Here is a 288,358-nt window from a genome sequence, read left to right on the forward strand (position 1 = left end):
TTAAATTCACTTAAAAGTAAACAATTTGGGATGCCCGACAGAAACAAAAATATACAGTGTAATCAAGTTCTACCAGAAAGTTAATGATAGTTTTCTGCGACAGATGCAGCCTCCCCAGAGAGAATTCATTAACACCAAAAAGCAATTATCTGGGATCGGAGAAAAAACACATTGCTAATGTGATTTTCAAATATGTCCAAGGTATTTATGTCTGCCTTGTGAATTATTGTAGTGTTTGAGTCAATAAAAGAGATACATCACCACACTCTGTAATGTCTCCACAGATAAGTGTCACCAACCTGACGTCTCTTGCTCATTAAGATGTAAAAAGCTTTTCAGAGCTCGGAAATGTCTTTCCATGTGCATAAGTGCAAGCATAAACTGCTTATAAATTGAACATTAAATGTGAGAAAACTGAATTGCAATTCACATGAATGCACTGATGCAGACTTGAGTCAAATACATAAGATGCTTTATTGCCATTGCATGTTAAATACAATGACATTTAGTTTGGCAGCAATCTACTCTACTTAGCAGCATGTATAAATATATAAAAAAGGAAATATAAAAATATAATTAGTCCCAATGTACATACATACACTTGCAAGCATCTGTATTTAATCAAAAAACCTTTGATATTCTTACTCTAGGGTGACATTAACTACAAACGCCTAGTAGCACATGTTATTTTAGAGACTTTGATGGTCTGCTACTTTTTCCTGTCATAAATTATTTTTTATAACTCCAATGAGTTCAGATGAATGCATCGATAATTAACGCCTCGGTAAGATACCTTCATGCTCAATGAAACTCTAAATAACGCTCAGCTGTTTAACACCAACACTCTTGCCAGTTTTCTTTTTTAAATTATTCTTTTAATGGACTCGTCAGAAGTTCACAACAAAGGTTAATGTTACTGCTGAGAACACCAGCAAGCAGAGTCATAGCCAAGGGTAGTTTACAGTATTTTACAGTATTTCTTCCAACAGCATGTTCTACCTGACAGTGTGTAGGATTTAAAGCATCGTGGTTAATGATGCAAATAAATGAAATAGCAAAAACTAAATAATTTATTTCTTTTAGATCATTGACTTTTGGTGTCCGGCCAAAGTTTTCCTGGGGTGGTGACCTACAATTCAAGACCTCAGTACTTGGCTTTGGCACTGTCTGCAAGGAAGAAATAATTCCAGATATCAATTCATTCATATTCATACAGATCCCAACCTTTAGTTGTAAATGGTTTTAAAACTCATGCAGACATCTACACTGATCCATCCCTATAAAATACCAGACTTCACCTCCACCTTCTATATTATCATACAATATCTTAATAATGTGTCATTACTTACAAAATACATTATAATGACATTGTGACAGTATCAGGAGTAAGTTTCTGGACATGACGTCTAAAGAGCATGACCTGATGACCTCTATTGACGTAAAGATTTGTGGAGAAACCCTTATGTATGATTAAATACATCCACATGACTACACTCTTAGAAATAAAGGTGGTAACTAGAACCACATATTGTTCTTAAGCTCATTCCCACAGGAGAACCCTTTCGGTTCTTGGTAGAACATTTTATAAATGTTTCACCTGGAACAATTTTAGAGGGATCTACCAAGAACAATCTGTGAAAGGTTCAATATATTTGAGCTGTTAACAAAACCAGCGGAGCACCACAGATGTAGACAGTTGATTTGTGAGTCTGAAGAGCATTTGGTGCAATGTAAGTGACAAGTCAATTTCAATTAAAAGTTTCTGATGAGGAAATTAATAAAAGTAGAAGAGAAGATATAACTGCTGATATATACATACAGAGTCATTTCAGTTCCTCAGTTTGGAAAAAGGGCATTATGTGTGTGTGTGTGTGTGTGTGTGTGTGTGTGTGTGTGTGTGTGTGTGTGTGTGTGTGTGTGTGTGTGTGCATGCGTGTGCGTGTGTGTGTTTCCTGACGAGACTAAAAGATTAATTTCATCAAAAAAATCATCTCTTGAATAGATTATTGGTCCATTGCAGGCTCAGTGAAGGCTATGCATGAACTTGAGAACTGGCATCAAACACTGAATGAGGGTGAGAGGTTCACAGCTTCATGTGTAACTGGCAGTGACCCAATGTCAATATCTATGACAGTCGTTATCACACATCAGATGTGCCAAAAATGGCAGGATTCAATGTGCAATCCTGATACGGAAACTCTTACAGTGCTTTGCAAAAATATACACCCCATTTGGCGTTTTCAACTGGTAGCGCTCCACCTCCCGCACTAGTATCTGGTGGGGCTTACCTCTACACACAGTCTTGGCTCTGGAACCGTACTCCTGGATAGGGGTTGGACTCTATTCTTCTCCGGAGTTGCCCAAGGTGTGAGGCGTCGGGCAGGTGTGGGGATACTCACAAGCCCCCGGCTGAGTGCCGCTACGTTGGAGTTCACCCCAGTGAATGAGAGGGTCGCCTCCCTACGCCTTCGAGTTATGGGGGGGAAAACTCTGACTGTTGTTTGTGCCTATGCCCCAAACCGCAGTTCGGAGTATTCGGCCTTCTTGGAGACCCTGAATGGAGCCCTGCAGGGGGCTCCAGTAGGGGACTCCGTAGTCTTGCTTGGAGACTTTAACACGCACGTGGGAAACGATGGAGACACCTGGAGAGGCGTGATTGGGAGGAACGGCCTCCCTGATCTAAACCCGAACGATCGTTTGTTGTTGGACTTCTGTGCTAGTCATGGAATGGCCATAAACAAACACCATGTTCAAACATAAGGATGCTCATAAGTGTACGTGGTACCAGAGCACCCTAGGCCAAAGGTCAATGATCGATTTTGTGATCGTATCATCTGATCTGAGGCCGCATGTTTTGGACACTCGGGTGAAGAGAGGGGCGGAGCTGTCAACTGATCACCATCTGGTGATGAGTTGGATCAAGTGGTGGGGGAAGACTCTGGACAGACCTGGTAAGCCCAAACGGGTAGTGCGGGTGTACTGGGAACGTCTGGAGGAAGACCCTGTCCGGGAGATCATCAACTCACACCTCCGGCGGAGCTTTTCAGACATCCCTATGGAGGTTGGGGGCATTGAACCTGAGTGGGCGATGTTCAAAACCTCTATTGCTGAAGCTGCGGTGATGAGCTATGGTCTCAAGGTCTTAGGTGCCTCAAGGGGCGGTAACCCTCAAACACCGTGGTGGACCCCTGCTGACTTCGACTGAGAAGGTTATCGTGGCGGTGGAAGGAGCACTTTGAGGAACTCCTGAATCCGACTAACACACCCTCTATGGTAGAGGCAGAGCTGGAAGCTGATGGGGGACCATCGTCAATTTCCCTGTTGGAAGTCACTGAGGTAGTCAAACAACGCCACAGTGGCAAAGCCGCAGGGGTTGATGAGATCCGTCCAGAAATGCTGAAGGCTTTGGGTGTTGAGGGGCTGTCTTGGTTGACACACCTCGTCAACATTGCGTGGAAGTCTGGGACAGTGCCTAGGGGGTGGCAGACCGGGGTGGTGGTTCCCCTATTCAAAAAGGGGGACCAGAGAGTGTGTGCCAACTACAGGGGTATCACACTTCTCAGCCTCCCCGGTAAAGTCTACTCCAAGGTGCTGGAAAGGAGGGTTCGGCCGATAGTCGAACATCTGATTGAAGAGGAACAATGCGGATTCTGTCCTGGTCGGGGAACAACGGACCAACTCTTCACTCTCGCAAGGATCCTGGAGGGGGCCTGGGAGTTCGCCCTCTACATGTGTTTTGTGGATCTCGAGAAGGCGTATGACCGGGTCCCCCGGGTGATACTGTGGGAGGTGCTGCGGGAGTATGGGGTGAGGGGGTCACTTCTGAGGGCCATCCAATCCCTGTACGCCCAAAGCGAGAGTTGTGTCCGGTTACTAGGCAGTAAGTCGGACTCGTTCCCAGTGAATGTTGGCCTCCGCCAGGGCTGCGCTTTATCACCAATCCTGTTTGTAATTTTCATGGACAGGATATCGAGGCGTAGTCGTGAAGGAGAGGGGTTGCAGTTCGGTGGCCTGAGGATCTCATCGCTGCTCTTTGCAGATGATGTGGTCCTGATGGCGTCATCGGTCTGTGACCTTCAACAGTCACTGGATCGGTTCGCAGCCGAGTGTTAAGCGGTTGGGATGAGGATCAGCACCTCAAAATCTGAGGCCATGGCTCTCAGCAGGAAACCGGTGGATTGCCTATTGTGAAGGAGTTCAAGTACCTCGGGGTCTTGTTTGTGAGTGAGGACACGATGGAGCGAGAAATTGACCGGAGAATCGGAGCAGCGGGGGCGATATTACATTCGCTTTACCGCACTGTTGTGACGAAAAGAGAGCTGAGCCAGAAGGCAAAGCTCTCGATCTTCCGGGCGATCTTCGTTCCTACCCTCACCTATGGTCATGAAGGCTGGGTCATGACCGAAAGAACGAGATCACAGGTACAAGCGGCCAAAATGGGATTATATCTCCTCACTGGCCTGGGAACGCCTCGGGATCCCCCAGTTGGAGCTGGCGGATGTGACCTGGAGAAGGGAAGTTTGGGGTTCCTTACTGGAGCTGCTGCCCCCGCGACCCGACTCCGGATAAGCGGTAGACAATGGATGGATGGATGGATTTGGCATTTTTCCAAAATAAAATTATTACAACCTTGAATTAAAATAGGAAGAAGGCAAAGGGGGGGGGGGGATACATAAGTGGATACATAAGACTCTGTATTACAGTGATTCTCAAAGTGGGGTCTGTGGCACTTTGCCAGAAGGTCCATGAAAAGTTTTCAGATTCAAATTATCATGATATGAAATCTCTCTTTTTAAATGTTTTTTACAAAAGGCTTCATAGTTCAACAAATTATATTTTAATTTTAATATTTTAAAACCTAAAATAGTTCATATATTACATTCTAATCTAACAAATTGTATATTATATTATTTAAAATAATCAGAATCTGTGTTTTATTTAGCCTATGTAAAAACTAAGAGCGAAACACTTACTCTTGATATATGTGTGTGTGTGTGTGTGTGTGTGTGTGTGTGTGTGTGTGTGTGTGTGTGTGTGTGTGTGTGTGTGTGTGTGTGTGTGTACTAGCTGTTTTATAGATTTACTGTGTTGAGATGGCTACAAATATTTAAAAAACATGTCTAATATTTAACAGATTTCTCTTGTATTGTTTTTTTCACATAACTATGGAAGTGTAAGAAATGTCTAATTATTTCAAAGGACATACATGAAGGTGTTGCAGGAATATTCTCTATCTTGTAAGGGGTCCATGGCTGAAAAAAAAATAGAAAGTAGTTTTGCATTCTGTGATATAAAATAAGTAATTATTTTTCCCATTCAATTCACAATCTTTAATGTGCACAACATGTGACACATGAGACACACTGGGCACTATGACCCAGCAGATACTCTTTATAGAGAGAGAGAGAGAGAGAGAGAGAGAGAGAGAGAGAGAGAGAGAGAGAGAGAGAGAGAGAGAGAGAGAGAGAGAGAAACAAGGATGTGATCAGTGGTGCTTGTTTGATGTCAGAGTCTGTATAAAACTGAGACTTAGGGTAGTCTCACCACTCAACCACAGGGGGCCTGAGGAATCACAGCTCTGAAGAACTTCTGCCCTACATGCGGATTATTTGTGACATCTTCCCAGAAGTTGGGACATCAGGACGCACTGCTCATCATTTGCATTTACACTCAAACCTTTTCTGTCTTATATGTTGTGTACAACAGTTGAGGAGTTTTCTTTTATGGCTACAAAACGGAAAAGTTTGAATAGCGCTAGAATGGATATTTGCTTCCACAATTTGGCACCTGCACATTAAAACCTGATGTAACAGAAGACAATGAGGAAGAAAGGAATCCATTTTCAAGTTTCAGACTGATTATGCCATTTATCTGACCGGATGGCACGGATAAGGCGACGTCCATCAAGAGAAAGGGCACCTTAAAAGTCAAACATCTAATAAAATAAAATATGAGAAAAAGTGTTTAAAAGTTATGGAGCCGGTGAACACCACAAACGACAGTTTTATTACAGATTCATCCACTGTGGATGTCAGCGCAGAGAGTCTCGCCTATCAGATCAGCCTGGCGGTGATTCTCTCCGTTTTCACACTCGCCACCACTTTATCCAACGCGTTCGTCATCGCAACAATCTCTCAGTCGAAGAAATTGCAAACTCCTGCGAACTTTTTGATCGCCTCTCTGGCCATCACTGACCTGCTGGTGTCAATTCTGGTGATGCCCATCTGCGTCCTGTACACGGTCATCCACACCTGGACGCTGGGGCAAATCGTGTGCGACATCTGGCTCTCCTCGGACATAACGTGTTGCACGGCATCTATCCTCCACCTGTGCGTAATCGCTTTGGATAGATACTGGGCCATCACGGACGCAGTGGAGTACTCCAAAAAGCGCACTCCGGGGCGCGCGGCCGGGATGGTGGCCACAGCCTGGGTCATCGCCATCTCCATCTCCCTGCCACCTCTCTTCTGGAGGCAGGTAAAGGCGGAGGAGCTGACCAGCTGCAGCGTCAACACGGATCATATTTTCTACACCATCTACTCCACCTTTGGGGCTTTCTACATCCCCACCTTGCTGCTTATTGTTCTATACGGACGGATATACGTCGAGGCCCGAAAACGGATCCTGAAGCAGTCCCCCAAGAAGGTGGGGAAGAGACTCACATCGGCGCACCTGGTCACCAACTCCCCTGGATCCGTTGCGTCCCTGCAGGGCGGGAGACACGACACCCAGTCCAGCGACACCGGGTCTTCAACAAGCGAGAACCAGGTGAAAGTTACTGTGTCGGACGCGCTTTTGGAGAAAAAGCGTATTTCAGCAGCCAGAGAGAGAAAAGCGACAAAGACTTTGGGGATAATCCTCGGCGCTTATATCGTTTGCTGGCTGCCGTTTTTCATTTACACATTGGTGGTGGCCACTTGTGAGACATGTTTTAACCCCGAGTTATTTGACTTTTTCACCTGGTTGGGATATCTGAACTCCCTCATCAACCCGATCATATACACAATGTCCAATGAGGACTTCAAGAAAGCTTTCCATAAACTTGTGCGCTTCAGATGCTTCAGGTCGTGAACGAATGTTCCTTCAGTCTCCAATAAGATTTATTTATGCATTTATTTTTGGATATGAAGTTCTAAAAATATATGAGATTAAATAACAATAAGAATGTCATGAACAATATAGTTTCTGGGACGTGTAGACACTATAAGATGCGCATGCAAAAGATAAAAAAAACAGTATGGAGATTTAAAATGCCAAAATGTTTTAAAATTTTTAATGGACAAATGAAGAAAACGTGGAGTACACTTGTTCCATATAATTCCAATGGATGCAAAGCTCAATCCCAAGCAATGCGAATTATTTAAAAAGCTTGTTTTAATAATAATTATAGAAAACAAGATATCATTTTCGATTGACGTTGTTGGAGAAACCCAACTTTACGCACCTCACAAAATCACCTAAACATGTCATATAAGCTCCTATTGATGATAACATGTGCTATGTTGTAGGATAAAACAGTAATGGGTTGTTAGTATTCTGTATTCCTGTTCGGAGTATTACAGTAAAGCAATGCACAGTGTGTTTTCCCATGCGACGACTGACCCATTAATGCGATGGAGCAGCAGAGATCATAACACCTGACCTGATAAGTAAATTAAAAAAAATAGAAAAGGCAGCCAGGATCCTTTTTGCATTCTGTGTACAAATATGGTAGTTTTACTTTTAAAACTACATCGACAATATTCTGAGGAGTCATATATATTTGTATTATGGTCATGGACTGCTTGCTGCTACCCTGTGGTTGTCTTTTGTTTTTTTTAGAAAGGCACACTGATGCAGTTGAAATGAAAGGATACAAGATTATTATCAGTGTCAAACAAAGAAACTGTAGCTACTATTTACACAGCAGAGCAGAAAGCTGATCAGTTTAATTTTGCTGATCAAACACCACCTTGTTTTACTGTGTGTGGGTCTGTTGCCACATTACATCTGTATCTACAGTATGCTGTGTTCATGTGTGAAAAGGTTTGCCATCTCATGGTTATAGAGAGTGATTTAAATTTGTAGAGCGTGGCCTGCGGAGCTATAAAAATAATACTGAGGATTTGTCAGCATTATGTGAAATAAAGGTATGTATCAGAGAGGATGTGCAATAAAGGCTTTAAAGTATTTGTTTGGCACAATTGTTCTACGAGTGGGAGTTTCAATGCAGTTTAAATCAAGACTTAGCATTAAAATCATTAATTTTATTATTGTTGGCATGTTGAAAGCAGCACAGATATTCAGACAGACACCTTGTCGCTTTGTTGTTTGTGTTACCTTGAAATTAAATGAGAGGTTAGAGTCATGGCCCCAGAGTGTCACGATGATTTCAAAATGACAACACACATGCAAACACACTTGCGCTTTACATATATTAATTTTCATATGGCTCGTCATGCATCACAAATGAGTGCATTCAAAGCATTTCCTGGATTTTCTGCCGCAGTTAACAGTGAAATACTGACAAAAGTGCATCTCATGAAATGTTATATACATAAACAAAGAAACGTCTGTCGGACAATGAGCAATAGAAAATGTGTGAGGTTCAAATTCCTTGAAGATCCTCCATGTATATAAATATAGAAACAAGAGCTCCTAGAACATAATTATACAGTTTATGTTTGATTGTCAGCCCAATCTGATGTTTTGTATTGAAAAGTATTTGTAAAGACTCTTTAGAAACAAATTCTTTCCTGACTCACACCACATAATAATAAGAAAAAGCAAACAATCAACAGGGCCTCAGAACAACACTTGCACATGATTTGTACAGCTGTGGTTGACCTTCATTATAAGAAGTATTTTTTTTCTGTTTGAATAAGGTGGATAGTATTGTTCATATCCATCCCAGGTGCAGGATAAAAAAAAACAGCAAACAAAGACAAAGGAGAAGTTGTCTTCACACTGACATTTTCAAGCTCCCAAATGTTTGATGCAATGTTTTGACATACAAAGTCTTTGTCAGGCAAACTTCCATTGTTGCAAAACATAATGTACTTTTGATTATTTTAACATGAAAAATGGGGACAATGTAGAGATTATACACGAGAAGCCACAATTCAGTTTGTGATCTCCATCGTACACATTTTAGTCTTTTTTAAAAACGATATGTTAACACATCACTTTACTTATGGGTGTATGGGAGTTATTGTAGTTGACAAATACACTAATAAACACTTTTATCTGCTTACAACTACATTATAGTTTGTTATAAAGCATTGATTAAAAGTTTATATTCTGCTTATAAATGCTAAATCATTTTGTTTTATCACATCCTGTCTGGCCTGCAGTCTTTTATTTAGGACATTAAATGCTACATCTGTAAATAGTTTTGGGTTAGTGGGTGTTGTCTTGTCTTGTCTCGTGTGATGTCTTCATTGTAAGTGGAGCTGTCTGTGTGTTTTTTGTTCACATGGATGTTTGCCTGACAGACCTTGTAGGTCACTAAATGAGTACTCCATTGATTGCACTCCTGTCATATTGTCGGTTTCACATTGGACAGTTAAAAATAAAAGGATCAAAATTGCATTCTTCTTCCTTGTCAAACCTGGTGCCTACATTACCTACAATGCAATTCGACGGCAGACAGTTTGTTTTCGAGATTCACATGTGTTATGTTATTAGCGGCTAATAGTAGCTTTGAGCCGCTAGCTTTAAGCGGAGATGAGAAGCGAGCTACAGACATCTTGTAAGCTCCCTTCTTTCTAACCTGTCTTACACCACACAACCACATTTGTTTAATTTTAAACTTCAAGTCTTCAGACACAACCGATGCTGCCTCAAGTGACATCACTAAAGGCAATTCATCAGATTCCATGCAGCTCCCGTTGGAGCCACAAAAGGCTTTTTTACACATACACAGTAGAACTCCCCAAGACCTGTAAACACACTTTGGTGGAGATTTTCTTTAAAATGTTGGCTGCTTGAATATTACACATACAGAATAGCAAAGGCGCTCTTACTGTAGATGTCACCTTCTGAATGCATGCAGAGATTAATGCAGAGTACATCCATTATGGACCACATAAATCTTTCATGCTGAGAGCTTGTTGATGTTTAACAAACAGCGTCTCTGATTTTGTGTATCCAGTATTGCATGGCTCATGTAGGTAGATCCTTCTGTTGACACGGGATGATTGCATTGTGCAAGCAAATACATTAATTATACAATCACTTTTTTTTTTCCATCTGCTGAATGTGCTGCATTGCTGGTTTGCCACAGGTCTGCTGTGGAGTGAAGGACGTTGCTGACATAACAGCTAGTGAGGCTGAACACATGGATAATGAACCTATAAAATATTCTTTAGCTGAATATAGTTTTGGTTAACAGCTTTATTGTTTCATCCTTTCTGGTGCAAGAAGGTTCGCAGCATTCATCACCTGAAAAATGGAGGTACAAGGGCCTGTCGATAAATTACCTCACAGAGGTGATAATAATTGACCTTTTTGAAAGGAGGAAAAGCGAGTCAGCAAGTCGTCTGTTTGGAGATTGAGAGTGAATAACAGTTAGTTATCCGTTTTCAGCCATCCTCATTCTGACACCAATAGTAACCATTGTGTAAGAATCCTGATGCAATAAGATGTGGCATTTATCAGTTACATCTACCCTTAAAGTGTGTTGGTATGAAAACATAAGCCAGTGTGGTTTACTTGTAAAAATGTACATTTTGGACGATATGTGTCTTTTTCAAATGTTAGCCACTGAATTACAGCTACAGTCTCAGGAAAAGCCCTTTATGGTCAAACTCATTCACTTGCATGCTAGGCATGTTAATTGCAAAGGGGTTACAGCCTATATATATTACCTATGTGGTAATTCATCACATAAAAACAATTGTAATCAATATCTATTGGCAGAACCTTAAATCTATGTTCTAGTTCATCAATAGCTGGTTATAACAGGATAACATGGAGCTAAAATGTGGACAGTGGAGTCAAATGTGGAGCAATTTGCTGGCTTATGTATGCCCACAAACACTAAACACACCTCAGCTCATGTGTGGATGAGGGTTTTACTCAAGTGCACACTATATGTTGTATAGTGTTAATGTGAATGTGTGCACATCACAGCCTTCAGTCATGCGTGTTGTCTTCCCGTGCTTCACAGCAGATCTATTGCAACAAAGTGGGTTAGTTTTCAAGGCTCACAGCACTTTGCATTAGCTTCTCCTCCGACTCACCTATATATCTAATAATATGAAATCAACTCTGAATCAAAATAATGGTATTCCCCTGCAGACCAAAATACAACACACGCTAGATTTGTCTGCCTTTAGCTAGAAAACAATGTAGTTAAAATAATATCACAATAATGGTGATCAGATTGACTGGCTGTGTTTATACCTGTGGGACCGTCACTAGTGGAGCTGAATCTATCACACTTACAATCCAATCTGGCCTAACAACCAAATTAGGCAGTTATATATGTGGTGTGGTCGAGGAGGTGTGCGTGAGGTTTCAGTTGCTATATGATCCACCGCCCACACTACATGTGCATCACTGTTAATGAGCCCTCAGTGAATTACCAGTGAGAGAAAGACTGGTGTCCTCTGCTTACCTCCATATGGGTCATGTTAAAGCCCTTACAATTCAGATGACCTTCTTGTGTTTAATCATGAATCCACCCAGAAAATTGTATCACTTGGATTTGTGAACCTTCATTAAAACCGATCTAGTTTCTTACAGTATTTCTAAAAAAAGCTGACATTTTCGAAATACAATGTTTTTACCTTGCAAAAATATATTGTGTTTTAATTGTAAGCATGCACTATCATATATTCATATACATTTTTTTGAAGGAGACATGTAGTTTCAAACATACTATAGACTATAACTTCCAAAATACACACACGTATCTTTGTTACTCCCAAGATTACATCAAAATGTTTGCATTATTGAAGGCTTTCAACGATCGTATTTAAAGGAACAGTTTGACATTTTGGGAAATATGCATTTTCAGAGCGTTAGACGAGATAACACTCTCATATCAGCCGGAGCTGAAGGCATTATAGTTAAGAGAGCGAACAAACGTATTTCACAAAATGTCAAACTATTCTTTTGCAGTCACACACATGTACACAGCACAGCACACACAATAACATGTAGACTCTGCATTTAACTCATCCTCGTATTAGAAGCAGTGGGCAACCTTTGTATCAACGCCCGGGGAGCCGTGTCGGAGTCCGGTGCACATCGGCAGTGCCCAGGAGTTGAACTGGTTCCTCTCAAAGTACCAGTCCACACTCCATACTTGGTCCGTACGAGGACTTGAATCGACGACCCTCTGGTTTCCAAGCCATGTTCCTGCGGAGTCCCTTAGTACAAAAGTAGTATCATCAACATAAACTTAAAGTACCAAAACTAAAAGTATTCAAGAAAGCATCTGCACATCTTTACTGAGCTCAAGTTGCTACATTAAACACATGTCCTGCCACTACTTGTGCGTTCCATTGCTTAGACTTTAAGGTACTCAAAGTTAAAACTAAAAGTAAGAGGGCAAACTAAACTGTTGTCTAATAAGGGGCTGGTGAGAGTCGGTTGTCTTGTTCTTGGCTGACATCTGTGCTGAACTTGAGATGCTCCTGCTCAGAGGTCAAGCACACCAAACTTGATTCAGTTCTCGTTAAAAGGCAGAATGCAGAGATCTCTGCTACAACAGAGAAGATGGCATTTTAGCACAAAAGGTCATTTTATTTCTCTGTTTATTTCACTTTCTCCAGCGCTGTGTCTCGAATATGATTTGCATCTGGTGATACTTTACTTTGCTATGAAAGGAGTTTTCTAAGTGATCATTGTGCATACAGTCACGCATAAGTTATTTTTTTGTGTCATAACTATTTGTCTGCACCAATGGTCCGTTTTGTCAGAAGTACAATTCCTGCAACATTAAAGCAACATACTAATGAATAAAAACATCACGCATAGATGGATTCTGTTTCATGAAGAGCCTTGAAGAATATAAATGAGGGTTTTCCCTCACCTCGGGGATAATTTACATATTGTCTATTAACCTTTTGGTATTAAGCATGAGAGGGTGCATTGAGATGGAAACACTACTTGCATGTTTGTAATTTCCCATTTTCATAAGCAATAACAACATAAAATGTCACTGATGCTATTAGCATGAAATTTGCCTGACACAACCTAATTCAGCCTTTTCTCCTCGTCTACAAACCCCCAAGCCTCCTGTCACTCTAATAAACAACTTTCTCCTCACATACCCCCTCCCACTCGACCTCGCTTGAAAACAAGCTTCCTGGTCATGTCACCCAGTTTAACACAGGTGTGCTGCTTTAGTTCAGGATCAAGAGTCATTTACTTTGAATATGTTAATGTTAACCTTAAACTTTCACCAACAAACTTTTAGTTTCTTATCAGCTTTCCTAATAGGACAGGATGGGACAGAGAGGTCTTCTGCTCCAAAGAAACACAATTCGACATTTAGTTTTCTCCTCAGTACAAGAAGAAGTTGAGAAATGTGAACACAATTTTCAAAACAACGCTACAAGGTGACCTTTGCCAAGCATATCTTCCTCTACAGGAAAATCCAATTCTCCACCAGCTCAGGCAGAAATCAACTATACTGCCCTACAAAGCTAAATCGCAGCAACACATTTAATTATTAAAAAGACCAGAATCTGACTGGTTGACATTTATTTTGCAGTAGAAACCTTTTTTCATGCCATGGAAATGTATGAATTCAAAGAAAACATCATGTTAAATGTGCAGATGCAACAAAACGCAGCTAAAACAATAACTAATCACAGCTTAAGCCTACAGAGCCACATCTAGTTAAAGCTATAGACAGCCACTAGCATTGACTAAAACTGAATACTCACCTTTTCCCTTAAACTGGTTCCTAAAATTGAAATATATAATCTTTGGTGAACAGACATCTTGGTATTTTAGTTTTATATTCAACATAAACAAGGCAGCAGATGAATTCAATCACAGAGAAGAAGAATCCAAACTAGTTCTGCTGAACATCCTATCTTAGACTGCCATCTCAGCAATTCAACATTTGGTGTTAAGCTACTTTCAAATATATTTAAGTATAAAAAACTTCAACTTCAGCTTTCCTGCAGGTAATGTTCTCTGCTTTTGTCGGGAAGAAATAGTCCAATATATTTTAGAGTAATCCAGAAACTGTACCTCTAACCAATTGCTCTAAAATAATGGATGTAATGAAAAAGTTTCCACTTCCAGTAATAACTATAGTCATTGAAATAAATTGCTTGGTGGCAAACTTTTTATTTTGAAAGAGATCCATTAATAATTGTGACTAGTCAAATGCAGAAAATGCGACCCGACCCCGGATAAGCGGTAGACGATGGATGGATGGATAGAAATGCAGAATATACAACATTTGATGGCAGCTGATGAAGTTCATGCATTTGATTCCCTTTTTTAAGTCGACAATTGTAGGCTACAAATATGAACGTCTATATACGTCTCTGTCGTGGACAAAAGAACGATGACATTACTGGAGGTGCAGCTGTAATAGGAAGTTGTAAAACTGTTGTAAGACACTTTTCTGAATGAGTAGTCCATTTTTCTCGGCCTGAATCTGCAGCTATGTCATAAAACTGAATAGACTCTTGGGAAATCATTAAATGAAGCATGAATTATATCTGTCAGTGTGACATCATATGGAAAATAATGCTTCCATTGAGGCAAATGCAGCTGCATGGGCTCACAGGCCCATTAAATCTGCAGTTGGAACTGTGGTGACTGTGACTGAACCAGAGACCCAACAACATCACTACGCACCCAAGCAACCACTACCTCCAAGTTGTCTTCATTATCAGAGAATAAAACAAAGATGTCAGTGTCTTTGGAGTGTGAGCATAACATCAGTCTGGTTTATTTAACATCTGTTTGCAGCTGAATATCCAGGTCAACAACCTCATGGTACCGCACGTTCATCTCTACCAGATGCCACACCATCTTAAATTGTGTGTCTCATCCTCGTGTGTGGTGAAGTGCAGGTCACCACATATTAGAATGAGATGAACTCACCTGGCAGAGAAAACTCATTTTAGCCTAATTTACCTGCAGAGGTGGTGTCCTGGAGGGTCGGAGGTGTTCCCAGCTGCACTGCAATCATAACTGGGCAATCTGGCGCTCCTCCATAACACATTTTCTGTCTGGTAAATAGATAATCAATTCGTCATTACTAAAGAAGGAAGGACGAACATGTTGGCTTATAAGAAATGACCTAAAATGGAGTAGAAGCAAGCAGCAATCTCTGGGGTCTGAAAAGTGAAGCCAATGTGTAAGTGCATTAAACCGGCATTCTGTCTAATGGCCAGTATCTATACAATCTGATACAAATGGCCTATCAGATTGTATAGAAGTCTATGCAAAAATGATCGTACTTCTCACATGATTTATTACCTCAGTTAAAATTTTCCTTAGGATTTTATGTTTTATGGTCTTCTTCCATCTTTAAACTACCCAAGTTCTCCTACCCTACACCGCTTCTCCGCTCCCTTCACTGGCTACCAGTGGTGGCTCGAATCTGCTTCAAGACTCTGGTGCTGGTCTACCGTGCTGTGAATGGATCAGCCACTTCCTTACATCCAGGCCATGGTCAAACCATACACACCAGCTCGCTCACTTCGCTTTGCATCGGCCAATCGGCTTGCTACTCCCTCACTGAGAGTGTGACCCTGATACCCCTCAAATAAAACCTGCCTGTTTGCTATCCTGGCTCCAAAATGGTGGAACGAGCTCCCCATTGATGTCATGATGTCAGGTCAGCAGACAGTCTTCACACCTTCTGTCACAGACTGAAAACTCATCTGTTTCAAATGCACCTCGGCCAACAAAATAACAAATCTTCTTTTTTCTGTATGTACCACTAAATTGGTTGGCTTATTTAAAGCTATTGTTCTGCACTTAAAGGATTGCACATATTTGAAACAAATGTACTTTTACGATTCTTATTGTTCGGAGTTGTTTCCTCATGATTGTTTGCACTTATTGTAAGTCGCTTTGGACAAAAGCGTCAGCTAAATGAAATGTAATGTAATATAGCATGATGTTCATTTAGTAAATTATGGTCCCATTTAGAGTAAAATAGACAATAAAGCAGCGTATGCTTTAGGGCGTGGCTACCTTGTGATTGACAACTGTTGTCCGGTTTGGATGTTGTCTGTGTTTAAAACTTTAAAACTCTAGTTCATGAAAGTTAATTGTAGCTCACCTAAAAATGTCTTTTTCAGCATTCGGTTGTACTTCCACCCTTTCTGTGTCACCTCTGGTTCCAAAAAAACAAGATTGGTGACGGCAAAAAAGGCTACGTCCACGTCTTTAGTCTATGAGAAGAAGTCAAAGCAGTGCTGCATGTAACAGTTTAAGGTTGACTTTTTCTGTGACGCCTGATTGAACGGTTCTGGTAATTATCCAAACCTCATGACCGCCAGATCAGGGTTGTTAGATTGATCGACGAGTAAACCCGATAGCTTTGACTTAAAAAATGCACATTATCAAGATCAAAAGGTCAACTTAGTCCAAAGCTAAATTAAAATAAATTCTCTTTTTATAACAGAGCTCGAGGCTCGCTCGAGGCTCTCTGTGGATAATCAGTATATTTCAATGTGGTTTAAATATTCAGTGACAGGTTACGACGTAGGCCGCCCTTAATTTTGTATTCTGACAAGAACGTGTGTTTTCTAACTCATCTAAAAATGACCATAAATCAGGATTAGCCTACCACGTCGGTCACTTCACCATTCAGAATATAAATGCAGTGAGAAAGCTGAGCATCTTCAGACAAAGCGAGAGCTCTCTACTCTCAGTAAAGCCAAGCTGACATGATTGAAAATGTCTGATCCACTTAATCTCAAGTAAACACACAAACAAGAGAGCAGATAACCTTCATGACATTCTTAGATCTGGTATATGCTTCTACTTTGACTGGTGTAAAAATATGAGGGCATCACATCAGTAAAGAAACACAGCAACACTATGGTAACACATGTGTCGGCTTAAGGCTGATGTCGTTTTTGAAAGGTTTACATTCGGCAGTGGATTTAGTCATGGTTTCCGTGCTGCCGTGCAAACAGGTGTAACAATTGACCTGACCTCCTTCTCTGCTTCTCACCCTCTTAGTTCCTCTGCTATGCGGTGATGTTTCTCTAGGTTCATCCCACTATTGACCCTTCTTCTCCTCCTTCCATGTTTGCCTCTCACTCTGCCTCCCCTCCATCATGCCATACTCTTTTCCTCCTCAGCCTCCCTCCCCCCCTCTCCTCTAACACTGTCTCTCCTGCTGCTTTACTCCATTCCTACCAGTTAAAAAAAAAAAAAGACCTGCCCACGGGGAACATGATATACAGGCTCCATTTCACTGGATACCAGGAGTCTCGGTTCCATCTTCCTTCTGCCAGCATGGGAACGCAGCCTTTCAACTCTTCTTTGGCTCGGACAGCTGGAGGAAACCCTCCAGGGCATCGCCATCTCTCCATCTTTTGCAGAACAAATATGGGAGCAATTAATCTTCAGTCTTCTACCTGTCAACTATTGAGAGCTTTCCTCACAAGACCATTTTTAAACCCTGATTGCCTGTGACGTCTTTAATAGGTCATTTAAAACTGCCTCAATCTTAGTAATCACTATGTATGATATGCAGACATCTCTACAGGAGAGAGGCCCCCCAGTGTATTTTAAAAACTGCAGGTATCTTTCAATATTTAATCTAATCAGTGATTGATATTCTTTACATTGAAGTATCCCCTTATATGATTTGTCGTTGTGCATCATTAAAAAATAAGCACTTTGGAGGTTTACAGTCTGATCCAGTGTGCCTCTTGATAAAGGTTTGATGTGATTTCAAGGCCTATAAGTGAGTTTAGGCTCAACCTTTTGCATGTTATGTAAGATGCACATGGATACATTTGGATAAAATTAGTGTGTTTACCGAGACAAATCCAAACTGACTTGGCATTTGGCCAAGCTGATAAGATTAAGTATTTAGTTAACTGTTTACCCTGTTTTCCCCTCGTCCTCCCTGTATTGGGACAGAAGACAATCTTCTCCAGATTTTGTTTATTGTTCATTAGTTTATATTCACTGTCTTGCAGATCTCTCTGTGGACAACTACAACATCTGAATAACTGATATTGATATTTATTGTAACCTGCCAAGTGAATGTTAATTGCACGCTATTCCTATAAAACTGCCTTACTGTGATTTGTCTTCTGCTATGAATCAGGGGCTTTAAAGGTGCAATGTGTAATTCCAAGCCACCTGCTCCAAAGAAATAGGGGGCGGCAGTATTTAACCTCTTCACTGGGTCCATACAATCTAAATTCATCAATCAAAACCATCAGTTATTAAAAAGATAAAAACAAGTATAGTATGTCATCCTGTTTATATTTTAGAATGAATGAATGAATGCAGTGCCAAAGTAATTGCAAATGTAACAAAGGTCCACGTCTGGAATGATGGAGACATTGCAATAATGCCTCTTAGACCAATAGTCCTATTAAATGCTGTTATACTCCTGCGTAAATATATGTGTGAAACTGTGAATAAAATGTGGAAAACAAGTGATAGTGAGAAAGTGTTGTGAATGGCAGGACCCTCGTATTTGTCACAGTGAAGTTGTTAGCTCTCCACAGGACAGAATATATTGAGTTCATTATTACCACTGAGACTACCAGCATGAAGAGTCATTTTCTGCTACTTTCCATTTGAAGTCTGAGCACCTAGAGGACATTTTATGAGGGAATTGATTATTTAAAGTGTTTACGGCAGATTAAATACTCTTGTAAGCGTTGATCATTTTCCAAATCAAAGCATGACGTTTCTTCCAGAGAACATTTGGTTTACATTCATTTATGTATCGTAGTAAAATCACGTTCATCGTTGCTCGCTTGGTAATCCATCAACACACACCATCATGTTTTTCTTAGTTGTACTATTATTATGTTTTATGGCATCTGTAAGTGTAGATGGACTCGTTCACTCTGCTTTGCTTTACAATAATAATGTAACGCTGATAAAACATTAACTTGCACCTTTAGCATGTTTTGAACTGTTGGTTTTTAACACCTCAGTGAAATAGGGGGTGTAATTTAGAATCTTTAATGCTACGGCGTGCCTTGCAAAAAATGGTGGTCCTTTGTATTTTAATCAGACTGAATCATCAAACATCCTCAAATTAATTTGATCAACACCTGTGAACATCATCAGGCCAGGCATGGGTGTATTTTTGGACATCCAGTGGCCAAGGGGTTTAAGACGCTGCACATGTAACATCCTCAATTTTACCTTTTGATGCATGCAATTCCCCCACTCTCTCTTCCTTCATTTTCTTTCAACACTCTATTACCAACTCTCTAAGAAAGGCAAAAAATACAGAAAGAGAGTACTGGTGCATTTCATATTGCACACCCACTTATATGTGCATCATTTACCATATTTCCATAAGCAATCTACTGTATAATGAGAAGGAAATACTGAAATGCATTCATCCTTTCAGCCCTTTCAGACTTTCACTTCACCTAATCCATCCACTGAACTTAATTTATTCAACAGAAATGATTGATTTCCACATTTCCCTAAAGTATGCCCTTTGTCGGGTGTTTAGGAAAGAGAGTGGGTCAGGAGTTTTAGTCAAAAGTAGCTTGGGAAATAAGAGGTTTATTTCTGAATGAGTTATTTGTGTATCTGCAGAGCCTGAACATACTTTTTCCTCTTCACTGAAACTGAGTTATGGTTTTGCCTCCTGCTGGAAAAGTTCAACATGCTGCCCTCTGTTGGTGTGCACGGGTAGCAATTAAACCCTCTGCGATACACTTTAACACTGGATATCTGTAGAGTCCTACTTACTGACTTGGCACGCATCACAGTATGAGTAGGGCTGTAAGCAGGATTTTACAAACACTGAGGTCATTAATCCTAGTCATCCCAATTCATCCTCATCCCCTTAGTTATGTTGATGTTTCATATAACATTCATTCTCTTAATTAATCGCTAATTATATTTATTCCCTGTAAATATGAAGGTTCAAATGCTATTTTAAACCATACTCTGAACAGCCAAAAATAAAATTCTGGTATAGAAATTGAACCTTGATATTTTACTGGCAAAAATGCAATGAAAAAGTGTCAAGTATCACAGGTGGGTGCCAAATGCTAAGCTTCTTGTTTCCTGATTAAACCCGGAAACATAATGTTAGACTGTAATTTATTCAGTAAAGCTTTTTATTTAACACTAATGCATTGAGGCATTTTTTATTTTATTGTCAAAACATGTATCTATTCCCCAAAGTATCTTATAGGCACTAATATTAATGGTTCTTTATTTATTTATTTTGTTGGAGAAACAGTTGTCAAATGTATTTATTTTTGTATAATGAGTCTGAACATGTTGCACATGTGTAAGTCCCAACAGGTCAATAAACCTAGAAGAAGAAGAAACCCAGAGGACATGACCTCAGTGTCCTTAATGGTAGCTACAGCCATGAACATGAGGATTTAAATACTAGACTGATGTGTCAACAAACACCTCACCTGCCCTTGTGAAGTTTAGCACGGCATTAAATCCCTGCATGCCCGTGACCTTGATGGAGGTCAGGCCAGGATAGCGGACATTTTTGCTACCAGCCTTCAAACACAGCATTTTAATTTCCAGTATCTCAACCTCCACATTTCAGATATGTTACTGCCACTGCAAATACTACAGCAGCCACACAGCAATCAGTATATGTCTACATGAGTGTTAACAGGTTCAAAGGCATCACACGTTTAGGGGCATTAATCTCAAGGCTACTACACTTATGAACGGATTTTCATCACAGATTATGGACGACTAAGAACATCCTCACGTATGAACTCGAGTAACAGGTCACAGAGTTGATGTTGGCACCTAGACTTCACACTGGCAATGGCACGTTCACTGCTGCAGGTCTAGTAGAGTGGATCACACCGATAATCAGCCCAGAGTGGATTTTCCCAAAGAGGAGTGCTACGACAAACATGACTCTAATATTAGCCGGTAGCCCTGCGGCACTCATCTTTCTCAGCTCTCCAACGGAAATAATAAATTGGGACCAATTTTATATATTAAATTGCCAAGTTAATTGCCAAGTTACAGAAGCAATACAATTGAGAAAAAAGTGTTAAATGTTTCCAGGCTGGCCAGATGAACAGATAATGCTGTCATTTTAGACTGATTAAAAACCTAACCTACAGAAGACCTGCAGATACTGCTTTGCTTTCAAACAATACTTATGCGAAACACACTAGCCTATAAACAAAATGTATTATTTCACTTTATTTAGGTATTAACAGTCCATAGTTAAATCGATTAAATTAGCTCTGTATTGTCTATATTTCTGTCTGTCTATTCAAATTTACAGTATATGGAATTAATAATAAATAAATATGTGGCACCACATCAAATTGCATCACATTTACATGCACAAAGGCGAAGAGAGAGCCCCACCTGCTAGCAGCAGAAAACAAGTGTGATTTTAGTGGTAGCCTACTGAGTAGCCTTTAGAAATTAATATATTTCTAGATTAATTCACAAAATAAAACATCCTGGGTTGCTGCTGTTAATGATCATGATTATATAATTCAGTCAGTGGTTAGATATAATAGGTGAAATTAATTAATGAAACAATTTCATGTTTTTTTGGAATCGCTTAGCTCGAGAGAAATGAAAACAGCAACGCGCATGCCCGAAGTTTAGTCGATGAAAGCGAATGGCACAAATTTGATGGCAGGTGCGGCCACATTAGCTGTTGCCTAGCTACATTTTGATTGGCTATTTGCAAAGACCTGTAATCATTTGCTCATAGCTGTCAGAAGTTAGTATTCATTTTGTTGAAGCTAGTAATTGAATGGACCATTTGGATTATCTTCTACAACACACATATGAAAGTCTTCCTTTTAAAGTAAAACTTGAGATTTAACGAAACACCTCGGTGCCCAACAGCCGCAGGATTACAAGCCGCTGGTAAACAAGGGTTCTCCAGGAAAAAATGGCTGACTGCTAATTAAGCTGCTAGCTTAACTGCTAGCTTGTCAGACAAGACATTTGCTTCCTGTGTGTGCTATTATTTGGAGGCGATGGTACCTGGTCAAGAACAGGCTTTGAGGATCCCAAGCATCTTTCTGAGAGGATTACCAAACATGAAAGCAGCTGTGCAACGTGCTAAAATTCAGCTTGTTGCAAAGCTAACACCACGTCAACGTTGACCAAACTGACAGCGCATACAAACAGGAATTGAACAGTTACGTTATAACAGCACGTCGAGGAGAACAGGTATGCACCCAGTGGGATTATAACCTGTGTTAAACTGTGAGAGGAAATATCGCAATATATAAAATAGTTAAATATTGTAATTTTCTGGTTTTACATATTTCCAAAGTAGTATGTTAATTGAGTTGTCCCTCCTAAAAACGCCACTGCACACATGCTGTAGCCTCTACAGATCATGGATGTAACAGCAGAGGTGTTTCAGACTCTGCCAGCCAGAGACTCTTAGGCTCTGTCCCTAATGAAATAACCCCTTCTGACAGATGGCAAGTACCACTTTCCCTCTGTTGCATAATTTAAACTGACCTCCCTAATTGGACGATGATTCAAGTCATCAGCCAGGGGAGAAGGTCAAGCTTGTCTGAGCAAAATCCTGGTTAAAACTGACAAGGATTTGTTTATCTTGGGAAAAATATCAAAGTAACTCATGAATATACAGTGAATCTAAGAATACATTATTAATCTACAAGACCCAGCTACAAGATAAGACTGTTTTTATGCATAAATGAAGCTAAAATTCAACAATGATGTTACATTAGTGTCATCTTATTTAAACTTGATAATAATGCTTGGGGCTGAATGTCACATTTATTCTTAATCCTCACCCTGAATCTAAAATCTTTGACTTAATCTTAAACTAGACCGGATCTGTGACCCTGACCCTAATCCTGAAGGATTTGGGTCATGGTCATTGGGACAGGTTTGAATATACAACATATGCAAAGTTTGTAACGGAGCGCTCACCATTTTAAACTTTGTTGATGCATGTATAGTTTAATGTAAAATCTCAGTTTAAGTGACGTGTGGAGCTGAAGTCTGGAAAGACCTATGTAAAGAAAAAGCAGAAATCCTCACAAATGTCAGTGTGGGTGTACTGCGGCCTCTTTCAGAATAGACATATACAGTATATGAAGATAGTTTGGTTTGATAATCTTCTCAACCCCACTGTTAAAGTGTTAAAGTCCATGCTAGTGGAGATGAACAAAGTCTAAATATTTTATTGTGATTATCCCGTTTAATTGAAATTGAAATTAATGTCCACATTAAATGTTTTCTCTTTTTTTTTTTTGCTGACAGCCATTTTGCTTCATGAATGCGCGGTTAGAGGTACCATGCAGAGCTTTTGACCACGAGCGGTATGTAGAGCATTGATGTCATATATTGTATCAACATTACCCTGATCTTTGACCAAACATTGGAGAGAAGTAAGATAAATGTGTCCCTCAGTAATCAACATAGTAACACATATACATATTGAATATGACTGTGAAATATAACTATCTCATTTTGAATTCACTGCATGTGTTGGCTGTCTTATTTTAAAGCTAAATTGCAGGAAATTAAATGTAACAATAAAACAAGTTGCTAAAACAGGTCCGCAGTAGGTTTGCCTAGGTGTTACCTAGTTGGTGTTACACTCGGGCATACACTGATTGCATTACTTGCTCACCACCACCGACATCGTTTTGTTTTAAAAAATATATTAAAAAAACTCATGAAGTTAAGTTTTGCGTATCAGCCCCCACACTCATCATATAAAAACTTGTTATTAATACTTAGTAGGACCACGGACGCACCAATTATAAACTGGAAGTGTCTGCTCCGTGCAGCAGCAGAGTGGCAGATCTATAATTTTACGTGACAAGAGTAAAGAGAGATGACTGACAAGATGATGGCGGAGGATTTCGGGGTCAAAGCAAAAGTGGCTATTAGGCATTATTTTGGATTTAAACCCAATGCTAACAGGGAACCTGCTGATGAAGAAGGTGACAGCATCTGGAGGCAACACCCATTACACACAAGAGTAATGGGCTCCGCAGTGAAAGATCAACTGGAGAGGACAGACACAGTCATCCAACGTTAAAGATCAGAGTAAATGCTCTACAGATATTAAGCATAATCGACAAATATCTTTTTTTAAATAATAAGTCGTTTTTTTTAACATAATCGGTAGCACCGTTGTGGTCACAAGTTTATTAACCGGTGGGAAAAACATCCCCACCGTGGCACGCCTTTGTCAGCAGGAACATGTAGTTAGTAACTGACATGTTAGCCACGACAACTGCCTCCAAGTGGCCAAACAACTGAATGATACTGCTTTAAAATGTGTCACTCTTAATGGAGCTACAATCATTAGTTAAGATTACTGTGTCAGAAAACAGCCTGAATGGATTATGTTGCTCTTGAAGAGGCTTATTTACTGCAGCAAATTGTTAACGACCAACAAGGGCGGCTAATCCTCTTCACAGGAAGAGGCTAGGGTGGAGACTAACAACATGGAGCCTTCCCCCCCTGATACACCATAACAGGAGAGGCCACACATGCTTACACTATGTCTACTCACTTCTTTCAACACAGCCATCACCTGCAGCATCCAAACCTGCAGAGAGAATAGAGGAAGAGAATCCTTGGCGGAGAGACTATCATATTCCTGCTTCTTTTTTTCTTCTGTGAAGTGACGTCAAAATATATTTGGATCGGACAAATATGGAATAAGTGAGCATCAAAAAGATACGTCAGGAAGTGGACTTGGGTTCATTGGTTCCTCTCCTTCACAGGTGGAGGAGGAGGATCAAACAGGTGCGTCTCCCACATTCAACACACAACACAAGGAAGGGGCCAGGGTAAAATGTAGACTCTGCTCTTTACAGTCAGAAGAGAGGCCTGAATGTTGCTGTGCAGCTAGATTAGGAATGAGGCCCATTATTAAAATGTTAGCTGGTTGAACAGTACAAAACAAAAACTGCAATCCTGACCTCACTTGGCACCCTAAATTGTTGGCACAAGAGGCAGGACAAATAGCAGGATTTGCTTGTGGGCACCCATGAAGGATAAATCTAAACTGAGAGAGAAAAGAGGAAGAGTTTAGCAGTTGGACAGTGACATGTAGGTGGATAAAAACAGAGGCTGGGTGTCAGTGATCTACTCGGGGCGACTCTGGCGAGTAGTTATCTGGTCTAGGCTTGTTGGCAGATCCCCAAGTTTGTTCAGCTGACAGATGAGGGTCCAGAAGGTGGCTAACAGGATGAGGCCAGGCGGCCACGTGGCCCCGCAGGGATTACAATCAGCAAGAAGAAGGTAAAGAGATTAGACTCAAAACTGAGCCTTCTTTTTTAACCTCGTCACTGTTGTCACACTGACAGCGTAGAAGGAAACTCCTGAGACAAAAATTCCATCTGTAAACCGTCTCTCCTTCCCGTTACCTCTCCTCCCTCCCCGGCTCTCTCTGCTCATCCACCCATGCAGCCGCCTCGGTTGTCTAGGATCTAACTGCTGCTGAAGAACTGATCTGGAGCACAGACAGGAGTGGACTGGACACCCTCCTTTTGGTACGTGCTAACAAGCTGAAGACCTTGTCGGCACAGATGAGGAGACTGTTGAACGTTCTGCTAATGGACTCAAGATAAAGAGTTTCTGGATTTTGTTGTTATTTGCAACAATTCTCTTTACAAATGACAACTTCGGGCTTGAAAACCACATAAATTAGCGCATCATGCTTTTGAAGTCAGGACTATTCTTCACTTTGTGTCTGTTTACCCTCCAAGCAAGTCGGATCAAAGGTAAGAATCCTATAGGGAGGCAGGTATTCCTGTTAACTTAGTTGAGAAATGCTGTTTATTTCCACAAAGTTTCAGTAGTTGCATGATCATTCTGTCAATAACCTAATAAGCCATTAATATATTTTAAAAGCCTCTTTTACACACCTGACCCAAGGAGGATCACATTTTAGAAAAGGTTTACTTTGTTTAATGATCCACTTCAAGGGCAACAGGGTTTCCCAGTTATATTTGGGTGTGATTCTGCTATTTTCAGATCTCTCTCTCTACAAACTATAAAATGCTAACTCATCCTCAAACAGATCTTTGATGTTTTTTAGAAAATGTCAAGCAGCTAGGGTGCCACTTTTAGGGTCATGAATATTCACCATTAATTAAATGGGCAGATACATATAATAGATGTTAACTGAGAAAGATAGCATCATTTCACCAGCGATGACATTTGCGTCCGCACTGGTTGGCTTGTTCAGTGTGATGTGCCCGGGTGAGCTCATTATCCTGAAGGAAACAAAAGCCATTCTGTTCCCAGTGTCGCAGGACGCTAATCTTTTCTGGCTTGTAATTCTGCTGTGAGGTCTTTTTGCGGCTGCACTGGGCATTATGGACCACTCAAACACTCCCTCCTCTCGCTCAGGCCCTCGTGTGTCTGCATGTGCAAGTCAGGCTTCAAGCTTACCGGTTTCCAAAAATGTAAATGTTTTGCTGGCTTGACTATTAATGAAAGCACACATGATTTGGCTGAATTTCAGGCCAGCTTCTGACCCGCTGAAATGTTTGGAAGTGGAAGATTTGTTTGCGTGAATGGGTCTGCCTGACACTGAACTGGGGGATATCTGCCCACAAAGCTACAGGCTGCATTGTCAATGACCACACATTCTGTACATGTTCTTGGTATCGGGCCAAATTTGGATTTGAGGAAAACAATATTGTTCATTGTAGAGGTAATTATTTGCATGTATTACAGTGATTAACACACATTTTTATTTTCTTGCTCTATCATTTATGTTATGCAAAAATCAAAAATCAAAAATTCATAATGGGAACATGCAGGTTATTTGTAATCACTATGATCTGTAATTATCACAATTATACAGTTTTACAATGACTTACCTATACTTCTATATGATCAAACAAAAGAAAACCAAATAAAATGTAGTTTGAGCGAATCAGCATGCACTCAAAGATTCTAACTTTAAAAGACATTAAAATAGGAATTTGTCATTTATCTTTAAGAGATATTAGTAAGGTTTCATTTTCACAACAGGCTCATCAGTTAAAAGTGTCTTGCTCGTCCATGGGGAGAACCTCACACATCTTGCACCAACATCATTAACAGTGATGAATGTGTGGAACCAGGGGAAACACTGTGTAGCACAACATGGAACAAAATGACACCACATACACAGGATCAGCACTCGGCTTATCATATGAAAGCTGCTCACTGTTTCAATTCACCTCTAATGTTGCCTTTCTTTCAAAATAAGAGCACACTGTTACCCAAGATAACTTCATCCAGAGTTTACAAATCAATCCTCAAACTCCTTTTTTTAAAGGACCAGTTAGCTGGATGTAAATAAACAGGATCAGTTAAGTCTGATATCTGCTTGTTAGCCTGAAGTAGTTAAGCTACATTTGAAGAACAGGGCACAGGCATGCACATTAGTATGCTTTGACAACATACAGGAGGTGCATAGGAGGAACCACACAAACCTATATAATGCAATGCAACATCCACCACAAACTATGACCTAGAATGCTGCAAGGTTAACGTCTCTGTCAGTCTCAGCAGAACACAACATTTTAAGGTAGTTTTTGTGTGTTTGATAGCATCTCCAGCTAATCCATCGTAACACATATTCAAGTCACAGAGACATGACAAGACAATTTGTGAGAGGTACAACGATGTTTCCATGTTTCAGCGGAGTTGGTTCATTATATAATATAGTACAATGACATGTCACATTCCATGTTTAACAAAACAAATATGGCGACACAAAAAAAAAAAAAAATGACATAATGAGCCCATCACAGTTCAGGTAGCCCAAGGGGATCTGTTGCTATGTTATACAGTTAGAAATGCAAAGAAACAACAGTTTATACAATATTTATACACAACAAAGAAAAGCAAGACATCCTCTCCCATATCCAGCATGTTTGTCATTTTTGCAATTGTTTTGACTATCAACAAATTGATTAATTAATTAATCATCAATGTAATCAGAATGATCCGAATAACAATTCAATACAACTGTTTCATTAATGTTTTACATCCAGACACACCGTTAATGTCTCATGCTATATATCTTCATTAATGTTGAAGGGCTCATGTGTTGCATTGCATCAGCTTATACACGTGTTAGTGATATTGTGTCCCACTCGTGGATAATGCAAATACACAGACTTGGCGCTTGCAGAATGCTCTGGACTCTTTCTGTATTGTTGTTGTTCTGCTTGTGGTCCAGTGTTCACCATTCTAGACGATACTAAGTTTAGATCGCTTGACTGCATGGCTGTTGTGAAAATGTGGTATTAATGTATGAATATGTACCTCTTATCTTGTTTATCTTTGCTAAAATGCTGCATCTCCAGCTAAAAGCTCTGTGTCTGATCAGTGATTATATAATTAACACTCCCTGCTCATTTTATTTTCATTCTGTCTCCTGTTCCAGAGGGGGCACAGTCTATCATTTGGGTCCAATGACCTCGGGTCTGTGTGGCTCATAAATCCTGGCTTATTGTCTTAGAAAGTCGTCTGAGGTCTGCCACCTGGCATCACAATGAGTCTCTTTCTTCTAAAATAGCATTATTCAATGGGGTGACTGGGCCAGAGAAGGTTGACGGGCACACTGGCTTCCTGTAATGCCTGAACAGTGTGGCTGAGCTCGTTCTCTTTACTAAGGTGATCAGAAAACGAGGGCAGTTCTCCTCATAATGTGTGCAGCTTCTCACTGAAATAGCCCTGTCTCTGTGTGTTATTGCTTGAGTGTTTTCGTGGAGCGTGATTTTTTTTGTTAACTACTAAAATCAGATGGTTATATCCACCTGTGCCTCGTTTTAATCTCTTTGAGGTTTGCTGTGCACGCACACCCTTGTGTTAGCTGTAATCCTTATGCGTGCATTTCTGCACATTCACGCCTGGACACTGCCCAGCACAACCTCTTCCTCTACACTGTTGGCCACTGACCAGCTTCAGTGATGCAACGTGGGCCAAGTTGCCCAAGGGCATCTCAGAAAGCGCTCCTCGAGGGAGAAGACAGTGTTACTCATCCGCTTCCTCTACACATTTGTGCACTTTCCTAGTATTCTAACACAAACCAGCCCTTATAGGCTTCAGTCCCCAGACATCTTTACACTACAGTGAATTCAAAAGCTCAAGTAACTCATTGCACCTTTTTAATTGGTATAAAGTCACACGTACAGAGGATTTGTTTCTGTTATATTGTCCCAAAATAAACTCTCAGGGGCCCTCAAGTGTATAATATACTTTTCACTGCAAAAGCAGATGATGCTCTGTACAGGCAGCGGCAGAGCAAGCAGCAATACATTTACAGTAAGACGGCTGTGATGTAATACTCCTCAGTGGTCGTTAGTGCTACATATATGACATCACTGTGAAACCATTGGGGTTGTTGAACATTGTGTGTGAACTAAATGTCAGCTACCTATGTGCTTACATGTTTTATGTTTCCTCAAGCTTCATGTGCTGAATACTGTGAAAATGATTATATTTCTAAACTTACATCTTCACTGACGGCTCTTGCAGACATACATGACCACGGTTTTTCCGGACTCAGGGATGTGAAGTACCGACACTTTCTAGAAGCCTCCCGACCGATTAGACACACCACAAATGTCAGAGCAGCGCACGATGGGAGTCGGACGAAGAGGTCGGCGCTCCTGACCACGGGGGTCAAAGTGTGTCCCCAGGAGACGATGAAAGCAGTCATCGGCAGCCATCGGGCCTATTACAAGCTCAGAGGTAAACTGTTATGTGAGCTTATACTGGAAATGAAGTTACAGTTTAACTTATTGCATGATTATGAAATGAATAAGCCTTTTCTAAAACTCAGTGATTCAGTGTCAAATGAGAATAATGCACCTAATCAAACAAACAGCTGTCTGCTTTGATGTTTGGTGCAGTTGGAACCTTTTTGAAAAGATGATAAAGATTTTCTAATCCCCTCAAATATGTATTATTCTCTAAATCTGATCAATTGATGTACATGCACATTCTGTTTATTGTTTGTCTTAATTGCTTAGAGCATGTTAACATTCACATGACGCCATGAAAATGTTTCAGGGATACAAATACTGAGGCACTTGATATAATTAAGTTATTATTGGACAAATATTCTTTGTCCAAGAGGGACAACTTGTGGAAGAGTTAAGAGGCAACGATTGCCACATTTGCTGTTACAATGGAACAAGTGATACAAAGTGTTCCACAACAGCTGCTGTGGCGTATGATTTTAAAACGAGACAGATTCATTTGGCGTATTGGATGTAATCTCTTCGCTCCAGAAATGAGTTTGTCAGAGAATACTTTTCCCACAGGCATTACGATATCTGTCATTGTGGAGCTTGTTTCCCGCACAGAGGCAGATAAAACACACTTTAGCTTCAGGGGGTCTCTGTGCTCATGATTTTAATATTAACAAAAATGTCATGGACATACCAACACTCAAATAAACATTTACTGAAGCAGGCAATCTTACCTTTTTGTTCTGTCCCAATTATATCGTGTTAAATATATTCTGTGATTTATCAAAGCATCGTGACATCGCAGACTGTTATGTGATGTGCGTTCAAATGTTATGCTGCACTGAAATGTTTCTCTGAGGCGAACCATAATCTTATAGAAAAATCGCTAAAGCAAACATGCAGAGATGCCAAGATCAATACCAACAATCTTCTTTATCCTCAATCATTTGATTTCTCCACGCTGTAATTTCAACACTGTCTTCCCTTGTTACAATCATCATGCCACGTCTAGTCATCCTTTTATGCCTTTTTGTTTAACATAATATTAGACGGTGTCTCATATTCATACTTATTTGTGAGTTTGTCGTATTTTTCTTCTAATGTTTTGTGAGAAAAGTCACTTGAACTTTTACAAAAAATGACGACATCTCTTCAGTTTGTCAGGAAGCGATTTGGGAAGCGTTTCGGATCTTCTTGGACAGAGTCCCAAACTCAGAGGAGTACAGAGCCTGGCTTTACACATGCCAGCATGAAAACCTCTGCATGGACGACCTGGCCCAGAACTTCAGCAGCTCTCAGGAGCATCTCGACCTCGTGGCCAGTGTGAGTCCAGCAGCCGAATATCTTCAATATTTCATACCGCGGGGCTCTTCAGTCTCAGTGTAAATCTGTGATCGTGAATAACTTGTTTCTTATTTCCAGAGAATATCTGAGCAAGTGGAAATTGAAGGGTAGGTGCAAATGTCCTTCTTAAATGTTGTGTTTAATGTGAGTTACCTGTTTTAGAATATACTTTTAAAGCAAAATATGTTCACATTTTGTGTCTGTTTTAAATGATTGGTTAATAATGATCAGTGTTTTCATGTCTGGAGAGGCAATGAAAGCATCAGAGGATTCATTCGCACCTCAAAATGTTCAAAACCAACTTTTTTGTTTATTTACTTTTATACTACTAAGCGTTTGCTACCTTAGCTAGAAGAAGTAAGATTGGGGATTTTATGCATGATTAAATATTGGTTTTATGCGTAAGGACTAACCAAAATATATATCTTTTTTCAGAGTTTTTGCTGGAACCACGGAGTCGGGAAGGGATTGTGAGTTGAACACTAACGCACCAATGTGTAATGAAAGCAATTCAATTTCTTTATGAACTTAGCAGCTATTAAAACATTTTCATAATATCATAAATTAACTAGCGAGTTGCTGTTTTGTCTCAGGCACCTGGACACCCCCACTGATTCTGTTTCCAACTGAGGACAACTTGGTAAGTTAACCCGCAGAGTTTCATAATCAAATTTCACCGCTTTAAATATTGAACAATCTAAGCATGCAACAAATCCGTTGGCACTCGTCTAACAACAATGTCATTTGGCTTTTCTTTGCCAGATCCAAGAAGACCCCAACATGATCAAAGAGAACTATGAGGAGTACATTATCGAGTTCAGTGTCACCATCGTGGACCCGGCATTCAGCCGGCTGGTCAGTAACCCACAGGCAGTGGAGTACAATGACATCAGACAAGAGCTGACAGACAAGGTGAGAGCCGAGTGTGAGTCTACAGACCCACAGTAAATGTTAGCTGTCTGCTTCTTTACCTTTCTGCAAACACAGGAAGCCCTGGAAGAGCTGTGTTTTTAAATAGGTTTTTAAGATCTTTCTGAGGGGGATGAAACCCTGAAATTCTACCGGATAAGAAGCAAGTGAGATCTTCTGTGGTTGAACTGTATTATTAAACTATTTCACGCTTGGCTTTTTCGGTCACCTGTAACCTCTTCGCAGACAAAAAAAAAGCCCCTTTCGTCTCGGCCTTTATTACTCTCCCATTATTCTTCAGTTCTTTCAAAGCAACACAAGATTTCTTACAATGGGATCAATGTGTTTGCCAGCTTCTATTCCCTTGTATTGTTAAGTGTAAAACTCACCGTGATTGATTTAACAGCTTTAAGGTCGCAAACCAGAGGACTTTAGGTAAGACTTCTAAATGACCACAAGCCTGAAATAGTAAGATCTAATCATATAGATAATCTCTGACTAAGAAGGCATCGACTGAGGCTTCAAACACCGCTCTTAGAATATCTTCTACTGCTGTAAAATGAACTGAACGTTGACTGTAAGAAGTAAACCACAGTGCAACCACTACAGAAAGGCAAAATATGCTTTGATGCGTTTTTTTCAATATGGTCAGAAATGCGAACAGTGTGCTTTAATACTAATTAGGTTCATTCTTAAAACTTTAATGTAAAGCCTGCAAACATATTGGAATTGATTGCCCTATTTAACAACTGTTGTTGATCATCTGCTGGATTAAGAAACAATAACTGCATCTGGATGTAGTTGTCCCCCCCACTCCTTAGTGTCCTCAGTGTTTCCACCTTTAGCTATCACCTGACCTCCACACCCAAATGCACACCTGTTCCCAATCCCCCTAATCAGATCCCGAACACATTAACAAGCAACTTCACTTTCTGCTTGGAAGGACCTTTTGCATTTGTGCTTGCCCGCCTGTTTGTCCCTCTTTTCTTTAGTGTCCCTGTATGAAAAATAACCACCTATTGAAAAATATTGGTATTTATTTCTGGCACAGTCAATCTTTTTAATATAACTTTACAGTGGCACGCGTGTCATGTTTAGTTTTTTCACACTCTCTTGTTTTTCTTTCCTTTTTTAGATGAAACGTGTATTTGAAAAAGTCCCAGGATTCAAAGAGATTCGTGTGCTGGGTTTTCGGTGGGTTTAGTTTTCTCAAAGGTTTTAAGAGTTTGGCACTTTACCACTTGTAATGTGTACAGCACCTTGTAATAATGATGAAATAACACAGTAAGTAAGATAAGAGACTCAAAACATACATTTCTTATGCTTTTCCCCTGACGTGACTTTTATTGAAACATTTTATTGCTCAAGTCTCAAGAGAAACTATAACATCCCCAAAAATAACCTCTCTTGGGATATAACTTGGTAAAGCAGACATAGCAGAGAGGTAAGTCTGTGATGAGAGTTTCTTACGTGATTTGTTGTGTTGGCCAGCTCCGAGGATGTTTCTGTGCGTTACGCCGTGGTCTTTAACGGAGAGACGGAGCTCAACGATGAGCCTGATGGTCTTGAGGAGCCTCAGACGGACGAGGATGTGAATGCTCCTAAACTGAAGCACATCATCGTAAATGCCTTGAGACGGGAGCCGTCACTACCGGTGGACATAAAGACACTCAGCTTTGAGACTGGTAAGCACAATATCACATTTAACTGAATGAAATAATAGCTTAGCGCTCAGAAAAGGATTTTCAATCTGTATAAATGTTTTAACTCTTCCTTTTCAGTAACTACAGTTTATCCCGTTGCGGAGCTCGGCATGAACCCTGTTAAGGGCGTTATGTCTGCGGACGAAACCACACAGGCGTCTACAGAAGACAAATCTCCCCCCCAAAACTTCTTTCCCACTGTGGCAGTGATAGAAAACTCTTTGGAAGCTTCTACAACCAAACCAGAAACACACACCTTTGTGCCTTTCATCCCAAACATCCTCCCAGAAAGCTCTTCTGCCGTCACTGATGAGACTCCTTTAATGTCAGCAGTCGAGGAGGAATCCACAGAAGAATCTGCGGAGGAGATGCCACCAACTGAGCGTGTCAACAGCGGTGAGGCTGAACCTGAAGAACAGGTGACGGACGGTAAGGCTTGTTCGTTAAAACATATTGGTTTTTTTTCTAAAGCAGGATGTTTAGGTTCAATCAGGAGTGACTCGTTTAAGTATTCAAAGCTTTTTGAGAAGCCGAACATTCAATTTGAGGTTTGGACTCCTTTTAGAGCTATTGACAGACAACAGGAAGAACCTCAGGATCGAACCACACTTTGCTATCATGATCTGGTTTCTAAGTCTCGATTTTGCTAATGGTGGGAAAGCGGTGGGGAGGATGCTGTAATATGTCTAGAGACACAAGATGCATGAACAGCTGATGGAGGTAAATAAAAAGAGCACATCCCCAGGCTTGAAAAGTAAGAAGGAGAAGTACATGTTAATCTTATTTGAGTGGATGAGAAATGTCTAAAAGTAATTGGATAAAAGAAGAAAATGGAGCCGGGAAGTAACTTCTTGGTAATGGAAAATGAAAGAGTGGATGAAGAATAATGAAATGAATCTTACTGAGTGAACTTGAACTGTGCTTAATTTTATTCCATTATTCTTAACAGTTTATTGGATTATTCTAGAATTGATCCACACTTACTGAAGTATCTTTTCCCTTTTTTGTGTATGTCCTCACATTATGTAACACTAGCTCCCTTTCTAATTATTAGCCCAAACCCTAAGTAACTTTAACTGGGTAATAAATGTTCAACTTAATTTAACACCATTTTGAGTGTCACATGAAACTCCAGACTTTCTAGTGACGCATTAATGTCCCTTCATTGTGAATTTCAGCACTGGACTGTCCAAATAAAGAGTGACCTATTTTTTCTTCTTTTTCTTACATATCTGCACAGAACACTCGCCTCTCATGGGAAATGGAAATGGCAGTACAATTAGACTTGATGCTTTGCTTTTGCACATGGAGATGCTCCCTGCTGAGGCAATGCATCATATTAAAACCCATTAACAAGCAGCAGCAGCCTGCTGGTGGTCAAGTCATTACAAACTCGTGCTGTGCAGCCACATTTTGTTCAAACCGGCAGAACTGCATTTTAAACCCTAGTGGAGTTTCCAAAGATATCGAAAATATCAGGCCTGTCAAGCTGAGTCTGGGGTACAAGAGTGTAAAATGATGCACAAGACATCTACTGTATTTAAATTTGATGGATCGGTGCAGCCATAAAGAAAAGTCTTGGGTTTATAGTATACTGTCACACAGTTTCAGCTTCGGTTTTTGTTTACGATAATGACCCTGCAGGCTATCCTCTGCTTCCAGTCTTAATGCTACGCTAGGCTAATCACCCCCTAGCTCTTGATTTACCTCACAAGTATCAAACACCTTATTTGACTTTTAGAAAAATGTCCCAACTCCTAATCTTGCTGTCAAATTATCAATGCAATGAGATATAAGATGAAAACAGCGTAACATGATGTGTCTATTAGTTTACCTGTATACTTCTTTCATACTTAAAATAACTCCTTCTGGTCATACAACTTATTTTCTGTTATGTCTTATTTTACAAGAACCTGAACCAGTTGATGGGGTTCCTGAGGAACATCCAGAGCAGCATGAGGACCTTCCATTAGCAACTCCAGACTCTCAACCAGAAGAAGTAATTGCTGATCCACCTGTTGAGCTAGAGTGTACAGATATCACAGTTACTGAGATATCTGTCATAGAAGCAGCAGTCCCAGTCTCTACGCCATCATCTCATGAGGATGTTGTCCACGGCATTGAACCAGAAACGGATGTGGAGTATTCGCCGCCTCATGTAGAGAGCGGTGAAGCCCCAGAGGACAGAGTTGAGTCTGGTGGAGGGCAAAGTGTGTCGACAGACATGTCTCCTGAGAACTCAAACATTCAAGACGATGTAGAGTCAAGTCAGAACAGGACGGAGGCGAATATGACCGACTCTGTGGAAGAAGAGAGCGGTAGTGGATTCCCCTCAGAGTCTGACGAACGCCCGCACGAATCCACAGCTGCACCGGCCATGAGACAAGCCAACACCCCTCTGATGACCGCGGTGGATAAGGGCAAAGAGTTAGTTGTTTTCTTTAGCTTGAGGGTCACTAACATGATGTTTTCTGACGACCTGTTCAACAAGAGCTCTCCAGAGTATAAATCACTGGAGAATACCTTTCTTGAGCTGGTAGGTACACAAGCTTTTGTGCTGGATATCATGATTTTGCATGTTTCATTCTCATATTTGCTTTCGTAGCCCGAGCTGAAACGTGTGATAAAAGTACATTTGTGTAAAACTTGGTTTTAAATTATATTTTAGTAAGAGTAAAACTATTTAACTGTAGCCCCAAGTTGGTGCTTAATCTAAATCGTGTTGTCCTGCGTAAGTGAGGATGCACTTTGCAGCGAGCCTTATCCTAAACTTAAAAAGAACAGTAAATTATAATTTTATATTTTTCAACAAATTTTGTTTTTATATAAAAGTGTTATAAGGCTTTAATTTCAGACGAGCCCTTGTGTCAACAGTATAAAGAAATAATTCTGTTTCAATTAGACACAGCACTCTGGGTCCAGAAACTCGCCAAACCCTGGAGCTTCCAGTAAATCTGGGCCTGGGAGACAGAAGATTTTAGCCTCCATACCGGTATTTTTTTTTTCCATATTGGAACTACATCTCCAATGCCTCAAAGAGAGCATGACCTTTCTATTTCTTAACTAACCTTTTTGAAATGCAGTATCTAACAATCTGAAAGCACCTAACATTTCTGAAGTACTCAGCTTTAGTTTTCAGCTTTGCTTTTGCCCTTACATTAGACATTAGACCTTCCTGCTGCAGCTAATCATGTCTATTGTTTGTTTTTATTATCTGTAAGTTTGGTTCTAATGTTGGTGAGTTTGCTTTTGTGTGTTTTGCCTTAATTTTTTTTGAATTGTGCTAAACTTTTGGCTTTTTCAGGGACTGTTTCGATTCTGTTTGATATATTTCAGCATGTCATTTTGTACAATTTGTGTCTGCAAGGAATTTGTCAAAGTTTCTGGGCTATAAACTCAAAAGAGGCTTCTGAAAAAATAAATAAATTTAAAGAGGTAAACATGCAAAATGGTCTAAATTACCAGTACAAAAGAATATTGATACCAGTGTCATATCTTTTGATTCAATATATAGCTGGAGCCAGCAGCCAGTTAGCTTAGCATAAAGACAAACAAGAGGAAATGGCTAGCATGGCTTTGTCCAAAAATCTCCCCTAACAGTTCTTCTAAAGCTCTTTGTGGTTTCTGATCATGTCGACCTAACGGTGACAACAAAACCTCTGGAAGTGCCCCGCCAAGAAATAGTCCGGCAACGTGACAACCTGTAAAATCACAAATCGTCATTTCTACACTTCAACTTTTGTGGTGGATTTTGTTGCCTCTGCACAAAGCCAGGCTAGCTGTTTGCAGTGTTTATGCTAAGCTAAGCTAACTGGCTGCTGGCTGGAGCTTCATACTAAGTGGGCACAGATAGTGAGAGTGGTGTCAATCTTCTCATCTAACTCTTGGCAAGAAAGCAAACCAGCATGTTTCCCAAAATGTTAAATTATTAATTTATGGAACGGCATTGTAAGCAACACATCTGTCATTCCTTTGTAGAGACCAGCTCTCTGATGTGATATACTACAGAGATGCTGCTCGTGGAAGTTGCTTTGTATCATCGTGAAGCACGCACTCGTCATTATCTTTCAGTTGTGGAGCTATACGTTTGTGTTCATGTGCACAGTGTAAGTCTAGTTAAGCTAGATAGTTTCTTACCAACAAAATCCAAATTATAATTTTTTTGTACATGTGTTGCTGATATGTGTGTTTATGACATTGACCAGTGTGTTTTTGTGCATGTTTCGAAGCCTTAAAGATAGATTTGCAGAGTGAATGAATGAAATTAATGTGGAGCTGAATAACGTGATAATAGTAAAACTAAAAGGAAAGTGAAGCAGCGTCGTGCACTTTGTGTTGGTAAAACTGTATTGCTTTGTACATGGTAGAGAGCAACCTAGCCATGGGTAGTCTGAATCATGAGACCGGGGTCTGCCTTAGTCATTGTAGGACTGTAGGAGGTTTGTGACTTGTGGTAAGAAGCTTTAAGTAATTCTGCTCAGTTCCAGCACCACACACATTGTGCTATAAGTGGTTCCAATCGGCTTAGTGCGACATCAGTCAGGTTACATCTGTATGCATGTTGGTGTTCTGGACATACTATTTGTATGTACTACTGTAGGCAACAAGGCAATGAAATAAAATAGATCACAGATTGGTCGAGGTAATTTTGTCTCGGAGCATTTGTGTGTAAATGCACATATTTTTATCCACTGCGGGAATGTTCCCTTTTGTTCCATTTGTTATGGCAAATAGGCTACATTGCTGTTTTCTTTTCTTTTAAATAAGAGTTTTAAAATGTGCATTAGCTGCTGGCGAGTAGGTTGAGGAACCGGTGCCTTATTAGTGTGCATCAGAGCAAGAAGCATCACTTGACATCCTTATTTAGTTTCATGGCTTCCCCCGAGGACATATTTTTAGGCGCGTGTCCGGCAATCTGTGTTATGTAAAGGCCTCGGCCTCAAACCGAGGAGGTGCCTCGATACAAATTGGATTGTGTGTTTGCTGCAATGCCAAGGGGCAGAGGGAATGTGTGCTACTACAGGTGGGCTTATATTTATGATTCACTCTGGGTTTTTCTTTTTATGATATTCTCAGTTCAGATAAACACTTCATAAAGTGTTTTTTTTTTTTTTTTTAATTTTTCAAGGATTTTTGCTTATTTGTTATAGTTAAGTACAAGACTGTGAAAAGTTGAGGTTTTGATGATTCATGTTATGAATTGGATCTGTTTTTTTGTATTCTGACACAGAATGCATCATTTTCTCAATTTAAGTTTTAGGTTTCCAATTAGTTTTCATGGCATATACATAGAAATAAACAATGTCTGCACTGGACCAGAGGATACAATATGTAGTAGGGATACATAGACACACATTACACACACGGATGCATATTACAGGTGCAAAATCCAAATCAATAATAAAAATAACACTCCATCTCCAATCTTTAATGGTTGCCCAAACCGTGGTTACTTCAGCTTTCCTCATTAATGGACGTATTTAGCTTCCTGGCAAAAAACTAATGTGGTCAGACGTTTGAGCTGGTAAGTATTTGCCGTATGTCTATTCTTACTATCCTATTAGGAATAGTCAGTATAACTTCCTTTTAAATGGGCTATTTAGGCAAAGAAGTAACACATCTTTTGAACTGGCCTGGGCTGGTTTATAAAACACTGAAAAGCAGAAACAATACTGAATAAATAATATATATTCTGCAGCCCATTTAAATGGACATAATGTTTTGCTGGATATTGGACCCCACTGTACATTCACTTTCTCTCATATATATGTATACATATATATGAACTATTAGCCTACAGTGGCTTGCAATTCCTAATGTTTGCCTCTATTACTCCTGTACCTACTGGTTTGTGAAGCAACCAATAAAATTGGACATGGAGATTGGAATGACTTTATTTTCCACGGTAACCCATTTTCATGGCAGCATAATATTCTTTGTGACTTGTATAAAAATGTTCTCGACTTGAGAGAAGGGACGTATCGTCAGGTTTTCTCAAACAAGAACCAGTAGATACAAGTGTAACCTCAGAGAAGCATTTGTGCCCATTTCAGAGACTGAAATTATGGTTGCGTTTGTGTCACGCTGTCTGCAGTATTGTTCCTTAGTTCACAATACAGACTGCACTGAGGTTTGTTTTTGTGAAAGGACTCTGCTTTGACCTTGTGCGGAGGGCAACAGAGCTACAGATTGGTATCTAATCTGCAGTGTATGTGTCAGCGCTTGACATTTTGCATTGACACAAATGGATGACCAAACAGCAAACTCTGTGTCCATTTGTACTGCCGGCTGTTACCTATTTGTTTGGGATGCTGGATCCTCGTGTGCTTTCTCAGAGACTATTAGCTATAGGGAACTAGCTCCCGGTATACTGTCTGCCAGTGATAAGTGAAGTAACCCGATCAGAGCAGAGCTCCTGGAGGCCTCTTATCTCCTGCTTGACAGCCAGGCCAGCTAAAGCATCGTAATCTCTCCCTCTCACACTGCAGCTGTTTGATGTTTGCCTCAGCTGTAGTGAACGTTAAGTGGCTGGAAGGAGAGCGGTTCAGATCGATGAACATTGATGTGGGTCCATTACTTGGCCTGGTTGACTTCCTCCCCGTCTAAATCAGTGTGAGTCCATAGTCTTGAAAGATTGGCTGAGCTACAAGTCTGGACAATGTGGAAAGTTGTAAGATCTGAGTTGTAATGGGGATGCACAGATGTTTTCTGTGTGTTGTACGTTGTAATGCCTTAATTCTATGCCTTTTTTACATTTGAATATGTGATTTTAAGATAGTGTTTGCGTAACCATATCAAATCATGTTAACTATATTGAAGTCAGAGGCTGCAGACATGGAAGTTATTGCTACTCTGCTAAGCTAGGCTAACTCACTTTTAGCGAGACTAGTTCATCTGCTACTTTTATGGTAAAACGAATGCAAATGACTCAAATGTTGGTCCAATTAGAGGAAACATGCAGCAGAAAGTGTTTTTAAATTGGCTTCAGCTCAGTAGTTGCTGGAGTGTCACTGCAGTTGATTTTTTACCATATTTCAATCCCTCCAAACTTGCACATTTGTGTGGCCCAATAATTGATATATGATAAAACAGATGTCATAAAGTCAAAGATTCTCAATGTTAGCTATTTAGGTACTGCGTTTTGGCTTTGTAGAGCAGTGTAGGTGGGATAATGCAGAGATACTTAACCCGACAATATAGCATGCACATGTTACTGTGAGGCACTTAAAATAAAAGCCTTTTCTAAACGTCATATATTATAGATTTATTTTTGAAATTGTGATAGCTTTGATATCATGCAAGTCTTTTTAAGTGTCTCATCTACCATGTTTTCTCATGCTTTTCCTCGACTAGAAATAGCACGTTCTGTGTTCTTATATTAATGCTTAATGCCAAACCCTAATTATGTTCTCGATCTAATTACACAGTCAGCGCAGTAATGGCAGGATTTCATGCTTACATCAAAATTTAATTATGAACTATTCATAGCATTCTCACTGTAAAATGTGACCTGAATAATTCAAAATCAGCTACGACAACCTCAGTCCTGTCGTTGTGGAAGTAAAACCACAGGTAAATGTGGTCTCTGCCGCCCTGGTCTTCTTCTCCAGAGGATGCAGATCTTTACTGACGCTTGACACTGACATGAGTCTGACATAATTTCATTAACCTAGATATCTACGTTAGAATCTTTGTCCTAGGATTGAGATTGATTCCCTTTTTACCCTGTTAGATGAAATCTTGCTTGAGTGTTGCTTTCCAGGAATATTCCCTCACTGATCACTAACTGCACAGAAGATTAATCTTTTTCAAATAAAGACTAGTAACGGATGAAATAAAATGTTAATAATCTGCTTTCCTCTTGCTTCCTCACAGCTTCTACCATATCTGCAATCCAATTTGACTGGATTCAAGCAGCTGGAAGTTCTAAACTTCAGGAACGGCAGCGTTGTGGTGAACAGCAAGATGAAACTGGACAAACCATTACCTTATAATGTCACCGAAGCGGTTCACTGTGTGCTCGAAGACTTCTGCAACGCGGCATCTAAACGGCTCGACATCGAGATCGACAGTCGCTCCTTGGAAGTAGAACCAGGTGAAATGTCTTTGCTCTATTCAGTAGGATCTCTGTTGCATCCTATGTGATTACAGGATGTAGACATCTCATGCAGGGAAAAATGCACAAAATCTGTTCGTGCATTTAAATGCTCCTTCATGCCAAAAGGTCAGAGTACGTGTCCACAACACGCATCCTGTCTTTTACAGTCTGAAGGCGACGCGCAGTAGTAAAAATGTGATGGAAGAGTTCATGACTTCAGTGACCTTATTAAACGCACCGTATTGAAAGCAGACACAATCATTCACTTCAATCAAATCGGGTGGACACAGCGTTTAACATTAATGAGCCACCCTCTCTCTCTCTCTCTCTGGTCTCTACTTCTTCTACTCCTTCTTCCTCTCCTCTCTCCTATGTTGGTTTTCAGCTGACCAAGCAGACCCCTGTAAGTTCCTGGCCTGCAACGAGTTTTCACACTGCGGGGTAAACCATTGGAGCGGAGAGGCAGAGTGCATGTGCGATCCGGGCTACATCAGCGTAGACAGCCTGCCGTGTCAGAGCACCTGCGCTCTGCAGCTGGACTACTGCCTGAATGAAGGCCTGTGTGAAATAATCCCAGGGCACGGAGCCACCTGCAGGTACACGAAAGCTGACGAATGAAAGAAAAAGACAAATGGCGTGACCTCGGCTTGTTTAAAGGTTTTGCATTGTTAACTAGAGAATGTACTATATTACTGCTAACTTAAGTCTGAACAAATTCCTTTCTGTTTGGCAGCCATTACTTGACATTTGTTTCACCACTGTAACTTGCAACTATCTTTATGCAAGACATTTGAAGCACAGGCATGGACTGTATTGGAAACTCTTTCCTGATGGTGTATTCAAGGACGTTCAAGATTTGACTGCTGAAAATTGCATCCCCCACACTTCACATTCTCACAGTGTTAACTAACCATTGATGCTGTGCAGAGGATCCTGTGTATGTATTGGTTTTTCGCACTTATTATTTCTGTTTAGCAGTCATTAATCTTGGACGTCTGACATTTCTTAAATACACCAATAAAAACTGTGAGAACAACATTCATTTTGAAGAATGAAAAAGCATGTAGAGATCATCTTGCTTCCCTAGTTTGATATTGAAACATGGAATTATGAAGAAAGCATCTGTGATTTACTCGGTGTATGTATATTTATGACTACATCATTAGGTGTTTATTAAAGTTGCACTATTTTCCAGGAGGTAGAAGTCATATTATGTTCACTTTGTTGTGTAGTGCTCACAGGCTGCTTCTCTCTAATCTATATACGTCTCTCATCTCTTTCAGATGCCCTGTAGGTAAATACTGGCACTACCACGGAGAGCGCTGCGACGAGCTGGTGTCGATGCCGCTCGACCCTCCCCTGATTATAACATGCCTCGTGGGAAGCCTCTGCTTTGTTTGTGCCGTCATTGGCATTTTGTTATTTATTAACAAGAAATGTATAAAGTCCATAAAGGCTGTAACTTTGGTGTAAGTACAAGCCTCTTTTCTCTTCATATTTTCAACCGTTTCTTGTGTCAAGGTGTTACTTGATATTTATTCACCCCCCCTGTTTACATTGTAGGCACAGCCTTGCTCCCTATGCCTTTGAGAATACTTTGAGGGTGAACCCCGTATTTGAGAATGATGATGGTGTCTTAACTCAAGTGTCCACATTGCCATACCCTCCGAGCTCTGCTTCTTCCCAATCCCAAGAGTCTGAACGAGAATACTTTGCCTCAATTGAAAACATACATCTGAGTATTGAGGTACACGGTGCTTTATGTGCACTAAATGACTAAACTACTTATCTCAACTCCAGTAATATGAACTAATACGCTCTAACAAACTCTCAGCAAATAATTGGCTTGTTTTCCTTCCTCTCATCCTCCGTTTGTCAACTTTTATGTTGAATTCAAAGTTCTAGATACAAACCGTCTGATCTTTTAGTGGCATTAATGGGAAATGTAGATCAAGGACTTTCACTAGTTGCTTAAAGGCCTTGATCCACATCAGAAAAACATTTTTTAGAACCTTTTTAAGGTTAACACTATCCACAACTTTGGAGATTTGAATCCAACAACGGTGTATAGTTTCAACTCTGAACTCTGCAGTAGAGGCTGTCGTTATAACCTCCTGCGGTAGATCTTTCTTTCTGGCCGATCCTTAAATCGGAGATGCTTTTTGTTCACGTTGCCTCTGGGTTCTATGATATATTAATGTTAACACTGTCTACTCACTGTCTCCACAGATCCCCAGACAACTCTACACAACAAGATCAGAAAAGTTAGTCTCAGAAATGGTGGACTTCCATCACTGTATACCACACAATGAGGTGAGGATGACGAGCAACAACCTGGTTATTGATTTTGTAGATTTAAAGATACAAAGTTAAACCAGAAAAGTTAAAGGGAGAAATCGTGGGGACCTTCAGAGACCCCGTGCTTTAGACATAAATATGTGTAGTTTTGCGGATATTTAATAACAATAACCTTTTTATATCAAATATTTTACAGCACTGTGATGCGTACGAAGGTAAAACACCTGTGACTGATGCCGCATTTGCTTGTTGTTCACTTACAAACCTAATCAATTTAGACTTTCTGAGCAATAGCTTTAACATGATCTAAAAATAATTGAAAGGAAAATGATCAAATATTAATCTTAAAATGATTTCCATGTAGTAAAGTCTCAGTGCTTCTGCAATGAAAAAAGTCCCTTTCTTGTGTTTAAGTAAATATTTGATTGACTCAAATACAAATATCTTGTAGATAAAGTTACGAGGTTATTCTCTAATTTATTGCATAATTCCACTGGAATAAGACATTGTTCATCCTCCCTCTTGTCTCTCGTAGACGTGGCGACCACCAAATGAATCCAGAACATGCTGTCTTTTAAGGGCATCAGAAAACGAATGTTTTGAAGAAATGGTTTGAAGGCACCTTGTCGGTCTGAGGAGCCGCCGACACAGCGAGACACACACGAGCTAGCAAAGACTGAAGTTGCTGTTTAACTGTATATGGGATGCTATGGTACATGTGCGGGTACGGTAGACCAGTAAAGTATTGAAATTAATTGTTCATAGTGATCAAAGTGTCTTGTTGGACAGAGAGCTATGGATATCAAGGTGAAAGCGACTTAGGTTGTCTTAAAGTGGAACCTCATATTTATTCTATATATTGAATGGTAGGAACATTTCCTGTATATCCTTTGCAAAGGTTGTTCTTTCCTCACAATGAGGTATTTATTATCTACAAACCGATACACATGGTGGTATCTTCAGTTTAGACTGTTAAATGTTGTTTATTTTAATGCTGTACTTTACCATTGTCGTGTCCCAAAAAGAGAATGAATGTATAAGCTGTTGACTTGGGTCATGACTTATTGTTTATAGAAGTATTGGCTGCTAAACTGTATTTATCAGTCTGTCCTATTCAAAACAACTCTTCCAACTAATCATTTGTGTTTTGAGATCTGGATTTTTTACACATTTTGCATTGAAAAGCAAAGAATAAAATGTTTTTTGCATTAAAAAATGTGATGTTTTTTGACTCGAACATGTCTAAGCCACTTAACGTAAGAATGTTGAGAATATTTAGAGTGAAAGGCCAAGACGATAAACGGCAAAGACGTTTTACAGCCTGTTTTGCTCATTTTTACTAAAGGGGTGGCAATAATTCTGGAGGGCACTGTACTTATGGTTCATCAGTGTTTTTATAATCATCTATTGCTGTATGTTAATTCACCAAAGGCAGCAACACTTTAAATATAAAGAGAACCTTAAGTCTGTTTTAATCCACTTGACCTCAGCTCAGTGACGACACCAGCTGCACGTTAGCATTTGTTGTTTAATTTTTCTACACGCTAATCTTGTTCGCTTCTGGATGTCCGATCCATTTCCAGAGCACTGACCGCAGATTTAACTCGTTATCACTTATCACTTATCTATAGCAGCTTAGCAAGAAAAAGCAACCAAGAACATGGGGGCAAACATTTATTTTCTAGAGTAATCCAGTGCAAAGGCCAACTCACAACCAGATCTAATTTTGAGAGTTAATCATTAGTTACAGTCGGCTACTGAATCTTTCAGTAATTAAGTCTGAGCCTAAATAAAGGTATCGCATGGTTGTCCAATGAGATGTCTTAAATGTTCCTGATCAAACCAACACAGGACAGGACTCAAGTAATGATTTGAATTAAGTATTACATGAATAAACACGCATAACCCACACACACACACACACACACACACACAAAACACATTGTCTGCAAAACAACCCCAAACCCACAAAACTGCAAACATGAATCTAACTTCTACGTTTCCCTCTTGCGTAACAAATGAACAATACAAAATAAAAGATTCCCTTTTTCCAGGATTTTAACAGTTAGAGTTGAATACGCAGCAGGAAAATAAAAAGGTGGATCAAAAGATGACATTTCTATGATGCTTATAAACCCAACACTTCTTCAAATGATTTAAACTTTAAATAGTAAATTCTATGGAATTTGTTATCACATGATTGTCCTATTTTTTAGTTTTGTGTCAAACTTGTAGTAGATAGAAATAAAATATCTATTATGAAACACAGTATAACATAATTATAGAAATATATATATATATACTGTATGTGTATATAATATAAATATAGACCATAAAGTATGACTTGAAAGACGAGATTGTTCCACACTATTAAATCTACATATGCTTTTTTGTCTCCTCATAATGTATTGTCCCTATTGCAGACCATTGAGGTTTTTAGGTTAACAGCTAGACGAGCTACGCACCAGTTAAGACTTCCTGGGTGTAATGCAGTGATTTTAAGGCCTCACAGTGGGAGATTCCATTCAAGCATAGATGGAGAAAAAGACTGAAATGCTAACGCTACACCAATAAGCTGCTGCACTGCAAAATATAGATATAAAAAGTGAAAATAAAGAACATAGCGGTATTTAAAAAAAGGAGATGAGTGCCTACAGTGAGATTGAATAGGGAGCATCTTTCTCTGTGGTTACTTCTTTTCATCCCACAAACCGCAGGTACGCCGCGCTGCCCCAGAATGTGCATGTTTGTGAGTCTGTGTATCAGGGTCATGTTTCAGGACGCTTATCTCGCTGCTGTGGCTCACTTGAGGAGACTCTGAAGCATGGCGGTGGCGTACGTGGGGCGGGCCTGCTTGTTCTCGATGGCTTTCTTGAGGTACTGAATTCCATCGCAGCGTTCCCAGATTTCTTCAAACTGCCTGGGCAGGACCTCGGCCCCCCTCTTCCTGGTCAGACCCGTCTCCTCCAGACTCAGCTCACACATCTCCATGTCGTCTTTCCCTGAGCGGTGGACGAATGAGGACAGGTTTACTGATGTGTAGTGTACAAGTATCGTCATCCATTTAATCACCAAATACCTGTATATGAAGCGTATCAAGTAGTGTTGAACAATTATTTTATTGATGTAATCTCACATTTTTGGTTTTAAGGAATTGTAATTTTAATGGCGTTTCAAGCGAAAAAGGTCAAGAACCTTTGACTAAATGATTAACTGAATAATCGGGTGGATATTCTGATCAACAATAAAAGGTGAATTTCAGACTGAATACAAAGCAATGCATAACCAGGATGTTCCAGAGATGCTCTTTCTGTTATAATATCACAAAAAGCTGCCGACTCACCTGCGACCAACACAATTGGTTGTTTGTCTGGGTGAAGCTCCATCTGTCTGGCTATCCAGGGCCCATCGAAGTGGGCGTACCACCAGCCCTTCTTTTTATTCTGCGGGTCTTTGTACTGGTCTGCGGGCCGGATGAAAGGAATGCGGAAATATCGCTGCTGGCGGTTCATGGCCACTTCCTGATGCTGCGCCGTCATAGGAGGAGCTGGGTTTTGTTCAGCTGCGATGGGAGTGAGATTGTTAAAAGATGAATTTTATATTTAAAGTGAAGATTGTTGTCCGGAGTAGCATTCACAACGAAGCATCTGTCATTTGGTCTTCAATAACTTTATAGTGCTAGTGAGTGGGGCAGAAAACAAAGTATAAAGCTTTCAAAACGATCACAAATGGGCGAGTAAATATCACATGGAGAAGCCAGGTAAAGCATCTTTTAGCTCTGTTATGAAACAGCCTTGATAATAAGACAGCATCCAAGTATAAGGCAAACAAAGCACAGCCAGTAAGGCTTTCATGAGCTATCGTCTCAAAATAGAAAGGCGAGTAAATATAGTGAAAGTAGAAGCAACAGTGAATCTAAAGTTCCCATCCCCCACATCAAACTTAACATTTGCTTTAAAGATGAAAAAAAAGAAATGCAATGCCGAGCGCCAGTGAGCTTTAAATGAGCTAAATAACGTGTGTGTGTTTGTGGCACAGACCATGCTCGGTTGAGTTGAGGCTGAAATGAGCAAAGCGAGCTGTCACACCAGCAGCTATTGAGCCTGTCGAGGCATGGCTGGCAGTTTCTTGCTAATTAGAACAAATATTTCTGACGGAGCCGGACAGACAGCAGCTGCATTTCCGGGCCTTGGCGTCTCGTCGGCTAATTGAATGTTAGAAAACACGGGCAGGTTATTTGTGTGCAGGTCATTATTTCCTGCCAGTGACGCAAACATGGTGAAACTAAACACTTGTCACCTGTGACTTCATGAGGCAAGGTGTGCATGTGTGAAAGGTAGGGTATGTTTATGTGCCCGTGTTTGTGAATATACACCTTTGTGTTCCTACCCACAGGTGATGCATTCAATGAAAGTACTTTAGCGCAAGAGGATGATACGGAGAACAATGGCTCTACTAACCGTAGTCGGTGACAGATTTAGGAGCCCTCTGATCGCTTCCGTCATCAGTACGTTTCTTGTTCTTGGACTTCCATGCGTGATAGACCTTCAGACGGCGGTGGAACTCCTCTCTGCAGGCCGCCAGCAGCTCAATGTCTGTACACACAACATGACAACAGTGAGCGCTCAGACGAATGCAACAAGGTCAGATTTACGGAATACAAGTATGACTATCATCCTAAGTATTTACTTCCATGCCACAGCATGTTGACTGGTCTCTGCCCCTTGTTTTTCAAGTAAAATATAATATTAATGTCTTGAAATGAACAATTCCACATGCTTTAAAAAGAAATCCATATATCTCTTCTTCCATGAACTTTACAGATGAACAAAAGGTCAAAATTGAAGCAAAAAAAAAAAAGGTAATGCTTCAAAAACCCTGGATTCTATATTTTGCATAATGCGAAAGGATTGCATCTTTAATTTTAACCTTCCAGTCTTTAACTACCAATTTATTTAAAAACCCCACACTTCAAGTTTATGACGCAGGTTTTAGAAAGCTGGTTTTAATGTTGTACATCTTTTAATTTACTTATACTTTTCTTGTCAATATTTGATCTATTAGAAGGACATATTGTACTCTTTAAACTATTTTAAAAGGATGCTTGTAATATAGTTTATATCATTTGATGTTGTAGTGATTTTAAAGCCACATAACTCGGCTAATTGATGGATCGTGTATATACAGAAACTGGAAAATAACTCTAATACTAGTGGGAAACATTTAGGGAATAAAGCATAATGTATTGGAGATGAGTCGTGCAACATTTTAAGTTACAATATAACGTAGTATAATGAAGAGTTTCGGGGCTCACGCTGTATTTTTCCCAACACTCAGTGCTTTTGGTGAACGTAAGTCTATAATCAGTTCGATTTTGAAAACCACCAAAGCAAATGAGTTCCACAAATTAAGCAGATGTCCTTGGAATCCCACAGGGGGATATCAGAGTCCCTCACACTTATCAGAGTACTGTATACAGTGGCATTCATAAAGGCAATGACAAGTATGAAAGCAGAAAGGCATCTGCTTCTCATGCTGATTTAGGAGAGGGTTGGCGGGGAATGACTAGGAAGGGCGGTGATGCTGATAATTTCCTCTCTCCAATAAAACGCATGCTGATGAGTCGTAGCAGCTGTGGGACCATCCTCAGATCGCTCTGTTCATGTTTCAGGCTTGTGTCCACACTCTGTACAGCTGCAGCCTCAGCTTTTTTACACTCACTCTGGCTATTCAAAAAATGTAGGTGGCAAAAGTGCCAAAACATGAGCTGCTGCTGAACTATTTATTGTAGGTACTGAAAACTGTAAATACTTTTGGTTTGAAGGAGGGAAAACAGTTGTATCGTACATTTTACTGAGAGCTCTACCGCCTTGATCTGTTCGGGATTTCTCACCACAGGAAGTGTTGATGACATCTCGCAGCTCAGCATACTTCCACTTGCTGAGGTCATACTTTTTCACACCGGCAGCAGCTTTGGTTGCCTGCACTTGAGGACCCCTGTAGCCAGGAACAAATAAGAGTGAAAGTGAAAGAGAGAGAGAGAGAGAGAGAGGGTGGGAGTAACAGATCTTTATTTTTCAGCGCTGAATATAATTTAGTTTCACAATCAGGGAGGTGTCAATTTCTGAAAGAACAGCAGCAACAGCTCCTCAGAAACGCAGTGAGCAACATTGGATGCGTAATCATCCTGGATGTAATCATTTTCAAGCGTAGAGCGATGTTGAATTTCAATGGCAGACAAAATACATGAATATTAAAAGGAAAGGCCCTTAGTGAGAAATGAAAACCGATGCCCAACTTCTTTCATGCCCCCCCCCCATTGTCTCAGCCGATTAAATTCACATTAGAGGCCGGTCAGCAGGGGAGCTGAAGAGCAGAATTTGTCCATATCATCGCAGCCTACTGTTTCAACTCCAATTAAAACGATGGAAAGCTCTTCTAATGTTACTTGCCAGATGCCGGTTTACATCCTCTGGCATTTTGAGTGTTTTCTTCCAGGCTTATTTGAACAGGAATGAGACATTTTACTGAAGAATAAAAGGTGAAATGATGCGTGAATCAAACTAGTGCTGCAGAGTTTCAACTACTTATGTTACTGCTGCAGCAAGTCTAAGCTCATGTCAGCCGTGTCCAGCTTCCCCGCTGAGTTGAGGCTGCTAATTCAATAATGCGAAGGATTTACCTCCTCTATTTACAGTCGGCATAGCTGCTAATATCTCAGAGAAGAGGATTACTGATCAACGAATCATCAGCCAGATTACCATTACTATTTATAATTCATACTGACTGGAAGCATGATTCAGGATCATCGTCAGTCTGCCTGAGACGTGCCAGAGTGTGATTGTGATTGAACGGCTGGAGTTTTTACTTTTCGCTGCAGCCAAAGAAAGAAGATGTGGAAATGAAGCGATGCCCAGGGCTTTGCTTTTGGCAGCGGGTGAACAGTAAATGGATGATTGTAGAGGAAGGGAGGTGGTCCTCTAGCTACTACGCCAACAATGCCAGCCAATATGTACCACTGCACGCAGGCTTTAATGCGGTTAAAGCTCAGTGGTGTGCACATGTGACACACGTGACCTTTGGAGCTTCTTTCTTGCAACACATCTCCTTTTGGTTTCCAGGGGTCAGCTGACTCACAGTAGGAGACTTGCACCATTGCACCTTGATGCCCGAGCCAACACTGATAAGATTACAGGCTTTTGGATCAAATGTAATTTTGTGCTCACCGGGTCTGCAGATCAGACCCATGCAGGCCTTGAGAGAACTTCTCCTGGCTTTAAACACAGAGTGGGGTTAAGGGAATTCACTCCCACTTACACAGTGTGAAGAGGGTTTATAAACTGTGTTTGGATGAGAATCAATGGCTGCGTTTAAAATCACTCTTTAATCAGTACATTGTGCACTTTGTGTGCTCCCTGTATAGGGAATGGTGGATGAACATAGGAGTGATTTTCCAACACAGCTAGTGTGCAAGGTACATTTGTTCCCATGGTAGGTAACTATGGGAACCATTTGAGTCAAGCAGTTCTCAATCACTGTTCCTATTTATACCTACGATAAAGCAATGCACTATAATTCGTGTAATAACCCACGCAATCGAGTAACTCACGTAATTGTGAGCCGGGATGTGCAGGTTTTCCTCTAAAGAAGTCATGTGACATAGTATATATTTTAAGAGCAACAAAGTCCAAGGAACACTTTCACCCAGGACACCGTTGTTTGTGTCCCGTGTGAGACCAAAAGTCAGCGTTGACTTATTGGAACATACTTTTGTTACGCAGCTAACATGCTTAACTAGCGGCAGGGTTAGGGTTAGGGTTAGGGTTAGGGTTAGGGTTAGGGTTAGGACAAGACGTCATACAAGGCGTTGTATGAGGATACGTTCGGCAGGTGAGATATTTACTAAAAGCAATCTTCACTAGTAGCTAAGACAAAGACAAGTAACACCTGGCAATTAAAAGCTGATATAGTTAATAAGATTTAAGCTAGGAGGTGAGCGAGTTAAGACCTACATTAAAACTGCTTACGTAATTATCAGACAGATATAAAGCAAGTTATAAAACATGTATCCAGAGGACATAAACACCTAACTAATGACTAACAACTCAATGTATGAGTCAGCGGAAGCACATAAACAGTCAAGCTCACAAGCTTGTTCTGTGCACCAGCACTGCAGAGGACGCATGCAAGCGTTGTCCACTGCAGACTCATGCACAGCCAATTAATATCAGAGAAACAAAAAGATCATATAAGGCACATTCTAATCCACCTTTGATTTATGATTTGGAGTGCCATCTTCATTTTTGAGAAAGCAATTATCTCACATAATCATCCTCTAAATGGCATATCTCATGATTCATGTCACATACAAATAACACATACAAGACATCTAAATTTGACAGGTGATTTGTTCATATCAAAGGATTTCTTTTCATTGGCTTTGCATTGCTGGTATAATCCTTCATCTATTTCAGGCATCTGAGACATGTATGACTGCGACGGAGGTAAGACAGACAGCGAGGGAGTGATTATTGTTGGTGTTAGGTACACTTGGGCAGTTTAGGAACCTGTGCCGATATCTTACATGGCTCTGGCTGAGAATGAAGAGATAGGAAGGTCTGAAAGAGAATCGTCACTGGGAGAAAACACAGCAACAGGAAAAATGCAGTTACACACGCATGCTGAGGTGAAAATTACATTTTGTTAAAGGTTATTGTTCATGTATCAAAAGGTGTGCATTGTGTTCCCATGTACAATACCTGCGTAGACTAGCATCCATCTGCCCCTCCTCGGTGATGAGCTCTGCCTCACTCTGAGCGATTCTCATGGCTAACTCTCTGTCTCTTCTCTCCTGCTCCACTATGGTGGTGCGCTGGACCTGCTCCTCACGCTCCAGAGCCAGCTCAATCTCCACCTCGGCCTGTAAACACACAATAGATTTGAATGGCTCCTTATAAAATCAACATTAACCTAGATCCTGTCTAAATACGGATGCTGGCTAGTGTGCAAGACCCTTCATAACAACTAGAGCTCTGCTGTGTGCCCAATCCTGATTAGACATATTTATCCAGGTTGTAGAGCTGCTAATGAAGCTTTAGTGGACATTGGTCTAGACTGGGAAAACAACAGACAAACAATCAGTAGGAACATTTTGTATAAGTTTGACCCAGATTCAAATCCCATGTCTTTTTAAATGTTCTCTTTTATAGAACATAAATATCTCTAAATAGAACAAATGTATAGCCAATAGGCTCTGAGATTACACACACACACACACACACACACACACACACACACACACACACACACACACACACACAGTGCCTTTCTTTAAAGGAGGTAGGAGAGTAATGTATTTTTTGTACACGTGTGTGTGTGTGTGTGTGTGTGTGTGTGTGTGTGTGTGTGTGTGTGTGTGTGTGTGTGTGTATCTAAAATACATTAATCTCCTACCTCCTTTAAAGAAAGGCACTAATGAAGTCCACAATGGATACTTTTTCTCCGAGGAGCTTAAATATGAATGCCTCTCCAGTTTATAATATATTATTCATACATGGCCCAATCAGCAGCTGGGCTATATGACCAGGGTGAAGCAAGAGAACCAATACTTAACATTGTGATAGCCTCAGTATGAAAGTTGAGCTGCTTAATAGCTAGTGAAGCAGATTTTATAGACACCCTTGCATTCTGCTCAAAATGGCTCTGACTATATTACACAAAGTTTATGCAAAACCCCCAAATCACCACCATCTCTCCCAGTGAATTTGACCATCTTTTCCAAAAAATGTAAACAATATAAGGTGCATTGACAAGAGGATCCTGGGAAAAAAAACACATTGAAACAGATCTAAAAGTTGCAAAAGTTGTTCATGTTCAGAAATATTTGTTACAGTTATTTGATTTTAGGGATAAGAGGCTACATTGGAAGTCTTCAATTGAGTGAGCTTCCCTTTAAGAAAAAGAATACCGCAGAGTTGAAGACTGGATGGATAAATAAGGTTAGGTTGATACAACATTTAAAGGGAGCACGACAGTGCCGGACTAACCTTGGACACAGCAGAAAATAGCAAAGAACACAGAGTAAAAAGTCATTAGAGTCACAGCAGTCACCCTTAGAAAGTTTACTGCTGCAGCTTTGAGCCTTGGAGCAGTGGATAAACACACTTTTCAGACAGTTTCCTGAGACATATGGTTTATGACAGCCAGGTGTCAACTGTCTAACTACTAGAAAGGGGGGGAAAGATGACTGCATGCAAATGTCCAACTGGCCTTGTGTGAATAACGACGGCGTTAGATGTACAGAAGGTGTGTAGCAGATGGATGAATGGATGGTTGGGAAAGGTGACACATAATGGCAAAATTTAAGAGAAACAGGTGTGTGTGCGTGTGTGTGTGTGTGTGTGTGGTGTGTGTGTGTGTGTGTGTGTGTGTGTGTGTGTGTGTGTGTGTGTGTGTGTGTGTGTGTGTGTGTGTGTGTGATAAGACCAGGAAAGAAAGGAAAGAAATTGATGGCAATTACACAAAAAAGTGACAAATGAAATGTGAGTGAGTACAGAGATAGATAAAGGTGACAAAGTGTAGATGAGAGTAAGAGGCATGAGATAATAAAACACAGGAATAGCAGAACCGTAGCTTAGTTAGGAGAAACTCAGCAGGAAGTGAAATCATCAATCAAGAGCCTGCAAGCGAGCCACTGGGAATTCGACCAATGTCACGACCCAGCTGTTGCTGTGGGAGACCAAATGAGTGTTTCACTCAGAGCAGGCAGAGTCTGCCACTGAGGGGAAACACACCAACCTGCTTCCTCCTGCCTATTAACTACAACACGCACATACTTTATACTACAGTCTTAGCAGCCATGGGTCATTTGTGAGGTTAGTATGAAATGTGCTTTAAGGTTAAGTTAATGGTATGCTGTCACAGGAAGGGACTGTTTTGAACACTGTTTGTGTTTTCAAAATTATTATGGAAAATCGCAGACCATGTTTGACTTCCGAGATTGACTTTCCTATAACATAGCTTAAAATATTCAGAGGTGACGAATCTTTCCCTTAAGTAAAAGCCCTGCATTCAAAACGTTACTTGAGTAAATGTATACAAGTATTAGCATAACATTAAAGTCCAAAGGGGAAAAGTACTCGTTCTGCATATTAGGCCCATTTCAGAATATCCATCCATCCATCCATACATCCATCCATCCATCCATCCATCGTCTACCGCTTATCCGGGATTGGGTCGCGGGGGCAGCAGCTCCAGTAAGGAACCCCAATCTTCCCTTCTCCGGGCCACATCCTCCAGCTCCGACTGGGGGATCCTGAGGCATTCCCAGGCCAGTGAGGAGATATAATCTCTCCACCGAGTCCTGGGTCTTCCTCGGGGTCTCCTCCCAGCTGGACGTGCCTGGAACACCCCCTCTAGGGAGGCGCCCAGGTGGCATCCTTACTAGATGCCCGAACCACCTCAACTGGCTCCTTTCAACGTAAAGGAGCAGCGGCTCTACTCCGAGTCTTTCACGGATGGCTGAGCTTCTCACCCTATCTCTAAGGGAGACGCCAGCCACCCGTCTGAGAAAACCCATTTCGGCCGTTTGTACCCGTGATCTCGTTCTTTCGGTCATGACCCAGCCTTCATGACCATAGGTGAGGGTAGGAACGAAGATCGACCGGTATATTGAGAGCTTTGCCTTCTGGCTCAGCTCTCTTTTCGTCACAACGGTGCGGTAAAGTGACTGTAATACCGCCCTCGCTGCTCCGATTCTCCGGCCAATCTCTCGCTCCATCATCCCCTCACTCGCGAACAAGACCCCGTGGTACTTGAACTCCTTCACTTGGGGTAATGGCTCATTCCCTACCCGGAGTAGGCAATCCACCGGTTTCCTGCTGAGAGCCATGGCCTCAGATTTAGAGGTGCTGATCCTCATCCCAACCGCTGCACACTTGGCTGCGAACCGATCCAGTGACTGCTGAAGGTCACAGACCGATGACGCCATCAGGACCACATCATCTGCAAAGAGCAGCGATGAGATCCTCAGGTCACCAAACTGCAACCCCTCTCCTCCACGACTACGCCTCGATATCCTATCCATGAAAATCCCGAACAGGATTGGTGATAAAGCGCAGCCCTGGCGGAGGCCAACATTCACTGGAAACGAGTCCGACTTACTGCCGAGTATCCGGACACAACTCTCACTTTGGGCGTACAGGGATTGGATGGCCCTCAAAAGGGACCCCCTCACCCCATACTCCCGCAGCACCTCCCACAGTATCAACCGAGGGAGTCATACGCCTTCTCCAGATCCACAAAACACATGTAGACCGGATGGGCGTACTCCCAGGCCCCCTCCAGGATCCTTGCAAGAGTAAAGAGTTGGTCTGTTGTTCCACGACCAGGACGGAATCCTCATTGTTCCTCTTGAATCAGAGGTTCGACTACAGGCCGAACCCTCCTTTCCAGTACCTTGGAGTAGACTTTACCAGGGAGGCTGAGAAGTGTGATACCCCTGTAGTTGGCACACACTCTCTGGTCCCCCTTTTTAAATAGGGGAACCACCACCCCGGTCTGTCAACCCCTAGGCACTGTCCCAGACTTCCACGCAATGTTGACGAGGCATGTCAACCAAGACAGCCCCTCAACACCCAAAGCCTTCAGCATTTCTGGACGGATCTCATCAACCCCTGCGGCTTTGCCACTGTGGAGTTGTTTGACTACCTCAGTGACTTCCATCAGGGAAATTGACGATGATCCCCCATCAGCTTCCAGCTCTGCCTCTACCATAGAGGGCATGTTAGTCGGATTCAGGAGTTCCTCAAAGTGCTCCTTCCACCTGGCCAATAACCTTCTCAGTTGAAGTCAGCAGGGTCCCACCCTTGCTGTACACAGTTTGGATGGTTCCTCGCTTCCTCCCTCCTGAGGTGCCGGATGGTTTTCCAGAAGCACCTTGGTGCCGACCGAAAGTCTTCTCCATAGCTTCTCCGAACTTCTCCCACACCCGCTGCTTTACCTCTGACACGGCAGAAGCTGCCGCCCTTCTAGTCCTTCGATACCCTGCAACTGTTTCCGGAGTCCTCCCGGATAACATAACCCGGAAGGACTCCTTCTTCAGTCGGACGGCTTCCCTGACCACCGGGGTCCACCACGGTGTTCGAGGGTTACCGCCCCTTGAGGCACCTAAGACCTTGAGACCACAGCTCATCACCGCAGCTTCAGCAATAGAGGTTTTGAACATCGCCCACTCAGGTTCAATGCCCCCAAACTCCACAGGGATGGCTGAAAAGCTCCGCCGGAGGTGTGAGTTAAAGATCCCCAGGACAAGGGCTTCCTCCAGACATTCCCAGTTCACCCGCGCTCAGATGATACGATTACAAAATCGATCATTGACCTTTGGCCTAGGGTGCTCTGGTACCACGTGCACTTATGAGCATCCTTATGTTCGAACATGGTGTTTGTTATGGCCATTCCATGACTAGCACAGAAGTCCAACAACAAACGACCGTTCGGGTTTAGATCAGGGAGGCCCTTCCTCCCAATCACGCCTCTCCAGGTGTCTCCATCGTTTCCCACATGTGCGTTGAAGTCTCCCAGCAAGACTACGGAGTCCCCTACTGGAGCCCCCTGCAGGGCTCCATTCAGGGTCTCCAAGAAGGCCGAATACTCAGAACTGCGGTTTGGGGCATAGGCACAAACAACAGTCAGAGTTTTCCCCCCCATAACCCGAAGGCGTAGGGGGGCGACCCTCTCGTCCACCGGGGTAAACTCCAACATAGCGGCGCTCAGCCGGGGGCTAGTGAGTATCCCCACCCCGGCCCGACGCCTCACACCTTGGGCAACTCGGAGAAGAATAGAGTCCAACCCCCATCCAGGAGTACGGTTCCAGAGCCAAGACTGTGCGTGGAGGTAAGCCCCACCAGATCCAACTGGTAGCGATCCACCTCCCGCACTAGTTCCGGCTCCTTCCCCCACAGAGAGGTGATGTTCCACGTCGCCAGAGCCAGCCTCTGCTGCCCGGGTCTGGTCCGTCGAGGTCCCTGACCATCACTGCCACCCGTGTGACAGCGCACCCGACCCCAGCGGTTTTTCCCATGAGTGGTGGGCCCACAGGATGGATGGATGGGAGGCACCACATAGCTTCTTCGGGCTGTGCCCGACTGGGCTCCGTGGCAAACCCGGCCACCAGGCGCTCGCTGTCGGGCCCTCCCTCTGGGCCTGGCTCCAGACGGGGGCCTCGGGCTTCCTCCGGGCAGGGTCTCTCCTTTCCTTTCCCCATCTTTCTTTCTTTCCATTTCATAATAATATGTGTTATATTATTGGATTATAATTATTGATGCATTAATGTGTTCATCACTGTAATGTTTCAGCTTGAGTTATTTTAATAAAAAATAAATAGGTTGAACTGAAATGATTTTCAAACCCAATCTGTAGTTTCTGTGGGGAACCCACTTTATATCCATCGGTTCATTTTTAGTTTTTAACCTGAGAATATGAGGAGAAACCGTAATAATTCAGTGACAGGGTTCATTTGAACACAAACAATACTGCACATTATACTGTAGAGACGGACTCGATGGAGGTATACGTAGCTCAGTCTTGGATTAGGATTAAGTCTAGGAGGCCATCTTAAATGTGATTATAATGGCAGGGTATGAGCATTCAGTCGCTGCAGGGGTGTAAGAGTTACTTCATTTGGAGTAAACATAAAGCTTAGAAGAGAGACTGCAGGGAGCCATGAGTTCATAAACATGTGCACCAAAAAATAAATTATATCTACCCGCAGTAGAGCGTTTTAAAAGACGTGTCTTTATTTTCATGTCGTCGTCTTTCAATTTTTTTTTAGCAGAAGTGCAACAGTAGAAAACAATATAAAAATATAACATTTTAGTCTGGTCCAAACCTGTATTACTTTCTCTTCCTCGTCTCTCTTTTTTCTATCCTCCTCCTCCTTCTTCCTCTTCAGCTCCATCTCCGATTTGCTAAAATGTTTAGAGAGAAGAAATCTTTGCTAAGACTGACAGACAACTTACAGTTTCAAACTTTTACAATTGCATTTATTCAAATCTCTACTGATACTCCTCCTCCCCCTCCGCCATCACTTACAGTCTTCTGTCGTCTTCCTCCTGTTTGCGTCGTTGCTCTTCTTTCTCCCTGCTCTTCTTGTCTTTGTCCATCTCCTCCTCGATGTGTTTCAGCCTGTCGCTCTCTTCCTCCTCCTGCTTCTTCTTTTGCATTGAGGAGAGCAGCTGCTCTGAGCGTTTCACCAGCCCCTGGTACTCTGTGTCAATCTCTTTCCAGTTCATCACTGTGGCCTGTGGGTCAAGAAGAAGATCACAATGGCAGGTCATGGCCACAAAATGAATAACATACCCTTTTTTCATTTAACCTATCAATTCTGAGCCATACGCCTCAGTGGAGTTCAACGCCATGGGTTGCCTTAAACATCATTATTAATATTAAGTAGGTGCTTAAATGTTGCTTACTTTCAATCAGGTAAGGGAAAATCTTTCGAGAAGTGACACTTATAGCCTGACTCTGCTCACACTCCACCGTTACCATCTCACCGTGTGGCATCAAAGGAAAACACCGACTGACACTGTGCCTGTCATTTGCACACTGCAGCCACAATGTTCAATTCCCCACTATACTTGTCAGACAATCAGCGGTGGCAGAAGAGGTCACCTCATTGTGAAGATTCATTAGAGTGAGTCTCTAACAGTGACACAGGGAGGGAAGCTGACAAGGTCTTGTCCCCGACGTATAGAGGTCTGAATGACGGCTATTGGCCTCTCATGCATTATTCATTCAGAGACGCCATGCCAGGAGCAATTTCTAAGCACTCAGAACACCATGAGTGTCGACTATGCGGATTCCAATATGCTAACAGAGGAAGATAGGGGAGGGGGAGAGGCTGAATAAACCTGAGGAACCTATGAGCGCTATAATCGTATCTGTTGAAAGCATTCAGGTAACTACATTGTACAAAATTTCAAGAAAAACAACATTACTGGGAAGTCAGTGCCCAGATAGCGTGATGCGTTTGTGATGATTTGCCGTACCTACAGGGTCCAATAAGACGGGCGCTTATTGCGCAGGGAGAGCTGGGATTTCACTAACCAAGTTAGATAATGTAGCAAAACAGTCTCTCTAAATTATATTCTTAGAGAGGAGCAGATTTCTTCTTCACCTAGCTCTTCTTTTTATCCTGAGGGGATTGAAAATATCGATTCCTGAGAGAAAGCATGAGAAAAGGGCACAGCACACTTAGGAAAGGGCATAATGTAGAACAGGAGAAGACTGGTTGAGCTGGGCAGCGACAGCTGTGAATGTAGAGAACTCATGCTCAAAGCAAAGCCTGAAAAGTCTTCTCCGAATAAACACATAAAGAAGAACAGCAAAATGTTTCATTGCTCACACTGTATCATGCTCAAAGCACCTGGAAGAACTGTTAACACGAGCAGCTCCAAAATCACCAGAGCAATGATCCTTGGGTTATATGACGGACATGAACACAGACTCACCTTTATCTTTGCTAACAGAGTGTCTATGGAGGCAGCCAGCTCCTGAACCTGTTTGGCCATCTCCTGCTTGCCCTCCTTCAACCCATTCACCACCTTGTTGAACCGCTCTATGTGTTTCTTCAGGTTTCGAACCTTCACCATACCATCGATGCTATGACAGTGAAAAATGCAAACTTAAACAACATGTCATAAACAAATTTGACCATATGGAGTTTTCTATTCAAACTGCTTAAAAGAGGTGACAACAGGGATCAAATTATGGGGGGGATTAACCCCTTACAACAGTGTTGTAAAAACAACAGGTTGTATATACTTCTTACCTGTAATCGTATTTAAATATTGCAACATGCCCGGAAGAATCTTGTAATATGATTTCAGACGCCCCTAAAGTGGACCTTACCCTTTATATTGAACCCTTTTTGAGGACTTTATTTTTAACATAAAGTATTCCAATCAAATGTGATTTGGGACGACAAGCTAACCTGAACTATCAAACACACAGTATAAAATCACACTTGACTGTTAGTGTGTTTTGAAACAAGTTGGCAAAAACTTGTTCTAATTTACCTATTCCCCCCCATCCTGCGTTTCTTGACTATAATGCAAATGAGGGAGGTGTGTGTGTGTGGAGGCTAGCAGTCCTTTATAGCTCTTTACATTACATTACAGTTCAGTTCATCTTTCCACTCCGTGTTCGCCCATGCATGTCCACTATAGAGCGTTTTTTAAATTCCCCTCGCAGCTGCATCCTGACCACATATTCTGCTTTACTCTGAAATACATGGCAGCTTTAGGCCTTTAACACCTTTTAGTTATTTCTTTTTTTTTCATGTATGCTGGTATAAAACTAGGGATGTCCCCACACGATCTCAAAGTTCGGTATTGGGCCGATCGAGGCATTTCTTACCTCATCGTATCGATATTGATCCCGATCCGATCCTTTGTTTTTTACGTAATCTGTCTCACACATGATTTACGCCAAAGCTTAGATTTCAATAACTTCAATGTACTTGAGGTGTGAACTTTGCAGCTGTATTATCAAGGAAACTAGAAGTAGAGTATTGGGACTCCGTATCGGAAACTACTCGATATCAAATGACTTGATCGGGACATTCCTGTACAAAACATTTCCTCATGCATCCGTACACGTACTGCCAATCACAATGAAGATCTGATTCATCAAAAAATATATATCTGAAAACCCATCATCTGCATGGCTGCTTCCACAAGGGCCCCTTTTTCCAAATACCACCCAATACAGCAAGACATGCGGTATTTCCCAAAGCGGTGCAGTGAGACATCATTTCTCCACAGATGACTTTCGAGATTGATTTGAACTCCAAAATGCACAATATGGGAAAGCCATCAAAAGCCACCAAGCGTGAATCAGTATAAATAAAAAGCACAAGAGAGTACAGACTGAAAGAAAAAAAGAAGAGAGCAAAGGGCACAGACAAACGGTAAAATGCATTAATGTGTGTGTGTGTGTGTGTGTGTGTGTGTGTGTGTGTGTGTGTGTGTGTGTGTGTGTGAGCGTGTGTGTGTGTGTGTGTGCACAAGAACCAGGAGGACACTCACCGTGGCTTATGCTTTCTCTTACACAGCCACATGCGGACTGTCTTCTGAATCTTAACGCAGGCCAGAGCTCTGTACCTCATCTTGTTCCGAACTGTTGGAAGGTGGCGAGAACAATCATATTTTTTAAGATAAATATCAGAAAGGCATGAGAAAAACGTACCTGAAAAGTTAAGGCTCAAATGATACTACAGCTATTGTAACAGCTATGTATACACTGCTATAATGGGTCATATTGATTAGGCACAAAAACAAGTCGTGCAGAATATTGCATGTAAATGCTCTCACACACGCACGCATAAACAAAACTGTGATAATAAGCTGAGGTGTTGGAGGAAATAAATTACCTGGACCAGGGACATTCATTTCCTCAGGTCATTTATGCAGGGAATGTGTGGTCAGCGTTCTGCTATAACTCTAATGCAATTTCATTTGATGCTTTTACACAAATAAGAAAAACCCAGCCGGCACCTTGTTAAATGGTGGAAATCAATAACATGGCAAAGTGTAATGGTTCAAGTAACTGCTATTGGAGTTCTATTCCATTCCACTGTATTGCTGGAGGCTGCTGCTTTCAATATTCAGGAAGGAATGGAAAAGCATAAAGTATGATTTAATATAGCTATCTGAGCAATACAATAAACTATAAGGAAATGATAAAATACACATCATATACATCATCCACTGGAAAGTGAAATAGCTTAACTAACAAAAATAACTTGTGCCACTGGCCTTTATTCAATTATTGTTTTTTTTACTTGTTTACAGTTTTTTCCTGGAGACTAATATGATTGTTATTACTAGTGTCCCCTCTCTATGATGGCAGACACACAAATAGTGCATCACATTGTATAGTGCAAAACCCAGATGAAGACAATGTTAAATATGATTACATATTTTCTTCAATGTCCACCACAAGGTGTGGAAAATGGTCCAAAACGAACTAAGACACACGAAAGTTTGACCGTTAGAGAAATGATAAAACACAAGGAAAATCTAAATCATTCCTAAACTAAACTGTGGATAGTGCTGCTTGAGTTGCACATCACAAGTTCTGTTCGGAAGATTTAACCCACGTTTGATGACAGACAGGCTGCACCACTGGACCTTCTTCCAGAGGCTGCACAGCAACCACTGGTTGACTTTCTTCAGTAGCTCTGCGAGGTGGTCTGGATCAGACTTCATGATCTGGTCAAACTCCGCAAACTGATGCACGCACACAAGACACAAATACAGAAATACAAATTCAGCACATTTGGCATACATATTTATAGTGTAGCAGGTCTGCAGAATGACCTGATACATTAATGCATCATCAATTCTGTCGACTTCTCTGTACCTTTCCGGGGCGGAAGAACACTCTGGTCAATCCAAACTTGAAGTCATTGTCATTTAGTCCAAGAGCTTTGAACAAAGCCTACAGAAACACACATCCACATTAAGTCACACTGAGATATTTTAAATGTGGAAAGAATGTAGGGCGCTAAGCTGTTTATGTTAGGAAATCATTTCCCAAAAGGGTCATTTAGGCTTTTTTTGTCGCACCACTAATTATGCTTTATTTGAAACAGATTATAACAATAATTATCTAAAACCAACAGTTAATTTTGTGAAAACTATTCAATGTGTGCAATCCCACCTTGCAGAAGAGTCGTGGATTCAGGCGTGTGAGTTTTTCAGGCATATACTGTTTGTACATGTTGTAGAGCTCATGGAAGGGGGCTCTGGAGGGGAAACCCCCCTGCATGAGGTCCAACACCGACACCATTCCTAATCAAGAAAAACACACAAAAACAGGATTGTGCACTACTGACAGTATCAAAGGAACATTATGACCTTGAATGCAAGCAAATGGAAATCTGTTAGATACAGAACCCACTATTCTGTTTCATCCCTGAAAAGTACCTCATCAATGTCTAATGTGCGTGTGTTTTGTGTTCGTGCAAGTGAAAATAGTTCCATATCTACATGAGATGGGAAGAATGTTTATATTTTGGGCTTTTCATGCCTTTATGATAGTGAAGTGCAGATTGTGAAAGGGGAGAGAGAGAGAAGGGGAACGACATACAGCAAATTGCCAGAGGTCAGACTCGAACCAGTGGCCGCTGTGGCAAGGACTCAGCCTGTGCTACCGGTTGAGCTACCGTGACGCCCTGAAGAATGTTACTTTAATGTAATCGCAAAGGCTGTTGCAGGATTTATTTGAACTTCAGTTACAGTAGCAGTATGCATTGGAGTCAAAATACATCATTTAGCACTGTTTTACAATTTTCATTTAAAGCAACAGGAAGCAAATACTATACTTCCACTTCCATCCTGGTCCATGCCCCAAGTGAAGGTGTAACATTTAGAAAAACATCCAAATGATCTAATGTGATAATGAAACACTGTATGGTGCAAAATGACAAAATGCACTGAAATATAGTGTAACTGCAGTTTTTGGGAAATGTAAATGTACAAATCCTGCATTCCTTAAAGACCTGAGTCTTTCCTTTCTGAAGAAAAATCCAATATTTAGTTCAAACTCTGAAGTTCTTGGGTATGTCTTATCCATATATATGTCATAAGATGTTTCAGTACTGTTGTCCATCTCCTCTCTTCAATGAATACACAGTAGATATATATTAGTATACTAGTATATAGTATACTATATACTAGTATACTATAGTATACTCATCCTTAAAATGATAAATTATAAAGTATAATCTTTTTTATATTCTACAGTACATGTTGTTCATATTGTTGTTGGTCCTACCTGAGCACTGCAGCTGTGAGAGAATCAGAGCTCCTTCAAACTTATGGCTGACCATCTTCAGGTTGGGTTTTACGCAGCGGATGAAACTTGAGCCCTAAGTACACAAAGATTCATAAGTGCTTATCAATTCTGAGCAGGGAAGCAAAGAAAAAACGTTTTCCAGAAACTGTCATGTCCTGACATAATACTCACAGTACTGCGAAGCTTCTCCAGCAGCAGGTTCAGCTGGGTCTTTTGGTGCAAGTGGACGAAAGAGAATATTTATTGATTATCTTTTAATGTTTGTGATGAAGGTAGTATTTACTCGTCAGAGGTAAGGGGGAGGGCGGTACCAGAGTTAACAGTCATGCAAGGACAAAGGCAAGGCACATTTATTAGGACCTTTCAACAACAAGGCTTTGCATAAGACGTAAAAGGCATTAAGACCAGATATAAAAGAAACACAAGGCAGTCTAAAAGATAATATAAAGAGACAGATGCAAAGGATTTAAGGGGGATTGAAACAAAGTAAAATTGAAGATTGAAGATAGAATAAAATGGAGATTAAACGATAGAATTACAGTGGAGCTGAATGAATGGTTGACAAAATCCATCCATCCACCCATCGTCTACCGCTTATCTGGGGTCGGGTCGCGGGGGCAGCAGCTCCAGTAAGGAACCCCAAACTTCCCTTCTCCCAGGCCAGTGAGGAGATATAATCTCTCCACCGAGTCCTGGGTCTTCCCCGGGGTCTACTCCCAGCTGGACGTGCCTGGAACACCTCCCTAGGGAGGCGCCCAGGTGGCTCCTTACTAGATGCCCGAACCACCTCAACTGGCTCCTTTCAACGTAAGGAGCAGCGGCTCTACTCCGAGTCTCTCACGGATGGCTGAGCTTCTCACCCTATCTCTAAGGGAGACGCCCATCTGAGAAAACCCATTTCGGCCACTTGTACCCGTGATCTCGTTCTTTCGGTCATGACCCTTCATGACCATAGGTGAGGGTAGGAACGAAGATCGCCCGGAAGATCGATTCCTGGGAGTTTGTTCCATATATGTGGAGCATAAAAACTGAATGCTGCTTCTCCGTTTTCAGTTGTGACTCTGGAGACAGTAAACAGACCTGTCCCGGACGATCTGAGACGTCTTGACGGTTCATAATGCAGCAGCAGATAAGAAATGTATTTTGGCCGTAAACCATTCAGTGCTTTAATGAAGAAACCAACAGCAGAATTTTAAAATTAGATCTTTGACACACAAGAAACCAATGTAAAGATCTGACAACCGGAGTGATGTGATCCACTTTTCTGGTCTTAGTCAAGACTCTAGCAGTCTTCGATTTTTTAGACATAATAGACGAGCCTCCTGAAGATAAACACGTGGACACGTGTTTCTAAATCCTGCTGAGACGTAATTTCTTTAATTCTTGATTTGCTCTTCAGGCAATCTTGTAATTGTCTTGCCATATAATTACAGGTCGACACAAAGTAGTCCCTGCCCATCAAATAGGATTTAAACTGGTGCCAACTGTGGATATGTGGATGTCATTCAAGACACAATTCTTATACTTTACATTGTATTTTACAGACTGCTCATTTTGACAAATTATATTTATCTTATCATGTTTTCAACTGTAGAAAATTAAGACAACTAGTCCCACATTTGCTCTCCGTAGAACACATTCTAGCTATTGAAGCCTTTTTTGAAACTCACACATCATCTTTGTGCTTTAGTCCCTCTCTGGTGCATTAGTGATGAAGGCAAAGATGATACATTAGTGATAAAGAAAAAAACCTCAAGTCTGTGGCTGGAGTTGGATTTTTTGGTTGCTGCTGAGAGTTGCGTACTTCTGGGCTGCTCGCTCAACACACTTCTGTGAGAAAGCCTGTGTGTTTCATTCTTTCGTTCTCTTATTTTTTTCACTCCCACTGTTTTTCTAACTCCTCTCTAATATACCTCAAGCTGACTTTATCCAGCTTTATCCACCAAGGAAGGTTTTCTCAGAGGAAAGAGATGGGAGACTGGAGGAAATCTAAAAGGAAACCCTGATAGGGAGGAGAAAGAGGGGATGGGAAGAAGAGTGGAAAGGTAAAAAGTAACAGAACAAGTCTAGAGATTAGAGTTAGAAAAGTCTGAAAAAAAGAGAAAGGAGTATCGTGATTCTACAAAAATGTCACACTTTTAAATACATGAACAGTACCAGTAAGCAGCCAATTAGTGCATTTCAAATAGTTCTTCTACAAATGACAAATTGAAATTGTTTCATCTTGCGTTTCATCTTTCATTTGGACTACATATTATACAGTTGGGCCAAACCTAGTTTTGTGTGTGTATAACAAGTGTACAAAACTAAATAAAGCTGTCTTTGACTATAACACTAAATATTGTAGCATCTAAAGCCCTATTTGACTAGTATTACCTGGGAACATGTAGTAAATTGTAATAATTGCAGAGGTCGTCTGTGATCTTAATCCCGTGCTTGTTCGTAATTTGTAAAGATTCCACTGTAAACTACCATATTTCACCATATGATACCACACAACTCTAACCCCGTGCAAATAGGTCTTAAGTGTTTAAATTCAGTTTTGCTTGTTATTATTTGTGATAGTGAAAATGAAAAGTATTATGTGTGTTTTATTCAATTGTATCTAAGTTCAGGGACTTTATCTAACAACAATCGAAAATGACAAACTTTGACAATAACTCCCGACCTTGAATTTGTTCCCGACGCTGATGAAGCCGAGTTTGCCCGCCTTCTGTTTGGAATCCCTGTTGGTGTTTGAGTTCTCAAACAGCTCTCGAACAAATCTGTCTTTCGATTCAGACACCAAACACTCCAGGGACATGTGAAGGGCATCATTATTCTTCTCTACAAACCGAGTCTGTGGAAACACAATGCATACCTTTCTGTAGTGGCAGACTTTTACGCAGATGTACAAAATGTGAAAACCTTTTAAGAACTTTATTTATTCTAGGAGACATTGATTATTTATGATTACCTTATTTAAGATTAGTTTGTTTGTCACTAAAAAAAAGATGTGTCCTTTGTGTGATTCAATAAAAATATTTCTGTCTTAACAAATTGTAAGAAAGTGATTCCTGTATGATTTAGTGCCATTTTAAGAGTTTTAAGCGTATTTTGATGAATATCAGGAAAATATCGTGAAGCGCAATGATTTTGGCTAGCATACTCGTGACATGACATTTTCATATCTTCCCATGCCTGTATGTAGGAAAACATTCAATTACTGGGTTCTGTGAATACCACCCAGCCACAAAATCCCCATATAATAATAATAATAATATAATAATTACCGTTTCATAGCAGACAGCTCCAGCAAAGTGCCTGACGATAAAACCTTCGTCATCACGGAGATTCCTGTGAATGGTCAACTTCGACTTCCTGGGAACCTAAGTGGGAAAGGAAGAAAGCAAATCGTATTTAATGACAGAGCTAAAGTACATATAAATTGATTTCACTCTCATCTTATCCATCACCATCTCTGCGGCAGAGTTGTTTTTGTGTTGGGAGAATGAAACATTCGGATTCATGAAGAGCAGTGAAATCCAACAAAAAAGCCAAACATGATGTAATAAATATTCTCACAAACCCTTTGCAGGGAATTTTTTTAATTAACATGTTTACTTTCAAGGAAATAAGCACTCCACAAAATCGAGCTCCATTTTTAAAATGCCGCATTCATGTTATCTGGCTCAAGTATTATAAAATGACCCCACAAATCCATTACCAAAAACCCTTCAGGATAAAAAAAAAAAAAATGTAGCACCAACACTTTTTAAGCTCTATTAGCTTCATTAGTGAGAGGAACCATAATAAATTATCCTATAAGTGTGAAAACTGTTTAGCAGAAATGTAAGCTCACAGCATATTTAAGCACTTTCAATTAGGATCAATGTCTGACACCCTATTAAATGTATAGAAAAGTCTTTGTTTGAGTGATAACTCTCCCTGCAGTAGAATCGTGGCTGCAGCCAGCCAACTCTAATCTTAAACTTGAATTAGTGTCAAGGCTACATTTCTAAAAGGATTTCATGCTTAGATACAGAGATACAGGCAGAGTGACAAACAATAGCGACAATGACCGAGACAGAGGGAGGGATAGGGACCGTGCGTCATTCAGAAACACTGCTGTTACATACAGGCAGAGTAAAGATGATCACAATGGCAAAACCAATGTGTCGTCACAAAAGAACTCGGTGCACAAAGGAAATATTGAAGAGAAGAAAGCTAGAACAGAAGCAGAGAGAGAGAATAAGAAACATAGAGAAAGATGAGAGAGGGAGGGAGAGCTCTGACCGTCAGTCTGAAGTGGTCTTTATGTTTGTTGTGAACAGCCAGTGCAAAGTGTTGGTCGCTGGCCTGAGGGAGACGGTTCTCCTCGTCCAAAATGTCCAGGATTCCCACCAGCTTAGCTTCCACGAGGTCTGGAAAAAACAATGTGTATCAGTAACATTATTAGGATTGAATGTTTACGTCCAGCTGTACAATAAACAGGGAAGCACCAGTATGAGAATTATTATCTTAAGATACAAAATATTAATTGACAAAACCTGGCAACCTTTGCAAGCATCAAATGTTTAAATGGACGACAAATGGTATTTAGAAAGGAGGTAAGGTGGGAACCACAGCGGCCACACGTTATAAAAACACTAAACATTCAGTTTACGAATATGTTTCTGAATGTGAATATTCGAGGCACAAAAACACGTTCATCATGATGCTCATTTAGCCACATATCTGAATTATTCATGCAGCATGCTGTTTGGAATATAATCTGATAGCCAAGGACCTCAGAAAAGAATTTGCATGAACAAGCACCTGTGCATAAATCCTGAAGATTGATGAGTGAATTAATGGCCAACCCAAGCGGTCATTTGCAAGTCATAAATGTTATTCACGGCTGTCAGTTAACCTCGCACCTGAATAATCACAGCCTTTGAAATACAAATAAAACCGCTTCACATTGATACACTAACTACTTCGTCCCATTAATTTAGGGATTCACTCGAGGACAGACACAACAACCAAAAAAAGTGTGTGGGGGGGGAGGGGGGGGGGGGGTTATTTCGCCGGCTTACACAAAAGAGGCCATAAAATCCACAAATACTCATTACGCTTGCTCCCTTCAGACACATGGATAAACCATCTCTTTGGATAATGAGAAGGCTGTATTTCCGCTGCTCCGACGTGTAGCTCAGAGCACAAGGAATGGCCAAAAATGAATGCCATGTGGGTGAGCTGATGTTGCATTCGAAGCAACCTCAGTGCACTTGCGGTGTGTGGGCTAAACAGACATTTTGTGTTTTGCAGCACAAGCCCTCAAAGGCCACACTTTATCTTAATGATGTCGCTGAGTGTCACTCAATGGGTCTCTTTTCACTTCACCCAAGGTACAGATACGCGTGTGTGTGTATATCCATACACATACGCATCCAAACCAGCTCAAGTCAAGTCAAACATCATATTATCAGTGCTGGATTGTGTTTTTTTACTTTTATTTTGTAGTGATCAATGCAGACATATATTTTTTTATTTTCAACAGTGACAATTTTCAGGTAGAAAGTCAACTTTGAGACACAGAGAAGCTGTGAAAAGGGAAGTAGACATAGAACTTACCTATGCAGTCCTGGTTGTCAACATAATGCACCTCATTCACTCCCAGACCTTCCCTTTGATACAGCTCTTGCTCCTGCACAGACAAGGCCAAACGTAAGAACAATCTCAATTAAAAACACACTCTGGAAATGTCCTGATCTCAAACGAGTTGACATTTTTCCGTGTGGCTTCAGAACATCGTCCACCTAAAAAAAAACATCAAACTGACAACACACAATTGAGATAATGAGAGACGGGCTTAAATCAGAAATGTGGCGCATTAATTGGAGACCTTGGAAGAGAATAACGTTAAGAGATCACAGGAGAGAAACACGCCTCATCATGTCCCCCGAGAAATTAGCATTCTAATGAGAGGGCGCAGGAGAGACGGAGGGAGAATACTAGTGAGAAAATAGAGACGAGAGAGACAGAAGCTTAGTGTGCCAACCGCTTCCTCGTGGCTGGTGAACGAGTCAGTCAGTTTGGCTTGTGAGTGACATGACATGGCAGGTTTCCCAGGATAAAGAAGTAAACCACACCAAATCACCTAAATCCACACGCTGCTCACTTACCTCTTTAAGAATACGCTCATTGAAGAACTGCTGCAGTTTCTCGTTGCAGTAATTGATACAGAACTGCTCAAAGCTGTTGTGTTCAAAATACTCTGAGAGAAGAGCGGAGAAAAAAAAGAAGAAGCTGAAAAATCATATATTTCAATTAATTTTCCAAAATGAACATATTTTGCAAAGCATGTGTTAGTTAAGCAGTCGGGGGAAATTAATTCTCAAGCAATAGCCCTGGTAATGAAGTGTGTGTGTGTGTGTGTGTATGCATTAGGGTGCTTGTATTAAGAAACACGCTGCACAGACAAGAGTCTCTTTAGTAGACTGAATCCCAGTCAATCTGGGAAGTTCACTTATGTTGTGCTAAATCTATACATTGTATTAAGTTTAATAAAAAAACTTCCTCTTTTCATTGTGCAATAACGCCATTCTATTACCAAACCCAGCGATGTCCAACACCCCGATGAAGTTGGAGGAAGTCTCGAAGGGGAAACACTCGTTTACTCGTTTGACCACATGATCGAAGAGGCGGCTGTACACGGCCTTGGCCAGGGCATCGCGGGCATTGTTTGCTTGTTCAACCCTTAGAGGCACTCTGGAGGGACACACAAAGTGGGGCAGTGAGAGACAGTCTGAAACTGGGACATGCTCATATCTTTTTAAACCTCCCTCTTTTATTTTTTACCCTAATAAACCCAATTTTCATGCAGCAGCAAAAAGTTTAGCTGTGTTGATGTGACACTTTTTTTGCCGCATAGTTCCCCTTTTGATCTCTCTAGTCAAGACAGGCGATCATTTTCAAATGAGGGTGTCTGAGCCAAAGATGAGGTATTAAAACTCAAATATGAACCTTGAACTCTACTAGGCTCTCTAATGACGCTTCGTCGCCATTTATTCTTAAATTATTTAGAGGGGTTGACTGTATGGACAGAGTGCAGTTCCACAGCGATCCAGAGTTCAACTCACCCGTCCCAGGGGGAAGAAAGTGAATTTAAAATGATCTATGATGGATTGTTACCCACTTTTTCTTTTGATATTTAATCCGACCAGTCCTCTGAAAAGATCTGAAAAAAACCTCATCCATTACAAAAAAGCATAGTGCATCTCTGCAAAGGCTAAGATATTCTTTCTATCTATCTATCTATCATCATCTAGCTATCTATCTATCTCTCTCTCTCTCTCTCTCTCTCTCTCCCGCGCGCTCTCTCGCTCTCTATCTCTCCTCTCTCTCTGGGAGGCGAGAGAGATCGAAGAGCCTCTCTCTCTCCTACTCTCTCTCTCGAATCTTCTATCTATATATTCTAGATATCCTCTCTCTCTCCTCCGTAGACCTACCTACCGCCTCTCTAGCTATCTCTGCTCTCTCTCTATCTCTACCTCTATCTATCTCTCTATCTCTCTCTCTATCTCTCTCTCTCTCTCTCTCTACCTACTACCTACCTACCTACCTACCTACCTCTATCTATCTATCTATCTACTATCTCTCTATCTATCTCTCTATCTATCTCTCTCTATCTATCTATCTATCCTATCCTATCCTACTCTACTATCTATCTATCTATCTATCTATCTATCTATCTATCTATCTAGTTTGAGACTCAGTTATCCCTGAAACCACCACATGCACCACCTCCCTCTGTAACACTCAACCCCCCTGGGGGTTCGGGTGAATCTGTCTGGGGCTTAATGACAAAGCCAGGCCCCCCTTCGCCCCACCTGCTCCCCAGGCCACACCAGGCCTTTACTGTACTGCAGCCATGCTTGCCCGCCTCCTCAGATACAGGCTGCATTATTTATGTGGAGAAAACACTTCCAGGCCAGACCCGCATCTGCCCCTCCTGAAATATTAATCTATCAAACATGGCCCCCATCACTCAAACACCACATCATCACCAAAGTGCACACAGGAGCAGTGCCAATAATATTGCAACACATTCTATTCTTAACCCTGCAAGAAATCCCCACACAGTCATGCAGAAGTACAGTTTACAGAAGATATCCCAAGAATCCCTCTACATGTGGGTGCTTGTTTTCTACTGGAGTTTGCTGTGAGTGATTTACATAGAGACACAGAGCGATTGCCTGTAAGGAACAATAAGACCTATCATAGACTCTTTATAATAAGATAAAAACGCCTTATTTATGCTCATTATCGTGCACAATAAAGATCACCTTAAGACTTTGATAGTACCAATAAGAAAAGCAACAACTGACTCATGTCAATTACTGGTGGTTAATTTCAGTCTATGATCATTAGCTGTTTTCTATCATGTGTTCACTGCTTTCACACAGAGTTCAGTTGTCTTTAACTATGACAGTAACTTCTGACGGAACTAAAAAACAAAAGAAGCTGCCAAGTCACACATCTTTGAGGAGTGCCGCCGCCGCCGTTCTTACTTGATAACTGTTCCTTTGGCGCCCCCTGCTGTAGTGAGCATGACCCTGGTTGTGAGGCTGATGCGCAGATCACCCTGGTCCAGACCCAGCAGATCAGCGCAGTACTCCAGAGTCTGGCCGGACTGATTCTTCAGTACACAACCACCTGAAACACACAGTAAGATGTGAAAGATCTTTCTCTTTGCATCAGCCATACTTTCTCAATTCCCCCACAATGGGGACACAGCTACAAAAAGATTATTGTTGCCAACCAAAAATAAGCATTATTTGAGTCTTTGTTTAAACGCTGTGGTGTGTGCCGTTGGTTAAATGCTTGCATACCTGTCCCTATTTTAATAAACATAAAAAAAAAAATGGTGGTGATATCCAAGGACAGCAGATCTATTCTTCATAATTTTATACTGATCTAATATCTGTAACACACATATGTGGACTTATATTTGCTCATGTTGATACAAACTTGTCAAATGGGCTTTTTTAATGGGCCGCATATTCGTTTCATAAAAGATTTACAATTAATGCTTTAACCGCTGTTGCCATGGCCTTCTTTAGGGAAAAATCCCCGGGCATAGAGGAAGTGTTTTTTTTTCTTATTTCTAGTATCAGAAAAACTGGAGAAATAGCTGTGTCTAAAAAAATATGAGCATCTGTCTGACCTGAGGAACTCCCTGTTTCTTCAAAGTCAATGTTGCCCAGATGGAGAACGCCAGCAACCACCCTGAACAGGTCCAGCTTCTCAGTGTCGTCCAGCCCGATCTTCTTCATCGCCCCACACATCCTGTTGAAGTCGCCCTGGTCGTCAAGAAGAGGGTCCTTCAGAGCGCCCACCTTTATATGCTACAACACACACGAGTGAGTCAGAAAAGGTAGATGAGAAGAGAAACAGACACTGTTTGAGAATTCAATTCAAATCGTGATTCACTCAAACGAGATGCAATTATTGAATATATTTTAGAAATGTAATAAATTGTCAACACGTATTGAGTAAATCTGATTTTAAATTGAATTGGAGTGGACCCAAAAGCCTTAACCATAAAAGCCACATGTTCAATGTAGACTTTGCACTTGAAATATTTGACATTAATGTGTTGAAAGAGCCTCCACCAGCAGCACACAGCAAGCACTATGAACTACAGCTGCTCTGATACAGTAGCTTTGTCTCCAAATGTCTTGAAAAGTACTGCATGTACACAATTAAAGAAAAGAGCCAATGTAAAAATCTAGCAATACCACAGAAATGGAGAAAGCACAGAAACAGGCGTGCAGCGTGAACATGTCATGGAAACAGATCACTTCAAGATTCATAAGGAATGAAGATCGTATATTATTCATAGAGTGACAATTAACAAGGGCTGCACAAAGATTGCTGAATGTATACTGCAGTATATACTGGAAGATAAGCCACAGTTCATTATTGTGTTGAGGGCAACAAAGTGCTATAATTGTAAATTGTTTAAGGTTTATTTGTGTTGACTATTTAATAAAAACAATATTTAACAATCTGTGAATTAATAAGGAACGTCTACAATAATTGTGCAGCCCTGTATTGTATACAAAAGCTAGGTAAGCAAAAAAAGCTCATTTGCATTGTATGTTTAGTTTAATACAATACAATGTGTTTTTTTTACCATCCAGCCCCAACTCCCACACAAACGTGGAAAGACACACGCAGGAGGAGGAAGCATGCACCCTCATTTCCTGTTTGCACTTCAAACAGCAGCATGTAAATCCTGAGAGTCTCAGTGTTTACTTTAGCAAAACACAGGATAAAGAGCAGGGAGCACAAAGCCCTGATAAGAAAAGAAACATCACCTTATTATCCTATATAACGCAGAAACGTGGAAGGACAGAGAGAGATGTACAATGGCTTGATTAGCGACATATTAATAACACAAAGTGTGCTTACAACCACACGGCTTACAGTGCTTCAATCATTAAGTTATTGTTATATCTCGTAAACACATAGTACGCATGTTAAATAAAGACCCTTTCACATTTAATACATCATTGAAATCTCTAATAGAAGATCTTTATTCAATTGAAATCCTAGTCTAAAATAATGTATCTAACAAAAAAGGGTAAATGGAACATGATCATTTGCACATATTACATGTTGTTTTAAAATGTTAAAACATAGAGCTGCCTCTATCTATGCCTCTAAAATTATATCAGTATGTTTACAATATTTCAGTGCACAAGTGAGAGTGGATACCATATATATATATAAAAAATTAAAACAAAGAATCGAGGTTATGATCAGCTTCTAAGGTAAAAATAAAAGAGTTTAGTACTAAGCTAAGTAAACCCATGAGTGTATCCATTATTAGAGGACTGAAAGCACTTGTAGATATTATTATTATTATTATTATTATTCTATCTTGGAAAACAAGAAGTGAAATAAACATGTATAATTAGTCCCTGAGAGAGCAACATGTCACACTTATTCCTCTAATTGTTTTATGATATTAATTACACATCTCCTGCTGTCTTTGCAGACACTGGTTCTTTTTCATGCCATACATAATTCATCAAACACACAGACCTGAACTCATTTCTTGGCATGAAATATTCTTATTGACCAGTTCCTGCATATCATTTCACATTTGCAGCTGATTTCCTTGAATATGTGTCTGGGATATGCTTTTAGTCAGTGCTTACTCATCGATATTGTAAAAAAAAAAGAATAATGTACATCTATCTACAGGATTGATTGCACAGGAAAGAATCAAAAAGTGTTGCGTTACAATACGTTATTTTCCTTTTGCTCGTTGATATACAGTCGGCAAATGCAACACAAGTGTCCGGGATAATCACGCATTGGGTTAGAGGGATTGAGCACGAACAGGAGCTGACATTACCTCAGGACTCTTGCGGTTCTGCATGATTTGTTTATCAGAGTCCTTGCTGGCAAAGTACCTGGTGCATCCTCGGTTCAGGTACTGCAACGGAGACAAATCAGCTTGAAAACATTCAAACATAATCAGCATTTTGATCAATTAAATTCAGACGCCGTATAAATGCATTTTACTCGCGGCTGCAAACCCACTGGGGATATTTGTATAGATTTTCCCCATGTGAAAGATTGACTTTGTTGTCGTCTGATATTGCTCCACAGATGACTAGTAGTGAATCGCGTGAAGTAATTGCCTCTGTTGATGTGGGTGTCACCTCAGGGAGCTGGTAAAATGGCACTATGATAAACATCTAGAGGAACAGCTTGAGCTGCTTGATGTTCTGAAAAGCGCTGTTTTGTCGAGCAAGTAGAAGGAAATAAACACCTTTATGCTCTCTGACTTTGCCCCTGCTGAGTTGATAATTGCATTCAAGAGGGAAAGAATTCAATTGGGAAATTTGTCACTGAGGCGAGTTTGATTTCACTTGTTTCTCTTGACTAAAAATGAGCTTCTGTGACATCTAGTGGTCTTTCTTAGAACTGCCAATGTGTACTCCAAAATACTAAAAAAAGTTCATTTAATTACATAAAAAAAACGATTTCCGTCTCTTTGAAAACAAATCTCCTCCGTTTCATTTCACTTTGGATGACATAAGTATAATTTGTGTTCTGTCTAAAACCCACTGACCCTGAAGCTGTCCGGAGAGTCCAGGTGCAATTTCTTCTTTATGTCCTCGGATGCCCCGGCACACAGCCTGTAGAAGATGTGGTAGTTCCTCTCGTCGTTACTTTGCATGCAAATCCTTGATTTCTCTAGCAGGTAATGGGAGACAAATCCACCCACAACTGCATTCTGGGAACACAAGAGAAGAATCAGGTCTTAAGATCAGATGTGTCATGGTCCACACAGCAAGATCAGCCGAACCTAGAACTGTGATAATCTATTACCTTCTCATTGAAGTGGATTTCCACAAACTTCCCAAAGCGACTGCTGTTATTATTACGGACTGTCTTTGCATTTCCAAAGGCCTCAAGAAGGGGATTTGCTGAGAATTGAAATGGGACAAACAGAATCAGGATCAGTAAAGTATATAAGTATATATAGTATAGGTAGAATAGAATATCTTTATTGCCATTATATCCGTTTAAAATGACATTTCGCAGGCTAGTACACATAATAAATAGAAGAAAACAGTAAATAAGTTGTAAAAAAAAACCAGCAATAGCAGCCAAGAGAATACAAAAATAGAAGGCACTATTTAAATTAAAATGTACAAATTTACAGGTGAGTTATAAAATTATAAAATAAAAAGGGTACGAGTAATTGATAGATTTTGGTTTGTTATTGAATTACCTTCGACAATTCTCTCGTCAATATCTTGACCACTGCCATATGTTGTGGTGAGATACCTGCAGGATGGGGATGAAATTAAGATAATAACCTGTTTAAAATACAAAAAGACACTTACAACACATTAAAACCCACAGTTTACAAAGTTTAAAGATTACTAAAGCTTTGCAAAGCAGCTAGTGTTTGATGCTGTGTTGCCACCTCCACTGTTCATTCATTATTGTGCGAGATATTTGCAAGGTATAAGCAGTAACTCTCACTGTGGTGCAGTCAAGGCTACATTGGTGAAACATCTTCTCTTTGAAAAGAGAGGGGACATTTGGATTTGCAACACCACTTGATAAACAATCAGAAGAGAGAGGAACACATGTGAGTGTGAAGATGAAGATGAAGATGGGACGCTGGATGATTCACGTAGGGCTCATACCTGAGAACAAACTTGGTGTTTTCAGTCTTTCCAGCACCAGATTCACCAGAAACTATGATGGACTGGCTCATCTTGAGAACCTTCATGTCCCGGTAGGCTTTGTCGGCTAAAACAAACAAAAACAAAGAAATGATTTGGAACGCCGGGTACTAAAATAACATATAATGTAAAGACACGAAGCCTGTTTATGAAGTACCGCTACAGTATCACATCAGTTTCAAAAGTAATATCCCTTTAGCTTGTAGTTATATATGTTACCCCGTTACTTAAAGGGACAGTTCACCCCAAAATGAAAAGAAAATCATATTTTACCTCTTACCTGTAGCGCTATTTATCAATCAATCTAGTTTTGGTGTGAGTTGCCAAGTGTTGGTGATATCGGCCGAAGAGGCGTCTGCCTTCTCTCGAAAACAATGGAACTAGATTCTGCTTGAGGTGCTCAAAGCACCAACAATGGTTTATTTAAAAGCCTCTCTACAAACTACTGCTCAAAACAAGGTCTGTGGATTTTCTTGACTAAGCGGGTCAGGATTTCTTGAACGAGACATTGCTGTTGACTTTTTAAATGTATTCTCTTTCGCGCTTTGAGCAACACAATCCGACTGACATCTAGTTTCATTATTTTCCAGAGAAGGCAGACATCTCTCACTGGGCAACCCATACCGAAACAATCTAGATGGATAAAAGAAAAAAGGACTAGGGGTAAGAGAAAAACATGTGTTTTTGATTTTGGGCTGAACTGTCCCTTTAACATTGATGAGAAAGTGTGAGCTCTCACCTATAGCATAGACGTGAGGTGGCAGAGTTCCCAGTGACTTCCCCTGGTATGACTTGATGGCGTCAGGGCCATAAAGTTTAGGGATGTCATAGTAAGGATTCACAGCTATCAAGATATTGGCCACATAAGTCTGTAAGAGATATACGTGTACGATGAGAGCAGCTGCATTTAGAGAAAGTTAATGAATAGCAAAAAATACATATTAATTATTGATTAATGAGAGACAACAGAGGCGAAAACCAGCCCGGTGAAGGCTGCTGAGAGACGCACCTTAACTTGTTTCCCTGTCCTGCGTTTCCCATCTACCAGCTGTCCCTCATTTCCTAAGTGAGTGACTGGGATCAGGATTGGGTTTGCCAGTCTGACTTTGTGACCCTTCTCTAGCTTCCCTTCCCTCTTTACCACCTGGTACTTTCCCCTCAGGGAGACAAGGATAGAGATCCTGTCTCCTGCTGTGCTCCAACCTGTTACTGTATCTCCTCATGATGCAACTGGATAGTTGAAGTCATTGCAGGAGCACATATATAAAGTATTTACACCTGTGCTAACGCAGACTAGTATAGAAGAAGAAAACATACATAGATGTGGTCTTTATTGTACCGCACTCTGACGTTGTTGAGAAGGGTGGCTTCATTCAAGTACATAAGGGTACCTGGAAACAGAGGACAAAAACAAACAAGATAAATAAAATGAATTCCGTATTAAATAGATCTTGTTAAGAAAAACATGAGTGTGAATAACAGACAACTGTGTGTTGACTCACAGTTGTCTTCTACATGTTTGTTGACATCATCCTCTGCTGGGAAGACTTGGCTCATCTGAGCAAGAAAGGTCTGCAACACAAACAGTGTTCATCATTTTAACATTCACATGATGTCACTTCCAGGATAGATAGTCTCTATTTATCCCTGCCAACTTTTTATACAAGATTATTCATTGTTCTTTGACGAGCTTATGACACAAAACAACTGTTTATTAGCATCCAAAACAGGGGGAGACATATTTGGCAAGATAAAAAAAAGCCAAGCAAGAATGCATAAACATGAATCATTCATCACGGTTAAAGATCACAGTAATGATGTTCGGTGTGACATGTTCCCAGGCTGAATTAGTTACTGATAATCTTACTGTATTGTTTAAGAGTCTGAGTTAATGGAAATAAACTCAATGGAACAAGCCGGCTGTGAGAGAAACAAGGGGGAGACATGGCAGGATAATGAATAATTTGGTGGGAGAGCAACCAGAGCTGAACACCTGAGTGAGTAAGTGAGTGTATGTGGTGTGTGTGTGTGTGTGTGTGTGTGTGTGTGTGTGTGTGTGTGTGTGTGTTGCTCTGTGCGGTCAGTTTATTTTTAAAAACAACCAAACTCCACCCTCAATTTAAACAAGTCCCAGGGAATAAACTGATAGTGAGCATATAACAAGGTAATTGGACTAAGTTGTTAGTCCAGACCGTATATATCACTAATAAACACTCTTTTGCTCCGTTTACATGTTTATTACACTCCCCTATATCAATACTACTGCTAGTGTGAGTGTGCCTCAGTCTGTGCTGTGATGCATGCTTTATTTCCGCAAACAGGCTGTAGGCATAAACAGAATCTGCTTTGTGTGCATGCTACAGTACCTTGGCTCCATCTGGACATGCCCATCCAAAACAATAACCATGCGAGAAATGTGTAACCAATAAAATTGACAAAGAAGAAGAGGCAGCCAGGCTGAGGCTTGTGTACTGAGCCGAGGCACTAATGAGCAACGCTGCAGTAAAAAAAAAAAACACTCAATGGGCCTTTTATTCCATCACTGAATGGGACAGAGTTTATGCCTCGCAATAAACTGATCGTGATCATTCAAAGTTCACATCAATTCCAAATGAGATTTACTTTGAACTCATTCACATTTTCAGTGTAGTAAAACGTTGAATATTTGAAACATTATGCAGTTATCTGTCAGTTGGGTGAGATGATTGCTGATTTGATTCAGCAAGTCTCTTGTAACTGGTGATATCTTAAGATTCAATTGAAGTACAGCATACATTTTTAAAAACTTCAAAATAATTCTCAAAAAAGGTGCTTTGCAAGGATACTTTAACACGGGTAGACATTGTTGCATTGTTACTCTTAATGTTGATAATGATTGCAGTCCACGTAGCTGTGCCAGTCCAAGGGCCCTGGTATAGTGCATGCTGGCTCACTGACATACTTTAACAAGCCAAAATGTCTGCGGTAAGAAAGGTCTATACATTAGCTGTAGTGGACACACTCCAAACAGAACAAATGCAGAGGCAACTGCTCGAGTCCATGTCTGTTGTAAACATCAGAGGCCTGTTTGCTGGGGACACGTGACGGCTCAGGTGTAACAGGTGGCCTTTACCTCCTAATGAGCAGCTCTCCCTCTAGGCAACACTATCAGCGCACCTGCTGCCGCTCTCTTTATTTATTCATGCCTCTGTACGTGTGGTCTCTCGTGTTTCTCACATATTACACATTGTTGTGCTAACGCCTTTCTACCTAAAATCGCACTTTGAACAGACCGCGACAAAATGACATAAAAAAGGTTTTGGCATTGTAATTCTCCATGAAAGTCTTGTGCATGAGCTTATGAATGCGTGTATTTGTGTACGTTGGCGGCACCCTCCTGGGATTAAGGCAAACAACACCCAATTTATGTGAACCACTCAACGAACTCAATTTTTTTTAACTGAGCCACATGAAAGGAAAACAAGCGTCGGCCCCTCACACATTTTCCCAGCTGGCGTTAACTTTGCCTGTAAATGGAAAGCCGGGATGTGTGCTTGTGCCTGTGTGTTTGTGTGTGATGACCCACCTTGCCCCTCTGGTTCAGCGGTTCTATGGTGAGCGTGTCGGCTCCTATGTCAACGATCATCCCCAGCTGGAACCCGTCGGCGGGGTGGGGCGCCCACACTGGCTTCCCATCCTCCATGGTTTACCTTCAGTCCAGCACAACCGCACAACTGGGAGAGGGGGAGAGACGGAAAGGGGAAGAGAGGCCACATGAATTGTGCATCTTAAAATAGATATGCAAAGTACAGTACACAGTTTTGCATTTTTACGGTCGTACTTCAAACAAACCGGCTTTGTTTGCTTCCGAGCTGCTCCCCAAGGCTTGTGTAGCTACACAATATGGATTTCTACTTTCCTTCACAGCTGACAAACAAAAGATGATGTCAGCACTGCTAATTTAATAATTGAGAAAACATTAATCCCATGTGGGGGGTAATTTAGCACTAGGGGTGGCGGAAAAAATCGATACAGCATAGCTTAATATTACAAATACAAATGAAACTTTGCGGTAACAATTGCATTTCATTACATTAAACGGTGCTGGTATTTGTTGGTGAGGTCATGGTTAAAATCAGCGAGATTGGCAGGAAGTTAGTGGAAACAAAGATGTCAGAATCAAACTGCTTAATTTGCAGTTGAAAAATGGTAATACATTGCAATAAATGTCGCAATACTCAGCATATTGCAAACATTTTTAGAATAATAACTATAAAAATTATAAGAAGAAGATAATAACATATTGTGGGGCCTCTTGTGGTACCCATCCCTATTGAGCACCAAATAGACTCTTAACTACAACAAGAGTAAGTAATGATAATCCTAATTAAACACAATAATATTTAGTCTGTAAACATTAACTTGACATGGAGACTAACATCAAAGTAATTATGATTTAAATAACCTTAAGTGAAATATCACAAAAGCTTTGCTTTGTCATTTGCATGACATGATTGGGACCTGACCCACTGCTGCTGTCTGCTTCGCTTTCCATTAACCTGTTATTCCTCCTCCACCACTGATCTTGTAAGAGAGGATTTTCTACTGAGACAAGTGACCTGAGATAAACTGCCCACTAAAACAATCCGGTTTGGATCATCTGGCGTCTCTCAGTGTATGTTTGCAATGTGCGGAGTATAAACTAAAGCAGGTAATCCTGAGAATATGCTACTTAAACTATGGCATTTGATTTTGTATAGTATTTTCTGCATACTGACTATACAGCAGCTGTATCCCAATTATACAGGGATTGAGGTCACATGTCAGAGAAGGTTGTTGCTGGAAAGTGCTGATGCAACTAACAGGCACTCAAAGTTCAACAGGTACATCAACTCAGCATAATGGTGGTTCCAACCAAGGGAGAGGCTGGATACGGTAACCTGCAGTGACCATCTCCATGGCTTTTCTGTCTCTCTTTTCGACCTAGATGAGGCTGGACCACAAAGAACTTGCATTATTTAGCATTTTCTGTGAGTTCATATTTCTGATAGTGTTGGTGGCATTACTTCTACAGCTCAGCGGACAAGAGACTGAAAGACATTTTGAATCTTCTTTGCAAGATTAGTTATTAACCATTTATTTCTTGCTGAACAAAATACAAATCCTTTTTATGCCAGTGCTTATCTATAATAGGGTCATAACCGTCAGAATTTTACTGCTTCATTATCAAGCACAGTCTCGTCGGGTCAATACACCTACATCTGTTTTTTTCTAAATATGCTACACTAGCTTCCAGTCACATGCTCAATTTGAGGACTTTGTAACACAAGGCTACAATTAAAATAGAGATACAAGCGTACCTGTGTACCTTTGTTAATGCAAAAATAACCAAATATAAAAAGGTATTAAATATTTAACAGCTTATTTATGTAAGTATATGTATATAAGTAATAAATGCATGAAAACCTGGTTTGCATCTAAAGTAAATCATCCTTAATAGAGCAAAGCAGGGCTGAATGTGATCACTGCTACCACTAAAAGTGAATGCAAGACACATGGCATGCTGTTATCTAAAGGAGTTATCATTTGGCCCATGTATAAATATAGAAATAATACGTTTACAATAGATGTCTTTGTCACAGGTGGGCCAACAGCTGAGTAAGAAGATTATTTCATAATTAAAAATGACTCACCGTTAAAGCCAAAACTAAAACTAAACATGTATAAATGCAATATCTTTAAGCCACAATAGCAACATTTTATTTAGTAAGATACTAGAAGCTTCTTGAACCTTAATTGTAGAAAGCAGAGCCAACACATTGTCTTCACACTGACAGGATGCAAGCTACAGTCACTTAACACACACACATCTGATTCTAAAACATTAACTAGAGGTGGCTGCAACATGTGCAAAGTTGTGTGTACACTATTTGGATGCCATAAACTAAGTGTGTGCAGTGGTGATCATTTGATTATCAAACCACTAACGCACATTCAAACATAAGCAGGAGTTAAAAACAAAATGCAGCAGAAGGAGGGAGGATAAAGATTACTTTCTCAGTCTGTTATCTTCAACCTTCGAGTGTGAGATCAAGGCCACGGGGAATATTCAAAAGCGTCTTTGTTAGAAGACTGACGAACACAAAGCTTTTCCCCAGTTCTCTAATTCAGTCCAATGACAGTATGTCCACACAGGAAATACGCTCAGTTCCAAACTACATGACCACCAAACGCATAAATGACTACACACATCTTGCTATGATTGAAATATATTCCATATGCTGTACAATGAAGACACAATTATTGCTTACAATATTTGTCACACACCAACAGCAGTCGACCAGTTCCGTACACAACACAACTGTCGTCGTAATACACAGCACTGCTCAATGTACAAAGGGCTCTGCGATTATCTTGCTACTTTCAAAGCAAACCTTCAAACAATCTGGTCTATCACTTAGGGAAATAGCCTTCAGCCTAAATGTTTACATCACTGACTCCTCTCAACAAAACAGTCTTCATGAGTAACTTTGACTCTGCAGCCTTAAATCCTCTTAGCATTTGACCCTAATCCAGACTGCTGAGGTGAGACGCTTCTAGTGAGATCTAAGCCTAACAAACAAAAGTCTGTGATCAGTTGCGAGACAATACAAATCAGAAGGGTGTTGCATGTCCCAGGAAACACGGAGACTCAAGCAGTACCGGGAGAAGGACACATACATGTACACACAAATGAATGAGAAAAAGCAGGACACACAAAAACGCCTCTTGTTTCCTGCCTCTTGTTTCCTGTTCTCTACCAGGCAAAAGGGATGTGGAAAATGCATTGAAAATCGACCACAGGCCAACAGGATGAAGAGAGATGTACAGACAGCTCACACTTTCAAAGGTGTATCTTAAAAGAAATGTGGACAAGATTGATTTTGGATTCAAGAGGAGTTTAAATTGGCTGAGGGGTGGCAACATGTCAGAAATTGTAGAATTAAGCACACAGAGGAGATTAGATAATCAACCTTATATAAATTGATTTAAACATCTTGTGTAGTCCTACAAGAAAATAACGGTAGCATACTGAATCCCTTATAAATAAACCATTATAGCTCCTACTGTAGGAATGTGTGGGCAAACTAACACTAAGCTGCAAGAAATGTTAATAGTTCAACAATAGGTAGTTAACATAAGCAGGAGACTACAGAAACTGTATCCACCACTTCAACCACGTACATGCCAAGATTATACAAACAGAGAGTGTCTGACACTGGCTATGCGCAACAACAACACAAAGTTAACACTTACGTTCAGGGGGGTCTTTTTTTACGATCGGGCGAGAGGAATTAGTTTAAAGTCCCTCATACGGATGTGTGGTTGTAGCAGCAGTCCAGCTCTCTCTGTCTTTCCTCCCGGGACAGGACAGGGCGGACGGAGCTGTGGGCTGTCTGGGTGAGCTCGGGTGAGCGCGGGTGACGTCACCCAGACTGTGCACCGGTGAAGGTGCGTTGAAGTGCTGCTCGTAAGATCCCGTGTCAGGTAGTTTTGACTGGATATGTTTAGTCATACAGCAGCACTGAACCCTGAACTGAACACTGATAGAAGGCTAACTTGGCCATTTTATCATTTAATATCACCAATATATTTCCAAAATGTGCCCCCCCTTAGACAAAAAAACAGTGGTATAACATTTTAAAACAATATGCACGTGGCTTTGTTTTAACATCCAATTGTTTTAATCTTGTGAATTAGGGTAAATAAAACATCAAACATATTAACAACATCTCCGGTTTGCAAGGACTCATATAGGCCTAATATACATTTGTTTTCATTATGTCAATGTGAGGAATATTTAAATTTTTACTAAGACTCATTGTCATAGCATGATCATAGGATTAATCATAAAACTTGAGTTATATAATGAAATGAGAACACACTCTATTCACTGGCTGCAATGAAAAGACAGCAAATGTTGTCTTGAGAGTCATGAATATTTGAGAGGCAGGTAATCTAAAACTTTTGGGGGGATTTTTGAAGGAGACATCCAATCCACCATTGAAAGCCACCACTGGGTTTGTAAATCTAATTAGGATACCTGATACTCCCGCTTTGGACCATATCTAATTACTGACACTAGATGACAGCATGTCAACATTAACTTGACGTTTATTTGATCGCAAGTTAAAAGTTCAATTTAGTATTTGCATGCCATACTAAATAATGCAGGACAAAGAAAAGCACCACTTGAACATATCAAATTGTAACATATTTTATATTGTAACGCTACATTACATCCTCCAAACAAAAACTATTGTACAATTATGACTTTATTTGTTCATTCTTTTTCACTAAGTTCAAGATTAATAAAAGTAGAAAAATATTGGGAGTTAAAATGAGAAATGTTATTTTTTTAGTCAATGGAGTTCTGACTGCAAAAAAGGTGAATAATTGTACATTTAAGATTCAAGCCAGTTGAGGTCCTCTACTGTGCTTGCATGGAGAATGACTCCCTCAGGTGGCCACAAAGGGGACAAGCAGATCTATATCTGAAGCCAAATCAAACCAATTAACTTGCTTTAAATCCAGAGGCAGAGAAGAGAGGGGATGCACTGGAGAGTTGTTGTTGTCGTCTCAAGGAACCAGCGCACTCTGAGGGAACAGTATCGTATTCATGTAAAATCCCAAACTTAACTTGGTTTGACTTTTGGACACAGAATTACTCAAAACTTGCAATCAAGCCTTATAAATAATGAACATGATGGATTTAACTCCTGTGGCATATTATAGAAAAAAACGTTTTTGTTGATGTGTAACTCAAAATAAATTACACGACATGTCAGACATTGCAGGAACTTTACAAAATAAGCTTTTTCTAAATATGTGATAGAGTTTGAAGTTGAGGGAGTGCATTTAATCGGGCCCCTCCACTGTCAATCATTCAGCTACTTTCCCAGCCAATTATCTGTGAGGCCACAGCTGCTTTGGACTTTATCTGTGAACTGTTTACAAATGTCCTATCACACACATTCTGCGGTGCCTGTGGAGGAACATGAAATGTTTCTGTAAGACCACCAGTGTTCAAAGCTCCTGCAAGTCTTTGCAAGCTGGCTATACTTCTCCACTTCTGTCTGGAAACACCTCTGCAGGTAGGCCGTCCAGATTTTGAAATGCAGGGCTATTGTTGAACCCATAATAATTGTTTTTTTTTTCGCAGGGGTTATATTTATTTCTGATATAGGCAAGTTTTTGACAAAAAAGCTGAATATATCTTTGGTTTAGGCAATTGTGATTTTCGATGTTGCTTCCATATATAGATATTTTTTATAGACCATTAATTCAAGATATATCTGGATTAGTTTAAAACAATTATTTGCGTGTTTATGGCTTCAAATGTGTTTTTTCGGGAGGGTTTTTGCGATTAGCAAGTATTTCGTCAATATAAAGGAATCAAGCTTTTTTTTTTTTTTTTTATACATTTGTGATTAATCAGAATTATTCAAATTGGATGTTCTCTTATCGCAGTCTCTCAGGAATTAAGTAGCCTGCAAACTGGATATAATGGATAATGACTTTATGGTGATATATTATTAAATTAACATTTCTGCTTTACTGCTGAAACTAACTTTTTACTTCTAATTCCACTGTTTCAGTTCTGAAATACAGTATTGTTTAGAACATATCTACAGTCACTTATTAGCTATTTTGTGAAATGATGTCTCTTCTTAATCCCTCTTGTTTCTCCAGTATAGCCCACCAACCAGTCCATGTAAAGGATGATAGGAGAAAAGCTGTTGTTGCCCATGATACTGATGTCTGTGCTGAGTTTACTGACACTACAGACATCGTATGGACAGCAGTTGGCAGAGGAGTCCTGCACTTTTCAGATCCTTGTCCCTGGACTCAAAGGCATGCCGTTCTACATACTTCCCTACACACACCATGCATAAAAAAATTTAAAATCTGCCTTCATATTTTCTTCTTCTTCTTCTTCTTCTTCTTCTTATTATTATTCTTCTTATTATTATTATTATTATTATTATTATTATTATTATTATTATTATTATTATTATTTCTTCTTCTCCAAAAGGAGAACCAGGAGAGAAAGGACAAAAAGGAGCACCGGGGAGACCGGGAAGACTTGGTCCATCTGGAGGGATTGGTATATTGTTTCTTCTCAATGCCGGGGAAAACGTTAACCATGCACCCAAACTTACGCAGCTCCTCGTTTATTTTTAACACTGACGCTAAGCTGAAACAAAAAAAAAGAACTGGGGTAAAGATCACATTGCTTGGGCGGATAATGTGCTGTTACATCACTACCAGGCCATCCAGAGATGGCCAAGTGTTTACATTTGGGTGATAGGTTGGAGGAGAAGTGATTTGCTGTGGACAAGTGTTTACTGAAGACCTTAATGAGGAGTGGAGGGTGCTCAACTACTTTAGAGATTACACAGACTCAGTGTTTTAATTAATGTACAGAATATGCAGAATTTCAGTTATTATTTTTATTCACATTTATAGTCTTTTAAGGTGAAGAAATTGGAGACGTATGGCTTTTTAAATAGATTGCATAGTAACTAAATATTCCTGTCATACTCACACTTTTCAGGTCAAATTGGGCTTAAAGGTCAGAAAGGCATAATGGGACATTATGGAAAAGTGGGCCCGAGTGGAATGAAAGGTAATGAGAAAATGCAGAAATGTACTTCTCATTTAATTGTTTAGGATTGAATTAAGTTTTTGTGAATAATTTCATTTCATATCTCAGGGGTAAAGGGAGACATGGGGGATCCAGGTCCAACGGGCCCTAATGGAGATCCAGGTGAGATATTATACCGTGTTATTCAGTTTGCAAAACCGATTATTGCTGGATTAAACAGACACATTTGGTGAAATTTGAGAAATAATTAAGACTACCGTGCAGTAATCCCCCACATTTTTGCCTTATCAGGTGTTCCATGTGAGTGCACACCAATGAGAAAGATGATTGGAGAAATGGACATTCTTGTGGCACAGCTCTCCTCTGAACTGAAATTCATTAAAAATGGTATGATCTTAGCATTCTTCTTCTTCTTCTTCTTCTTCTTCTTCTTCTTCTTCTTCTTCTTCTTCTTCTTCTTCTTCAAAAAAAAAAAAAAAAGCACTTATAAAACACAGTTCTTGGATCCATGCTATTGCTTCACTTAGAACTGAAAATGCTGGGCATGTCTATGTGAAATGTATAGAAATACAAGTGCTCATTTTTCAGCACTGCCCTCCCCTGCAGCTGTTGCCGGCATAAAAGAGACAGACAGTAAGGTCTATCTGTTGGTGAAGGAGGAGAAGCGCTACTCCGACGCTGAGGTCTACTGTCAGACAAGGGGAGGGCACCTGGCTATGCCCAAGGATGAGGGAGCCAACACGGCTATCGCAGAGTACATAACAGAAGCCGGCCTCACCAGAGTCTACATCGGCATTAATGACCTGCATCGTGAGGGTGTCTTCACCTACGTGGATCTCTCTGCCATGACTACGTTCAGCAAATGGAGAAAGGGAGAGCCCAACAACGCTTACGATGATGAGGACTGTGCTGAGATGGTGGCCTCTGGGGAGTGGACTGATGTGGCGTGCCTCCCTACCATGTTTTTCGTTTGTGAATTTGACAAGGACAGTCTCTGAGTTCAGTTGACGTTAAAGAGACCACTATAAATGGAACAAAAGTTAAGTAGAAAAGTGTAAATAGAAAGACAAGTTGACATCCAAGTTGTGCAAACTAGTATATTTTCTGCTTTTCCTTATAAGCCTGTAAGCTATTTATTTTCTTAACTCACAAAACATCCAGAGTTTTTGTTTCTCTGTGAGAATTTTTCTTATTCTAAGTACACTCTCAATCTCATACTCTGTGATTCATTAGTGTTTCTAACAGCATGCCAGGCAATGTGTTGAGTTTTTATGTTATGCAAACTATCTACCGAGCAATATTTGCAACAGGGCCATCAACAAACAAGACAAATAAGCAAATGTAGAAGGCTGCAGTGTGCATGAAATATGAAATTAAAGAAAGATTTTCAAGTGGCGTGTTTTTAATCATAACAATTGAATACAATATGCCTCCTATATTCATATTCATATCATAAGTTATGTGGCCGTTGTTGGGAAATAAATATCCACTGATAATTTTAAAAAAGGAAGAGCGTGTCTGTGCATTATTTTCTGCCCCTGAGCTGATTACATTTATCTAGTGAGGCAGCTGAAACACATCCAGCATCCATGAGACAGCCTCCACCCAGTGGATGAAAAATTGTACTGCATTGTGACAATTTTTTCACTCTGAGATGTAAAGTTAGTCAAATTATTATTATAAAACGATGGCTCAGTTCTATTCAAGTGTCCCAGTAAGACACGCCAGTGTGCCAGTGAGCGAGTATACACAATAACAGGACCTGAAAACAGAAGCAAAAAATTCAGCCATCGTTAATTTTAATAAATTTACACATGTGCTTTTCCTACACTAAAATATATTTTGTAAAAACAGGTTTTTTTTCCTGTTTAAAAGATGTATAAACATACTGTATCTTTCTTACGCTAAAAATGAACTTGTATGTTATTTGTTATGGCAAATTTATTTGGATTATTTGTTGGAGATCTTTCTATATTAATATTTCTTTGGGAAGAATTTTGAAATCTATTTTAAGCAATAAATTAAATATGAGGATGTGGACTAAACAGACGATACTGAGTTTAATTAACACTGACAGTTTGGCAGTGACATGTATATTATTTAAAAATAATGTATTCTGTAAACACAAGAGTTTAAAATAATAATTAATTAACTACACTTGGTAACAATATGACAGCACAGTGTTTGCTGAATGAGAAAACACTGTGTGATTAATAGAAGTTGTCTTACAGCCCTTGCTGCTATTGTTTTTTTAGGATGGGCATCCCAGCTGAGATGATATCCTATTGAGTCTCTCTAAGAAGAGGAATTTGAATATGCATAATATAGTTCTCTTAATAAAGCACAGCACCAAGTCCCTCAAGAAATGCATGATTAATGCTGAGATGAATTACGCATTTAATTGACCAGGAGTTGTCTGGCATAAACCAATTAGGTGCCATTGTTGGTGCAATCTCTGGTTACCTTTGTGGTAAACAATTTGGACAGCTCTGTCTAACAGTGGACAGGCGGATAATCTGTGGTGAAAAAATGGCCTGCAAATGGGAGATATGGCTACAGTGCATGAAAATGAGAATAAACACACCCTGCATCTGGTGTTATATCCACTATTATAGCCACCATGGAAATATATTTTCATACTATAGTAGTGAGGTGTTAGCTTGTGCGTGTAACACATGGATTACATTTAAATTGAACTTGTTTTCCAGTTAACAGAATCAAGTAAACAATTGGAAAGGCAAACAAGTGAAGCAACAGTAGTGCTGTCAACAAGTCACCTTTTAGTTTTTGGTAAATGCGTAAAGAAAAAAGAGGTAAAGGGGGGGAAAGTTATGCAAACTGAATAAGCGTTGTCGGTCCATGTTGGTGTGCATCAATGGCTCTTGTCAATATCCCCGACCACATATAGGTGGACAGCCTCCTGAACATATACAGTACAAAGTAGCTTGGAGACAAATTAAACAAATGGTGACGTTTAAAATCCAATAAGATAAAAAAAAAGGAGTTGTGGGTGTAAACATGAGCCAATATTGGATTCCAACTGGAGGTCCCTCACTGTGTTTAAATGTAAGATGTAGTAGGGCAGTAGTTTGCTTAATATGTTTATAATATATGGTATTAGGCGTGTTGCTGCACATTTGCACTGTGTTGTACGTCCCCAAATGGTCAAAATAATCTAATTTATATAATTATTTTAAACACAACAGAGCTGAAGTAGATGTGATCCGAATGAGAAATAACAGATACATTTCCCCCTGCTGGTTGCCTTGGAAACACTTGAGTTTTGGAATCAAACACGTTAGCTTCACACTGAAGGAGAAACTAGGCGGTGGATTGGTTTCTTGATGCTACACCTCTCAAGTGGAAGAATTGGTTTCCATATCAGATGCTATCTCCAGTTACGTCTCAGGAGGCTCAACACGCCTGCCAGTGACACATGTACTTTTGTCACCAAGCGGCATTATTGTTGGTTTGTTTAAACTGCCTCTGTTAGCAAACTAACGTGAAGCATGCCGGACACAGCGTTGAGAGGTGACCCGCCGCCGACCAAAACTGTAATTGTCTACAAGAACGGAGACGCTTTCTTTCCCGGAAGAAAAATAGTTGTGAACCCGCGACATTTGTCAACCTTTGACAATTTTTTGACCTCCTTGACCAGAGGGGTCGAGGCTCCTCACGCCGTGAGGAAGCTGTACACTCCCAGAGAGGGCCACAGAGTTCAGCATTTGGACGACTTGAAGCATGGGAGTGTGTATGTTGCAGCTGGAAATGAGCAGTTCAAAAAGCTGGAGTAGGTACCATGCTGAAAAGTGTGTGTGTGTGTGAGTGTGTGTGTGAGTGTGTGGTGGGGGGGTTAGCCTATAGCAGGGAGGTTACTGTAACCGAGGACCGTTTCCATCCGGGGCCCGAAGAGGGGGAATTATTTTATGGCAGTAAGCTAGCGACTGTAACGTTTCCGTAATGATTTCTTCTTTTGTTGGGGGAGCGTTTTACTGTTAACAGCACTTAAAACATTTCTCCATTTTTCAATAGCCTACACACGCATATATTTCTTCAGTGAAGTCTAAACTCGGGTTTGCAGTCTACTGTTGCGGTTTAATGTGCTGGTATTCTTATAGTCTTGTTAGCATGTTTGTTGTTGGTACTTTTTAATTTAACCTTCAGCTGTAAACCCAGTATTTTATATTAATTAGTATTATCAGGTCTAGAGAGGTCTTCCAGCTATCTTTATAGACCATCTAGCTGTGTAGGTGTCACATGTAGCACCTGAAGCCTGGGTTTGAGTAATTAACATGATATTTTAATGCCCTCCAGCTATTGTGAGATAACAACCAAGAAACCACAGAGTAAGAAAAAAGAACAGGTAAGACACACTTTGAGTGTTTGATCAGCTGTACTGAAACTTACTAAGTCCAGCCTTTATTTCAGGTGCTATATTATGTGTATACCATGATAAGGAGCTTTCTTTAGTGGGAGGTTGCTGAAGCATAAACACAGGCATCTAAAAGTGGTCTGAATGGCAATAATTGGAACCAAACCGTGATCATAAGCACAAAAGTCATGTTATCACACATAATGTTAGAGTTTGAGTCAGACACATAAAAATGCCTATTCCTTATTCACCACTGGGCCATTTTCTGACCGCTAGTTTTTAAATGTTCAGATCCGACCTGTTGTTCACAGCAGATTGGTGGTTTCTGCACGCTGGAAGAGAACTACAGATGAGTCTTGCACAATAAAGTGAGTATTGATTTTAAGCCAGATGGATACGAAGTCAACCAAAAAAGGAGATTGTCCTTTGCTGTGTCATGTAGTATGTAGAGAATGTCTGTTAAATAAATAATAATAATAATAATAATAATAAATGTTGTTTTTTTTTCCCAGTTTCCTTTTTTTTTTAGCAATCAAATGGTTATTTCTTTATGTCTTTGTGTTTTTGTTGTGTTTCATAGTGTATTTACCAACGGAGAGGTCTTGGTTGGTCCAGCTCGAATACGGATCCCAAAGTATACTCTTAGAAGCTGGGAAAATGTTTTAGCCATGGTGACAGAGAAAGTGCGTCTTCGCACTGGTGCTGTGTACAGGTGATGTCCATCAATTATATTATGAACCCGTATAGTTTTAAATGAGCCATTTGCCAGTGAGGGCAAGCAAATGTACAACCTGTATTTCTTTCTGTTTTTCAGAAAATAGGATCCAACTCTAAAGAATACATGTTTTTTGTATTTTTGGTTTGATTCTCTGTAGACTATCAGCTGCTCAAAAATAGATTGGGTAAATATGATAAGTGGAGGCTTTCCAGTTAGTTTAAATGCAGCAACATTTAGCTGAGTGGAAGGATTTTTCTAATTAATTAGTGATTAGGACCATGTCTGGTTGTGATGTGCTCTCAGGAGTTAATCCAAAACTGCTTGTTAAGATTTTTAATAATATGCTAATATTACGTTTAACCACTCAAACAATGTTTGAGGCATCTGAGTCTCATTTAATACCCAAAACACTTGATATTTATAGGAATAGTTGAATTCTTTATTTGAGTTCTCAGGCTTTGCACATTAGATGGACGTCCTGTCTGCGGTCCCACTGAACTGGAGAACAACCAGTACTATGTCGCAGTTGGTACAGAGAAGTTTAAAGCTGTCCCATATGGTCACTGTGACCGTTTCAGGGATTTAATAAGGGAAAACAACGTGACCGAAGGGTATGACACCTAAGATCTTTGTTACATGAAATTATTTTTATCTACATAGTTTAAAAAAAACATGCAAACCATATTTTGAAAAAATAAGTGTTTTAATTTTGGTATCCCTTTTTTCTCTCTTAGCCAAGACACCCTGCCTGCTATTAGAAAGACAGGACTTCCAAAGCGTGTGGTGAGTACTATTGCGTCAGAGTTGGATGCAGTTTGCCATCTGGTTGAGCACTTTCTCCCGACATGCTCAATTGTATTGCTGTAACACCTTTTAGTAGTATCACAGTTGAAAAGCGTATCTTTGCACACACAGCATTTCAATTAACATTTCCCATGTGCAGAGACTTGTTGTGGGGGTGCAATTCGTTATGAAACAGCGCTATCATCAATCACTGTCTGCGGGAGGCATTGAGTTACCTTTGCTTTTCACTTTGATGGGTAATCCCCACAGAGAAAGGCTGGCCCACTTGATCAAGTGCAGTGAGCCTCATAGACAGATCATATGCACCAGGGGGACTTCACTGACTGAAAAAAATAAAAATAAAAATCTCTTATTCAAACCAGAACCGGGACAATTTGTATTGTGATTAAGTAGACAGTGAAGTGCTTTGAATCCATATGAGGATTGCGCTGCTGTGGGCCCGAGATGAACACCAAATCACAGGGTAAAGATGAGAACATGCCCACTCAGCAAGTTGAGGTGGAGATGGGGGGGGGGCTGTGGAGGGGGGCCTGTGAGAGATGTGTCTGACATCTGATTTTTCTAACCATGAAATATGACAATGCTGTGGCAGATGCCAATTTTTTTACAGATGGAGAAAAATGTCCTGTGCCTTGTCTCTAGCTGTATCTGCGGTAGACTACCTTTTTATATTCAGAGATACGGTGGATATCAGTAAACTGTTAGAATATGTTAAGAAAATATTTAAAATCTACCACTCTGTTATGAAACTTTGCTTAACTGAGGTTCAGTCTTTAGGAACATTTCAATCAACACGGTTAAGACTATAGCCTTTGCTATTTCCCACAGCGCCATGAGGTGGAGACAGAGACAGAGCTATGACTGTTTTGCATTCACCAGCTCGTTGTAGTATTAAGTATTCAATGGACATGAAGCTGCCGCATTTTACTCCCTTTGCCTCCATGTCTGAACTCATGAATTTATAAACATGATTTGACCAGTTTAAGAAGGACCCTTTTAAAAGGGGAAATATACATGTGACAAAAATTGCCTGCTCTGTCTTGATCTGTCAGCTGTTTATCTTACTGATTACACATACATTTATAGGGTCATGTCTGTCATTAATTTCAGTTTGACCTCACAAAACAACAGCAGTCTGGTTGGAAATGCCTGTAAAAAGATCCTTTTAAACATGCACACTGAAGCTGTGTAAAATATAACCTTGTTTTTGCAACCTCGCCGTACGGGAACGGTGTCTGTCCTGTCTGCACCGGCGGCGGAGCGTTTCTGCGCCGCTGAATGGGACATCTGGTCTGGAGCAACCACTGAAGTCTAAACTGACTGCTCTGCACAGTGTATTGTTGAAACTCTCCAGCACACCATGTTCCCATCGGGAGCAAGCATATATGCTGAGTTAGGTGTTCACAGACATGATGAGGTAGAAACTTTTGAGGTAGACGTCGCATAAAGAGAAGATTAATAGGGGGGGGGAGAGGAATGCAATGAAAAAAAAAGAGAATAATGATGTGCATCAAAGCAAAGTATTTTCATATTATAGTGATAATAATGAGCAGTGCAGTTGTGCTTCACATGTACTTCACACGGAGTGTCCTGTGAAAATGGCCAAGAAAGGCTGACTAAACCTTTTAATAGCTGCACTGCCTGACATCAGCGATGACTTGCTGCTGCTGCTCTCCATTTCTCCGCTGTTTCTGGATGATGTCATTGGTGAGTGGAAGTAGCAATGCCCCGTGGAAAAACTATACCCTCTCACTGCTGCCAGCATGTCTGCTCACTGAGGAGTGGCTCCTACTGATACCACAGCCAGTTTGGCTGGAGGCTGGTCGGTCCAATTGGTTGGGACCCCCGTTTTCCCCTGGCTATCATATCACAGCGTCCTCTTGTTGACTCCTGTCTCTGCCACTTGAGAGGGCTACAGATTATTTGCCGCTCGGTCCCCCTGAGTCCCCTTCACACTAACTTTAGCACTCTCTTCCTCTCTCTTGGTCTCTCTCTCTGGGGCCTCCTGATACACACAGTTGTCTGCTCCCACAGGACACAGTGCTGTAGATATGTAATGCAGAACGAGAGGCGAGATGACCTCAGCTTTTCCACTGCTGGGTTTCCAGTTGCGCTGCTACTTGTACTGTACTCTGCTGGCTCTGCGGCGGCCCTCGTCCTCTGCTTTCCCCTCCCCGAGCGTGACAGTCTTGATTTAACTTTGTTGATTTAAATAAGATCTATTTACATCTCAGCACCAGGCTGTAAACATGGAAAACAAGCTGTTACATTTTTGATTGCCCAGATGTATTTTGATTTTGAACTTTATGGCGAAGTTGTTCCACATCACTCACAGACGAATCGAGGTTGTGAAACTGAATTAAAAGCTTACAACTGCAACAGTGCCACTGCTCGTCTGTCTTTGATATCTTGTGGTTATGTGGACACTGCAGCGGAGTGTGAACTCTGTTTCAACTCTCTTTCACTGAACGTACCAGGCAAACTTCACTCTGCTTTTGTTGTTTTATTTCTCTCCCTCGGCCCACCAACGGCTGTTGAAATTCAAAAGAATATCAACAGACTTTGCCTCCACATTAAAGAAAGCAAACAAGTGAAGAAACAACACTGCTATTCCCCAGGGGCCATGTTAGTGAGCTTACAAACACCATTGCCAGAAGTGTATTCTGGTGGAAGCCTGAGATCACTACAATATCCCCCGAGCCAGCCCAGGGATCCAGCCAGGTAGCTGCAGTAAAGAGCACTGTAGCTGAAAAGAAACATTAAGTCTGCTCTATCCCGCTCTGTGTCTGTGTCTCTGTAAGGGAGACATACCTCACCTTGCTACCTACAGAGGGGATGAGGAGCCTGTGAGGAGAAAATTGCCTTTTGTGGAAGCATTAATTCAGATGTGTACCCTGCTGTCTGAACCTCTCTCTCTCTCTCTCTCTCTCTCTCTGCTCTCTCTCTCTCTCTCTCTCTCTCTCTCTCTCTCTCTCTCTCTCTCTCTCTCTCTCTCTCTCTCTCTCTCTCTCTCTCTCTCTCCTCTCTCTCTCTCTCTCTCTCTCTCTCTCTCTCTCTCTCTCTCTCTCTCTCTCTCTCTCTCTTCCACTCCTCCACTCTACCACCATGCAACTAAGTCCCAAGCCTATTTTTTTTTTGTCCCTCCCCTCTCTATCAATAACCTTCTGCTGTCTATTGCTGAAGAATAAGTTATTCCCTACGACTCCCTCCCTTTCCCTTTAAGCTTGTTTGGATTTTCATTGTTTGATCTGGCTTGATAAATAAGACAAATGCAGTTAGAAATTCATGGCTGCCCCATTTCATCAATAAATGATTAGTTTGCCACGCTCCCTAGTGATTGATAGGTTGTGCACGGGATGTATTGGAACCAGATGAATTCAATACAGTAGGAGTCACGGGGGAGCCACAAAGCATATCAGCTCATGAAAAATTGAGGTCAATGGAAAATGTAAAAAAGAGAGGAGAGAGGAGAAGCAAGTTTTGCCCCGATGCGTTTTGTCGCTTTTTTTTTTTTTCTTCTTCCTCTTTACAAAACAACAGCAAAAAGTCGATGATGAATCACAGAGAAATGTGAGGAAATATGCCTTAATCTGTGCCCCTGTTTCCTTTCTCTTTTGTCTCTTCATGTAGTTTGCTCACACAGGCTTTAGAGAGGACCTTGAGCACACAGCCAGGGGCCAGATGAAGAAACAAGCCAAACCAGAGAGATCCAAACAACGGAGGCAGGTGTCCAGAAACCCAGTTCTCTTCTCAACAGGAGGTACGCAGAGCTATAGAAATACCCCCCCCCCCCCCGCTCCCCCTTATAGTGTTTTTTTCCCTGCAGAACTTCTTTTCTCACAAAGATGATATGAAGAATCCTGTTGGCTTTTAAATGCATATGTACAGTATATACGGTATGTGTGTGAGGCATGTGCACCGTTAGCTGTTCTTCTGTGTGTGCACGTGATGAGTTTAGGAAACATAGATACAAACTAACATTTGGCAAGTGAAGGAGCTTTCTTCAGTTCTTTTTAACCTGTTCTTTTAAGTCCAAACAGAACCCAGCTCCCTGCTCTTTGAAAGAAACACCAGTCTTTTCTGTGAATATTAAACAGTACAAGACTTCAAACACCATCAAGAGGGTTTAAATCATAGATGAATTCAATCAGGCCATTTTGTTGAATATGTATCCAGAAAGCCTTGTTAACTATGTGGGGGGAAAACAAAATGCTCTAATTTTCTCCTGATGTGGAGATCAGAATGCTAATAAGTTATTCATCACAAATACCGCCGACGAAAGATCGTAAAAGTGACAAAATACTCCTTTTTAGAATGATGGGTTTAAAGATTATAGCGGTTGCGCTGTTTGAAAATAATTCTGCGTTTATCATTAAGACACAGTAATTGTGTGTTTGCGCTCCAATTTAATCAGTTGTTGTTGTTGTTTGATTTACCATCTGTGCACAGTTATACAGTGACTCAATGGGAAAGACTCCTTTACTGTATCACATATAACATGGCATTATATGGTAGCATAGGTGGGCTAATTGTCACAATCTCTGGTTGTTTAAGATTACATTTTCTCCCGTTGTCCTCATGATGCTGCTGCTGTTTGTAGCGAGGCCACAGTGCAGTTCCCTGGCCACATTTGAACACTCGATCTTCCCTATAGGAACTGTTTCCTCCCACAAAACACATTACTAAAGGCCCAATAGTTAAAAGATTTATTTCACAAGCCTAATCTAGAACAGGATCAGAGCTTCGGGCAGCAGATTTCTTCCTAACTGGAGTGAGTTCAGAAAGAGATCGAAAAGTGATTCCACTTTCACTTCCAACTGCTTGAAAAACATAATTAAGTCTACATATGTTGCAGCTGTATAATTGCATCTTTGAGCTATTAACCACATGCATTTTTCTATACTCTTTCTTATCACTGATTAATCTACCATGCTTTGTTATTTATTATTTAGATTAAATTACTTAAGGCTATTGGAAGTATATTCTAGCTCAATAGTGTGTTTAATTATTCACATTCCACCCCCTGTCCGGCAGCCGCAGACAAAAAAGGAGTTTGTTTACAAGGAAAAACAGTGTGACATTGCCATATGAGCTATTCCCCACATGCATCAAGAGCAACCTGTCACTGTCAGGAACTAACCCCGGACTGAAAGTTCACGCTGGATGGCCATATTTGTGGCAGGGCAGCTGTGGCCCTTTCGTCTATGGGACCACTCTAAATAAATAAATGGCTCGACAGCAACATTGATCTCTTGTGAAGTTGAACAGGAGAGGCAAAGGGAGAGGGCAGTGAGGGATGGAGGGGTATAGAGAGGGAGAGAATGAGTGTGCAGAAGAATGAGACGGTGACTGCCAGCCGATGAGGTAATTGTGATTAATCCCTTTTCTTAGAGGGCAGCGTGTTCAATGCACAAAACAAAAGAAGTGAGATGGCAGGAGCAGCGGAGGTGCAGGAAGAGCGGCAGTTAAAGGTGGACCTGCCTATTGATCAGGTAAAGCACAGCCCCGTACAGCACTGCAACCTGATGAGGTCTTTAGCATACAATCTTTGAACAGCTTGGTGCTATTTATCTGACAGGAAATAAGAATTGATTCCAGTGTAAAAATACTATTATCAACATCACCATAAATAAACTTTGGCCACCTATTGCTACTAATTGTACACATATTTTAGAGCTTGTTGTCAGTGAAGACAAACAGAAGTATTAAAAGTCAATCATCACAACAAGCTCAGTCGGGATGGATGCACACGTGTCTGCTGCTAAAGCATCCTCTCCCTATTTTCCTCCTTTTACCTTTCTGTGTGTTTTTGTTCGCTTCGAAAATAATTGAGAATATTCTTCTAGTGCAGCATAACATCCTGTTGTGCTCAGAATAAGACTCACGGATGCTCAGTAGAACAAGCTGCACAAATATATAAATATTTAGCCAAATCAATACAGCAGCACAGCACAGTACAGTGTGAGCCAAGGGGGATCTTGTTTTCTCCCGCCCTGCAGGTTGAGGCCAAGACAGTTGACGAGGAGTACAAAGATGGAAGTTGTTCTGCGAGTCCCTGCAAGGCCTCCCTCCATGATTCAGACAGCTTGTGTCTGCCGAGGTCTCCGTCTGCAGCTTCCAGGAAGAATGTAAGTACCCTTATTATGAGTTTCATGTAGTTACTATTTCACGCTTAGTTCATCTTTACTTTATTGTTATGTCCCAATTTTTTCATTTGCTTTTGGATTAGGTCGCATAAAAACGGTCTAACCAGCAATTACAGTGATCACCATTTCCATAATTGCAAGAGCTTCACATAGACCTGCTTCCAGCAACTATACTTTTGTCTAATTTGTGTTTGTGTGTAACCTGTCTCCATGGTTCTCCCTGTGTAGCGCGTTTACCAGCGCAGACCTTCGAGGCAAGGAGTCACCGGCACAGTGTGCAGTGCTGCTAGTGGAGACACGGGATTAAAGACACCTGAGGTACAACTTCATGTAGCATTGTAGAGTTTATAGAGCTTAGCTGTAGCCACAGATACTCTATGTATCACAGCATCAGGCTTAGAAAAATACATACAAGTGTGCATTTGTGATTAGAGCGGAGCCCCGGTAACAGTATGCGGTCGTTTTTGATGTCTGCCCTCCACTCTGGTGATTGTGTACATTCCCAGTGATGAAGTAGGGCTGAGCTGTGTATACAGATGTTTTTGCATGGATCTGTGGTTCCTAGAAATTACACTCATTTAAATACACTTATTTTTGCTCTAATAATCCTCGAGGGACAGCAATATGAAGCAGTGTAACGGTGATGAATGCACACAATAGTTGGGTGATATTACTATTCCAAGCAATTACATTCGGCTTTGAAATGAGAAGATATTGAGTCTTATTTAAGCAATCAATAACCTTGAACTATTTTTGTTTTAATGAAAACTATAATATCAAGCAGTGGCAATTACACCATAGGGGAATGTTTTGGTGTGGTGATGGTTTTGCTGCCGTATGCACTTTTGCAATAAAGATATTCTTATCGGGTTAATTATTGACTTCTGGGGGCCAGTTATGACCCCAGCTAAAGACCTCATCAATAGCTTAATTCATTACTTATCACTTACAGTCGTACAGAAATGTTGCTGATTCAGATTGGCTATGGATCGCGAGGAAAGACCATTAGATAATGAAAAATAATAATAATAATAATCCGTGGTACAGACTCAGCTACTTTTTGCAATAATCTTCTCGCTAAGCAGAGTTTTGAGTTGTCAGGTAATGAAGAGTGACATAAGGAGAAGGTAGGATTTGTCTCTCCAGGTGAAAACCTTCTGCCAGAACACATATGAAGCAGCTGAATCCAATTTACACTAGAATTGATCAAATTGTATCAAGTTTAAAGGTCATTTAACCCTAAACTGTGGAGAGTTACACTACACATCATAAAGGCCTCTTTGTTTGTTTTTTATCAGACCATTATCAACTTTGCGCCGTATATTCATAAAAGCTGCCAACAGACCAGAAACAATGATGCCGCAGGTGAGACGTACCAAACTTAAAGTCTACCCACCATTGATGCATACTCCTATTTTCCCTTTGAGGCCAAACAGACTGTCGCCGTCTCGTCGTCGGCAACCTCATCATTTAGAGGGCTGTGAATAATAATGAGGGATAACTGCACTGCTATGACTCATACTTTGAGCTGAGTTCGGACAGATTTCCTCCCACTCCGGCGCTCATGTGCTCACGAAATGCACCGCGTACTATATGTGCATGTATATAGCAGATATTGATGACCAAATTCAATTACATGATTACATTTTCAGCCCAAGCTTTAAATGATTTATCGCATTGAATTTAAATAGTGAATACATTTACAGACAGTACACCGGTGAGGCAGTTGTGTGTTGCGTGTGCTATTGACCTGTGTGGTCCAGGCCAAATAAAGAATAACGAGATTCAGCATCTCTGCCAAGTGGAGATGTCCGCTGGGAGTGAAGGCGGGCTATCTCAGTGGAAGAGAGCGAAGGATGGCGGGCTGGAGCCTGGTGCACATTTATCAAAGCTTTTCTTATAATCACTTGACTGACTTTTGTTGGGCTTTCTGAAGGTTGGGTTTTCCTTTAGAGTGCACTCTGTTAAGGAGTTGATTGATTTCATGAGGGGGGGGGGGGGGGGGACTCTGTCTATGTTGTAGATGTCATACACGTTGAGGAAATGTGGACAAGGGTAGGTTTGTACTCACTGGTGCGGTATTGTGTTTACAACTATCATTTGTTTTGATTTAACACTATCGGCTGATTTATCAACCAGTGAGCTAAGCATTTTTTCATAATTAATATTGTTAGAAATGCCAATATGACGAGGGATGTTTGATCAATTGTCTTCCTCTTCTTAAGAATTTTGTGATAAAGAATCGGATCATTATTGAGCGCTGCATTGATCCATTCCTTTCCTTTTCCAATGCAAGTCCATTTCATTTGTCTTTCAGCTGTTTTCCCGTGCTCCTATTCCCCGAAGCTTAGGTTAGCCATTTCAAAGGCCTTATTCTCCCTATGCAAGGTCAACTATAATCAACTCTAGACAATGTCACCGTCTTGTATTTCCAGAGAGCCAGGCAGAGGAAGACGACTCCTCTGGGCTTTTAAGGACCTACTGCATTATACCATTCAATTACTGTTCATTAGACAGTGTACAGCCATTAATCAGACGGAGATGTTCTGCTAGTCCTCAGCGGGGGGACAATGAACTGGGGAAATTTATTCTGGTTTCCTGTCTGGGCCACTGTTTAGTGGTAAAGAGAGAGATGACACTTTGGAATGCGTTGAAGCTTTCAGCACAGAGCACATCCTAAACTGAGCTGCTACTCCACTTTCTGTATCGGTTTTCAAGAGAAGTTCTCTGCTCCGTGCAGCCTTGTCTTTGAATTTTTAAGAAACATAGGCTTTGTCAGAGATTTACTGCATATGCGGGAGAGTATTACGAATCTGATATATCACTAAAAGGGGAGAAAGCTGACAGATTTACCGATTAGAGCTGCATATGCATTGAATATGACTAGATGATGATATGAGAAACTGATTTATGTTTTCCAGGAGGCTAGAAAGAGGGAGGTGTGTTCCAGGCTCGGCAGAATACGGTCACGGGTGTCCCGCTTTTTCAAGGGTAGGTTCATCAAAGCATAAAGCCTGGTAGTAGCTCACTGGCAGCAGCGGCGGCGCCCGCGTTCCCCTCCGAAGCACCTAATGCACCCATAAAGAGACCACTAATACACTCTGCATTACCAGTTCCTCCCTCACATTGCATGTCACCGGATCCACAACCACCTCTCAACATCTGGGAGAGCTTTACGCCATTCTTTATGGAGACCATCTGGTTGAGTGGGTTTCGTGCCTCCCCAATCTCAGATGACTTATTCTAGTATTAAAGGCACCTGCACATCAAGGTGTGCCACGCTGAGAGCCTGGGATTATTCACTACTCTTTATATTTCCCGTGTCGTTTGTAATTTGGAACCACTCAGACAGAATGAGAGGTATATGTACCTTGTTACTATGAAAATCCATTTTATTTAGAATTGCATGGTCTGACTTTTATTTGATTGATCTAGAGAAGAACACATTTGACAAAAACACAAAATAAGTGCTATACACATTTGATTATGGGGAAGAAAAAAAAAAAGATAACATAGTTTTAAAACACAAACCAAAGCAATGATGTGAACTTGACGTTCTCCTTTGTTGGGGGGAATATGCCTTTCAGCTGGTTCAGGCAATTTCATTGTAATTGCTGACAAAACATAGGCTTTGGCACTGAGGCATCCTCAATTGTTCCTTGGGAAAATTCCAAAGGTGGCTAAATGGAACGAGATGTGAATCCCCGCACGTGGTTATCACCGTCTGCCCTTCAATCGGAGGTTCGCCCTGTCAGTGTGACACCGGGAGAATTGCTGCATCCTGCGCTAACAGCAGGCTTCCTGCTTTACTCACGTGTCATCCATGCTATCATAAAAGTACACAAATACATGTACAGGCCCATGTGGAGAGTTAGCTAACAGTCGGCACTTCACAGCATGTGTTTTTTTTCCTCGTACACGTGTGCATGGTTGTTACGTTCGTACATGTATTCTCTTTCAATTATCCTCATATTGATAGCACTAGAGGTTGAGATGCGGCCTCGTACAATCTAGCACTGGCTGTGATTTCCCTGCAGAATATCAATGGACACTGCAGAGGGCACTTGAAATAAATCACAGCATATTATTGCTCGCACACTCCAGACCGACATACTCGTTTTCTCCTGTCCCTATTGCATTATATTGTTGTTGCAGTTTATGAATGGTTCTGCATCATTCATGCCTCACGTTCCCTAACCGTCACCGTGGATCTGCAGATGACACAGATGCAAAGCTTAACAGGAGACTCGGAGCTGGAGTGGAGGGAAGTGTGATGTGAAAGGAAATGCGAGCGATCTCTAACAAAATCAAACCTGCCCCGACACCTGCTTTGCATCAAAATGTCAATATCTGGGCCAGTTTTTATCCTTGAAAGGAATGTGTCAGCTGAGTAAAAATAGGAGGCCTTTTTCTAAACGCAAATCTACCATCAAAGTGCCTCCACTGCCTCCTTCATATACTTTAACAGGGCTAATTCCATCTCCACTTCCATGTATGAAAAGCGAGAGATACTACTGGGTTCAGTTTGGGTGGAGATTCTCCTTCAAAAGTTACCGGCACCATGTACAATGGCCTTGTAATTTACGAGAACTGTTAGGGCCTCTGACAGAAGTTGTAAAGCATCGTGACTGATTGGGTAGATATGAGATGTGTGCAGTCATGGCATATTGTCGCCTATACGTGCGCAAGACATGCAGGGAGTTGCATGGCTTGCTCTGTCACAGATAAATTACTCCACACAGTCAAATTAAGTTGTTGTAAATCACCTTGCGGACCCGAGACTAGTCCTGAGTGACGACCTTTACGCCTATTTGACTTTAAGTCTTATTTATGTTAATCACATCTGTATTATACTGACAGTTAAATTGTGTCATATCCTAAAAGGTCATTGTTTTGCAGTGCACTTTTTTGACAGGGACAGAAAAACACACTGGTTTTGTTTGGTGTAAGAAGTCTAGGAAAGGATGGTTTGACTCGTGAATGTTTACGCATATACACATTTCTTTCTTTTTCTTTTGTCTTTTTGTTGCAGGAAAAATGAAACATTAACATTCATTGCTTTGATCTGCATGACATTCGTTCAAAAGGTATGTACTATACAACACATATAATTCGTTAACTTGCAATCTCAAATAGCTCAAACACAATGCAGAGTGCCGTAGCTCTCCATATAGATGAAGCACAGAAGGGTTTAATCAACCATGTGTGGGGATACAGCATGTTCCATGTTATTACTACAAGTTGTGAGCATTACAGATGCTCGGTGTGGATATTAAGTTCTGATGAAACCCCTCCACAAAGAAGCCTCATGATCTGTACGACACTAAAGCACTCGCGTGTTCTATGGATGTTAGTCCACTAAAATACATGTTATGATAGAGAATACATATTTATCCTCTGCTTCATTCACTCATCCTTGTCGAGCAAATGGTATCCTTGGGGACGGCTCCGCTGAGGGAGAATGAGCCTTTGTTAACTACAGTAAAGTTGAGAGAAAATGCATGCTTTTATTCTCATTCATCATATACATGTCATGAAAGGCCTTCAAAAGATGGCAGCTCCCAACAGCCATATGTATCTTTCTTTTTTAAAAGTACATATTACATGGTGAAAAATAATAAGTTCCAAAGGACCCTGTGTTGAAAATCATTGTGATGTGAGAAAGGCGTCCACGTGTGATCTCCGCTGCACTCGGCACGACAGGCTCTGTGAAGTGCGCCACTGCCCAGTTACACATTAGCTTTGATTGCCAGTTTGTCCTGTGCGTAGCGTGTAGCTTTGAACTGCGTCTCGAGATGAAAGCCAACCTTGCCCACAGTGTGTCCACTGTAGACCGCTGCTGTTGCTTATTTGCTTCAGGCAACATCAAGGGCTTTGGGACTATTTCATTTTCCTATAGTTCTTCACCATGCTAGGATGAGCATTATGTATAATTTATCATACAATACATCCCGAGACGGCAGCCCGTCTCGACTTCATTTGAATTTAATGCCTCTTCTTTCTTCTTTCGTTGAGTGTGGTCAATGTATGACACCATTAAGGTATGTCTTTGTCGTGTCCAGCAGATAAACTTTGATATTAGTGGTGCCCATGGTGAGAGCATTACCACTCAGTGCTTATCTCTCTCTCTCTCTCTCTCTCTCTCTCTCTCTCTCTCTCTCTCTCTCTCTCTCTCTCTCTCTCTCTCTCTCTCTCTCTCTCTCTCTCTCTCTCTCTCTCTCTCTCTCTCTCTCTCTCTCTCTCTCTCTCTCTCTCCTTCTCTCTCTCTCCTTCCTCTACGGCCACAGACTACAGTGTCAGACTGATAAGGACCAGACGTCCTCGTTCTCTTCTGTCTCCAGAAGGCAGCTGCTCATGTATAAGATGAAACAGTGTTATAAACCAAATAAAAATGTCTTGCCTCTTGACAGCCCCACCGTGAATGTATGGCCTCTTATTTCAGTGAATATATTGCATAATTATGTATGGTTATGAATATTACATGGAGCCTCACACTGAGTGCATGGTAAGATGCCTAATTGCGGAGTTTAATAATTAAGAAGCAAAGGTCCTGAGCGGGTTTTGTGAGAAGCACTTTTGATAAATTATTTTTTGCAGTTTTCTGATGAATTATTTTGGGGTCTTGTGTCTAATCAGCAGGCATAGTGAACGGCGTAACTGCTCTTGAGAGAGACTTATCTTCCCATGGAGAGGAATTACTATGCTGATTAAATCCACTGAAATCAACTAATAACTTAATGATATTGGAGTGGATCAAAAGAATGAATCATCGCCTCTCATAGCGATGGCTACGACGAACACAAGGGTACAGTGAGGGGTGGAATGAGGGCCGTTGCCGTTGACCTCGGGGCACAGATTTAATATTTCTGTGTAACACGAGGGAGAGAGTGTGTGTGTGTGTGTGTGATGGTATGTAGTCCTATTGAGCACAATGCAGTCATGCTTTACTTTATACTTCATATGAAGTGCTTCAAGGAAGAAAAAAAAGTCCAGACAAGAAATAATAAACTAGATCTCCCTCAATTACTGCCAAAGCCACTCGACTACAGCACTATTGCTACTGCCGCTTCTTCCTCTCCAGCGTGTACCATAACTGAGTCGCCCACACAGAAATATTGCTCCCTAGTAGTTATGTATTCAGTTCTAGTGCACTTAGCATACAGAAAAGTTTAAAGCTTGACCTCGGTTTTGTGTCGAAATAAATTTGAAAATGAATAAAACAGGCCTGTCTGCATGTTACTTCAACTATAGAACATGATGTATTCTTCCATAAAAGCTAATGGCTGTAATGCAGAAAATAAGAATCATTGACCCACTTGAAAGCGGTTCTTTGTCACGCTGTGACAGTGCGGAAGTTAGTTCACCACAACCATAGGATCAAACGCAGGGTAAAAGCTGCGTTCCCTCCTACAAAATGCATGTTGGTCTAGCACTTATGAAATGTAGTCGAGCTGCTTTTCGCAAGACCAGCACAAATATGTGAATAATTGATTGATATTGATGCGAGGATCACCTTGGTGTATCCAGTAGTTGTTTGGTTTTGAAGTCTCCTGTGGAGGGCAGGAGCCTGGCCATCTGTCAACAACACGTCAGGCGTCTCACACGGCGGGCACTCTGACCGGCTCAAACGCTTCAGTAAGCAGCCCGACAATTGTTCTCAATGTGACGTCAACTCAGCCATTCTGCTCCGAGAGGAGGCTTGAAGCTAAAGTGTTTTAGGTGTGTTTGAGTTCGGGGGAAATAATGGACTCATACGGTCCTAATTCTGTTGTCTTGCGGTGATATGATTGCACTGATTATAAATGAGGGATTGGAGTGTGCAGTGCACTTTATATGACTCAATATATAGTCAATGCATAGTATATACGCTATATGCTTTTTAACCTTTATCCAGGTAAATTTACCACACAGACAATAGTCAATATAGTCGATTTGTAGGTGCAATCAAAAACAAATCAAGAAAATAATAATATAATAATATATATATATATATATATAGAAATTTGCATTTTTATATATTTATTTATTTTGTTTGAAGTTCATTATCTACATGAAAAAAGCTTGAGCTCAAACTTGACCTTTGACCCTTATTCGTAAGTTAAAGATGCAAAGAAATAGGGGCACAGTATTTCACCATACATACAATCTAAATTCATCAATCATCAAAACAACTAGAGTATAAACCTGTTTATATTTGAATTGTAGTAATTTGTCATAGTCATTGTATTGTAATGTTTAGCGTATTATAGTGTGTTCTTTATATTGTGTATTGTATACTGTGTATGTGTTACTCCTGTGTCAGTCAGTTCATTCCACCAGACTGCTGAAACTCTGAGAGTCGGTCTTAATATCACTGCTATCTTATAATCTTCACGTGGGGCTTAGACATGTGTGTTCACTGTGGCACTGGGGGTGTACGGTCCGTGTAACGTTACGTTTTGATAGTTTGTATGTTGGCTTAGGTCCGTGGCGGCAGAGACGAGCGAACGTATCCGGCTGATGGAACGCTGGGTCTGACATGTGTAACGGCAGCAACAGAAAGTTTGAAGATCCGGCAGAGACTCTGCTGAATCAGTTTTTAAGCTAACAGAGGATCTGTCCGTCTCCCGTCTCTCTCGCACACTCTGCTCCCGGCGCAGCAGCCTCATGGCAGCGGTGCGGACGAGGCGATGCTGCGAGTCCTTTTCTTGTTTCTGCCACTTTGGATTTAATGAAAACAAACTATCAAAACATTCAGGGATCATGGATGTAATGTTGACGAGCCCTGAGTCTGCCCGAGTCAGGCAGCTGTACTTCTTCTCCCTCTGGTCTGAGGGCAGACTGGAGCTGCACTGACTCACTGTTCATCCTGGACATTACGGGCCGGAACTGTCAGTTAGATGCTTTATTTCAGTAGATATACACATAGACGTCTTTAACTTAACGTCAACACTGTTACCTCTTTACATTCTGTTGATAATATTAGTTATCTAAATTAAAATTCTGGCATATTTTACACATTGAACCTTTAAGGTACTCTTCCTCTGCGTTGTCTGCAAAATAATATGGGGTCATGCCGAGACAAAAGACATTAATGATTACAGGAATCAATACACTGTTTGATATTAATTATTTTTAATGAAACTTTAATTAATGTTATTTTATTTTGTATGATTTATAAACATCGTGAGCTGCTTTTGCCAGCTGGATGTTTGTTTGTCCTGGTTGCTTTGAACTCGGTTCTGATTGCATATGGGAGCAGTTTTCTAGTACTGTCTCTTAGCTTACGTTACATTTGCTTGCGCTAGCTATTCATTTCTGCTATAATCTGCTAATCTATTTTCAGCATTCTCTTACCCGTTTCTGGATATTATCCTTTTAAATCCCTTTTCAGCAACATCGTCCCTCAGGAGTGGGTCTTTTTTCATAAATGTCCAGACTAGAACAACAACATGTTCGCTCTTTATACAGTCTGCATTAATGTATGACGTTTGTCTGTGGAATGCTTTAGTGTGTGACATAGAATACAGAAGCAAATAATTTAAGCACGGGGAAACAGTAACCTCATGCGTGGGTAAACAAAGCATTCTAGGCTCCACTAAAGCCAGAGGACCTTAAGTGAAGTTTGTAGACACATTGCAACACGGGACACACGGGATATGTGTCCACATGATAGAGCAGGTTGTTATTGTGGTAAAAAAAAAGTCAGAAAGTCTTTCTATGACCAAACTGAAGTTAAGGTCGTTTGCCTTTTGTTGGGCTATTGGACAGCTTTTGTTCAGTTGATTTGAGGTTTCAGGTTCGGTGCTTATTATGGAGCTTTTATGGGGCACTCTCAGTCACAGCCTGAATAGGACAAAAGTGCCTGTGAACTTTTGTATGTTGTGTAAGTGAAAGGAAAATTGTCGAAGGTCATTTTATATAGCGGTCTCCACATGTATCGAGCCTCCTCGCAGGCAAGATGGACAGGTGGTGTTACAAAAAGACCTTTCTGCCACTGACATCATCCAGAGCCACCAGGAGGCCACTTTTCTCTCTCTCTCTCTCTCTCTCTCTCTCTCTCTCTCTCTCTCTCTCTCTCTCTCTCTCTCTCTCTCTCTCTCTCTCTCTCTCTCTCTCTCTCTCTCTCTCTCTCTCTCTCTCTCACACTCTCACACTCTGTTCCAGCCTGGTAGCTGCCCACCGCCTGAAGCTAATGGCTGGAAGCACAGCTAAAAGCTCTCAGTGTGATAAGGTAATGTGGAGTCAGAGAGAGAGAGAGAGTGTGGGGTGGGGGCAAGAGTGCTGTATCAGTGAGACCATATATACTGATTATACAGTGATGAGGAAATGGTCTAAAAATAAAAACAAATGGAGAATGCTACATGATATCACTGCACCCAGATTGCTGACGGCAGTGTTTGCAGTCAGATCCAGATGGTTATGAACAGGGATGAACGGCGGGAGCAGAGACTTATTGCTGTCCTCTAAAACTGACCTTCCTAATGTCGTGCTTGGGAAAAAAAACAAAAGAGAGTAGCAATCTGTTTTTGCAAATACATAATGAAGTATGAACAAAAGTGTGCATGTTAAATTGAAAAAAACGATCTAAGCTTTAAAGGTAAATTTGACTTAGTTGACTTGTTAGCTATTATGTCGCAATGTCCACTTTTGAACGCCTGATAATGATCACAGTATCATGAGAGAGAAATTCATAGCGTGCTTATGTCATTTGTTCAGCGTTCACTGTCTGCAGATGGTGCCACCGGTCTAGATTACTGTTAAACCATCCGCTCCCTTCTGTCTACTCTCACCTTGTCTTCACTCATTTGCTCATCTGCAGCTCGTGTCCACCTAACACACACGCGTACTCATTTGTTTATTTTTCAGTTTCTTCCCTACTGCTTCCTTTCCTTTCCCCCTCTTACTTCCTCTCTTTCTCTCTCCACCCCCTCGTTTTCCTTTATCTGTTCCCAGACTGGCTTGTCCTTAGTAAGATGGATGTGCGCATTCCCAGGGCAGATGGCCCTGTTGTTACTCTGTGTACCCGGCTCACACTTTAACACTCGGCCTGCTTGTCTGGCCTGACGGGCCATTGCCTGGGGAAAGGAATCTACTTCTACACTGTGCAGCAAACATGTGTGTTGCGCAGCTAACCGCATGGGTGCTCGCACCTTTTTTGTAGAAGAGTAGACTCAGGCAGACTGTGTGCCAAAATACACAGATGGGTTCTTTCTTTAAGGATCACACATTTTGTTGTAGAAACGATTCAATATACATACATTAATTTACATAGTCAGTCATTTATTTTGTTGACATTTACATGTGTATACATTGTGATATTTATTTTATTTCAGAAGCTTTCAGAAGCTTTTTAAAATGTAATTCTTGCTAGAAAAGAAGATTTTCAGCCCATGCAACTCTATATTCATGTCCATATCAAGTTAAGGTTCTAGATTTTCTCACACAAATTAATTATATCAAACCAACAAGGTTCGACTAATTTCAAAGATTCCTCCAATTGTGGGCAAGAAATGTGACATTTCTTTAAAGTAATCCATTCAGGGCCATCCTCATAAACTCCTAAAGTCAGGAAATACAAAATGAGAAGGCCATACTTAACAGGTATATTAAGTATATGTACTATATATATACATTAAGTATATATATTTATGTGTGTATATATATATGTATGTATGTATCCAGTATACATGTGTGTGTATATATATATGTATGCATGTATACATGTATGTATGTTTATATATATATGTATGTATATACAGTATGTATATGTCTTTATATATGTATGTATATATATGTATGTTTATATATATATATATATATATATATCTGACATATATATATGTAATATATATACATATATGTATGTACTTTTATAACAGCTATTATATAATATATAATATAAACATATATACTGTATATGCCTTTTTCTGCTTACCCTGAGTTGGGCCCTCATGCTGGCTTCTTTGAACAGATTAACTGCATGAAACTTTCTGTTTAATAATACTTCCATACTGCATGCCTTTTTCAATTACAGTAAAGCATTGTGATTGTTTTTTAACAAAGACCTGTGTTTTTGCATACATGTTCTGCATGTGTTCAACCTCCTACCAAATAACTACCTTTGATTGGGCACCGTTTTGCATGACGGCAACCTGTGCCTTTTTGATGGATTCGTTCCATTTCATTGCCATGATAAACTTTTATAACAGCTATCATTTACTGGCAGCATGCACGGACCTCTTTAGGAGATCTGTGCTTGATTTCTACACAGTGATATAAGGATGATAAATCACTGGGTGCACATAAATTATATCAGTGAAATCACATGCGGAATAGGCCTTTTGTGTGGACATATGTAAATCCAGCCAGCGATGTTCGGCTATGCGAAATTGCAGTCTTTATCTACCCTCTAACCATACAATTTCTTTCATTTCAATCTCAGCACGCAATTGGAATATTGTCCCTTAGCTGCTCCTATCATATGTAATGAATGTGCTGCCCCAAAGGTGAAAGCCATAATTGATTAAAAACCATAATGTTTTTCCACGCCTCAGTGTAGTCAGTGATAAGGATATCTGTGATGTGCGAGTAGGTGTCCTCAATGTGTGTTTGTGTGTGCATCTGTACGTCTGTGTGGACATGACGGGACATCAAAGTCGTGTGCTCTGTGGCTCTGTTTCATCCTGGCTAATGAAGACGCTGTGAGTGTGCTTCTGGGTCACAGTGGGAACATTCACAGCGAGGTCACTTCAAAGGCGGGATAATGACGGATTAAGTCTAAATCATGGCAGCGCTTTAGTCGCTGTCTCACATCTAGCTTGTCGCTTTGCATTTTATTAACAAATCATCGCAATATGATCTGGTAAAAATGTGCCTACGTTAATTTCCCTTGTCCATCTTACTCTGGGCAAATCCTCTACATCCAGATTAGTGGATCGTGGTGGGCAGAGTTGTGGGCCTTTTTATAAACCCTTGATGGCTATGAAATATTCTTTCATTAGTGTCCATATATCTCCCCATGTATTCATGTTTTAATGCACTGCCCTCTCTGCAGTTCCTTATTGCTTTGTGTTGCGTCCATGACAGTGATACAGCTTTTCATTTATGGTAGCCCTACAGCTCGCAAGCAAGATATTCTATCCTTGGCTAGTTCTGTTCTGCATTTAAAATGAACCTACACACCCACAGGCTCTCAGTCAATGAACAGGTAAAGCAGACATTTCTGTATCATAAAGCAAGGAGTCATAATGCTCCAACCCTTCGAACTGCACGTGAAGTAGAAATGCTTTAGAAGGGAGCAACACTCCAAGATTCTAGAGCTCTGAGCACTCTTATATGTAAGAGGATGGCACATGAATATACTGTTTCACTACCATTCATCTTGTTCAGTGCATAACCCTCACGATCTTTCACCTCGAGCCTGCTGTGCTTGTGAAGTTACAGGTATGTAGGAAGCACTCAGGGATGTCTAATTGCGGCTGAAGTGATTTATCCTCCCGTAGACCCTCAAAGAGCTCTTGAACGCTCAGATACTCTCGTCAACAACACTTCCTAGCAGTTATAATCAAGAGAACCGACCGCAGGCTCGCACACCAAAATGCTTGTTTGTGATGAGAGGTGCAATGTCAGGAGATATTTGATAAACTTCAGCAGGAGTTCAGGTGAAATAGGCCTGGTGTTTAAAGGGGCAATCCTAAAAATATCAGACTTGTTTGATTTGGCAAACACCCTACACAGTATCTACTGATAGTAACAGCAAAACAAACTAATGACGTTTTAACGGTCAAATGGACACGTTTTAAAATTTCAACATCAAGGAAAAGTATGTTAAAGTTATTTTTTCTCTATGAAACTTCTTCTGTTTGGCTTATTTACTGTACTAAATATGTGATATGAAAATGGTATCAACATATAACACCCACGGTCTTAGAGCCTGAGGAATGTTTAGAGCCTGAGTAAAGGGTGGGTGGGAGCCCGTCGATAGGCTTAGAGGCTGACAGGATGTTTAGAGTCTGAGGAATGTTTAGAGTCTGAGGGAAGGCTTAGACTCTGACAGAAATGTGTGCCGGAGCCTGGTGAAAGGGGAGTTCTAGCTTGTGAAAGGACAGATATCCTCCAGACTTGAGTATAAGTCAATGAGTACTTGACGGGCTACACACAGCGCTCTAGCAGAGTTCTCTTACTAGCGATCCAACCGTGTGTGCTTCACAAATGATATACCTTGTTAAGTCATTGTCTTTTGTTTTGAGACAAATACGAGATGGAAGATGAGAAACAACCACGTTTCATTATCCATGAGCGTCCTCAGTGGTACTCAGAACCCTGTGATCTCACTCCAGAGGGCTTCTCCTGTCAGACAACCAAAGGACTGCTTAAGAATGTGGCTCCATGATAGAAGAGCAGTCCGCTTCGGTCCAGGACCCTTCTGTCAAGTCGTGGAAGCCTGACAACATGTTCAAGTTGATCATGGACAATATCCTCAAGCGTGAGATAGCTCAGAAGCCTTCACGCGAGCTAGTCTTAGCGCTGATGGACTTGATGGACTTGGTGGACATTCAAGGCGGAAACAATTTTATATACATCCACAACAGCGTAGATTGGGCTGGAGTCAAACACTTGCTGCCACAGAGTGTAACTTCACCGCATTCTACATACCTGATAAAGAGTTCCGCAAAAATAACAATAGGGTGATCACACAGTATTCCTCAGAGGAGAACCTCTGGTACAGAGACAAGAGTAGGTCCATGATCAGAACCTACACCGTTTCGATATCCTATGGTGATAGGATCTCGTATTTTATTCAAGAGGTGCTTGTGGTTCCGGGTCTTGAGAGCCTGCAGGGTCTGCGAGAAGTCACCGGTGACATGTTTGAGTTTTGTGACCTGGCGATAGAGATGCCCATACATGCTCAAGCTCTCACTCCCTCCTTCCAGCAGATCCACCCCGCCAATGTGTTGCATAGGAACCACGTGTGGCAAGGTTTTGAGAAAGAGCGGGGTTGAGTACCAACACTGTTTTACTCGAGATGAAATTGAACCCGATCTTCAAGCTTCACCAGCCTCAACAATCAAGGACTCCTTGTATACTTTAGGCGAAGGGGTAAGCGTACCAACTTGCACCCTGTTGTCACCCTGAGAGAGCTCCTGTTGTCAGGCAAGCTGTACGTATCAACCACCTACAGGTTCCTAAGGTGCGTGGAGCACTGTTCCATCAAGGGTAACGGTGAGCTGAGTTCTTGGCAGGAGATTGTACACAAACTGTCAGCTAGAGAAGATTTCATGGTAGTTCCTGAGATCCAGCAGGTCATACTTTGGAGGCATTCATCAAGCGGGTGTATCAGGGTCACTGGACCATTTTTCTACCCAAGCCTCTGATGGTGGAGGTGGTGGAGCTGGGCATTAGACTGATGGGGAAAAAAGATCCCCAGGGCCTTCGCAGTATACAAGCTGCTCCACTGCCAAATCGAGAATGTGCATAAATACCTGACGTGGTGGGTGGAATGCGATGCCGACCGAGAGCTCCACAACAAGGTTAAGCGCTATCACATCGACTTGGTGAAGGAGCAGATCAAATCAAATCAAATTTATTTGTATAGCCCAATATCACAAATTATACATTTGTCTCAGTGTGCTTTACAGACTGTACAGGTTACAACATCCTCTGTCCTTAGACCCTCGCATCGCACAAGGAAAAACTTCCTAAAAGAAACCCCAAAATTAAAGGGGAAAAAATGGAAGAAACCTCAGGGAGAGCAACTGAGGAGGGATCCCTCTCCCAGGACGGACAGACGTGCAATAGATGTCGTGTGTACAGGATAAACAACATAGTACAAATACAACATTTGACAGAAATTATGTTGTGTTGGAAAAAAAAAAAAGAAATAGAAAGTTTGGATGAATCCAGGAAAATGTCAATAAGGCTTCCCGGTGTCCAGCAGGACCAGGTCAGCAGGCGCTGTCACGATTCATGATCCTGACGTAAACTTTATCAGTGGCAACCTGCCACATGAGAGACAGACACTCCGGGGATGATACCCCGGATGGTGAGTTAGTAACATACATTTACATAAATGCATACAGATAGAGAGGGAGAAGAAGAGAGGGAGAAGAAGAGAGCAGGGAGGTGTCCCCCGGCAGTCTAAGCCTATAGCAGCATAACTAGGGGCTGATCCAGGGCAAACCTGAGCCAGCCCTAACTATAAGCTTTATCAAAAAGGAAAGTCTTTAGCCTACTCTTAAATGTGGAGAGTGTGTCTGCCTCCCGAACACAAACTGGAAGCTGGTTCCACTGGAACCAGCTGTTACAGATGATGAAGGACTGGATCGAATTGGAGAATGTTTCCACTAATTAGGGGTGTGGAAAGTTCCATCTTAGCGTGGGCGAAGTTGTTCAACAGAAAGTCCCAGACCTTAGCGAACGTCATCAAAGCCTCCACAATGTGGAACCAACTGAATTCTCACGTCAAAGTACCTAAGCTAAACAAGACCGCCCTTAGGCTAATGGGCAAGGCTAAGATACTCATGTACAAACGTAGACTGTGTTGCATTAGGTTGAAGAAGGATATGAAGACCAGGGTGTGTAGTGACAACGCAGTCCAGAGTTCACTGGACTGCGACATGGGAGAGGAGGAGGACAACTGTCAGTCTAAAAGTCCAGTGAGGGAGAAAGAGTGTTGCCTGCGCAAGCTGCAGGCCTAGGATGTTGATGATGATGATGATGATAAGAACTTGACTCCCGCTACTCTATTCTCATACCCGAAATCACCCCGGATTCTACTTCAAGAGTTGTTGAGCGAGCGCTGGTTGTCCAAGCAGCTCAAGCTTTCAGACGAGGCTCAGAAATGTGATAAAAAAAGACGTCTACCCTGACAAAGGGCTAGATCGGGGTTCCTACAAGACCAAGACATCTTCACTGTCTGCCATGTCTAACCCGAAGAGTAAGAGCGTTGTAGCGAGGATGAAATTAACTGGGTGGACAAGGAGGCCGAGGAAGCTGAATACGGAGAGGAAGATGAATATGAAGCGTGGAGGAAGAGGGAGGAAATCTGATGGACGAGGACTGGGGAGAGAGCAATGGCGAGTACTGTTTCGAAGATGGGTTTTTGGTATGGGACAGCGAAGAGGAAGAGGACAACAAGGACAATGATTGGGATGGTGAAGCTGAACATGAGGAGGTTGTACGTACAAAGACCTCCAAGGACATTATGAAACCCGAAGCGATCAAGAAACGTGTTAAGCGCATTCTCTCTGATTCTATCTCCGAACACGAGCCTGTCCCCTCCACCAGTCCCATGGCATGTAAGGTTAAAGCTCAGAAAGATGAAGGGGTTGTTAAATCCGAGACTGAAGACGAGCTTATCAATATACCTACAAAGGCGCTAAACGCATACCCCGCGAGGATGGATATCGACCTGGCAAGAAGTCTACTAAGGACAAGAAGGTGAAAAGTAGCAAAGTGGTGTATTCTGTCCAACAGTCTGACAGAGAAGAGCATGCGGACGAGAAAGGTTCTGCTTCCGCTAAAAAGAAACGAGTGGACAGGGAGAAGAGTAGAGAGAATTAGAGTGATCATTCTCCCGAGAGCAAGCTTGATAGAGTCGCGAGTACAAGCGAGAGAAAACCCGTCGCCTCCAAGAAGGACTTGGAAGGATAAAAAAGAAGCATCACAGTGTCCAGGACACACACAGACACACACCGACACAGACACAGACACAGACACAGACACATACACACTGTAATGGAATTTTTTTTATCTTGTCTTATACTGTCTTATTCTTCATATCCTCATATAAGATTTGTCCTACTTACAGCTGATTGAGATCATGTCACCTTGACACCTTGACAATCTTGTATATCTTGTATCAGCTAGATGTGCGTAGTTGCACAGCCGTCTGTAAACATAGCCACCCACTTGGTGACTATATAGTCTAATTGTATTCTCTGTTCTTTGAACTTCATTGTAGACTGTTTAAACGTCACAATAGACCGCTTGACACTCTGTTTTGTTGTTCCATCCCTGCAGCAATAAAGAGCTCATTAATTTAACCAAGTGTATTTCAGTATAATAGATACTCTTCTCACCACCCTTTAGTTTAGTTTGTATCGGCGGAATTCCACGACAACACACAGACTGACACAGACTGACACTGACACATACACACACTGACACACAGACTGACACAGACGGACACAGACACTGACACACACTGACACACACTGACACACACAGACACTGACACACACAGACACTGACACACACTGACACAGACACACTGACACAGACTGACACTGACACACACTGACACTGACACACACTGACACAGACACACACTGACACAGACTGACATAGACACTGACACACACTGACACATACACACACTGACACGGACACAGACTGACACAGACACTGACACACACTGATACAGACACAGACTGACACAGACACACACTGACAGACACACAGTGACACAGACACACACTGACACAGACATACAATGACACAGACACTGACACACACTGACACAGACATACACTGAAACAGACACTAACACACACTGACAAACACATTGCATTTCCTGTGAGTGCTTCATAATAAAAGTCAACTCGTGTTTTGGCAGTTTGAGGCTTTTAATTTGAAGCTGCATTATAAGGAAATGTTTGGTTAGAATTAGCAATAACTTAATACTGTATTTTTCCTCAGAATGTCACCAAAGACACCAATTGTATAATTAATTTAATGTTAAACTCTCAAAAACCTTTGCTCAATCTGATTCAGTATCGGAATTACATTTTGGGTCAAATTATGCTAAATCCTGATACAGAAGTATGTAACCAAGTAATGCCCACTTCAAACTAGTTAGAAGCCCCCCCAACAAAAAACACAAATGAAGAATTATTTTGTGTTTTTTGTAGAACCCCATGACTCATATTAAGACGCTGATTGAGTAAATAGGTTTTCATTGACTTTAAAGGGGAACACCACCTTTTAATAAAGAATTCCAATATATTATTTCCATGGCCTAGGGAGGTTCAATCAATATGTGTGAACATGAGCTACTCTCTCTCAAAAGCCAGAAACCAGAGAAGTAAGTCTCAAACGTGTGATGTCATCAGGCACAAAGTCTGGAGCTGTTCCCTCGACAATAGATGGGAGACGAATGTTTATTTTCTTTTTTATACCCAGACAAGCTTTATTCTATTGAAGTGTTGTGAAACAGAAAATATACCCACATATACATACACATTCCCCTGCGTGCTCGTTGTCTATGGAGCATTTCCAGACTTTATACTATACAAATTTGAGTTTTTGAACTCTATTTTTTGGATTTGGGAGAAAGTTGTAATATTTTTGGAATGTCTTACACCATAGGAATAACATCTATGTACGAAAGTACACAATAATAGTAATATGAATATAAATATTAACACAACATTAGGATTAATTAACAATAATTAATAGCCATTAATTACTTTATACTCCAATTCTATGTTTTATATATTTGAAAACTGAATAGCTTTGCGTTGTGGACTATTGGGCAGACACAATAATTAGAAGACATCACCATGGGAAATTGCAGTGGGCATTTTTTACTATATTCTGCCTTTTCTCTATAATAACGTATGCTCAATTACTTACAAAAATAATCTACACGATAATGGATAATGAAAATAATCATAAATCGCAGTCCTAATCCTGGCTACCCTGAATGTTAATGTACACATTCCTGCTAAATTAATCCACCCAATACAGACACATAATCCAGTATACTGTACATATACATTAATAAGATACACTGTATAAGTGTTGAAGTGAATACTTAGTAGAGGATTATCAGAGCTAAAACTGGGTTGTCCAGCCAGTGTCCAGAGAGGAAATCAGCAGGGCCTCGTTTGTCGGAGCCTCTGTGGCAGCTCCCATTTCACCTGAGTTCTCCCGTGTTTAATTGGCCTCATTATGTGATTAACTTAGCAAATTTACCCCTTACCCTCAAGGCACAGCTTTGAACACTGGCAGACCACAAACCCTTCCAAAGTCACTCCATCACTGAAACCGCAATGTCAGCGTTTAGACTGGCCATCGCATTCCACTGGGAAGTTTCATTTTCCTGCAGAGATGCCTGTTTGCCTATATTAACCTCCGCACCTTTGACTCAACACACCGCTTCTAAAGGCAGTAATTCATTCTAGGATGATTAGCAATATATCATTGTTTCCTTAGAAATGCTCAGTATGCATATTATGTTGCTTATCACACTTTATATGCTTAGCATGTTTTCTGCAAGCTCTGTAAATTGTTGTATTATGCATGGCCTGTGTTGATGTTTGCATTCAGACCTTCGCCCCGCGCTTTCAAAAAGTGAGAGGTTTTATATATGAAACATAAATCTATTTTATTTCAGGGTATAAAAAGTGCATGTTGTAATGCAGCAGTCTGTTCATTTGAATTAGATGTAGCCTTTGCCTCTCAAATTAAGCACAACCATGGAGTGAGTGGAAAGAAACAGTAGATTGTCCAATCCAACACACACAATCTAATATTTTGAAAGCTTCAGTTGTTTGTTTGTGGGTTCATAGATATTGGTTTCATTTTGTTGATGTCCTTGGAGACTAGTATGGAAAATGAAAGGAAGATGAAAAACAAAGTCCATGATGTTAATCTATTCTGTCATCACTGAAATCTCACAGGTCCTCTGTGGGCTCCCTGACACTCGGATGAAATGGCCAGTAAAGTGCCAATTTTACCACACCACTTGTTATTTGTCAGCAAAGTCATAGGTTTGCTTCCTTGTTTAATAACCAGTGGAGGAGAAGGTGATGAAGGGGGGGGGGGGGGGAGGGGGTGCTTGTGTCCGTGTGCTGGGGTAGAGGAAGAGAGGAGAGGCAGCAGGGTAGAGGAGAAGTTTACAAATGGGATCCATCATTTTTCATGCACAGGGGTGACATCCCTCCGTCAGCCAATTTCGCTCCGATAGCCCGGTCCCTTGGTTCATTGATATCTGCATTAGGGACCTTTGTTAAAGGTCTCATCTAAATGCATTGAAAAACGCCTTGCTCCCTTCTGTGTACCTCCTTCCTTTAAAACTGTGTGCGTGCATGCGTGTTGCTTGTGCAAAGATTTGCAGACTTGGCTTTGTCTACATTAAGGTTAGTCTTTGTGGCAAAGCAATGTGGTGTCACTGAACCTGAGAAGGGAGAAAAAAAGAAAAGCCAGTAAGAAAACACCGACAACAAAGCCACGACAAAAGCTAGCAGCTCAATGTGCTATGAGTGTTTTCCTCACTCTGTTGTCACTGAGCAAGTCTGAAATGTAATGGATTTAATAAATCCATCCAAATTAACAGCAAAGAATGGAACACGACCTATGAACTTGTTTCAAGAATAGGCCAGAAGGCATTGTGAAGGAGCTTGTTTCAAATTGATATAAATATGGCGGTGCCTTCCGTATGAAGTTGGTTGGAGTAGACCCATTAACCAAAACACTTCACAGGCACTTCGTTTTATTCCACTAAAAACACCACACTTCATGTGCCGCACTTGTACAGTCCTGCAGGCTCAAACGAACCTGACTGTACATCCCTTGCTACTATTAAGAAGATTTAATTTGCTATTCCTGTCCATCTATTTTACAGAGCCATAGTGTGATACAGCAGAGGTGCTGAGGGGCTAATGTGGCTGTCAATGCACCATCCCCTCAGCTACAATCTCATGACTTCATTTCCACACAGATCCGAGTACCCTTGAGCTTCGAGAGGTCTCATTCACATACTTGAATCAAAATTGCCCCCAAACTCTCTTGTCCAGTAATTTCACAACACTTTGGTTATGAGCAATGTTGCACTTTGAATTTTAGCAGGTGCGCCTTCATTTTGGTTCGTGAACTTTCAAGTAAAAAAAAAGCGAGCGAAACACTCGGCTAATCTAGTATTTCATTAATATATGTAATTTAAATGTATGTCTAGAATTTCATTTGCAGCGTTTAGGTAGTCAGGCTATATCTCCTGGCACTCTCATAAGATATATTAAGAATAGTAATTAATAAACTTGATAATCTGAAATTGACTAATAATTTGGTGCTTGAGGACATCCCTGCAGTGTGGTCCCATAGGTAACCTATTAAAAGTCCTTCTGACTATAATCTATAGTTGTGCAGTTGTGCTATATGATTCAGCCATGTTGCCCTTGCAACAATATGGAAATCCACTTTCAAATGACTTTGGAATTAATAATTTACGTTAAAGTTATAGACCTTGTGGTACATCACAATGACGTGAAAGGTAGTGTGTCCCAGAATGTTTACAAAGACAATTGCACTGGGAGCATCTGTCACTGCCTGTCACTAGTTTGAAGAGAAAATGTGAGTGTTTGACACACGCTATTATTGTTGTCGTCCCATTTTCAGATACGGTCCAGGAGAGGACAGATCCATGTCAGTGCTCTTTAGTCAGAAATGTTAGTTTTATTAATTGAAGTGTGATTAACAGCAGGCCTTGACCCTCACTTCCTGTCAATCAAAGGGAGCGGTGCCCGTTCTTAATGCTCGTGGTGATGCGCTCTCTTTTAAATCAACTTAACGCCGTCGTACTCTATTATCATGCGAGACTGAAATGTCAGCGGCAACTCAAACAGGCCCAGCCAAACCTCCCCAACATAGTGAGATTGGATGTGATATCAGTGCAAGGGTCACTGACAAAAGAAATTGGGTTTTATGCAGAGCGTGCCTCGATACACAACATTCTCAAACCAAAGGTAAAAGCAAAGCCCTTACCCGCTATTTTCGACCCATCATTATTCCTCATAAATCCCAAACTAGCCAAGACCAGTGCCTTTGACAGCATGACTGATGAGTTTGCCGTTGTGAATGTCAAGAGAAATGGTCTCCTGCACCTTATCTTCCCCTATTTCTCATTGTGAGTGAGACTTGGGGTTTTTATGGAGAAAAGCCACGGCCGTTGTGATGTGCATTACCCGGTGATAATGAAGGGCACGCCGCTGTACTGTCAGCCTCTACAGACAGACAGGCAGAGGAAGCAGGCAGGCAGGGACCTGCTGGCTGCTGAGAGACGTTATCCATTCATGCGTTTATGTGCCCTTATGTCTTTATCTGGAGACCAGGATAAATGAGCATATTTATTTATTTACACTATGTCAGCGCAGTGATTGCCTTATCTACTGCTGCCTTCATTCATAGAGGGAAATGTCAAGAGGTAATCAAGTCAAATGTGCCTTTTGTCAACGCTATTCATGGTTCTCAAATTGTATATTGAAAATATTTGGGTGATGGGTCTGTAAAATGCTCCCTTTGGACATATTTGATTTCACTGGAGATGTTTCCATACTGTTTGATTATTCATATGATCCACCTTTAAACCACATATAGCTCCATACAGTAATGGAAAAAAAAATAGAACCCATACATACTTAATGTTTGGCTTTTCACTCTGAAAGTGTTACTGCTCATTGAACAATTACGGTTTGTTTGAGTGCGTTTGAAATTTAACCAAACCTCACTCAAGTCAAGTATAGACTTTTTTATTTTCTCCCAACACTGCTTATGTTTTTGAAAAAGAAAAGAACAAGGTCTTGATTTGATGAGCCTGCTTTCTAGACCCAGAAGGGAGTCGCACATCCCACTGAGGCTAACACTAAGGGGCTTTTAGTGATCCTGCCTGTGACTTGGCATGCACACCTGCCAGTACAGACGCAGGATAATGAGCTCGGACTCAAGTCTGAACAGTGACTGCAAGGCAGGAAGCTGCATATTTATGATGGCTTTAAGAAGCATTTATTGCCTAGTTTCCATCAGAACATTGTCTGCAGAGACCTGACAGCTTTCCTTAGAGATTAGTCTCAGATACCCCCTGTTAGGTGGCAGTCTGGCCAAATCTCTCCCTGCTCGCCTGCTCTTTCCCTCTTTCTCTATTTTTCATTCCCCCCTATCTTCATCTATTTTTTTCATCTTCTAACTCCTTTCCCCATATTCACCCATTTCCCCCCACTCTTTCATTCCATTTCTCTACCTCTTTCTCACAGCCATCCCTCAGAAGTTTTCCACACTTTGTGTCACTACATGTCCTCTGGTTACACTGATACAAATCAGGGTTAAAACATTTGTTTACTGTGAGGACGGGAGAGCGCGGGCGCGAGAGAGAGAGAGAAACAGCGCTGTGCTAAATGTCAAGGATGATGAGGTGGGTCAGGCTGGCAGTGCTGTTGCGATTACGGCTTGTCTTCGCACGGCATCATCACAAACCCTGACAACTGCGCATCGACTGCACAATTTATGCTCGGGAGGGCTAAATCTTGCAGTTCCGCTGTTTCACCAAGAAATTAAATTCACATGTTATCTTTGAGAACATCCTTCCTCTTTTCACTTCAATAACAGTGTCAGGAGTGAAGGAATGTGTGGTGTCAAACTGTGCTGCTAAAACCAAAGAATAATGGATGCTGGCATAAGGAATCATTTCTGTCTTTCTGGGTGAAAGCCACATCCACGAAAGCACATACAGTACATGTGCTTGCTGTCTATATCTGCTTCCTTCAATAGTTAACCAGATACATAGGTACTTAAAAGAAAAGTTTGCTATCATTTCTTAATGACCTCTGACCGCAGAAAACTAAGCAGGTTGTCGACTATTTGGCGCACGAGATGACAAGCTCGAATGTGCTCACGCCTACACTCCACGCCTGTATGTTTGCTGAGCGCTTTGTGTATGAGCTATATGATTCTTTCATGAGCTGTGTGGTGGCTGGCCTTTCATAGGCGTGCTCTCATTGAGCACTTAATCAATACATGTCATCTTGAACTCATCCTCTAAAGTATGCCCCTGTTCTTTGTCTGGCCTGTAATCCATTTCCATACAGCTATTTGAATTTGTATTACACAGTAAGAGGACCTTCTTTATCAAAAGACTTAACAGATTGTTTAAGGGCCCTCAGTACGTATTTTCATAAGCACAAGACCTGGTGTATAAAAATCTATACAAGGGCCTGAGGACCCTGGGCACTGTGGCAAGCAGGGTAAGCCAGCAACGTGTGGAGAATCTTTGATTTGAAGGAAGGCAATTTCAGTGTCTTGGTTTTTCTGATTGTTTTGTTAAAGCTGGTTTTATTGCTGTTGCTCAGCTCTTCTGTCTGTCTATTTGCTTTGGGTTTAAGGAGTCACCAAAGGTAATTTATAGTGTTTCCCCCCCAAGGAGAGTATTTGATAAGGCACTTCTGAAGCTGCCAGGCTACAGGCTCGAGGAAAAAGGGGGGGAAAAGCTTTAGATTCCGCATGAGCACGGTTTCTAAATCACGGGCCGCTTCTTGTGATTGTACTTTTGTGAGTCTATCTGTAGTGAAGACTGATAGTACTCTGGGCGCAAACGCGAGAGCGATTGTAGTTTGTGAGTTTATCTGAAGTAAACATTGATAGTATTGGAAGACATTATGCATTTAAGTGTTTTTTTTCCTCTCCTTTACTCAACTTCTATGTTGCAGTCCTGCAGCTCAGCCTTTTGAGAAAGAAATGTGCAGTGATCCGTGCTCTTAACACAGTTAAGAAAATAGTTTTTCGAAAATTGGACCTTGAAGAATTCAGAGTGGGTGAGTAATTGGAGGTCAATAGAAAGCAATGCTCCGCGACAGAGCTGAACCCGCAGAGAGAGCGCGAGCGAGGTAGCGAGACAGGGAGCGAGAGAGAGAGAAAGAGAGAGAGAGAGAGAGAGAGGAGCCAGCAGAGTGTCAATCAGTCTGCGTTTTGCCCGCATTGCCCCTTAATTTAATCACTGTTTAATTACTGCTGTCCCTTGAGGGGCGCTCTGTTAGGTTCAGTTACAGAGCTTTTTCCCCTTCCTCTGCCTCCGTCTCTGGGTGCGTATTTAGCCCTTGGACACTCTTTCTAAAGCAGGCCGCTCTCTCAGAAGCCTCAGCAGTATTTCAACCTTACCTCGGGGCCCCTAGCACAAATCTGCTGATGATAATGTCAAGGGCAAGCACATATGCATATGTGTGATGACTGCCTGCAGGAGGAGAGACACCACAAACACACAACTTTATGCAGCAGAGCAAGGGCAGGATAAGCTGGGAACGTCTTGAAGACCCACCCCCACCCCCACCTCCCGCAGCCCACCCCTCCAGGACAGCCCCATCCCCCTGTAAGTCTCAGCACACAGGGTTGGATGTAATGTGAAATCTAAGAGCAACCCATCATTTAAAAATCACTGCTGCAAGGGCTGGTCAGGTTTACATAAATGCTCCCTGGCACTGTATACTGTTTGCTTCCATATCTATGGCGAAGCACAGTGCACATGTTGTGGTTTCTCTGGATTACCAGCAGCCCTCCACCACAGATCCTACACAGGGGCCGCGTCGGGGGAATAACTCACATTTAGCTCTTAAGCTACAGCAATCAATATAAATTTAGCATGGTAATGATCAGGTGCATGGGGTGTACGTCTCCTGTGCCCCTCTCTCTCTCTCTCTCTCTCTCTCTCTCTCTCTCTCTCTCTCTCTCTCTTTCTCTTCCTGGTCCATGCCACGGCGCTGCAGTTCCCAGAGGCCTCTGGGTAACACAGCTAAGGCTCCGTGCTGCACGTCAAGCCTCAGCTGAGGATTACAGCGGGGAAACAAACAAACAAGGCTGTCTCAGAGTCTTAGCGACAGGCACAGGCAATAGCCGGCGCTAGAAATGAAGCCACTTATGGCACACACTTATGCACACACACACACACACACACACGCACACACACACACACACACACACACACACACACACACACACACACACACACACACACCTCAACAGCCCTCAACCCTCCACAGTTCCCTTTCCTGGAGCAGCAGAGGTATTTTAGACTCTGTTAAGGATATAATGGGACAAATAGAGATGGTGTGATGAGGGGGGGGTGTGTGTGTGTGTGTGTGTGTGTGTGTGTGTGTGTGTTACTGACTGATAGATGAGACGCTGTCTATCAGGAGAGTGTCCGAGATGATGACTATCGCCGGGGGAGGAGAGTTGAGACAGTTGTTGCTCCTTGGTATTCAGATTGGAGTGTTGACAGGTTTATTATTGAAGTTTGTTTTTTCCCCATTCTTACTATCACCGGATGGGTGGTGTCAGGGTGTGATCGTCACTGTCTGCTTCTGTAGTTTCCTTCTTGACAGACAACAAATGTACTGTTTCTACACTCGCTGCTCTCTTGTCACTCTGGCAGACGTCTCATGACATCAGGACAGCAATAGTTTAGATTAATTAAACGGCATAACACTTAATGCTTTACAGTGTTTTTTTATACTCAAACTTGTAAAAATGTTTACACCTTGAGATGCAGTGTAAGTGCCAAAAGCAAATCCAAATTGGCTTTAGGATTGTGCCAAATGTAATCCTTCTAAAACGGCTTCCTGGCCTCGTTTATGTCAAACGGGATGCCCAGCCAAAGTATCAAGGCTGGTAATGCAATTGACGACCTGCTGCCTCTGACATTAATAAAGATGGAACATGTACAGGAAATTAAACCCTCACTTTCCTATTGTAATGAGATCGTATCCATCATGATACTGTTTACCTCACAATCAGATAAAATGATCAAATTGAAGCCCAATCAGGGCCTCACGCGATGCCATCGATGTAACCTGCTGGCATTACTCTTCTAAATGGATGGAAAAGTGAATGGGATTTAAATAAAGACTCTATATGTTAATGGGTAGGGTTTTAGCTCCGCTGGTGATCCACTTTCTACAGAGATGGGGGGGAGAAGTGCTGGGGTGGGGGAGGAGGCGGGGGGGAAGCATGTAGCCGGCACTAAAGATGAATGTCAGTAGTTGTTGTGTTGTACACATTTTGTAATCTCCTTTTTCTTGCTTTAAAAAATGCAAGAAGGAGGAAAGTGAACATGTTGACCTCAGTAAGTGTCTCAGGCGTCTCTGTGTCCTGGTTGGCCACAAGAGGGAAGTAGCTAGCTACAGAGACAGAACACAGGCCACAGGTTCATAATCGCACTGGAGAGATGTGAGATATATTAACTAAAAGGTATTATCATCTGCTTCACTTTTACACATATTTTTTTTTCTTCCATTACATGAGTCTATGATCTTTGATACAAAAGAGGGGAAAGTACTATAGGCAAGGAGATGAGGCAATGCAGAATTTAATGGTGTTGGCTTTTATACGTAATAAGGGGGCACTGATCAAAGGTTCACAATACTCAAAAGCAGCTAGGTTGCACTCAGGAGGGGGACCAAGTGCCCTCCAGCCAGGCTGAGCAAATTGCCAGATCAGCTAATCAGAATTCAACTGGAAGATGTAAGTTAGTGGAAACTAATTGAAGACAGATTTAAGGAGCATCCATCTGGATATGGAAACCCTCTCCTGCTCTCCTTAGTAATTTCTGGTGAATATTAATAATGTTTTTTGTATAATAGTGTATGTGTGGAGCGGGAGGTGGGGGGGAGGGTCCTCCAAATGAAGCAACTAAAAAGCATGAAACGTGCATGGTGAAATTACTCAGAGTGTATCTCAAGCAGACTATCCACTATTTACTTGCCCTCTTCGCTTCTCTTGGGCAGCGGGGAGGGCGATGGTGGAGGAGCTACGCACTTATGAAAAACAGCACATGTGGGATGTTATCAGCACCTGCTCAACATGGGTATATGAGCCAATTAAACGCGTATGGGTTTATGTTGTCCTCCCCTACATGATTAGAATCAGAATCTCCGGCTGTGTGGCCTTTCTTGACCTGACTCACGTGAAGATTGAATATTCCCTTGAAAAAGGTTCAGTTAATGAAGAGTATTGAGCCACAGCCGGATCAAGAAGTAGGCCAGGATGGATGCAACCGCAGATTAATGAAGTCGCAGAGATAAGAGCGTACCGAATTTGCATAAGACACTCAATAAGAATTAATAGCATTATGTATGTAATATAGGCAATGCTTGCAGAATAAATGGAGGTCTTAATTGTGGTCTCCACAGTTTACAGTGAGATGCACTACTGCAACCAGTGGTGGAAGAAGTAATCAGATACTTAAATAAAAGTAGAAATACCATCATTTAGAAATTAAAAGTAAAAGTCCTGAAATCCAAATGTAAAAAAAAAAAAAAGTAAAAGTACCTCAATGTGGAGCCAATATTAGATACTTTGTTTACTACTTGGTATAAAACTGAATCTGAATTTAAAAGTAACTAATATGTGTCAAATACATGTAGTGGAGTAAAAAGTACAATATAGCATAAAATGGAAATACTCATGTAAAGTGCAAGTATGACACAATTGTATTTAAGTACAGTACTTGAGTAAATGTACTCCATATATATATATATATATATATATATACTCCACCACAGACTGCAACTCTCTATTGTAACAGTATGCACTAAATGAGCACAAACTACCTTGAACACTTTTTGTTTTAACCTGGTTGATAGTTGTCCCAGAGACATCTTTATCTTCATGGTCCGCACCCCGTGGGGGTTTAGTTTCCAGAGTGATTTAAATGAAATCCTTGAAACTTGATTGGATTGTGAAAAAGAAGCGAGCTGTGGAGCGATATGGCGCTGCAGGGCTGTTCACCTCCTCCCACACCTCCCTCACCTGTGTTGTTAGATCAGGTGGAGCAGGATAAGGGTTAAATGAATAAATAAGACCACGACCACATTCTTTGGAAATGTAAACAACATTTAATGATATCGATCTGCTCAACTACAAACGAGCTGCTCAAGATGAATCATCAAATCTCTCAAAAAAGAAAAAGGATTTAGCATGTCAAAAGAGATGAATAAATAATGGTACACAGGAACGTACAGGATTAGAACTTGTGAAATGTATTTTTCAGTTCACTGTGTCTGGAGCATTCATGCTGTTTAGGCCGCAAAGCTGTTTTTCTTCAGTCGTCACGTGATCCATGTGTTCAGTTTCCATGGATTCAATTCTGTGACCCGACGACATCATCTTTTTCCTCGTGCTTTACAGTGGAGCCAGATCTCACAGTGAGAACACCGGGCCAAAGAATATCATCAATATGGCATTCGCAACTGCTGTTATTTCCCCCAGGACATGGAATCACACATTTGTAACAATCCTCCGGGGAGATATTTAGACAGTATACCGATCCAAACTGCTGGTATTCAAACCTCGCTGTCACACCGCTGCCTTTAACAGACTTTAAAAAGGGAAATAGGTCAATAGATGTATAGACACAATGTGACATTTTATGTGGTTGTTGTTTTTTAGCACAAAAAAACGTGTAAAAATAATCGCAAGAATAATAAAACGTAGATAGAATAAAATGATGTGTATGTCCAAGACCTTGGGGTCATCAGAAAGGTCAGAAGTCCCTTTTCCCCCCCCTGTTTTTTTGAGAGATGCGTTCGTTTTTTTCACTATTCCACAGATCTTCTGTACCTGAAAGAAAACTGACAGAGTAATTTACTCGTGAGGTATTTAGAGAAAATGACAAATCCTAAAAAGCTGTCATCATCGTGGTGATTCCATTTAGTGTATGATTACTGTCCCAGATGTCAGTGATGATGGAGGCAACGAGGAGGAGTGTTATATTAGTCCCCAACGCCTGACAACCATAATACCTTTTCAATTTTACAACCCAACTTTCTCTTACTCCACAAGGAGACATTTTCACTACGCTGCTTTGATATGCCTCGCTGCTTAGTAGCTGTTGCAAGGAAAAAAAAACCCAAAAACAATCTCCCATCGCACCCGACAGGTGTCTGATTTCTATTCCCACGGCAATAGCACACCACAGCTAGATGCAGATTGCCTGTGGAGTTCACCGTTTGTGCAAAAATAATAGTGTATCTGGAAATACTGGCCCAGGGAACGTTTACAGGGCTTCAGATGAGATATGTGTTTGAGAAGAAATGATACAACAGTGAAGGAGTGATTGCCGTAATGATAGATCCCTAACCAGACATTTTTCATAAATGGAAGCTTGGGTTTGGGCCTGGAAAGAATCAAGAATGGGTATGTCAAAGCGTGAGACAATTTAGAGAAAGATGTTTTTGTACTAAATTGCTGCATCATGGAAGCTCTGGATGCTTTAAGGTAATAGAGTTCACGTCCAATCCGTGAAAGTTTGAAACGACTCTTGTTGACAGACTTGAAGAAGTTTGAGCAAGTTTTTCATCTGGCTTGTCTGAAATGGTGTTTTTTTTTTTTTGATTGATGGGTTTACATTTGACATAATGCACCACTGAAGCGTGAACAAATGGAATACTTTCTACATATATTTAACACTTGGGGTATATCAAGGCTCTCTCTCAATGCCATTTTCTTCTGGTATGCAAAATGGAAGGTCTAACCTGAGGGTATGACAATATGATTAGAATGGGAAGTCATTCCCCCTCCATCCTCACGGCCACTGTGATAAAAAAAATATAAGAAAGTGATTAGGGAGGTAGAAAAAGCTTTGGTTCATTTATATTTTATACCATTTGAAAAAGTAATCTGACCTATAGACGCTCCGACTCATACTGGATATGGAAGTAAGGAAGCAGACATCTGTATAGGACTGCTTAATTTCAATGGAATTACTGCATTATTTACATCATTAAAAACCAAGTATAACCCATATTCAGGGGACAAATGCAAGGTTGGAGATGAAAATAAGATGACAGCATGGGGGCACTTTGCAAAGAGATATCTTAAATCAGCCTGATCAGTCGAGCATAATGTGATGGTTATTACATTCAGGCTGTATATATGGACATCTGTCAGGGAATATGGCATGCTGTTAGTGTGAGATCACATCACATATAGCTTGAGAGTGTGACATCGGGGAGACACTGGTTGATCTACATACATTATTAGTGTTGAGATGTGTCACTTTCAATTTTCTCCGCATTGCCCTTGCGGTTAATAATTAGATGTTTTGCAAACACTGTTTTTTCCAATCAATTATGAGAGAGTCAGTATCCTCGCCCAACAACTCTGGTGTCATGAAAGATTCAGCAATTGGATTTTTTGGCCACTTTGGGCGCAGCAGAAACAAGCTGTTCACACTTACACTGACATACTATCACATTTATTTCTCTGTTTTGGGTCCCCACCACCACCTGAGGGGAAACAATTCTCACTAAGTTAACCAGCTAGTCGCTAGCGTTTGTCTGTCTTCCATTTGTTTGCTGGGTATGTTGTCCACTTTGATGTTTTGCTGCGACGATGAGAGCCGTGAGAATGAACCAAAACAGTAAAGTTGTGCGCTGAAAGATGCTTATACGCTCCGCAGAGCTGAAAGAAACTGCAGAGTCTGAAAACAATTCTCCGTGGGTTTGTCACTATAAGCGACTCCTTTCACACATGTCATGTGATCCATTGCTACTGTCATATTCAAATATTGATTATAGCTGCTTTAATGCATTTATCCTCACTCACATTCCTATTGTTATACCTCAACATACATATATGTATTTGTTTTGCAAATGCGTTAGTTGTCACTGCAAACCAATTTAGCTGTAACACGCAGTATGGGGCTGTTTTTTTTTTAATGCAGCCTGCTATTACAGTGTTAACTATTCAGTTTTAGCGTTGCCACCCCCATACACATTCTGCTCTGCATCACCAAACCAAGGTGAAGCAGGATACTGACACGCATTAACTTTGACCCTGCCCAAACATTTACATACACAAAACACAAACCACGTCTGTTGATGCCCCCATAAACATGACACATATGTGATGTGCCTGTCACACACAGGCCATGTCACTGTGACCGTGTGACATTGTGACAGAGCTCTTATGCTTATCTGCTTATTTTGTGTTCATGTGTGAGGTGGGAGCATGGGTGTGTGTGTGTGTGTGTGTGGTGGGGGGTGGGTAGTTGCATTTTCGGGTTTTTGATGAGTGTGATCGCGTGGGCGCATTTGTGCTGCCTCACTTTGACAGCGCTGGTCCGGCTTCATCCCGCAGGTCAGCTGGGGTTTAATTGTCAACCTTAAATATTCATGGGCACATTGAGTAGATAAATGAAGGTATAAGCACACTGTAACATTTTCAATAGGTCAGGTGTCACTGACTTTACCGGATACAATTTACTGTACGATCCGACATTCGCTGCAATGCCAATTAATATGTTAAGAGCATGAAAAGAAACCCTAATGGCATTTTCCATTTATGCATTATGAAGTAACCCACAATGAGATGGATACCGTTAAGACTAAAGGTGCACAGCAATAAAAAGGAGTGCTTTATGAGGGTGTTTTATATAGGTATGAATCTATATAATTCTAACATAGAGTTAAACCTTTGATTCTTTCAGTCATTACTTTTTACCTGAGCATGTGTCCCTCTTGATAACCCGAGCACAGTGGTCAAATTATTTTACAGTTTATCATCGTACTCTTGGACAAAAGGGATCAAAGCATCTCTACTCGGGCTCACCAGGAGCCAGTTCGCTGCAGCTCTATGTAAGTTCAAACTTAGCCTTAACTTAGCCCCTAATCACTGAATTAAAACCAGTTGCACACAAACAAAGTCTCACACAGATATTAGTTCCTACTTATTATTTACACCCAGCAACTGCCAAGTTTAACCGTGTTGTAGCTAACTTGGAAAACGTTACCTTATAATAATAATAATATTCCCACCGTTTAGACTGAAGAGTGGCGTGTTATATAGAATATGGTCAACATATTGGACACTTGATCAAACTGCTATTTAATAATGACATAAACAAATTAAAAAACTTTATGCTATTGACGACTTGGTTAGGTTATCATAATCAGATATTTCCTACTCGTTCTAAACTGCATGAATGCAACAAATAATTCTTAAACATGCAAAATTCTCATTGCATGTATACATGAATACAACAAAGTCTATATTTACAAACAATAAGTTTTTGGCAGTTATGTTACTGCTTGTGATTCTACAGTAACTTTCTTTTGTACGTAGTTGATTGCTTCTGATTGGACGGCACAACAAATGTTTCCTTTCATCATCATCATCAGGTCATTACAAGCCAACACATTTCTCTAAGTTTTAATGGTGCAAGTAAATCACTAACCACCAGCAACATATATAAAACAATAATATAACGTAAGATAATGTAAACATGTGAATGATAAATGTAATCCTTCTGTTCTGTCTTTTAAAAGTGGTACAATATTTTTTGCCGCATATTGTTTTCTGTCAGTCTTTCCCGTTATTAGATTTTTACACATGACCAAGATAGAGTCGGTACCTTAGCAACACAATCAAAGCCAACTTACCCTAACTCGGGCCCCCAGCTGTCCCCCTCTTGCCAAGGTTAGCGTCCCCTCATCCTCTGTGCTTCCATCCTTCTCCTTAATGGCTTATCTGACGATAATTAACCCTGAATCCTACAGAGACAGGCCGGTGAGAGATTGATGGCCCAGTCGGCCGGCTACACCTGTTCTGCCACAAGGCTCACAGTTACCAAACCATGGCCAAATATGACTGCCCTGGAGCCATGCGTGTTGATGTCAAAGACACACACAGGTCCTCCCCAGCGGCCTGGGTGTTCTGTATAGAGCAACATTGTGACCACAACCTCTGATTACACTCATTATTCCACTCAAGGCTGGCTGCACTAAGGGGCCGTCCTGCGGTCCCTTTTGTCCCAATTATCTACATTGTTCCTTAAAATGTCAATTTATCCGCAGCTACACATACAGATGCGCTGACTTACGACAAAAAAAGAATAATTCATCAGGCCAGTATTTTCGGCAGTTAATCCATTTAGGGAAAGAAACAAGTGCACATTTGGGAATTTGGCAGCACATGAGGACTGTATCATTTGCAGTTGAAGTTAAATAGTGGGGACACTTGTTTAATTTGAACAGTTGTTGCTGTTTTACAGACACCACCATACCCCACACCCTCATTATTTATTGAGTTCATATGAACATTCGTTTGCTCTTTTGCCATCTTGCCTTTAAACATGCATGTGAAACCACAGCTCAGAGAAATATCCCAACACATGTAGCACACTTGATTTTGTCGTCAGTGTTTATCAAACAGTTTTTTCCCTGCTGTGGTAGATTACGGCTCTGAAAGCAGATTATCATGCCAATGCCGATTGGCATTTCCAGGCATCACACATGCTTATTATTGCCATGAACAGATGTTAATTATTTTTTCTCTCCTTCACTTTACTTGAGATGTTCCTCACTCCCTTAGGTGGAGGTCTTCTCAGCATGGTGGGGTGAAGCATGGGCCTCTGTCATATTTGCTGCAGAGGGGCTTTCGGGAGTGGGGGGAATAATCCAATGCAGAAAAGTGTTTAATTTTTCATAAACAGAGGAACCACCAAATGCACACAACTAACAATGTACCCCAAAGCAGATGTAGAGCCTTTTTAATTTATGGAGAACTGAGCGAAATGGGCAGATGGAGCAAGAGGAGGTGGAGGCATGCTGTGGGACTCCACTTTTCTCTTTTCTCACCTCACAAACAAGAGAAGCCTGTGAGCGTGTGCCACAACACACACAAACGCACTCCCACACACCGCTCAAAGACACGAGCACATGCACAAACACAGACATGTACCACCCCCACCATTTACATGCACACTTCCCACCGCCTCCATCACATCCACCACACACAGAACACACAGACACACACACTTATCTCCCTCCTTTTTTTTAACACAATCCCACCCTCCCCTGTAACCCACAATAAAACACACTTGGATACATCCCCCTCCCCCTCACACACACACACACACACACACACACACACACACACACACACACACACACACACACACACACACTCATATACAACCAAAATGATCCCATCACCATCAGCCCCTCACAGACGCACACAATCAAATCCTCAGGGTTCGACTGGACCCGATTGAGAAGACTCAGTAATGAACTGCCTCATGCGCTCCACGGAGTCTGCAGGAAGTAGACAGGCTTCATTCTGGCGGGCCATATGTAGCTATGAATATGCATGGGAATCTGTCATACAGGCAACAAGCACTACATATATATGATGCCAAAGGTCACCAGTGTGAGGAGTGAAATTAGCTCTCTATTGGGCATTTGGAGACATGTAAGACTGCGGATGGAAGCCGTGGGCGGACTGTGAATCATGCTAATGTGTGAATGTAGTCCTTGGCTCACTTTTAGAGGACAACATTGATTGAGAAGTTAAGTTTGGCCGCTTAGTATTATCTGTTTTTATTAGAGGTAGAGGGAAAATGTTGAAGTCAATTCGGTGCATGTTGCAAATACACCAAGGCGGCACGAGAGAAATGGTGGTCCGCAATTATTTCGTCTTCCTGGCACGATTGTTGGTGCAGCCTTATTTGCATTTTTAAAAGCCAATGTGGTGCCGAGTGTAGAATATTTATGTTGGATTTAAATAGGAGGTTGAACTGGACAAGTATCTATTCTATGAACACCACAAATGCAAACTTTTTGTACTTTTAGGGTAAACAACACCAGAATTCCCAAGTTCACAGGTAGATCTGTAATGGCCACCGTCTGTTTGAATGGAACATGTTATCGAGTCCTCTTAGTACAGCCTGCGGTAGCCTGCCAAGATGTAACATTTGAGAGAACCTTATCAGAAATATGTTGTGTTCATATAAAAATAATAAAACTGGTCCGATAATAATCGTAAATAATAATAATAAGAAGCTTTATTTGTATAGCACCTTTCATACAAGAATTGCAGCCCAAAGTGCTTCACAGCAAAAACATAAAACTTAGTACAAAATTATACAGAGCATTTACAGTACAGTAATCACAATGTTGATGTAAATGTCAAATAGCATTAAAAATAGTATTAAATAGCAGAATAAAAATAGTAAATAGCATTAAAAATAGCATTAAAATAGTATTAAATAGCATAATAAAAATAGTATTAAATAGCATAATAAAAATAGTATTAAATAGCAGAATAAAAATAGTAAATAGCATTAAAATAGTATTAAATAGCAGAATAAAAGTAGTATTAAATAGCAGAATAAAAATAGTATTAAATAGTAAATAGCATTAAAAAATAGCATTAAAATAGTATTAAATAGTAAATAGCATTAAAAATAGCATTAAAATAGTATTAAATAGCAGAATAAAAGTAGTAAAAGTGGAAAAGGCTAATCGTAAAGAGATAAAATAGCAGCTTTAATAAAAGCATTTAAATGAGATTTAAAGTGGCATAAAGTAGCAGCATTAAAGATTGTATAAAATATCACCATTAAAAGGCTAAAGTAAAGAGATATGCTTTTAGCTTACTTTTGAAAATATTGAGAGCTTGCCTCCCTAATGTCTGCAGGTATTCAAGTGTTCAGACTCAAAAATCCAGTTTTGGTCGGGCTCCACTGTCTCCTTCATAATTACGTTCCCATACAACTGAACTGCATTCCCAATAACGTTTTCAGGGAAAGTATTTTCTTTAGCGTTGCAAATTTAAACACGTGGTTAGCATTATAAACTAAAACAAAACAAAAGTACTTGCTTGTGTTTAGTAAAATACCTTGGTTTAGCTTAAAATAAGTACCTTTGTTACGATATTGAAATTACAGATATGTCCAAAACAAACGTAATCCGTGACAAAAAAAAAGGTTTCCTTGCATGGGAACGTACTTTAGATTAAATAGGAGACCAGGCTGCCACTGTGAAGTCATGTGATGCTTTAGGAAAAGGATGATTGAAGGTACATGGTCGCTGATCTCACTCAAGTCAACATAATTGATAAATATAAAACTGCAAAAGCTTTTTCTTTTCAAACAAATGTGCACAGAGTACAATATCTCCACTGTATCGACATGATGCCAGTCATACTGAAGGAGCCCGAACTTTTTTGCTTTATCTCAGCATCTTTTTTCGTTTCCTATTATTGCCATTTGATTGAACAACTTCCCTCGCAGGCTCTGCTTCTTGACATTGTTTTGTTAGAGTGAGATTTGGCCCCTATCGTAGATGTGTTTCATCTGTCCCAACTGACTTGTCGCTACATTTCTGAACCCAAATTCTTCTAGTAAAAAAAGGAAGAAAAAAAGATGTTTTTTTGTCATGCTGCAGTTCCAACATGCACAACTATCTCCAGCTTGTTAACTATTTATTTGAGGTGACATTAGAACAGCATTGTGCTTCACCGAAACACATGTGTCCCCAGGCGTGGCCCAGACGGCCTCACTGTCCCGCAGTCTTTCTGCTGTAAATTCCCCACTTAAAATTTCATGATCTCCGCTCTGCAGGATACCACTTCCATCATGAAAGAGTTCTCAAACCTAATAACCGTTACTACTCTGGCGGAGCCATCAAAAACCTATTTGTTTCAACAAAAGCCCTCTCCCCCATGCAATGCTGCTGGGTAATAATGCCAGATAGGTTTTAAGGGCAATGAATTGTGGAATTACCATTTTCTCCTCTCTCTGTCTCTGTCTCTCTTTCCTTCCTTCCTTCCTTCCTCTCTCTCTGTCTCTGTCTCTCTCTGTCTCTCTCTCTCTCTCTCTCTCTCTCTCTCTCTCTCTCTCTCTCTCTCTCTCTCTCTCTCTCTCTCTCTTGAGATCATTATATTAAACACTTAATTATTCATTGGTAATGCCTGTCATGGTGAAATATTGTCCTCTGCCAATCTGAATGCATCATACTGCCTAGGCCTGCCTCTCTTCTCGAGGTTAATGGCACAGCCCTCACTTGCATTAGCTTGGCTAAATGCAGTGCACCTCATAAGTCAAAGTTCCCTAAGTGAGTGGAGAAATCATCACCTCGAGCGCTCTCTTTTTCTTTCTCCTTCAGCACGTGGGTCAGTGAGATCATCCTCACACAGGAACTAGCTCTAAACACACACACACACACACACACACACACACACACACACACACACACACACACACACACACACACACACACGTGTCCACATTGGATCTTTATTGTTTTATCTGAAGGATGGTTTGGGCTTGACAGAGCGGTTGAAGCCGAATGGGGCTTGCCATCAGGGCTGTTAAAGGTGAGGGGTGAATGGATCACTATTCATGCAGTGCACTCATGGACTGAGCATCCATAGAGGGCCCCTATAGGGTACAGAGTATGATGACTAAATGATGAGACTGACATTAGTCATTCCATACCACATGTTCAATTTGGACGGACATAAACAGTATTAAACAGATTACAGGAGATAGTGGTGACAAGATCTCTCAGGTCTGATGCGAAGATGCACAGCGTCCTCTCCGTGTTAATACACTCTGGCATGCAATATTTCTTCGGCAAATATGCAGTGCTAACAAAAATGATAGTTTTGCGCACTTAAGCAAATTGCATGTCGATTACATCTTCCTGATATTGCCAAAATGAAATTTATGTTATCATCGGTTAACAGGGTATTACACGTTATAAGAAATTCTTCTGGGATAAAAAAAAAAAAAAAAAAAAAACGCAAACATTTAGTTGTGTGCCAATAACAGGAAATGCTGACATATGGGTAAACATTGCACCAGCATTGCATCTTTTCTCTGTGGCAAATAAAATGAATACCAAAAACAATTAATTTTATTTGAAGGGAGGTCAATCTGTTTTAACCTCCGCTGAATGAAGTGGCAGAGAAAAGGGGCAAAAGGATGCCGGAGATTAATACCTTGTCTTGAAAGCCAATATGGATCATTATTTTACAGCCTGCTATTACCTGGTTAAACATGTATGACTTTATGTCAGCACATTATTAAAGGTGCCAGCGAAAAGCTTCTTGATGCTTACCTCACCACTGGGCCATCCAAGGAAAGATCACAATTAGAAAAAAAAAGAAAAGTTATTGCAATAGCTTGCAGTCTTTCTCAGCGTTGTTCCGTCTCGAAGGGCCGTAATGAATCCAACGTGCTTACATTTATGATTGGATCTGCAGACAACATATACATTACCTGTGCATTGTTCATTTCCAAGTATCATTTAACACCTTTGCAGTCATATTATCTACTGATCTTTCCCGGGAAAAGAAACAACAACAACAAAAACATTTGACATTTCAAATGGGACTGGACAAAATCAATTCCATTCATTCAGTGGAGCAACTCAGTGTTCTGCTTTTACTTTCATACTTTGGATGCTCATTAAAAAACGGAGAGGAGAGAGAAAGTGTCAAGGGGCCAACAAAAACACCATAGCTGCTTCCTTTAAATCATTTGTTTGTTATTAGTTAATGACTCCTGAAGTCCAACAGCGCATTTGGATGATGAAATTTCTGACCTTCACTTCACAGTTGACTCTCTTCACTGTAGAGCTCATTAGTGAAGCATCTAATCTCATTAGACGATGCTAGGGTAAGGTGGCACCGCGACAAAGTAAGCAGCCTCTCTCTCCCTCTGCCTCTCTCTCTCTCTCTCGCTCTCTCTCTCTCTCTCCCTCTCTTTGGTTTGGACCAGGAGCAGAAACAGGTGTGGGAGCGGGCGTGCGAGTCTGGGACAGGCGGAGTCCTCGCTAACCCTTCTCCTCTAATTGCTGTGGATGCCGGTATGCTCTCGCTCTCCGCTGCCTTTCATAACAGTTGGTGTTTGGCAAGAGGCTTTTATGTGTGTTTTAGCTGATGCTTTGCTACTTACCGTGTCTCCGTCGAAGGAATACTTTTGCATCCTCGGGTTGAAATGAAGCGTGCGCGTCCCTCGCGGACGTCGACGCCAACTGCTCCAAGACGCTCGACAGTAACAAAGCCACTTTGGAAACTTCCAGCAACAATCTGATGTTGATTTAGTATCTTTCTATAACTATTTACAAGAAACTTCTTCACATAGAGAAAGAAACGGAGGCACTGCAGCACAGCTGTGTGGATTAAACAATGTTTGAGCTCCTTAGGCCTTACGCGTATAGAGCTAGTTATTTCCATGTTGACAACAAAGATAATACATTTTTTGCTCGCTGTAACCTGTTAGTCTTGCAGTTATAACATGTTAGGATGCATGTCTGTAATCATTCATATCATTTCCTGTTACATTATACTTTGTTGTGGGGAGTCTAATCTCAGCTTTTCTGATGCACCTCATTGATGTTTTTCCCGCTCAACACTTATACCTCAGCTCCACTTTAGGATTTACTCCTTTGTCTGCACGTTTTCTCTGCGAGGGCTCATACTTCAGATTACGTGGAGCCGTATTTATTGTCGCAGCTTATTTAAATAATCACCGGCATGTCAGCGCACATTATGGCCCTCTGTCAAGGTAATAACACATTGTCATTGCTGTTGGGAAGCAAATATTAAACCATAGATCAACGTTTAACAATGCATAATGGACCGGATCTGCATGTTTCCAGTTCCATTTCAGTTGGCCTTCGGCTAAATTAGAATAATTTAATGCTCCAAATAATATGAAAAAAAAGCCGTTGTTATTATTGCTTTTCTTTTTTTGATAAATAGTTAAGGGAATCAGTGTTACATGTATTATGGAATATGAGGTTGTTTGCATGTGACAGCTGTTTGACTGTGATGTTAGTGAGCCTGTGCATTTGGAGAAACAGCAGAGTGACAAAAAGCACATATATAAACTATATATGAATCATTCTCTTTGATTTATATATGCCACGAAGAGTGCTGCATATTTAAAATGAAATAATACTGTGTTAGAGGTTTACTGTTTCTACTATGGAGACCATAGGGTTGTGTTTTTTAATGGCATTTTCTGGGCTTCCTGGAAAATGCTGCACCGAATTCCCAGCATCCTAAATGTTACTATTCTATAACACTTGTACACATACAGTATGAAACATTTAAATGTGTAATTCTTTTAGCTGCTAAATATTGGACTATGTTTACCAGCTAGTAACTTTGTGTGTCTGCTGTTTGGTGCTGAGCAGGTAGTGTACAGTAGCTGCCCGCTGCTTCACAGTACAACGCTGAGAGCGGTTAGAGTGAACCGAAACAATGAGCTGAAACTTATTGAAGCTGCAGGGGAACTGCAGAGTTGGTTCATGCAAACTGCTTTCAAATGTGAACCATTGCTAATGTACAATATAGTTCATTTAAGTTAGCCTTGGAGAAAGCAACACATTCTTTTTTTCTTCGTTAATTAATTTTAAATGTTCATCACCTCACATCGTGTATATGCACTTTGACTGTAATCTCACATCAGTTGGACCAAAGTTACTCACTAACATCTTAGTCAGTCAGGTGCATTTACACACACACACACACACACACACACACGCACACGCACACGCACACGCACACACACACTTCCTTACCAGTGATTCTGCTCAAGGTTCAATGAATCATCAGTTGGAAAATCTCCTCGGCTGATCCTGAGTCAATGTGTGTTGGGTGCCAGGCCTGCAGCGTTTGCCCCGGGGATTCCTTCTTGGATCAGCTGTTGCTAGCTGAGGCAGCGGCTAACAGAGCCCTGGGGAGCTCCAGGTGGGTCTGATTAGCTCTCCACGGAAGAGAAGGGTCAAGGGAAGGCGGCTCGGGTTACCCTCTCAGAGATGGAAAGGGAGAGAGAAAAGGGGAAGGAAAAGAGAGGAAAGCAGTGTGTGGCGGAAAGGCAAATGAGTGGTTGCGGGGCTGTGAGTGGGGAATTAGACACATGTCGGTACGAGGTCTCAATTTTCCTGCAATCAGCACGACACCTGGCCTCGTCTTAATTGGTCAGGATACCTCACCTAATCCATCGCCTGTCCTCCTCAGTGTCTGGAGCCCTCTAAGCTCCATTCGGCACTGAGGCGAATGGACAAAAGCCGGGGATGAAAAAGGGGCCTCTCTTTGAGACCTAATCCAATTAGATAACTGTTGGAAAACCGTGAGTAGAGTTTCACGTCCTTTAAAAGTAGACACGAACCCTGGCAACCTCTGTGACCTCGGAGAATGCCATCTTGTTAAGAGTCGCAGCGGGGACCCATATCCTCCTCTCTTGATCTCTCTGACCAGAGGGTGTGTGTTTTGTGTGTGTGTGTGTGTGTGTGTTTGAGAAAGAGATAGAGAGAGAGCGAGAGAGAGAGACATAAATGGTCTTGACTCGTATAGCAGCTAGTTTACATCTCATCCAAGTTTAAAATAAATGAGTATCTGAAGGGGCTCTCCTGATAGTTGTATAACGGCGCTTCTGTTTGTTTTTAGTTTAAACTTAATTAACTCTTTAATACTCTTATGTAAACACAAGCAAACAAAAATAAAACAAAACAACATTAGAGCCACTCTAGCATATAAAAGTACAGAAACTGCACTACAGGGACCTATCTGATTTATTCATATTTACAGAATCATGATTGCCTCAGGCGATATCTTTGCCAGTAAATATGAATGAATGAATATGTATCGCTGCTTTTTGAGATATGCTATGACTTACACATTTCCTGCAAAAAAAACCAAACCGTTTCAGGCACTGCTTTAAAAAGCCGGCGTTTTCCATTTTTGAAACACATCTAAGTATCGTAAACTTGTGATGTGCCCTGCCAAATTGGCGAATCCTCGGAGACTGCCCCTAATGTTTGCTAAAGGGGGGCACAGGCTGGCCCTCATAATACCCCATAATGTCGCTGCATTGTGATCAAACAATGAAATTTAATCAGTGGCCTCCAGTCTACTTCCCATAAAAATGTGTTCTGTAATATAAAGTTCATTTCTATGAATATTAAAGCAGCATATCATCTGTTTAATATTTCATTTGATCTCCACCTTTAATAATGCAAAATCAGGAATAGAACATTCGCCCCTTTTTCCTATAGATGATGACTTTGTCCACCACTATTGTATATATCACATATTACATTACCAGCTGTGGTAACTTTAATGTAGGTGCAGTTAAAAATGGATATTACGCCACAGCTTAGGGCTGTCATTGAAATATAGTGACTCAGAATGATGAAGTTTTTTAAGTAAATGTCTAAAATGAAGCATTGCTTGACACCTGCTCACTTTGAATGAGCGGAGGTGCTGGAGACAGGAAGAGGAAGTCAGGCAGCAGATTCTTTGCCGATAGTAAAACTGGAAGACATAAAAATACTAAAATAAATGCTGCACAGCTTTGGATGCTTATCTAGTATAATTGTGTGACATTATAAGGATGCAAATGAAGTGTGTAGACATGGCAACCCTGTTGGAAACAGCCTTGAGGCTGTCTCCCCTTTGTTTCCTTCCCCTCTCAGCCATGTTCTAATTGTATTATCCCGTCATTTTAGTTATTCGCTTCTCTCTCGTTTTCTGTCTCCCTCATTCTGAATGTCTTTGTATAGCACAATCATCAAGGTGATAATTGCATTGCCAGTCCCCAGTAAGAGACATTCTTAATTATTTCAGCATTAGGCGGTAGTTATACAGGCAATTAATGCTTGACTTCACAATTATATACTTTGTTTGATTGCCTTTTATCAGCAGGATACAATGGGCTTATTTGGAGCTGACAAGAGGAGCACCACAGTTTTATACAAAAGATAAGTGATGTGACATTCCCTGTATGGCTTCCATTCACATGCAAACATCGCATGTTGCGTTGAAGTGCTTTTAATCTCACAAACACCCCACGCAGGAAAACAGTTGCACGGGAAATGTGTGGACGCCGAATGAGCTGTCAAGCCATGAAAAGCAGTTTGGGTCAATCTGTACTTTTGATGCCTTCTCTGCCAGTCCCGCTTGAATTTGGTCTAGTTTGTTGACGCCTTCTTTTGGAACAGGTTTTTCTCCCTCATATGGATCGCTCACGTGCCACGCTTTTTATGTGCAGAGGAGTTGTTTGAACCTCATGTGCTTTATTGTTAGCCCACTTGGTCTCTCCGTATCACTTCTCGAGTATCTGCAGTCTTAGTAACAGTAACACACTTGAAATATGTTGCTAATAAGTGACATTATTTTTTATATGCTGCTTTATAATTCAATTCAGGCCTAATTACACCGTGTTATACACCTGGCACTAGCCCTCACTACCACATTCCTGTCTTTAAAGTCTTGGCCCGGGCATCAAAGCCGCCTGGTTTTGATGATATTTTGGCACTGCTCAGTGTTGGCTGCAACTTAAATGGGGTTTGAGTGTTGCACGTAAAAAAAAAAAAAAGAAAGGCCGCTGCTCTTCATCAGGATATTATAAGTACTTTTCAATGTCAAAACTTATAGGAAACATTCTAACATATTAAAGGAAACTGCAAAACAGAAAAGGTCCACAGAGTCTCATATACAGAGTATTATCATCAATTCCTCCACCCTCAGCTATTCTACTGCATCACTATCATAGACACACAGTGTGTACCAGACTAGATTTAACACACATCCTTTAACAGAGCAGTCCACTAAGTGTCTTTGGACAGAACCTCAACAGAAACCAACATCATTCACAAGCTGAGCTGGGTTCAGATATCGCTAGTGAGAGCCAGCAGATGATCATTAAACACTTGTCATGGCACCTGATGGCATGTGCAGAGCTTTGCACACAAGTAAAGGGTGGAACACAGTATTATAATCAAAGTGAATCCAGTACACACTGTTTACAGCTGTGCATTTGTATTGTTTGCTAACTTGACAATTCATGGCTTATTCTGTTCTTAATCATCGTCTGTGCATGCCGAGCCGGGATACTATTTGGCGTGTAATATTGATCCATGGAACAGCGGCAGCATGAACTACTCTGGCTAGCATAATGACTAAGAAAGATTTTTTTTTTAAAGCTGCATTTAGTCATTTCTGACCACTAGATCACTAGGTAGCGAAACCCCTGAAACAAACTCTCGATGTAACATCGACTCATCAAGTTGTTATGGCTCCATATTGATCCGCTGGAATAAAGGCTGGAGCAGCACTGCTGATGCAACATGAGCGCATATCCAAGACACAGAGAGCAACATGAGCATGGGAGAAGCATTGTTATCCTCCTAACTATTTAGTTCTTATGGTCCAGTGACTCCTGAGAGGAAAGATCTGCATCTATAGTATATATATATATATATATATATATATATATATATATATTGTCATGTGCTCTATAATAACACCTCTGTTATTAGTCATTTAACACAATTAATATGCAACCCATACTTTATATATAAAAACAATCCATTGATAACTAAGATTAGCTTCCTGCCGTGTTTGAGAAGTTCTGTTTTGAAGCCGAAGTGGAGAAAATGGATCTGCTCCAAACATTTCAGATGTAATTATGAAGGAGAGCAAAGTGTTTACTGATCTGCAAAAAACATGACATTCTGAGCGCATGAATACTTGACATTTTATTACAAATGCAGTACTGTTTATGCAACTGCTTCTCATCCCAGGTAAGGGGGAAAACACTATAGTTTAAACTTTTGATTTTTTTTTTATCAATTGACGGTTTTCATAACACCTGGTTTTAGGAGATACTGCAGTCCCCTCAGCACCCCTACTTCAAACATCCATGCTATGCCTATAATAATAAATATATATTATACCATATTCCTTTATAAAGCTAAATCTTTTTTTTTTATACTGCATTTCCATAATGCTCCACACACACACACACACACACACACACACACACACACACACACACACACACACACTCCCGACACAGAATTTGAATTGAAGTCTCAAACAACACTGGACTTCCTTGATATTTATATATTCATGCTACAATTGTGTGGCCGATGAGTTATACAGCCAGGTGACAGTATGTGAAGGTTCGCTGACCAAATGTCACAGGGTACCAGATGTATGGGTTAAGGTTAGCATTGTTGTGCCTCGGCAGAGGTAAAACATTATTCTCATTATACACTGAGGATGGACGAACTGAGAACTTGAACCTGGAGCAGATGGAGGAGGGCTTTCGAATAGCTTCAGACAGGCTAAGAGAAACAACAAACTGATGGTTGTAACTCGCATGCAAATGGAAGAACGTTAGGCAAGCTAGCGGTGTGTGTGTGTATGTGTGCACTACAGGTTGTGCGACACCTCATGTTGCTCTCCTTTTTGCTCCGATGTATGTGTGTGGCTGCAGCCGCTGTGCAGTCTTCTGTTTATGTCCTTGTTGCCTAATAGGTTAATTGATACACCCACCGCGGTGTCGGATGTTTTTATTTATTGTAATTATTGTGGTTTTATTTATACTGGGGTGCACAGTTGTGAAATCAGCTGTATGCGCAGGCTGCAAAGGGTTTGCCTATAGAAAAGGATCTTGGTTTGGACATAAGGCCTCTGTTTGGAGTCTTAATGTTTTTAAGTATATACATTACTTTTACTTGTTCACCTGAGTAACATATTCTACTCGTTCCATCCCTGGTTAAATGTCAGCTAGCTTTGTGAAAGCAATAATCTTAGCTCATGATACCTGCTCCAGGTCAGACTTTATTACAGGAAGAATAATAACGGCAACTTTAGAATATGAGTTAGAATATGAATAACTCTCTACTTGACGTAAATTGTAAGGTTACAGTTAGTTAGTGCAGTGTAGATGAAATAATTGCAGAGTTCTTCCTCAACTCAGCCAGTAAATCTTGTTCCTTTTATATATCACTTAAAGAAACACATGCACAAAGATGACATCATTGCTTTGTGGCTTTCTCACAGTCAGACACTCTCACCCGCTGCAACTTTTCCTTTTTTGTTTGCTGAGCCTTCAATCCTATTAGTAATAATGAGAAATGTTATTACTATTCACACAGTCTGGACTGCAGGGGCACTTGAAAGAGGGCAGCTTGAGCTACAATAGCCTTTATTATCTGCACCTCCCTGCCTGACATCTAGCCGTACACAAACCCCACACACACACTGGCATCCACCCACACACACGCCGCTGCAACAAACACATGCACAGCAGTCATTGCCCATGCAGCAGGACATACATCAAGACCACCGTGTGGACATCAAAGATCAAATTACACCTCCCAGTATGAGACACATTGATAACCCTGATGTCAGTAGGAATCCAATCAAAATCTAAATTGTGCCCCACTAAAACGGGCCCCCTTGATTAGTTCTCCAATAAAATCCATTTCCTGCCCTCGTGCCTATTTTAGGCAGTTTATTTCCCCTGTGGTATCAAGCAATAGGCCCTGCCCAGGACTCCTATCTCAGATGGCCTGGTGTGATGTGTGTCTGTCTGGAGTGCTTCACAGGAGCTTGATGCTTCTGTCCGCCCCCCGACCATTCCCAATGATTATACAGGCCTACTGTTGGCTTTTCCAATATTCACCGCTGGCTCAACCTTTTGTGTCCACCCTGGGCAGAACTAAATGGGCAGTGCTTTCAGAAAAGTGTGCCACTTTTTTTGTACCCCTTCTCTTTTTTTTATTATCTCCCAGTCCTGAATTGTAGATATCTTGCAGAGAGGCAGAGAGAAATGGCACAAATATCCATCTTGTCTCTCTAACACAGGAATGGTGCCATGATTCATTCACCTAGAAAAATAAAAGCCTTATCTCCGGATAAGTTTAAAAAAAAGTGAACGGAAGTTATGTCTGGATCTGTATTACTGCTATTACATGCTGCAAGTTTTATGTAAATTCAACTGTAGCACTTCAAGTAATATTTCTCTTTTGGTGCACTTTCATATTTACAACATTTACCTCCTTGTTATTCCTCTGGTGCCTACATTATGCGTTCCCTAGAGTGTGTGTTTGCCATTGATGCTTCTCTTTATTCCTGACTCTATCAATTGCTGTTGAGCACAAATCATGTGTTGAAAATGACCCCAGAGTGCAGGTTTGAAGCTTCATTAACCTTCTTTCTCTAAAAGTACAAAAGGAGACTTTTGGATTGCTTGAATAGAAATAACTGATTGCTGGTTGCAGTGACATGCAGTGTTAATGGTTGACTGTAGTATATGGTAGTTATAGTGCAGCATGGAATATACAGTATACTGATACTGTAAGTTCTCAGCACTAACACAGTACCATAGTTTCTCTTTGTTTGTTTGATGAGTGTCCCGCGGTCACTACTACTGCTGCTGCTGCTGCTGCTGCTGCTACTGCTGCTGCTGCTGCTGCTGCTGCTGCTGCTGCTACTGCTGCTGCTGCTGCTGCTGCTGCTGCTGCTGCTGCTGCTGCTGCTGCTGCTGCTGCTGCTGCTGCTGCTACTACTGTGAACACGTCTGTGGCTCTAGAGGAGAGATTTCTAAAGCCTTAAAAAAATCTGTTCAGCTTAAATTTGAGACTTAACATATTAAACAAAAAGGATGCATTAGAAACTGGAGGAGTGGAGTTTGAAAAAAGAGGACAGGCTAATAACATCATTAAGTCGCATTATGGAAATGAAAAGTTCCAGTGTTTTTGGAGCTTGACCGATACTACAGACTAGAAGTCAGGATATCAAGGCCTTTGCTGCTTTAATTCTGACCGCTCTTTTTTTAAACCCTCTCTTCTTCCCCTACTAAACTTTGAAATGCGTACCATTTAGCAATGTCCCTGATTATGGCCTAGGACCGTTGTTACATGCCGTACCCCCTTCTCTCTCCCCATCCCCTTTTCCTGTTTAAAAAATCCCCCGAAAAAAAAATCTGAATCCTAATGTTTTGTTTAAAGTCCTGGAAACCCCGTGCCCTTTATAATAGCTCCAAAAACATAATTAACGTCAGAGTTTAATCACTTTGCTGACTTTTCCTAATTTTATGACAATTGCTTATAAACATGATTTTGAACTCACGTCATGTTTTAAAAGCCCGCCACAGAAATGACACATTCATTCTGTTTGAAAGTCTTAAGGGTTCACAGATGTAGAACATGCTGTTAAATATGCTTTCATATGATCCATATCTGTGATTGTTGGACTTTTTAATGTAGCTCTAGTTAAGATTGAGCACAAAGAAACGTCCCTATGAAGGATAACATACAATACATTTCTTTGTCCATTAATCTTTTTTTGATGAATAAAAAAAAATGCTTTTCGAAACCAATACAATACATACAAAATGTGTTTATGCATAGGCCTTATTGAAACACAGGCTACACAAATTAAATATATATATCTCAATCTGTGAAACCACAAACAATGAGGAAGTAAATATAAAAAGTATGTGACAACTTGACATGTTGACACGTGGACGTAATTGTGTGTCACGCATATAAAGTTTACTAAAATGGAAATGGACCATCCAGGGATGTTTTACAGCAGAATTACCTAATTTACTGTATTGACATTATTGACCCCTTCACAGGCTTGGAGAAGGGATTCTGTTGACCTCAGTCAGTAAACACATTGGAGGAGATCAATACGACAAAGTCAGAGTTCACTCGGCTCAACCGACCAGGTTGATTGCAGAATGAACTCCATTAAAAGTTTCCAAGGCCCAAAAGTCAAACATCATTTGGCTCAGACGTCACAAAGCGTCTGCAGGAAAACCAAAAGACACGCTGGTGGTAATGGAGTTTCTTTTTTGGGGGCTTTAATTGCAGGTGCAGCCGTGCCAATAACTCAAGAGTTCTACACAGGGATACTTTGTGAAAGGGGGCAACTGTGTCTGAGATTCAAGTCAAAGGACTTAACTTCACTAAGCCCTGTCCAAACCACAGATTTCTGACCCGGTGACATCTGCGTCACCCTCGACAGCTGTCCTCTCAGGTCTGCTCCGAGCCAGTCAGCTCTCCGCAACTCAGTGTTTTACTTGTCATAGCCGTCGCACTCACAGAGAAGTTTTTTGGTGACACCTTTATGTGAGGACACCTGCCATAGTCATTACTCTAATTGTCCGTTTTGTCTCGTAAATGAAGGGCGTACAGAATGAAATTAGGCACTCGAGTTGCCACCACAGTGTTGATTCGATTCAGTAGTCAGACTTGGGAGGTCTACAGTAATTGCATTCACAAATTGAGCCCCCCCCCCCTCACACCTTGCAATCGCTTCCTGATGAAGGCAGCATTTCTGGAGCTATTCCCCCTCTGCTGCCACTCTGTGTATTCTTCCCCTTTTTCCTCAGCAGCCACAGCTCCACACACTCCTCATCAGTCACCTCACCCACTTCCTCCCCTTCTCCGTGACTCCTCCGTCATCCCTTCATCCCTTCATCCCTCCGTCTGCAGCCAAGACTCACTTTCCCCCCGTTTACGAAGATAAAGCCATAATGGCTCTCTTTGTGCTACTGACGGCCACTCAGCCGTGGCAGCCCCAGTCAACAGATAAATATTTATTTTCTCCATTTTCCTTTATCGCAAACTAGCTTTAATTAGCACAAGTTACAGTCATTTAATGAATTTCTTCTGCGACCTTTGCTCCGCTCGCCTGCTTTCAGGGATTTGAGCAATTTAACTTTTTGTGAAAGGTTAACTTTTGTGTGTGTGTGTGTGTGTGTGTGTGTGTGTGTGTGTGTGTGTGTGTGTGTGTGTGTGTGTGTGTGTGTGTGGTGGGGTGGGGTGTGAGCTGGTGGGATTCGGGATTGGGGGTGTGACATGTTTTGTTTGCTGACTGATAAATGGATGTATAATTCAAGTAGATGAAGGTTTGGGGCTGAGGTTTGGATTTGAAGAGGCAAGGAGTGCATTGAACCCCCCCCCCCCCGCACACGCTACCTCCAAGCTGTCCAAAGCTGTGACATGTGGGCCGACACTGTCCCTCTCTTAGTTTCCCTCCCTCTGTCTCCCCCCCCTTTTCCTCCCCCTCTTTCGGTAGATAGATTTTTATTCCTTGACACCTCAGTGTAGATAGACCATTGGGCTCCTGCCTGCTGGGGCAGCTGGCTAGAGGTTGGAAAGGGATGAAGGATAAGTAGATTCAATCGGGCGTTGCAAATCAACTTTTCCACCAGCATCCTGGGAAGACCTGATAATACGGGTTTCTAATATCTGACCTGTCTGGCAGAAAGAGAGAGAATGAGAGGAAGGGGAAAGAGGGGGAGGGAAAAGGAGGAGAGAGAGAGAGAGAGAGAGAGAGAGAGAGAGAAAAGGAAAGCAATGAACACATTGATTTGATGCGGCTAATAGTTCTGCGGTTGATAAGCACACTGGCGCCAGTCACAAAAATGAAAGACTCGCAACAGAGTGAAATAAATTGGGTCTAGCTTTTTTGTCTCACTCCCGTCAGAGTTTGGACGTGTATCAGAGGGCTTTGGCAGACAGGGCATCAGCAAGGTTTCCTGTTTGTGTCTCTCCACCTGTCAGCCTTCATTCACTCCCCAATCTGAATACTGTTATCATTGCTGTTTCAAAAACTCAAACACATTCAGGGCTGCTTATGCGATTCAAACTCAGATCTGTGTAGAAGGGAAACAAGACAGTGGGACCACAGTGGTTTGAAACATGCAGTATGAGATGCTGTTGTAATATGGCAACACGTGAGGGACACTCCTATACGTTTAATTCACACGCATTGTCACATTTTACATTCCTGATTTTTACGCACAATACGACAATTGTACGGGCTCACGCTTGAACACGGGTCAGTAAGATACAGAGCTTGTGATATGATGTTAAAATATAAGTTCAAAGGTCGTATATATAAATACCAGCAATGGGGAATTACAAAACATGTCAATGTCAACATTTTACTCACCGTTATTTTAGCGTATAGATTTGCCATGTTCCAAAAACATTATATTATGTTTACAGCTGACAAGTTGTAACCAAACAGACCCGCTCCTTTTCGAGGTGTTTGTGTAAAAAATCATTTCGGTCGAGGCAGACCGGGCAGAGCCTGCTGCGTCTGTCCAGCCTGCGCTTGGTGTGACAGTGCAGACTCTGTCACTCTGACCTTTTCTGATGCTACCAGGTACGACGGAACCAATACCTGCGCTAACGAGACAGTGACGTCGCTTGACAGCCGGGGGTGGCACGCAATTATTCTACCGAAGAAAACGGCTTGTGTGTGTGTGTGTGTGTGTGTGTGTGTGCAGGTGAGGTGTGGGTATGTGTGCGTTTGTGAAGCCAGGGAACAAGACTCGAGTGCATGCTTGTGTCACCATCTCCTGCAGGTCCCCGTGTAGTCGACGAAGCTGCGATGTCCCTATTAATGATTGATGTGTCCAAATCTCTGTAGAACTGCCCTGTCAGGTCCCAACACAGGTGAGTTTCTTCAACATGAACTCAGTCACCTGGAATGCCTTGTGTTCGGGCAGGGGTTCTGATCTCAGAATAGCCTGGCCATGTCTGCTCCCCGGGATCGCCTGATGTGACCCATTTATTGACTTGGTTGTCAGCTGTGCTGTTTGAAGTCAGGGTTCTGGCCATAAGCAATTTACTTTTTTTTTTCCTTTCTCCACTCTGTTGAAAAAGCCCCAACCTTGAGGAGAGTGATATGTGGGCTCGCTGTATCCACGTCGATGCTCAGATTTAGTGGGATTGGAATGGGAGGGATTGGTTATAGCATGATGTCACAGTATCACTATATACACACCAATACAAGTCATCAGAATTCATGTTTTTTTTTTTTTTTGTGCTTTGCTTGACATCAGCCATTAATATATATTTTTTTCTCTGAGGATTATCTCATAAATAGATGATTAGATTCATCTTCATCTGATTAACAACAGTTAATTAGCCAGATAAGCTACTCATCTGCGGCGCTGGTGTTGTTCTTCTGGAACATTTCAGATGAGGTGACTTTGAAGATCGTGTCAGTAAATCAATTAAGTCCTCAGTCAATAAATTAAACTGGCAGAAGATAATAAGAGGTACTGTATATATACAGTAGTGGCTCCAACTACTCTTGAATTTGACTTTGACAAATTGATTGAATGATTAAATCCATTCCTTTTTAACAGATGACAGTATACAAGGCTGTAATGTTTAGTTGTATTGTTTGTTTCTAAGGTGATTCTCAATCAATACATTCAAGGTTATTAACAGCAGCAATGGAACATTTGCGGTATTTACAACACTCATGCTGTAAATAAGTAGAAGTGACTTTGTCCAAAAATAAAGTGAAATATTTTTGTACTTTTGATAAGAATACAAAAGAAGAAAACAGATTATTTCCACAAATCCCTATAAGGAGTAGATGCTCGTATGACAAATTCAAAACACAGATACATTTGACTCAAGCTGTCTGTTGCACTTTCTCATCTGTCAGGTCATTGCTCCATCAAATTCCACACCGACTACAAGTTGCACATAGTTATTACATCAAAGCAAGTGCATAGAGTATTACAATAATCCAAGAAAGGGGGAGGCGGGTATCAAACATGGAGGAAACTGCAACAGGGAAGTGGGGTCAGGACCTTGCGCTGCTGCCTGGATAATAAAAAAAAGGATTTGTGCTCAGAACAAAGGAGGAGAGGTGGAGGACTTGGAATGCAACAACGTCTGAACATCATCCAGCAGTCAGCCTGAGATGACTAAAATACAATATGTGACAATCAGAGCTTGACATTAACTTTTTTTGCTCACCAGCCACCGTGGCTAGTGGTTTTCCACACTTTTTAGCCACTCTGCAGAACATGATTTTCTCGACCTTTTCTGACAGACTTTTCTTTGTCTCCTCTCACTTTTCGGTTTCATCCTCAGGTTTTTCTCTTGTGTGTCGTCTGCTCTCCGGCTTTTGTTACACTCGCCGCCACATGCGGCCTATTCTTCTCCACAGGTGCTTCTTGTTCAGTTTATGGCTCACTGGCAATAAGCCTAACACAAACAGTGTGCGCAGGGAGTGCTCATGGGAGTTGTAGGATCGTCATTTCAGATGCCTTTTTTTAGAAGACAATATGTATCAATATATTTATATATAATTCACCCGCCAAAGTGGCTAGTAAGGTTGACGGTTACACGCCACTGCCGAATGTCAAGTCATGGTGACATTAAAGGATTTTAAGGAGACAACAGACTTAAATTATTTACTTTTGATACTACATCTGGCGGCTCAAGCATGGTCGCTATCCATCACCGCCTGCAAAGCATTGGAAACAATTTTTTATCAGTTTAGAAGGAATTAAAATCAAATGAAAAATGATCTATTCACTAAAGCCTGTCTCATATACTTTGATCTGTGTCTCTTTGTGAATTAAGGATAACAATTTTGCTTAACATCAAGCACTTCAATCAGATAGTTAGACACTCTTTGGTGGGAATATGCGCCAGCTTCCAAGGGCATAAATCAAAGGAATAAGAAGGAGTTGCTATTCCTTTGTTGCAAAGGCCACTTGGCTCAGATACATCAGTGGCTGAGCTTACTGCAATGCCTTGGAGGACTCAGTGCTCGGCGTTGTTATTGATCTGTCTGTGTAAAGTTTCTGCAGAGTGATTCCGTGTATAAAGCAGCAATGCATTTTTAAAGGCATTCTGGAGTCCAGACTGGACACGTAACATTTATCTATACCCTAAACCCTAATTATAGCGATTCCACACTTGACAAATTGTCGTTTTCTGAGCTCACCTAGCTTAGTGGTGTACTCAGATGTCCACTTCTTGATGCTCTTAATTTGTAGTCATGTGTTTGTGATTGATGGAAATTTCAGCCTGTGCAATGGGAAAGTGTTACAGGACTGATGGGAAGCAGAGGTCACTCTGTGAATTGTTATTTCAAATATGGCACGCCATGCTCTTAACGTTCCTCTCCCTCCTCTCTCTATAAGTGCAGTATATTCTTAACAGTGATCCATTGTGGTGCCTATGACAAGAAAATAATGTATTTCTACCAGAGTCTATCAGAGAAATGACTTTGGAGGGAGAGGGAAGAGGAGCTAGATCAATATGTTTCAGGCAGCTGTGAGTGTTTTTGAAACTGAATTTCCACCTTCCTTTTGAGTTGTTTTGACCTTGATCTTCTAGAAGATATGTCTCTGCTGCTCCCCAGCTTTCACCACTCCGTGATTATCCTGTACACCATGAAAGATAACCTGCGCGGTGAGCTCCACTTTTCCCGGCCCCCCCTCGCAGTAGCCCTCGCCATTATCTTGCCAATCCGAAAACAGAACAAAAGATGTCACAGCGCGGCCATTGCACACCTTCATCCTGTGTGCACCCCTCATTATTATTATTCCCTCGCTGTCTAACTGTTCTCTGTTATAATTGAATTTGAATGAAGAAAAGGCAAAGGAGAATGTTCTTTTTGTGCTGCGTTAACACGCTGTCATTAAAAGTGCCGGTTGTTTTTAATGGACCAGGTCTTAAACTATCAAGACTGTAGAGAACCGGGGAGGTGGAAAATAGCAACGACAACAAGAGAGAGATTAGTACATTGGATTATAATTAGCTTACTGCAAATTGCTCAGGTTCTGTGGCACTTAATAGCTTGTGGGGATCTTCAAATCTTCCTGTTTGTGCACTGCTTAGGGCTCCATATGAGCATTTTCTATTTTCAGTCTAGTTTACGATGACACGCAGGGCCACTACTCGGACCAAAGGAAATGGGCATGGATGCATGATGGGATTCCTGCCAAAATAAACATCCAGCGTTGTCCCCCCAGATGATTGCTCAAAGAAAGGTGCTCGTTGAGGCGTCAGCAGACAGAAACACATGTTGTGACAGCTCACATGGAGCGATTCAATGCATGCAAAAATCAAATGATATGCCACAGCCAGGGAGCCCTCCCAATGAAAACAAAATCAGGGCATTAGCATGTTTCAGCTGTGCCTCAATCAAGGTTGTCTGTGGTCTCTGGTTTTCATGTCCCTCAGTGGGATTGGAGACAGGCAGAGCAAAAAAAGCAACATCCGTGTTGATATTAAAATGTTTTTTCTCTCCCCGTGCTACACGCTCCTTTTTCAACATGTCTGGTTAGCCAAGCAAAAGGAAACGCACATCTACAGTTCCTCATGCTCATGCTGTGCCAAGATATAGAAAAGAGCATTAGTCTGACACGGACTTTGATCGATGCATGTCTAACTATTGGCCTCAAGGTTGATGGACATTTGGAATTTAGAAGGTACATTTAGCTTTTCATGTTCAAATCTGAACAACCAAGATGTAACATGAAATAAAAATGTGCAGTCATGATGCAATAGGTTAAATTAAATATTATTATTTTTAAGACACCTGGAAAATAGGTTCCTACACGGCAAATGTTGAATTTTCTCTTTTGTATGGACAAATGTAGGAACAAATTGGGCAAGTTACACAAGTAATTTTAACAGTATAAGCTCTGTGTAGTGATGGCAGATGGAACCAGAAATGCATTACATTTTCATTATGACCAGAGCAATGCGGCACATAGTAAGGTGCACTCTTGTTGCACCCCATTTATTCTGAATGAAGAGGTGGCTGCTGCAGTTCAATGACCTCTTATCTGATGGTGTGCCGCTGTCACTGAAGCCATCAGAGTGAAAGGATTAAGCCTGGCTTATATCGATATAAATCCTGAATGGAGCTAAACACGCACACATACACACACATACACATACGCACATATGCAATATAGCATGTCCTTCTGAAAAACATTAGAAAGGCATATTAGGTCAGAGCTTCTGGGTAGGAAGATATGTTTTCATCTTGCAAGCAGATGAGGAAAAAAGGAAAGTCAATAGAATTCTCCCAACTAGAAATTAAACAAATCAGCCTCGGCCGCCGGTCCATCCCTGGATGTCAATAGTACAATGACATCATATTAAATGTACACCACAGAGCATTTACATCATGCGTTGGGAAAGAATTGAGCCGGCGCCTGCTTTGCCGCTTTGATGGAGAGGTTACACGACTGCTAGTATGCATTGATCACTATTTGCAAAAAGATGCAAATAACTATTATCCTACTAAGTGTTGACACACAAGTGCATTCACATCCTGTACAGTAGATCCCCTGTGTATCAATGTGTATATGTTGCCATGTTTGGCTTCTATCAGCTTTCCTGTAGAATACTTGACCTAATTGTCCCTTCTCTTTGCTTTATTTACAGTAAACATGAACATGTGCTGACAACACACTGCAATTTCCTTATAGCGGGCTTCCTATGAACCTTGTGGGGATTTGTTGCAGCAATCAAGACTTGGTCCATCTGACAATTAGATCTGATGACCTTCAGACTGCGTGCTTCTCAAGCACAATGTAGCCCACATGCATCACTCCAGCAAACATATCAAACATTCATGTGCCCCGAAATCCTGAAATCCTTTGAAAGCGGTTACTCAAATGATGATGCTAGGTATTTTATTATTCAGTTCTGCTTTAATGTTTCAACATTGTCACCCCGTGTGCCCGATAACACAAACAGTGTAATGATTAGAACCACGGGGCTGTAATGCCATCTGAAGTAACAGGGGCGCTTTCTTGTTGATCTCTTCTGTTTCAGCATGCGTGGTCATAGTTGCGTGAAGACCTGCCTTTGAACCTACCTGCTTTAATGTTCACTAATGCAGAATTTCATCAGATAGGACCAAATTACTTCTCTAACATGCATAATGTATTGTTATGTCTTTACACATCTAGCTCAAGATCAAGAGAAATGTACTTGTGTAAAAGAAAAAGGGTCAGCCCTTCCTGCTGATTTCCCACTGACTGTAACTTATTGTGTTCCCATCCGTAAGGAGGTGATATTTGTGACAGTAAAGTGATTTAAGGACTTAAATTGTCGTGGGTAATCATGCGGTATTTTTAAATGTACGGTAACTTCTTCCAGCTACTGTGTGTCGCTGTTGCGCTCTATTGTGATTTGCATACATAACCACTGCGCTCCAGCACTGCAACTATAAGTGAACAGACTTCCAAGGCTTGGAGTTGTCATCCAGAATAACACAATATTATAGATGTGGTTTAAGGCATTCCAGATTGTATTTAATCAGGTAATACTGTTGGCCTTCAAGCATACGATCACAGGTTGGAAAATTAAACAAATAGTGTTATAAAAAGTCAATTAAAGCATATACTTTGTGCACAGTGACCTAGAACACAAATTAATGTTTAGGTGCTTAAATTGAAACCTAAGGCTAAATTAATTCAACCCACCTTTTTCTTTTTTTTTCTTCTTTTTAATGGTTGAAAATATTGAACACTTTCTTCTCTCTTAAACACAGACTGCTTCGCTCTGGGCTGTACGAGGTACCATGTTTGTTCTCACCGATGAGTCACAGAAAAAGGAAGGTCGTTTTTCATAAGCAGTAGTAGATGTGAGGAAGCCAGAAGTCCACCTGTATGTCTCCGCTTGATCTGCTTCCGATATGAAATATCCTATCATATCATATAAATCTTATGATAAGGAATTGCAGGGGGGGTGGGGGGGGCTGCTTACATAATGCACCTCATCACTCTAGCACTCGGACACTTTGATGTTTCTACACTTTAATCTTAAATGTAGTTTCCAAAGCCCCTTTTACGCAGGTATTCCACAATACTGCCGTAAAAACAGATCCTCCAATATGCTGACTTTGCTTCTTTTTTTTTTTTTTACACCAAACCAATCAAGGGTGGCAGGAAGCTTCCCCAGTGTGTGATTTTTAGATAGCATGCTGGCATTACGGGAGCAAAAGAGGCGTAACGTGTAACATGTCGATTCGGCTCTGTGACCACCTCCGCTGCCGGCTTAGTGGCGGTTCAACAATGCCCCCGCATTTCGTCTCCGTACCTTTTATACAGAACAGCGACTTCTATGCTTGTTTTTATGGCTTTGCTTTAATTGCCTGTTTTTTTTTTTTTTTTTTTAGGAATTGCACTGTGGCCCCCGGGGGCATTATATTTCGTTGTGCATAACCTGCTAGGAGAGGACTGACATTAAACTTAAACTTGAAAAAGTTAAACCTCACTTCTTTGTCTTTTGCTTAGCTGTTAAGTCTGTTATATTATTTCAAGCTGACAACAGGAGTTGGTTCCACTTGGTTTTTAATATGCTGCTGCAAAGTTTGTAATTTCCATTTTCATAATACTGCTGTGGATCATGTTTCCTGTAGATTAAGAGTAAAGTTGTGCTCCTCAAATCAGCTTGCCAGTTAAACATTCCCCATTTAAATAATACCAATCTCAAAGAGAGACATATTGACTAAGACAGAACCTTATGGTGTCATAACTAATAACTCAGTGTCTTGATTTACCATCCATAATTCACTCCAGCAAGGCACTTACTGTCTTGGAATAAATTTAGAATATTTAAGCAAACAGATATATGCCTTGTGGCAGTTAAATAAGTAATACATCTCCCTCCCAAGTGTTCTCAATTCCGAAAAAGAGTGCAATCCGGTATACAAGTTTGATGCACCGCTAACCAGAATGAGTGTTTTATTTCTCATGCTTTTGCCATCCATTAGCTGTGTTTTTGAACCAGGTTGACACACTTTGAAATACAGTTATTCAAAATGTTGCGAGTCAAATTGAACACTCATTTGCCATGCTGAGATACGGTACGCAATGATGCATATGGATACAGCACATCATTGCCTTTCTGCGTTTCTCTCTGTGGAGTAAGTTCATGGTTAGATGGAGGAAGTATGCATTTGTGACAACTACTTGGAAAAGCATATGACAGCATCTTGCAAGTCTGAAAAGCCTTACTGAATATAGTGCTTTTTTTATTTCTGAGAATGCAATTTAGGAGTCGGTTATATCTACTGAAATTGTAGCCATTTCTCCACCATTGTGTTCCTTTCTCTTTCCCGTTGACTTTTGCATAATCGTCCATAATATTAAGCAGCGATGCTATAGATATGACTCCACAACATGTTCCATTCAACAGATCTCCTGCCTGAATAGCGCTTAAGGCATGGGGCTGAGTGTGTGGGTGGGTGGCTTGGGCTTCCACCTCCTCCAAGCTCTTAAGTCACACTCCTGCTCCGACCCATGAGCTACTCACTGAGCTAGCTCCTGCCTCGCTTTTTTTAAATGCTAATGACGAGCAGTGCTGAAAGCCCCAAATTGGGCCATGCAATTCAGCCTGTGGTGTTTGGTGAGGCCCTTCTCATGTTGTAGACCGTGGTCTTTTCCCCTGCTCCCCCCCCCACCCCCCACCCCATCCTGGTCTTTTGTGTGCTGCGGTAATAGGCACAGATGTTCCTCTTGCCTCACACAGGGCCACTTTCCCCTAATCGCCACCTTGTATGCGGACGGCTTTCACCTGCCCCAGAAGCTCTCCCCTTTTTCTCTCTCTCTCTCTCTCTCTCCAATTCTCTTCCTCTCAACCCACCCTTTTCTCGAACCTCTTTCTGTTTTTTGTTCTTACCCTCACTCCCCGGACCACAGTAACAAGGTCTTCCCCGGTGCACCCCCCCCCCCCCCTCCAAATTTCCGACGTTACTTCTCAGGCGCCTGATTGTTAAAACATTGAATTGTGAAACGAGAGAAAGGGGATAGATGGACGGTTTAAAAAGAAGCAGGGTATATTTTTTGTGTGATTTGGGAATGGGTTAAAATAGGAGATGGGCGAGTCTCTCCTCACTCCAGCTGGAGAGAATTTGGAACATAATACCCTTGTAGCAGCTGAGCCAAACCTCAATGCTGATGGTGCATTTAGGCTGCCTCCCTCTATTGGGCTATTGGATTGAGGTGCAAGGGGGGGGGGGGGGGGAGGCGGTTGTAGCCAGGCTTAAAAATTGGACCGAAGTGCAGTTTACTTCATGGCCCCCGTGGTGTAGTGCGATTCACCGGCCTGCTTTCAAGTGAGTGTGGAAATGTGTCAAAATTTGATCTCTGTAGGGATCTCAAAAAAAATAAATCATATTCCTCCTACTGATGTTTTTCCAGCAAAAATAAATTATTATAATAATAATAATAATAATATAAGTATCCTAATCACTTTGAAATGGGACCATGGCAGGTGCCAGTGAAGTGTAAAGGCACATGTGCCATTAGTTATGTGGGAATTTACAGTAGAGAAAAAAAACACCTTTTGTGGTAACATTTAATAAAAACGTCAGAAGATCGTATTACATCACATTTTCTTCTCACTTTTCATGGTTCTTATTCTTACTCTTTGTGACAACCATAGAGGCCTCACAAACATTAAAGTTCCACTTTTCAAAATGGGTGGGCTTATTTTCACAGCTTAATATATTTCAGTATGTGCGCTATATTAAAAACCAGTTGTTCCCCTCAGCCTTCAGAAAGATGCCCAGTTTGGTAGATGATGGGAGCATTAATGCATAGATAAAGAAGAGCTGCAGTTGAGCAGCCAAGGATTGAATCAATGGATTCTCTTTGGTGGCTCAGTACAGTGAGTAGTGGCTTCATGCTGTATTGCTGTTAGGGGAGTGAAGCTTCTAAGAAACGCTAGTCGGAGGCCAAATAATTGATCATTACTGTGCATAGCACTATAGCAGCGGCAAGAGATTTTAAAATCAATGTAGTTTTTCTGTCTTCCAACATATATTCATTTAATGCAATATTCAGCACGTGTCAAGTTGAGGAAGTGATGATTGCTTAGAGAGGAGAGTGAGAGTCTTATTTTTGTTGTTGTGATGTTGCGCGCGGAGCATCAGACACTTTTGTGATGTATCTTGACAGTTTTATGGTTCAGCAGAGACCTCTTTATTGCATGTCTACGCTGAGTGCATCATACAGTAATCATAACTTAACCACGACCTTGCCCTAGCTTGGGTGGGAAAAAGGAGGCTGCAGCATTGCTTGTGATGCAACACAAGAGGAGATAAGAACTCATAGAGGTCAATTCTCACACAGAGCCACACAGCCTCTTTGTTTGGGGGGGGGACAGAAACGCAAACATGACATTTAATTTGCTCAATTTCATCTGAGCACTGAGATCAGTGTTTGTCATCAAACGCATTTTAACCACGTTGCCCTGTTTAACCCAACATCATTGCACTCCCACCTTAAAGGCATCTAAAAAATATATATATGAATCACTGAAGTTGATGCACTTACTGTATTCAGTAGCTCCCCCACACACACACAAACACACACACACACACACACACACACACACACACACACACACACACACACACACACACACACACACACACACTATGCCCAGCACATTCAGTGCAGTGTGATTATTCAGCCCTTCGTCAGCTGTTTGATTGCCTCTCTCAAAGGGCAAAGCCCTGCAGTAGCTTGCATGCAGGATAATTAGTGTTGTGATTGTGCTCAATATCCACGGGTGCCTGTCTGCAAGAACCCATAGGCCACTTTGGTCAGTTTGACTTGATGCACACCAAAGGAACTTGCACTCACTGAGCCAATCAAGCGAATTATTGCAGGTAACAAGGGTTTTGATGATATATTTATGCAGCATATGTATGACAAGACTGCTGATTCTGTTACAGCAACAACAGCCGCACCTTCCATCTGCTGAATAGTCTGATTCATATTCTGCGGAGGCCTGGAACTTTCCGAGGTTGTAATACAAAACGTTGTCATTTGATCACTTTTCACGTGTTCAGTTAATTAGATTTACCTCTCAGTGTTTGAGTTTAATTGCGGCTCATTATTTTTGGATTGAATTTCATAAACTGGATTGTTGATGCAATTTGTAAGCTTTTCAGCCTCTTGTGTGCATCCCAGCAAAGACGTGTGTCAATATTTGCTCCTTTTCTCCTTCAGACGTACTGTTCTACGGCGATAGAGTTTTACTGGAGATGAAATCATTTCAGTGATATTTTAAAGCACATCGTATTCAATACAAGTATATGATCAATATTCACAGCATTTCAAGATGTCTTAAACAGAAAAGGAGGAGAACATGACACTGGATCAATGATCTAAAGCTTATTACAATATGTAAACTTTATGAAGTTTATATGTTCTCTAAAAATGAAGGGAAAACAGTGTGTTGTGTGCACTTTGCTTCAGAGGGACATATTTGCATTGCGTGATTAGGTGATCGACATATTTCTCTGACATCCTTGTGTCAGACAGCACATTTGCAAAGTCTTTGCAGGCCGTAATGAATATTGAGTGTTCTATCTCTTTTGCCTTCCAATTAATGAATAGATGTTGGTAATTATTTGACCAATGCCTCTCTCTCATGACATGTCCCATATCCATCACTAAGTTAAAAATAAATTAAAATCAATACAGCCGGCAGACTCTTAGGACAGTGTCAGTGCTTCCTATGGAGGGACCCATGCAGGTCTGAATAACAACTATTGATCCTCCTTGAGGAATATTCTCTTTTATCACCTCCCCTCCTCTACATGCACACAAGCACACACACGAGATAAGTGTGTCTTTTCCCCCTTTTCTCGTAGTTACGCACATTGGCAGCCGCTGACAAAACCTCATTTTGTTTTTTCCTTATCGCCCCATCCCGAGATAAAGAATGCAAAAAGATTGGAAAGTCAGAAACAAAAAGACAGCGCCGCTGCCGATAAAAGCTGGCAACGGTTGTGATTTATATTTCAAACGACTCCCTTCCCCGTCCCTCTGCCTCTGTCCCCTGTGTGGTAGGTGGCCATTGTGTAAACAGCTCCTTGAAAAACAAATGGCTCCCTAAATCGTTGTAAAGAGCTGTGGCAGCTCGATCCGACCGGAGGCCCAGGGAGAGAGGGGACTGGAGATAACGTGTGTCAGCAAACATTGACTGGGCTTTATCACAATGAGGTTTCTGTGTTGGAGGAGCTAAGAGGCTGGCCAGCTAATCGTCCTCCACAGAGAGCACACATTCCCACAGGTCAGGGCTCAGGGTTGTGTGTGTGTGTGCGTGTGTGTGTGTTTGTGTATACGTGTGCAGAAGGACTTTTGGTATGTTTATGCTCATGTCAACTTGGCGACTCAGAGAAAAAGCTGCACTTTTGTCGCCCCCCCCCCTTGTCTCTACACCGTCCGTTAACTTTGTATGCTGTGACCTGCGATAAGCCAGACGGAAAAGCGGTGTTTGCAGTTATGACTGTGATGACTATTTGTTTACCCTTATCTAAACTGTGTGATAAATCATAGACGAAAAGTAACATCTGGCGTGGTAGGAGTTGAAGAGTAGAGGAGGGCCGTGTGTGTTTTTTCTGGGGCGGGGGGGGGGGGGGTTTCCAGAGGGGTCACTCTCAGCTGCTGGGTTGAGGGAGAGAGTTTACTGCTCAAGGACAGACCAGGGAATTAAGTTTCACACAAGCATGAAGGGGTTTTACTCTCTTAACAAATGACATCCGAGGAGAAAGACACACTAAAAGCACTCAGGGTGATTCCGCTTCAGCTGTGAGGTTAGCCTAGAGGCATCTTTTCATCTCGGCTCATGACTTGGGGAGTTTTGCCCCTTGTGCCTCTTTAAGTGTTTTCTGCCCTGTTCTCGCAGGGCACCATTTCTGAACTGTTACATACTTTCAGTGCAATAACACCGCGTCAGTCACCCTGCCGGTCCAAGGACCACTAAACTGCAGTTACAAACCCTAGCCAACAGATGTCAGCCTTTCCAGCTAATTTCCCTTTTTAAATTTTGGTTTTAGAAAAGAAAAGAAAAAGCAGTGTGTTCAAATCCACAGCCTCAAACACTGCACTGAGATTTAGAATTAGCATTGCAGAAGACATGCTGCTTCAAGATTTACTTTGATATACATCATGTATGTTAATGTTATTCTTTATTGATCCCCTCAAGGGAAAGTCTCTTTTCGCTTCGCCCCTCTGGGGAGGTCAGAGTGCGGGGTTATAGCATAAGCCCCCCCACCCCCACACCCCCACCTCACCTGGAGCTGGTAGGGACCCAGTTGTCTCGTTCAATGACACTTCATCAGGGTGAATGTGTCCTGACAGGGGGGTTTTGAACCCTTGTCATGTGACTGCAAATAGCCTATGGATTATGCCACCTTGCCATCACAGATATGGGGAAATTAAAAAAAAGGGGGGTCCACGCTGTCCTATACTTAAAAAATATTTCTATTCACTCTCTGCATAGCATGAAGACAACCGTTTAATCCTGTTTAGCCGTCAGGCCTGTGATAACTTCTGGGGAATCGCTGCTATCCTTATCGTATTTATCCAGTGATGACAGATTAGTGGGCGTTAAATGCACTTCACATACAGTACACACCGCCCCGGATTGGTACAGCGGGTTTCAGGGAGGGAGGGCCTCAGACACAGAGCACCTTTTTTGTTGTCAAAAAAGATGAATGAAAAATGCACTCACTGAGTCGACTGCATACTGGAACAAGATAATTCCTGGCAATAAGTCCCAAAGTAAACGCTGTAATAATTTACCAGCAATGCACACACAGATAGATGCAGTGTACTCGGCGACTGCTGCATCTCGAACTACTACGGTTTTGCTGTATTGCCCCCTTTTTTTTGATGGGAAAATATATCCTATAGCGCATTGAGCATGCACATATTTCAGAGGCGTTTGCATGGCAGCTGTTGGTTTTGCATGCTGTGAAGGTTTAAAAGGTCCTAGCATAGTGCTGTGTGCTTATGCTGTTCAATCATATGAAAAAAAGCTGTTGGGGTAATGCTCTCTCAGACACACACACGCACACACACATGCACACACACACACACACACACACACACACACTAGCTGAGTGTGCGGGATGAGTCTGTTCCTTCCAGGCAAGGGCTTGTCTGAGAATCTTAGAGGCAGGCAGGAAGGCACAAGGTGGAGACCTCTTCAGATCTGGCTGCTATTAACAGTCTTGTGATCTGCTCATGTTTACCTACTCTCACAACACTGGTACTCGGGGCTGTGTGGAGCATGGGACGCGGGGCCCGGCCTCTTTGAAGTGAAGTTGATCCCTCAGACTACGCTCTTGGTAATTGCACCTTCCCTCTCTCTCTCTTCTTTGACCCCCCTCCCCCCCCCCCCCCCCCCTTACCTTCTCTCTTTCCTTTTTTTTCCCCCATTTTCTTTCTCGAGATGAGATTTTGAGGATGCAGATGGGGAGCTTTTAAAGTGATTGTGTGCCTCTTCACGTCTCCGCTCTGATCTGAGCCCAGTAAAATATCAAAAAAAACTAAAATACATATAGTATTTCTAAATGCTCTAAGGTTTTAGTGGAAAAACATCTTTAGTCATAAATGCAATTGCATAGGGATTTGGATGTGAGAGAGCTTATTGGCATCTCTCGTACTGTTCACATACTGTATTCAATCCTCTCTGTAAAGCTTAAAAAATTCATCTTTTCCTCTATTATTCACTCTACCAGATTTAGATTATCATAATTGAAAAGTGGAAGCAAAGCAACGTGAACAGACGAAGCATAAAATGTCCATGTTAAGCAGCAGATGACAGAAAATGCCATTTGTTTGTGCACTTACTGTCTGTCGATAAAATAGCCGGAATGACACTTGATTTGAATCAGGATGTTTCTTTTTTTCTTTTTTTTTCCAGAGGTGTTTACTCCATCCACTGTCACTGACGTGTGTTGTGTTCAGTGGCGTGCAGCGTGGAACACCTGTGTGTTGTTGTAATTACTTTGATTATACCTACTATGCGGTATTACAGCAGTCTGGAGAGAGGGCCCAATTTAACCTGCAGTGAATTTCAATTGTAACCGAAAACAAGAGAAGAAATTGCATTCTGGAATATTTGATGAGCTGAGAGATATTCATATGGTTGCATGCTGTGAGTGTGTGTGTGTGTGTGTGTGTGTGTGTGTGTGTGTGTGTGTGTGTGTGTGTGTGTGTGTGTGTATGTGACTATAATAAGCAACAGGGATGCATATTGGGACTGTGAAGTTCAAGGTTTGTACTTTCCTTTGCTTTTGATCACTTTGCCGTGATGGGTATTGGTCTGCATCCAGACATATGACAGTCCAGGGGGCCTCATCGGTGAAGCCTGCTCTCCCAAAAGATGCCAGGTGCCTGATTCGGAACAAATGCTCACAAACAGAAACACAAACACACCAGAGGGACCCCGTGTGTTCATCTATGTGTGTATGTGTGTGTGTGTGTGTGTGAGTGTGTGTGTCTCTCTTTGACGAGAAGAAGGGTGAGGATGGCAGGTATTGAACTGCGTTGAAGTAGAACGAGCAGCCATGGGCATCTCCCGGTTCATGACGCTAGTCAGAAAACTGACAAACCAAAGCTGCTTTTTATTCTGCAGCTACAATGTAAATGGAGCTCCCTCCTGTCCCTCATGCAATCACCCCGGACCCACTAACTGTACAGACAGTGGTTTGGATCCCCTCTCTTTCTCTTTTCCTGTCCGTCTCTCGCAGTCTTTATACACCTATATCTCTCCTTGTCTTTCTCCCTCTCTACTCTGCTCCCTAGTTGTCTAGTTAGAGGGCAGATATACCTTTCTTGCCAGAGAGTAGAAACCTATACTTTATCACTGCCACATATGGGGAAAGGTATTTTCTCCCAAAGGGAAAACTGGCATGCAATTATAATGTTCTATCTGCCCCAAACATCCTTCAGAAAATATATAGCATCCTGTTTTTGACTTACATGACTTTATGATCTCGTACATGGCACCACAGTGTTGCACGTCTACTGTGGGTGTTTTCCTTTTATGTCTCCTTATGGTTGATTTACTCAACCGGGCAAAGCACTAAGGCTATTTAAATTGACCTCCAGTTTCTTTTTTTTCTGACTTCCACCAGCTGTGCAAAGCAAAGTGTGAGACAGAAAGCAGTGCTTCCCAGTGATAGTCAGAATAAGTGCTTTTCCTGGACAAGACTGATTGAAAACAGCTTTTGTAATTAAAAGAAATTCCCTTCTAAACAACGTCGCCTTTACTTTCACGTGCGTCTTATCCGTATACATATTCTCACCGAGATAGTGCAAACACACCTGTGATTAGTTGTAGTAAAGTGCGGACAAATAAATTGAACGAGTAAATGCACAGAATTACACATGACAGCACTTTTGAGATGTCTGGAAGCAGTTTCTAAAGCCTGCACACTGCTGCACTGTGCCCGTCATACTAGCCGTCTCTCTACCGTCAGAGTGGTAAAGTGGGACAGATGTTGAGGGTTAGAGAGGCCCCAGTGGGATATTGAGAATGATGGTTTGGCAGGGAGTGCGGGACAATAAAGGGAGGAGACAGAGAGGCCGGGGGTTCTCCTTTCACTACACCTGACCCGATCCTACCCTGGGACCTGTTCATCTGCAATGAAAGAAAGGTGCCCTTTGTCAACTCATTTACATTTACATTCGGAACAAGGACTCCCAATACCCAACGTGACAATGAAGAAGGACAAATGCAGGGGGAAACTAAGGAGGAGAGTGGGTTTCAAAACATTAAAGAGGCGTTCGCGTGGAATAACATCCCCTAGAAAGACGGGAGATGGAGAGCTTCAAAGTGAGAAGACATAAAAGTGCATTCTGAAGAGTCCACTTATCAATTCCCGATTCATTGAGGGATTTGATCAATAACTGTCCTCCTGAATTTCAGGACAAGCCTTTGAAGTGAGCAGTGGGGTTACAGTAGGCTCCTCCAGAATACCCACAGGTTTTTATATTTCCCAGCAGTCCTCCAAACATATCTTATAAATGCAACATCAGTTTCTTCAGTGTGGATGTCTCAGTTCAAGCTTGAATTTCAAATTTCAATAAATTCATAGTAATAGAAATAGACACTCTAGGTTTTACTGATGTGCTCTATAACTTTTCTTTTGGTGAATAAAAGAGTGTTCTGTTTCTTTGGAGGAAAGGCACTGTTTTGTCAGATTGGTATTCAAGTTATTGCTGGATGCTGCATAATTGTAGGCTGCAGCTGCCAGAGCACAGCAAGACCTTCCATTGGTTTTACATTTTATGAGAGTTTACATACGCTATGTTTCTTCAAGTGGAAAATTGTTTTCTGCATGATGCCAACAGGTGGACTCATTAGAGAGTCAACATAATCATGGCAATCATTCCTCTCTGCAATTAGAAATATTGATCATTTACATATTATACGAAGCCATAGTTGAGTTTATTGTTCTAGTCTCTCGTGTTTCCAAAGCCAAACATCTGTAGTACACAGCAGTCAGGGCTGTCGACTTGGACGGCGGATAGTCTTAGATTGAGAATTGGAATTATGTGTATTATACAACTTTTTTCCTCCGAAATAAATAGTCCAAATGAAAAGTATCTATGGATAGAGACATAGCAGAAATGTTTCATATATTTGTCAATGGTTTGAATTGGGGGGGTCAGACACTTTGACTACAGCACATAAAACCAAATCTATTTGCATGACTGTACCTTTAAATGTAGTATTTACATTATTATTACATGGTTGAACCAACACTTACATTATACCATCATTAACAGTTATTGATGGTCTTCAGTTGATAAGTCTTATGTTTAACATCTTATGTTTCCCAGCAACAAGGAAGCACACCACTGCTTTTAACTTCCTGGCTACATCGAAAGTGTTCATGTGTCGCATTAGGTGTATTAGCGTAATTAGAATAATAGTAATCTATAGCATTAAGGACTGCCATAGCTCGAGGAAAAAGACAGACTTCCCACCGCAGTCTTACAAACAATCGACAGCTATTAGCGGTCATAGCTAATTACATCAGGTCTCGCGCACTGTGACCTCAATAAATCTCCTCTGTGTGTTATGATATGATATAGCATATCATCACGCACAGTGGAGATTCATTTGTTTTCCAACCAAATTGTTTTCACACCATTAATTGTCTCTATGAGGTTCAATAAATCATTTCAGTTTTCCATGACATGGATGTAATATTGTGTTGCAAGCTTATTATTGCAAATGATATTAATTCTTCCTAATTAATTACTTAATTAATTACTTAATCAATGAATCCCTTGATTAATTAATAACTAATTAATTAATTAATTAATTAATTAGAAATATATAGTATAGTCAAAATGTATGTTCATATTTCAACTTCCAGTTAGACAAAGCAAACAAATTGTAGTGTAGTGTAGTACTTTAAATAAAAACATTAAAAAGTAGGAATACAAATTAAAATAATTAAGATCAGCAACCAACTATTAAGAATAAATAAGACATGGGGATTAAGAACCAAAATAATTAAATTAAATTAAATATAAAACCAACCGTTTTCAAATAAAAATCAATAAGGTAAGTGAGTTAAAGAAAACAATTAAAAGAAATGTAATAATAAAGTATGCATCCGTGATCTGAAAGTGTTCATGGTAGAAACATTCAAAAGTCATACGGCCTTCTCGTAAATGTCGACGAGTAAGTTAGACATACTAAGCTATGTGAACCAATCAGGATTAAGATTTGTTTTGTGTTTACTATAAATGTACTGTAGTGACCTAAAGTTGAGAGATGTTGTAAACATAAGGCCAATAGATGCAGATAAGATTTAAGATTGTTTTTCCCAGTAATGGTGACACCTCTTTAAATCCTCAGTAGACATCCAACAAGAAGGACAACCACCTCTGATTCTTTTCCTCAAATACTTAAATGTTTGTCAGAAATCATTCATTCCTAATTGATAAGAAAATGAATGCAAAGAATCCATGTGCATTCCTTCTACTCGTACATTGCTAAGTGAAAGGATAGTGGCCTTTATCTACAACATAGTTCAAAGTAAGGTCCAACGTTAACCGTCCTTTTAAGCACAATTGTGGTTTGGACAGCCAAGTTTCGAGTTTCCCTGTCCACTTCCACCATTTATGTCATCCAACCTCAACGGCTTGCAGATGTTGACCAAAGCTAAAGGTTGGCTTGGGGCATTTTAGTTCACCGCACTTTGTTGTCTACCTCTCACTTTGTGAACCAAACCTCTCTGGCCCGGGCTCCCAGGTCAACCACAACATTGACTCGCTCCCAGCTTGTCAACGTGTCAGGGTGCATGCAGGCGTGCTGGAGAGGATGGAAGGTCTGAGGCGGGTAGAGAGCATGTTGCTGAAGATGGTGGTTTAAGATGGCCCTCGAAAACATTGTTCGCGTTATACTCCGCCTGAAGAAAAAAAAGGCAGTCCAGTGGAAATTAAATGACCCCTCTGGATCTGCTGTCATGGGACATCTTTGTTTTCCGAGCCTGCGATCCAACCAATGTGTAGCTGAAACCTTTTAGCTCAAACATATCAATGTTCCTCTCATAATCTGTTTTTGTTTAAAGCTTTGGCTTGAAAATTAATTGATCACAGTACTATACATACTTGACAGCTATGGATCATCTATGTAAATGCTCCCGCAGCAGCTATGCGAACCTTGCATTTTACTGCAACCCTGGTATAATCTCTACATGTCTCAGCAGACACATTAAAAATTGTTCTCACAACAAGTCCTGTCATTCGGCTTCAATCGAAAACATGTTCATCGTCACCGCATTAGATCATGAGCCAAAGAGACACCACACATTAAAAACATTCCTTTTTTTTTAACACTTGTCTTTTAGTGGGGTGAAGCAGGGATTTGAATTGTGTAACACTGAAAGAGGATTTTCACCACAGGGAAACAAATCAATCTTCTTCAACAGGTCTATTTAAACTTGTGCTATAATAAGTCCTTACGGCTCATTTACACCACAGTCACACGCAGTAACAGATGTTGTCCTGGCCAGTAGGGACAGATGCACCGGTGGACGTAACCAATGTGTCCCCTATTTCCATACAGTTTAAGTCACTGTCCAAACAGGATTAGTGCCAGCTTCCAAGTGTCAAAGCAATTACAACAATGACATCAGCCACGTTCGGGGGTTATGGCTGATAGAGTGTAAATGTCTGCGGAGATGAACGCCTACCAGCTCTCGGGTTGTCACCGCCCACTCTCTGCTTCCATCTGTTCCTTTTTTCTGATGCCTCAGATTGGACTTTTCCTTTGACAAAAGATGCACCGGTCCATCAGAGTCATGGGAGTTTGAGCTGCTTGGTTGATTAAAGATGGCCGTTAGTCGTCAACAACGGCCATTCAGTGCTTTATTTTCAGAATTGCAAATGTATTTCTATGGCGTGAACAGTTTCCTTTTATCTGATTCTGGAGACAAATAGACGCTTGTATTAAACAGATGATGTCGCTTGTGTTTATGATATACCCTAAAGGCAATAAAATGGCCAGGAAGTAATGAAAAAATAGCCTGTTTCATTTTAAACAGGAGAAAAACAACAATTAGAAACTTAAACATGTGGGGCATATCCAGTAGAGAAAAGAAACACGTGCACCCTGACTGAGTGTATAATGCTATCAGAAATTGCAGGATATGCTTTTTTTTTTCACTCTATGTTAATCCAACATACTTGAACGTTCCTTGATATATTCTGTGGGGGAAGTAAGTTCATCACTCGATGAAAAATGAATTGATGAAAAAATTTACCTTGAGTGTCCTGGACAAATACATCCATAAGCCACTTACGTAGATAAGCTAAGTGGCAAACCGTACTCACTCCTTTTAATATGCCTCACTGGTGCTCAGAGAAAGAGGGAAAGCAGTACAGATATGACGTACCCTCTTGCTCCCCCTCATTAATCTTAATAAAACAATTGACCCCTGAATAGCTTATTCCTGCCCTGGACCATTAGGCTGCATGACCGAGGCTTTAAATATTAAGCAGGCTTTGTAAAATTTGATAAAATGTTTAGTAAATGGCATAAGGCACGGTGCACTCATGGGCTTTTTCTCTTACCCTTGTGTTGTAAATGATAGATAGGTTTTTATTCGACAGAATGCTGTTTTAAGCAGCATTGTGGTATTGATATTTGCCTTCAGCTTGCATGATTTAAGATGGCAGATACATGCAAGCACATCAGGCTTTTAGCTCCTCTACCTTTCACAACTTACTACTCCGACATACTCTAGCAGAGAATTTTCATGATTTAAAAAGACAGTGACCGTGCGTGCTCCGCTCGCTGCTTCACAGGATGCTATTTCTCGTCTGTAAAATGCTGCACTATTGTTGCACCTTTGCCCCCTCAGACTGTGGCGATGGAGCACAGTACACCACACAATATACAGTAATTTGTCTCTGATTAAAATTTCTGCTGAGCTTTGAAGCCCATATTGGTGTTCTGTGCTGAAGTGGTCTTCCTCGTCTGGTAAAAATTGAAAGCCTTTTCATCTCAGAGGGCTTAAGAGGTCAAAGGAACACCAAATAACCCTCCCTGTTGTGTTTCTTTTTTTCCCCCTCAGAAGCTCGTAACAAACTGCACCTTTGTCGGACGCGGCCTCTGTCAGGCCGGGGCTTGGGGGACTGCCCTAGGGTTCAGGCTTTGGAGACCCTGTCAGTTTCAAAATGGGGTCTGCTTTATTTCACCCTCTGACCCTCGGCCCAAAAAGAGCCACGCAGGAAAAACAGAGAGATATATGATACATCAAGGCATAGTGAACTCCATGGCTGGGAAATGAGGAGAAGCAGCAAACTGCAGAGTGTGCAGAAATTGAAGCAGCTTATTGTAGGGGGATTTTTAACACCACAATTCCTATTTGGGGTTGAATCAAGGTTGATAAATTGTGAGATTAAAACGCAGAAGTTTTTCCTTTTGATAGTTATTTTATTGCTACACACTGCAATGTATTGTTGCAGCACATCTACTCTGTAAATAACCTGATATGAAACCTGCCACAAGCTTTGCATATCATTTGCAGCTTCCTTACTTTCAATCATTTACAAATAAATAAATAGATAACACTGAAACAGAAATGAGGTAAATTCATTAAAGACACTGGAGAAACTCAGTGGCGTCCAATTTGTGTGAACTTAAAGATAATGAAGTGCAACATTCGATTAGAGCTACAAAAAAAGAGAATACATGTTTGCAGCTGAATTGAGATCGACAAAACCATTACATATAAGGTTTTCTATTGCCTCGGAGAAATTGAAATCCATGGATAAATTCTCAAGTTTAACGCATCTGAATTAAATGAATGAAATTGATTGACTTGGAGATGTTGCTGCATAGCCAATCAATCCAAAGAGGGACAACACAGTGGGCGTCCATTGGGATGTGGAGAGGAAGGGCCTCCTATTGTTTTGGGGCCTGATGTCAGCCAGTCCTTGACCTTGGTGGGGGTGGGGGGGGGGGGGGGGGGTTCCAGGCCTCCGCACTCAGGCCTGGGTGAGAATGCAGGGGCTTGGATGCTCAATATGGGAGAGCCGTGCTTTGAAGCTCAGGGTCACGGGGTCAGCATCAATGCTCAGGAGTATTAATGAGTGACCTTCGGAAAATGGTGGAGGAGGAGGGAGGGATGGAGGGAGGAGGTGAAAAAAATTGAAGGAAGGGGTGGGCGGGGTGAGTGGCAGAGAGAAAACTGTAAAGCCCTGAGAGAATGGAGGCTGAGACCTGTTTCTCCAAGATAACAGAGATTGGCCTATGAAAATGCATCCATCACAAGGCCACTAAGCCGAAGCCTTCTTTTGTGTGTCCATGTCTGCTGAGAGCGAGGGCTGGGGGGGGGGGGGGGAGATGGGTTGGGGAGTGGGGGGGGGGGTCAATCTGTGGAGATGGAAACAGGGGTTAGGGGAGGGGATGATGGGGGGGAGAAAATGTGAGGGAGGGAAGGGTCGCTCAGGCCAGCCTGACGTGGACAAGTGAAGTGGGAACGCTCCATTGCTTATTCAACAGGGAGCAGATCTCTAAGAAGATAGAGGCCCACCAATCTTTTGAATGGGGGGGGGGGGGGGGGCAGCAGCCAAACGCACAGGAGATTTCTAATTTCGTCAGCGAGCTCTTGGCTGAGGGGTTCGAGATGGAGCGGTCTGAATGAGCGGAGCATGGAGCGAGGTGGAGAGGACAAGCTACTGCTGTAATGCTCTTTAAGGTTCAAGGCTCGGGTACTTCTCTTACAACGAGAGTATGTTCTGAGGAATATATTAACAACAAGTGCATCTTACAATAAACCTGCTTTTATCCTTGCCACTGAGGAGATTTTATTTAATATAAGGCAACTCCTAAAATATTGTGTTTTGAATTTACTTATATATACATATACATTATATACATAATGAATTGTTCTTCCTCAGGTTACAGTTAACTGAGAAGCACATTTCCCTCTGCTCTTCTTGTGTTTTGTGTTCAAAGTGCACCGTTGGCGTCTTTTTCAACACTTTTCCAATGGCGGACTTGTCATTCAGAGTGCAGTGCATCTGCACCTCCCCTTTACATCACCGATCAATGCTATCTGCAGGAGTGCTGGAATAGGATTGTCTGCTTTATACTGACTTGTGTTTTCCTTCCATCACCTGCTGCGGTCCCCAGAATTTCCTAGAAGACGTTCTCCCTCCCCTCCATGTCACTGTGTATTCACTTCCTGATGTGGAGTGCAGGTTGACACAGATGAGCAACAAACGAGAGATAGATTGTGTTGAGGGGAGGAGGAGGGGAGGGGGGCTGGGCGGGTTGTGGTGGGGGCGACTAGCTCTGTGCTTGTGCTGATGACTTCTATTTTGCATTGGAAGTGGCACATTGACGCATTTAAATTAATGTGACTGCCTTCAACTTTTCGCTCTCTCTCTCTCTCTCTCTCTCTCTCTCTCTCTCTCTCTCTCTCTCTCTCTCTCTCTCTCTCTCTCTCTCTCTCTCTTCTTTACCCTCAGGCTTTTTAATTTTCACTGGTCCCTCCGTCCATCCTGGAGACAGATGCACCACAGGCACTTTAAAGCTCTGTAATGTATACATTATTCATATCACTCCACAAAAGGTGCTCATTAAACTTTACATGGCCAATGGAGTAGGCAGCCATAGATTGAAAGTGTTGCCCATATCACAAATGTCACAGTGGATTGACAGAAAAAGGGGAGAGCCTTACTGGGGGTTTGATTTGAAGATGGCTTTGATTTAACTCCAAGGTTATTTGCATCTGGCTTCATCCATCCTCCCTCTGTTGTATTTGAGATACTAGGATTTAAATACAAATTATATGTACAAAAATACAACATTAATGAAGATTATTAGATTAAAAATGTAAATGTTGTAGGTATATGTTTTGCCAAGCATGACAGATACAGAACAATAGGATACTGCAGGAAAAAGCAGATCCATACAGAGTAGAAGGTTGATATATGTATGTATGCAGAAACATCAAATGCATCTTTAAATTGCAAAAACCCCAGGAGTGTTTGTCACAACATAAACAAGCTACTATGGAGGTTCCCTTTGGGTAAGACCTACACGCTTTGCTTTTTCTTGGCCGGGGTTTAAGCAGAGCATTCATCCCTTAATAATACACTTAACCCTGCTGTATTGTCCATAAAAAGCTGGGCAGGCAGGTACAGTAAGCTGGTGGGACTAACAAAAGCTGAGAAAAACATCCACGCAGGGAAATGAGCTGTCATTGCGGCAGCAAGGCGGCACTCAGGCACTTTTCTGCATGTGTTCATCTCTTCTGCTCGCTCCCCCCAAGGTCCTCTTCCACTCATAAATACATAATTACGCCCACCGCCCGCCATGATGATTTCTGTTTTCATCAGCTGTCAGAAATGACCTGAATTACCCATCACTGTTTGACCCAAATGCAGCCGTCAGATATGTTAATTACAGCTTACATAACCACTCAGCCCTCTTTCCACCGACTTAAACTCTGTGTACGCGTGTGCCTGAAACCCCTTTAAATAGCACCTGTCACCAACAGAAGAAAATGACTAAAAGAGATTTAAAAATTTGAGATGAGATGTTTTTGCATCCATAAATTAACCTTGAGTTTGACGTGTCTCGGCGGGAGGCATGCTGAGCTGTACCTTTTTAATGTTTAACATGACAGAGAAGACAGGAAAAACGTAAAGGCTGATGTCCCTGAAAGATATGACCTGAACTTATTCAATATGCAGAGTGAGGAGGAAAACAAGATAAATGTTATGTTGACTACTTTTACCTTCCTGCCTTTTCAAGAAATATTTTGACAGCGGTAATTAAATATGTATTTATGTAGATATTGTCAAGATGGTATTAAAAGGATGTAAACAATTCTACTTTTCAATGAATTTAGCACTTCAAATTATTCTATTGAAGATTTTCACCGAGGCTATGCATGTCTTTGGCATAAACAATTCTGCCAGTACAGTATGCAGTGAATTTGGAAGGCCCCTTCGGACAACTTAAGTCTCGCAGCCTCCCGCAAGTCTCCTGATGTTTCATGTTGCATCTCACACCCCACCATAACATCGCTCCAGTGATTTAAAGTCAAGTGTGTTTGACATTTTACTGTTTGGATTCATGTAACCGGGTACAAGAAGAATGCTCTCCTCAGACAAAACAGGTCACTGTGGGAATTGTAGGTACAAATCCTACACACTGATGGCATTAATATTTCTTCGTAGAATATTACTACAACTAATCTTAACTCTAGCCAAGAGAATTTACATCAATATATTATGACAAAATTATGTTCCTTTTTGAGTCCACACGAATTCATAGCTGGAGGTTATTTGCATTATGTGTAAGATGTTTGCACAGTGAAACTAACTGATCATTTTGTAAAAATATCACTCGTTCAAGCACATTACATTGTCTCACTCTTCTATCTGATGTATGTGGTTGTAATTAGACACGGCATGTTATCAGCTAATCAAGAGTAATATACGTAAGTAAGAATTTCTGCTGTCAGCGCAAAAGCATCACAGCAACAAGTCGCCAGTAGAAGGCTCTTTGCAATGTTATCTCATTAGCGGTAATTATAACAGATATCATCCTGTTTTACTGTGTGAACCAAAATACCCCGAAGCTAAAGTCCTTCCCCCAGCCCAACGCCTGTTTCCACATAACACTGGATAGGTTTTCGCTCTGCCATCTTTTCTTTGCATAAACAGTGCCTGCAGTCAGAGTCTGCTCTGATCAAAGGGACAAATCTATCCAGGAGCAATCAGGTTGCTGTGCTAGCCCGGGCTGCTGACAACTCCAGGCTCTTTGATCAGAAATACATCATCTTCAGCAGGCTGCCTGCCTGGATGCCTTTGTCTGGGGCCAGGAAATAGGGGAAGCGATAGCTCCCTCTTGGTGCTCTTCTTCGCTGCTACGCCTTTTGGCAGGCAAGATGAAAGCTACCCCAATTATAAGTGAAAATACCCCCAATGAACTGAGCTGAGCTTCTGGGGTGCAGCTCGAGCCACCGCCCCCCCCCCCCCCATATCATCACTAAATCTCTATATGCTGTCTATGCATGATGGTACAAAAGATATTGTCAATTTCTCTCTTCTTTTCCTGTCTTTCTTGGTGAAATGAGACTTTGGTTGAGATAGTGTGCCAGTGCAATTGAGGTCACGTCCAAAAGCATCGGTCTCCCTCCTCCCGGTTTACTAACTGTAGTTCTAATAACATGGTCTTGTTGGCAGGAAAAAAGAAACGTGAATGTCTGGGCCTCTAAGCGCACCTTCCTCGCTCCCGTCCCCTGCCTTCAACCCCTTGACTGTGAGCTAAAACGATTTTTTTTTCTTCATCCAGCTTCAAGAGGTGGAACAGGAGATGTTGAATGATGGACAGGTGTGCAGGCATTGTGCTGTTCTGCTCTGCACTGAAAGAGATCATTGATTTGCATTACAGTCCCACACATAAAACACAAACCTCTACACCCACACACACACACACACACACACACACACAAACACACACACACACACGCCCCCCATCCGCATGGGTGGATCCACTGTTCCACCCGTATGACTGCACCACCTCCCACATGGAAGCCCACACCCCGGCTCCTAATCAAGGAGTGAATGTTTATCTCACTTCCTGTCTTTTATAGGGGTGGAGTGTTATCTCCGGCTACTGGTACCACCTCACCTGGGCTGACCTGAGAGGGAAAGCTATCACACCTCAACACAAGCTTTACAAGCCAGCTAAGATGATGTCAAAATCATACATTACCTCACAGAGAATATACATCTGGATGTATTAAATGAGGGTTATTGCAGAAGACTTAACCTTTTTCCGCTGTCAGGCTTGGCTCGAACAAATCAAACCAATTCCGCTTTGAATAGATTACCCAAACTGTTTTTTTTTCCATTCTTGAAGTACACAGAAAATAAGCAACAACACCCAGGGAAGCCGGCGCTACTTAAAGGTGTAATCCCCTGCGTCAACAGCCTCAGAAGCATATCAGGTGTCTTTAAGCTCACCCACCTGTCAGTGAGCTCTTCCAGCAATTACACATCTGTCAAGTGTCACCTATCTCAGCTCTCACTGACAAGGGTTATGTCAAGCAGTCAGCCATTACGGCGGCCGAAATGGAGTCTGCATTGTTTAGAGCCAGCAGGAAGTGGCTGTGGCATGGAAGAGTGAGCAGAGTCTGCATAGTGGGAATGGGAAGAAAAAGCGAACGGTTAGTTTTGGAGATGAAGGTTGTGGTGGGGGGGTTCTGTCCAGATCTCTATTTTCTTGCATCTCCTCATATTTCTCAGAGCTGGAATGGCAGCAAAGGTGTTTTTTGTTCGCTACACTGAGCCTTGAGCCTCATCCGGGCTGGTTAAATCTTTGCCCAGGGCAACGGCTTTTATATGCATGAGCTTGATTTGACCTGTCTTCTGGCTGTGAAGAGGGTTATGCAAAAGAGAAAATCAGGCAGAATATTAAATATGATATCAGGTTTAGCCTTACCACATGATTTAATATTGTCTAACAGACTTGTAGTTGGTTTGATATGCATACTGTGTGCTTTTATAGTTTTTATTTCCATTTAGGAGGAACGGCAGCTTTTAAAGTCATAAGAAGTAATGGCAGTTCACCCCAAAATCTAAAATATACATTTTTCCTCTTACCTGTAGTGCTATTTATCAGGATAGATTATTTTTGGTGTGAGTTTACGAGATATTGGCTGTATAAATGTCTGCCTTCTCTCAAATATAACGGAACTAGATGGCACTAGTCTTGTGGTGCTCAAAGTGCAAATTAATTAATTTGCAAAACTTCACAGCGATGTCTCTTCCCAGGAATCATGACCTGGTTACTTAAGATAATCCATTGACCTTTTTGTGAGAACAAACAACACCTGCCAATGATTAAGTACAAGCCTCTCGTCCATGAGTAGATGCACGCTTCCTTCTGCATGGTGATATGGTTGGTGGGTGTAGTTCGGTAGAGAGAAAATAGTAACACCAAAACAATCTACAAAATATGTATTTTTGATTTTCGGATGAACTGTCCCTTTTTGAAGCAATAGTTAAAACAACAGTTTGACATTTTGGGGATATTCTTTCTTGCTGAGAGGAAGATGAGAAGATTAATAACACTTAAGCTAGCAGCCAGTTAGCTTAAGTTAGCGATTAGGTAAGCTTAGGAGGAAACAGCTAGCAAGGCTCCCTCCAGAGATAAAAAACAATCTACCTACCAGTATCACAAAAGCTCACTCACTAACACATGTCTCTAATGTATGTTTTAATCTCTACAAAAACCACCACTGAAGAGGTAAAAATGTCAAGTTGCACTTTTAATTTCCATTTCTTGGCTAGGAGCACTGAGCTCCTTCGTTAGCAAGAAAGAGAATACGCATGAAATGTCTATTTCTTTCAGACTAGAATCACTACAAATCTATCTTAAATAAATAATTAATATCACTGATTCTAGATTGAATCCCCAAAAACATTGTCAAATGAACCTGAACTAGACAACCATTTCATGCTGTTAGCTAATATTGTGCATAAGGTTGTCACACAGATTTTTGTATGGTCTTAAAAAACTACATCTGGACACCTCTCAGCCCTCTTGAATATTTCAGTGCATGTTACACTCTGAACGGATCATCAGATCGTGTCCTGTCTGTGTGGCCTGTTGTAATGGCTGTTAACACCCCGTCTTTGTTGCTTTCTCAACTGAATTTTGTATCACAGGTGCTATAGCCTACTCAGTGTTAAAAGCTTGCAAAGTAAAGAAAGAAAGATTGAATCTGGGTCACTTTAATGCTTTCGTCCGTCACACCACTACATCTCCTCAGGCCTGAGACGCAAGGCACATTGTCAAGTATTAATGAAGAAAACGTCCCTGTAGGGCACGTGTTTGTCAAACCAAATTACATACATTCAGTTGGAAAGGTGAGGATTAATCTTTCAAATCCCTTCTGGATGTGTAGGATGCACACTGAAAATAACCCCCCTGACGCTGACGCGAATTGGCTGAGCAGAAGCATTGTGCTGTTATGGTATACATACTGCAGGGCGTGATGCCAGTTAACTAGTAAATATGCTGACAGCAAAACAGTCACTCCTATAGCTGCAGCAGCTGGTAAATATGCACACACTTAAACAACAACTGGGACAGAACATATTCCAGCGACTGTTTGGTTATTTTCATTTTTGTGCTTTCCTTTTTTGGCTTTTCATCGAATGAATAATTGACTGACGATAGAAAATATAGAGAGATGAACATATGAGAGGAGCAATACTAAGTTTGAGGAAAGCTTTAAAATATTAAGTGAAAAGAAACAACCTGCATGACAATAATGTCTTGCTTAGGTGGTCATACAGTAGCAATCCTTTTGTGGGAGCTTAAAACGCATGCACATTTCTTATTTCATATTCATTATAAGCACATGAACAAAGAGTGCATTACAAAAATAAACTCAGTCAAACCTACTCATGTAAAACAACCAGCCAAACAAATAAGCAAAACACTTTAAACTCCATTCTTTCACAGCTAACTGTATGGCACTAGCTCTGTTTTTTTTTCTTCTTCTGGCAAACATGGCCTTTTCCCACAAACCGCTTTACAGCCATTGTGGACGCTTTTGTGTGGCGGTTTTATTTGGATGCGGAGAGGAAAAAATAATACTTAGGCAATTAAATGCCATTGATAATACAGAGGCGGGCTGCTGTGAGAAACAGCAAAGCAATCCACATCCTCGCTCATTTATAGCGGGGATTTGGTCTACCATGGGAAAGAAGCACAGGAGGTGGATCTTCAGAATTCCCTGCTCCATCTTTCTGCTAGTGTCTTGCTGAGATTTAAATAAGCCTAAAGATTACTTGAGGGCCTTTAAATGCAAATTTTGGTGAGTGTGCAAAGTCCCTCCTGTAAACCTCAGCCTTATCATTTGCCTCCCAGATTAGGGCCTGTCTGAGATGGGGAAAGCTGGCTCCAGGCCCCCCCAATAAGCTGCAGGCCAGGGGCCACTCCAGAGAGAGCGGGATGGATGGAGAGGGAAGGGGCTTGCTATGGATATGTGTGCCAAGGTCAGTGGTGGCTGCACTCACAATAATCAGCAAGTATCAAGGGACTTACATGTGGGGTTTTGTTTATCTCACTGTGTTTGTGTGACTCTGAATGCATGCTTACGTGTTTGTGTGTGCTCAGGCACAAGGGCTCTGAGCCAGGATCTTTGACAGATTAGACAATAATCAATTAACAAATTAAGAAAAAGTAAGCATTACTGCCTTGTATCCCGTGCGTTATAAAACACTCAGTGCTCAGCTGCAGCGATTGGCTGAGTGTCCTGCACTTTTTTGTAGGGTTGGATAACAGATGTTGGAAATGGCTTTGATAGGTATATTGGCTCTGAGGAAAATCCAAGAGTATTTATAGTTTGAAACATGAAAGGATTCTGGCTTGTGGATGCATTTATATTTGAGTGGCACCCACTTCATTACTTAATGATTTGAAAAGGCTGTTAGGCAGCCAAACCTGAGCCAACGAACCCATGACCCTGTGAGTCAATGTGGTAAACAGACACAGGCTCTGCTTCAGGCCGCTACACTTCTCACACCATGGAAATATGTCATAGAAGTTTTGGAAAACAGGAGGCTACATTAGACTAGATTAAATTACACCAGGGTGCCTTGTTAAAACAGGTAAATGTTTCATGTGACTGTATCCGGAAGAAAATACATTTCCTTCAAAATGTTAATGAGAATGCAGTTTGGTTGTATGGCAGTGTAATTTTGTATGAGGCGGGGTTGAACTTTAAGACTGTATATTTTCAGGGAGTTTTCCTGTAAACTTCAGGGTAGACTAAGTAGTAAAGTTTTCTTGGAGCCAGAACCTACCAGCCATTACTGGAACTGCAGCTCAAGGCAATTCTGCATTGGCTTCACTTGTGAACCGTAATGTTACTGCTTGCTGCTTATTAGTATGACTCAAGCAGTTACGTTGCTCAAGGGCACTACCATAGTACCTATTTGGAAGTGTGCATTTACTTTCTCTGCTCTGATGTTTCTAGCGTGGCGTTTCATGCCCTTACTTTTCAAACCACGACCACTAAATGTCTGCAAAGCTATCCATTTTACTCCATATCAGACTATCTGAAGCACTGAGGTCACTGAACTGCACCGCTATCCTTCAATGTGCATGTTAGGTAAAGCACATTATGTCACTCCACCCTTTGGATTTTTCAACCTCACTGTAGCCTACATTTTGTGCATCTGGCACAGTGTGTAGGCGCAGCTGGTGTCAACAAGGACCTATGCTGTCAAAAAACACCGAACTCAGGTCAAGGTCATGGAGAAAAAAAAGTTAGTGATGTTGGGAGGAAGGGTGGTGGCAGTACTGACTGATGTTGTGGTTGACTGCATTCTCTCTACAACAACCTTCCCCGTAACACACACACACACACACACACACACACACACACACACACACACACACACACACACAAAAGACCCCTTTCATCCCCCTTTTTCTTTACTATGTCCCCTTGTCATAAAGCTTCCCCTCCTCCTTTCCAGGTGCTCAGAAACGATGTGGATGAGGTCGAGGACATGAGGAGCCCACCGGAGAGAGAACAGATGTCACATGCCTCTTGCACCACGCTCAGGGATGTGTGTGTGTGTGTGTTCTGTGCTGTGACAGGTAGCGTGTCGTGGTTGAAAGGTAAAGCCGGGCCCTAGTCCCAGAAGGAAATGGGGGCCAACAAGGGGGGAAGGGGCACCAGGATAAAAAGAAATGTATGAAAATACTTCCTGGATGTAGACACCTTGTTGTCTGGTGTTCAGCGTGAACTTTACAAAAGGCTGTCAGTCAAAACTGGAACTTTAACACCTCGCACATGGGATGTTTTCAAACTGAGCTCAAAAGAGCTACCGAACTATCAATAAAAAATAAATAAAATGTTTTTTAATGTAAATCACTGCCCTAGAAGGAGCTGGAGTAAATCATTGAGACAACCATCTCAGAGTGGAAAGTCATTTGCTGCTGTAACAGCTGACAAGATGAGGTCTTTTGTCATGGCAGCATGCATGCTTTCATTTATCATTCATGGGTCATATTGTTCTAGATTGGTGATTAGACTGTTGGCACATTCAGAGCAACATTAATGGCCCTAACATATGCACGTACACAATCGATTAGAGGTTACTTCTTTTTTTCAATTTAATATATGAACCTTGTACTTGCCACCTTACTGTATTTGAAAGCATAATCAATGGTAAATATAAAAGTACTGTATGTTCCTGATCAAGGTAAATTCACCTTTGTCATAATTACACACACACAGCCGGCTAAATGTACACTCACCTGCGAATTAACTCATTAGAAATCTTCCTGATAACAGACCTGCCATGTCCACCTACCACATGGAAAGTGATCCACTGCGTCCCCTGTGATACCTCCCTCTGTGATAATGTACATATTCATTATTCAACGCGGCCTGTCAGATTAACAGAATATTCGGCAGATTAGCTGGTTAGCTGTCTGGTGGTCTTGTCCTTTATCCAGCGACGAGAGTGCCCTGGCTAAGCACATCATAATGGCAGCAATCCCAGGTGGTGAGTAGTGCAGGAGGAGACCTACCTTTGATCTGGCCTTGAGTTTTGATGTATTACGCTGTTTTTAAATGTTTGCACTGAACGCTGACTGATCGTAACTACACTCATGTATGTGTGTGAATATTTACATGTCATGTTTTGCCACCAGGCAAAAAAGGATTTATTCTTCAGTGGGAGTCGGAGGCATCCGTGAGCCAACATCTCCTATACCTTCCAGGTACTGAAGCCTATGTATAACTGCCGGAGCTTAAGTGTTCAAAGCCACCTGCACGCGGTGGCCGGTGGGTCTTGCATGATAAGCAGGCATCTTTCTCCTGCAGCATGGGCCTCTGTTGGATGATGAAGACATTAGAGGGGGGCTGCTTCTGAGAAATGCACGCTGTGTATGCACTGGGGTAAATGCATGCATGTGTATTTGTGAATGTGTTTATTCAAGTGTGTTTGTGTGTCCTAACCAAGCTGTTTAATTTGAGCCAGTCATTGAGGTTTGTGTGGTTTTGCCAGCTTTTTGGTCTTTCGTTTGAAGGTGACATCACTCTGAGGATTCTCTGTGTGTGTGTGTGTGTCTGTGTGTCTGTGTGTGTGTGCTTGTACATTATGTGAGTGAAGCTACAGAATGTGTGTATGTTGCACACATGCGGACAATTATGCGTCAGTTTCCACAGGGAAACCGGTGGGCAGGATGGAAAGTGCATTTGAACTTACATTACATAAGTCTACAATCAGTGGGTATGGTAGTGATTCAAACTATGGTAAACATGTTGGCAAGAACTAATCAGGGAATCTTTCATCTTCCAGTGTTGGAGTGTATTCATCATTCTGGCACAGTATCTATGTTGAGATCTAGAGGGGCTCTGATGGGGTGTGTGTGTGTGTGTGTGTGTGTGTGAGGGAGGGCGAAAGAGTTTGAAGGTGCACAAACTTGTCTATTGCCATAAATTATTAACAACACCCATTTTACAGCAGCATTACAGTCTACAGCTTTTTTTCAGAGCAGGATGAGGCAAGATCCTCATCAGCCCGCTTATTCCCACAAACACTAAGGTTAGAATCATTAATTTGTGGAGCAGATTTCATTGGACAGCCCTTTATTAATGTTTAACAAGGGGATTGCCTCATTCTCAAATTACCATCTGGGCTGAATGTATCGCTGACTTTGGCCTCTGGTCTGGGACCAGTGCTACACTCTTCTTAGCTCCATTTGTCAGGCCCCCTGAGTGTTTACAATTGCCTTCCGTTGTAAAAAATGGTCTGAATCACCCTGCGGTTGACTTTTGTTAACTACGAGGTACCATATCCTTGTTCTGCACATAGGAGAGAAGCAGCCGAAAAAGGAAATCGTAAAAAGAGCCTCACAGGATATTGAAATAATGACGGTTGTTTGTAAAAACAGGATAGCCCAACTCAAATCATTTCCTCGTGTATTTGTCCTGAGCGATCATAAAATCTTCCGAGAACACTCAAAGTTGTCTGCGGTCTGCTAATCCAATATGGAATGGAGCACGCAGAAAAGAAACATTGCCTCTAACTACCTAGTTATCTGGCTGAGTCTGCCAAGCAGCCTGAATCTGTTCTGATGTTTTGGCCTATCAGTCTGGAGAGTGAGGGCACAGGCAGTGAATTAATGGTCAGGAGATTTATTTGTTTGGTGTAATAAGGACTGTAAAACAGTAAGAGCTCTGTGCAGCCTTGCAAGCCCCCTGCCCCGTGGGTACAATCAAATGTTGCCAGTAAATCAATAGAGCTGGAAGAGGTTTTTATAACCCGAGTTTAACACCAGGCTCTAAGTGCTCCAGGTGGCAGGTCATTTGTTCATTATCCCAACTTATCACAATAAACAATGGCAACTCTGATTGGACTACTCTGCTACCACGAGAGAGGAAAAATTGGAGAGGAAGAAGACAAAAATCTCAGGTGGGCAAGCGAAGACTAATAAGGAAGGCAGAGAGTGGGCAGGAGGCGGGGCAGAAGCAGAAGATTAACCACTGTAATTACGTTCAGGAGCACAGAGGAGGACGGGGACAGTGCGAGTAACAGATAGCGTGAGAGCTCTACAAGCTGTCAGCCTGTACCTATGACTCCTCTGATGCCAGGCTTATAATCATGCCTCTCCTCCCCGCTGCCACCGCAGGTCTGGGCTTATACGAGCGGTGTAGCCTCTCCTTCTGTGGGAGCGAGTTTGACAACATACATCGCTTTAAAAACAAGAAAAAGGGGGGAATGCGTACAGTTGTGTACAGATGAATTGCTTCAAAAAGGTTTGCGGCCTCTTTAAACACGCCTCAAGCTGGTCCTGAATTATACTGCAGAAGTGAATGAGAAGTATCTAATGGTGACATATGACAGACGATCATTTAAAAGCCAGTAGTGTTTAAATCGCCATCACCACAGAGATACATTTCTCACACGTACAGGCATCATTTGTGCTCAAATAGTTGTGAAAAAAAGAGATTTAAAGCTAATGCTCGAGCAGTAGGTGAAGCAGTAAAATGCGCCTACATGCTGTTTGCAGATGGCTTTACCCAAAGGACCTTACAGTCATGCGAGTGCATTTTTGTGACCCCACTGGGAATTGAACTCCTAACCCAGGACAACCACATGCTTTATCAACTACTAGACTACGCTGGACCGCATGGCTCCGCACCTTGTAAAGGTGAGCACTTAGTTTGCAGCAGACAAAGCATATAGGAACCAGATCATTGCCATACGGTACAGGGCAAAATTACTCCAAATGCAGTTATTCAAATTTTGTGTGCTTAATTTATGACTCCTGTACAGGAGCGTGGCAGCTGGAGTTTGTAATTATACAACACACTTCACTTTTTCTACTCTGCTGCCGACACACTACTGCATAATTTAAATGTCTATTAGCTCATCAATTACAGTGTAATTACTTAGATGCACAACTAGCTTTTTAGCATATTATAAAGCAAGTCATCAAATGAATAAGTGAACAAACAAACAAACAAGGCGATAAAGATGAAGCAAACAAAGACATGTAAATTGAAAGGCTGGATTGTGCGACAAGAAGTCACCGTAGTTCCTCCAGCATTGTTTTTCCTCCTTCTCTCCGTCTCCCATTTTTAGTCTGAGAGGGCCTTATCCTCGGCTTATCATCTGCATTTGTTTACCCCTGATTCCACTGTTCTGCAAACCGTCTCATGATTCATTACTGTGATTAATAAGCCTATCATGTGAAACAAAAATACTGTGGCGTTGCATCTCAAGACTCATTGTCTCTCCCATAAGCTTTTTCAGGGATGCATAATCTAGCAGCATGAATCTGTTCCCTCTCTCTCCCTCTCTCTCTCTTTCACTTTTTGATGAATTAATGACAGTGAGGGTGATTTTAGAAATGCATTATGCAGGACTAGAATTGCTTTGTAATGGAAACAAACAGAGACAGTGTTGTAGGCCGGGGTGGCAAATCTATTGACCACCAGCAGCACCTAATCCAGTATGCATTACTTATGGAGGATAGATTTGTTTTTGTGCTGTGAATACTAAAACTCGAGCCAACATTTGATACTAAAAGTGTTGATGAGCCCCTTTTGCAATTTGGCTTGGGTTTGGTTTAGATTCTTGTCATTTCAATAACGTTAGAGCGGTGAATGACACACACACACACACACATGGCGCTCTGGGAACTTCAAACTGGAATGGGGTGTGTTTGGGGATACGTTTAGAACACATTTTCTTTCCATTGGTGATTGATGTGAGTTTCAAACAGTGTGGCTCTTTAAATGTAGATGAGAATAACTTGGATGAACCATCAATAACTTGGAATTTCCATGGATTAAGTTAAAAGAAATAAATGGCAGAGATCCCATCATCCATTCACTTGGACCACAGTCTCAGTAAAAGACATCTTTTCTGTAGCTCTGTCATTATTCCTCAAAACATGTGCATCATACTGTACACAGACAAGACTGTCTGGACGGTTCGTATAGGTATCCTTGAAATATACTTGTAATAAACAAAAGCCCCATTTCTTAGCAGATTAAGACTTTCACTGAGTCTAGAAACAGCACATTCAGCATTCAGTGCATTCACGCTGCTGTTGTTTTGGCTGCTGCAGGTCATAGCTGTGTTACATCTGGGGAAGTTAGCCTTGGTAATGGACTCCAGAAGGGGTCTGGGAGTTAAACAGTGATGAGCAATGGAAACTGTGGTCAGCAAGAGAGCAGCTGTAACCCTCTAACAGGCGTGGACAAGATGGGAGGAAGGAAACAGCCAAACGTTCAGAGGCCCAGCGATGGGTCTATTTTAGGAGAAGGGCTGGAGGGAGAGGAGGTGGGGGGATCCATCAGAGCAGCAGTTGAGCAGCAGCACATGTGGGTATGCTGGAGGCCCGACTGTTGAAGAAGCAGTGAGAGCTCAGCAGGAGAACAAGAAGGCTGGAGATGTATTGCTTGAACGGAGGCAGTGTTAACTTGAAAAACTAGTTTTTAATGTTGGGTGCGCCTTGAGAGTTTGTGTAAAGGGTAAGTGGAGCTACACAAGTACAGCCCTGGAAAAAGATATGTGGCAAGCCACCGTTGCATAATCCTCTAGAGACATGGTTAGAAACTAGCAAAGGAGCTATAAAGAGAAAGGGAAGAAGAGAGAGGGAGTAGCCTGCTGCTTTTTTGTCATTAAGGCCTGTCGTAAGTGCTCTCTCTGGTTCTGTCCTCTTTTTTAACTTTGACTCCAGAATGATCCTCGATTAAGGACATTTGTTGAGCACAACAGATTCTTTGTGAACATGGTTGAGGTATTAATATGTATGTCGTCTCTGCAGTTAAACAATTTTTCACTGGCGAGTATTTGCTGCCACCGCAAGTTATTGTCTAAATAATTGATCAGGCTCAATAGAAATCAACAAAACGACTGGTTTAATAGGTGAAGATGTTTCTTAGGAATCCATACTGATTAATTACTCAAAGGGGGCCAGACTGTCATTGCGAGGTCATCTTTTAGACTGGCTTTAGCTGTTTACATTTTAATCTGGCTTTTATTTGTGTTTTGAGTTCCACAGATTCTTGCCATAAGGCTGAAATCCCCTTATGCCTTGACAAAGTAAATAAATGATTTGGTACCCCTCGTCGGTCGGGTTGGAATGTCAAAGGTCAAGGGGTCAGAGCTGCGAGCAGACAAATTAGGTTTGAGGACACTATACGCTCAGTTCCTCTCTATTTGATTACATGCGCCCTAAAACATGGACAAACAACCCAAGCACAGCTCACTGGTTTAATGCTGTGAAATGTGAAGGTGGACATACAGAGTGCAGTAATTCAGTCACCTTCGATATTCATCACTGAACTTTTCAGCAAAGCGGTAACCCTGTTTTGATTGAGACCTCGTGTGGTTAAAACAAACGCTGGGTTTGAAGAAAAAGCAACCGTGTTTAGCTGGTGAGGTACTTGGCAGTAGGCAGCGGCTCGACGGGAAGAAAAGAGTTCTATGTGTCTGTTATTGTCGAAAAGTTAGGACTTCTCCTGTGCAATCTGTCATTTGTTTTCAGGGCAGTAGACAACCCACAGGGAATGGATCTCATTTCAAACATTAAAGCTTCGAAGGCACTTGAAGTAAACAAATTAGACTTGGTGTTTCGATGGCTCAATTGACAATATTTCTCAATAATTGGAGATGAAAGAGAACGTCTTTGATATGTTGGACGCTTCGCCATGTCTAGAAAGCAGTACGGAGGGAAGCCTGCGGTTTCACTTCACAATCTCAGTCTCATTATAAACATTCACAGCAATACATTTTATAATACTGTGTTTGGCTGAATAAACAGCTATGATTTGGCACAAATCAGACGCCGTGGACGTCTGACTTCAGCGAGCTGCCAGCGTCTCTGTGTACACGATTGAAAGCAGAAAGCCTAGGGGAGCCACTCCGATGGAAATTATGAATATAAAGTCATGCATTATAGATCTGCAGGTGAATTTATTTATTCTCCTGCAAAATTCGGAAATGTAAGCGGGCCAAATCAATGGCGGAGAGTTCATCTCTGTCCACCTATTCATTTACTAATGGCTACTATCAATTGTCTGCCCACGGCTGCTGCATCCTACACTGTTGCAATTAAAGTCAACAAGCACATACTGTACCGTCGACTAAAGGTGCTTTAGCATGGGGATTCCAGGTTAATGTATTGATTATCTTCCACATGGTAAATTGGATTTATTCCACATCATCAGTCTTGTTTATTTATTTATAATCACACTGTAATTTATCAAAAATGAAAGATTTCCTATCTTGCTGACGGGTGAGAGCGTTGGCTGTCAAAGTAATCAAATGCATTGTTTTCATTTTGAAGTGTAACACCATTCTTTCTTGATTTATGCACCAAATGCTGTTAAACAATAAAGTCAATCTGAGAAAAGCGGGAAAGGAAAAAAAAGCAAACTACAAAGTGAGTCCTTAAAGAAAGAATAACACATCTAAATGTGCAGCGCTGTGGGAATGTAACACTGGACATAGCTTGTATGTCACACAGACTTAACAACAGCTTGCACTTTTTGAACATGCTCACTTATTTATTTATTTGCTTGCTAGCCAGCCCTGCACCCACTTTCTTGTGCTTCTGCCAGCATCGACAAATACTACACAATACAAAGGAATGCTTGCCTTTGGAGTATGATTACTTATTCATGATGCCCTGGAGTCTTCCTGTCCATCCCAGACATTGTTTTAGTGTTCCTGTCACTGTTTCTCTCACTGTTTTTCTGCAGACAGTGTCACTGGTCTAACTACATCTCCAGATCACAAAAGGGAGGTAGTGGTGGTTGTGTATGGTGTGTGCTGTGTTGCATTTGTGTTTGCACCTATGTGTATGTGTGTGTGTGTCTGTATGTGTGCATACATTACTGACATACTATCCTTTAGAGTAATGTCTGCCTGCATTAGTGTGTAGTCTTTTGTTTTAGCGATGCATTCCTCCAACATGACTCCATATGATTAACATTCAAGGAAAAAAGAAAGTGAACAGCCTTTTTGCATTTGTTATCCAGGTCAAGCTTTGAAAATATTCATAATGCATAAGACAAACGGCTACTTTTTTTTCGATATTATTTATATTCTCAATATACTATGGTTATATCTTCTGAAGTTACTGTCATGCACATGAGAACGCTCTCCTGTGCTTAACGCGGTGTGTAGGGGTCGACTCATTAAACTCTCCTCCTCTGGCGTTGATGTGCACTAATGTACTCCACCTCCCCTCGGGTAGACCTGTCTGGATCATCTCATCAGAATCCCATCCATCCATCGCAGCCATACGACGGTGTAAGGCTGTGCGTTCGCAATAAAAGGGTCTAAGCGGAGAGAGGCTGTTTGATTACTGCTGTCCAGCAAGGCGGCTATTCACCATAATATAAGATTCCCCCTGTAGTCTGCACTTTAAACCTGTCTCACTCTGACAAGCGTGCATCACCCTGCGGGGTCAGTGGGGTCTCCCATCACTGTCCAACCACCTAGTCTGACTGACGCAAATCCTTTAGAATTGCCTGGCTTGAACTTGAGCATGCATCGCCTCTTGACACTTCCAGCATGTCTGCAGGGCTCCAGTAACAATATCACCGATAGAATCAATCTCAGCGCTGTGTTTGAGGCCTATGGAAGCCATTGATCAGCGTTTTGATGTCATGGCCTTCCATAAATTGCGACCTTTTTAGTATTGGCATGCCCCGTCACTCCGGGAGACAGTCGTGCTCGAGAGTCTCTCCAGTGGGCAGAGCGAGGGAGTGTGAGTCCGATGCAAAGCAGTGTCACAGGTGTCAATGCAGCTGCTCCTTATTGACAATTAGGCTCCTCTGGACCCCCGAAATGAAATCTGAGATGACAAGAGCCGGACTTTGATCCTGATCCTACACCTCATTCCAGAAATATGTAATTGTGGCCCCTGCAGGGGAATTCATTTTATTTATTTATTAAGAAATAAAAAAAGGCAGTGTTATGGGTGGAATAAGAGAGGGTTATGAGGAAATAAGAAGATTGGTACTGTTGTGTCACTTCATAGCCATTCCCATATATTTCAAAAGAGACATCCAACAGGCAGCATTATGTGGTTTATATGCTCGTGGGTCTTTCCAATGACACGAGGCCATCTTGTGCTATTCTATCCTCTCCGATGCTCCAAGCAGAATGTGTTTTCAGGAGAAGGCAGCAGTCAGAAGTGCTTTAGCTTGTTAAAATTGACCATAAACAGCTCATTGTTTTAAGAGGGCCAGACACGGTCATTTGATACCGGCACTAGACTGGCTTCTCGCCCCTTAGCTATCCTGTTATTTCACTCTAGTTGTACACATGGGGTTCTACCGATGAAATATTGCCAGTATAAGGCTAGCACACAGTGCTTGGGAAGGAGTGTTCTTTTCCACTACGGGAAACGTTAAGAGCTCAGAACTCACGGTGGATGTTAATGTTACAGAGCATTATAACAGCTTCATTTTGCTTTCATGCACAATAATGTCAGCTGTGTCAAAGATATTTTTCCACAGTGCCTTTCACTATTTGCATTTGTCTTTGAAATTGTTCCAGTAAAACAAATGAACTTAAAAGCAGCATGCGGCAAAAACATGATTGCTAAAAAAAATAAAATAAACATCTATTGTTATAAAAATCAGAGTTGTTTGTTTGGATTAATGCAAAATCAATTCTGTGAAGATAAAAGAGATGGTGCTTTCAGTACCCACCTGTCTCTTTCCACAGTGCTGTCCATACACACACACACACACACACACACACACACACCCCTCTCTCTGTTTCTCTCTTTCATATTCAGCCCGTCATCGGTGCGCCTGACGGCAGTCTGATGTGTTCTCATCCTGCTCCTTTACATGCACATGTCAGCGCAGTTGAATGAGTCACCCGAACTGACAGCAGATGGTGCTCTTTGGGTAGGAGAGGCCTGAGCCATCCGCTCAGCCCACTCTCCGTGCAATCTATCATCATTCTCCTTCTCTGTCTTCTCCCCCAAGACCACTGAGGGGACTCTGGACCACCATCCTCTGTGCCATCATTTACCTTTGAGCAGGGGAATGTCAGACTGCTCAGCCTTGGGCTTTTTATCCAGGGAGCTGGAGGCAGCTAGGAGACGTGCAGTTTAGACAGGGATCCATGGGGCACTTCTTAATGATGTGGTTCAGCGATAAACCTGGGAAGACTGACTGACTGACTGGAAATTGTCTCTGTATGGTAGAAAATAACAGAAAATACATTATAGAGACTGCTGGAGGAAGGCATAGTGAGAGGGTAACTGAAGTTCAGTGCTTTACACTTTCAAACTTGTCTCATTCTCCAAATGTTTGTATTATAAAGTGTATGAAAGATGGATTTTCAGCAGCAGGGATATCATTTAAACAAACCTTAAAGCAGCGTAGGCTAATTTCAAGAACATTGTGAAATATGGAAACCCTATTAAGCATAGATTCAATGTGCACATGAAGACACATTTTACTCTGAGAGTGTCTATAATATTATATAAAAGCCAGAATGAACCTGATATATAGTGTGTAGGATTTAGTTGTTCACAAGCTCTCTGACCCATTTCTGCAATGCAAATGTTTTAATATGCCAGAGTGTTGCGAGGAGCCAATCAGGTATATTGCAGTGATTAGATTAAAATCCGATTTTTCCGTCAACTCAGCAAAGCTGTATCGGTAGTCAATTAAGATCTGTCATAATGTGATGGAGGACAGTTTGAAATGATCCCCTGCTCTGCTAAATGTATGACAGGCTACTACTAAAAGGGTCACCGCCGTGACCTTGATTCACCAGAGGCTTTAAATACACAATCTGCTGGTTTCAGCATATGCAATATTTCTGGTAGTCTCCAAGTGAAACGTCAATGAAGTGTGTCTGCAGGCGCCTGTGCAGACACTTCTTTATACATTTCCCATTTTCCCACACAATAGAAATCAATGCACAAGTAATTCACATATTCATTAAGAAAATATGTCCACAGTTCTAAACCTATTTGTGAATTAGCTGACAAATGATTCCCTTTCACATTAGTGCTTTGACTGAGCGGCAGGCAGTGGAATTCAGACTTGGACACTTTTTTTTTAACTCGGTTAATAGTCCTACTTAATACTCATCAATCATAGCAGTCAAAAAATATTGATTGCTGGCTAGATTAAATCAGAGTTATTCCACTGTGATGGCTATAACAAAGTACAGCTATTACAGTGGAATAGTTCTTGATTTACTATGAGAGAGGATCTGCTGCCTTGTTGTTGTAGTGTATTGTTCTGAGCTGTGTGTGTGTGTGTGTGTGTGTGTGTGTGTGTGTGTGTGTGTGTGCTTGTGTGTGATGAAGTTCAATCCAGCTGATTCTATCTTTATGCAGTGTTTGGAAATGCATTTCACAGCATGTATCTGCATTTCCATTTGCCACCTGGGGCTTTTATTACAAAGTAACTATGCATAAGAATCAACTTTAACTACTTTGTTTTGTGAACGCAAGTTTTTTTTTCAGGAACCACGTGAGGCGGATGTTGTATGTGTATGACTACATCTTTACATAATGCGGATGACCCATGAGTGTGTGTGTGTGTGAGAGATGATGTCATCAGAAATACCCTGTCGCAATACGGTCGCATGACTAAGGCAGTCCTAACACCTGTGGTACTTTAGTACTGTCTGTATCATACACATATACAAAGTCACTTTGTGCTAAGAAACACTGATATTCTCCATCTACTTTATTCCTTTCTCTGCCACACCGGCAGTATGGAACCACCACGCTCTGCTGAAGATGTACTGTCTGCCCCGTTTGACCTCTGTTGGCTTCATCACCAGGGAGTTATGAAAGCCCTGTGAGTAGCAGGCCTGTTCTCCACTGCAGTTGTGTGAGCTCGAGACAGGTGCTGCAGTGTGTGCCTCATTGCACCGAAACAGCTGGGGCCGGTGATCAGCGCTCACTGGAGATGACATCACCTGACAAGTGTTCATCTGACTCATCTCCCGCTCTCTGGCTTCATCTCAGGCCCCTGACACATGCTTCACTTTGGAGGCACTACAGGAAGGAGGGAGGGGGGGGGGGTGTGGACAGGACAAGGGGCCGGGCTGTGGCTGCAGGCGCTAAGTTCAGTCATGCTGCTGTATTATGCCAAGACCATGTGAAAAGGAAGTGAGGTAAGAGGGCAGAGGCAGGTGATGCAGTCTCACTCATCATCACACTGGTGCGATGCTTTGCTTCAGTGCATCAATAGCTCTTTAAAATGTTAAAGAAGAATGCTGCTCTCAATGTTTCATATATATTAGGGCAGTTAGGAAAGAAAAAAGCCGGACACAAAGGGCAATTAAACCAGAGGAGTCAAGAGTAGGAACAAGCCTATTCCACTTTAGTGTGTAGGGTTGTGAATCAGGGACGGTCCATCCCTGCCTAAGACATAAAACAGTGATCTCTTTAATTACCTAGCATAAAATCCACAGTATAATATTCTCACCCCAGTATTATACAGGACTGGAGTCGTATGATTCTCTGGAGGTGACTGTCTCGTACTGTGGCAAGGGGAAAGATGAAGGTAATGTAAATGGATGGGCTCTTTTGTAGGTTGCTGTAAAAAGCAATCAATTAATTTGGTAATTTATACATTTCAGTAGAAGGTGAACTGGATGGAATATGTGATTCACCATTAAACTGTCCGACACATCATTCTTAACTGTAGATGGCTTTGCATGCTGAATGTGCTCTGCATGTTCACAACACATGTGTAGCTGTACCACTTCACAGTATTAGCTGTTTGTGATCAATTATCATATATATATGATGATTGTTACAGTAATCATGCTTACGGTAAAGATGGTGATGCCTCATAAAATCATAGTAGGGTGTTATTATTGCATTGGGTCCTCAGCCTCTCTTCCACAGCGCATCAGATAAGTGCATGTTGGTGCCGCACGAAAAACATTACATCATCCAGCTCCTTCCCGGCAAAGTGAGCCGTGACACGATGAGATCAGAGCCTCCTTGTTATCCCAGTAGCAGAGCAGCGAGACTGCTGCAGGACCTAAAGGATCCTCTTCCTACAGACAGGGAAATATTTGAGACGCTGTTTTGTCTGCAGCCCACACAACACCCCAAAAAAAACAGCTCAGCTCAGGTTCATCCACAGGTGAAGCCTCTATTTCAGGTGCAGAGCAGAGAAAATCTGTAGAAGGCTTTAAATACACGCCCAAACAAAGATAGGCACAGATATACACAGACGCTTGGAAACTCACAAATCCCCCCCAAAAAACACCCCATGGTGTTTGCTGTGTGTTCGTAGAGCATACAAATCATGTTATACATCAAAGACTCCTTGTAACGTAGAGAGCTTATTCAGTTTAAATCTTCTTATATCTTTCTGAATTACTCCCAGTTTCACTGCAAACACAGACACAACAGATTCATTTATTGCTTAGATTCACTTCGTTGTATAACAAAAACAGCCTCATAGCTGGTTTCCTAATGAAGATTTAGCTACATCAGATGTGTGTTAGTCTGAGCGTCGGTCTGTGTCCTTCCCCTCTGGGTCACCAAGTGCTCAGCTGCCGTTTGGGATTCCGGCATATGAAGATGAATGGACAGATGATCTGATTCTTGTGGACCTAGGTGACTCCTGCCCCGGCTACTGTTACACAGTCTCCGCCCTCTGACTGTCCTCCCCACACCCCTTCTCCCATTTTGGTTATCCTGTCTGTGACACCATAATGATGACAAAGACTAACCAGTAAACAGCAGCATCCAGCACCACAGAGGACCCTTTTATGGCGCAATGAAAGTGAGGGATGAAGCGTGGTTGTCATCCAGGGGAGCGCTAGCAAATCACCGCACAACAGTCAGGCGGGTGGAGTGGAGATGACCGCGGCGGCGCTGGCATTGAGTTGACTTGTTTGTCAACAATCAGTCTATCCGTCAACGTAAATGCAGTGCAACAAATTAGCTCTGCCACCAGTCTCTGTCTGCGACCATGTGTTGGAAAAAAAAGAACTGTGTGAAAGCTGCTGGGAGCTTAAGACCCTACTTACATACCTTCGTATCACTTGATCTTATTAATGATCCTGCTTTAAAGTGTGATATTGAACATGTGTTACACTAGGTAGTGCTGCATTAATACCTTATTAAGTCAAAAGTAATGCGACTAACATTAAAATATTTTGTTTTGTTCCGCATGTTCGCATTTAAACCCTGATCAGCTGCTTTAGACCTGTTGATATTTTGTTTGTAACGCACCACAAAGTGGATATATTTAAATATGCTGCCTAACAGCTTGCGGAAAAGCCTTTTTTTTTTTTTTTTTTTTTTCACACCCCATGCACCAATGCCTACTTTCCCCCCTTTGTTGCCCGTCCCATGCCAAGTTCCAGCAGCTGTGACAACACAGAGACCGGAGCCTTAAAGAGATGTATTGTTAAACACAAACCTGTCACACATGCTGCCATTCAAACACTCCCTCTAACTAGATTAACATGTTGCCGTGCACTCATGACGAGTACAACTTGCATACTTTTCAGCGATGTGGGGTTAGGGTGACCTTTATAATGACCTCATACAAACCGGCATGTCCACACTGTGCTTAAGACTGTGCATGTATGTACACGAACACGGACACACGGAAACACACGCACTCTTGTTTTTTCTTCATGTGCATGAAATCAGTGCTCAGACACTGTGGCCACGCTTGCAGTTGTCCCTTTTCACTGCTTTTACTATTGTTGAGTAAAGCGCCATTGTGAGCCCAAAAAGGATTAGAAAGCAGGGAATAAAGAGCAAGCTGCACACATTTTCAAACTCCCTTTAAGAAGCTGCCCACAGTGATACAATACACTATTGCCAGTACACAATGAGAGCGGGAGCTTTGGGGGGGGGGAGATGTAATCCCTTAGGTCACCAGTTACACATGGTAAGATTCTTAAATACACACACACACACACACACACACACACGCACACTCAAGCTTATACTTTGTAGTGCGGATGTGTGTGTGATTAAAGCTGTATTGTCAAGTGTAGGGTGGTTATCAATATTAATCATCAGTAGAGCATATGGTCCTCAATCACTGCTTGATTAATCAATATATTGACATGATCACACCTGCGCAAGATAAATCACCCGTGAACATGAGCTTGTTGTGCAGTTCATTCAATATACATGAGAGAATCATTCAAAGGTAACATCCCTTTGGTACAGCTGAGGACGGCCTGAAGGTGATGCAGCATGTAGGGGATGTGTGTGTATGTGTGTGTTCATTTTACCTCCCACCACATGCACTGGGGGAGTCACACGCACACACACACATGCAGCTCAGGAGACGGCGTGTGGAAATGCATGTTCCACTCAGATGACATCACCGTCTTGGTTAGGTAGCTGGTGCATTTTCCATAGGCTGTCCTCTGTTGCTGTGGAGAGGCCTGCACCAATCCCCTCCCCTCCCACCTTAATGTATACAACACCGGCTCCATGAATGATCCGTGACATCGCTTCCTTGGGCCGATCCAAAGACAACATTATGCGAGGCGTTCAGAACCCGCCCCCTCTCACAAACCCCTCTTTCAGCACTGGGATCACCTGATGCGAGGTGTTTAGGGCTATTTGTCGGGTACTGTGTGAGCAGAATACTGAGCGGGCCTCATGAAGGGTCTGATATGACATGTGACAGCCTCCATCATCTGAGGGTGTTTATGTTAACTAAGCATTTCCATTTAACTCAATGTCTTGGTCCTGGCTCGTATATACAATAAAGGTGTTCCGCATGTCAATTTGTTTTTGGATCTTAGGCACGATACAGTAAACACTGAATGCAGTGGCCCGGAAAAGAATTGACCAGCTTTGTATACAGTCTGTGATTTAACACTGAACAGAGCTCACAGAAAAAGCCAGGCTGAGAACTGCTGACAACACTGTCTATTACTCTAGCCTATCTGCTGTCCATGCACAGTACATGAAATGTGCATGCTATAAATCCCTAGCTGTTTTGCTCGATACCTATACCTGACACCAGCTGAAGATCTATACCTGTCTTGAAATGTCTTTCTACCCACCCCCCTTTGTCTCAATAGCCATGTCCCTTGGTAGACATTTAAAGAGGCGTGGGCAGCTAAAGCATTCTTTCTCCCGGGCTTTCGGAGAAGAAAGAGTTCAAGAGGTCAGAGATATGTGTTATTTTCCCACCGGTGCAACTCTCAGGATGTGTCAGAGCCATGTGTCAGGGAATGACAGCGAAAAGAAAGACGGCAGGAGAGGTAGATCTGGCAGACAAAGGCCAGACTTCACAGAGAAAGCTCGAGATCAATGGATCGGCAGGCTATGCACCCCGTGCTCACATACACAGACACACACTCAAACAAACACACAATACTCCCGTTTGATGCTAAAATTGACCTATCTGTAGCCCGTCAGAAAAACTTGAGAAAGACATACAGACAAACATATGGACAGACCGACGGAAAACACAACACAAATGAAACACTTCCACTTCTATACCTCGCTGGGTAATCCTCAACAGTCCCCCCTCCCGAAAGCTTGTCATCTTGACGAATGGATCTGGGTAACTGTCAATTAAAATGAAATCCCATCTGTGGAAGAACGAGGACACATTCAAGGAAACACACTCTACAGTTGTGCAGACCAGTCTAAGCTTCTGCCCAGAGACAGGGGTTGATCCACACACTGGGCTTCGTACGGGCAATACATCAAACAGACAACATTATCACTGACTACACCTCTGAAAACTTCAACATGATTAATTATAATTAATTAGTGAAATGCTACGTGTTGGCTAATTCATCATATTTGCATTATTCCAAATCCATCATCAAAATATAGCCAGCAGCAGGCCTCCCAGCTTTTCTTTCTTTATTATTATTATTATTATTATTATCATTTTTGCAACATTGTGCTAAATCAGCAAGTTGCAATTTGTGCATTTTCACTCACTCCCTAGAGATGGTTCCAGACAGTCGTTCGTAAACAATTTAGTTTCAGCCTTCGTGGAATTCCAACTTGTGTGTGGCTGCTAATTCATCTTAAAGAGCATTAGTCAGTTATATTGATCACTGATTGACATCTTGCAACCTTGCTGAATAAGGTGCATGCCTCAAAGGGTATTTTTGAGACTGTGTTTTATCAAGAAAAAGGTCAGCCTCTATCATTAAGCTTTATGAATATTTGTAGAAGTATTGTATAAGCGTATAAAGAACCCTGTAAGCTTGTTAAAGTATTCTGTTTCAAGTGGAATGATAACCATACACTCCTTATGACCTCAGCCGGGACTCCAGCCAATTCCAGTTATGCAAAATCATCACTATATGATTGAGACCAAAAGTGGTGGTGAAAGTCAGTATGCAAGCCTCATTACCCCAATTAATGGCAATTCTTATTGCATAAGCAAAACTCATCTGAGGGTAGGAGTCAATACCTTTGTCATGGTTATGATAATGGCCTTAAATGCTCATCTGTAGTGATATGCACAGGGAGAACTTTGGAGCTTGACACTGAAGGACATCAATGCTGCAATATAGGTAATTAAAACGAGTGCATCTCAGCCATTGCAATTAAACAGGGAAAAGTGTGTCAGGGTCTGTGTATGATTTGTGTCATTCATTTTCATTAGCAAGTGTTTATTAACCTTTTTATCTTGTGTAGTCCTGACGGTGGTCCGCTCTGTGTATCTCACCATGGTGGTTGTGTGTGTGTGTGTGTGTGTCTCCTGGTATTTTTCACACCGCCTACAGAATGTTCCGATCATGGGAAATTTCATGTGCGGTCCAGGGAACTGTAAATGTTCATGTTTTTAATACACAGAGCATTCATCAGCAGCAGGAAACTGCACCGCATTAGCAGGAGGTCCAATGAAGGAAATATTATGGCTCCTAATTAAATTTGAAATTAAGTGATATTTCATCTCTTCTCATTAATTAGAAAAGAGGTCTTCTGTGATATAATTATTTATTTCTAGCAATAGGAGAGGACAATCGTAATCCTCTCATGGTAGGTGTTATTGCACGTTAGGTGAGGTGGTTGTGTGGATACATTTGAGATATATGTGTAGCGGTTTGCTAGCTCCTTGTCTTGTTTAAGTGAGGTTCCAGAGACTTTCAGAGCTCAAGGCCAGCTAGGTGTATTGTGGGTATTAACAAACGTCAAGCTGATAATGTCAAAGCTGCGATCCTGATTCAGTAGACTACAGGACAAAAACACAATTGAAGGGGATCTGTAAAATGGCACTCTCATTAATCACACTGTAATGATATTACACCACTTCCTTTTTCCTGCATCTGGGGGAAAAGGTGCTGCTCAATGGGGATCACTATCAAAGCTTAAAGCAGCAATCCCTGTTAAAGATGCAATGAGGTATGGATAGTGGCTGGTAAGGGATTAAGAACACGATCTCTCATTCTGGCCCCATGCATTCTTGGTAATGTCAAGAGGGGATCTGGAGAATAAATACCTTTGCCCAGATACATGGATACCAATGCCACCCCAGTCACCTGGTCTTAACTTTGATCAGTAATTTTCTAGTAACGAGATTTCTCTGATTTCATTAAATAGTCATTTCGCACCTGGAAGCCCAAGGCTTTGCCGAGAGATCAATGATCTAATCACGTTACCGTTAAGCCAATTGGCTTGAAAGTCCTTTGTGATATCCCTTTACTGTTTTAATGACTTAGTTCAGATTAAACAGGTTTTAGGAGCTAGGGATTAAGGGACACATCCATTGAGGTGGAAAAAGCTTTTTCTGATGCATAATTTATTGCAAAGAAAGGGAAAGGATTAACAAGGGCCATGTGCCCGCCACTCAACATCCACCGGTCAGTGATTAGAACAGAGGCCTCAGGACAGGAGAGACATAACGGGCCTTGAAATAATTATTCATATCTTCTTTTCTTCCCTTTTGTAGTGAAAAATAAGATACACCATTAATATCAGTGCTGGAAGTGTCTCAGAGCTACTGTTCTGCCACTGTTGCTTCATGACTCACCGTTTCCTATTCAAATAGCAGCAAGGGATGTGTTCAAACCCCTTATGAGTCAACATCATTAACCAGCATCCCCAAACAATGATTTACTAACCAGATACAGTAGTGGGAGATGATTGCCCGACTCAGTGAGAGATCCAAAACATCTCATTTGCACAATTAGTGTTTTATTGGGCACATACCTAACTTACCTGATGGCTGCCTAAGGTGTAGCAATTAATACAGAAATAGATTGCTTGAAAACATTCTGCTTCTTTAGTGCTGCATTCAAATGCGAGAGACAAAAAAAGGAATAATCCACAAATTGCTTCAGAGAGCTGCAACTCATCTAGCATCCATTCAGTCATATAAATGTCTCATATATATATATATATATATATATATATATATATAAGGACTGCTGCATTTCTCCTGCAGACAAAGTGTGTGCTTGTTGGCCCTCTGGCAACATGTGTTTCTTCAAACTACCTCATGTACGGTTGGCACTGAGAAAACATGTAAATAAACATAATAAAACGCAGCAAAGTCACATCTGCCAGTGAAAAGGAATAGCTCCGCTGGCACGAGCCCCACTCCTGTAGCTTTGTGAAGGTTCTAAAAAGTTAATTATGAATTGGAGACATGTGGTTGAACACTTTCCAAACATATTTTGCCTCTCGCTGCCACGCTCTCTCCTCCCCGGTTTTTCTGGCGGTTGCTTCATCCTCTTACCGAAAACTGTCTTTTCCTTCCAGCCCCTGTTTTATTTCTCCGCCGCGGTAATCTTCCTCAGGCTCCTCAATTATGTGTCCATGGGCAAGAAGAACCATTTGCTCCCGCTTGAATACCGTGAATAGCAATAACGGCGCTTCAAAAACACATTACCAAACACAATTAGAGCAGACAATGCTTCTGTAACCTGCGAGGCCACTGACTCACAGCCCTGTAAACACATATTTACTGGTAAATGAAGTTTATTCTCTGTCTTCGCTGACGGGGTTCTTTTTCCCACTCTATCAGAAAACGCATGTGTTTTTCTCCTAAGAGTAATTTTTAATGCATGTTATTGGATGAAATGTGAAGGAATGAAGTCTTTATGAAATACGATTAAAAAAAACAAAAAAGGAACGCCCCTCTGGTCGGATGTTCAACAGAGCTTTTTCATGCACTTGCTGTTTGTAGATGAATTGCCATTCCGTTGGCCTGAGGATACCAAAGCTGAGTTTTTTTATTGGTTCACCTGGTGCCTATAAAAGTCAGTGGTAGGCTGTTACTGTGTCAGTGACAAACGGCTGATTCACCATCCACTGACTAATCCAATGCAACCGAGCGAGAGAGAAGGCCTGAGAGCTTCATCTCCTTCAGACACCCTTCTCTAGTAAAACGCTCCACACACAGCCCCGGGGCTGTGCAGGAAATGAAGATTATGAGTGTATACACTCTCATAGTCTTCTCGCTTTGTCTGGACGTGTGGAAGAGCTGAAGCGAGGATGGGAGGGGAGACATGATAATGAAATGAGTAGTATACATTTGTCTTTTGTTATTTCTGACACAGAGATCGCAGGTTCACATATCGTGACTCATATACTGAATAGGGAGAGTGAAGTGAAGTGATCTTCAGAGCATGGGGAAAGTTTTCACATACACTATTTATTTTACTTTATAGTTATTCTCCCGTGTTAGTCTTAAAAGTAAGTGAAAAGAAGTGTCTGTGTAGCCTTAGGTTCATGTGACTAATGAGCTTTCATGACTTTAAATAAAAACTTAGTTTGTGTAATAAGAATCATCTTGTTGATAAAAGAGAACAAAATGCTTCAGATGGTGTAAAGAAAACTATGAGGGCGCTGTGTGTGTGTGTGTGAGAACCTGTATACAAACAAGTTCTCAGTGCCTTTCCCCCCTAATCTTGCAATGGATGAGAACAACATCTGCATCCACGGAAGCTGCATATGCAACTTAAAGCTGCAGCCTGCAGGTTAGAAAACATACAGATTAATAATGCCCAAAGTAATAATTCCACAATGACCAAACAGTGACTTAAACTAATATACAAATGGAAAAAGACTGAGACTTAATAAAAATCTGTTGCGAGAATTAACATCAGTTTAAGAACGTAAACAACAATTAATTACAACAATTGAAACAAATAACTTGTTCTTGTTACCACAAACTATTTAATGAGCACTAAAAGGCATAACAAATCAAATACAGTATGTCTGAATGTGAATGTAATTCAAGCTTCTTATTGAAAACCCCGTCTGTTCCCAGTAAAAACATAATTAGTTAAGGCCGGGCTTAATCCACCTCAGGGAACAAAGCCCAGGATGTACTATTAATGGAGGCATTTTTGCTGCAGAGCACACCTGCTAATTTTGTGCTATCATAAAGTGCCGGCGATTGTCAAACTGCATTATTACACCTGTCTGAAGAGCAACATACAATAGATACAATGTAAGCTGCCGAACACTGCCTTCTGTCTCGGCTCATCATGATTAATTATCATATCTATACGTCCAAATGTCAGTGTTGACTCTGAGAAACAAATATGAATATGTCTTCGTAGTGCAGCAGAGTTTGACTCACGCAGTGACGTTATTAATCTGTTCTCCCCAACTCATCTCATTGTCCCCTGTATAATGACAGTCTGTGTTAATTGTGACTGTTTATAAAATGGAGCTTGAAGTTGGAGCCAAGCTGCGCTAATCTCATCATCCTCGTTTTCTTTCTCTGCACCACTAGGTTTGAAAATCAACTATTGATGTTCCTTATTACATTAGGTGAGCTGCTTGATGGCAACACACAGCTGCAGGCCGTTTGTATGGATATCCTATTGATCTGATTTACATATATAGAGAGTTTGTTGTTTGTTGCTGAGCAGACACTGTGTGTCTGGAAGTGAACTATTGAAAATGTGACATTCTCTGTCACTATGAAGGGGGTTATTTTTAATACAACCGGTGACAAAAGATCACAATATTGTAGATAAATGCATCTGCGGAGTAGCTTAGATATCTAGATATGGGCTTAAATGACTGAGTGTGAATGAGTGTTTGTATGAATCGTACACGTACATGTATACGTATTTGTTATACCAAATCAATAGTGTCCAAAAGTAAGTAATATCACTTTCAACGGAGAATATAATGAACAAAGCATCGTTTTTGTAACAGCTAACATGACACTTTAAGCACCAGTGACAATGGAAGCATGTCATCCAGTCATTGAATGCTTATGAAACATTAATTTAATATGTTTCAATATTTCAGAAAGAGCAATGAAAGCCTTTTTGAGATGGAACAGAGGGTTAGGGTCAAGCTAATATTGGTAGCAAACAAGACAAGACAAGGTGAGTGGAAAAGGGTTAAGTGACTGACATGGTTCACGTCTTCGCCTCTTCTGTTGAAGTGTGTGTTTTCTCGTCTTTTAATTTTTCTAATTACGCTGCCTCTCGTGTCACCGAGACACCAAAAGCAACATCTTATGTATTGCATCCCAAATGTGTTGATAAAGCCATTAAAATGGTTGGATTGAAATAAATCCTGCCTTGTGCAGTTGAAATATTCTTGTGTAGTCGATGACTTGATCATCAAAGGAAGTGCCTTCATAACAGAAAGTAGAAAGAAAAGCACGGAGACAAAGAATGTTTCGCATGCTTAGTTCTCATTAACCACTTGAGTCTAAAGAATGTACAAAGCGTTCAGCTTGTGACGTTGCAACACTTAAGAAAGTAAAATACTGCACAATATACACAATAGACACTTTTATAGAAGCATATTTAACTTAGCATCAGTTTGCTGCTGTGATCTGGTGCTACGATGCTGCCCTAATTTCATGGCTTTCCGGGGCGAGTGGAGGAATCCTGCCTCATTTGTCTCTAATTTGTTCCCAGTGCACATATGAGAGGGGTTATAAATACATCAGTCCTCTCCATAGCGAAGCGCGCTGGGGGGGCCGCTGGGCAACTAAGCAGCTTGCTGTACGTATAGTGCTGCTTTTTACCCAGTCCAACAGTGACATCGTGGAGATGGGACAGCATGTACCATCTACCTCATGCAGTGACAGTGAGCAGGTTGCGCTGTCCCAGAGGCGGGCCTGCCTGCGCTGTGCATTAAAGCCTTGAGCGTTGGACAGATCGGATACGAGCCGGTGCAATAAAGGGAACTGTGGGCCATGCAGATACAAAACTCTTCATATCTCTCATCCCCCTGATGCAATCCACCGGTGGTTTGAGTCAGTGGTGCGGAAACATCAATTAAAACATGACGATTATCGCTAAATTTGTCATTAGCCCTGAGGAGGAAGCAGCCACGGCCAGAATTTCTTTCTTTTCTCTCACAGACACACACAGAGCATTGCCTGCGGGACTTTACAGAGCGAGAGATAGGTCTTAACTTGTTCTCCACTTTGGAGAAAATCAAATCGTGGTGCGTTTTCATCAGCTGTCAGTGTCAGACAGATATTTCTGCCGGGCTAGACAGGAAATTAGGCTATTAAGCTTTTTACAAGGCCCTCGTCATTTAGTCTGCTTGCCTACAGATGTTCTATCAAAGTAACTCATTGTAACCATCTATGTTTCCCATGGCTAAATACCTTCTTTCAGTAGATCCAAAACACTGTTCTGTTCTCTCCTGTCTATTTTTGTATTTTTGTTTTCTCTTTGGCTCCTCTTTCACTCTCTGTCTCCCTGTCTCTCGCTCTCCGCTGATATCTTGGCTTAATTTGCGCCTGCTTTGGGTTCAAGCGCAAAATCAATTCCAAGGAGGTCAGCAGGGGTCAGTGGCCAGGCCAGAGCCAGAGCAAAGTGGATTACTGATTATCATGCAGGCAACATGGCTTCCATATTGGGACATCTGCGACCTAGATATAACGTCTGTATTATGCACTGTCTGAGAACCAATCACAAGATTTGAAATGTGGAAAAGAAGTGGGAGCTACTGTACCATAGAAAACCAAAACACATTCATTCACATGATTCAAACCTTATTTTCAGCACAAGAAATGGGTGTCGGAGTAATGTTTTTCATTCCAATAAGGAGTAAGAGGCAGAGGTATGAATTCTCAATGCTTGTTTCATAAGAACAACGATGATGGCTTTTGTTTTCATTTGGAGACAATGCTCAAAACAAAATGTGAGTCTATAAATTCCCCATATAATCAAATCTTATGGAATAAGAGGTTCTGGGACTATGATTGTAACCCTCAGAGAAAACTGTATCCACACAACCACACACTCTACCATTAACTGCGACACTAGGAACAAAGATTATCACCCAACCAGCTCATATATAATAGTATACAACACTTTTTGGAACACATTCAACGCCATCAACTTGAATTGTGCTAATGTGTGAAGCTGTTGTACAGTGATGAAAGCAGATGTCACCATTAGCAATGCAAATCAGTACAGCAATTTTGAAGAATATCATTTTTTATTGTCACCATTTGCTAAAACTGAGATGAATAAAAATAAGCGAGCAATGCTCAGACTTGTCAATGGAGTAAAAGAGAAAGTTACACACTGTATACATACAGTAGAACTACATCTCATACAAACCACAGCGCTCTTTCTCCTTACTTTTAAAAACAACTCTCATGTCTGCATGGGAAATATAAGGCTACAAACAGGAGCTGATTAGCTTAGCTTAGCATAAAGACTGGAAACAGGGGGAAACGGTTAGCCTAGCTCTGTCCAAAGGCATCTTGGGTTGCACGGTATACCGATACTAGAAAGGTATCGCGACACCCTGCCGTTAAAAAAACGCTCAATACCCCATTTTATTAGTATCGGTACTTTAAGAATGACTGTGTTTCAATAAGAGCCGTGTTTATGAGTCGCGTCAGGGCAGTGTGTGTGCAGAAAGCGCTCTGCTCTTACTCGCTGCAGACAAAGTGGGTGTGTTTCTCTCTCACATGCACGCTGTAAATTCAAGTGGTCTTGTTGACCGTCCACTGCTTTCCAACAAAGCAGACTCACTGAGCGAAATATGGCAGTAGAGTACTCTACCTGCGCCTGCCTATCCTTATGAAGGTAACACAATAACATGAAGGCTCCATCGTCTGAACCAAGAGGGCACATTTTTTATTGCTTCCACATTGTCAACAGCAGCAGCGGTGCATTACAGCCTCACTTTTCTTCCATTCTTACCTTTCACAATAAAAAGCCATAGAAGACATACACTGCATCACTGCTTATGAGGGGGAACTTAAATTCACTCAGACCATTTGGAGGCAACTCAACAAAATAGTTTACAGTACTGCTTGCGCCTCTGCAATGATTGAACCTGTCATAAGCAGCAGTGTGACATGTGAAGGTGACAAGATGAGAGCTGATCTTAAGTAATCATTTCTCCACTCGCGGTGGGATAATGAAATGTATGAAAACACTGTGGTACAATAATCCTGTTGTGTAGTGGCTTCCTTACACATCATCCACTGCCTTGCATTGACATTGTCTATATAAATGTAAATCATTTCTGTTTCTTTTATTAATTAAAAATACATTTTGCCATAGTATCGTTTCAGTCTGTGTCGAGATACTTTAGGCAGATATCCTGTAACGTGGAACATTACCGGCCACCTCTAAAGCTAAAGATACAACGTGTTAATTAGTGAGCTTTAGAGGTTCTGGTTGGCAGATTTCCTTTAGACGCAGACAGGCTAGCTGTTCCCTCTCTTTGTGCTAAGCTAAGCTAACCAGCTGCTGGCTGTAGACTCATATTCAACGGATAGACATGAGAGTGGTATCGATCTTCTCATCTAAATCTTCACCAGAGAGAGAATCAGCACTATTTTCAAAATGCCTATTGCTTTATGTTGTCAGTAATTGTGCAGGGAGGCTTTGGCCTTTTTACAGCTTATTCTGAACGCAACATAGTTTTCCACAAAATATGAACTACGGAAAATGACGTTATTTCGACAGGTCGACAGTTTCTTTCTCCACTAATGTCATCAGACATTGGAGGGGTTTGATTGGACGACACACTGTTTAACATCAAGCAACCCAAGCATTAACCGCAGATATGTTTGTTTATGTAAATTATGACATTCTATACGTTGATTTATGAGTTTATGAGGGGACGGAGCACACATTATGAAATGTCAATTGGAAGATTTACACACAATCACATGCCCATCATTCCTACGATTCCTCAGAAGCACTGACATGCATACTTCAGCTCTGTGTTTCTTCAGCTCCATGTGCTTTCATACAGTCTGTTTTGTAGGCCACACACTGGATAATTGATCTGCCTCGCTTCTTATTTTTAGATTTGAATGACATTCCAGGGAATTTTTCCAATTGTCATGATCTCATTTGTACTTCCTCCTATGCTTGCCGAGATGTTGATGGGGGATGTAGAGGTACCATGGCATTTCAAACGGGCGGCACATTACGCAGCACTTTTATCCAAGCTTGATGGAACAGCCGCTGTTCCTTGGTTTCTCTTTCTCTTTATCTCCTTCTACCCCCTCTTGTCAGAAACCCTCTCAACTAATCTATCATTCCCTCTCTCTCTCTCTCTACTTAAACTTGACTTTACTATTGGAAGGCAAAGGTAGAATGAAAGGGAAATGGGATCTCATTATTTCAGACCCACCGCTCACTCTGCTCATGATTGATCATTATCAAGAAAAAAGCCCATTTGGAAGCAAGTGATTTCTGCTTTAGTAGAGAAAGAATAGATAGGTCTATTTAAAACAATCATATTCAAAGTCCTCACAGAATAAAGGAAACTGTACTTTTTCCTCTGTGCAGGTGCTGTGATGGAAATGATCAATCCTTCACTATACACATACAGCATGCTTTTGAATAAGGCTGGTTATTGTTTTTGTACCTGTTAAACAAGTGCTACTACCCTTATCATATCTTAACAATAGTTAATTTGCCATGGGCACGCTCTTTCCCCAACATTAAGCATATGTACAGATGTTGTAGAAAGCATGAATTCTAAAAACATTGGCATAGGATGTGAATGTCACGATTCAATTAGTGATTTTTCAGAATCGTCCAATATCAACAATCTTGTGCAAGAACTGCAACTGAGGCAAGAATTATTAGACTCAGTACGTTCTTCAAATATATTTAACAGAGGTTTTTCTTTGTGTTTGTTGCAGGATCTTGAACAGTGTTCTGTTCTGTCATCGTAATGTGATATTACATTACACATCAGAGTACTCAACCTGAAAGCACTGTTTTAGTTCTCAGTATATTTTTGCCAATCTGGGTAGCGTTCAGATTCAAATCTGCTCTTTCATCATTAGTTCCTGCGGTATTGTTGCCAAATGATGCGAGAAAAGCCAGGGAAAAGTTAGCTGTACAGAATAAATGTCATATTTTCCATGCAGTTTGAACAGAACCATGATGACCTCTGTTTCTCCCTTAAAGCAAGTACAGTGAGTCTAGAACAATGTGTTCCAAAACTGTATAAAACATCAAAGCAGGGAAGACACAGATGACAACAAAAGACAAAAGGCCACGTGAAAGAGCAATTTAAAAGCTACTCTGTGCTCTCTAACCTGTCAGACGAGGTTTTGGGGGTCCTGGCCTGCCTGCCAGTAGATATGACATGCAACTAGGGTGCACGCCTTTTGGGAACAACTACACTAAACTACACATTTAGAAGCTTAGACACACTTTTTAACTGAGTGGACACTGACACACACTAAGCAGTTTAGATGATAATATGATTACACAGTAGTTTGGCAACTTTAATTGCATAAATCCCAAGTTGTATAAGGTTCACTGCCAACTGCAGCTGCTCGTCGCAACTTCCACTGATATATCCCAAAAAGTGGTTGAGGGAAAAGTATTAAATGATCCATGGAAATGGACATAAGTAGCCTCCGGCATGCCACGCACTTGCTGACCTCACATCCCACACCGCACCTCAGACGCCGCACACGTATGCTCATTCATGTAAGACGTGTGCATTTTGCTGCAGCTTAATTTGAGTTCCCTCAGACTGAGCACAGTGGCAGACTGCGCCTGAGAGGGAGAGGGACGCACTCAGGTGACTGTTCGCCAGTTTAGAGGAAGTTCAAGCCACTATGGGAGGGCATTTATATGCGCTCAGCACATCTTTATCCCACAGGCCAGAATTTACAAATAGATTTCAAATTAGAGCCTCTGCTTTAATTTTCTAATGCAGTGACCCATTCTGCAGCTTTGTAATAGCAGGTCCCAGTGTGACAATTAAAATAAATCACGTCTGAACAGAATTCAACATATGTATTCATGCCTCATCAGTAACTGAATTGACGTAAATGATTTATCCCAGAGAACTTAAATACCAATGCCCATTCCACATAGGGCTACCACCCTGCGAGCACTCAGGTTCTACACGCTTGTCGACAGTCCTGCTGTGAATAATGAAATTGAATTGTCTAAGATGAATGAATGGATGTGGGAAGATGGACAGTGATGGTTTTCTGAACAGTCTGAAACATGTGGACCTTACCAAGAATAAAGTATATAAATATATTTATATACTGTATACATACATATTATATATATATATATATACATATATATTTATATATAAAAAAATATATATACAGTATATAAATATATTTATATACTGTATACATACATATTATATATATATATATTTATATATAAAAAAATATATATACAGTATATAAATATATTTCTATACTGTATACATACATATTATATATATATATATTTATATATAAAAAAATATATATACAGTATATAAATATATTTATATTTTTTTTTTTTATATATATATATGTATATATATATATATGTATATATATATATATGCGCTTACACAAGAAGCTCTTCAACGTACTGAATATTACTAGTCAGACAAAGAACTCGTCTTTCCTCTGGCTCATAAAATAAGTAACATTGAACAGAACAGCCTATCACCAATTAACTACCAGCATAATGAATAGCCCATATTTGAACCTTAGTAGATTATAAAAAAAAAGAAGGTGTGATACCATGGGCTATATTAACTTTTTATTAAAAATGACATCTACAGTATGTAGAAATGTCCTTTGATTAAAGTGGGGGAGCACACTTTGAGCTCTAACTATCATTATGCTCTTGGGTGAAGCTACTTACATTGTTTTAGTCACAGACCCCCACCAGCCATTAAAATAATGTGAATATGTTGCCCACTGTGTATAACTAGTCACCTTCCTCCTGATTTTGACTTCCTCATCCTCATGTGCCGCTTCACCCTCATCAGCTTTACTTTCTCTGCTTTTGATTAATCCTGTCTCATTTGAGATTTTGAAACTATCAATGGGAATTATTCAAATCCCCGAGGTATGAAATAGCTATGAGGAGGCTGTGGAAGACACTCATTAACCCCAAATGGAGGGGAGCCCACAGTACATCTCAATGAATTCTCTCCGTCACAGAAATCTGATTAGTTACGGTGGCTGTGCTTAATCCCAGTTGAAGGTAGAAGTTAATTGTGTCCAGTGTATATGCCATAATTCAAAATATGAAAGCATTATGTTTTCTACCACTGTTTTAAAGTATATATTACAGGGAGTTTTTCAATAACGTGCTCCTGTGTATATGGTATATATATTTTATGACAAAAAAAGGATTTAAAACCCTTGAAAATACAATTTATTGCGAAAAGCGGAAGAAGAATTAAGTCATCATGTGACAGTTTGTTACAACTGAATGAATCCAATAGCCCAAGATTTGAACCAATAACAGGATGCACTTGTATGGATTGAATCACTGGAATGTAGTGGCTTGTACAGAGGCCTCTGCAGATTGCATTGTTCTATTGATCATCCCGTTGTAGTTAGTTCTGCACTTCCATCCTCAGAGGCATGTCTTTATCCCGTAATGGAGGATTTTTGGATAAAGTCATGAAATACACCGCGGATGCCAGCTGAAGAGATCAAAATCTTGCCATATAAACCAAAACTAGACATTCTTCCCTGGAGGGACTTGTTTTAGCTGTAGCACCACATCCAAATTGGATCAACAGCTGCTGTATATGATTCCATAATTTGAGGCATAATATGTTCCATTAATGCCGGAGCACTAGCAGGCATTGGAGAGACGGTTTTTTACAAACCTCTCAGGATGTGCTCTGCTTATTCTCTGCCTTATTTCCCCGAAACAAGGCACAGACTGGTGCCGCTGCCATTCTCTTACATGCAGATGTCAATTATAGAGGTGGCAGACAGTGGCGAGCTGTGCACATCTGCCAGTGGATGATGTCTCCCCCAGCACTACGCAAGCCAATGAAGCATAAATCTCAGCCATCAGTTGGCAAGCTTCACCTTTACAACGATGTCTGCCAGTCCTTAAATCTGCTATGCACCAAGTTTCACAATCAAGAGCGGCTGAGAAAAATATAATTAGCTGGATTATTTTCTTCTAACTTTGTTTTTTTTGTTTCTTTCTTTGATGTAAAGGCACTCTTAATAATTCTTTTTATCCTTTGTCCTTCACGGGTCACATCGCCTGGAGGGTATATGGGTCATGTCTGTATGTCTTATGTTTGTGATGGGGGGGGGGGGGGTTCTTCCTCATCACACCCAGACCTCTGCTGCCTGCTGTGTTATTAGGCAAATACAGTACATTAGGGACAGACCGGCTCCACCACTGTTGTCATCGAGAACATCTAGTTATCACATCTTGCGCTCAACCACCTGCTGAGTTCACAGAGCTATCAGCATCCCCCGTGACCCGCTTGTGTCTCTGTATGTCTCTGCTGGAGACCTTGGATATGTTAAACACCCCCATACGGCTGAGACCAAGTTTTCTACAACATCTCCCTCAGAAAATAGTTTGCTCAGAACACTAATTTGCGCCAACATGTCTACACACACAAACTTTGATTCAAACATGGCCTACCTCCAGTGCATGTACTGCCTTGTACCAGAGTGACTCTATTTGTGCTATACAATATAGAAGCTGTTTGTCACCGACAACATGGCTGTTTCCAAAAGCATCGGGCTCTAAGTGTGTGGATTACAGCCGTATACATTTGTATAATGCCTGTGATAATGGGATAAAGCAGCTTCCGTGGGAGAAATCTGTATGGAGAATGGATTATTCCAAAGCTCTGCCTATGGGACGTTGAACCCAGGAGTTATCACAGGCAGTCAGCATCTCAAGTGGGTGCATTGCCTCAGAAAAGTGTTCAGATGCCGCATTTCATGTCCGCGTTCTATTCTCTGGAGAGAAAACACAAGATGTGGAGGCCGCGGTCGTGTATGTTTTAGTCAGTAATTACCATAGGAGCACTCCAAAGGATGAGATATACTAGTTCCATTTGAAATTTGCATTTGCTTTACATTAGGACTGTGCGCATGGCCCGCATTTATTTATTGTTCTCTCGTCCACGATACAGGAACCCACTGAAGTAGTTTGTATGTTTCTCTTGATAGCCATTATATGAGGAAAATTAGCATTGCCGTGCATACAAAAGCAATTACCGTCAATTTATACACATTTCATAGAAACATGTCCCCAATTAGAGGGCCATTTCAGGGGACTGATAAGACGAGCAGCTCTCACATTGAACATCTGAGGTCTGGACAGACGGTGCGTCCTGCTTTCCCCCTGATCCCTATCGCTGTCCACAGCTCCGGCATCATGAGGAGTTCAGTAGCGCTCACTCATTTCAAGCACAGCTAATTTCACCCTTAATAAGGGTGCAACACTGAAAAACAAATGTTGCTGTGCTGATAGTGACGCTTTGATTTAGTACAACAGCGACTGGGTAGCCATGCAGGCCGAGAGTCTTTATTGTCTACATCAAAGACAGTTGTCTTTTTTTATGTGCCTCATAAGTTTATAATAAGGTTGCCAGTTGATCGTAACAAGATTGAACATAATATGAATTGTAAAACTGCACATTCTCTAATACCTTTATTGACTGTAATGGTTTTATGCAGGTACACATGTGTGCCCTTCCTCAGTATGTCCTTTTGTCATTTACATGAGGCAGAGAAATCTCAGATGACATCTTCAAATCTGCCCATTCATTAGCCCAAACAGGCTTATCTGCTTAAAGACTTTGACTAAGACCCCGTACTCACTGAGGAATGACTCACCTCCATATTGCCTCACTAACAGCAACATTTACGTCACCCGTTTACTGGCTGTTGGAGATTATGGAGTTATTTGTGCAAATCCTCTTTTTACATGATATCAAATGGTCTGCCAGAGGTCTGTGCGCGAGGAAAGATGGAGACAATCAAGCTCGTCTGAACCTGAGTGATTGGAATTCACCTATTATTAATATGGCAGAGGGAGGAGAAGAGGGTCGTGGAAGGAGAGATTGATAACAAGGATGCTGGTTTAGCTGCTTAGGTCAACAGTGAAGGAGTCAGAGGACAAACAAGCACAAACTGTACATTCAGTGTAACACGAGTGTGAGGGAATAGATAACTGTAGTTCCTCACATTTTGGGAAATACGCTAATTTGTTTTATTGCTCAGAGTTATATGACAAGATCGATACCACTCTCATATCTCATATCTCTACTTAAGTATTTACATTTTATGCTACTTCATACTTCTATTATATTATATTTTGGAAGGAAATATTGCATCTTTTACTCCACTACATTTATTGACAGCAGTAGGGGATTTGGAGATTGATTAATAAAACAACAATGTATTTTATTATGGATTAAGATACATTCAGAAAGTTGAAACATGCTGCAACATTAGTGATGCTGCTTATACATTAATGAAGCAATAAATATAATAAAATAATTTAAAGTTTAATGCCAATACTTATGTACTTTTACTGAAGTAATATTTCAAAATGCGGGACTTTTGTAACAAAGTATTTATTCTACTTCTGCTAATCATCTTGTTTTTTTAATCCGATACAAAAAAGGAAATGTAAAAACGTCATCGTGTGCTTTTACAGGTGGCTAATTGTTGGTCAGGCATAAAAACCTCCAACAGAAACTGATTCATCTCTTAGCCAAGGATTTCCATGTGCTGGACTATTTCTTGGCACACAACTCTCCATAAAACCACAACTTGTGGCTTTTACGTTGTTGTTTTTGTAGAGCTTCTGTACAGATTAAATAAATGGGATATGACATGTTATTTAGTGAGTTTTAGAGGTGGTGGTCGGCTGATATTTTTCCTTTTGGACACAGCCATGCTAGCTGTTTTCCATGTTTCCAGTCTTTATGCTTAGCTAAGCTAACCGGCTGCTAGATCTACAACACATCTACCTCACTGTTGATAATATCAAACTAACCCAGCCACATGTATACGTATGCAGAAGTATGAGCAGACAAAGTAAAAAATAAAATAGATAAAGAAATACTATTATAGATAATCTTATCTGCACCGCAGCGGATGTATCCCGGACTGTTACAGCGAATGTTTTTGCAGCTGGGATCTCATGATTCTGCCATTTATTTATTTGGGAGCCATATATACTTGGGTGGAATGGCACAGGATTGTGAACTCAATCACAGTGCGAGGGGATGTCAGTGCACAGGGCGCTCCCCGTGAATCACACACTGAAAGGCTATCACCCAAACCTCCAAGGTCCACTGCCAACTCATCAGTCATCGCGGACCAGACCAGGCCACAGACTGATCAGCCATGCACACGCTCTGGTCACTGGGGACACTCACAAACTCAGCTCCTCTTTCCATCTCCCCCTATATCTATACCAATATCCATACACTCTGCTTGAAACCATACCATACCCATGTTCCAAGGTCTGAATGTGACTTTGCCTCTCAAAATACTGTCACTCTGACTAGATTGTGTATGAAACTGAAGGCCACAGACGCTTGTTTTGTCACACTGGCTGCTCTTTCTAGATGGAATTTCATACTTTTATTTATAGCTGCAATGTTTTTAGGTCGCAGTTATAAAGTACTTCTCTGTTGGTCATTAGGTAAACCTTCAATTATACAGTCGGATATGAATTTCATGAAAATATACAACATTGCACTGTTGTGGTGCTTTGGTTTTGGTGTTCATATTATGTTTTTTATTGGATTTTGACAGTAGTTTGAACTTTTGAGTGCAACGTTTGAGTAGGCAATTACAATTATTTTAAATCTAATGTTGTAATAAAACTGTTAAATCATTCATCATATCATTTTAGATAATACAATATATATTGTATATGCCATGCTATCATATCCAGGAGAAAATACATGCAAATAGACAAAACATGAGCAAATGAAGAAACTTCTTCACCGATTTGCATGTCACACAAAAACATTAATTTGACGAAACATGCGCATCATTTAGAAAAAGTGCTGGCAGAAGAAATTCAAAAAAGTGATGCGTATGGCTGCGACATGCTTGTTGTTTGGTTTGTGGATTTATGTTTGGTATGAGGAAGTCTGGTTATCATCAAATATTAATGATAATTAATATCAATAAAACTATTAATATTAATAAAAAAAGACATAGGGGTTGATAATAACTGGCACTACAATGAAGTAGGTGCAGTAGCTCTCAAAAAGGCATTACAATGTCTATCAGAAGGAAAATGTAATTATTAAATATAATTAATAATAATTAGATTAAATATAATTATTAATTATATTCAGCAGTATGATTTAATTTACATTAAATCACCTGGAATGGGGCACCACTGGATCAAATGAAAATGAGTTGATGTAGTCTCATAAAATAATCTTGTGAAACTTGACTATGAATTAGGAACCCTGATTAATAATTAAATTAATAAATATAAACACAATTACAATATCAAGAGCTAGATTTCAGAATTCTTATATAGTAGTGGTTGGCAGTAATCACTCCTGTGTTTGTGTATTCCATATTCTCTCTGTGTGCGTGCATGAACACTAAATCAAAGGATAATGAAAACGATGTTGTCATATTTCAAGTCATGAACTACAGTATTGGACAAGTGGACATTTTGACCCGTGAGTGGCACCAGATGAAAAGTCACAAGATCACGAAAGTCATCAGGATTCATCCTCAGGGGATCCTGAATGTCTGCACCAACTTTCAGGGCAATCCATCCACTTGTCAGCAGACTGATATTCCCTTGATACTGTAGCAAAAAAACACAGTGTATATATTAAAAAGAGTTTGTCCGACATGATGTGGGCGATGAGGTACGAAGAAAACATGCATAAATGAGTGACAAGAGCTGGGTGGGACATGAGGGATAATCCAAATTTGCATGATTACATGGACAGATGAGTGATTTACCCGAGCTTATGTCTGACAGCTATTCTAGATGAAGGACGCATGAGTGGCATCTGATCCTGTATTCTTTAACTGTAGCTCCTGAACGAAACTTGCATCACATCCTGTATTTAATGTATGACCGTGTGGAAGGTGCAAGATACAGGGAAGTGATTTTTATCCAGCGCATTCTACCACTGGGTCACAGATGCATTATGAGATGCGCGATGAGGTTGATCTGGCGCTTGAGTCAAAACTTTGTGATTCAAAACGCTTTGCTTTAAAGGTATTATCTGCTTCGTACACTTGCTCTCTGGCTTATTCAAGCCCACTGCACCTGTGCACGCAATACAGCCCCTTCTCTGCCATGCACATCTCTCACATTTGGCTAGACTCATGCCTAACCTAAGCCACATTAGAAAACAGATATGAGAATTTCACACATATAGCGTTATCCTTTGCCTCACTCTGATTCACCTGTGGCCAGGCAATCTACCTCAAGTAAGCACAATAATAAGTAATTACCATAATGTTTGAATAAAAAAAGAGAATAAAAAAAACTTTGAATGGAAGCTGGAGTTGAGGGGGGGGGGGGGGGGGTGTTGGAGGGGAGGAGAAATATTTGATTAATCTTCTTAACACGTTTCATGTGCAGATTCTTTGAGTTAATTTCAAGGACCATGCCTAAAGGAGATTACCTCCCCATGCTCCTGCACATTTGCTCATGAGTGATTTTGTTTATTCATGTTTTATATTATAATGCTCCTCCTGCCGTCTGCAGCCACAGAACCAACGGCAAAAATGCAATTTATTTCCCGCTCTGCACACGATGGAGACAGCTGATAATGTCACCAGGAAATATGAAGACTGCTGGGACGGGACCAAACAGCCTACTATTTATGTATGGAATATAAATAAAATATTTTGTGTGGGTTCTCTTAAGCCGCACATATAGCCCAAACACACATGCTCTCCCCCCAAAAGAAGTTGCTCTGGTTAGTGTTGTTTAATTCGTATTTTTTACCAACACTTAAAGCACTGTGTGTGTGTGTGTGTGTATATGTGTGTGTATTTCTGTATATCGTGATCTAGATTTACATATATGTCATCTGTCAGTAGATCAGAATGCATCCACAATAACATGGATCATTACGAAGAGTCATATAAAAGGTCAAAGATGTGTTCAAGTTCTCAGAGGTTGCAGATTATGCTTCTGCTCTGTCACCAATCACACTTATCATCAACGTCTTATGGTAAGCTCATCCCAGGCAGTGTGTGCACCTCCCTCATACGAAAACCCATCTACAGTATGTTGTCATGACATATATGACACAGCCCACTCATATTTCATTGGCGCGACTCAGTTATGAACATGCATCAAAGTCTCTTTCATCACTCCTGCTAATATGGATTTATTTGCTCCGCTGGCAGTGATGGGGCGGCTGACGTAACTGTTTACAGTGGCTCCTTCCCCCCCCCCCCCCCCTCCTTCAATGAGGACGATGATGATGACAACCGACGCTCTCTGCCCAGCAGACGAGCCGGATGGCAGGATTTATAGCCCGCGGTGCCCGTCCTCGGCACAAAAGGCATTGTCTCTGGGTAGATCGTTCAGCCTGTCCTTGCTTTATTGATCTCACTACTCACGAGTTCACAACTTCCGCGTTCCTGGTGCATCACTTGACAGGAGAGAGATTTAGTAGAGGGATGAGGTCAGATAGAGGAAGAGAGATGGAGGGAAAGGGGAGAACAAGAGGGAGGCCGAAGTGAAGGGGAGTTAAAGGAAATGGGAGAACAGAAAAGAGGGGAAATAAAGAGGGGAAGTGAGAGAAAGGGATAAGGGAAGGGGAAAGAGTGAAATGGAAAACGAGGGAGGAAGAAGGAAAGACTAACTTCCTCTGGGAGGATACGGCTCTAGGCCAGGTCAGAGAAGATTGATACTTGTGAGAGTGGAGAGGTCTGCAGAGTTAGCCCCCGGTACAGTGGAAATCCACTGGTAAACACAGCCAGCAGCTCTCAAAGGTGTCCCCATCAATCTCAGCACTCTCGTTTTGCAGCGTACACACACATACACTCATATCTCTAAGTGTTTGACTCACTGAAGTGGTCAGTAAACGGCCATACAAAAAAATAAAAGCATCACTGAGTTCAGCACTTGCTCCGTCATGTTTTACACCTCCTGATTTGCTTTTAACGCTTTTAAAACCACAGAGACGCCACCCTAAGCTTTGACATGTACAACATGTGTGCAAACGTGTCGACAGGCATTTCGCTGTACTCCAAGGTGACATACAGTACGCTTCCACCATTCATCTCGTTGTGATCTTTTAGTCCTATTGGTTCTTCAGACACGACTTTGAATGACCTCCTTCCGTCTCTTCTCTTTTTGAGAGCTTTGGCCTTCTTTCCCCAGAGTCTACACGCTGACATTAGAGACAGGAACTCTACTGTTCACAAAGCCCACAGGGAGCGTGAAGAAGTCAAAGGAGGGAACTTACATAAGACCGGGCCCTGCTCACAACCCAGCGGTCCTAAGGGAGGACAAAGCCAAGGCTCTATCATGTTCATGTCAACCCGTGTACAGCCTAATTGGCTTGCCAATCATGGAGTATCAACTGTTTGTGTCAGTGGGTCAGTGGGTGGGTCTTCATGTTTACGTAGTGTATTCCCTGTGTATTTATATACTGCACTGTACATTTGCTCTGTGTACACTATTCATTGTTAATGACTTGTCTGGTGCCTCGTTCACCAATTCACCGTCGGAACATTCATAAGGAGCTGCTCGGCAGCGTAACCCCTTATCTTTTGAACTCAGACACTGTGATAAGGATTTCAGAATGGCTAGAGATCAGAGTGCAACTCCATTCAATTACTTCTCTGCCATCTCAATAGCAGACAGACTTCCAAGTGGAGTCAGGGAGCCTGAAATGTGAATCTGCCTGCTTTTGTTTTTAAGAGAGAAAGAAAAAAGTTTGGGATATCTTATTGAAGTAGTGAACAGGAAAATAAAATGAAATGGGGCTGTGTGCTGTGCCGTCAGCATAGAGAGCCTTTGATAATCAGACTTTTTATTCTTTTACTGAAGTCAGTGAATGCGTACACACAGAGCAGCACACATGGGATAGGAGCTCAGAGATTTGGGCTGCGTGATCCAAAAATGAAATGGGTCATCAAATTACCCCTGTGATTGTGTGTACCTGCCCAATTATGATTGATCTTTGCAAGAGAAAACAAAGTGGTGTATTTTATTTGCATGTTAAAATATGCTCTCTTTCTCCCCCACTTCTCTCTCTCGTAGCACCATAATTATCTCAAATGTGAAATGCTATTTAGGTATTCATAATTTATTTCTGTGTTGGGAGGACACAATAGACAAGCGTGCAACGCTCTGCCAAGCCCCAGATTTTTTTTAGTTAATTGAAAATCTCATTTGCATGAGGAGAAAATCAAACACTCATTTCCATACATGAGATTATAAAAAGATAACTGCTAGTGTTTGTTGTTCCATATTTGATCTGAGCATTTCCACCTAATTGCTAAATGCTGCAAATAGGGCTAGAGTGTAACCTCCAAACTAATGTTCACAAGGCGACTGGATGTTATGTTTCGGTTCAAATGGCAAACTCTGTTTTCTATCTGTGTTTTCCAAAGTTTGTTATGTGCAATCAGGTGGATGTGTGCTTTTGTCGGAGCCCCTGTGATTCCATATCAGAAACACAGAAAATGCATAGCTGCATAGCTGGGTATCTGCCAACTTCATAAACAGCAATGCCAGCCTAGCTGGATTTTGTGCAGGGAGGATCAGAGGTGTCCTGTTTCTCCCCTTACAAATAACCCCATGTATTCCATCTCTCTCTCTCTCTCTCTCTCTCTCTCTCTCTCTCTCCTCTCTCTCTCTCTCTCTCTCTCTCTCTCTCTCTCTCTCTCTCTCTCTCTCTCTCTCTCTCTCTCACACACACACACACACACACACACACACACACAACCTCGTCTATTCCAGGCGGACACCATTACAGACCCGGCCTCAGCCTCTGTTCCCTACTTGAAGCTCATTAATGCAGCCTTCGACATAGGCGGACACCAGGAGATTTTTAACCCCTCCCCTCTTCTTCCTCCCCTCCCTACCCTTTCTTCCCCCCCCCCCCCCCCCCAAAAAAAAAAACATGATTAATGGGATTTATTTTGCGGTCTGAACCCCAAGTAAAACCGGCCTGAGCGTTGCCGGGCACGACTTAGTGCAGCGCTGACACATTTCAGTCTCACACATTATGAATCAGTGGGGGGTAATTTCGGATAAGACCATAAACAGTGAAGTAAGCTGTTGTCCAATGAGGGATTTTTCTAAATATGGCCTGCGGGGATTTGCTGTTGATCCAGCGTGTTGCACAATTACTCCGAGACTATGTGGAAAAGTGCTGGTTTTATTTTGCATGTTAATTGCTCTCTTTCTCCTCCCTACAATGAATCTGTCTCTAATGTTTACAGTTTTTAATTTATTTCTGCCTGGCATGCTAGTTAGCGCCGCTTGAGTGTCTCACAAAAGTATTGTAGGAAGTTGTAAGCATTCAGGTCTTTGCTGCTAATGATTAGGTTACAATCTTCATGTGTTACTCGTAGGATAGGAAACCTAAACCCTGTGGTTTTCTCACACAGGTGGTGATGAGGTGATAAGGGCTATGTGTTTTTGTTTTTTTTCATGCTGAGGTGAATAATGTAGCTGGGATGTTGTGTATGGATTCATACTGTTTCTTCCCTTTACAGTTCTTTTCAAAGCTAAATCCCAGCATGAATGAGTTGATTCGTAAACACATCTGCATTGTGTGCACACGCTCTGTACACAGCCACACCACCACAGCTGTACATGTGACGACCTCTATTCAAAAGCTGGGAAAGGACAACTGTCAAATTAAATGACATAAGGCATATTTTATTTCTCAGTGCGTCTGACCTAAGCATTTTGCCTCAGAAATATGTGCTATGTATTTTCATCTAGGGCTCCAGCGCAGGTAATTGAAAAGCATTGCTCAGTGTAGCGTATGCACTCAGACATGCGATGAGGCCACCATTACGGTTCAGCATGGCCTGGAGGGATGAGGGGATGGAAGGATGGAAGGGCTGCGTGCCATGATAGAAATTTTAGATTAACTGGGAGCCTCACACTCCTCTCAATGTCAATGGGTGAACTGGAGATACCTGGTGTGTGGAATCTCAAAAACACAAATATAGGCTTCAATGGGAAAATGCAGTGTTTTTAATTATTATTATCATAAAAAATATTATTTGTGTTGTTGTTATTATAGGTTAACAATTTGTCCACCGGCTCAAAAGGAAGTGTACAGTATGTGCACCACTTAAGACCTTAAATCTTCCTCTTAAATGACAAACGTGATTTCTTTTTTTTTTACCCCCTATTTTTTTCCCCTGATGGCCTTCACGCAGAGTGTGCAGTAAATGGGGAGGGAGTGTGAATACTCAGTGCCTCATGTAATAAGCATATAATTAAACTCCTCTGACAATTACATCATGCATTATCAGCCTAAGCCAGATCCATTACTCCTCTCGATCAATGGCTTGGCCACAATAGGCCTCCTACTCTGACCACACGAGGGACTGGCGGCCAGGCAGCTGCAGGCTTCTTTGCTGTATTGCAGGACCAGTAAGTGCTGTTAGTGACATCCAACACCAACGGTTTGAACGTGGAGAGGGAGGAGGGCCGGCAACTTAATGCAAGGTAAAGGGAAGAAGGAAATGGGAATTAGGCCTGATGAGGACAGCAAGGAGGTGGTGCAGCTACTTGCTAAGGGCTCTAGAGTGTAATGATGAGTCATGGTAGAGTGAATTAGAGTGTGGTCCATTTTCCTCTGCAGCATCTGAGATTGCTATCTCTAATAATGAAATCCTCAAAGATTACTGAGGTCGAGCAAAGGCTAGTCCAGTGCTGAGTTGCATAATGATTATGAATTAAACATCAGAGGAAGTTCTAGCCAAGCATGCAAGCTCACAGAGAAACATTTAAACTCCGGGTACATCAACAATTCAGATATAGAATATTTTAAAGTCGGTTCTTTCATACTATGCAAGTAATACATTCAGGGCAAAAGAACAAGAATAAAGGCTTCAAAGATAGGCCAAGTGGAGCACTTTCCTTCAACAGATCATTAGCTATTATCATATATTCAATAGCAACATTGACAGGAAGAACTCAGGAGAGTGACCACATGCATGCCATCTGCCAATGTGATGTGAGAAGGGTATGAGATTATAATTTTGATCAGTCTGCCAAATCCTTTCTGCCTGTCAGAGTGGTCTGAGAGGAGCAACCACAGGCCCTGCGAATAGATTAAATCAGCCCAACCTCTTTCTGGCTCCATCTGCTTTCCCCTTCTTTTCTTTCTCACTCTTTCACATGCTGCCTCTGACCCTAACCTCTATTCATCTATTCTCCTACTCATCCATCCATTTCGTCTTTTTTTTTTTTCTTCCTCCTATACTCTCCTGCTCCTTTTCACCAAAATTATTACATTACACATCCAGCGAACATCCATTAGCTCGGAACATGTTCTTTCTTCTCCTTCGTCTTCTCTTCCTCTCCTTCCAGGAATTGGCTAAGGCAATGTTATTTCAGATTATACAGTTGTTAAAGCTCATTTTAAGCTAACAACGGGACATCAAAAGCGGTGAACCCTGCACAGAGGGAGAGGAGGAGGTGTTGATGGAGTTTCTGGGCAGGTGAGAAATGGAGAGGGGCTGTGAAGAAAAGACCTGATCAGATGGAAGGGGGAGATTAGAGAGGGAATTATTAATGGGGCCAGGGCCCTTTGGAGCAGGAGATTTGTTTGGTGGAGGATGCAAAACTGCATGCGAGATAATCGAGAGGGAAAAAACTGATGTTTTTTCTCCTTTAGCACAATGTGAAATAGGAAGATACGAGGAACTAGACAGAATGTATCGTTGTTACTCCTTCCTCAGAACCATTTTAATCAAAGAATACAATATGAGGACCCATGAGATTTTAAGAAAAGTCCACCTAACTGATAAATCTAGTGCCTTGATAACTTGCATTGTGAAGCCTTTACTAGAAATAGGCTGGAACGAAACTACCCCATGGCTACTGCCCTTTTCTGGAATATATGCTGCTTTTTTTTTTTTACTCTTTATGCTTTCCAGGAGCAAGCAGGTCACCCCAAAGGGAGTTTGAGTGATTGATGCCCTAGTGTCGTGCTGATTGACTTCATGGTTGCATACCCTGGAAGAAGGGATGAGGTACAGATGAGGTACACTGTGGTAGGGCAATCACAGCCACCCAGGACATACTCCATTTCTATAAGGCCCTCTTCTCCCCACGGATCGGTCCTCCATCCATCCACACACCTCGCAGGTCGAGCAGGCTAAAGGCAGGGCGGTTCTCAGCGTAAACTGTGACCCTTGCATGAACACACTTGTTTTGCTTTTGTGTTTGATGGGGAATTTAGAGGTCAGTTGGTCGTGAACCGTGCTCTCCCTGGAGGTCAACGTGACCATTGTGTATCGACATGGAAGGGTTGCAGACTGGGGAGTTACCTGTGGTGTCTGTCTGTCATTCACTTTGTATGTGGATTTAAGGATAGCATGTATTGTATAAAGCAAATGCACCTCGGCTGTGATTACGTAACACCACTGGCTTTCTCATTTTTCTTGATTTGCGCTGTAATCTTTGGGGATTACTTGCTTTAACATGCATTTTAAGGTTAAAACCTTTTTTTTAGTAATATATTATCTTATGTACACTTTTGAAATAACATACACTTGGGCTGTATCTTAAAGTGCCCTGTGCACTACACAGGCCTGGTACTGTATTTATATTGGGGTTTCACATGATGAGAAACAGATGGAGTGTGTCAAAGATAAAAGGGAAGGAAGTATGAAGTATGACTAAGGTTATAATGAAGGGGAGCCAAGACCCAGGAGACCAAATACACATCTCTCTCTCTCTCTCCTCTCTCTCTCTCTCTCTCTCTCTCTCTCTCTCTCCTCTCTCTCTCTCTCTCTCTCTCTCTCTCTCTCTCTCTCTCCTCCTGCTCTCTGTTTTGCATTTACTGATTCTTTCTTCTTCTTTCTCTTTTTTTTTCAAGCTGGATTATGGGTGTTTGATTATTTTCCCTGAGACCAGATTCACACCAGATCAATCTCTGGTACCGCAGAAGACTAACTCCCCTCCAGCAGTTATTGGTCCGTGTGGCGGAGATGGGAAAAAGCTGTAGAAAGGGAAATCTTAAGTGGTCAAAGTGCCGGCTGGTAGTGAAACCAGACTAATATCAAATCTCATTGATCACTTCTTCAGCCAGTATCGATCCACCATAATGTATGTTTAGCTGATCCTTTTCTGAACTCCTTTCAGTAAACAGGCCACAGTCAATACTGTCACACCACGTTTGACTAACACCTTCACGCCAAGCCAACAACCAGCGCCTCACTGACTTGCACTGCATGTCAAATGAAGCGAGTTGGAGCGAGACTCGCCTCTAAAAAACCAGCCAACAGCTACTTAAAACCACGTGGCATTAAACTACACCAGAATGGTAGTGGCGGCTGCAGCGGTGGCGCTAATGGGCAACAGAGTCCCAAACTGTCATGTAGCAGTGTTGTTTGTGTCATCTCCAAGAGCCAGCCCCCCATGTGCACCTGCTGCTGGTGGGGTTCATTATGGGTTTCTCTAATGGCTTTTAGAGTTTTAATAGCAGGGTTTTGAATGGAGCGGGTAATGAATAAGTAGATGTCGTCCCTGCGCCTAATGAGAGTGCCCACTGTTTCTCAGAGACACAAGGAAGAGTTAGGCATGGCAGGCAGCTCCTGGAATCCGTCTTTATTTATTCATTTGTATGTATTTGTTTGTGTGATGGATTATTTGTGCAACTGTCTCATTTCTTAGGGGGAAAACACGCAGAGAACTTATAGTCTTGTTGACTTGGTAAATCCTTTTTTGTTTGCCTTTTTTTTGGGGGAGAGAAGTGGTGGTTTTGGGTTTGCATTGTTTTCCACTGCATGCGGAAGATTTGTGGCTCTCTGTAACTGCCATTATAGTTCCCTCACAACAGAATATAAGCCAGGAAACATGGGGGGGGGGGGGGGCGGCATCAGGGGAGGGTGATGGCATTACACACCTGTGGTCCTAATGAGGATGGCTGCTCTAGCATCAGTCATATCCACTCACTGTGTGTGATCAGTATTGGAATAAATAACTGTGAAGTGACCCAGTGAATACACAACTGTATATAAATCGTCATGTAGTGTACCAATGCTTAAATATATCCTAAATCATAAACTTCCCATGTGTTCTCTCTCAGTTTATATATTCCATAGGTATTTGTGGCGTCGTGTCAGTAGAGTGTCACTTTGGTCGGATATTAAAAATAGGAGTTTACATCTTACAACCCCAATCAATATGACCTCTAGAAAACACATTGGCATAATCAATCACTTCGGTCACATGTTTTAAAATTCTGTCTTTCAGCAGCAGATGACAGCATGGATTACCATTAATACCATTCATTCAGATACCTGCGCACATTTGCTTCATGTGGGGCATTACTTTTTGAAATGTTTGATGGAAAAATAGAGAGCGCAGTGAAGACTCTGCTCGTCAAGCACTTTTTTTGATGAATCACTGTTATGTTGGTGGTGTTGTCTCTTTGTGGAATGAGCCGGTTCGATACTTTCACTCTGTCTCCTCCAAGGCAATAGACAGCTGTCTGTTCTCACAAATTGACTGCAGGTGCTGATGTAATGAAAGTGCAGTAGCTCTGGAGAACAGGAGCAGAATTACGCCCAAGCAAAGGTCATATGCAGAAATGATATAATGTGCATAGCTCAGATGAATACTGCACTAAATGTATAAAAGGATCGGGGCTGTTACTCCTTTCGTGGAGAATGCCTCTGAGGTAGATTTAAATTATGTGAGTTAAAGACCATTATCCCTTATTGATTTCCTTTACTGAATATGTACCAATCACAGCATAGGAGACGCAAAGAGAGGAAGAAAGGCAATTGACAGACGAGTGTTCAAGTTTTTGGAAAAATGAGTTGGTGATTGTGCAAAATGCCTTCCTGATATTGACATCAGGAAGATGTTGCTGATGTATTGTACTTCATTAGCAGGATTTAAGGCAGTCAAAGAAAAAGCTCTGAAATCCAACTGTATGCAATTTAAAGATGTGAAATACAGAACCAACTACAATGAAATTCAAACTAATGTTGCACTACCGTTATTTCTCAAGGTGAAACGCCCATTTCTACATAATGCATTTCCTCTCCTCTTCGTTTGGCAACAATTGCTCCTGTAAATATCGACCCTATACTATTCTAATGTACTGCAATGAATGAGAATAAGGCTTCCTTCTCTGAGACGGACCCTCCACATTAACTAATGTGTGACTTATAGTGGTATGGACATGTTGTCCCCTGTACAGCATGTGCACTTTGTCACAAGAGTTTTGAAATCAATCAGCCGGTGTGAGTTATTCACAGTCCAACATCAAAAAAGCATTACTTATCTAAGGCTTTTAATTTCCAATCCATCTGTCAAGCCATTTGAAATATGGAATCTCATTACTTTGAACAAGTGGGGAGGGGGACAACATAAATCATTTTATTTTCATCTTACCCTGACAGAGTCTGTTTAGAACTGGACCACGCCAGAAATGGCTGAGAGAGTGGGAGTTAGAGAGCGAAAGTGACAATCAGAAAGAGAGAACGAGAGATCTGAAGTGACACCTGGAGGGACAGGGATAGGGACACACAGAGAGAGAGAGAGAGAGAGAGAGAGAGATAGAGAGAGAGAGAGAGAGAGAGAGAGAGAGAGAGAGAGAGAGAGAGAGAGAGAGAGAGATAGGGAGAGAGAAAGAGACAAAGAGAGAGAGAGAGAGAGCGAAATAGAGAAAGAGAGAGAGAGCAGAGAGATAGAGAACAAGAGAGATCGAGAGAAGAGAGAGAGATAGAGAGAGAGAGATATAGATAGAGAGAGAGAGATAGATAGAGAGAATAGAGAGACAGAGATATATATAGATGAGAGTAGTGAGAGGTAATAATAGATTAGCTACAGAGAGAGAGACACGGACGAGAGAGAGACAGAGAGAGAGACAGAGAGCGAGAGAGAGACAGAGAGAGAGAGAGAGAGAGAGAGAGCGATATTACATCATAAAATGTTATAAATATTTAGTTCAACTTGCAAAGAACACACCAGATTTTTTAGAGACTTATTAAAAGATATCAAAAATGGAGGGTTTGACATAAAGATGAACCATTTAATCCTCATAATGAACGTCAATATTATTATATACTTGGATCTTGCTCTGAATAAAAGGAGACATACAAGTACAAATAGGCTTGCATGTATTTAAGGAATTAATACAATGAAGAGAGTATAATGTGAAAGGTCATTCAGTACAGCAATATTCATTTCTGTACACTCAAGAAGACTCACAGGAGGGCCACTTTTATTCTAATTATTCATGTCACCCTGGGAGGGATTGAGACACAAATTGAGTGTAGTGCCCCTTTAAATCCATCACTGTATCATAGTCTAATAATTCATGTCTTTTACAGACCCTTTAAATTATTAATTGGCCAAGATAATGAAAATATGCTAATCAGAGAATTGCTATCGAAAAAGAATGAATAACACTCCTGAGCCATCATAATTAGGATAAGTAATTATTTAAGCATTACTTTGTGAAGTTGAGTTATTAGGGCCTGTCAGGTTCTTGGGAAGGATCAGAACACCAAATTGTGTTTGAGTGAAAGCAACATTTTTGATGACTAATTTTAAGGAAATCCAGTCCTGACAGGTTTCTGAAGGTTTGAATGAACCTTGTGAAAATGATTGCGTGTGTTACTGCGGTGAAAATCCATAATGCTGTTGCAGGCAAGAATGCACAGACATTATGTTTATGCCGGCAAACGGCATTGAGCCCTGTCGTGCTGTACAGGCATTTGCTTTGGTCGTATAGATTTTCAAAATAATTTGAAACACAGCCCAAAGAGTGAAACAGCAGTTGTTCTCAAACTGTGGCCGTCCACTCAGCTGCTTCTGATTAAGTAAAGGAAACCCTTCAATCCCTCTCCCTCAGTCCGCTCTTTCTTCCTCTTTCTTTTTCTTCTTCTTTCTTTCACGATGGGGCCGCTGAGCCATTTCCAACAGAGAACTATTCTGAAAGTTTATCAACAGCTCCTAGTCAATCCGTTCCTGCTTCTTTGTGCTCTCTTCTCCAGAGTCCCATTCCTTCTTCCTCCCCCTTAGGGGCTGCTAGAAAGGAGAGCTCTGTTATGGCCCTGTGGGGAGAAAATGGCGGAATTCATCCCATGCTGTGTCGGTGATAACACTCCAGAGCGTGACACATCCCGCCTCAGATTACAAGCAGAGGATTCATTCCTTGCATTCTCCTTGTCACCTCGCGTTCAATGTCGGCATTAAGCAATTTGCCATAGAATAATGGGCTCTATCAAGGAAGGGGCCCTGCCTGTGAAGGCTGGGTGTTTGTGCGGCCGTCATGTTACAGAGATGACATTCAATGTGGTTTGCATGTAAACACAAATGTGCACAAGCACACGCACCGGGGCCGATAAAACAAAGCGTGTCACACTGAGCATACATCCACACACAGCACTGCTATTATAAGCACTTTATAGAGTAAGAAACAGATGAGCACGGACGATATAACCAACATTGGCAATAGAAAACATGGCTGCCTTAGCCTCGAATATGATTCTATAAGTGACCCAGTTTACAATAAATGGCACTAACTATGAGTTATCAGCTGATCTGTGAACCCTGCCGGATGCACCGCAGTAGCTGTAGCCAGAGAGAGAATAGTGCTGAGTAATGTCTCTCTCTGTGTGCCTGGCTGGTGCCAGAGCTGATGTAACTCTGCCAGGAAGCAGTCTGTTAACAGATATTGGAGTCGCAGCAATTGCCAGCCAAGACTGAGTCACTTGATTCTTCAATGGACTTCTTTTTTTTTTTTTTTTTTTACATGCAAGAACTACTGTATAAAGATATATACCATTTCCAGTCATTAACTAATGAATGATGTCATTTCTTTTTGAGAATTGACAGTAAACAGAGCACAGTAAAATTGCATGTGGTATGTTATACATCTCAATAAAGGTGGCATATGTGTAGCATGAGTCATAATTCAAAGATTGATTTACAGAGCTGCTGCGTCTTGTACAAAGATAGACTCTAAAAGACCCGTGTAAGAAAAGCCCAAAGTGCTGCATTCAAGAGCAGTTTACAGTATTACGGTGGCACGGTCTGCAAGGGGTGTAAGAAAACCACTCGAACCACTTGAGTATCGTAATATTATCTGTTGTGATATTGTATTGATTCTCAAAAACACTATGAATTTTAAATTAATAGTTTACATGCAAATATTTGTGGCAGCCAGTGGCTCAGATTGCACAGCAAGTGGTGCAGAGATGCTGGATGTTAAAGGGACTGTGATAAATGTAAATCCCACTGTTTTGATTGGTTGGTTAACTTTTTAAAGCCAATTTTATGCATATGGCAGTGTGGTGTTTATACTATATGAGCATAAGGCGCTTGACTGACTGACTGGCTGACTGACACTGTGTAAATATATATTTTAGTTGTATTATTGTGTGTTCTAGTGGCTTGACTCTAAGGATTGCAGTGTTTGTCGGTAGGTCAGTCAACCACCACTTTGGTCGACAGTGAAATATATCAACTATCACATGGTTCTCCATAACATTTTTAATTCACATTCATTGTTCCCAGAGAATGAATCCTCTAATTAGGTGGATTGCTATTGAGTTTGGTCTCGTCATCATCAGGCCACAATTTCCATTTGTCTAATACTTAAGAAAATAAGGACATTCCCATTAGCTTCAGCTGTTCAATGTGTTTAGAGCAAATTATCAAATGGTAGCATGCTAATACACTAACCTAAGATGGTGAATATGGTAAATATTACACCTGCTAAACATTAGCATGTTAGCGTTTGCACCATGAGCATGTTCACATTGTCACTGTGAGCATGTGGCCATGTTAGTTTTAGCATTTAATGCATCACAGTGCCTACTAGCATGGCTGTAAACTCTTAGTCTGATTAATATGTCCATCCAGGACTCCCTGAAAGCAATATTGATAGTGAACAGATTATCCTGATGAAATAAAGTAAATTGAAATTGCAGGAAGTGCAACCTATTACCAAGACTAAACCAAGCCAAGTCATATTGTAGCCTAGCTCGGTAGTAACAATACATCAATATTTCCACAACTCAAAGCACCAAAATCAACTGAGCTCAACCCCCTCTCATCCTTCCAGACAACCAGTTCAACACTCATAATGAACCAATTCACACTTTTATTCCTTGTTCCATTCCTTTCATTTTAATACCAACATCACTTCCCACCTTCCTTCCCTGCTGCAGTACTCTGCTTAACAACGCTGACCCTAGCTGACCCTGACACAACCTCACTGTCTTTCTCTGAGTAGCTAATGGCCAGCAGGCCTCATCTCTCTATTGACCCCTTGCCCATACTGAGGTGAATTATGGCACCTGAGCAGCGGTCTAATGTGGCGGGTCCTGACACCGAGACATCAGTCTAGAAGGCCGGCACAGGCAGACTAAGGATCCAGACATTGGTAAATGACTGGCAGTGTTAGAGAGACAGACAGGGAGAGAGAGAGCTTATTAGGTCTGATTGCTTCATCATTGTGTTGGGAAAACAAGCAGGACGACTACGGAGTGCATTTCTTACTCTGTTTCTGCCCAACATCATCCCAGGCACTGATCAATAAATTAATTATGGACTAGATATGAGAGCTGATTGTGGATAGCGAATACCGCCGCTGACTAGCTGATGTAACAGTCTTTAAAAGTAATGTCTCACCTTGTGCATTATTCTCATTTTGATTCCCCTGCACCTACAAAATATTGCCAGGAAAGGTCTTTGAAGGTCAGTTTCAACACGTCTAGTCATGTTTTTAATTTGAAAGAAATTAGATTTTGCATCACACTCTCTAAATGCAAATAATGTTAGTTTGTGTGTGTTAATTGGCTGCACAGACGCCGATTCCTTTTTCTCAATCACAGGCTGGTGTAGACTGCATGCACGACATGCTTTTCCTCTGGAGTCTGGACACATTCTGCCTCCTGCTGTCAGGCTTAGGAGACCCACCTCCTTTCACTTCCACTCCCCTCTACCTCTGCCGCTCATCCCTCTCCTCCATCCTCCTCCTCCTCCTCCAGTCCTTCCTTCTCCCTTCAACCCCCCCTTTCCCCTGGCCTTAGACAGAGGATGTGCGATGACAGAGGTTTCAGCACAGGTCACGCTGATCCTCTCCTGCCGTTCCGTTCCCACTGGCCCGGGAGTCGATACATTCCTTCCCTGTTCTCAGTCCCCATCAATCTGCTCTCTATGTTCTCAGGATCCACATTCCTGCCCATCAAGAGCTTCCACTGTCCAGCCTTACAGGAGTCTGGTTACACCGGACTATAGTCAGAGAGAAGCCTGTGTGAATGTTTCTTGCTCTAATCCTTCATCTATTCTTCCAGTCATCCAGATTAGTCATTGTGTGTGTAACTGTCTCGTTTTCTTTCTCTCTACCTACTTATCTGTTCTCCCTTTCAGTGTCAGTGTGTGTGTCTCGCTGTCTCCGTTTCATGCCCTTCTTCTCAGTCTTTATACCTTCCAGGCCGGGCTAAGTCCTGCACAAATGTACTCTATAGGTGTCGTGTAAGGGTTCACAATTACCACCTGCTAGGGGTCGAATAGCAGTAATATTTGTCTTCTGAGGAGAAATCAATAAGGGTCACTTAACAAGCTCCTCTGTAACCTTTCACACACTACTGCTGACCTCCTGATTGTATTACAGTATTGCAGTTTCTTGGTCTAACATCATTTCTTGACAACTATATTAAAACTTTTTTACGACACAATGTTTTAAATATATGCAAGACATGATGTATGTGTTTAGCATATGCTTAATACAGTTTTATTTGAGCATGTACATGCATTGATATGTGAAGCTGCATTAGAGGAGATGTAGTAGTTGCCAGTCACTCCAGGCCTCACACATATACATAGACAAACAAATTCAGACTTATATTAACACCTACGGGCTATTTAGAGTTTCCAGTTCACCTAACCTGGATGTTTTTGGACAAGCTGTCTGCACAGCATCCACTGTGAAACTTCTGAGGTGGTCAACAAAAAGACACTATCTCTGGGTTACTTTAGGGTGTTGATTGACTTCCCGCTTTGCTGGTTCGATAGATAGACAAAGTCGCTAACCCTTTGGAAGTGAATCCTCCTGTTTCTTGCCTAAATGTTTATTCATTTAATATTACTAATCAACAAAAGATGGCAAGAGATCTATTCAACGTAAGTAAATGACAAAGAGTTAAGCTAATTATTTAATAAATGTGTACATGTTTTGGTTTAACAAAGGGGCAAAGGTGTATTATTAAAAAGTGTTGTTTATAGTGACGAACCCACAGAGAATTATCACTCAACTATAGAGGCTATGCACATGATGTCACCATACGAGGAAGTCACTGCTGTTACACTGAGGGGCAGTAAATATTTTAAAATAGGTCTGAAATGGGAAAGAGCTGTTGTGCTACTGACTGTACAAATAGATTCAACAAGAATTCAGAGATTTCTTTTTACAGACTGCCGAAAGAAAAGAAACAGGAGCAAATGGAAGCAATGTGCAGAAACAATTGGAATCCAGGCAGAAAAACGTGGATTTGTGTTTTCCATTTTTCTTCTCGTTGCAGTTGACGCTAGGGTGGATAATGTATTGTATTAACATTTTTTGTTATATGTGTTGAAATACTCGGACAGCAATCAATAAATCAAATGCTCTGACTAGCGGCTAGCAAACTTGTCCTTCACTCGTAGCTTAACAAATGATCATTTATACTTACGCACTGCTGGTTGGTTTCAGTCACTACATTTACCAACAGAAGCATGGTTGACTTTCAGCCTGCGTGTAGGCAAAACAGTTATGATTCATGGCCAAAAACCAATCTCTATGGACCAATGGTTATTTTCTAAATTGCAAGGACCACTGTCGAATACAACTGCTTCTAATTTAAGCAGATAATCGTTTGTTTTACTCCCCTTTGCGCAGTTTCCCCTACTAACGGCAGCCATGTTACAGGATGTTGTTTCGCCCTTTTGCCACTCGACTTTGGGGGACATGTTATGGCGGGAAATTGTCAGCGCACACACTCCATGCAGCTGTTAAAAGATAAAATACTCCGATAAACCCACTGTACGCTACCAGCCTATCATCATTCTACCTATCAACAAAGTTAGCGACTAGCAGGTGAACATAGTGCCTCATTTAGTCGCTACAGAGCCAGATGATTCCATCGGAAGTTGGTGGCGACCAAAACAGAGGTAAAAGAAGAGTGAATATTAGACTTCTGTTCATCTGATGGGCAGAAACATGGATCCAAATGGAGGCTAATATTGCTCCATGTTTGCTCGATGCATAAATAGCTACTACCACAACAGCTAATATATCAATATTGTGGTTACAGATGGTTCTGCTAATAAAAAGTAAGTCAAGTACTAACTTGTCGCCCTCCAACACTAACTTTTTATTTTTTAGGAAGTTGTCGATAGAAAAACAAATGTATTCTGCATTAGTATATACTATAGGTATGGTTATATCCAAAGGGACAGTGTTGTATTTTCAACATAACAACATTTTTCCAATTCAGTGATTTTGAACTTCTTAGTTTCAGCAGGAGGCCGTGAACATGTTTTATGCATAAATCGAGTCTACATGTCGACAGCTGTCCTAAAGTTTTATTCAACTTCCATTTCTTTCTTGCTCCAATCTTCTCCAATATTACAGCCTTGCACTGTATCTCCTCGCCCAGGGCAATATCAGCGACAGTCTGACAGACGGTATTAAACAAGAAAGCTACAATCAGATTCTTACCTCCCCATGAGTGTTCACTTTGCTAAAGTTCTCATTACCTGAGGGAGACAAGGGCTAGAAAAGTCTCATTTTAGAGAGATTTCAGAAGCCAGGTACCCAGACCTTATATCTTTATATTCAATGTTTCAGATGCAATCTCCTCCACACCCTCTTCTCTTGGTTATGAAGTAACCCCTGCCAAATACATTGGCTTTTCTCCCTTGGCTAATCTCACATCATCACATCAGGCCTGTTGTATTGATTTCTGGGGAAAGTAGTCCTAAATTGCTCTTCCTTTGTCAATCCGAGGCTTGTTACCAGGCAACAGAATGACCCCCCCCCACACACACACACACACCCCTAAACAATACACACACACACACACACACACACGCACACACACATACACACATGCTCAATTATACTCCTGACATTGCCAAAAATGCAATCGGAGAGTATGTCCCCCTTCGAATGTGAGATATGAAACGGTGCTGGTGACAAATGTTTCAGCACATGCAAAAGCCAAATCAATGTTGGTGCTTTTATTGAAGGTATAACATTACTCAACTTGAAATATCTTGCATAAAACTCTTTTCCTTCATAACAGTTTGAAGAGACATTTCACGAGAAAAACTTCAGCCATAACATCTGCTGAAGCAGTGGAATTAGAATACCCAAATATGACCCTAATTTTGATTAAAAATGTGTTGTAGCGACTTTGTGGCATTTTGATGAATGATGAAAATAATGTGGGCTTTTCAGTTAGAAGCAGTGTAGTATGTGTAATGATTTAATAGCATAAATGCTGCGCTGGAGGCCATTTGGTTAAATATTGTGTTTCGCATTAAAAGCGATGACTGCAAAGCCAAATTCCTGACAAGAAATCCAGCTAAGATAAATTGTCGCTGGCTTTTTGATAGATTGGTCGAATATTCAAATACAATTATTCAAATACAATTCATCATATTAATCACATTTGGACAACACTCTTCTATTCTCTGCACTCATTTTTCATCTGTAACTGCTCCGAACCCCTTCAATCCAAAGTGGGAACTCAATGGAATAATTTCTTTCTAATTCAAATATTCAATCTGAAATGTAGCAGAAAGATGCATTGTACACTGAAGCGGACACACACATAAATACATCCACAACCTCAGAGGGGTGAAACAGCATTGGTAGCTTGGGGGGGGGGGGAGGATTAAATTGTGGACCACCTGCTTCTGTCACCTGGGACATATTTTACATGATTGAGCCAAATGTTTGAGATTGGACACACATGACAAAATTCAGGCAGCTAGGCTGGATAAGACTGTGCATTTTTTGGCAGGAAATGTGTGCAATATGTGTATCTCTGTATCTTCTTTCATGTCTTCTATACCAATACGTTATTCCAAACAAACAGACAACTGACGGATGGGGATTGAGGTTTTAATGAGAAAAAGACAGACAGAAGCGGAAATGAAACACTGGTTGCCCATACAAATTGCTGTAATAACCATATCTACATTAAAGCTTTGCAATAACTTATAGAGCATTGCTTTATTGAGGTGGGGAGGAAAAAAAAGAAAATAAATGCCTATCTGCAGTGTTTCTGAATTAATATCTCATTATGGTTCCGCATCATCATTTTTTGGACTCATTTTAAAAAGGCAGGGGATTACACACTAATTACATATTGCATGGTGGGGGAATGTCTCTGCTAGTGATGAATAAAAGTCCAACTTTTCACGGGGAAGTGTTCCTATATTACCGAGGAAGAAATGCTGCTCTTTATCAATCAAGTTGGCTTCGCAGGAAAGAGGCTAATGATTTGGAGTAAGGCCTCTTGATCCCAGTTCTGTTTATGTATCACTATCTCCAGAAGCTTCGTCATTTTATTGAAAATAAAAAGCATCCCTAAGTAGCTAAGATACACCAACATGAATGGCATTCTCATATCACTGGATTCCATCATAATGTGGTCGAACTTGAAACGCATATTCCTCCCTGTGTTCATTAAAAGTTTTCTGTATTCATACAGTCACTCACTCCTTCATGTCACAAGGTTTTTTATCTCCCCTCCCCGGCACGTATTCAAAACAAAAAAAATGAGAAAAAAAGAGAAATCCCTCGCCATCACATCCTTCCACTGATGAAATTGGTTCCTTTTAGAAACGAAACCAAATGTGTCTGTGTATGTACGTGTGCGTGTGTGTGTGTGTGTGTGTGTGTGTCTGTGTGTGTGTGTGTGTGTGTGTGTGTGTGCCTGCGTCGCAGGGAGGCTGCAGTGATAGCCTCAGGCTGCACTCCTCTGTATGTATCTGATCCAGGCCTAATGAAGCTGAAAGCCTGGCAGTTGTGAGGAGCATCTGCAGAGCCACAGAGTGATGGGCATCTCATTCTGCCGCCGTGTCCCAGGGGGGGCCACACACATCTGAGGACCCTGCCTGCTGTTTGCACGGTGACTCTGTGACTCGGTGCCCCTGTGTACCCATGCTGCAGAAGGTCATGCCACATATGCTGTGGATGCCATCTGGAAGGTCTGCTTGACTGCCACAGCAGCCTCTCACGCTACCCTGGACTGGTGATATAATCTGCTCAGAAGCTGACCAAATACATGTTTTCGGAAAATTAAACTGCCAAGTTTTTATTTATTTATTTTATCGCTTGCATGCATACCTCTACATAAAATCCAATATGAAAAGTCAAATTTGTCCAGGTGGCTGTATAGTTACTATTTGTGATTACAGTATGCTTGGAGGGGAGTGTCACAATTTATTTTAATGCAGGTTGAATTAACATGTACAGTGAGATGTGTTACAGAATTGTGGTTTGACATTGAAGACACACGTATCCCATTAAAGCTTGTCTAATTTATTTCTGCACAGAAACATCAACAGTGGCCTTTTTTCCCTTTTTCTCGTTCCCCTTTTATAATTTGTATTTATTCTTTCATGTTGACACTTCCCAATTTCCACGATCTGGAGGTGATTAAATTACAAGCATTAATATGGCAAGTGAGTCCCATGCAACAGGGTCTGGGCCGCTACAGCCCATACATCTAAATATAGATTTAATAACAGTGGCTGTTTTTTTCATTACTGGCCTGAAATGCTTACATTGCAATCTGCAGCTTCCTCTCCTTCTCTCGCTGTGCATATAAACATCTAAATACTTATCTGGAAGGGAAAAGAAGTACTGCAGCTCTCTCTCTCTTTCTCTCTTTCTCTCTCTCTGTAATGAGGAGAGCGCCGAAGAGTGAATGTCTGACCATTTGCTTTTCGTGCTACATTAACCACAGAGCCAAGAAGAGATGCTCTTTGGCAGATTTCATAACAGCGGTGTAATAAAAAAGGGACCTCTAACCAGTAGTGTACTGCAGCAAAGGCATTTAGGCAAAATGACTAACTGATAGGCCTCCCTTTTTCTTGGCTTCTCTGCTACTCTACCTCCACTAAAGCTTCATTTCATGTCAACGCCACGGTGTTCTTTTGCTGCTCATCTGTATCGCCATAATGATGAGCGCTCATGCTTCCAAATAGGTGAGAGAAAGGACAGGTGTATCAAGAAACAGGAGAGATCTTCATAGAAAGATGTTGGCATGTTATTGGATGAGAGAGGGAGGCTGCCTCAACTAAACCGACAGGCATCACACGGGACGAGTGGTGATATATTCGCTCCATCCTGACACGCTGAAAACATCTCCCTGCGAATGTTGTGCCAGGAAGCTTTAACGTCAGTGTGTTGTTCACTCAATTCTCGTGTCAATTAGTTCAGATTACCTCATAGGAAATCAAATTACCGCCGTGATGTGAAGGTATTATTTATCAAAATTTGCACACTTGCAACACAGTGAATTCATAATAGATCCGGCGAAAACTGCCTCATCTCTTCTTTCAACCACTGTATTCCTGTGGTCTCCTGCAGACAGCCAGTGGTTCTGTTTGTCTCGGTGCAGCTTCCATCGGGTGTATATTGTACGTCTGACCCACTGTTTTTTATGGAACGTCTTCCAGTGGTTCCTAATTACCTTAGGTTTTATAGTCAGACCTGTGTCAGCCCCCCTGCTCAATTTGTTTCTGTGAAATATGGCTTGGCCTTGGGTTCAAGTAGGGGAGAAAACACGACGCATTGATTAATCAAGGCATGCAGGTTCAACCTCTGTTCTCGTAGAAGTCAATTCAATGACATGTTTTCACCTGGGGCACATTCCCGAAGTCTGAAGTTGCTTCCTCTTCTTAATTAATATCCTTGTATCTTTCCTCCCTCTCTATCTCTCCGTGGCTTTTTGTCGTGTTCCTTGAAGTAACCGATTATGTTAAAACGCTGTTGAATCTTTATTTAAAATATTAGAAACTAAATTATGCAAGCAGACAGTTTGTGAATGCAGAACGTTGTGCCTTGTCCTGGGAAAGGGGCAGAGCACACAGTGTAAGCAAGAGAGGACACAAGGAAAGAGATTTGACACTGGCCCCAGAACTATAGGACAGATGATGTTTCAGTGGACTTTGGAAGTGAAGCCCTGACAGGACGACAGAGCAGTATTGTGTGGGGTAAACAGACTGTAAACGCAGTATGTTTTGCCATAAATGTGGAAATTACAGGCCTGGTTTACTTTTACTGTCTGATGCTAACCACCAAACTGCTTTGCATTGTTGTTGCTTACAAAGATAGTTACCATATTGCTTTACAATCCAAAGAATCCTCACATTTGAATGTGAAAAAAACAAAAGGAACAGGCAGCAGGGGGAAGACATTTGACTTTGTAACCTTTCTTTTGTGTTTGATTTGAGTGCACAGAGTGTAATGAGCAAATGAAAATAAAGCTGATACGCTCCATACATTGGTAAAAACAACTGGGGATACTTGGTGAAATTTAGAAGTGAACGCATTTGAGGGAGCAATTTTACTCTGCAAGGTTATCTAAATGCCTTCGATGTCTCCTCAGTTTGGTTTATTAGGGAAGTATCTAGCTTACCATGAGCAGTGAGACAATTACAAAGACAATTTCACGGGGAGGGTTTCTATAATCATCAATGCATGCTGGGAGCCCATATCAGAGTAAGTTTCATTTGGACTGAAGAGAATTCGTTTTGTAGTTTATAACTCACAATGCAGCCATTAAGCAACTGCACTCAATCAGAGATTTTGAAGAGAGAGAGAAAAGCGAGAATGAAAATGTGAAAACAACATGCAAATTAAAGCTTTTGAGCTCAAGTAAATGAGCAACTTAAATGATTTATACAGGGTATCTTAAGTGCTGCCTTTTAAATATGCATTGTTGAGTCTAATACCAAATTCATAATACTTATTATATATTTCTTCCCAAACAACCGCGAAGCAGCCATGATTCATGCAAGAGGAATGTCACAAATGTTACTTAATCCCACGATATTAAACTTCACTTGAAGTGAGCACAAGTCTGCATTAACCGAGGCTGAGCTGATTTTTTTAAGTGATGGTTCAGAGAGAAACTGGAGCTGGCCGACACCAGGCCACTTACAGTAATCTCCATTATGCATGCTTACATCAGGCTGCAGTGTTGTTTTGATGAAAACATAACAAGTCATAATGAATGGAAATGAATTTATGTTTGCGGGATCAAAATAGCACATAATTACACTATTACCCCTGACGATACAGGTATGCCCCCATCTAACACCACAAACATCAAGGTCTCTCCAGCAAATATTTCCTTGAGGTTAGTTTGTAAACAAATTAAATTCATTAAAGGGGGATGACTGGAGGTAAACACCAACAAGCCTTGCGTGTTGCTTGTAGTCCGCATAGGCAATGAATTTCCCCCGCTGAGGTAAATATAATGCAATTCAACATCATTGAACTTAAAGCGTGGCAGGTGATCTTACATTAAAACTAAATGATGCATTGTACTGATTATTATTGGTTTAAATGAGGATGCATTTCCCCTAAGCTTATTGTGTTTAGAATATCATTGCGTTAATGATGCTATGTGATGAATGAGTTTGTGCCACACTATGATAGACGTGGCTATTAAGGCTAAAAGGAGAAGGGACCCACTCCCGCAGGAGCCACGGCAATTAGTTTCAGCCAGATCAGAGGGTGCTGGCATAATGACCTGATTCTGGCAGCTTATTCTATTCCTGATCTCTAATCACGGGCGCCAATGGCATCTTTCTATATCTCTTTTTCCTTTTCTCTCTGCCTCTCCCTACTGGTCTGGATATGTGAATTAATAAAATAATAAAGACTAATGCAAACGTTGCGAGCCGAGTGACCACTCACACGTGGCTCTCTTGCTGTAGCGAGTACAATTACACAGTAAGTTTGATCGGTGGTGATAGACAAAACAGCAGGGGCTCATAAATATGGATGGAGAGTCTGAGAAAATAAATTAACAGGGCCTGGCCTCTCGGCTGCCCCACTTAGACTGTCAATTACGGACTTGACAGGAGCCTTGTGAAAGAGCCACACAAGGATGACATACACACACACACACACACACACGCACACACACACACAGTCATTAAACGTGTGCATTTGAGACCATTCTGAAGCCATACAGTAGTCACCTGCTTCATTGTCAGCAGACAGAGTTCATGCTTTATGACATGTATCAAGCGCTTACAGTTATTGAGTAGTGTCAGCCGGAGTACAAAATCCAATGCAGCGGTTGAGTCAGGAAAGAATGACAGAAATTCTAATTTTCACATAATGTTTTCAACTTGAAGTCTATTTCTTGTTTGTTTCTGCACCAGGGGAAAAAAAGAAAGATATTCCCGCATTTTAAAACAGGTACAGTAAAGAATGTCAGACCTTTTTTGAGCAGGGTCACTGTTTTTACATGTTTTTTTTCGTGCCTCTATTCAAATGTGACAGCGAATTCAATTAAGTATGCCGAGAAGATGAACACATTATGAGAGGGCAAAGACTAGAAGGACAAACACGCAGGAATCCAAGACCCATTTGGACCATGTCTGTGCACATGTCTTCTGTATTCATGTTCTGTGTGAAAGGGTCAGCCCTCCAGTTTTGATACCAGCAATAAGTCACCCTCTGACCTAAAACAACTGGCTTACAGCCAATTTATGGAGACTTGGAGAAAGAACTAGCATACATTGGTGTATGTCGATATATCAATATAATTTGATGTATAGATGCAATTTAGTTGCTCTTGTTTATTCAAATGATGTGGGTTGTTCTTTTTGGTTGTGTTATGTAATGTATTCTATACATATGATGTATTTACTGCATCTGTGGAGCCCATTCATTTTGTGTGCATGTGTCGGTGGCTTTCATTAGCATGTGCAGGTTTCTCCGTATGATAAGGGTTAGAAAGAAGTGGCAGGGGTCATGGTTGGGGGTGTAAAGAAGCAGGCTCGTAGGAGTGATACAGATATTGATTTCTTTCCCCCTTAAAGACCCTGATGTTCCAAAAATATCAGCTGCCATAATAATCTAAATGCAATAGCATTTCTCCTGCCAACATTTTTTATATAAGAGATTACCCTCGACCTGCACTCATAGGAGAGCGTTGGACAGGATGCAGCCCGTCCTTAAACATAGTTCCACTTATGATAGGAAATCCGACCTCTTGTATACCTCAGGGATCTGAATCGGATTCCAGTCCAGCCAGGAAAAAATACCGCCTTCAGCTATTGCAAATAAGAAAAATAATTTGGTTCTAAGCATTTGATTAATGAATCTCACAAGTTTCCTTTGAGGATTTTGGGCTCTGAATAAGCAGTCAGGTGCGTGTACAAACTATTCACCAGAGCATTGCACACCACACAAAGCAAATGTATATTCACTCTCGGCATCGAACAGATGGAAACTTTAAATTTTCTTCACGGTACCTAGGTGGCCGTGTGAGTTAAGGTAGGAATTATTTTAAAAAGAAAATCAATTTATAGTATATGCATTTACAACATGATGTGTATTAATAACACAGTGTTTAAAAAGAGGATCAGAGGAGAGGTAAAGTCTTTTTGTGTTTTCAGTTTTAAATTTGCCAGCCATTAATATGGGTTTTTTTAGAGCAAAGAGCATTTTAGATAGTGGACAGTGCAGATTAACAGGATGCATGGGTTGAGAGAGAGAAGAGTGAAAGGTCCCAGGCCAGAATTGCCACGCAGACGTCACAGTTACGCCACATGTTTCACATTGCACAGAGTCCCGTATACTGGGACAGTAGTTCTTTCTTTTATATCACAGGGACAGCAAGCAGAACAGACGGTATCCACGTGGCATCCGCCGATCAATCAGACAACACAGATGGCCTCTCGGGGAAGCACATTTTTCTCTCACTTAGCCTGCAGGACCGGTTCTGATAACCAGCCCATATAGCCCAGGCTACATACGGCTGATCATCTGGCAGAGAGCAGAGATAAACTGCGTTAACTTTACCCTCTGTTGTCCAAAATAACTATAGCACCATCATTTATATATAAGGCTGCGTTCAAACCAATAGTGACTAATGATATAATGTGCTGCTGTGACTTTCCAGAATTTTTAAATCCGGCCTGTGGTTGTTGTGCAGTGTTTTGTTGCTTTGTATCCTTTTATTGCATTAATCTGTCACCCCAACTGGACTTCCTGCATGATATTTCATTGTCTCTCTTAAAAAGCTTGCCTCCACCAATGCAGGGATGTTTCCTGTCCCTTTTCCCACTAATATTAGCCACAGCCACAGAGCTGTTAAGAGGTAATGCTCAACTCGAATCTCAATTTCAAAGGGCAAGTATTGTATTTTCTCACTTTTTCATTTTACTGTAAACATAATTTATTTATTAGTTCAGTATTTATATGAATAATTCAGTCATTAAATCAAGAGTTTCCTAAACACTTACTGTATGAAGATGTTCCTGTAATGTGTGTTTCTCCAGCCAACCAGAGGGTCACAGACCAGAGCCAATGCTTAATAATACTGAGGTGAAATACTGGAATCAAATGAAAAGGCCCAAACCTAAACTTCCACCCAAAAGAATTCAAACGTGTGCCTCACAGCAAGTGGAATGATTTCATTTCAGTCTCCGTGCATTCTGTGATCAGCAAGCAGTTTCTGTGTTGGTCTTTGTTGTCACCAAGGGGGAGAGAGATCAGCGCCTGGCAATAGAAATGAAAGCATTAGAGATGGATTGAAAAGCTGCGACGCTCTGCCAATTCTCCATGATCATTAACTCATTGACAATTTTTTCCAGTAAATTATGCGTAGTCTGCGTCAGGTTCCAGGCAATTTCCTTGTAAGCCATCAAGTTGTTTACCCACCATGTTTCCTGCTAAAAGAGAAAAAACGAAAAATATATGCTTTGGTTGGTGCATTTACTGAGAACTGTCCATATCTTTACACGCACTCGTACTTTTTAGCCCGTATTATATGTATGCTAACGGTCTGGGGAAAAGATTGCTGAAGTCCATATTAGATACTGAAGACTATTAGTCTGGAATACAGCAATGTTGACGATGTAAAGTATTGATTGTGCCACCTAGAATAAGTTGCCATAACCGGATCATATTGATCAGATTCATTGATGATATACACTATGTTTCACTGCCTTGCGGACAAATTCAATTATATTGATGGAAGCACATTGAGGGGATCAAGTGTATACCTATACCATAATGCATGCTGGAGGAATACAAGAATGCTATATGTCCGATTAATCAAGTTAAGTTACACCCACGCCAGTCTAGACTGCCCGCACACTAGTGGCGGCTTAAGAGGCAATTCATTGAAAGACATGCAAATGCGTGTACTGTAAATCTACTGTCTGTCCCCCTCATGTCTTCTACACAGGTTTTCAAGATGAGGAATTCATTTTGTGTTTGAGCAAAAGAACATTTGACTATGAATATCTTCAAAAGATCCACTGTGTGTTTGAATGGATGGGCAGATGGACAGATTTTAGAAGCTGTAACTAAAGGATAGCTTAGTGCTTAATCTTGTTGTAGGGTTTCTTCTTTCACTCAAAATCATTCCAGGAAACAAGAGCAGATTTGAAATCCATCCAAATCTAATTAAAACACTCGATACAAAAGGACTGTGCTTTTTTTGACAGTTTGATTGGAGGGATGAGAGCCATGGTGAGGGAGGGCCTACTGTAACCATTTCACAGGAGGCTCCATGCCGTGTTGTTCTTAGTAGGGGGTGCCTTTTGTTGTTACTGGAGACAGATAGGCATTCCTGATAAATGGGAAAATGTGTCAAAACTCAGGAGGGAAGCCGAGAAAGTACCAGAGGTAAATTTGGCCTACTTGGGGATCATTACAGCTATTGTGTGACTGTCAGTAAGTTCACACACATTGTACTGTATTTTTGCTGATGCTATACCTGCTCAGTAAATTACATTTTCTGGGGTGTTGCTGTGTTGCTATGCAGCCCATGCTTGTCTAGTATTTTCTAAAATCCAGTAGAAATTCCCTTTTAGGTATTGGGTTTTTTTTTTTGGTCTTTTGAGGGTTTTTTTTATCTTAAAAAAAAAAAAAATACACCTCGCATCTGAAATAACCACTGCTGAACTGCAGACTCCTAAATAACTGCATGAAGCCACAAGGCAATATGAGAGAGCAGCTTGCTTCACATGGACAGGACTTCACATGCTGTCTGACCACAGGCAAATCAATATTTCTTTACAGGCCTGGGAGACTCTGAGGGCTTGCTTAACGCCCTAACAACATGCTTTAGAGCGCTGTCTGTCCCGTAAACCTATCGGATCTCTGCGATCTCCAACTCTGCCTGGCGACAGGCCCTCCCAGGCCCCCGCTCATACTTCACTGTCTGGCCCCTGCAGTCCCAGCCCTTGTAGCCCCCTGTCCCAGTCCCTGCAACCTCTCGCTCCCCAGCCTCTACAGCAGCAACAGCAGTGCTGTTAGCATTGTTAATGGCTATTGTTATGAATGAGGACCTCTGCTCCTCTCTCTTCATTGGCAGGCCCCGGGCACGCAGATGGATAGGCTGCTACTTCTTCTCTTGCTATCAGGGCTGCCCAGACGCCAGGCCCGGGACTGGCGGAACAAAGTAGGAGGAATGATGCCCCAGTGGGGAGAAAGGGTGAGAGGGACCAGCAAGGCGGAGAGGAGGGAGAGGGGAAAGGGAAGAGGGAGGAGAGTCAAGGGAAGGGGGCGACAGAGAGAAAGAAATAAAAGAATAGGAGGGGGCAAGAGACAAGGGTAAAGGAGCAAGGGAGCAATAGAAGGGAGCAGGTCTCTCCTCCCCTGAATAAATTTGGAGCTCCATTGTAAGCAGTGTAAGAGAGGAGTGTGTCTGCTGTCTGTGGCAGAGGCCTATATTCTCAGCAGCCTGTGGAGAAGAAAAGAGGAGGGGTGAGGGGCACACACTGCCCCGTTACTGGCCCCCTGCCGTAACCCCCTAACCCCCCCACCAGCACCCCTGCCTGGTGATGAATGGTGCTACTTGCTGAAAGTGAAGCCTGTTGGTGAGCCTTGGCTCAGGCTGGGAGGCTGTGGGAGACTGCTTGGAAGATCACAGGGACAAACTCAGCAAAAGGCTGCCCTTCAGTCGCCCATATACTTCACCAAGATGGCAAGCTCGCTTGCTGTTGGCACACAACCACAGAAACGGGTAACAAAAATAATAATAAAAGAGTTGGAGCCTAAACTGATGCCCAAAGAGAGTCTCTTGCTTCCCATCATAAAAGGATTCATAATCATAATCAGATCCTGCAAGGCACATTTTGGTTTTGTTCATTCTCCAACTCTGTTTGAGTGAGGAATGCTGGCTGTGAAAATGCACAACATTTGCAATAAATAGCAACTGTTACCATATGACTGTATGTAGTGAATTAGAGCTCCAGTTGACAAAGCCTGTATATTCTTCTAATGTTATATCTAGCGGGACAACTTTTTCTCACTATCGATTGTGACCTCACCTCCATAAATTACTTATTGTGGTTGGGAATGTCAGCCAAGACATTTGCTATAACGGCAAAAATGGGAAATACTAATTGCTCATCCAAATAATGAATGCTGCTATTTGCTGACTACAGATGCTGTTCTATAGATATGAGGGTTGTTGTTGTTTTTCAAGCACTGTGCATTAGAAAAAGAAAAAAAAAATCCATGTCAAACAACACCGTTTTCTTGCAATCTCTCTAATGAGTTGTGTCTTTGGTCATTACTACACACTTCCTCCTCACTCATTTTCTCTCTCTCTCTCTCTCTCTCTCTCTCACATACACACACACACACACACACACCACACACACACACTCACACACTCACACACACAACAAATAAAACAAGTAGATCCTGCTCTAAAGCAGACCTTGCTATATTAGAGAAAGAGACAGAGAGATGGAGAGAAAAGTAGGAGGAGAGATGGAGAGAGCCTGGGGGCTGGCCTCTGTCCCGGCTCCCCCAGCCTCTCTGGATCCAAGCCATCTGCCACAGCTGCTGCCTGGCTTTAACTGCCACTCTAATTGACAATGAACCCAGAGCCCTGTGATAATTGTGGCTGCTTGGTGACTTGGGCAGGTAATGCCTCCCTTTCAGGATTTATCAGGCCCCATCTGTTCCTCGTAGTGCTATATGTGGCAGAAAAGGCCCCCTGCCCAACCATCAGCACTCACCACTACTTCATCCCCTTCCTCCACCTCCTCCTCCTCCTTTAGTGCACCATCCCCTTTTCTCCCCCTCTGTTGCTCCGTCCATCCCTCATTCTGCCCCCACCTTGTCCTGCTTTTTCTTCATGTGCGTTGTCATAGCCAACCAATATCCTGCTCCCTAACGGCTCTTCCGTCTCCTCCTCCAGTTGCTGAGCAAATATTGGGCTTTTTTTTTTTTGTGAAAGGATGCTTATTAGAGAGCAGCTCCCCAGCGTCGGGGGGTAGCCACACCCACCAGAGGGCACAGCTCTGAGGCGAGGATTGTTTGTTCAATCATTAACTAAAAATAAAAGACTCCTTGCGGTTGCCTGAAACTCCCCCTTTTCCTCTGTTCTGTGGCGTGATGAGTGTTGTGTGTGGTGTGTCAACAGCAACTGCCGTGGGCGAGTGGGGGAGGGGCCATAACCTCACACCCTTTGCCAAGACCACACTACCCCTGCTCTGTTGATTAGATAGTACCCATCTTTCTCACGTGGGGGAACAATTGATATCTTTGCAGCGTTAGCAGGTGTTGTGTCCAATGCTGTTTGATTATTGCAATGCTCAATCTTGATCAAGTCTGCTTTCCAGCCGTCCTCCGTGTGCTGAACTGTCACTGTCGACAACATTGCACATTTAGCATGTCCGAAATTGTAAGCCTGATAAATTGATAGATCATTCTCATATCATTCTTTATGCAAATAATTGACAATTCCAATATGGGGCTTATGAATGTGCTCAGTGCAAACAAAGAGCGCAGAACTTCCAAGCCTGCAAGTTCCGCACTATTCTTCAGTCGGTTTGGAAATTGTTATGACAACAGGTTGTCTTCACATTCAAATCGAAATCAGTTCTGAATGTCTTTCTGAATTCAAAATAAAGCAAAAAGATATGATCCCAGTATCGTCTGAAGATGCAGACAGGAAGCACACACTACTATGAACACTGGAGGCCGTGCCAAATACTTTTTTCTACTGCCAAATGAATGTCAGATACTGGCAGATAATCGTAAGATATGCCAGCTTTACTTTCCAGAAATGGACAGATCTTGGCCATGTGCTGCCTAATTGTGGGCCGTGTTTTCCCATCTGTTAGGAGTAGATATCATTTTCAGACAGAGTGATCAGATATGCTACACATTTATTATCATCATCTTAAACGGACAATGTGTTTTTATTTATAGCTATGATTTGCAGCTACCTCGTTTGTTCATAGGTTAGGCACAATGTGTACTACTACAGCTCATTTGGGAGAGAGCCAGTGTGTTCAGTTGCCAAAAGAAAGACAGAATGCTTCAGTGGCTTCAGATCAGCCCAGAAATCAAGTCATAACTGTTTATGGAATTATTTTCCCAACTCAGCGGGAAAAACACTTTTTTTTATTCTTCACTTAATTGTTGTATGTAGCTTAAATTAACGGTAATTGTATTTTACGGAATAACATAGTTTCGAGCATCCTTCTCTGTTTGTAAACTACGCATAGAAAACATGTTTTACAAACCATTAAGCTCACAAATTTATTCACACAAATAAAACCAGCCATCTGTAATTTAGCATTATTTCAGTGCATTAGGAACAGAACATTTAACTCAGCCATAATTTTAGGCTTTGAATTAGAGCTTGGATGAGAAGGCACTCTAAACAGGAGTGCCGTGTGGATACAGGATATCACACAAGAGTGGAACAATGTCATGTAGGAGAGTTTATGAATATGAAACAGGGTTACGATCGAGACAAGGAAAAGCATTCTCTGTAGCTGACATTCTATCATTTAACTGGTTGGTTGTGGAGAAATTGATGTTTGAATATGGATGTGGTATAAAAGCACTAATATTGTGAATATCCTAAAAGCCGCATATGCAAGTGGAAATAATGGATCCCACTTTTTTTGCCAAGGTTGTGACATGAAATTGCTTCATTCTCTGACATTTACCACAACTATTTGAGACCCGGACCTGTGCATCCCTTTCTAATACCTCATCACTTCCAGAGCAGATTCCAGGATTTCAAGTGCAAAGACATCTTTAGGTCTTTAAAAGCCTCCACCCACCAGATTCAGCAAGCATGCGATACCGAAACAGCGTGATTTCTCTCTCTCTCCCCCTTACACACTCACAAACATACACACAGACACACGCTCACTCACAAATGCATCCCGCTGACAACCCACCACTCCTAATCCCTCCTCATCATGGCTGCCTGAGCCCTCAGGGTTCCACTCATTTGGTGCAAATCTACCACAGGATACTGATGCTGCTGTGTTGCCTGCTCAGGTGCAGGTGTGTGTGTGTGTGTGTGTGTGTGTGTGTGTGTGTGTGTGTGTGTGTGTGTGTGTGTGTGTGTGTGTGTGTGTGTGTGTGTGTGTGTGTGTGTTTGTGCGTGTGTGTGTGTGTATGTGCCAGTTTAGCACGTAGTTGCATGATTAGAAACAGGAATTAGCTGGCTAAATACCTTACTAACCTTCAGAGTTCTCACCTGCAACCGAATCTTAATGGTCAACACAATGGAGTTAATGCCTCCGAGGGTTCATTGATTTTTAGAATCATCAACGATTGAACGGTTCATGAATATCGGTTTGCGAACACCAGTAAGATTGTAATAGAGGGTAGATGCATGACATAGCATTTATGCAGAACCCCCCCCCCCCTCGCTGTTTTGCACACTTTACACCTGATAGTGCACTCAAACTGTGCGCTCTGTCTCGCAGTATCTTGGATGAATTAGAGTTCAAAAGGACTGACATATGACATTTTTAACACCCAGCATTAAAGAATAATCTGTTCTATAGAAAACCAGAACTAATTACTAAGTTATAAGCACATAATTGAGGCTAAAGTTATTTCTAGATTACCTTGTAGCATCCAGTTTATCTAGCTGCTGCTTTACTTGAGCTTTGTAGCTCATGAATGAAAACTCAAAAGCTCATAACGTGCTGTATATTCCCTGAGTTTGCAACTAACAATTGTTTTCATTATTCATTAAACTGTCGATTATTTTCTTGATTAATCGCTTGGTCTATAAAATGTCAGTAAAATAGTAAAAAAAAAAGTCCAAGGAAATGTCTTGAAATGTCTTGAGCAAAACTCAAATATATTCATTATAAAAATATATCAAACAGAGAAAAGCAGAACATCTCTATATTTGAGAGGCTGAAAACATTTTCTATCATTTAAAATGAATTTAACAATTAATCCGTGAGCAAAATATTTGGTGATTTTCTGTCAACTTGTCACTGCAGCTCTAATATTCCCACAATAATATGTTCTATGGCTATAATAAACACTGTGCAAGTATATATACTGTCAAATCTTTAAAACAGAGGTAAAGTAAAGTAGAGGTAATGTAGGGTTTACTAACTGTTTATTTCACCACCACAGCCCTGATCATAGGCACAGTTTCACACAGACATATTTAATGTATAGGCATATATTTTTATTTCATAAAGCACTATGTTCTGTATGTGTTGGGTAAGCCTAATTAAACACACACACAAAAGCAGCTCTTAGAGCTCTCTGACTCACATAAGTGAGGACAAAGGCAATGGCATGATCTTAATCAAAATGACAAGAACATTAAAAATGTAACATTGCTCAACACAGGCAAAGATAAGAATCGATTTGGGCTGCTGATGATGGTTATCACCATTAATTATTGAATTAGTTCTCCATTATCATATAAGTGCACTGCTGCATCCTTCAGGGAAGGGAAAGGAACATGCTTTTCTCTGCTAATGTACACTTTGAGTTCTCCTCTACTGTTCTACATATTGCCCTCAAGCGCAATTCACACTTACAAGTTCGACATGTAAATATAACATAGTCATTGTATGTTTATGTTTCAGAGTAGCTGTCTGGCCGTGTTGTTTTCTTTCTTCACATTTGTCTTTATCTCTCCGCAAAATGTGTAGATGGATTGGACGTTAACAGTGTGATAGCACACATCTCCAGCTCTCTCCTGTAATAACTACTAGAGTCCTGTGTGTTGTGATCCTGTGATCCTGTGAGCCTGCAGCCCATCAGAAACACCATGTCCCTCTAGGTGCATTAATCCGACAGACAGGGCTTGGCGCTGAGGGCTGAGGCCCAGCTATCTGCTGTCTTGGCCTCCCAGGATGGCCCTGCTTAGGCAGAGGAGCTCCCCACTGACCCCCAGGCTACAGGGGCGCTGAGATTAGCAGCTTTGTAACTTTGTATCTGTCACAGGCCAGTGCTGTGGGGATGGACGGGCCTGGATTAGCACAGGGGAGAGGACGACTATTCTACATTTCACACACAGCTAAGAGGGGATTCAGGATTCTGGTCACTGTCTGCTGGGAGACGGGGTGTAGATGAGAGTTTTGGGTGGTATTGCATGCATGTGTATGTGTGTGAGTCTGTGTTAGGATGTTTGAAATAAAATTTAAAAAAGGATTAGAAAGTTAATCCCAAGGTTTGCGTGATATACTGTTTGGGCAACATGATCCTAATTCACTAGGGGAGATGTCCTATCACATGAAACCCCATGGGCACAGCATAATATTCAAGATGTAGCTTTTTGCGATTACACAAACTCTTCATTGATTTTCCATAAAACATGAAGACGTTGGTTTCGTAAAGTCAATATAAAACGGTTTGCGTCAAAGTCCAAGTTCATCACAACCAAGCGGCTGAACAAGGAAGCCAACACTGCAGTTCAAATTAGTTCAATTTGAGGCTGACCCCACAGGCGACTCAATCCCGATAGACCCTCTTGTTAAAATGCCCATCTTTACAGCCAAAATTAACATGTTTATAGACTTCATAGCTAATTTCCCTGTTCATGACAAATGTACGGGGGTGAAATTTTATACAACTCACCCGATTAAATTATATTAAGGCTTAAAATTCTGCATAATTAAAGGTGTGGCTGTTTTGAGTGACTGGTGGGTGCCCTCACAGGTCGCTGGCCGCTAGCTGTCTGATCTGCTGCGTCACACAGGGCTCGTCTCAGGTCCACCGACCTCTTTGCCCATTTTTGGATTAACCGGGATTTAAGCGGAGTCGGCACTGCCAAGAGTGCGACGCCTGAAGCCACCCACTTTAAGCGTGTCACAATAGTTCTTCAGAAACCTATGTGTGACATCACAGAGACGATGTCCATGTTTCATACAGTCCTTGATCGCAACACGCTATCCAACATCTTTAATTAAATACTGTTAAGATCCTAAGCTAACACAGAATGTCCTTTTTAAAATTGCCTCATACTAGTTTTTGTGTATTGAAATGTTCTCATTCAAAGAGCCAAAATTGGCCGGAGTGAATAATCCAGCAGCAAAACATAATGCTAATCAGATACTCAATCATTCTAAACGATACTCAGTTACACCAAATATGAGGGGGACTGTATAGTTCACATGAATGGCTGCCCTGCAGGTTCTAGGTGTCATTGATAGCAGAGCATTGTGAAGGTCTATTACCATATGTTGTGGCTATTGTCATTAGCCTGCTATTTGTCGGTCAAGGGACCCTGACACGGAGAGAAGGAGCGCTCGTTTATCATAAACATACAGCGGTGAAGCGGGCACTCACAAAGAAACCTTGCATCCCAGCATTAATATTCATTGCTTCATTGGAATTGTTCTGGTTTCAACAATACTTTTCTCTTTCTTCCCATTTCTCTCTGTCTCACTCTGAGAACTCTTACCTTCTTGTGGCTTTCCCTGCAATTTTTCTATTATGAGAAGTCTTTCTTCTCTTTAGTGTCATTCTTCTCCACTTTGCATAATGGTGTCAAGGTTAATAGCTTTAGTAGTAGTGCTTATGTTGCATATTCCCAAATTCCCAGGCTTCACCAGCCAAGAAGATCACTTATTCTTCAGCATCTCAGCAAACACACAACAATTTAAGCTTGACTTGTACACAATTAGTAAGTCAGTAAACACATTTTAAAGCTAAAACATAGTCCGACACATTTACAGCTATGGCATTCATCCAAATACTTAAAAGTATCTATCTAAGTCAGTGTGAGCAACTGTCACAGATGGAAGGACGGGCAGATAAAACCACCTTTCAGGCGACTTGGCTTAGCCTCGCTAAATGGCTTCCGACAGCCAGATTCATCAGTGGCTCATCTGTGCTGTTTACACTGTTTAATTGTTTGACAGTTCCTGTTTATGCTGTGTCACTTCCAATCCTCTCTGCTTCCATTAAACGCCAGAGCTTTCCTTCAATAAATGAACTGCATTTGGAATTTGCCAGTAGCCCCACTGCTGGATGTGATCAAACAAAATGTGGCTGTCCAGCTTCCTGCAGGCGTCACTCTCATATCCTGGAACTGAGAGGTCAATCAACACTCAAGGCACTATTTGTACAGAGGATGTGCATGTGTGTGTATGTGTGTGCATCTATATTCATGTGTGTGTGAGTGAGGGACTCTCAATTCCCCTGCAGCTGGTTCGTTTTTACCAGACGTCTCAAAGTGGGAGGCCTGATGGAGAATCAGTTGAGCCTTTGAAGTCGCTTATAAATAAGATGGTTAAGGGGACCTGCATGGGCAGTGATCCTGGATCGCTACTCTAAGAAGCTTGATATGCACGGGTCATTGACTTAAGATGACTTATTAGCACACACATGCTGCAGGTAATGGAAGCGTAGTTATACAAGCTTGCACTTTGCATGCCATGACTATTCAACCTTCAGCAACTCCTATATAACCAAGAACAGTGGGCTCATGGGAGAGAACGAGTGAGCGAGACTGAGAGAGCAAAACAGACTGCCAGAGGGGGGAAAGAGTCGGTGGAGAGAGTCAGAGAGACGGAGAGAGAGTGCGCGCCCGCAAAGATGAAAGACAATGCAATCAATAAGATATATAAGATAACAAATAATGCCCTGGGTATCTCATTAATCGTAACATAGGCTTATTATGCTGAGCACAGGTTTATAAAGCTGGGTCACTTTGGCTCTCTTTATTGAAATATCAGCAAAGGTGAGAGAAGGTAAAATACCACTGGGACTAAAACTTGCAGTAGCTTCAGCAAAAATATGTGACAGAAGGTCACCCGCTCGCCAACAGAGTGGGGCGCCTGTTGTTTGCTGTTGCATCTGTAAACATAATGGACTCACTGAATTTCACTTCAGTACATGGTTAGATGCTAATAGCCTGCGATTTCATCGTGCGTTTAAGACAATGCAAACTATCCAGAACAATCCATGTAGCCTGTAAACACAATTTGTTGTTACGTATCAGGTTGTGTGTGTGTGTGTTTCTGTGAGTTGCGGTGTGTTATTGTAGACACTGGGATGACATTGGACCCTCAGTCATTCTTCCCTTCATGCGTATGAGGAAGAAAATGATAGCTTATCCCTCGATGCCCTTGAAGGCAAGGTGTCTCTGCATAGTATATCCATCACAATCAACACCAGATCATTTATATTAAATGCCTTCCCTTTTTTTTTTTTAAAGCTACACCCCGTAATATGTCGTTTCGAATGGAGGGTGAATTTAAACAGAGCAATAAACAGTGATCGTCGCTCACAACTTGTCCTTCTAATTTACTGCCTGGAGCTGGGCACTGGGCTAAGGAGAGAGGAAGGTTGGGCGTCCAGATGCATAATGACCCCCACTTTTCCACCTGATCTTTATTCTCTAGGTGTCAAGGCTTTCTGCCATAAAGGTGCATGAAATCCATTAGCAGGGAGCACAGTTTACAAAGAGTAATATTGCAATTTCCATAAATGCAATGTCTGTTGGTCTTTCCATTAATCTTGATGACATTTTAGCATGATAATTTATTTATATATATGTATACACATCACCTATTTTAATAGCAAATTAATAAAATGAGCTGTTATTAGCATAAAATATGGCTTGTAGTTGTGATTGGGATTACAGTCCCGTGGTAGCCGGGTCAACACCTAGCTTAATCCTCATTTTAAATTGGCTAAGTACGCTGTCAACTTGCAAACACTATGGCTAGAAAGCACTCCGCTTATCACATGCACTACTACACAGCCTGTGTTTCTTCCTAGTCTAAAATCAAATTGTTTCTAACTTTGTGCTGTGGTTTTCTTTTTGTACATTTTTTCTTTCATCTTATCCAAATGTGTCCTGATGTTTGCACGTGGGTATAAATAGCTCCGGGATGTACTGTATTATGAGCAATCGTGAATCACGAAGATGACTGCGGGGATAAAGACTCAGATTCTGAGAAAGCCCTCTCTCAAACAAGAAAGAAAAATGTGTGCCAGTGACGTATCTGCACGGCAAAGCATTTCAGGACTTGGATTAAACACATTCCACAATTACCAAGCACATTCTGCACGTGAGCCCAGAAGCAGCTTAGTGGCGGCAGGCATGACATCACCTTGTAGAGTAATGCTGATTCACACACATTCTATTGCAATTGTCTTGCTCCACAAATCACTAAATCTTCCCAAATGTCACCCGGTGCAGTGTGCCAAATGACTTTCCCCTTCACATTAGTCGAACTGCAGACAGAGAGAAATGTTACCTTCATCAGACACTGATCAGTGAGTTCCACAACATTGCCCCCAAATGTATCTGTGCATGTACATGTAGAACCTTCTTCAGGAATTGGAAGTTTTCCATCCCTGAATTTTCACATGACTGATGACATATTGTTTTCTGACTTACAAAGACGGATATAGTGCAAGCAATGCCAATGCATAAATAGATGAGCTAGACGTGGTTCATTAATAAAGTAACACTCACATTTTTCTTTTTTTTTTGCATGTGATAGGTTGTTGTTGGTTTTATCACAGGATTTACTGCTTGAATTGGCAACTAGCAAGTGGTGTTATAGCTTCAGAATGCTATATCATTGATTGAGATCCAGGCCCTGTCATTTCTGGATGGCAGCAGACATGAGCTGTATGCAGGATAATGCTGCTGGCTTTGACCCGTGCCCCTGGCAAGTCGCAGCTCACCTATACAAATTTCCATGGATGATTAATACAGGAATCATGTCAGCTTATTAGGGCTCAATTCAGCAGCCAATGGAGGGGTGTGAGCATGCATGTTAAGAGCTCTCCAAAATAGGACAGCTTGGAATGGCGAGTGAAGGCTGGGGCAAAAGAGACTTGGATATGATGTACACACACACAGATACACACAAACACATAGAACCAATTTGAATCTGGTCCACCCTGCCATACCATTTCACTGAGCACTGAAATGCTTGAATGAAGATGGATAGGATTTCCTGGAATGTAATCCAGAGGAGGCTGCTGGTCATCACCGGACCCCATCTTGGTTTTCGTGTATGCTGTCACTTACTCACCCAGCCAGCTAGTGGTGGATTTAAATGTGATGGGCTTTACGTGCCCTTGATTCCCCTACAAAGGGAAATAACCAGGGGATGCTGAATATAAGCCAGGCATTCATGGTCATGCCTTTGGAGATGTCCAAAGTCAAGGTCTCGGTCACTTTGGCCCACTGCATGTACCTTCTCCAGCTCAACTGATCAATATGTCATAGAGCACAGCCCAATCAAAGTGAAATACTTGGGACACGCCTCCTAATAACATATTTGCAGCCATAAATGTAAAGATTAACGATAACAAATGACCAAGCCAGCCTTATGTATGCCCTGACACTCTCTCAATGCATGAAATTTCAGGCTAGCCTCTGCTTGTCTTCAGGTTCATTACCTCCACAAGGAGGCATGGGGGGGTTTCAATCATACAACCCCAAAATATAACCCCCATCCAACACCAAAACAGACTCCCACACACACACACACACACACACACACACACCACCTCCTCCTCTTATAATGAAAACATAGGTTAGGCACACATTAATCAATGCAGACACCAAGTTCTATGAAATCTAAATGGGGTAAACATCCCCTGAGCATTCATTACCATTTTGTGTCAGGCTCCAGAAATAAGATAAAAAATAGAAGAAAAAATGCATTAGTATATTGATTTCAATACTGTTTTTGTTTTTTATAGGTGTCAGCCCATACAAGAAATGTGTTGTACGCAAAACCTTGTGATCCCATGCATTATAAAAATACTAAATACTAAAAGACTTTAGAGTAACCCTTACAAGAACATATATAGTAGTGAAATAGGCCATTTAGTTTAAGTCCATAAATGCAAATTGTGACAAAGCGCAGATATAATGTGAATGTAGGTTACAACCGGATCGTAAATATTGACACAGTAAAGTGTAATACGTGTTGAAATGGAACCTTGTAAAAGCAGGGGTTGTGACCCTGATAGTAAAGAGAAAATAAGACTACAAAGTGCACATTCCGCCCCATAATAAACTTTACAGCCGATCTGCTTTATATTTTAGAATATGTTAATGAGGGTAGAATCACCCATTTTCAGACTTGGTCATATTGTTTAAGATATAAACAAATAGATATATATATGTGGCTAATTGTCACAATCATAATTGTCAATTTTCTCCCCATCCACCTCCATATATAGAAATAGAAGTAGTGGCTTTCAGCACTGTGCTCGCCAGGCGCTTGATTCTCTTGAATTAGAAAAAACACTTATGATCGGTGGATCAAGGACGTTCTGTACTATGTAAAGGTAAAAAGAACTGAGGTACACTCCAAAGGCTCTTTAAGGGACTTTGATTTTTCATTATTATCTTTTAAAATTATATTATTTTATTTTCCCTCAAAATAATTTTGCTTGTTACCAGAGGTTGAGAGCAGGGTGGGGAGAGGGGATTCATAAATACATTTAAAAAAGTGAGCTTTGTGCTTTATCTTTTTTTACACTGTTAATACTCTATGCAATGTATACATACTTCTTTTTTTTTTTTTAAATAGAAGTAGTTTCCTCCATGTCTCATCTCTTTTAGAGAGATTCCTCACTCTTGACTGTTGCTGTAGGGCAGTGGTAAGTCATAGCACGACATGCAGATATTAGAAATGCAACAGTCTCAGCAGAGGGCTGACCCCAGGAGGGGGGGGGGGGAGAAGACAGAAGTGGAAGACAAGGGGGAGGGATTGACATGCAGAGGTTCTCAGTGCTGTTGGCCTACAACTGAAGAGCCCTTAACCAAATGAGAGGGCTGGTCTGGATGGCTTCCACGGGCCTCTGTGGGCCTCAGCAGCCCAGGAGCTAGATGAAAGCATACTATGATGTATCCACAGGCTCAGATCTGCGGTCTAAAACAAGATCCCATCCTGACTCATCTTGTCTTATTAAAGCAAAAAAAAAAAAGCTTTTGTAGATTTGAGTTTGTGTGTGTGTGTGTAGCCCCTTTCACACATGCACTGCAACACTAAAAGTATCTAGACATTACCCGGAGGAGCTGTATGTAAGAACGCAAATGGCCGAATCATTCGGACTGGACATCAAACGGACTTCCCCCTGCGAGCTCACAAGTACAAAGTCCTTGTAATGTCCGATTGAGCCCATGTGTGCAGAGCCGGATCTACGCACAGACATTCTAGGCACATGCCACTAGGGGGGCCCAGACAGAGGGGTAAAGAACATCATCTACCTACATAATGAAAATATTTTCAAAGATGTGTTACACATTATTAAATGTTGGCTACATTAAATGTATATTTATAGGCTATATGAAGACATGGGACTCATTTATATGTAGATTATCCATAGATCAACTGATTTTCCCTAAATGTCTCATCTGCACGCTACGGCTACTGGTAGTGATAGAAATTATATCAAGCATTGCATAAGACTATTGTTTCAAAATAAAATAATATTAATATGTATGAATGTTAATATGTATTAATCAGAGCACTCACATGAGTACATAGCTCATGCACTAAATTTTTTTTATTTATTTTTTAACAATTTTGTCAAAAACGTTCGGGGGAGGCATGTAGCAAACAGCTGTTGCAGTAAGTTGTGAGCTAAAGCTGGCACACAGCTACTAGCTAGCAGGAGTTGTGTATTCCTGTTTCCTCATTACCATAAAATGGCTCTGCATTACCATATTCAACTGTAGCCACAGTCATTGTGTGCGTGTGCTACAGTCATTTTGGCTTTCAGCTACAGTATTTTGTAAATCCGCAGATTCTTTCTGTGGTGACGACGATTCGGATTGTGATTGTTTCTTTGTGCTTGTTGTTGTAAACTTCTTGCATGCATTTCATTGGTTCATTCTAAATTCACAGAGTTTATTGTGCTTGCGTTGTTGTATAATGCTAAACATTTAGTACACCTTTATTTGTACCGCGGCGTAATCTGCGTAAAGACCTGCCTCCTGCACTCTCTACCCCGGTGCCGCACATCGCCTAACCTAACGTAGTATTTCCAGAGAACGCGTCTGACACAGAAAATCTCTTGTTGTCTGCTACATGTATGAAAGGGAAACTCCAGTCCTGATTCTCCAAACATTATCTGGAATTCATATGAGCAAACGGCTTGTGTGTGTGTGCAGCGCACAATACACAGTAGACACTGGTAAAGATTAACGTTATACTAGGAGAACATATGTCGCATGTAAGTAGAACGTATGTCACTTGTCGCCTATCGTATTGCATCCTTGTATTTGACACAAATCTTATATTTTCCTGCGAAACAAAGCTATTTCTGCTGTTCAGTGATATGGCCACATCTCAGAAGAGAGATTCAGACCAATAAATAAAAATCAGCCGAGACACAGATAAAGGGGTTATCGCTGCTGCCTGCAGCTATTATGAGCCTACGTGAGAGACGGTACCAGTTGCCCTTTACTGTGGTGCAAATTACATGCAGAAGTGGCATGTCAGACAAGTGTGACTGTTGGCCTATGAATACATAGGCAGTAATCAACATTGTTTAAAATGCTCATTTGCATATGCATGCATCATTAATTCTATGCAAATGAGGCAGTAGGGACTGCACTAGTGTGACTCTCCTTGTAACCCAATAGTATAGCTGTCAGAGGAAGGTTACAAAGGGAGGCAAAGTCATTAGTTAGTTTGTAACAGTCCTTCCATAAATATTCAGTCTTCCTCTTGATGATTAATGAAGAAGATGAGCAAAAGTAACTTCTCAGTGATGTATGCTCTTGTGTATGCTTTTCTGTGTCTCAATGGTGCACATACATTGATACACACACACACCAAGGAGCCTGTGGAGTATTAACAATAAGACAGAGGCTGTCTGTGAACATTTGTGCCATAAATGCATCCAATGAGTTCAATCCACGGTAATGTTTCTTTTATTTTCAATTATGCATGCACCACTTAAGAAGCATCAGTTTGAAGCGATTATTTATGTTTCCTTGCGTGATCCAGACTTGAATGGCCTGATTTGCTTCAGGTTGTGATTGAAATGCAACACATGTAGTGGACGCGACCTTTTGCATATTCTGTTTCATTTTTTTGCAGTCACGATCATGAAAGAGGATGCAGGAGCATCCAGTGGATTGAAATGCCGCTGAGACATTTAAAGTACTTTTAATAAGAAATCTGTCTTTTCGCGGAAAAGAAAACTTATGGTGTAAGAACCTCCTATATGTTCCGCGTGGGTTCAAGTAGAGGACAACATGTTCTCATACTAATCAAGGTTGTTAAACGATGATACTCTCCGTGAACTTGATATGCACAATGCAGGAAGAGATGTTCTAATAACAAAAATACAGCATCAATAATGTATTGTGAGAATGGACTCACACAAAGTGCTCCCACACCTTACTACACCTACACTCATTCCGCCGTCTCCTTTCTGCTCTGTAATGAATCAGTCTGGCAGGGTGGAAAAAGGTGGTCTCAGCAAATATAGATGCGAATGACACCTTCTGGAGTTTGAGAAGTTGAAGAAGCATCTAATAACGCTGATCCCCCCTTCCCCTCCCTACACCATGTAGCCCTTAGCTGATGCAAAGCTTCCGGAGGGGCCTAAGAAGACACACGATGACAGCCATGCTCAGAGGAAGATGGTAACAAGATGTGATGCATAACACATGAGAGAGGCTGGGGTGTCATTACAGAGGGATGAGCAGGCTTCATCAAGCACATCACAAATACATTTTAGATGACACCTCCACTTGTGATGTGCTTACTTCAGAGAAAATAACATTTATTATCCTGTTATGTTTATTGGAAATATGCAGATGTATATAAGACAGCTGCAGAGGACCCGGGGTGTACATGAATTACCGAATTCCCATTTGTTTTACATAAACTTTTTCTATTACTTCAAAATACTTTTTCTTTGTTTCTTTTTTTTTTCCTCCACAGAATATTGTATATTAGTATTCTGATGCTGATAGACTGCCCCTTTTCACTGCTGTGCTCAGAATAAATTTGATATGCCTGAGTGCCCGCAGTAGACTTTGTTTTGCTTCCAAAAAAGCGCTTGTTATAGACTCAATAAACAACCAAGCCTCGCATTCCCCTTTTTTTTTTTTCAGTTTGAGAGCATCCCAAAAACGGTCATAATTGCTTTGGAAGAGAGCCTATGAAAAGTTATGCAAATGATCCGTTTAGTAGGATGTTCCTCCCAGTGACATAAGGTTGTGGCCAAAACATTAAATCCTAGCAAAGTCAATGTGAATCACGTGTTCTGAAGTTGAGGATTTTCTTTTATCTTTTTCTTTAATTCCTGGCAGAATCCAATTTGTTTTAACATTTCTCTGCATTTCTGGGATAGTATAAAAAAAAAGGTTAAACTACATATAAAGAAGACTAGTAAATTACATCTGAAACAATATGTTTGTCCAAATAAATGTCTAGCATTGTGTTGTATATTATTCAGATGATAGTTTAATAAAACTTTTTCAGAATCCCATAGACCTGTGCATCTACAATTTCTTAAGCATTGCTTAAGACGAGCCTATTTTTGTATTTCCTGTATTCCAGCTCCAGTATTCCCTTGCTGAAATCTTCATAGCTTCCCAGTAGAGCGCAGGGATGATGCAGGGAAACAGAAGAGAGGGGAACAAAAATAATCTGCTGAGCTATTAAAAGTGTTTTTCTATAAAGTGAGAGAAGGAGGGGCAATACTGGTTTCCTCTACTCGCCTGTGAGCTAGTAAAAATGCTTACATACAATGAGAGAAATACACAAGAGCAATCAATATTTTATGTAACAGCTCAGGCTGGGCCTGCAGTAGTGAAGGGGGAGAAGACAGGGAGGAGATGAAAAATAGATTGCATTAATCCAATGCAGTGATTTACAACAATTATGTCATCCGTCTGAAAAGAAAGAGAGGACGATTAAATCTTTTTGGGCTTCCACCTCTGTTTTTGTGGTCACGAGTTAGAAAGAAAGACTCAAGCGACACCCAGATCCTACGTCCTCAGGCTTCACGCAAAAAAATAAATAAACTATGGTGGAATACAATTAGAAGGAGGGGTCCAGAGAGAGAGGAGACAGAATGAGAAAGTGCCACCTAATGTAAATTAAGCAAGCCCTGCCTTAGCCCCCAACTCAAGCCACTTCCCATGTCCTAGCCCTGGAGCTCTGTGGTGCTCCACCACACAACGCACCATGTCACCATCCACATTCTCCTTCTCTGCTCAATGTTCCATGACAACAAGGTGAGACGGACAGCAGAGGTTAGGCTGAACAGCTGCTTCCTGGGTTGGAAATTCCAGGCATTGAGGGCCATCTGTCTATATGTTCACTGATGTATATGGGAGCCATCTATCAGGCTGCTAGCCCTGCAGCTGCTGGGGCCGTCACAGCCCAGTCTGCTATCCGCCCGCCCGCCTGCCTGCTTGCCTGCTTGCCTGCCTGCTTGCTTGGCTGGCTTCTCCCAGCTTCAACCCCAATACAATGAGAGCTCCTTCTTCACTTTGTGTCACACAGAATGGGCTGATTTGATTAAGTCCTGGGCTCTCATTATGTTAGGTAGGGGTGTAGAATTTCAATGATAATCCATAATGCATGACCGGGGGTTTTGTTGCCATGGTGACATAAATTCAAGGTTACCAGCTCAGACGCATAATTGGGTGCGCATTGAGCGCTGAAGAGGTGCTGTTAAAATTCCCCTCATGAAAGTGGAGCATCAATCATGCTGTCGCAGATTGCAAAGTACTCATAATCAGATGAAATGCTTGGCAGAGAGAAAACGTCACAACAGGACAGGGCTTCCTGCTCTTTGAAAACTAATCTAACGTTTGAGAATGGACTGTGAGACAACTTAACATATTTTTGTTTTTGTTTTGAATAGCCTGCTCTTTGGCTTGTTCAGGCTTTTTTTGTACAGTAAGTTGGTCTCAGTTCATTTGGCCCTTATCTCGCTCTCCCAGGCAAGAATATACCCTCAGTCTCTACACCTCCCCCCAAATGATGGAAATCAATTCTCACAAGAGATCAGGACCCCTATGACAAGCAGAGCCTCCAGCTCGAGGCTCATCAGACCCATTTGAACGGCAGACAAAAGCAAAAGATTTCTGCCCCTTGTGCCTTCCCCTGAAATCCCATTGAAAATCTGCTCATGCCTTCTCCAATCTGCGCCACAGTTCTTTTATTGATGCTCTTTTTTGGGGGGGGGGGGAGAAAGGGATCGACAGGGGGATGTGCTTGCTTGGAGGCGTGTGCGGGACGGGAATGGTGTCGGTCCCCTAGATAAAACCTTTTCTTTTTTCCTCTCCCTCCTGCCCTTTTACATCTACTTCTGGCATCACTAACAAGAAAAAAAAAATCGAAGAACTGATGAGTGGCTTGAAGCTATACTTGTTAGTTGGGGAAAGCTTTTTTTTTTTATTTTTAGATCCAGTGGAAAGCTTGTCAGGAATAGTAGCAAAAGCGTGATGTTTTGTATTCAACATGTGCTAACCACAACTGCCAACCATGACCGTCTGTAATCCGGCAGGTCATACCATTTCAATCACTTGAGCTCTATCCTGAAATACCCCCCGTCCATCAATACAGCACCACTATAATTCTCCTATGGTTAATAACCATAAATCAAATGAGATTCATAAACCATTAAGATGGTGCTTATTATCTCTTACACTAGGTAGTTCAGATATTCATAGCCCGGAGGTACGCGCCTTCAATCCAATAATCTTCTCCATCTATGCAATATTTCCCTCTTTTTATCACATGAATTATGCTTTGTGTCATAATTTACCTGAACATTTCTCATCACAACAGTCATAAGCTCTACTGGATTCATTTTCACTGCGTGTACGCCATACCACCATGCATTACTTCAACTCTTCTCCAGAGCCACTTTCCCTCATTTGATAGGCAGAGTTACAAGGTCAGGCATCAGTTGCAGAATCCAGTTCACAGGATACGACCCGATTCATCTTTTGGAGTCGGAAAGTGCAGTGCCGCCTATCTTTAGGACAGGTACATGAAAAATTGATGCAGTTTACTTTAACTCAAGTGAAAGCCTGCTTTTTTTCAAAAGGAGACAACAAACGCATAAGGGAATTTCAGCAGTGCTCAAGCATCAAATTAAGGCCCTACAAGAAGACATCCATGTATGCCAGTCATGGCTCACCTTCAAAGGCCCTGTGTACAACTATAGAAGCCATTTTGCTTGAGAGTACAAAGGGAAACAGGTTATTAAGAGGAAGGCTTTAAAAAGTGGAGAGACAGACATTCTTTTTCAAGTCCAATTTCCCCCCGCTACTATATTTGCCACCTATCATTCCGATGAGCGCGTTGCTTTAAAGCGACTCAACAGGGTTCCTGCTGAAGATCTGAATCAAGTTTTTAATGAGCCCCGTCATTCTCGCGCTACTGTCACAGGTGTGGATCTGCTGATGCCGAAGCTCTGTGGGACTTAACACGGGCCTAACCCAGTCAATTAAGGAGTATAAGCCATTCACACAGAACAAGCATCACAACTATGCACTGTGTAGCTTTGTTTTCCCCGTGTCGCTCTCTTCTCTCTTCAAATCAGTGGGAAGGCCTCAAGTTTGCACTCAAGTTTTAATTAGAAAGATATGACTTCCATTTCTTTACTAGTAAGTCCCAAGAACTATAAGGCACTATTCCTTTGATTTCCAGCTGTTCTACGGCACTTGTTTCACATCTCCCTGTTAATTCCCAAATCAATTCCTTACGAGTACAGAGCAACTGTTCAACTTTATCATAACTTTGAATTTAATCAGGGATTGACCTTTTGCATTACATTGTTAGTCTTTGGGAATTGGGGATTTTTTTTAGCAATCCAGGGATTGTTTCCTCTGTGTGTGTGCGTGCATATGCATGTCTGTGTGTGTGTGTGTGTGTATGTGTGTGTGTGTGTGTGTGTGTGTGTGTGTGTGTGCATGTGTGTGAGCAAGGCGTAGAGAGAGAGAGAGAGAGAGAGAGAGAGAGAGAGGGGGGGGTGTATGGAAGAGGAAGGAACCCTGTAATTCCCTGTCCTCCACATGAACCCATGATACTGTCCCATATGTTATATTCACCCATTTCACTTGTCAAAAGGTTGATGTGTGGCCTGTATGGAGAACAAACATGTGTTCCAAATGTGTGTCGGCAATGCTTCGAAGTGACCTGACCCCGGCGTGTATTTATGTGCATGCGCCGTACCGTGCTTCAATCTGAATATAAGCGATATGTAACTAGACTGACAACGCTTAGTGGGCTCAAGGCTACCCACGCAGAAACAAAATAGAACCAATAAAAGTGCAGATGCAGAATAAGAAGCAAAGGAAGAAGGAAGCAGAACAGGGGACAGGGTGAGAGAAGGAGGGGGGGGTGAGGGAGAGAACAGAAGGAATGTATTGGTCAAGCACACAGAGTGTCAACAAAGCGGTGTAAAGACTTGTCACTCTTGGTCACTGCGCTCACTGCTCGGCGACTAGAGAGGAATGCGCTGGTCATTCATGCCCCCAGAATAGGCAGTGCTCCTTTGCCCCTTCCTCCCTGTGCACCACCATTGTATCAGCAAGAACATTGTTCAGGACACTCCTTTGTCCCTTTAGATTTTTAGGGGTCCCTTTTCAGGACATCCACTGAGACCCCCTGCGCAGTCAGGCCATAGCTGCTCCCCAAACAGCTGTCTGGGATCAAGCTGAAGTCACTCTAAGCTGGCTCCCATTTGAGCCAATGCATTACAGATGTTTATCCTTCAGAATTAGACTGCTGGCTAGCTAGCTGTAGGGAGGATGATAATGCAGACTTCTATTTGGCCGACTTGGTCAAGTTATGTATTTCCACATTGGGGTCTTAAACCAAGCTGACCCCTGGTAAAGATTTCTCTGTTCAGCCCATTTCCAATGTGATTGAATTCAGACCCAGCTTAGGGGCCTTAATAAGCCCTTCCCAATGCTCCACCGAGCAGATCTCCAATGCACAAACTGTGGCCTCCCCCCATTGTAATGTTTACAAGGTCAAGGTTGCAGGGTCAGTGTTTCTGGCTTAGTTAAATTGGCCTGCTCTTTTTTTTTTGGTACTGGATTACTGACTTGGTGATGGCTTGATGCTTAGTGTCACTTTTATCAAGGGCAGGAGAATAATATGGGGACAAGCTAAGGATTTAGGGCCAAATGCAGACAATTGAAGCATCTCAATAGATATCGAACACACTGTGGTGGGGATTTGCATAACCTGGTCGAAGGCAGATAGGATAGAAAACACTCTCTTGGACCTGACAGTCTGAAGGATCATTTGAGTGATTTATGCAGGAAATTGTATTTGCGAAGCAAGGGAGATAATTTAATAAAGCAAGGCCTGGCCTAGTCCTCAAGAACAGGGGGCTCTTTGCTGAAAAATGATACAGCTTTCTGTCTAAGGGGATGGCAGATAACGGAGGCCAATATTTACTGTGTATTTTTGCATCTATTTCCTGTCTTAGTCTAACTGTTATCTCGCCTAGTTTCCTGAAATGAGCAAACATATTATAAGCATACATATAAATGTTTTATATATGCAAATGTAACCTGTTTCATTTCCTTTATGCAAATGGTGTATGATTATTATTAGCAAAAATGATGAGAATATCAGTGAATCACAAGGCAGCTTTAACTACAGTGGTGAATGATCACGCTATTACAGAGAGGAAAGAAAGCGCCAAGAATCCAGATAAGTTCATGTATGTCGGGCTCATAACATCAATCCTTGACAGATAATTAGGTCCTTTATTTCAAACGTTTCTTTTTTAAAACAGGGTGGCATGTCATGCAAACATGTTCCAGTAACAAGACAAGTATCGCATCATGGGAGATGAGTTGAATTGTGTTAAGGGTACTGACCTTCTGCTCATATTGCCACACAAAAATGAATAAAATGGACAGAGCCTGTACTGGACTCCTCTAAGTGGAGTGCTTTGAGACCTTGACTTTATTGCATGTAAACAAGTGTGAAGAGCCACATAAATATATGTTGTCAGTCCAATAACTGATACATTTTCACTAAGTACGCTGCTTCACCTCATTAGTGTGTTTCTGAGATGCGACCTTGCCCCAGAGTCAATCCTCCACATGCGTTTTTGCATGCATCCGTACATATAGGGCCCTTCCAGATATTGTAAGTATGGAGAGAGAGAGTTGGCCCCGGTTAATGTTGCATGTCAGCAGAGTAAGGGTCTCTCTCTCTCCTTCTGCAGTAGGTCTGTTAATGTTTAGAGTCAGGAGGCCCAGGGGACTCTAAATCCCTTGGACACAAAGAGCCTCTGTGTGCAGGCGAGGTCACATCTGCCCAATGACTCTCTGTGCATATAGGGAGCACTCTATGGGCCATCAGAGGGGCCTGCTGCAACTGCCCCACTTCCATAATACTACTCTGTGTGCACCACGCCGGCCAGTGGGCTTGATAGAGCTTGACATTTCACCACACGCACATTAAACTCTCTGTCACGTTATCCCATTCTCTTCAACATGCTAGGAGAAATGTAATATCGTAAAAAAAAAACTAGCAAAGCAAGTGCAAAATGGTAGTGAATCACCGAGACAAAAACATAAAATTAGTGTTTTGGTCATAACGTTGCATTGATATGACTGACAGTAAAGGATCACACCATTACAATGTCATCGCTGGCTTTAAACGAGTGTCCACAGACGATTATCTTAATGAAAGAATTTCATTTCAAGCTTCTCTATTGGTCTTATCATTTCCAGAAAGGCACTCCACCTATTTAAACATGACATACAGAGTCATGACAAGGAGAACGCTGCACATTTGGTTTGACATTATGTCTTTGAATAACAGATGTTTACTCAGTGGCTCACATTTGGGTGCTCCTTTCTTTAATGAAGGTCCTTAAAGGTGAAAGGAAAGCTTTAGAAGTAATGCTTGCCTTAAAGTCATTTTTTTATCAAGATTGAAAGAAAAGAAAAAACACACCAGAAGGACTTGTTCAGGTCTTCTCACTCAGTGCTGGAATATTAACACACTTTTGAAGTGATTAGCATTGCTATTGACATGGTAAACAGTGATTAAAAATATATGCCTTTTAATGGGCCCCAGCCTTGCCAATCAGATAATGTGCTGGCTAGTCAACGGTGCAATAAATCATTAGGTCTGGCCAGTGGAAACCAGGGCTATCCGCTGAATCCAGGGTTGACTCGATATGGAGATATCAATGAAAGCCTTTGTTTTGTCCACCTCAGCAAATTAGACACACCAGTGTGCTCGGTTAATATACACACTGCAATCTTCCCTGACCTATAGGGGCTGAATTTAACACTTGGGATTTCTCATAAAGCAGAAGTTTCTTTCCAGTTGGCTACACAGAGTGAATTTGGCCCAGATGATAGGATGGCTAGAAAGGCTATCAGCTGGAATGAAACTAATCTGTTCAGTGAGACAGCATTGTTGTCATACAGCTCCTGAAATAACAGTTGGAGTTCAGATACATTTAGAGTGAACTAGCTGTTTTTAACCAGCTGTAAACATTGCTCAAAAACATTAAAAAAAAGAAGAGTCCGGTTGACCTTTGACCTTGTTTATATTGCTCAGGGTAAAACTCTGAAAGAGGAATGGCCAGTAAAATGCACTCTGCCTGCACCATGCACACTGAGAGCCGTGGCACTCTGGGGACAAAGTGGAGGGGACCTTTTAGGAGGTGACAATGACAGGAGAGGTTGGATGAGGTCAGGTTGGTTTGATACCATCCTATTGAGGCCTTAATTGCTCATAGAGAGGCTATAGGAGCCTTCTGTGCATCCACTGTGAAAGGACTGAGCCAGGGAAGGTAATTTATGACTGGCAGGGTGAGGTTACGGGGGAGCGTCCCCTTAAAAGAGAGGTATGCATGCCTGGTCTCTCTCCTGAGCTCAAGTGGCTCAATAGATGGCAATTGAGCTACTTGGGAGGTTGGACTTTGCGCTCTCTTTCTCTTTCCCACTTTCTCATTCTTTCTGTCTTTCTCTAACTCTCTCTCTAACTCTGCTCCACTGCTCACTCCCATGTCCTAGATCAGCTCATCTGGGTGTGCTGCAGCAGGATATCAATCTTAATGAAGCTGCCAGGCCAGTGTCGTATCAACTTTAGACTACAGACCTTGATAAGCATACCAATTCTCTGTAACAATACCCAGGGTAATAACCAGGACAATAAGGTCTCACAAAGGATGGAGTGTGGAGACATCTGAATTTTATGGGTGCCGTGTGTGTGTATGTGAAGGAAATAGAGAGGGCACATAAATTGTCTGTCAGTGTATGTGTGTGTGCAGGAAAAGCATGTGTTTAAACTGAACAAGAACATATACGTACATGGTGCATGTGCATAAAATAAAGTATGAAGAGTTTTGACTTATTCAAATCATATGTCTTCATGTCACACATGTCAGATTCACATTAACGCAAGACCACATATGAAGAGCAGAGTCATAGGGTACAGTATGGCTCAAGAGAGTTTTAGCCATACCTCACTCAAATTGTAAAGCAATTTTAACTTTGTTGCATAAGCTACATGTCACTCAGAGAATATCCTCCAGCGCAGTAGAGCTATTAGGTTTCCCCCGTTATTTAGCTTCCCAGTCATGTCTCTGGGATGAGTCAAATGTTGTGTTTACAGTATGGTTTTATCTCCACAGCCAGATAGGTCTGGAGCGGGGAACGTGGGCGCCTGCCTGCTGGCTGCTTTGGAGGGCGTTGGAGGACAATGTGTGACTGTATGTCTGTTTGTATCTGGGGGGTTTGGTCACATGAGGCCAAGAAGAACGCCTGTGGTCTTTAATTTATTGTGGTGGGTTTATGTGGCTGTGACTATCGCACACATTAGCAACATTACTCTGCTTTCATCTGCAGAGTTTCTCGTGGATTAAAATGAAGAGGAAAAAAAAAATGCTAACCACAAACTTATTTAGGAGGGATGGAGGAAGGAGGAAGGAGGGGGATTTCCACTTCCTTCACAAGGGGCAGGCAGACATGTGGTTGGACGTTTGATGTGAGCCCTTAAGGAATTTGTTTGCACAAATGGATCGTATGCTGACTGTATTGATGTAGCCCAGCTTTGCTGAGTTATCTTGCATCACCGTCTTGGTATCAACATTGTTGGAATTCAGAAAAAAAAAGGGTTGTTGCTAAATCTGGTAGGGACTAAAGTTTTCCATATCCCTTCTTCACATTATCGTCCAGACACGTGCCTGCAAATAATCCACATTACATTTGAAGTGAACAGGAAGACACTCTTCTTGGTTTATTGTGGATAGATTAAAAAGATAAATCCTACAGAGAGCAGACAGAGAGGGTCATCCGGGAGCTTTTACAGACCAAGAAATGTGATGATACCTCTTGATTCATCTCCTAGATAAGAGAGAATTGACAGACGAAGCTTGGTTGTCACAGGTGGGAGCTTTGAATGGCAGGTCCATTTTCTACTGTGAAGGCTTTACTGTTAGAGCTCAAACGAGCTAATTAAAAGAGACTATGTACCAGGCTGCAAGGTGTTTCTCATTACAGTCACATAGTTCAGTAAAGACCCTACATTTCTACAGGTTAAACATATGCTGGTAACAAATCACTAGTCCAACCTTGGAGGCTCATTTCACTTCTTCTTCATCTGTTTGACACTGATAAAGAAACAATAAACACATCAATTTGATGTGCTAACAGAAGCAATTTACGCATTTATATGATCAATTGGAAGATGAGTAACATGGGGAGAGCATTTTATCCCGCGCATCCTGATCCTGATGCCGTCCACAGTGCGGACAGTCTGGCTCAGCTGGACATATGAGATATTTATAGATCCAGATTCCCTGTGGATTAGTTGTCTGGTGGGTTGTTCTTTATTGATCCGATTTTTCAGGAAACAAACGTACCACAGGTCAGACATCGACGCACACCTTGGGAATGTGGAAATATTGTATACAGGTAGGGCGAGTGACGGAGGGGAAATAGCAGCAGCACATGGGTACAGTATATTTGATTTAGTCTCAGCATGCGATGCTCCGGGGGCTAGAGGGCTGACATTCAAATTAGGGTTTGGAAGCAGAGATTTAATACTAGATAAATTATAGCCCTCTGAGCAGCTGAATGTCCTGCACATGGCTCTTCTCGCTTCTCTCTTTTGTTCCAACTGATGTCTGGGGGCCCATCTTCCACTGTGGGTGTAAGGTGGCACCATGTTGCATTTTAATTTCTCTTGTTTTTAGGCAGCAGACCCCATCGCTGTCAATGGTCCAAATAATAACTCTTTATTGGTGCACACGGCAGGGCTCGCTGATGCCACTCAGCCATTAAGATGAAGTAGAGACAGAGAAAGAGAACAGGGGAAAGAAAGGCCTCAGTGCACCCGCTGCTATAATTTAGGGCACTCTTATCCGTGCCATCAGCTCAGATTGTAATTCAAGAAGCAACAGTGTGGAGGGCCTCGTCCTTTTTTATGCACTGCCATTATTGGGGCGGTGAGATACAGTAGTGGCTTTTAGCACAGGAGAGGCCAGACATAGATGGGTCGTCCAAGTGTTTTACAATTGAATGTGCTAAACCGCTGCCACCATGTAGCCACACAGGCTGCCAAAGATGGGCTGTGATTCAGGTCTTTCTCTCCCCCTCCTGCTGTCCTCTGCTCTGGGCCTCAGTGATGGGCAGAGAGGACAGGGCTGTTATCCCCTCTGGTAATTACCACCATTAAAGCTAATCCTGGTCCAATTCAGGCTGCTTTTGTTTTGAGCTTTATCTCTTCAGTGCTGGAGAGTTTCTCCTTTCAGAGAAGCACACAAAGACACAGTTTTTAGAGTTGGTAATTATCTGTTTTATCCCCTCTGCTGGGAATAGGATGAAAAATACTCGAGATGGACAGGAGCATATCTGCTCTCTCTTTCCGTCACACTGCTTCTATCCGTCTCCTCCTACCTCCATGGAATATCACAATCCCTCACCTTTTTCTGTTTCGCCCCTTTTTTTCATTTAGAATGACGAAAAAATATAATTGTTAAATTCTGGTGCTGGATGTTATTGAGAGATTAACGAGATTGAGCGTGAATTTATCAATCTCTGTGACAACACTGCGATAAATGTAATTATATTCGGTACTTATTAGCACGATGGTAATGCTGGCCCCTAATTTTCCGCTGTAATTGTGGCTCTATTTTTACGAGGTGTTAACTGCTATTAATCACATTGATGATTCAGTAAATGTAGCGCAAAAATTTCCATTCAATTCCATTTCCTCTGACCTATCTCTCAGCAGATCTGTCTCTTATCAAAGAAATAAAAGATCATTGTTACATAAAAGAGAAGAGAGAGCTCTTTCCATGCGGAACCTGCTTTAATGGATTTTTTCCTCTTTTTCCCCCAAATCAAACTCAATGTCATAATTTTCAATTTGCCAGTTTTCACTGCCACCATTCTTTCCCTTTTTTATTTTATGAGCTGGAAAATTGTCAACTGTCAAAGTAAAAGTGGCATCCTTCAGTTAGAAGTAGACTGTTCCTGGGTTAAGAATATTTTCTGACTGATGAATGTGCAGTGTGTGTGTGTGATGGAAGGGCTGTTACACTAATCTGTGAGAGTATTGTGATACCATGTCTTGTGCACCGTTTTAATGCTGGTACCCGTATTCTACCCATCATACTAGTTGACACACACACACACACACACACACACACACACACACACACACACACACAGACTGGTCTTCTACACTTATATGAGAGGAATGGCTGCCTGTGCACATCTTTAATAAGCACCATCTGACTACAAGAATCAACAACAGAGTTGGTGTGATAGGCAGCATGAATCCAAATGCCCTTGTTACATCCAGCAGCACACTCCACCAGCTTTCCTCCAGCATGTCATCACTTTGTTTCAGTTGCCCACTCACAGCTCGTCCTCACTCCAGATGGCGCTTCACTTCCTGGTCCCGGGCCTGCTGTGCTGGGACCGTCTCTGATTGGCCAGCCCACCTGCTCCCCCACTGCCCAATAAATGATTGACAAGTGCCTTCCCCAAACAGAGGCCCTGCTGCCGCTGACATTCTGTTGTTGAGTGACAGCCCCCATGGTGTTGGGCTCCCCGCAGATGATTCTGGGCATGACATCATTAGTTTCTCTCTATCAAACAGCTGTTCCTGATTCCTGGTGTTCATAAAATAAGGCGTCTGATTCTACAGAGTGTAAATAATATAAATTAGGCTTTGCATGTGGTGCACAAATCAGAGCTGGCTGAATGCGTTGCATGTTTGTTGAAGTGGTAAATCAAGGCTCAATTGAAAAACACAACCTTATTCATTTGAAACAAATTAAAAGGACGCAGAAGCAACCCATTTATTTTTCTATCTTGCTGCTAAATAAATAATAGTTTGCACATTTTACTTGTGCAACAGGTAACAAGGGAAATCCTCTTTAATGTGTGTGCGATTAGTCGACTAGTCGATTAAAGTTTTTACCCTCGCTAGTCGACACCAGAAATACTTGTCCATCAAGCTAATTATTTTTTTCAATTCACACATTTAAATGTAAAAATAATACATATTTACATGTGCTGTCTCAGCTGTGGAGAGGCACTGCTCCTCCCGCAGCAGCAGCGGCTCTCCGCTCTGATCTGAACTCATCAGCCACTCCTGACTCACTTCCACTCCATTGCTTTCTCTCGGCCCCCACCTGCCAACACCTCCCTTTCAAAAAATGGCGACTGCGTTCAGCAGTCAGTCAGGTTCTCTTCTGATTGGCCAGCACTGAATCTTGTTTTCTAGCTAGCTATGCTATACTGCTTAAAAAAATGTTTTTACACCTTATCTGAGGATTAAGTATTAAAACACCTTTTTATGTCTTATGTCTAAAGTGCTCAGAAAAAGCGAGCTATCTGCAATTGTGACAAGCAGGCAAACTAAACACCATTTCTGTTTTCAATGTTCTTATGTAATTAATTGCTACACAACAACACGCAAAACGACAACATCAAAGAGTACGGGGGTGTTGAGTCAACAGTGTCAGCAGGCTATTTATTGCAGGGCTGTTATAATGTGTTACATTGCATCACATTGTACAGGGGTTTCTATTTTCCTGGTCACTGTGTGTATAGCTCAACGCTGTCAGGTTGATCTTTCTCCCGTAGAGAAGGAATAAGGGAATACCACCTGTGTTGACAGCATCGGCTGACGAAGCTGAGTGACAGGAAGAGGGCTAAGTGGTCAGACCATCGGAGGCCGTGGCAGCATGGTCCTCAAGTCTAGGCCAGATGGTAGGCTTCAGGTGTGTGTGTGTGTGTGTGTGTGGGGGTGTGGGTGTGGGTGTGTCGTTGTGGGTGTGTGGCTCAGGGATCTCTGGAAAGGAAGGAAAGCAGACATCAGTGTCTGTGTATCTCAGAGGAGCTGTCTACACAGGTAGCTAATGGATACGCTGCCTCAGACACCTGGGGGCATCCTCGGGCAATGCACTGGCACGGTGCCAGCAGGATTCAAACTTGTCATCATTTAGGCCACAGGCAGAGGAAGGCATAAGGAGGGGATTTCGTTTTTTATCTTATTTTTCTCATTTTATTTTATTAAAGGTAGGAGGTAGGGATGTTGTGAATACTGTCCCTTTTCTAGCAGGAGAAAATAGATGATATACAAATAAATAAATCAGTTTTTCTTTCCAGGCCATCATCCACTTCAGGCAGACCCTACACTGGCCCTGAAAACACAAATTATTCCAATTTGCAGGGCCAGCCTCGAGCACTGGTGTCTGTTTTGCAAGCTAACCGAGGTCATTCCAGTGTGTCTAATTATTGATTCCATTTTGACAAGAGGAGATTTTGTTTTATGTTGTTGTCACCTCATTGCAGACAACTTGTGACCACAAGGCATTTGAATTGTTATGGTGTTAGTATGTTTTTTTTCCACTCCTCTAAATCTGATTATAAAGTATGTTTCTTATTCTGCCGAGATTAGCCATCTGGCTGTGGGATGCAGGGAGGGAATCTCTCTGCTTGTTAGTGACTGGCTTTCATAGCTCTCCCTCTGCTGAGCTCAAAGCTTGCTGAGTGACACCGCTGCCCACTCACATAGACAAAAATACCCCGCTAACTGGATGGCATATGTGAGACATTCACCACAGGGTACAGCTCTGTGTGTGTCGGTGTGTGTACAACAGAAAGACAGACTGTGGGTGAATAAAAAAGAGAGACAGCGAGAAAACAGACACAAAAGGTGTATTTTTTTCTTTTTCCGTAGACTAATACCTTGTCATTTGGTGTGTGGGAGAGGGGGAATTAACTTACACGCGGAGGAAACTTGGCTGATGGCTTTCTTAGATAAACTGAACCCCCGAGTATAAGTCCAGGACATCTTTCCCTCAGAGGGTTATGTGGGAAAGTGTGAATGTTTGTCCAAACGTGGTGCTGAAAGCTGTGAATGGCGAGCACATGTGGGAAAGGTGGGCTGAAATATGTTGGACAAATTGGACTTTGTCAGCTGCGCCTGCTTAGCTCTTCAGATGGTCTAATTGAACCTGACATGACTTTACTTCTGCGGCTTCCTCTCTGGCTCGGCCTCTATTTGTCTTCTCACTCATGTTATAGTTATTAGCCATGTTCGTCTCATTGTCCTGCTGTGCTGCTAAAACACACATCCACTTAATAAAGCCTTCATTGTGAGTGATACAGTAGCACCTCTATGATCGAAAATGCATTTTACTGGAAAGTGTGAAGCGCTGCTGGAAAGTGTGAAATCTCCACAAACACTGATGGAATTAGCTCAGCCAATTTAATGCCACAATGAAGAATTTAGTTGGCTGTCATCATATTTTGAGTCTTTTTACACTATGTTCCTAAGGGAAAGGGGGGGAGGGGGACGCTACTTTTAACATCTCAGAATACATAGAAAAACGTGTGGAGCTGCCACATCTTGTGAGAAAAGAAAAGGTATTATTTAAGGTAAAAAAGATACCTTTATAAAAATCATAATGACAACAAACTGGTAAAAGGGAAGCCACTTTTCAACAGGGGGCGCTACACTGTAAATCCACTGTACAGCTCAGAAAAAGGGAGGAAATGCTGGTTTATTCAAACACACACACACACACACACACACACACACACACACACACACACACACACACACACAGACCCACACACACACACACACAAGCCATTCAGTGCCCACGAGGAGTTAAAAACAAGTCACCTCTCTGACATTTACGCAGGGCTGTTGCTTCTATTCAGATGCACTGTGGGATATGACAATACCCGCGGCAGGAGAGGCATTGAAAGGACTTCTGGGGAGACAGGAAGCCTTCGCTAGCATGGTGCACCTGGACTACCTAAACAACCAGCACAAAAACACCCTCTTGATTGAGTGAATGTGGGAGGACAATGAACACAATAAAATAAATGGAGTGGTGAAACAATGGCAAATGATGTCACCTGGCAGTCAACTGGACCCCTGCCACAGCGCTGGTTTGGTTGGCCTGTGCTGCCTGTTGCAAGTCACTTACTCTGTACCTTGTTTATGCTCCAATTTCCCCCACTACAGTGTACCATTTTCACAATCTAGATTCTGTCTTTTTTTTTCCTTTCTCCTCCTCCTCCCCCCCCCTCCCCCCACCCCCGGCTGAAAAGGCACAGTGAGTGAATAGGCTTTAATTCTTGCTGTTTGGATGGCTTACCAATGCAATTTTTGAAAACACACTTCACAGATACTACTGGTCCCATCAAAGACCCCCAGAGGAACATTAGCATAGAGGAGTGTTTATACTTTGCATTGATAGTCCATTTACTCTGGCAAACATCAAAGAGCAGAATATCAGCTTTGTTGAATGCCATTTACTGTGGCATGAGATGTTTTGATGAAACAAGCCAAATCTCCCTGCCTCTCCTTCACCGAGACAGAACGGTGGAGAAGTTATAAGGGGCCGCAGCAACAAAACAACATAATCAAATAAATAAAAAGCAAGTTGATCTTGACATCTTTGGGTGATAAGGATTCACTTTCGCCCATGAGAAAAACAAAACTCCACACGGGAGAAAGTGCTGATAATATCCCTTTCTCTGCACTAACCTAACGCCATAAAATGACCAACTGCATCAAAAGACCACCATTCACAGCCAACATTGACAGACAAATGCCAATACCTTACTAACATACTAATCCTCATGCAGCTGCTAATCACTGCAGCCACATTCTCAGCACTTAGCTGTTCTGTGTCCAGGTTGGCTGATTTGATGAGTATCAGATAGCCCGGACCTAAGCTTCCTGTGTTGCCTCTCCATTTGGTTCCCATTTAACCTGTCTCACAGCCAATAAAAGAGCTAGTCAATTACAACAAACCAGGAACTTCATATGCAGGAAATAGGCCAATTACATTAAACCCGAAAGAGCTCCTGCAGCCGGCCAGCGAGGGGTTAAAAGGAAAAAAGAAAAATGTAAAGAGGCAGGGAGTCAAGCAGGAACCGGCAGCAGTTTTGGGTTTCAATCTGCCAGTTAATCTTCAAACAGCAAGCTGGCAGTGTGCTGGTCACTGATAAAGGCCCTGGTCTGTCATCACACAGCCTCACCTCCAGTCACTCAGCCCTCCTGTCAGGACGTCATCTGGAATCTGGGAAACAGCTAAGGGCAAGGGGAGAAAGGCCACAGAGAGACAGCGGGTGGAGGGGAAGATCTGTGTTTGTGTGTTTGCATGCATGCGTCTGCTCTGCTCTGCTCTCTGTCTGTCTGTGCGCGGCAGTATTTGTGTCCAACGAGAACCCGCCTGTCTGTATATAAATGTGCTGTTTTTGCTCGCACATGTCTGTGGCACGACCCCGGTTCCAGACCTCGCTCCCTCCCCTTTTCACCTCGCCTATCCCGGCATGCGCACACTCACACATACACATACGCACAGCTCCGGTCTGAGTCGTAAAAATCAAACGCTGATTGTGTGATCATGGGTAATTGTGTGAGGAGAGCCCATAAAGTCTAAAAAGAGGGTGTATTAGTGTTTTGTGGCTGTGTTTTATGGGAAGGTGCGCTTTTACGTCTGGGGATTGCTGTGCTGAAAGGTGAGAAGGGGAGGTATCAAAGAGCTGACTTTGTTGTTTAAAGGCAGTCCCCCTGAGGTAGACTGCTGCTGAAAGACAATGTTTACTGCCTGCTGATTGACACTGTAAAGGCACCCAGACGGCACTGAAGGACTAATTGGATATGGCAGAAAGAGTCACCCGTCTTGATGTCTGTAGAACTTCATTATTAATTTTGACACAAGATGATTTAAGGTTCACACATCTGATTTGGAGAACTTAATTCATCAGGCAAACATTATTCAAACATGAACTGCTGCAATAATTCTGCTAACTGACACCTCTAAAGATGCCTAATTTATTCTCAATACTTGCTGTTAAATGAAAAAAAGCAGTTTGATTCTCCAGCTATGGACTAATATTGCTTTATTTCTGTCAATTGTACTTTTATATCGATATCATATAATCTTCATATATATATATATATATATATATATATATATATATGTATATATATATATATATATGTGTGTGTGTGTTACTGTAAATAACAACTATTAAACTACATAACTACTGAACTCATGTTGCTGATTTATAGCTCATGTGTATATGACTAATAGTACAAAAATAATTGCTTCTACTAATTATTACATCTAATAATTATGTTTGTTTTTTTACCGTTCCTTTCATAAGCACCTGAATGGCTGCTTTTATGTCTGCAGCCTATTTGCATTCAGTCAAGATTAGTTGCTTATCCTTGCTTTGTGACCTCCAGCGTAAACATTAATTGTGTGATACTTTTAGGAGTGCCGATCAGGTATGGCCTCTTCAAAACATGGTGTAGCGTGTATAAATAATTTATTTATTCAAACCAAGGTTGCTCAGTGTGTGTTCTGTGTGTAATCACTTGTCGTACATATACAAAAATGGACCATTGGCAGGGGGTGGAACACGGGCTGATTTACTGTATGAGGTCTTGAAGTAATGCCATGCTGACACAGGAAGAATGACGGACTTAAACTTGCGGTGTTCGTGTATTCACAGAACGTGTACAATTGTAGATTTATATGTATGTTCTGCTGTAGTTTAAAGGTACTGTGTGGAATTTTCATAAAAATCCTTTTTTTAATGACACCGGTGGCCGTTAAGTGAACTGCAGTCGGCATCCTGTTGCTCAAGCAAGCAAGCTGGGCATCTGACAAAGCAGTGGCGTGACAAACACACGTCTTAATGTGTATGTCAATACAATTCACTTGCTTTACAGTAATGTTAGCTTATCTGTCCAATAGAGATTGGGGTCAAAACCAAGCAAAGGTCACCTCCAAAGCCTCGCCAATGTTGACCCTAGTGTTCCCCACGACGTCGGTTACATCACTAGATAATACTTTAATGTTGTGATAGTTTGTGCTTGAGTGGACTTTGTTTTGGACTATGTGTTGTGGTGTGTGTGGTTCGTTTGTTGACGTTATCGGACTCCATATTGGAATCCGTTCACACATTGGCGGTACCAAGCGGTGTATGTCAATTTCTTCACATAGTGTTTAAGGGTCATCAGTTGAGACCGTTTAATGTATATTTAGATTTATTTTTGAGAATTTCTGTATCCAATGATTCAGATTCTGCGACCTATAAACACAGAATTATCAACCTTTAATATATTTACTATATATATATACTTGTGTGTGTGTGTGAGAGTAATTCCAATGACAATACAGTATCTTTGGATGCCATTTCCATTATAATTACACAGACATATAATTCTATATGCCTCTGTGTGTGTCTTCTCTGCAGTCCCTTAATCACAGAATGGGATCTGAAATGAGCTCCAAGGTTACCCTGGAACCTTGAGTCCAGACTCATGTCAAATCATTGGCATAACAAACAAACAAATCTCTTGTCATTTGGCTGTTCTGTTCTGCCTGTAGCACAGACCCACAGTTCACTCTCTGATTAGTTCACTTTGTGGCTGTGCATTCAGACGATGTCCTGTGATGTCCTTTTTCCCCATCTTCTGTAAGCTCCTCGATCATTTCCAGGCCCTGCATCCAATAATATTTGGTAGAGCGAGCATGCATACACGCTGGCATAGTGAGGTGAGCCAGTCAGTCAATCTTTCATTAGGCTTGAGGTGAACAGGGTCACACGCCATTCCTTCACAGCCCAAGACAAGCAGCACATCTGCTATGGGGTTGATGGTCGGAATGATAATACCGCCTTCTCCTCTTATTGCAGTCTTTCTATCCTTCCTTTCCTCTCTCTCCCTCCCCTGCTTTTATCTGTCTGTCTCTTCCTCTGTCTATCTACCCCCTCCTCTCATCAGGAGGCTACCGTGGAATAGGGCAGCATTGTGTGGGAAGTGATTATGTGTGATCTGCCGACTCAGACTTGACCTTTTCCATGTTATCCCTCAGATTGAAACCAACACTCGTGGACTCCTCCTATGCTGTTCCTGTGACGTTTATGCTGTTTTCTTTAATATTTCACACATATATATCACAGCGAAGGGATTTCTGACCACAAGCCTGCATTAATTGCCCCGCTCCAGTAGCATTCCATGGCAGGTTGATGGTTTTCTCTGGGTGGACATTAGCAATTTAGGACTATAATTGCAGATGTGGCCATTTTTGAGTGGACTATAAAATAAACAAATGATCTTTAATTGTAGACTTATGCAATGGAGAACCAATTAGTTTGAACATAGAGGTTTTTTTCTTTTAAACAACAACAGCTTGGTTTATGGATCTTTTCTTGTTGTGTGAAACCAGCAAAGCAGCATTTACCAAACACGAGCGAAGACGGAGTAATTCTGAATTGGTCTTGTTAGCATAATTCAGACGGTTTGTTCAATTTTAACTGCAAAGTCCATTGTTCTTTTTTTGCCTCTCCACCATCCAAAGCAAATGAGACCAACTTGTGTGCAATTTACTCTGTTGTCACGTAGAGATGGTGAACATACCTCTCTCTCTCTCTCTCTCTCTTTCTGCGAGCTTTGCTGTCGCAGCAGTTGCTGTCAGTTTGAGCGGTGCCTGCCCCCAAATATAATAGGGTTTTCTTGACTGCCTCCCCAGGGATTGACTGGTGGTGAAGAATTCACCATGGCTCATTTGGAGCAGTGCAGAGACGGGCTTCATAAAACTAGCTCCTCCATGTCTCCAGGCAGTTCTGTGGCATTCCAAAGAAGGTGTTAGTTTCACTAATAATGCTTTCATGGAAAGACAGCACTTAGATTCACCATGTTGTCCAATGTCTCAGGCTCTGTCTGCGGCACATGTCACAAGGCTCAAGAATAAGACTGGCGTGCCGTTTCAATGACTGTACTTCATGTAAATGAGGTGTCTATTAAAAGCACGGTGGATCTCAAGCGTTGATAAATGACTGTCATTGCTGCTTTTCACATTTGCCATACAAACAATGATTCATTGCATGGGTCATGATCAATTAAATGATAGTCTGACATTTTTCAATTTTAAAACAATACTCACATGCTCATATGTAATGAAAGAGTAATTGGTTGCTGTAATTATTTCTCCTGTCCATAGTGGTCATTAGGAAATCTTTCTCTAAAGGGGTTTCAATGTAAGTGATTGGGGGCAGAATCCACAGTTATCGTTCTGTATAAAAGTGCATTTTTAGGATCAGCAGATGTTAATATGAGGCTTCAGCAGTCTGAGTTAGACAAATTATGTTGGTTTCTTTCAAAGTCACTGCCTTTTTAGCACTAAAAATCCACATCCTTGGCAGTGTTTCCTTGTTGAGCTGCAGTGGAGGGACAGTAAGAACAATCTTTAACTTTAACACAGAATTTAGACTGATGATGTTGTCCCTCATCACTTACATTACATTTGAAAGACAGATTTCATGGCCAGTGTGTACAGGAGGAACAGTTACAGTGACCAAACATCTATTTCAATGTACAAATAGACAAAAAGACTTTGGGAACAACAAGTGAACCTACCCTTTAAGTGTTCATTTTTTGGAAATAAATGTTGAAAACTATTAGATTTCTTTGAATATATATATATATATATATACAGTGTATTTGTATTAGATAAATCAGCCTTTCACATACCTAGTGTCTCACCTGGTGCGATATTCATCAACGGCCCACTTTCACAAATTCACATGTTCAGACACACAATGCAAACCACATACACACACATGCACACACACTCCTTAACCACAGGCCAGTATCTGTGGTATGAGGGGTTCTTGTTGCTAGACAGCTGCATGCCTTGGCCTCTTCACAGCGGTCGACTGAGCTCCGAGGAGCTTGACAAAGAGGCTTAAAGTCCTCCCTAAGTCTCCAGCCCCTAGGTCGTCTGCATATCCCGAGCCCAGCTCTGGAAGAGGCCTGAATGCAAGTTTAGCAGCTATGGTTACACCCCGGCAGACCCCTGCCGCCGCTCTCGCTTGCATTACCATTTTTTCCCTAGGTTGTTTCAGTCTTATAGCCCAGCAACAGGTTCCTCTGGTGCTCTCCTCTTATTTCATAACATGATGAAAGAACTGACAGACATATACTGCTGCTACCGAGGGCCTCTAGTTTTTCTCCTGAGTGTACGTGTGGGTGTGTATGAGCATGTACATCTGTATTTGTCTTTAAGTCTCGATCAGGCCGCGTGCAGACAGACAGTGATATGAATATGCTTTTTCCTTTTTTTGTTTATTATGTTTTGCTTTGCTGGAGTTTTCTTTGTTGCGAGGGAAGAGCAGCTTGCTGCGAAGGTACGTTTCTTGGCCAGTTACCTACAAGTACTGCAAGTAGTGCCTCTGTCAGCCTCCGTGAAGAGACTGGAGGGTCTATTATGGATATGGACAATAAATCATCACCCATATCTACCCTCTCTGGGGGCAAAGACACAGCATGGTAGATGAGGGTGAAGGGACAGGCCCATGTGGAGCCATGTGGACCCGTACCATAAAGGCAGTACATATAAAAGCGGGAGAAGGACGAATGCACAGGCAATGAGAAACTACTGCAGGCATTTCAGTTAATGAGGGAGGTATGTGTATATGTGCATGTGCATGTGTGTGTACATGTGTTCTATAGTGGACTAGTTTGTACCTGTGAGTGTGTGAGCGTGTGCATGTGTGGGAGGCGGTATTCAATGTCGGCAGCTGGAAGTACTCAAGCTGCTGCTGCTGCTGCAGAGAGAGAGAGAGGAAGAGAGAGAGACAGGGAGAGAGAGAGGGAGAGAGAGAGAGAGAGATAGAGAGAGAGGAGAGAGAGAGAGAGAGAGAGAGAGAGAGAGAGAGAGAGAGAGAGAGAGAGAGAGAGAGAGAGAGAGAGAGAGAGAGAGAGAGAGAGAGAGAGAGAGAGAATGGAAGAGAAGAGACGCCTGCACAAGAAAGAGAGGCTAAGAGAGGTACCAGCACAGGCTCCCTCTTTACAGGGGCTGAGCTCTTGCAGAGTGAAAGCCCCTATAGAAAGAAAGCAGGGTCATCTCAACAGCGCAGCAGCCTCGCACACACACAAACACACACTCGCTCACACACACACACACACACACACACACACACACACACACACACACACACACACACACACACACACACACACGCTGGAGCAGAACAACACCAGGGCCAGTGTGAGTGCAGTGAGTGCACAGCAGTCCTCCTCAGGAAGCGGGCCTTGTTTAGACTTACAGCTATGTGCAAAGAATAATAAGGACCAGGACAATGTTGGTACAGACATGCAACACTCCCCCGTCAGCCTTTTATGTCTGCAGAATCTCCCTCTTCACTCGGACACATACTCCCTTTGTGCAATATTGTAGATGAAAGAGGATTAGGCATACCTATGTTATGGTCAGTGCCGAGGCTCCCACCCGGCGATGCCAAAACAGTCGGATGAAAGATCTTGTGGTTTTTGAAAACTCACTGCAGGTATTTTGCCATGCTCCTTCTGGAAGTTATCCAAGTCCACATCCTTTCTTCCTCCCTCTTTTCAAACCTAGCTGTCTTTCCCTCTTTTTCTTTTTTCCTTCCTTTTTTTTTTTCTGGAGAAAGGTAATGAAGGGGAACCAACTTTATCGGCTTAGGAGTGCCAAGGCTACGGTGTTCACTGTGAAGTGTTAAAAGTTACAGTGCACAGCTGAACTTGTATATTCAAGCATTTGGCAGACTTACAGCTCCCCAGCTAAGCCACATGTTTCAAAGTTTCAAACTTAACAGCAAAGTGAACAGGTGTCCCAGGCAAGGTTTCTGTTCTTCTTGGAAATATGTGTTTGTGCATGTGCTTTTGTACATGAGTATGTACTGATCTCCTCTTCTTAGTGTCACATTAAAACAGGTCGATCAGGCTCGGGACCCCCTTTTTTTCTTTCTTTTTTTTTTAACACAGATCTTTAACTGTAATGGACACCTCCAGTTGTGTGGGGGGGGGGAATACAGTCCTGTACTCTGTGCTTCTCCTTGACAGAAACATCAGTGAATCAACCCAGCGATTTCAGTTGGTCATTCCGGAAGATTCTGTTACCTTTCAACGAGCAGAGTAGGCCCCCAGGCTGAGGCCAGCGAAAGGCCAGGAAAATATAGGGAGACGGAGAGAAAAGAGAGCAGAAAGAAACAGAGACCAAACAGGAGA

General features: G+C 41.5%; 5 protein-coding genes across 16 annotated transcripts; 4 read left to right on the forward strand and 1 right to left on the reverse strand.

Moving 5' to 3' along the window:
* Window positions 1–5,592: 5,592 nt before the first annotated feature.
* On the forward strand, window positions 5,593–8,345 carry htr1b (5-hydroxytryptamine (serotonin) receptor 1B). Its single transcript, XM_029460783.1, has one exon. The coding sequence runs from the start codon at window positions 5,974–5,976 to the stop codon at window positions 7,069–7,071; it is 1,098 nt and encodes a 365-aa protein (XP_029316643.1). The 5' UTR covers window positions 5,593–5,973; the 3' UTR covers window positions 7,072–8,345.
* Window positions 8,346–21,772: 13,427 nt separating this feature from the next.
* Window positions 21,773–45,409, forward strand: impg1b (interphotoreceptor matrix proteoglycan 1b). Of its 3 annotated transcripts, XM_029459964.1 has the most exons (17): window positions 21,773–22,323; window positions 23,395–23,453; window positions 29,638–29,853; window positions 31,012–31,178; window positions 31,278–31,306; window positions 31,635–31,669; window positions 31,793–31,839; window positions 31,962–32,111; window positions 33,244–33,302; window positions 33,600–33,793; window positions 33,890–34,240; window positions 35,722–36,347; window positions 41,687–41,906; window positions 42,295–42,505; window positions 43,193–43,378; window positions 44,139–44,222; window positions 44,743–45,409. In XM_029459964.1, exons 3-16 carry the CDS (start codon window positions 29,808–29,810, stop codon window positions 44,176–44,178), a joined length of 2,361 nt encoding a protein of 786 aa, XP_029315824.1. In that variant the 5' UTR covers window positions 21,773–22,323; window positions 23,395–23,453; window positions 29,638–29,807; the 3' UTR covers window positions 44,179–44,222; window positions 44,743–45,409. The 3 variants fall into 3 exon arrangements, with proteins under 3 accessions (XP_029315824.1, XP_029315825.1, XP_029315827.1); XM_029459965.1 differs by lacking the exon at window positions 23,395–23,453; XM_029459967.1 differs by lacking the exons at window positions 44,139–44,222; window positions 44,743–45,409 and adding an exon at window positions 42,696–42,846 and having other exon boundaries at window positions 43,193–43,313.
* A 465-nt stretch (window positions 45,410–45,874) lies between these two features.
* Window positions 45,875–85,717, reverse strand: myo6b (myosin VIb). Of its 3 annotated transcripts, XM_029460641.1 has the most exons (33): window positions 85,586–85,717; window positions 81,876–82,023; window positions 79,813–79,882; window positions 79,628–79,701; window positions 79,050–79,179; window positions 78,272–78,377; window positions 77,848–77,903; window positions 77,442–77,539; window positions 77,182–77,346; window positions 76,459–76,539; window positions 74,257–74,437; window positions 73,601–73,745; window positions 71,641–71,798; window positions 71,213–71,304; window positions 70,662–70,734; window positions 69,342–69,469; window positions 68,339–68,434; window positions 67,735–67,905; window positions 65,238–65,276; window positions 65,046–65,139; window positions 63,930–64,060; window positions 63,630–63,707; window positions 63,367–63,496; window positions 62,294–62,384; window positions 60,716–60,866; window positions 59,298–59,506; window positions 59,095–59,173; window positions 52,967–53,127; window positions 52,792–52,842; window positions 50,101–50,204; window positions 48,668–48,802; window positions 47,551–47,769; window positions 45,875–47,209 (listed from the first exon to the last, which is right to left on the reverse strand). In XM_029460641.1, exons 2-33 carry the CDS (start codon window positions 81,990–81,992, stop codon window positions 47,010–47,012), a joined length of 3,813 nt encoding a protein of 1,270 aa, XP_029316501.1. In that variant the 5' UTR covers window positions 81,993–82,023; window positions 85,586–85,717; the 3' UTR covers window positions 45,875–47,009. The 3 variants fall into 3 exon arrangements, with proteins under 3 accessions (XP_029316501.1, XP_029316503.1, XP_029316502.1); XM_029460643.1 differs by lacking the exon at window positions 67,735–67,905; XM_029460642.1 differs by lacking the exon at window positions 52,792–52,842.
* colec11 (collectin sub-family member 11) lies at window positions 85,676–89,967 on the forward strand. The gene is made up of 7 exons (XM_029460644.1): window positions 85,676–85,780; window positions 88,022–88,183; window positions 88,365–88,436; window positions 88,887–88,958; window positions 89,046–89,099; window positions 89,229–89,324; window positions 89,544–89,967. The coding sequence occupies exons 2-7, from the start codon at window positions 88,051–88,053 to the stop codon at window positions 89,933–89,935; spliced, it is 819 nt and encodes a 272-aa protein (XP_029316504.1). The 5' UTR covers window positions 85,676–85,780; window positions 88,022–88,050; the 3' UTR covers window positions 89,936–89,967.
* Window positions 89,968–92,218: 2,251 nt separating this feature from the next.
* Window positions 92,219–185,357, forward strand: dcdc2c (doublecortin domain containing 2C). Of its 8 annotated transcripts, none has more exons than XM_029460922.1 (13): window positions 92,219–92,727; window positions 93,252–93,300; window positions 93,601–93,677; window positions 93,890–94,021; window positions 94,483–94,638; window positions 94,762–94,810; window positions 98,462–98,591; window positions 100,223–100,323; window positions 100,831–100,959; window positions 101,206–101,295; window positions 102,276–102,342; window positions 106,010–106,064; window positions 107,265–107,392. In XM_029460922.1, exons 1-12 carry the CDS (start codon window positions 92,447–92,449, stop codon window positions 106,024–106,026), a joined length of 1,278 nt encoding a protein of 425 aa, XP_029316782.1. In that variant the 5' UTR covers window positions 92,219–92,446; the 3' UTR covers window positions 106,027–106,064; window positions 107,265–107,392. The 8 variants fall into 8 exon arrangements, with proteins under 8 accessions (XP_029316782.1, XP_029316781.1, XP_029316780.1 ...); XM_029460921.1 differs by lacking the exon at window positions 102,276–102,342 and adding an exon at window positions 103,899–103,968; XM_029460920.1 differs by lacking the exons at window positions 102,276–102,342; window positions 106,010–106,064; window positions 107,265–107,392 and adding exons at window positions 103,899–103,968; window positions 184,970–185,140.
* Window positions 185,358–288,358: the final 103,001 nt, after the last annotated feature.

The sequence above is a fragment of the Cottoperca gobio genome, chromosome 22 (genome assembly GCF_900634415.1).
Source record: "Cottoperca gobio chromosome 22, fCotGob3.1, whole genome shotgun sequence".
Lineage (NCBI taxonomy): Eukaryota > Metazoa > Chordata > Actinopteri > Perciformes > Bovichtidae > Cottoperca > Cottoperca gobio.

What these genes read in the sequence shown, in the direction of transcription:
- htr1b (XM_029460783.1), top strand. Translation starts at nt 5,974, where the DNA reads ATGGAGCCGGTGAACACCACAAACGACAGTTTTATTACAGATTCATCC.
- impg1b (XM_029459964.1), top strand. Translation starts at nt 29,808, where the DNA reads ATGAAAGCAGTCATCGGCAGCCATCGGGCCTATTACAAGCTCAGAG. An exon ending in GAGCAAGTGGAAATTGAAGG is followed by an intron (nt 31,307 to 31,634) that starts GTAGGTGCAAAT and finishes ATCTTTTTTCAG; the next exon opens with AGTTTTTGCTGGAACCACGG. An exon ending in AGAATACCTTTCTTGAGCTG is followed by an intron (nt 36,348 to 41,686) that starts GTAGGTACACAA and finishes GCTTCCTCACAG; the next exon opens with CTTCTACCATATCTGCAATC.
- myo6b (XM_029460641.1), bottom strand. Translation starts at nt 81,992, where the DNA reads ATGGAGGATGGGAAGCCAGTGTGGGCGCCCCACCCCGCCGACGGGTTC. An exon ending in GAGGAAGACGACAGAAGACT is followed by an intron (nt 59,174 to 59,297) that starts GTAAGTGATGGC and finishes TAAACATTTTAG; the next exon opens with CAAATCGGAGATGGAGCTGA. An exon ending in AGGAAGAGAAAGTAATACAG is followed by an intron (nt 53,128 to 59,094) that starts GTTTGGACCAGA and finishes GTGTGTTTACAG; the next exon opens with GCCGAGGTGGAGATTGAGCT.
- colec11 (XM_029460644.1), top strand. Translation starts at nt 88,051, where the DNA reads ATGATAGGAGAAAAGCTGTTGTTGCCCATGATACTGATGTCTGTGCTG. An exon ending in CCTTGTCCCTGGACTCAAAG is followed by an intron (nt 88,184 to 88,364) that starts GCATGCCGTTCT and finishes CTTCTCCAAAAG; the next exon opens with GAGAACCAGGAGAGAAAGGA. An exon ending in GGGCCCTAATGGAGATCCAG is followed by an intron (nt 89,100 to 89,228) that starts GTGAGATATTAT and finishes TTGCCTTATCAG; the next exon opens with GTGTTCCATGTGAGTGCACA.
- dcdc2c (XM_029460917.1), top strand. Translation starts at nt 92,447, where the DNA reads ATGCCGGACACAGCGTTGAGAGGTGACCCGCCGCCGACCAAAACTGTA. An exon ending in CGCACTGGTGCTGTGTACAG is followed by an intron (nt 94,022 to 94,482) that starts GTGATGTCCATC and finishes TTGAGTTCTCAG; the next exon opens with GCTTTGCACATTAGATGGAC. An exon ending in CGGGATTAAAGACACCTGAG is followed by an intron (nt 101,296 to 183,353) that starts GTACAACTTCAT and finishes TTTGCCTCCCAG; the next exon opens with ATTAGGGCCTGTCTGAGATG.